General features: G+C 39.7%; 3 protein-coding genes across 21 annotated transcripts in view; all 3 read right to left on the bottom strand.

Moving 5' to 3' along the window:
• MTMR1 (myotubularin related protein 1) overlaps positions 1 to 41,939 on the bottom strand; it is a 93,793-nt gene extending 51,854 nt beyond the window's left edge. For 3 of the 15 annotated variants that reach the window (XM_036016274.1, XM_036016273.1, XM_036016263.1), the window contains exons 1-10: positions 41,623 to 41,938; positions 33,020 to 33,125; positions 22,412 to 22,435; positions 21,804 to 21,830; positions 20,090 to 20,143; positions 16,312 to 16,387; positions 13,894 to 13,988; positions 13,425 to 13,532; positions 561 to 662; positions 172 to 255 (exon numbers count right to left, since the gene is read on the bottom strand). In XM_036016274.1, the coding sequence (XP_035872167.1) occupies positions 172 to 255; positions 561 to 662; positions 13,425 to 13,532; positions 13,894 to 13,988; positions 16,312 to 16,387; positions 20,090 to 20,143; positions 21,804 to 21,830; positions 22,412 to 22,435; positions 33,020 to 33,125; positions 41,623 to 41,777 (831 nt within the window). In that variant the 5' untranslated portion in view covers positions 41,778 to 41,938. Of the gene's footprint in view, positions 1 to 171; positions 256 to 560; positions 663 to 13,424; positions 13,533 to 13,893; positions 13,989 to 16,311; positions 16,388 to 20,089; positions 20,144 to 21,803; positions 21,831 to 22,411; positions 22,436 to 33,019; positions 33,126 to 41,622 lie in introns of all 15 variants that reach the window. The other 12 variants (XM_036016275.1, XM_036016264.1, XM_036016266.1 and 9 more) reach the window with 12 other exon arrangements.
• A 21,378-nt stretch (positions 41,940 to 63,317) lies between these two features.
• Positions 63,318 to 217,612, bottom strand: MTM1 (myotubularin 1). Of its 5 annotated transcripts, none has more exons than XM_028522491.2 (15): positions 217,529 to 217,612; positions 171,073 to 171,145; positions 158,798 to 158,870; positions 156,976 to 157,070; positions 137,515 to 137,625; positions 134,270 to 134,371; positions 107,302 to 107,385; positions 104,994 to 105,143; positions 101,053 to 101,241; positions 87,305 to 87,490; positions 85,531 to 85,737; positions 84,456 to 84,548; positions 83,715 to 83,828; positions 71,383 to 71,559; positions 63,318 to 65,032 (listed from the first exon to the last, which is right to left on the bottom strand). In XM_028522491.2, exons 2-15 carry the CDS (start codon positions 171,133 to 171,135, stop codon positions 64,865 to 64,867), a joined length of 1,812 nt encoding a protein of 603 aa, XP_028378292.1. In that variant the 5' UTR covers positions 171,136 to 171,145; positions 217,529 to 217,612; the 3' UTR covers positions 63,318 to 64,864. The 5 variants fall into 5 exon arrangements, with proteins under 5 accessions (XP_028378292.1, XP_035872623.1, XP_035872622.1 ...); XM_036016730.1 differs by having other exon boundaries at positions 63,318 to 65,029; positions 217,529 to 217,603; XM_036016729.1 differs by lacking the exon at positions 217,529 to 217,612 and adding an exon at positions 217,390 to 217,522.
• Positions 150,144 to 150,598, bottom strand: LOC114504678 (small nuclear ribonucleoprotein E-like). The gene has a single exon (XM_036016733.1). It carries the CDS (start codon positions 150,592 to 150,594, stop codon positions 150,316 to 150,318), a length of 279 nt encoding a protein of 92 aa, XP_035872626.1. The 5' UTR covers positions 150,595 to 150,598; the 3' UTR covers positions 150,144 to 150,315.
• Positions 217,613 to 288,358: the final 70,746 nt, after the last annotated feature.

The following is a 288,358-nucleotide window of genomic DNA, read 5'->3' on the forward strand; positions in this document are numbered from 1 at the left end:
TTGGCATAAGGAGAACAGGGCATCCCAGAGGTGAAGAACCTACAAACTATATAAATTATACCCATGCACAACTTGTTTCAGAAAGTTTCTTCTCTATAACATTTCTAATGTTTTAGAAAAGGAAAAGATGCTCGTCCTATTACTTTTAGTTGGATAAACAACATACTTTACCTGTCTCTTATATTCAGCTACTGGATCATAAACTTTCCATCCATTAATTGGAAATTTTTCTTTATAGTTGAATGCAAAGACTGTCTGGATAAAAAAAACCCACAAAAGACACATGTCAGCATTTTTTGCTATGTCATATACCCAATATTCAGTTTGGTTATGAACTGAATGTATTAAGATGGGCTGAATGTATTAAGATTCCTATTTTAATTTATAAATGTTGAAGTAACACATAACCAGTTTTCTTAATCATTACACAGAACTGACAAATTTTAAATATTCTAATATTAGTTACCAACAGAGAGAAAAGAGATAAAAAGGACTAATAAAACATGAAATTTTGGGGTCCCCACAAAGGCATGCAAAAAGGGTTTTTTGGGTATACTTACCTGCCCATTGGAAAGAGGAAATGCATGTTTGTTGAGGTTTTCAAATATTCCTGGTTTACTCTGTTCTTCTGGTTTATAAGCAAGTCGTAAGTTTCTCATATCCTGTTAAGCAATTAACAAAACTCATTTATTCAACATATACTGAGTATCTATGAGGCAGACACCACGCTATAAGAGATCAATAAAGTGTTTTTATTTGTTTCTCATGTTTATACTCTAATCTTGCTCCTACTAACAAGAGGCAATTAACAGAAACACATCTCCAATAAGATTTTTAAAAAAAATTAAGTGAGGAAATTGGAACAAAGGGTATGTGTTGGTGAAAACCTCATCAGACAGAACCAAGAATAAGATTAGTACATAAAACACATGCCATCAAGTTCTGCGCACTTGCTTCCTAAAGATGTGCTACACGATCAATTGTAAGCTTTAAAGAATTAAGGAATCGATTACAGATTTTGCACCATCCATAAAATAGAAATGTGACAGAGGTTTCTACCCAGTACTCATAGCAAAGGACTCTGTCATGAAGATGCTATGGTCCTCAAAAATTATAATGCTCTTTCTTAAGATCAGTTTCTTAAAATGCCCTACCATTTTTTCTGCCGACCCAAGCAGCTGGCAGAAAGCCCAAAATGCAGGTAGGCAGGAGAGATCCCAGTGAGGTGGTTCTGATGGTACAATTTCTTCCCAGGACTGGTTTGAGCAGTTCCCCATGACCTTCTTAAACCACTGCTGTTAGTTAAACACAAAAAGCTCATTCCTCTTTAATATTATATGAAATTCAAAAATAAGGAGGACTATAGGCTGACAGTGACCACAAGGGAGAGGAGAGGGAATTTCAGGGGAAAAGGGGAACAGTTTTCAGGGACAAGTATAAAGGACACATGGACAATAATAAGGAGGGGGCTGGAAACAGGAGGGAGGTGGGGAGGTCTGGGGGTGGGCTGGGATGGGGGTAAAAGGCAGAAAACTGTACCTGAACGAATATTAAAAGAAAATATTTTTTTAAAAAAATCAAGGTAAAATAGAAACTTATTAGAAGACAACCAAGGAGAAGAAAAAAAAAAAAAAACAAGAAGGACTACAAATTAAAGTCATTATTGTGATATTGTGTATGTATAACAACAGTAAAAGAATGGAAATAAACTAAATGTCTATCAATAAAGGCTGGCTTGCCCTGGCTGGTGAGGCTCAGGGGGTTGAGCGCTGGCCTGTGAACCAAAAGGTCACTGATTTGATTCCTGGGCAGGGCACATGCCTGGGTTGTGGGACAGGTTCCCCATCAGATGTGTGCAAAAGGCAACCAATCAATGTTTCTCTCATACATTGATGTTTTTGTCCCTTTCTTCCTCCTTTACCCTCTCTCTAAAAAGTAAATAAAATCTTGGGACTCCTGGTAAACATGGCTCACCTCCTCACAAAACCACAGCAAAAATTACAACTAAACTACATAACTATCAACCAATATCATCAGAAAATTGAACTGTATGGAAGTCCGACAATCAAGGAGTTAAATAAGTCATATTTATCCAAACAGGTAGGAGGGGCAGAGACTCAAAGATGTGGAGTAGGTAGTCCTACACCCACATGTGTTGGATAAAAATCAGGAGGAATACCTTGGGAGAGAGGAGCACAGCCCCACACCAGACCATGTAGTCTAGGGTTCTAGTGCCAGGAAAATAAGTCCCCATAACTACTGGCTGTAAAAACCAGTGGGAGAAACTGGGATTCTCTGGTGTGTCCTCTTAAAGGGCCCACAATGGACTTAGGACTTAAGCAGACTCACTCCCCCTGGGCTCTAGCACCAGGGCAGCAGCTGGAAGGGCATTAGTGGCATATGAGGAGAAACTGAAGTGTCTGGTATCAGGGAAAGGACCAGGGGACAGCTTCCTCCTGGACAAAACACCAGAGGACAGGCAGCGGCCACTGTCCCTTTTTTGAGCCCTCCTCAACGCAGAGCCACAGAGTGGCAGCACCATACCCTGAGACTCTATCAACCTGACTCACACCGGTTGCTGTGCCCTGGCGACTACCTACGGCTCTACCCCATGCAACTTATGGGTATGCTTTTCTATAATAGGCCATGCTACTAAGACTGGGAGTCAAAGCTACTCTACCTAATACACAGAAACAAACACAGGCAGGCTGCCAAAATGAGGAGATAAAGAAATATGGCCCAAATGAAACAACAGAACAAAACTCTAGAACAAGAACTAAACAAAATGAAGATATGTAATCTGTCAGATGCAGAATTCCAAACACTGGTTATTAGGATACTCAAGAAACTCATTGGATACTTCAACTGCATAAGAAAGACCCAGGCAGAAATAAAGGTTACATTAAGTGAAATAAAGAAATATTTACAGGCAATCAACAATGGAGTGGATGAAGCGTAGATTCAAATCAATGATTTGGAACATATGGAAGAAAAAAACATTCAATCAGAACAGCAAGAAGAAAAAAATTCAAAAAACAAACGAACAAGGATAGGCTAAGGAGCCTGTGGGACAACTCCAACATACCAACATCCGAATCATAGGGATGCCAAAAGAAGAGAAAGAGCAAGAAACTGAAAACTTACTTGAAAAAATAATGAAAGAAAACTTCCCTAATTTGGTGAAGGAAATAAACATACCAATTCAGGAAGCACAGGCAGTCCCAAACAAGATGGACACAAACAGCACCACACCAAGACTCATCATAATGAAAATGCCAAAGGTTAAATATAGAGAATCTTAAAATCAACAAGAGAAAAGAAGAGAGTTACCTACACAGGAGTTCCCATAAGACCATCAGCTGATTTCTCAAAAGAAACCTTGCAGACAAGAAGGTTCTGGCAAGAAGTATTCAAAGTGATGAAAAGCAAGGACCTACAACCTAGATTATTCTATCAGCAAAACTATCATTTAGAAAGGAAGGACAAATAAAATGCTTCCCAGAGAAGGTTAAGTTAAAAGAATTTATCACCACCAAAGGCCAGCACAGCCATGCACTGTCCAAAGCAAGTTTGTGAGCCTAAAGATCTGTGACTTGGAAGAGTAAAATCTTTTTTTAAAAAGAGATTTCAACTGCAGTCTAGGGCCAACCAGGGGGTGGGGGCTATCCTCAGAGATCTGATCACAGCAAACAGATGGGCAGGAATCCAAACTCTAAGTTTGGAAGGGACTTTGATGATTCTGTAGGCAGGTCCTTTTTCCTAGTACTTCAGGTAGGGTTGTTAATAAACTGTATTTCTAATAAAAAACATCAGTTAATGCATTTAAGTGACTAATTACGACTCCAGTTATCACATACATTTCTAATTAACCATTTGAGGTAGAGTATAAAACCAAAAATAAGAACAGTGTCCTGGCCAGGTGGTTAAGTTGGTTGGAGCATTGTCCCATACATCAAAAGGTTGCTCATTCGATTCCCGGTCAGGGCACATAAGGGAAGCAACCAATCAATGTTTCTCTCTCACAATGATGTCTGTCTGTCTGTCTGTCTGTCTGTTTCTCTCTCCCCATCTCTCTCTCTGTCTGCCTCTCTATCCCCTGTCTCCCCAATCCTCCCTCTTTCTCTAAAATCAATAAACATATACTCAGGTGAGAATTAAAAAAAATAATAAACACAGCTCAGGTGAAAACTGCAACATAGCCAAGAAACTTACTTGTCTTTTTAAGCACAGAATTTATTAATACAGTTTGACAGTTGTATAGCACAGGTTTGAACTGTGTGGGTCCACATACACAATTTTTCAATAAATACTGTAAACATATTTTTCTTCCTCATGATTTTCTTAATAACATTTTTTTTAATCTAAACTTACCTTACTGTAAGAATACAGTATACCAGAGAGGAAGATGGTGTCAGGGTAGGAGGGAGCAGATTCCACTTCCCCCTACACACAGGAGAAAATCCTAGCAGGTCTACGGAGTAAAAGAGCAAACAACCAACATACCTCAACATATATGAAAATAAGGGACCAAAAATTGTAGTGGAACCGAAATACCAGGAGGTAAGGAGATTGCTTCAGGACAGTAAGTTCCCAGGGACCAGCATAGGGTCCAGGGGGTCTGCAGCCCCAGGCCTGGTGCCCGCGGCCAAGTTTGTCACAGAGTCCTTGGGAGAGAGCCAGGGCAACTGCTCCCTCCCCTGCCAAACTAGGTCAGAGCTGCACAGGGAGAAACCTGGTGGCAAGCAAACACACAGGAGCTGTGAGAACCCTCGGAGTCTGTGGATACCGGCAGAGTTGAGAGTCACATGACGGGCCCTGACCCCCATAGTCACCGGTCTGGCTAGAGAATTGGTCTGTGGGAGAGGCCAGGCCACTGTATGGAACGGCGGGCTTGAGTAGGAGGAATTTCTCAAAAAGTGAAAAGACAGACACTGTTTGGGGAATTCTCCTACAGCAATTGCTCTGGACTCCCTGCCACCCAGCCAGGAAGTGATCCCGAGGTTGCATGGAAGGTTGTGCTTGCTCAGAAGACCCTGTACACCTCCATAGCACTGGGAAGGGTGAGGCAGCCTGGCCAAGCCCACGAGCGTGCGAGTGCACCCCTGCACCCCAGCCCACAGGGGTAACCCTGGGGAAAGGCCTGGTTCCCACACCCAAGGCACAGGGGAGAGTTGCCACGATAGCTCCCAGGACATTGAGAACGGTTGACTGAGTGCAGATTGGAAAGGAAGAAAAGACATACCAATTGCCCCTCAGCCTGCTGCAGCCAGCAAGACCAGAAAAACCGGTTTGGACACTTTGAAACTGAGAGGCTTTTTAATTTTATTCTATTTTTTAATTTTTTTAATTTTTAAATTTTTATTATTTTTATTCTCTTTCAATTCCTTTTTCCTCTCTTTCCTTCTTTCTTGTTTTATTCCTTCCTTTCTTTCCTCCAATTTTATCTCTTTTTCCTTCTTTTGGCCTTTTTTTCATAATACCTACAAGTGAGACCAAAAAAAAAAAAAAAACCCAAAAACCAAAACAAACAAAAAAACCCCCCTGAACTGTGAAAAGACCACAGTTGGACCCAAAGAAGGGGCATCAAAACAGCTGTGACAGTGAGACAAACTTCACTCTGCTATTACAGAGAACCTGCAAGTTATTGCATATTTGTATTATTATTATTTTTCCATTATTCTTAAATCTTTTATTTTAATAGTATTTTTGTATTCCTCTTCTTTCTGTATAGTCTGCTTTCCTAGGCTGGTTATACTGTATCATTTGACGGGTTTTCCCTGATATCTCTTTCATAGTGTATCGCTAATTTACTCTCCCTCACTTCATTTGTGTCCCATTAGAACACTACTCAAGGTCTTATACTCCCTATTATTGTTATCTAGATCACATAGATTCTGTCATATGATTGTTGCTCTAATACTATTGTAAATAATTGCTGTTCCATACAATTGAAAATACTTCACAACACCCCTCCCAGACCTTAGCCCACTGCACGGTTTCCTGAACTCTAATACTGTAGTGGTTAACTCTATTTTCTCACACACTACACCTATTTACCATCCTTTACTCTCACCTTACCTCATAATCTGACCTCCCACACCTCACTGCTCTTTAGATCTAACTCACAATCCTTCTTTCCCCAACAAGAGTCTTATCTTCTTTCCATCTTTTCTAAAAATCGGCTAGTTGGGTGGAAGATCACAGTTTACACTATACATAGCCAAAAGATTTCCTATCTCTTCTCTACTGGCTGCTACAGTAAATATCATAGAAAACTCTCTTGCTGTTTTAAACCATTTTGCCTTCCCCCTCCAAATGATCACAAAAAAGAGTAGGTGGAAGTGGTAAACACCAGGGTACCCACTGGAACAGGAAACCCAACAACAAAGGAACCACCAACAGATAACAACAGAAGAAGGTGAAGGAGGGAGTGGAAACGACACAAACCTCAATCTAGGACCTATCGGGAAATACAACTAAACAGTAGAAACACTACCCAGTATGAACAACAGAACATGAGCAAAAGAGAATCCTCAAAACCTTATGCACATGGAAGAACCAGCTTCAACACAACCTGCCCTCACCAGCACAACAAAATACAGGAGGTAGTGGACAGAGTGACCCCCATTTAACCAGCTGGTGGGAAGGACCCACCAAAGAAAGACCCAACAACAGTCAAAACCCAAACACAAACACAGACCCAACTTAAACAAAAGGCCAAGACCAGTGAGCTTGGGAGACCAAGGAGGACTGCACCACTGAATCTCACAGGTGTTCTACCACAGAGGTTCACACCACAAACCCAGGGAGACAGAAGAGATCAATTTAAGAAGCTGAGGCTAACAAGAAGAGTCTCACAAACAATGGGAAGACAAATAAACAATCCCCAAATGAAAGGAAAGGAGGAAGCCTCAGAAAGAATGCTAAATGAAATAAAGGCAACTGCCCTGGCTGGCATAGCTCAGTGGATTGAGCGCAGGCTGGGAACCACAGTGTCCCAGGTTCGATTCCCAGCGAGGGTACATGCCTGGGTTGCAGGCCATAACCCCCAGCAACCGCACATTGATGTCTCTCTCTCTCTCTCTTTCTCCCTCCCTCCCCTCTCTAAAAATAAATAAATAAATTTTTTTTGTTATGGCCTGCAACCTGGGAATGTACCCTGGCTGGGAATCGAACCTGGGACACTTTGGTTCCCAGCCCGTGCTCAATCCACTGAGCTATGCCAGCCAGGGCTAAATAAATAAACTCTTAAAAAAATAAAGGCAACTCAACTATCAGATATTGACTTCAAAGCAATGATTATCAGGAAGCTCAATGAGCTCACAATGAGCTACCACAAACTATAGGGAAGCTACAATGAACTCACTGCAAATTATGTCAAAATGAAAAAGGAAATAGAAACTATCAACACGGGCCAAGAGGAAATGAAGAACACAATATTTGAACTGAAAAACACAGTAGAAGGAATGAAAATCAGGATAGATAAAGCAGAAGATCGAAGTAGTGAATTGGAGGACAGAGCAGAAAAAAAAACACCCAGAAAGAGCAAGAAAAGAAAAAGAGTCTCAGAAGGAATGAAGAAGGATTAAGAGAAATCCAAGACAATATGAAATGTAATAATATCCGTATAATAGGGATACCAGAAGGAGAAGAAGAGCAAGAAATAGAAAAACTATTTGAAAAAGTAATGATGGAAAACTTCCCTAATTTGATGAGAGAAAAAGTCACACAAACCCAGGAAACACAGAGAGTCCCAATCAAGAGGAACCCAAAGAGGCCCACCTCAAGACACATTATAATTAAAGTGGCAAAAGACCAAGACAAAGAGAGAATCTTAAAGGCACCAAGGGAGAAACAGGAAGTAACATACAAGGGAGCCCCGATAAGGTTAGCAGCTGACTTCTCAATGGAAACACTCCAAGCCAGAAGAGAATGGCAAGAAATATTCCAACTAATGAGAACCTGAGGCCTGCAACCAAGGCGACTTTACCCAGCAAGGCTCTCAATCAAGATAAAAGGCCAAATAAGGAGCTTCCCAAACAAAAGAAGTCTAAAAGAATACACCTCCACCAAACCAGCTCTGCAAGAGATGCTAAAGGGACTGCTTTAAGGAAAGGAAGGGAAAGAGAGAGAGAGAGAGAGAGGAACACGGGTATGAAAATGGCAATGAATAAGTACCTATCAATAATAACCTTAAACGTAAATGGATTAAATGCTCCAATCAAAAGACAAAGAATAGCTGAATGGATAAGAAAGCATGAACCACACATACGCTGTCTTCAAAAGACCCACCTCAGAACAAAAGACCTACAGAGGCTGAAAGTGAAGGGCAGGAAACAAATTTTCCAAGCAAAGGACAGTGAAAAAAAAGCCAGGGTAGCAATACTCATACCAGACAAAATAGACGTCCAAAAAAGGACCACAGAGAGACCCAGAAGGTCACCACATAATGCTCAAAAGAAGCATCCACCAAGAAGACATAAACATTGTAAATAAATATGCACCCAACATAGGAGCACCCAAATACATAAAGAAAATCTTAGAGGACTTCAAGAAAGATATTGACAGCAAGACAATTATAGTAGAAGATTTTAACACCCCACTGTCAAAAATGGACAGATCTTCCAAACACAATATCAACAAAGATATTGTGGCATTGAACAGTGACCTAGATGAAATGAGCTTAACTGATATATATATAGATAGAGAGAGCCCTTCATCTCAAAGAAGCTAAATACACATTCTTTTCAAATGCACATGGAACATTTTCAAAGACAGACCACATGATAGGACACAAAACAAGCCTCAACAATTTCAAGAAAACTGAAATCATACCAAAACATTTCCTCTGACCACAGGGACTGAAACTAGAAACCAACCCCAAGAGGAAAAACCCAAAACACTCAAAGTCATGGAGATTGAATAGCATGATATGAAACAATGAATGGGTCAAGAATCAAATTAGGGAAGAAATCAGAAAGTTCCGGGAAACAAACAAAAATGAACTCACAACAACCTAAAACTTATGGGACACAGCCAAGGCAGTCCTGAGAGGGAAGTTCATAGTGATACAGGCATACCTGAAAAAGATAGAAACATTTCAAACAAACTACCTAACCCTATGTCTCCAAGAACTGAAGGAACAACAACAAAGACAGGACAGAGCAACCCAGAAGGAAGGAAATAACCAAGACCAGAGCAGAATTAAATGACATAGAGACTAAAAGCACAATTCTAAGGATCAAAGAATCCAGGAGCTGGTTCTTTAAAAAGATAAACAAAATTGACAAGCCTTTAAGCAGATTCATCAAGAAAAAAAGAGAAAGAATCCAAATAAACACAATCAGAAATGAAAGAGGAGAGATTACAACGGATACCACAGAGATACAAAGGATTGTAAGAAATTACTATGAAGAACTGTATGCCAAGAAATTTAAAAACCTAGGTGAAATGGACAAAGTTCTAGAAAAATATAATCTTCCAAAACTCAATAAAGAAGAAGCAGAAAGCCTGTACAGACCAGTAACAGTAGATGAAATTGAAGCAGTAATCACAAAACTCCCAACACACAAAAGTCCAGGTCTGGATGGTTTCACAGGAGAATTCTACAAAGCATTTAAGGAAGAGCTTCACAGACTATTCCAAAAAACCCAGAATAACGGAAGACTCCCAAATCCTTTTTATGAAGCCAGCATCATCCAAATCCCAAAACCAGATAAAGACACAACAAAGAAAGAAAACTTCAGGCCAATATTGCTGATGAACATAGACGCTAAAATCCTCAACGAAATATTGGCAAACCACATCCAACAATACATTAAAAGATCATACACCCTGACCAAGTGGGATTCATCCCAGGGATCCAAGGATGGTTCAATATTCGCAAATCAGTAAATGTAATACATCACATAAACAAAAGCAAGCACAAAAATCACGTGAATATATCAATAGATGCGGAAAAAGCATTCGATAAGGCACAGAACCCATTTACGAGAAAAACACTCAGCAAAGTGGGAATAGACGGAGCATTCCTCAACATAATAAACGCCATATATGAGAGACCTACAGCCAACATCATACTCAATGGGCAAAAATTAAAATCTTTTCCTCTAAGATCAGGAACAAGAGAAGGTTGTCCGCTTTCACCACTTCTATTCAATATAGTATTGGAAGTTTTAGCCACAGTGATCAGAAAAGAAAAGGAAATAAAAGGCATCCAAATTCAAACAGAGGAAACAAAACTGTCATTGTTTGCAGATGACATGATAGTGTACATAGAAAATCCTTTAGACTCCACCAAAAAACTGTTCGACCTAATAAACCAATTTGGGAAAACAACGGGATACAAAGTCAATATCCAGAAATCAAAGGCATTTTTGTATACCACCAATGAAACAGCAGAAGCAAGAAAAAAATCCCATTCGATATAGCAGAAATAAAAATAAAATACCTAGGAATAAATCTAACCAAGCAAGTAAAAGACCTGTATGCAGAAATCTACACAACACTGAAGAAAGAAATCAAGGAAGACACAAACAAATGGAAACATATACCATGTTCAAGGATCAGAATAATTAACATCATCAAAATGTCCATACTGCTCAAAGCAATTTACAGATTCAGTGCAATACCTATTAAAGTACCAATGGCATATTTCACAGACAGAACAAATACTTCAAAAATTTATATGGAACCATAAATGACCCTGAATAGCTGCTGCAATTGTGAGAAAGAAAAGCAAAGTATGAGGGATCACAATACCTGATACCAAACTGTATTATAAAGCCACTGTAATCAAAAGAGCCTGGTACTGGCAGAAAAACAAGCACATGGATCAATGGGACAGAACAGAGACCCCAGAAATAAACCCAAGTCTCTACGGTCAATTAATATTTGACAAAGGGGGCAGCAACATAAAATGGAGAAACAATAGCCTCTTCAATAAATGGTGTTGGGAGAACTGGACAGCTACGTGCAAAAAAATGAAACTCGAGCACCAACTTACACCATACACAAAAATAAATTCAAGGTGGATAAAAGATTTAAATATAAGCCATGTCACCATTAAAGTCCTAGAGAACATAGGCTGGAAAATCTCAGATATTTCACCCAGCAACATTTTTACTGATATGTCCCCCAGAGGAAGGGACATAAAAGAAAGCATAAACAAACAGGATCTCGTCAAAATAAAAAGCTTCTGCACAGCTAAAAAAATAGTATTAAAATAAAAAGAGAACCAACTGTATGGGAAAACATTTTTGCCAATGATACTTCAGACAAGGGTTTAATCTCCAAAATATATCAAGAACTTACACGACTCCACTCTAAGAAGATAAGCAACTCAGTTAAAAAATGGGCAAAGGACTTGAACAGACACTTCTCCAAGGAGGACATACAGAGGATCCAGAGACACATGAAAAGAAGCTCAATATTGCTAGCTATCAGAGACATGCAAATTAAAACCACAATGAGATACCACTTCACACCAGTCACTATGGCCGTCATAAAGCAACAAACAACAAGTGTTACAGAGGTTGTGGAGAAAAAGGGACACTAGTACACTGTTGATGGGATTGCAGACTGGTACAACCACTGTGGAAAATAGTATGGAATTTCCTCAGAAAACTAAAAATGGATCTGCCTTTTGACCCTGCAATACCACTGCTAGCATTATATCCTAAGAACCCTGAAACACCAACCCAGAAGGACCTATGCACCCCAATGTTCATAGCAGCACAATTTACAATAACCAAGTGCTGGAAGCAACCTAAGTGTTCATGAGTAAATGAATGGATCAAAAAACTAGGGTACATTTACACAATGGAATTCTATGCAGCAGAAAGAAAGAAGGAGCTCCTACCCTTTGCAACAGCATGGATGGAACTGAAAAGCATTATTATAAGCGAAATAAGCCAAGCAGTGAAAGACAAATACCATATGATCTCACCTTTAACAGGAACCTAATCAACAAAAGAAACAAGGAAAATATAACCAAAGACACTGAAATACAGAACAGGCTGGCAGTCTTCAGAGGAGGGAGGTGAGGGAATTTTAGGGGAATTTCAGGTGGAAAGAGGAAGGGTTTACGGGAGCAAATATAAAGAACATATGAACAAAAACTAGGGGCAGGCAGAAATGGGAGGGAGGTGGGGAGGACTGGGTACATGGGCTGGGGGGTGAGTAAAAGATAGAAAATTGTACTTCAACATTAATTAAAATAAAATTAAAAAAAAAGAAAAAAAGAATATAGTATATGAGGGGTGACCCCCCCAAAATGAAATTATCTTCTGGAAAGTGGGCCCCTTGTTGTAAAGGCTTCCTCTGCTAGGTGAGTGTTCGAGGAACCTGCCTGTATCAGTGTACCAACTGGCATTGTTGTGAGAGGCTGCACTTGAGTTCAGTGAATTTTTTGAAGACTCTTTCGACACATTTGCCCATTTCTTGATGGGTGATTTATGAACACACCTGCCCACATCACACTGACTGGTAAACAACCCCATGTCCCACCCTCTCTATTCATCTGATGTCACCCCAAGTGACTTTTTTTTTGTTTCCCCTGGATTAAAAAAAAAATTTCCAAAGGGAAATATCTTGTCAATGCGGAAGAAGTGAAGCAAAAATTGTCAGAAGCACTAAAAGGCACCAAAGGGGGTGCAGGGCAGAGGGGAATAAAGGGGAGTAACATAGGAAAACTATAATAGCATAATCAATAAAATATATTTTTAAAAATCGACGAGGTGAAAAACTTTTGAGCAGTGAAAAAAACATGTCAATAGGTATATTGCATCAAATGGAGAGTACTTTGAAGGTGACTGAAATTTAAACATGGAAGAATAAATACACAATTTTCATAAATAAATTCCAGGGGGCGGTTTGGGTCCCCCCTCATATAATACATACAACACACAAAATGCGTTTTAATCAACTGTTACCAGTAAGGCTTCTGGTCAACAGCAGACTATTAGTAATTAAATTTTGGAGAGTCGAAAGTTATACGTGGATTTTCAACTATGCAGGCAGTTGGTACCCCTAAGCCCCATAGTGTTCAAAGGTCATATTATTGTTGTCCCTTTAGGAAGTCTTTGACCCTCTATTGTTTTCAAGATTAGTCTTAAGACAACAAACTGGAAAAAAATATGAATCTCTATTTTCCACTTGATTTCTCTAATATGCAACAAATAATATCAGCATGTAGGTTATAGGTCCATTATAATTAGAATACTTCAAAAGAAAAAGAGATTAACTTCAATGGTTTACATAATGATATGAATTGGTTGATACAAGATTTGAAGAGGTCTGTGTCCTAAAACATTTGAGTTACTAACAGTACAAATAACCCTGACTGTCCAAAGACCAGGAAAAATGTGTCAGAAAAAGTTCCCATCCATCTGCCTCTTGTAGTTTTACTAGTGTTGGTACCATACCTTGCACACTATTTCTATACCACAAGAATTGTCCCCATGGCTCTGTGCTCCAATCTTCTCAACTCTGCTGATCACTCCCAGGGGAACATCAAGGATGAAATGTGGGTCCTGAGTTTACAAATTAAGATGAATGCCTATTAGTGTCAGTCAATAGAGTTTTCATATTTTAAGTCTTTGCTGGCTTAAAACACATTTGTTTATTTTGTCCCAGCTAAGAAACTGAAGTCTGATTTATAACATGCTTTCTGAAGTACATGTTGAGACTACAATTAAACTTCCCTTGCAGGTATAAGTGCTACTTTAACAGCTTTATTTTTTCAAGAAAACAAAATCTGTTTATACACATCTTAAAAATCACCTTCTGGTTCTCTCAGAGTAATGGGCTTTCAGGGTACTTCTTACTTTCTTCTTTTTGTTTACTTGCTTCTGAAATGTTTTTAAAAAATAAAGTACACTTTTAAAAACTCACCCTCTCCACATTTCTGAAGTACATCTTAAAGTCTGTCACTGTCAGCATTCCACTCACAGCTCCCATAAATGGGCAGATATACATGACATCTTTCACTGAGAAAGAAAATTCAAAGTATCAACTACTGCCATAGACATGTACTTCAATAAATCTTAACATGAGCACATATATATATTCCACTTTTATAGAAATTTTAAATTTATTACTTAAAAAAGACATATATAGATAGTCTTCTAATAAAATTCCTTTTCTTCAAATAAAATTATGTTTTGTTACTTAATGAGGTTTTAAATAAAGGGCTTCATAATAAGCTACACTTGGTCATTTTTTCCAGGTGGTTAACTTTTCCCCTGATAAATTAATCACATCAAAATATATTAATTAAATTCAAGACCCTGGGCTACCATTTAATAAATTACTGCTAATGAAAACTAAGTAAAGCTAAAAACTGTCCCCTAGTGCATCTCCTCCAAAAAGCAACTTCTTTACAGATGACAAAAACTAGAACCACATCAATGAAGTAGAAAAAGACTTCTTTGCTTCAAATTCCTTATCAGCTTCCATATTGATCTTTATTTTCTGCCTGTGAATATCAATATCACCATATTTGATTTCCATGAATGCTAAGAACCTCACGCTTACCACACCTTCATGATCTTCCCAAAGCACCATTCCATTGGTATGACAGGAAAGTACATAGCTAAAAGGTGAGTCCAAATGGATCAATGAAAGGTACTAAAGTTGTCATACAGCCAAGCACTCTCCATTAAAGTTTTCTATAACTCATTAGGTACCAAGTGGCTTCTCTTGTTGGGATTCTAGTAATAACTAGAGACAGTCCCTGCCCACAAACAGTGCATGACCTATGATTGCACTATACAGAAAATGACAATTATACTATATTGTCATTATAAATGATAAATGCTATGATAACCATGTGGACATAATGTGATAAGAGCTCAGAAAAGGATCAGTTTAACCCAGCAGGGAAGCAGGAGGGAGGTGGTTTGGGGAAAAGGAAAGAGAGGAGCCAGTTGTCAGAGGTTAGTATGGCTGGATCAAAGAGTGCATGAAGATGATAGGATGTGAGGTCAGAGAAGACTTGTTTGTGAATGTTCATAGCAGCTTTATTGGTGATAGTCACATAGTAGGAACAACCCAAATACCCCTCAATAGATGAAGGGTAACCAAACTGTGGTGCATCCATACAGTAGAGTACAATTCAGCAATAAAAAGGAATGACTGTTGACCCATGCCACAACATGAGTGAGCATCAACATAATGATGCTAAGTGGAAGAAGCTAAAGAAGAAAGAGAATATACTCAATTATTACATTTCTAGAAAACTCTAGAAAATATAATCTGGTCTATGGTGCTTGAGAATGGGGAGAAGGCACAAGAGGGAAGGTTTATAAAGAGGCCTAAGGAAACTTCTGGGAGGTTAAGAATGTGATTATTATCTTAACTGTGATGATGGTTTCCCAGGTGAATAATGTGTCAAAGCTCTTCATGTTTACTTTAAATCTGGGTAGTCTGCTGTCAGGGGAAGCAGAGGCATGATATAATTAGCTCTGCATTTTAAACAGATTATTTCAAAAGCAGCATGGAGGCAGAGCTAGAAGAACTCCTAGGGAAAGAATAGCCAGAGAGGCCAGAGGACCACCAGGAGTGAATAAAATTCCAGAAGCCAAAGAAAAAAAAGAATGCCAAAAGCAAGGATGAATAAGCAGGGTCCAGAGCCAAAGAGGATATTCAGTGTGGGTAGCTGTTTGTATACCCTGGTAGGAGAATCCAGCTACTCAAAAGTTCTTGACACAAGGTGACTATACACTGAGACTGAGCACACATCTTTGGAAGGAAGCCCTAAGGAAAGAAGGCAATACTCAGCCTAGAAAAGCAGACTGTCCTATTGAACCCCAGCAATTGTGAGGTGAAAAGGTTGCACCCAGCTATTCTACCATCTACCCATGGCACCTGCTGAAATGCCTGCTAGTCCACAGTGGGGGGAATATGGTAGCCCCCTAGGCCATTGCTTTTAAAATCCAGGCCGGCAACACACACCCTTTTCTTCCACTAAAATTGTACTTTCTTGATATATTTTCCTTATAGTGAAGGATTCCAACAAAGCAATGAATTGACATACAGCAAAGGTCTGATCAGCCTTCATTTCATCAAGAAAAGTTGGGCCTTTCTTTTGTTGGTAATGCCAACTAATGCTCAGAGTTTAAAGTGATTCTCTATAGTCTTCTATATCTTAAGGTCAATAAGGACATTAATAAGAATGAATAGGCCTAGTCCATCTGTCCGCTAATGAAACTGGTCTGGCTGATCTTTAGTACTTACATCACCTGCACCCACAAAGAAAGTACTATATCATTTTATGGATCTGTATAAGCAAAGTGTACACATTAAACTTACCAATAGCTTTGATTGATTCTCCTGGAAAAAGAGGTGCTTCTTCCATCTGTACCAGCTTATTTCCATCCCTTAGAGCCTGGCAATAAAACAAACAGGAGTAAATCTCACTTTCCATCTATATGTGTGGGAATAATTGTGGTGTTTGTTCTATGCTCTCACTACAAAGCTACAGAAGCATGCAAAATGTATGCCCCCTCCCCTTACAAGACAATTTCAAAGCTCAGCATCACAGGACACCATGCTGCATATTCTAGCAAATTATTACACATATTTAAAGTTCACAGTTAGAAAGCATTAATACATATATGGCTTGACCATAACAGATACATACTCCAATCGCTACACAGACAGCTATTATAAGGTGCCTCCAGAATTTGGAAATAAAGTTAAAAAAAAGGTTACCTTCTGAGAATGAAACTAATACAAATAAAATCAACATTAGATATAGGTGTTTAAGTAGCTATAGAAATGACCCAGCCTATGAGATAGCATGGGAAACCCTGAAGTCTAATTAAAGTAGTCAGGGAGAGGTCTCAGAGCAGTGATATTACCAAGGAAAACCCTAGGCTTTTGTATTGCACCCCAGCTACTCTGTGTGTGTGTGTGTGTGTGTGTGTGTGTACACAAAGCACTGGAGCTTGTCAGTGTGTGTCCCATCCATGCCAAGAGAAAGTGTGCCCTCACCTGGCAAAACTCGAGTATTTCAATCAAGACACTGGAACAGTGTGTGTTCCTCAAGCTTCTCCAAAGCCAGTTCACTTTGTGTCAATTCCACACTTATCAAGCAAACTGATAATGAGGTATTAGGTTTCCCACACTGATACTAGGAAAAGGATGTCTTGGATGGATGACTATTATAACGTGCTTGGGTATAAATGTGGGTACGTGCCCACAATTCTAAATGTCCAGATTGGCACCATGTAGCCAGTTTCTTATGAGTTTGGTTGGATCTTGCCAGAGAACTCAGGGGAGCCTCAAACTACAAAGCTATGGACCAGAGTCTGAACTCAGGGCCTATTCCAAGGTACTACCATCCCTTGCAATGTTGCCAAGGAAACTAGTTACTTTTCCTTGGCATCTCTGACACAATGTATCACGAATAAGAATAAGGTGTTCAAAAACCTCAGAAATCCCCCAGCTGTGTGTCATAGAGCATTAAATTCACAAGAGATGTGAATAGGTCTTTTTTGTGTGAAAAGTTAGGGAAATGCAGAATTAAAGAAAACAAACTTTTTTTTCAAGTGAGATGTCTTTAGCATGTTAATGTATGCCAGGTCAGCAGAGGGTGCTAGAGCATGCATGCTCCATTTCCTATACCTATTTGATCAGGGGCTGCTTTCTCAAAAAAAAAAAAAAAAATATATATATATATATATATATATCAGGTCACTAGTGTTCAGAGGAAAACAGATTGGACAATACTAAGTTTTCAGCATAATTTTGTGAAGCAAAACATTAAAACCTAATAACTTTTTAATTCTAATTATTGAAAATTCAAAATAAAACTTTTTCATAGTCAAAATAATATTCCAGTATGATTTACTAAAGGGAGTCAGTTGAAAACACTATACACAGCAGTTTCATCAAATGTTTTCAAATAAAGAAAGGAAAAAGGTAAAAATATAAAGAGCACATTCAATGCTAAATGTTGGTCAGGATAGATATGTTCTTTGGGGAGGGCATACAATGGCACAGTCAGTCCTCCTCCTTACCAAGAACACGGTTAAAATAATACAGGTTGCCTCCAAACAATTTTATTTCATTTGAATTTTTAGTCCAGATTAGTTTTTAAGATATTCTTCAGCCAAAAATTTTACAGAGGTAGAGAACTGTTAAAGGGGACATGGGGAAGCATTTGTGGGTTTTTATACTCACAACTGATTTGGAAATATATCTTTTACACATGGAAGTATAAACCAATATTTATATTTTCAAATGTCTAGTTTTAGAAACACTGAAAAATCATTAATCCTTAATAGAAGCCTTAATTTGAAAGTCACCTTCTTTAATTTATTACTTGAACTAGAAACTAATTTTATAATATAGTTACAATGTGAAAAAACCATTTTAATCAATATCCAAGTTTTGTATTACTTCAAATATAACATTGTTAAAGCTTATTTTAATGGCTAAATGTTATATTATATAGACTTAAATTCCTTAACTCACACTTTGAAATAAATGGGGATAAGTTATTTTGAAATATATTTACTAAAGCAATCTGTTCTAATCAACTGTATCTGGAAGGGCTGGGGGTAAATGTGGCTCACTTTAAGCCTTATATTGAGCCACATCAAACCCTGTCAAGTCCTGCAACTCGCTATCAAAATGTTGCAGATGGCAGAAAGTGGTGATTGGGACCATTCTGAGAATGTACAAGGCTCTCAAGATAGAGGTTGGAGATCAAACATTTCTTTTTTTCTCTTCTGAAAGCCATGCTGAATTTGGTGTGAAATACCTGTGCATTTATATGAAGCATGACTGTGTTGGTGAGACAGTGAGACAAACCTCTGACTAATAATTAAATCTGGAACATGATTTTTAAGTGATGAGAAAGCAAACAAATAAATAAATGAGCTCACTGCTTCAGATTTCCCCACAAAAGTTTCTTTTGTACAGGAAACACATTTAGCTTTAGCAAGGGAATTCAAGATGAGAACAATTTTAAAAGGCTCACTGGTGAATACAATAGATTCCTTTTATAAAGTTGGTGTTAGGAAATGGATTCACACTTGTGCTAGCTTAAGCTTTGATTGCAACTACCAAGCTGCACAGGACATGATTTGACCCTTGATTTATCCAACCCATGTACAGCATAATCAAAGAATGGATTCTTGTGATGAAATTTGATCTCATGAACACACCCGTTCCTCTTGTTGCCTTCGAGTCAAGTGCTGCCCAGTTGAGGAATTTCCTCTGATGATCCCATCCAAATCCTGTTCTGGTGACCCTGTAGGACCAGTTGAAGGCCAGCCAGCTCCCTGAATTTGTCCCCAAGGGCTCAAACCCGTGGGATGTCCCTGGCTTCTCCACTACTTTTCTCCTCATCTGAATCTAAGCTGCTGGGTGGGTAGTTTGTATAACCACTACATGCCAAAAGCAGTGATTTTCAATTCGGGCTCTTCAAGTTGCTTCCAGAGTTACCAAAGGAGGTTGGGCTGGGCAAAGGCACAGCTGAGCATGGGAACTTACCACGTTTTGCTGGAGCTGTACTTCTACCACTTTCACATATTAAGTTACTTCATAAACTTTGTGTAAAGTTCTGTTGCTTTAAAAGATTCCAGAAGGTCTAGAAGTACTGAGCAGAGTAAGCACTCAAGGATACTTGAATGACTTCTTTCTGATTAATAAATACAAACTATATGGACTCATTCCACAAATACAAGGTACCACCTACCACGTTGGGCACAGACCACACACATTTGAAGAAATCCAAGTCCACACCCTCAAGGAGCACTCTTAGCATATGCATCTGTCCCATTTAAGTTTTTATAAAGGTATTTCAGAATTCTGTCATGGCTGAGGCTCATTAGCTCATCAATAACCCTATGTGGGAAAACTGAGAATTACTGAGAAAACAGAATGAACAAATTTCTGGTTGACAAAATGTTGGATAAACCAATTCTTGCAAATAATGTCATAATGGAATCTATCAAACTTGGACAGGAGGGACCTACTATAGTGGTAAAAGCATTTGCTTATCATCTAGAAATCTAGTATGAAATGGCTTCTAAATACACAATCTGTAGCTACAAACAGATGAACACGTAGCACTTGCCACCTGATCAGCTTCAGCTTCAGAAGGGTAGCCATTGTGTTCTTCCTGAATCTCCTGCACAGCATCAGGTGCATGGACAAGAAAAGACAAAGAGGAGAAAGAGAAACATGTGCAAACAGACAGGTGAAAGGATAGAACTTCTTTTTTAAAGAGACAGTAAGCATGTAAAAGTCAACACACCTATCATGACTTTGCAAATTACAACATTTCACCCCTTGGAGGTAAGGAAACAACATGTAGGCCATCTATAGCATCCTCAGCCTAAAATCAAGTATCTGTTCTATATTTGTGTTGGGGTAGAAAAATGAGAAGCAAACGAGTATCATGGATTTCAAAAAATGTACTGTCTTTTTAAAATCAAGCAATACATAGTATAGTGTATAGTAAAGGAACAAAACAATAGACACACAATATGCTCATAGAAAATAAAGCACACCACAGAAATGAGGTAAAGGGCAAAATCAAGCAGTACTCATATACTGTCAAGAATTATTACATTGTCCAGGGATCAACTCCACTGGTATTACCAAAATTTCCACAAACATGCACATGCACATATCACATGCTGGAGATATACATATGCATATAAGTATACATATAATTTGGTATTTATTGCTAATTAAATATTATGAATTATGAATGAACACATTAAAAATATTTCTAATTACAGCATCAATGTGCTTCAAAGAAACAACTCAGAGGTCACACATCTTTATTTAAACTTTTAAAAAGTTTTTAAAACTTAAAAAATTGGACATTTAGTATAGCACATGGTATAAAGAATATGAATCCTGAAGATGACAAGACTTTTAACCCCTTTTGAAAGTTACATGAAGTCTCTAGGCTGAAAATATTAAAATTTAGCATAAATGTATATTTTTTCCTTCATGAAACTTTGGTTCCAATGACTATTTCTTTGAAGGGTAATCAGTGAAAAAAACAAAGATTTAAAAGAATTTACTATTTCCCATCTTTCATTTTTGTCAATAAAGTGAAATTGTTACTTAATATGTTTTTTATGCTTTATATCAGATTGAGTTTATTACACAACTGGTACTGCTACCATTCAAAGAAGGGTAATTTTTTTAAATGCAGCCAGTTTTTTGAAATTTCCATTTTTTTACCCTGGCTGGCGTAGCTCAGTGGATTGAGCTCGGGCTGCGAACCAAAGTATCGCGGTTCGATTCCCAGTCAGGGTACATTCCTGGGTTGCAGGCCATGACCCCCAGCAACCACACATTGATGTTTCTCTCTCTATCTCTTTCTCCCTCACTTCCCTCTCTAAAAACAAATAAAATCTTAAAAAAAAAGAAATTTCCATTTTTAAATACAAAGAAAATAGAATCATTCTTTGAAAAAATAAAAAACAGAAAAATGAATAACTAAGCAACAACAAAAACATATAGCATTTCAAAATCCATGCAAGTGTAAAGCCAAACACTAATATTTAACAATGTGAATCAGTAAAACACAATGATTCTCATGAGTGAAAGAAAACATGGTGAAAACAAGATTAAACAAAGATAAACCAATTAAAATCATAAGAATTTGACTTAACCTGCTTATTTTTTTACTACTTTATTGGCTTCAATAAGGTTAAAAATTAAAAACTGAAGTCACTAAATCATTCTATCATAATCCACATTGTTTTCATTTAATGGGAATAGGTTAATTTTCAACATTTGATACTCAGGCTTAAATGCATGCACATTACCAATCTTTGTCTTGCTTTATGAATATTCTGAAATAAAGGGAAGGAAAAATCATGAAGAAATATAAACAATAACCCACTAGATGTAACAGTTACATCTGTGTTTTAAAAAATACTAAATGGGACTGATTTTGCTAACTTATCTTTAGGATTAGCATTTCTGTTTTTTGGATTCAGCATGCAAACATGAAGGTGACAAATTCTTAGGATAAACAACAACTGACCACTTTCTTGTTTTGCCATTGCTATATTGTTTAGTATGAATTACATAATAAACAAGGTTAAAAGAGGACTCTATAGGCCTAGCCTTATAAGGCCCTGCCACAAAGATTTATTTGGTCAGAATTCATGTAATACAACAAAAGTCAGTACTACATACTGGTAACAATTTTAGCATCCTGTCCTCAGACACATTGGCTTTTATTGTACATAAAAATATTGTAACAAATAAAGCGCTTCCAGTGAACACTTAAAAGCTATGATACAGCAAAGCAAACTGCTCTGAGTGACTCATAAAAACCAGTGAGAAGGTAAAGAACACTAAATAGACTTAATGTTCAGTAAAGCACAGAGACACACAAGTAGGAGGCCCATCTGCCAAACATCCTTACCCTTATATCAGGCCTCCTGAAAACCTGTTAGTTAAAATACAGAACATCATCATCACAAACATGTTACTATTGACCTTTGCAAAATGTCATTAAGTTCACCAGCCCATTCCATAAGAAACATCATACTCCTCTACATAAGACCAACAGGATCAATCCTAACACATTTGCCCTCTAAGTTTCATCCAATATCAAATCAACCTTAACACATTTGTCCTATAATTTTTAGGCAAGTCTATGGTTTGAAGAAACTAATTGCCCTTAGGCTAAGACAAACAACATTATTTTAAACACAAAAACCTCTGTCAAGTACGATAGTACTAATCACAAGTCATTGTGAACAGGCAGTGTTTGAAAAGTTCATTTGTGTATCTGTTTGGAATACTGAATGATTTTCCCTAGAGAAACAATGATATAAAAAGGCAGTTCTGCTCCCAAACCATCCCACAGAAATAAAACAAAAAACCTATAAAACTTCCCACATTTTACCCAGAGAATAGCTCAGCTACAGCTTTAACAGTACCACAAAACCTAGATAACCACAACTATAACCTGGTTTCTGCAGAAATTATATTTCCAATTTGCACTTGGGGACTCCAGGATTAGATTCCCAGATATGGCCACCCCACCAAGAGAAGGATGGCTGTCTTACCTACCCTTAGCCCCTGCTGCCTGGGGAGGGGCAGCTCCAAGTGGGAAGAGGTAGCTACCTGGTCTGAGAGGGCAGAGGAGGGCAGGGGAGGCCTGGGCTGCTGTCCCACAAGGAGAAGACAAGTTTCCTTAAATGCAAACACTGATTTCAGCAAAGTTCTTCCTGAACCAGTAGCCTATGAATGCTACTTGAACATGCAGCATGTGCATTGGGGAAGCCCAGGACACAAGAAACATTGCAGAGAATGAAAGGAATTTTTGAAAAGTGTATAGTGGTAATGGTCTTGAGAAAGACCTTAATCATCTGTTCCCCATTCCAAAGCCTGAAATCTGATCATCTAACCACTGGATGTTCTATGAAAAAGAGATCATTAAAAAAAAATCACCAGAGGTTCTTATTAGCTGTATAGATTTTTTCAGTATAGATAAGAACAACACATGAAGACTTCGTCATGCTATCATCATTAAATGTAAATACTCCGAGTAAAAAAAAGGTTTTCTGAATTATGTGATGCTGTAGCACAAAGAAATTTAAGCCCATAAGTTCCTAAACACAGACTATTTAGATTAAGAAGCTTAAACCTGGTGTTTTTGGAGAGTGGTGGTGATGGATATTTTATCACCTTAATTGTGATAACAGTTTTGCAAGTGTACACCTATCAAAACTTAAATTATATGCTTTAAATAGGTGAGGTTTATCATTCGTTAATGACATCAATAAAAGTTAATATAAACTGCATGCTTATGTTAATAAAAACTCAAAATGGGACATATGTGGCAATAAAAACTCAAAATAGGAAGTCTCCACTCCCACCTTGACTCGTGTGGCTCAGTAAGTTGGATGGTGGTGTGCAAACCAAAAAAGGTCACCAGTTGTATTCCTAGTCAGGACACATGCCTGGGTTTTGAGCCAGATCTCCAGTTAAGGGCATGTGAGAGGCAACTTATTGATGTTTTTCTCACACATTGATGATTCTCTCCCCTCTTTTCTCCTTCCCTTCCCTTTTCTCTAAAAGTACATAAATCAGATCTTTAAAAAAAACCCAAAACTCTCCACTCCCTGAGCTTCATTCCTCAGTGATAACCATACTTAACTGTACCTATTTTCAATTCTGAGGATTGCCTCCATAACCATAAATATGGTTACACCTTGACTTCTTGATTTGTCAACTTTATTTTTTTAATTGTATTGATTATGCTATTACAGTTGTCCCAATTTTTCACCCTTCTGCCCCTCCACCCAGCACCCCCTACCCATTTTCATTTCCATGGTTCATGCATATAATTCTTTGGCTACCCCATGTCCTATACTATCCTTTACATCCCCATGACTATTCTGTAAGTACCTATTTGTACTTCTTAATCTGCTCACCTCTTCACCCATTCCTCCACAGCCCCCTCCCATCTGGCAACCATCAAATCACTCTCTGCATCCATAATTTTGTCTCTGTTCTTGTTTGCTTAGTCTGTTTTTTAGATTCAATTATTGACAGGTATGCATGTATTGCCATTTTATTGTTCATAGTTTTGATCTTCTTTTCTTAAATAAGTCCCTTTAACATTTCATATAACAATATTTTGGTAATTATGAACTCCTTTAGTTTTTTCTTGTCAGGCAAGCTCTTTATCTGCCTTTCAGTTCTAAATATCTTTGCTGGGTAGAGCAATCTTGGCTGTAGGTCCCTGATTTTCATGACTTTGAATATGTCTTGCCAATCCCTTCTAGCCTGCAAAGTTTCTTTTAAGAAATCAGCTGACAGTCTAATGGGGACTCCCCTGTAGCTAGTTAACTCCATTTTACAGTAGCTAGTTACTTCCCATTTTAAAAGATGAGAAAATAAGCTTTATCAAACTCCCTCTTCCTACTATCTGATGATTGAAATTTTGATTTTTATGTCTTTTACTGTCTTCCTTAAGCAGCATGTGCATCATAAAAAATACTCATGGGAGTGGGGATAATTAGATGAAGGTAATGGGGGGATAAATGGTGACAGAAGGAGACTTGACTTTGGGTAGTGAAAACACAATACAGATTATATATTATATAATTGTACATTTTAAACCTATAAAGTTTTATTAACCAATGTCACCCTAATAAATTCAATAAAAATTTTTAAATATTCATGGCATGATTTTTAGGTGCCAGACACTCTTCCAAGCACTTTGTATGTATTAACTCATTTTATTTTCAGAACAACCTTGTGAGATAAAAACTATTATTGGCTCTAGGGTTGAGAAAATCAAGGTACAGTTAAATAATCTGGACAAGTTCAAGATAGCAGAGCAAGTATTTAAACCCTCTTGGTCTGCTACACTACCTCAGCATGGTGCCACTACAATTAACACATTTAAACTGGAGTCTTTGAGCTTACAATCTCTCTTGGAGGGTTGATGAAGAATATACTACCACTACCCTTTCCCTTGTTTCCCTTCTTTACCTCCAAACCTCTGCTCTAGCAGGCCATTATTTTCATATTTGTTCTGTAACTATAATTATTTTTGACACTTTCTCTATAAAGGGATACTAACAATTGAAACAACAAAGCAGGATTCACAAGTAGTTTAAATGGATCTTCTTTACATGTAGGACATATATCATTGTCAACAGGCCTTTCTTATTAGAAGGATAAACTAATTCAAAAGCCTGAAAATGGGTAGGATGATATGTGCTTTTACATTCACATAATTCTTTACCTACTGTAATGAAATCCTTGGTATTCTTGGTATGAGACCAAGAAGGTCAATGGAGGCTCTCCTGAAAGTCTCTAAGTTGATACCCAAGTGTATTTCTCTGGTTTAGTTTACATCTCTTCTGAAATAAGCCACTTCAGGTACACAAAGAGATTCTTTTCTCTTTCTTTCTTTCTTTCTTTCTTTCTTTCTTTCTTTCTTTCTTTCTTTCTTTCTTTCTTTCTTTCTTTTCTTGATTCAAATGCTGATTAAAGCTGCAGAAGAAAGCAGTGGTTTTAAGTTAGGAGGCCTGGGACCAGCTCTCCTTGACCTATCCAGGGCCTCCTACTGTCTGCACTTGGTCTCAGTCTCTACACATACAAAAGGGGAGGAGTTTCCAAAATGGCTGCAAGGTCCTGACCAGCTCTAAGACCATAGCAGTTATTTATCTAAGCCTCATGGAAAGACATCACAAAAACGCCTTCCCAACCAAAGCTTCTGTAGGCAAATTGGCATAGTGGTTATAGGAATGAGTTCTGGTGTCAAATTCTGCTTTACTGCCCACCAGACCCCTGACAAGCCACACAAGCCCTTGGATTATTAGTCTCCTCTTCTCTAAATCAGTGATGCTGGACACCACTCTCCTGCAGAGTGTTGGGAGGGTTAAATTGGATAATACAACTGTACCTGAGTGGATAAGTACTCATGAAACAGTTGTTAGCATCAGTACTATTTAGGTAACCTTTTGAAGTTGATGGGTCTCAGCCTATCCAACATGCACCACAACTGTCTTGACCTGACTCATATCACCTCTCTCAACTCCTATACATGCCAAGAACCTACAAGAAGGTACAAAAAAGTTAATAATGATCTTACTCTATGTAACAAAGCAAGAAGACCACCTGAAAGTTAACTAAAAATTTACCTACCTCTAAATGGTTTTCACTGAGTTTTGGCCAAGATGGAGGCATAGGTAGAAATCCTTTGCTTCCCTGCACAACCAAAAGGAGGATAACAACCAATCTAAAATCGATAAACAACCAGAAGTGCCAGAAAATCAAACTGTATGGAACTCCGACAACCAAGGAATTGAAATCAACCAGATCAACCAGACCAACCAGACCAGTAAGATGGGCCGACGGAAAGAACCCCCAGCAAGGCAGCAGACCATGTGGGAAGGGCTGACTGAATAGGAAACTGAGATGCCGAGCTCACTGTGGACTATGGCGGGGGTTGCCACAGTGGGAGAAACTCCCAGTATCACATGAGGGTTCATTGGAAAGTGGGGCTGGAGCCAAGCAGGCAAGCTGCATTGTTCCCTCTCTGGCCCCTCCCCCAAAGGCAGTGCCACAGCTCATTAAGGAGGGTTCTCCTGCCCTGGTGAATACCGAAGGTCCCTCCCCCTTACAACTTATCATGTGTGCCAAGACAAAGAAATAGGGCCCAAATGAAAGAACAGAGAAAAACTCCAGAAAGAGCTAGGTGATGAGGAGAGAGCCAACCTATCTGATGAGGAGTTCAAAACCCTGGCTGATTGAGCTTCGTTACAAAATGAAAGAACAAATGAAAAATACCCAAAGTGAAAAAAAAAGCAAAATATTCAGGGAACCAACAGTGACAGGAAGGAAACCAGGACTGAAATCAATGATTTGGAACAAAAGGAAAAAATAAACATCCAACCAGAACAAAATGAAGCAACAAGAATTCAAAAAAATGAAGAGAGTCTTAGGAACCTCTGGGACAACTTTAAATGTTGCAACATCTGAATTATAGGGGTGCCAGAAAAAGAACAAGAGCAAGAAATCGAAAACTTACTTGAACAAATAATGAAGGGAAACTTCCCCAATCTGGTGAAGGAAATAAACTTCCAGGAAGTCCAGGAAGTTCAGAGAGTCCCAAAGAAGTTGGGTCCAAAGAGGAACACACCAGGGCACATCATCAAGTTACCCAAGATTAAAGATAGAGAATCTTAAAAGCAACAAGAGAAAAGGAGTTTCCTACAAAGGAGTGCCCATAAGACTATCAGGTGATTTCTCAAAAGAAACTTTACATGCTAGAAGGGGCTGGAAAGAAGTATTTGAAGGCCTGAAAGGCAAGGACTTACATCCAAGATGACTCTATCCAGCAAAGCTATCATTTAGAAAGAAGGGCAGATAAAGTGCTTCCCAGATAAGGTCAAATTAAAGGAGTTCATCATCAACCAGTCCTTAGTATATGAAATATTAAAGGGACTTACTTAAGACAAAGAAGATCGAAACTATGAAGAGTAAAATGACAACAAACTCACAACTATCAACAACTGAACCTAAAAAGAAAAAAGCAAAGACAAAAACAAACTAAGCAAACAACTAGAACAGGAATAGACTCACAGAAATGGAGACACATGGAGAGTTTTCAGTGGGGAGGGCGCTGGGCGATAATGGGGAAAAGGTACAGGGAATAAGAATCATAAATGTGCCCTGGCTGGTGTAGCTCAGTGAATTGAGCACAGGTCTGCACAACAAAGGGTTGCCAGTTCTATTTCCATTCAGGGCACATGCCTGGGTTGCAGGCCTCTCCCTCTGTTTCTCCTTCCCTTCTCCTTTCTCTAAAAATAAATAAATAAATAAATAAATCTTTATAAAATAGAATCATAAATGGTAGATACAAAATAGATAGTGGGAAGTTAAGAATAATATAGAAAATGAAGAAGCAAAAGAACTTACCCATGACCCATGGACATGAACTAAGGAGGCAGAGGATGTTGGTGGGGGTTGCTGGGTGGAGGGGAATAAAGGGGAGGAAAAAATGGGACCACTGTAACAGCACAATCAATAAAATAAATTAAAAAAAAAGGAATATTAGCCCTGGCCATCTGGCTCAGGTGTTTGTAGGATCGTCCCATGCACCAAAAGGTTTAGGGTTCAGTTCCCAGTCAGGGTGCATATGGGAGGCAACAGATCAATGTCTCTCTCCCACTGATGTCTGTCTGTCTGCTTGTGTCTGTCTGTCTGTCTGTCTCTCTCTTTCTGTCTCAAATCAATAAAACATATTGTATGTGCGGACTGAATATGCACACACAGATATAGTTCAAGCACAATGAAGCCCTTTCCATACACTGCATTCCACTTCCCTCCAAAGCCCCTCAGGAAATGTTTGTTGAGGATCCAGAATTTAATCACTGTAATAATCTGTTAAATGGTTAAACTTAGTACAGGACCCCCTCCATTTTTCCTTTTTCTTCACAATATTTAAAGAAGAGATTTAGCTACTAAGTGTGCACGGATAAAGAAAGGGGAAGTACAGAGAGCTGATGACGATAATGATGATGGAGCCAGAGGCAGGATGATTATATTAAAATTCTAATGCCCTAATTTCCTGAAGACTAGCCAGAATCAAATTCTTTTGGACAAAACAGAGTTGAAGAATGTTCTAGAAATAAAGGAATTTAGATACTTACAATCTAATGCAAATTCTCTTAGCCTTACAGACAAGGAAACTGACAGCCAGAGGTTATACAAGGTCACAAAGCTAACCAGTACTGTTTGCACTATTCCATCATGTTGCCTCTTCTTGGCCTAGTTCTACTTTCCCAGCAATGGAAACCGATCAACTGTGTCACTTCTAACATTTCCTAAGAACATTTCAGTACAATTCTTAACTATATTATTTCATTTAATCTAGCCCAGTCCTCCATAAGTGCCTGGCTCAAATCCTCAGTGCGTGTGTCTTGTCAAAATGGTGCCCTGTTCACACTAGCATTACTTGGTGAGGGTTCAGCCTGGGCAACCTCAAGCCCAACATTCTCCCTCAAAAATGTCACTTCTGTCTCCATTTTATAAGTGTCTCAGGGTGCTCAGCTTCTTCTGGTGCTTGAACCATTCCCAGAAACTCATCTCTGTTCACTGCCATCTGTCTAACAAACATTTATCAAATACCTGCTGTATACACACCACACATTCATGTACCCAGTAAACATTTATTGAGCACCTGCTGGTACCAGGCACTGTTTTAGATGCTGGAGGCACAGTGGTGAAAAAAACAGACTATAAAGTTCTAGCCCTCTAGGACAAACTTTTGAACTAGGGAGACAAGTTTGATGTGCTAGTTTTTCTAAGACTCATTAAAATAATTATGTAATTGTTAAAACATGTCCATGGACATACTATCTAAGCTCATCTCATGTGATATCAGTGATATTCTCAGCACACTCTGGGTGATCTGATCCTGAGCTGTCAATTTATGGTAAGAGAAAATGATAAAACAAATGTTCCCCAAAACCTAGCATAAGTTGGTAATTATTCAGATTTATGGGCATGTAGGAGAAATGTATGGTCTCATCACCAATTTCAACAGATCTAAACCTCAGAAACCTAGCTTTTCCAATTTTAGTATATGTAAGAAAGATAGGAAGCACTGAGTTCACTGCCTTCAGAGATTCTGATTCACTGAGCAGGATGGAGTCCAAGGAAGCTGCATTTTTGCAGGCACTCCAGTGAATACTGATGTAAGAAGACCCAAAAGCCACATCTTTAAAGATGGTGGGTGGGGCAGGGCGCAAATTTTAAAACTCACTCTAGCTTTTCAGTGGGATGACTTGGGTTCAAATCCCAGTTCTGACTGCATGATATTAAACAAGTCAAGTAACCTCTCTGAGGCTTGATTTCCTCATCTGTTCAGTGATGATTATAATAAAAAGTACCTCACTGAGTTGTTTTAAGGCTTAAATGGATGATATGTGAAAAAGTATTACAAAACCATAAAGCCCTGTATGTGCTACCGGGTTAATGAGGATGATGATGATGTGGAACCACTCTCAGCAGCCTATATCTTAGAAGACAATCAGCATTTCAAATCAAGATACAAGTACTCTGTCCCATATAAACATTTATTCCCATCTAATTACAGACTTTGAGTTTAAGCTATAATAAATTAACCCCCAAATTGAGCATGTATTTCAGATAAGATATTTGCACAATAGATAATTTCAAATATTACTGACTGATGACTACAAAGTAAATCCTCAAGAAATTGTACATGGACTTTTACGGAAAACCCCATACAATGGCTCCAAGATGTCCCAAAGGCTGATCTTGGTTATGCTGATTTTAAGAACTACTTTATAAGTAGCATATAAAACTATTCTTGTGGTTCAGAATAAAAATATTTATTATTTAAAAAAACTCTCTCCTTGAAAAACACATAACTCCTAAATAATAAATTCAATGCCAACTTTGCAGAGTTGGCTACAGGGCAAAGACAACTATAAGACATACTGCTTTACAATAATTCATTAGAGGCTTTAGCTATGATCTAATGTAGATACTTAAAATTCAATTTACAAAATATAGAAAAGCCTTATTTTTTATGAATACCATCTGTTAATCCATTCCAATATGAGCCAACTGTGCTATGCAAAATTTGTAAATAGACTAAAATTGCAAAATAACTTAGTTACTTCATGTCTAAGTACAGACTCAGACTGATCTATTAACATATAGGCTAGAAAGCTATGCACGTGGTCAATATTCAAACTTTTATAGAATCCACACAGCACTAACAAAAATTCAATCAAATGAAAACATTACATTTAACTGATAATTGTCCATCCAGAAAATCACTCCAAGGACTGACAGCTATTCTCTACTAATATGGGTCCTTGAGCCTCTCCACTTAGCAGGGCAGTTTTGCAACTAAAGTAGGGGCAATAGGGCAACTAGGATCAATGGGGTCAGTAGCTGCTCAGTGACCAGCTATTCAGGCATTGGTGATGCAGCAGATGTTTCTCCTACCTGGAGGTAGCATATTTTCCCAGCAGGGTTTTGAGGACCGGGAACCCCAGCTGCCCCTATGTGTACAAACATGAAAACCAAATAGCAGGGAAACCTATTAAAGAATATATACTATCACTCCTCTGGCTGGGCAGATCATCCAATTTCTACTAATGCACAGCCATGCTTTTCTTCAGTAGGTGTAATCAAAAACATCCAACAGCTTGGATGAAGCAAGTACAACATGACAGCCAAATCTCAATTACATAGCTTCTTGAGTCAGTCTCTGCACTTGTTATATTATGAGCTAAAGAGGAACTTATGCCAGTGCACTTAAACAAGGAGCAGCTATTAGGAATCAATTAGGATCTTTATTGTAGTTCTTTGTTTGTAAGACTTGATGCCTGGCAAGGACCATGGTTTTGAGAGACTGTTGACTGAGAGTAGTCTGGAATACTAAATGCAATTAGCACAAATGTGTGAAAATCAATTCTCTCTTACTAGCAGGCCAAAAAAATGACTATAATATATGGAAAACTCATTTCAAGCAAACATTACGATTAAAATGTAAACATGGTTTCATTTAATGTACCTGTTAATAGTTTATTGACATTAAAACAAAGTTAACATTTAGCCTAAAAGATGGAACACCCAAGTTTTTTATTTGTTAATTGATTCAACAAATATTTATTGATCACCTGCTAAGTTGCATGATCATGCTAGGAAACCACAGCCCCTTTCTGCTGACTAGGAGCTTTCCACTCTAACTTTAGAACAAGCAAGCCCTGGCTGGTGTAGCTCAATGGATTGAGTGCGGGCTGTGAACCAAAGTGTCGCAGGTTCAATTCCCAGCCAGGGCACATGCCTGGGTTGCAGGCCATGACCCCCAGCAACCGCATATTGATGTTTCTCTCTCTCTCTCTTTCTCCCTTCCCTCTCTAAAAATGGATGAATAAAATATTTTTTAAAAATAAAAAAAAGAATAAATAAGTAATCCAACTTTTAAAATAAGCAAAAAGATATTTGTTAACCCAATAGGGACTACAAAAATCAGGCGGCCCATAAAATATTCTTGAGATCTTGAAAAATTTTTACACTCTGTTATATGTTAATGCTGAATACTCACAAGTAGTACCTAAATACAGTAATAAATTATGATGTTAGGGAGACATTGCACATCAGATATTTTCTGAAATTCAGAATATTAACAAAGAAGATATAGGTATTTATTATAATAAAATATAATATATAATATAATATAATATATAATAAAATACATAATAAATCAAAAAATGAAACTGAATTTTTAAAAGAATGATTATAATCTAAAGACAGTTTTTCCACTTAATTACAAAATTATGACCACATGTACTAGATCCTGGTAAATTTCTCTTCTAAAGTTCCTGAGAACTTTTCAGCCTTGTTCCCAACCAAATGTTTGTCCAGCAACAAGGGGCCAAAGTCTCACTCCAATTAAAACTGCAAAGCTTCTTGGCTACTTGGCATATTGAAAATGAATTAAGGACTCAATGCCACTTACCTTGTAATCTCTGGATACATTTTCTGATGTCACTGAACCTGATATCTGGCTAGAAATTGTAGCAGCTATAAGCTGTTTACACCATTCAACATGTGATCCTGTGGGACTAAAAGAAATAGTGTGATTAAAATATTTTAAGACATAGGCTCCTGGTGAGAAAAATGAGCACTGACTGGGGACATAAGTACATTTCTATTTTCAGACAAACTTTTATTAGACTATTTAGTTACCTTTACATCTAATATAAGAACTAAAATACTGGCCCTGGCTGGTGTGACTCAGTGGATTAAGCACCAGCCTGTGAACCAAGGTGTCAAGGGTTCAATTCCCAGTCAAGGCACATGCATGGGTTGCAGGCCAAGTCCTCAGTAGGGGGTGCACAAGAGGCAACCACACAACGATGTTTCTCTTGCTCTCTCTCTCCCTCCCTTTCTCTCTTTAAAAATAAATAAATAAAATCTTTTAAAAAATATATATATAAAAGAACTGAAATACTAACAACTAAGAAGTATGATTAGCTTCTAGGTTGATTTTAAATAAATCAATAATTTATTTTTAAGTTTAAGATTCTAAGCAAGTTATTCCCTATCATTTCATGGAATTTTACCCTTCGGGTAAAATTACAAGGATGGGCAAAAGGAGGTTTACAGTTGTAAGTACCTGAAACAGTTCATTCTTGTATTATTTATTATTGTATTATTTTCCATATGAAAGCTATAAACCTACTTTAGCCAACCCCTGTATATAGAGTGGATATTCTTAATGTGATGTAAATAGAACATTAATTCTAAAGTAAAATATTTATCTTATATCATATGCTTTTCAAACATTCAATCAGTTTCATGTTGGTAGTTTTAAATATAGGAAATAACATAATTTTGAGTAAATCAAAGTGACTTTTAACAGAGCAAAGTTGATTATGTGATTTTTTTATAAGAGCATAATAGAAAAATGGCATCCTGTATCTAGCAATAATGTTATCTCACATTTCTATAAGGGCTTTGATGACTTAGAAAGGCTCTTCCTGTCCATTATGGTATCAGTGTGATACCACAACAACAGTGTGATAAGAAGACAGAACAGGGAATAGCCAACTTGTATCTGAGATGATAAAACTGAGGCACAGAAGGGACATGCCCAATGAGAAAATGGCAAGACTACCTACAGGTCCGTTAGGGCTATCCTGCCAGACATAGCACAATCAGTAGCAGCCAACTAACTGAGCTAGAGAGCAAAACAGAGGCCAGGACCACAGATAATAGCCACTGCCTTATATGAGAACAGTGCAATGCAATGAAAATGGCACCTTCCACCTGTATGGTGCTCCAAAGTATTCAACACATTTCTAAACACAGCTTCACCCCAGCCTCATAATGATCCATCTTACAGATGAGAAAACTGAGATTCCAGTGTTTGACGAAATTCACATGACTGGTAAGTGGTCAGGCTGTGCTCTTCTGACTTTAAGGACCACATAAGAAAACTGAGCAAAGAGGGAATTAAAAACTAGCCCCTATAGGCCAGATTTCTCTCTCATCTGGTCAAAGCACTGAAGAAATCAAGCAAAAGGGTAAAAGATTCTTATGAAAGTTTGTGTTGCAGGTAGCTTTCACTGTAAAGAATGTTCCAGGCTTTGAAAAATCTGATCACTATTTAAATCCACACTCATGTATTAGAAAGTTAGAAAAACTTGGATTCCCAGGCAGTATGTAAAATAGGCTAAATAGTAAAATAAAGATATTTGGTGTTCTCTACTAGTGATCTAAATTGCAGTCTCTGACCAAGATAGCTCAGTGGTTATCTATGGGACTAAAAAGTATAAATAAAAACATTTGCTGAATGGGCAGACATTCCTATGATACATCAAGAATCCCAGACTTCCCATCAAGATGGAGGCATAGGGAGACACATTGTGCCTTCTTGCACAACCAAAAGAAAAACAACATCAAATTTAGAAACAAAAATACAACTAGAACTGACCGAAAATTGAATTGTATGGAAGTTCGACAACCACGAAGTTAAAGAAGAAACATTCATCCAGACTAGTAGGAGGGGCAGAGATGGGCAGCCTGGTGGAAAGAATTCACCGGGAGGTGGCGACAGCTGGAGGACTTGGCAGGCAGGGTGGCAGCTGATGGAGTAAGCAGTCCCACATTTGCGTGCGGATAAAATGGGAGGAACAACTGGGGAGCGAGATAGACTGCACAACCCAGGGTTCCAGCGTGAAGAAATAAAGCCTCAAAACCTCTGACTGAAAACACCTGTGGGGGGTTGAGGTGGCAGTGAGAGAAACTCCCAGCCTCACAGGAGAGTTTGTTGGAGAGACCCACAGGGTCCTAGAACATACACAAACCCACCCACTCAGGAATCAGCACCAGAAGGGCCCAATTTGATTTGGGGTTGCAGAGGAAGTGACTAAAAACCAGCAGAGAGTGTGGCAAGCCGCATTGTTTCCTCTTGGACCCCTCCCCCACATACAGCATCACAACGCAGCTATGTGGGTTGCCCCACCCTGGGGAACACCTAGGACGTGTTCCCTTTACATAAAGGCTCTGCCCCTTACTAAATAACAGGTTTGCTGAGACAAAAAAAAAAATAGCCCAAATGAAAGAATAGATCAAAGCTCTAGAAAAAATACAACTAAGTAATGAAGAGATAGCCAACCTATCAGAAGCACAGTTCAAAACACTGGTAATCAGGATGCTCACAGAATTGGTTGAAAATGGTCATAAATTACAGGAAAAAATGAAGGCTATGAAAAGTGAAATAAAGGAAAATGTACAGGGAACCAACAGTGACAGGAAGGAAACCCTGACTCAAATCAACAGTTTGGAGCAGAAGGAAGAAAGAAACATTCAACCAGAACAGAATGAAGAAACAAGAATTCAAAAAAAAAAAATGAAGAGAGGCTTAGGAACCTCCAGGACAACTTTAAACATCCCAACACCTGAATCATAGGGGTACCAGAAGGAGAAGAGGAAGTGCAAGAAATTGAAAACTTATTTGAAAAAATACTGGAGAACCTCCCCAATCTGGCAAAGGAACTAGACTTTCAGGAAGTTCAGGAAGCTCAAAGAGTCCCAAAGAAGTTGGACCCAAGAAGGAACACACCAAGGCACATCATAATTACACTGCCCAAGGTTAAAGATCAGGAGAGAATCTTAAAAGCAGCAAGAGAAAAGGAGAGAGTTACCTACAAAGAGGAGTGCCCATTAGGCTCTCAGCTTATTTCTCAAAAGAAACCTTGCAGGCAAGAAGGGGCTGGAAAGAAGTATTTGAAGTCCTGAAAGGCAAGGACCTGCAACCAAGACTGCTCTATCCAGCAAAGCTTTCATTTAGAATGGAAGGGCAGATAAAGTGCTTCTCAGATGTAAGGTCAAGTTAAAGGAGGTCATCATCACCCAGTCCTTAGTATATGAAATGTTAAAGGGACTTATCTAAGAAAAAAAAGATAAAAAATATGAGCAGTAAAATGACAACAAACTCATACCCATTAACAACTGAACCTAAAAAAAAAAAAAGCAAAAACAAACTAAGCAAACAACTAGAACAGGAACAGAATCACAGAAATGGAGACTACATGGAGGGTTATCAGCAGGGGAACGGGAAGGGGAGAGGGGAAAAAGGTACAGGGAATAAGTAGCATAAAGGGTAGGTAGAAAATAGACAGGGGTAGGTTAAGAATAGTATAAGAAATGTAGAAGCCCAAGAACTTATATGTATGACCCATGGACATGAACCAAAGCAGGGGAATGCAGGTGGGAGGGAGTATGCAGGGCATAGGGAAATAAAGAGGGGAAAATGGGACAACTGTAATAGCATAATCAATAAAATATATTAAAAAAAGAATTCACTTGCCACAATTTCTTTTTTAAGATATGAGTATGTTTTTTAAAAATACTATTTATTTATTTTTAGAGAGGGGGGAAAGGAGAAAGAGAGAGGGAGAAACATCAATTTCTGGGTGTCTCTCCTGAACCCCCTACTGGGGACCTGGCCCACAACCCAGGCATGTGCCCTTACTGGGAATTGAACCAGTAACCCTTTGGGTCACTGAGTCTCCAGTGAGCCACACCAGCCAGGGCAGCCACAATTTCTAACTAAGAGGAAGGAGGAGGGAAAAGGGAAGGATTTATCTCCTTTTTCAAAGGCTAAGTCACCTTTATTGCCCAGTTATAGCATACTTTTGTCATCATGTGGCCTTTTTCTCTGCCAGCACCAACCCCTGATTGCAAATTTTATAGTAGGAACCTGCCCGCTTACCCACCATGGATGACCCATTTTTACTATTTTCTCAGCATCCTTTCCCCCTTCTTTTGATAAGGACAACTCTCTCTACTATTGGGAACACCCCCTGCCCTGGCTTCATAGGCCTCTGTGGGCCTAAACCCTGACCCCTTGCTCCTCCTGACCCCACTTGTGGGGAAGTGACCCAGGCTGGGCCAATCGAAAGCTTTTCTTTTAGACCCTGGGTAGTGTGGATCTGCCTCAGCCCCTTGAAGACCACTCCTCACCCCATCCACTTTGAGAAACCCACAAAGATAAAGAGTAAGACAAGAAAAAAAACAACAGATGGGGTGTTCCCTGACAACACTGTTTGCAACTCGGGCTCCAAATGTTGTGATGGCCATGACACAGTTCCTTTTTGGCTTAAGCTAGAATGCTTTCTGTTTTGTTACCTGCAACCAAAAGCTTCCTGGCCAACAAAGTTATGCACAGCGTGGTTTAGTAGGCAAGTAGCCAAGAGGTCTGAATCGAGTCCTGTTTCTGTCACCTGCTAGTTCCGTGATCTTGAGCAAGCCACATCCTCTTGCAGGACCACAGCTTTGACATCATTAAGAGAAGTACAGTATTCAGAACAGAGGGGAGGGCCCCACAGTCCACAGGGTGGGACTAAATCCCAGCAGGAGAGCCAGGTTCCACTCTCACAGTCACTTTTAAGAGTGTGCATCAAAACTGTAAATGATAGACCTGAAAAGGGAAGCCATGTCTCCTTTCCCCTATGTCTTCTCTTTAGTGTGTAAAATTTCCCTCCACACACCAGGTATCAACAACCACTCGGGGGCCTCCCAGGTTTGTTTTCTCCATCTGGACTCTCCCTCTGGATTCAGATTCCCATAATCCTAGGAGACATCTCTACTGGTTGGTCCCAGAGACCCTGCCAACTCAACCAATTCTGAACCAGCATCTGCCCCATGTTTTCTAAATCATGGAAAAGCACAACTAGTTACCCAGCACCCCTCCCGGGCCTTAAAGCTGGGATTTACACTGGAGCCCCATCCCACATTTCACTCTCACATCTGATATCATTGCTCAATTCTTATTCCAGTTTCCTTTTTGGACACCCATCATTCTTCTGTGTTCTGCCTCATGAATTTAAGCCTCATCTCTACATGGATAATTCCCAAATTGAGGTCTGCAGCCCAGACACCACCTCTGAACTCCAGGTTCATATACACAAACTGCCTCTAGGACATACAACTGGTGTCTCACAACTGATATATCCACAGCTGAGAGGCTGCCAGTCTCCTAAAACAGCTTCACTTAGAGCCTTCTCCATCTCTACCACTTCCTACAAGCCAGAAATCTTGGGATTGTCCTGGATTCTTCTTCTCTTACCCAACAACCAATCTTCAGCAAACCCTATTGGCTCTACCCTGAATGTTTTCTACAAACTGTATCCCAAATCTGACCACTTCTCCTTCCTCCACCCCACTGCTACGTTTTAAACCATTATCCTCTCATTTGCATGACTGCATTAGCCTCCTGCCTGCTAGTCTCTCTGCTTCAACCCCTTCCCCTTTCAAACTGTTGTCCACAGAGCAGCCATGGAGACCTTACTGAAATCTACATCAGATTACATCATTCCTCTGCTCCAAGACCTCCAATGGCTCCCCATGACTCTCTACCACCTGCCCCTGTGACCCTCCTGCCCCTCGTCCTGTATTGCTCTCTCCCTACCCCCCTGCCCACTAGTGACACTGGTCTCCTTGCTGACCCTTGAACACTTCACTCAAACTCCCACCCCAGGGTGCACAGGGTTCTGCCTACAATGCAATCATCCCAGACATCTGTATGACTGAAACCCTCACCTCTATAGGAGCATTACTCAAATGTTACTTTCTCAGCTAGGCTTTCCATGACCACCCTACATAAAATTCCAACCACTCTCCAAGTACATATCCCCAACACTTCCCATCTATTTCCCAACTTACTTTCCCCTCTAGCACTTATCACCATCTGATAGAAAACACATTTTTTTTTCTTTCTCCCACCAAACATATGCCCCTTGAGGGCAAGGCTTTGTGTCTGTTTCCTGATATACCTTTAGTGCAACACAGGGCCTGACAGTGAGTGATTAGCATTTCCATAATCTGCTACATAAGATTTCCCAATTCCAGTCCATTTGCCACATTACTGTAGAGCAATCGTTCTCAAATGTCAATCCCATCCTGTAGCTCACCTGATGGAAATTCTCCTGTGGTCCCTACAACTAGGATGACCACATAACTTCTCATCCAAACCAAGGCATTATTGTGAGTTGAAGGAGAACACTATTAATAATTATCCCAGCCCTGAGTGGTGGAGTTTAATGGACTGAGCATGGGCCTGCAAACCAAAGGTTCGCTGGTTTAATTCCCAATCAGGGCACATGACTGGGTTATGGGACAGGTCCCTAGTAGGGGGTTTGCAAGAGGCAACCACATATTGATGTTTCTCTCCCTCTCTTTCTCTCTTTCCCTTCCCCTCTAAAAGTAAATAAAATCTTTTAAAAATAATTACACTGGCCCAACTGGTAAACCAGTACCATTTTAGGCAAATGAGGCCACATACCCCACCTCATGTAGCACAGGTGGTTGTTTAAAATACAAAATTCCAGGCTCCACCTCAGAAGCAGATGGACTAGATTTATGGGGGACCTAAGAATCTGAATTTGATTCAAGCAGTGGAGGTGATTCTGTGGCAGGTTATACAGAACTATACCCCCAGAAGCCTTGTGCCACAGGATAAAGGCATAATTCCCTAGGAAAGCACACATGCCCCTTTAAGATCTGGCCCCTGCCATCCCTCGTCTTTTCCCTTACCAGTTCCCCACATCCAGCACCACCTGTGACTGCACATTCCACTCCAATGATCCCAAAGCCCTCCCCACCCTGTCCTCTGGCTAACTTCTCATTATTCACCATTCAGTTCAAATGTCAGCTTCCTCAGAAGGCTCTCACTTACTGCCCATACTCATCAATTCCCTGACCATTAACAAATAAATCAAGTACCCCACCTCCATATACCCACAATGTAGTGGATCACAACTAAGGCTGCAAGCTTTTTAGAAACTACTAATTCCTGGGCCTCTCACCAAACTCCTGAATCAGAAGCCTCAGGAGTGGCACCTGGCCATGTAGAGTTCTTTTTAAAAAGCTTCTCAGATCATTTCCGCACATAACCCATCCAGAGTGCTTCTATGTTTACCCTACCCTAGCATATATCACATTCAGTTTAAGCTGTTGGTTTGTCTTCTCCACTTGACTATAAGAGAGCAAATATTCTCTGAGTCTCCAAGCCCTCAGACATTACAGAGTATCCATGAGTGCAATTCTGGCCATTTCAAAGTTCTGTCTTAGCTGTGATAAATTATCAATGAAGCTGATAACTTGGGTGATGAAAGTATTAAAATACACTGTAATTACACTGGGGCAGAAACAAAGGAAATGTTTCTTGTCCCTATGCCTTTGGAAAGTCCCAAAAGTCCTGTTTGGTAGTGTGACTAAGCCTGGCAAGAATGAATATCTGAACCTGACAGAGTTGTCTCTCTTGCCTAACTGCACTCTCTTGTCAGTGAAATGGCCAAGAGGTGGTAATACTGGATATTCTGGAAGTGGGACAATCCTTTCCTTGCACTGGGGACATTAGGGTGGCCCTCCCATTTGGACAAGGTCAGTTTATGCTTCTAAGGGATGGATCTTAGTTCTGAAACTGTGTAAGAAGCAGGAGGCTCATGTGTTCACGAAAACAACAAACCGGTTCCTTTCAAGCGTGGAGAACTGAAAGTAAACGATTGTGTTCTGCATCAGAGCACTATGGCCATTTTCCATCCCAATTTTTCAAATCAGAGTATCTTTGCCTCCATGTGAACCAGCTGCTGACAGCTACCGGGTTCCGCCCCCCCCCCCCCAGTCCCCACTTCCAACCCCAACATCAAAGACCACTAGCACAGCGCTGTTGAGATATGTTGGTCTTTAAACCACTGGAGGCAAGGTCACTCGACAAGAGAGTCGGAGTGAAATGTCTTCCCCAGTGATTTGTGGCTGGAGCAATGTCAGCCCAGACTCAGTAGGAGGTGGAACTGGAAATAGTTTGACATCTGCAAAGCCCCTCAGGGGTGTGGGGAGCTTAGGTGCGAAAGGCGGAAGTGAGCCAGGTGAGGGGCCGGGGACGTTGGGAGGGAGTTGGGGGCCTCCAGAGGTGGCGGACCCAGTAGGGGGCCAAGGAAGGGGTAGACACACGGGCCTCCAACTGACGCGCGCTGAGCGGGTGGCTGAGGCTCACTAGGGGCCCTCGGGAGTCAGGTCGCGGGAGGCCTTGGAGGGCCGGGCCCCGCTTACCTGTCCAGGGTCTCCACGCTAGGCTGCCTGGAGCCGGCGGCAGGGACCCCCGGGACCCGAGGGGACCTCCAGCCCCCCGCCGGCCCCGGGCCCGGGCCCGGTCCCCCGGCGCCCTCGCTGCCCGCTGCCGCCGCCGCCGCCGTCGGCCGGTCCATAGTGCGGCGAGACCGGAGCCACCGCGGGGAAGCCGCAGTCGAGAACAGATTGGCGCCGGGAAGGTCCCGCCGAGTGCCTCCTGCGGCCCAATCTGCCGCCAGCCGGCTTAGGCGGTCGCCGCCATTAGCTGTCACCTGGCGGCCGGGCCTTACCCACAAGGCCGCGCGCGCGCGCGCGCGCGTGGGGGGTTGCGGCGCGAGCGTCTGGGGCTCGGCGCCTAGTTGCTCCAGCGCTCCCCGCCGGCCCCGCCAACCTGCCCAAGCCCACCTGGGCTCGCCCACAAAATCAGAACTGGGTGCAGATGCCCTCTGGCTTCAGAAACTTGGACAACGCCCAAGCCATTTGGAGTCGAAATCTACAAACGGATGATGCACACGTGCTTTACTCAGGAAAATAACAGATTGACTATGGAGATACAGGTTTTAAAAAAAGTTCAGGGAATTTCAAGAATTAAAAATGATTTCTTTTCCCTCAATTTTAACAGAATAGTTTTGGAGTGGGGAAGCTCAGGCCCTTGGGTGTCCCTGGTCTTGACATGTCCAGTCAGTAGAAATGCCATACATTTTAGCAATTCTTCCCCACCCCGTTACTCCTCTCCCATAAAGGGAGAGGAGGGCATTGTAGGGCAACCAAGTGTTCTGATGCCACCCTGGGAACTTCCACCCTTGGTTTATATTAAGACTAACATTTAACTTCTCTTGGTTAAATCAGTGCTATGAAAATCAAGCCAATATCTAATGCCGGACTAGATTTAATTTCCCTGCTCATTTCTAGGGTTTATTCCCTGCCACCTCACCCCTGATTTTCTTAGAAATCATGACTAAGCCCCTTCTCCTATGATTGCCCTGGGTGTAGACAGCAGACTTATGACCCTTATAAAAGGCAGACCTGGAAACATGAAGTTCCCATTTTCCTAGAAAATCCTAGACCCATGCTGCCCTACCAGCTTAAAAACTTCATACTGAACCTCGACGATGTGATGCCTGGAGCCCAAGCAGCCATCTTACACACAAGAGGAGATGAGCCTGAAGTGAAAAGGCAACAGGATAAAGAGGACTGAGAGGAGGGAGGGGAAGAAGACCCCTAGACACACTGGAAACCTACCTTATGCAGGGTTCTGGTTTTCCAAAATTATTAAGTCAAATATTTAACCCACTATTGTAGACTGAATATTTGTGTCTCCCCTTCTCAAATTCATATGTGGAAGCTCTAACCCTCAATTGATGATACTTGGATATGAGGACTTTAGGTGGTGATTAGGTCATTTGGATGGGCCCTTGGTCTGATGGGATTAGTGTCTTTATGAGAAGAGACACCAGAGACATTGGTTTCACTTCTCTCCATGAGCAGGAATGGAGGAAAGACTTCTGTGAGGACACAGTGAGAAGGCAGCTGTTTGCAAGCCAGGAAGAGGGCTCTTACCAGGAACCAAACCTATCCAGAACCTTGATATTGGACTTTGTGACCTTCATAACTGGAAGAAAATAAATGTAGTTTAAGCCATCCAGTCTGTTGTATTTTGTTATGGCAGCTTGAGTAGACCAAGACATCCATTTTTAGTCAAGTACTTAGTTACAAGGACCTGTAAGCATCCTAGCTGCCTTGAGATTTGTCAGAAAGAAAGTGGTAAATTTTAAGCATATTTGAAGTACCCCGTTATTTAAGGAGGATTAGGCCAAAGAGGAATTCACTATGACAATATAAGACTTTCAATTCAGTTAAGCAAATTTAGGACTTACACAAAGAGAATCTGACATATATCCCTGTCTAAGAAGTTCACAGTCAAGTGAAGGAGACAGACAAATTAACAATAACAATACAGGTTGGTAAGTGCTATGATGGAGGCAAGCACATAGGCTGTGAAAACACCCAGCCAAATCATTGAGGGAAAGGGGGTTAGGAAGACTTCTTAGAAAAGGTAACATAGAGCTGAATCTTAAAGGATGAATAAGTCTTTGACCAGGTGAAAAAGTCAAATTGTTTCAGGCAGAAAAAACAGTTATGGACTAAAGTGTGTGGAGTCAGTTAAACAGCTTATTATGTGTAAGGGAACTCCAAGAAATATATTGTTGCTGGAGTATGGGGTCAGACAACACAAATGAGGAAGTCAACTAAAGGCTAGCTTGGCCAAGACATGGAGCATCTGGAATGCTAGACTAAGAAGTTTGGACTTTGTTCTGGATTCTGATGCTGGCAGGGCTTATTGCATTTGGAGATATACAACTATATGTTCCCTCTGTGATATACAGTATCTCCAAAGACTGTTTCAGTAATACCCCCATCCTACATGCTCTTTTGCAATGTGATCTTGAACTCCCACATAAAAAGTCACAGTCTATGTCCCTTCCTCTAAATGTGGACTGGCCCTATAACCTCTTTTGAATGTGGCCGAAGGGATGCTAGGTAACTTCCCAGGCTAGGCCTTAATGGATCTGCAACTCCCACCTTGGTTTCTAGGAATACAATATTTCTTGGAACAATACTTCTTGCAGCACTGTGAGGAAGACAAACCAGCCACATGTAGAGGCCCATGTGAATGAGAACCAAGGCTCCTGGCTGCTATCCCAGCTGAGTTTCTCAACTAGCAGCTAGAACTAACAGCCAGTCATGTGAGTCAAGCCATTTCAGGCCTTCCAGCCATTCCAGAGGCCTAGCAAACACCATGTGAAGTTGGAAACTTATTCCAGATTTTTGAGAAGTAATAAATTGTTGTATTGAGCTACTAGGTTTTAGAGCACTTTTTGTTTTTGTTTGTTTAGATGCAGCAACAGAGCACCCAAACACTGCTCTTGGTATCTAACACAGAAAAGTAATCTCCCCTTTTTTGCCCCCCCCCCCACATTAGCTGGGAATCCATGTCCAAACCATCCCACCTTTAAGGCAGGTGTTCCCTCTTATTTGGTCTGTAGCTCTGGAGAGTCTAAGATTTTCCCATACTAACAAGCTTAGAAAACCTAACCTGCCACTACACTCTGACACTGACAGAGTTTCTCTGGGTCAGAAACAAAGGCAGTTAATTATTCACAGCAAAGCAGCAGCCAGTTCAATATCTTGGATCTATTCCCTCAACCCATCTCCACAGTATGACATGCTCTTTTGCAATGTGATCTTGCATACCTACATCAAGAGGTGGCATCTGTTCCCCTCTTCTTGAATATGGTCTGGCCCTGTGAACTTGTTTGACCAATAGGGGGCTAGATGATATCTTCACATGAAAGGGGTACAACACAAGAGAGGAATTCCAAACTTGGGAACTCTGATCTTCTATAGTACTGCTAGTGACCTGCCCATTCTCCCTTCCAAAGAGAGCAATTTCCCTGGAATGCAAGCAAATCTCCTTACTTTTATTACTTTAAATTGGTTCCTGGGAGGGAGACTTCGATAATCTTTACTAGTTGGGAATGTCTCCTTATACCAGTGTTCTTAACTTGCCCATACATTCATTCACTCAGAGATCCTGGAATATGCAGAAACCTGAGATAGTCATGGAGAATTGGCTCTCAACACAAGTGGCCCAACCCACTCTTCCCTGCAAAGCCCACATCAGGGTCTATTCAGAGTTGCTGGGTTGACCATCCTGCCTTCCCAGGTATCACTTAAGGAGACATATGTCCACCTGTGTGGTAGGAGACAAGGTGAAGAGTAAGTAGTCAGGTCCACACTGGTGACACCAGCACTTAAGAGGCAGGTGAAAAGAGAGAAGCCCTGGGGGAGCCTGAGGCATTGCCAGAGACAATGAAAAAGAAAAAGAGTCAGGGTAGAGGGGACCTGGGGGCCAACAGAGTAGAGAGTTTTAAAAATGAAGGAACATATTTCTGGCCAAGATGTAGTTTTGCCTCTGCCCACAACTACAGAAAAAATTACACCTATGCTACAGAACAAATAACACCCAGATTCATCATAAAATTGAGCTGTATGGAAGTCCAACAACCAAGGATATAAAAAACCCACATTATTCCATACAGGTAGGAGGGACAGAGACGTGGAGGCATGGAGAGGCTCAGAGAGGTGTGGAGAGGTGGCAGAATGGGTCCCACATTCATGTGTGGTGAATAAAAATCAGGAGAGGTACCTCAGGAGCGAGGGATCCCAGCCCTGGACCAGACCACATTGCCCAGGGTCCCAACACCAGGAGGGTAAGTCCCCACAACTTCTGGCTGCAAAAACCAGTGAGAGTTGGGGTGGCAGAAGAAACTGTGGGATTCTCAAGAGACTTCTTTTAAAGGGCCCGAAACAGACTTAGGACTTATACAGACCTACCCCCTCTGGGATTTAGCACCAGGGCAATAGCTGGAAGGGCACAAGGGGCGTAAGGGGAGAAAGAGAGAAAGAGAAGTTACTGGCAAGCAAGCGAGTGCCAGGAGATAGCTTCCTCTCAGGAGATCTCCAGAGGCAGCGTCATTGTCTCCGCTCTGAGCCCTCCTCCACACAGAGACACAAATCGGTGAAACAGGTTGTCCCACTCTTGCAACTACCGAAGGCCCCACACAATTTACAGGTGCCTTTTATACAATAGGCCACACTATTAAAACAGGGATTCAAAGCAGGCCTACCTAATACACAGAAACAAACACAGGAAGGTTGCCAAATTGAGCAAAGAAATATGGCCCAAATGAAAGAACAGAACAAAACTCCAGAAAAAGAACTAAATGAAATGGAGATAAGCAACTTATCAGATGCACTGTTCAAAACACTAGTTACCAGGATGCTCAAAGAAATCATTGGCTACTGCAACAGTATAAAATAGACCCAGGAAGAAATGAAGGCTGCATTAAGTGAAATAAAGAAAAATTTACAGGGAACCAACAATGGAAGGGATGAAGCTGAGATTCAAATCAATGATTTGGAACATAAAGAAGAAAACACCATTGAAGCAGAACAGCTAGAAGAAAAAAGAATTCAAAAAATAAGAATAGAATAAGAAGCCTCTGGGACATCTCCAAATGTGCAAATATCTGAATCATAGGGGTGCCAGAAGGGGAACAGAAAGAACAAGAAATTGCAAACTTGCTTGAAAAAATAATGAAAGGAAACTTCTTTAATTTGGTGAAGGAAATAGACATACCAGTCCAAGAATCACTGAGTCTCAAAAAAGATGGACCCAAAGAGGACCACACCAAGACACATAGTTAAAATGTCAAAACTTAAAGAGAGAATCTTAAAAGCAGCAAGAGAAAAGCAGAGAGTTACCTACAAAGGAGTTCCCATAAGACTGCCAGCTGATTTCTCAAAAGAAACTTTGCAAGCTAGAAGGAACTGGCAAAAGTATTCAAAGTGATGAAAACCAAGGATTTACAAACTAGATTACTCTATCCAGCAAAGCTCCAATTTAGAATGGAAGGGCAGATAAAGTGCTTCCCAGACAAGGTAAAACTAGAGGAGTTCATTATCACCATGTCATTATCATATGAGATGTTAAAGGGACTTATTTAAGAAAAAGAAGATCAAAACTGTGAACATTAAAATGGCAACAAATGCATAACTATCAACAACTGAATCTAAAAAACAAACTAAGCAAACAAGCAGAACAGGAACAGAATCATAGATATGGAGATCATTTCAAGGGTTATCAGCTGAAAGGGGAAAGGGGAGAGTGGGGGAAAAGGTGTAGGGAGTAAGAATTACAAATTGGTAGATATAAAATAGACAGGGGCATGTTAAGAACAATATAGGAAATGGAGTAGCCAAAGAACTTATACGCATGACCCATGGACATGAACTAAGGGGGAGGATTGCTGGAGGGAATGGAGGTACTGGGTGGTGGGGGAGGGAGGGGAAAATATTGGAACAACTATAATAGCATAATCAATAAAATATATTTTTAAAAAGGAAGGAACAGTTCAGAATGACAAGTGGTGCTGAGACATGTGGTAAGTAGGGGCAGAGAAGTGGTCCTTGGAATCACCAATGTGGAGGTCACATTGATAAGACTTTGATAAGAACACTTTCAGGGAACAATTAGAGCTGGAGGTGATAGTTATGAAATGACTAAGAAGGTGTATTAGTCAGGCTTCTCCAGAGAAACAGAATCTATCACTCCATCTTTATCTCTCTCTATTTCTATTTCTGTCTCTATATCTATCTTTCTATTTATATATAGTCATGCATCACTCAATGATGAGTATATGTTCTGAGATGTGTGTAGCTAGGTGATTTTGTTGTGCAAACATCATAGAGTACACTTACACAAACCTAGATGATATAACCTATTAATCATCTAGGCTTTATTGTCTAGCATATTGCTCCTAGGTACAGATCTGTACAGCATGTTACTGTATATAACAGCACAAGATTGAGTCAAGCACAAGAGAAAATGATGCAATCAGGAGAGGCAATATACACTAGATGTATGAGGCTGCTGTTGACAAAACATGGCATACAGTTTCACAGCAAACTTTTTCTTATAACTAGAAAGAACACACTATAAAATGACAATAAAAAGTATAGCACAGTATATACATAAACCAGTAACACTCATTTGTTATCACTGTGAAGCATTACATACTGTACATGATTGTATCTGCTATACTTTTACATGAGTGGCAGCACAGTAGGTTTGTTTACACCAGCATCACCACAAACACATGAGGAATGTGTTGCACTGTGGTGTTAAAATGGCTATGATGTCAGTAGATGATAGAAATTTTTCAGCTCTATTATATGAGGCCATCTCCATATATGCAGTACATCATTAAGTGAAATGCCATTATGTAGAACATAACCATAATAAGATTTATTATAAGAAATTGGCTCACTTGATTATAGAGGGCAAGCAGTCCCATGATATACTATCTGCAAGCTGGAGACTCAGAAAAGCCATTGCTGTATTTTGAAGGTAGATCCTAGTCTGTGTCTGAAGGCCTGAGAATGCAGAGCACCAAGGGCAAAAGATACATATATCAACAGTCAGCCAGAAAGAGAACTCCACCTTCCTCCACCTTTTTGTTCTATTCAGGTCCTCAATGGATTGGATAAGGCATCACATTGGGGAGGGACATCTGCTTTACTCAGTATACTGATTCCTTGATTCAAATGCTAATCTCTTCCAAATACCCACACAGACACACCCAGAAATAATGTTAATAAGGTATCTAGACATCCTGTGGCTCAATCAAGTTGATACATATAATTAACCATCACAAAGTAGAAGAAAGGGAGACAGTGAGTTCAAACCAGTTATTTCCTGAGTTTTAAACTGCATGGACCAATAAAATGCAAACAAAAACAAAGCCCACAGGATTTCTCCACCTTCAAGCAGTTCAACCAGGAGAGTAACATGGTTGCCAAACAAGGACTTTATATATATCAGATTCCAGCTTCCAGAGCAATGTTTAAGTGTTCCATTGACCTGTTCATTTTGCAGACTCTGGGGGAATTCTTTTCATTCTGAACATTATCCCATGGGCTCAACCAAGTGGAAGAAAAACACATCCAGTTTCTTTGCAGACAGGTGCCAGCACAGTTAGGCCTCAGGCAGAGAAGCTTTCCAGCCCCAGGGTAAGCTGGGAAGCAGCAAAGCTGAGTGGCAAAGCTCGACTGCTTTTGCAAGGCCTTCAGTGGAGAGTTTTCACAATCTGCTTTAAGTGTTATGAATTTTTGAATGCTAAAGATGTCCTTGTTCAAATATAATTTAAAATATCAGGTATTTTATAGGGATTATCCATCTTCCCAAGTAATTAGGGGCTGAAATTTATAGACAACAAACACTGAGGAGTGGAGATATGGTTTATTTAGATACAAGAAAGATATTCTAAAACGCTTTGCTTTGACAGGATTCCGGGTTCTTTGACAAGGCAGCAAAGTAGTGCACATCAGAGCACAGACTCCAAGATACTGTGGTTTGAGTTGAAACTGGCTCCATTACTCAGCACCTGGGTAACTTTCAGCGGTGACTTTTCTGTGCTCAGTTTCCTCCTCTGCAAAAGGGAATGATGATGATGATGATGATGATGATGATGATGATATAGCTAATCATAGGCTTGTTGGGCAATTAAATTGTTATATATATAACAAATTATAATAAATTTTGTTATATATATAACAAAATATAATAAATTGTTAAAAATATATATATAATCAATTGGAACAGTGCCTAGTATGTATAAGCATTATGCATATGTAGGCTATTATGTAATGGCAACTATAAAAACCTGTCTCTCTCTTGCCAGCATAGATGAAGTAGTTGTAATGTTGACATGGATGATGTTGGGGCTCTGAGTGGATCCACTATGGCAGCTTGGCTCCCATCTGCCAGCTGCTGGGAGTGTTGGATACTAAGGACTCCCAGGCAACCCCTTCTGTGGAGGATTGCCCTCAGGTATGGGAGTCATCTTTCCTAGATGGTTATTCGCATTGCCCCCCACCCCTACCCTAGGGCAGCTCACAGCCAATGACTGGCACGGGAGAACAGAAGTCTTTCCCCTTGTCTCACAATGAAACAATTAGTGAGGCACAATTTCCACTCCAGAGCTCCTCATAGGATCAGGCTGAAGCTAGAGTCCAGTTGCCACTATTCCTTGGTCGGCCCCTTCCTCTGCTATCTCCAGCTTTCTACCTCCTTCTCCTGAAAGCTTATACATTATACATCAGGTGCCCACACTTCCCTGTGTTTGCTTCTAAAACTGCTAACCTAAGTAAGACAAATATTAATGTGTTTGTGAGAAGAACACTGCATTTTAGAGTTGGAATGGATATTGGAAGTAAAACTGCAAAAATAAATTCAAATTCCAAGATCTCTTTGATTATTTCATAAATTACATAAATGTCTAACCACTATGTCATACACTTGAAACTAATATAATATCAAATGTCAACTGTAACTGAAAAAATATTTTAAATAATAAAAATTGCCAAGATCTCTGAATTTCTTGCCAATGTCATTGTATTATTTTATAAGAACCTTATCACTGTGGGATTTTTCTTTTTAATAGCAATAAGTACAAATTGATGCATTCATTCACTTAAACATTTTTGAATGCTTAATATGTGCCAAATATTGTACTAGGCCTGGTGGCCACACATAGATAACGTGTTCTCAACTGGTACAAATGGAACATCAGGATATCCAGTGGATTAGGTTCAAGCTTCGCAAGATCCTGAACAATGATAGAAAGCCATGCTAGACTGAGTACCAGGAATAGTTGTTCTTGGAACATTTTGTTTAATTTTTATCTTAGAGATACTGTAAATTATGAAACAATCATGTCATCTGTGCTTTGCTGAAAACTTCAGAGAGAAATATGTGGCAGGCTTCTGGTGACTGTATAGAATCTTGAAGCATGAATTCTAACTACCTCATCTATTTTTCCTACTTTTGTATTCTAGTTCCCTGATTAACTCGTTTATTTTTATGTTGTTTGAATTTTTGTAACTCTCTTGAAATTCTTTTCTTAAAAAATGATTTTGGATATTGGATACAAAGAAGTAAAACTTAAATATACAGACTTTAAGTTCTTCTTGTGGTGGTAATAATGCTCTAAACTGCTCAAACTCACTTCTAGGACACAGGACCTTACAAAGAGAGGCTGTATTATAGTATTCCATTATTCAACCTTCAGTGAATCAGGTGTGGCAGAGATATAAATCATCTTATAATAAGTTGTATTCAATCTTGGCTGGTGTGGCTCAATGGATTGAGCACCGGACTGCAAACCAAAAGGTCATGAGTTTGATTCCCTGTCAGGGCACAGGCTTGGGTTGTGCACTGGGTTCCCGGTTGGGGGCATGTGAGAGGCAACCACACATTGATGTTTCTCTCCCTCTCTTTCTCCTTCCCTTCCCCTCTCTCTAAAAATAAATAAATATAACCTATAATTAGTTTGGGAATGTATCTAATCTAAGTTCCATACTTTTGTTCAGCTTCTTTTTGCTTTGGTGACATTCTGGAAATAGACATTCAGCCTCTATTGAAAAGCATCAATAAAAACCACAACTCCCCCCCCCAAACACTCCCTGAAGAAAAGATTATTAGACTTCTGGCCAAGTTGGAGGTATGTGTAGATACACTTTGCTTCCTTGCACAACCAAAAGAAGGACAAAAGCAAATTTAAAAACAAAAAAACAACCAGAAGTGCCAGAAAATCAAACTGTGTGGGAGTCTGATAACCAAGGAGTTAAAGAAACATTCATCCAGACTGGTAGGAGAGGCACAAATGGGATGCCAGTGCAGCAAGGATGAGCTACAAGACAGCAGCTGTTGGACTGGAATGGAGAATATCCTCCATTCTCATGAGGATAATCCAGGAGGAACAACTGGGGAATGAGACAGACTGCAGAACCCAGGGTTTCAGTGTGGGAAACTAAGCCACAAAACCTCTGGCTGTAAAAATCTTTGAGGGTTGCACTGGTGAGAGAAACTCCTAGTCTCACAGGAGAGTGAGTTGGAGGGGCCCACAGGATCCTAGAACATGCACAAGCCCACCCACCTGGGAATCAGCATCTGAAAAGGCACCATCCACTTGTGGGAAGCATGGGAAATGACTGAAGGTGGGGTGAGAGCTGAGCAAGCAACATTGTTTCCACCCTGACCTCTCCTCTCATACAGTGCCACAACACAGCAAAGTAGGTTGCCCCACTTGAGCAAATATCTAAGGCTCCACCCCTTACAATGTAACAGGTGTGATGAGACAAAGAAATATGGCCTAGATGAAAGAACTGATCAAAACTCCAGAAAAAGAACTAAGTAATGAGTAGATAGCCAACCTATCAGATGTAGAATTCAAAACACTGGTAATCAGGATGCTCACAGAAATGGTTGAGTATGGTTACAAAATAAATGAAGAAGTGAAGGCTATGCAAACTGAAATAAAGAAAAGCATGCAGGGAACCAATAGTGAAGGGAAGGAAACTGGGACTCAAATCAATGACTTGGAACAGAAGAAAGAAATAAAAATCCAACCAGAACAGAATGAAGAAACAAGAATTCAAAAAAGAGAAGAGGCTTAGGAACCTCTGGGACTACTTTAAACATTCCATCATCTAAATCATAGGAGTGCCAGGAGAAGAGGAAGTGCAAGAAATTGAAAACTTATTTGAAAAAATAATGAAGGAAAATTTCCACAATCTGGTGAAGGAAACACACATGCAAATGTAGGAAGCCCAGGGAGTCCCAAAGAAATTGGACCCATGGAAGAACACACCAAAACACATCTTAATTAAATTGCTCAAAATTAAAGATGGGGAGAGAATCTTAAAAGCAGCAATAGATAAAGGAGACGGTTACCTACAAAGGAGCTCTCATAAGACTATCATCAGATTTCTCAAAAGAAACCTTGCGGGCAAGAAGGGGCTGGAAAGACGTATTCAGAGCCATGAAAAGCTAGGACCTAGAACCTAGATTACTCTATCCAGCAAAGCTATCATTTAAATGGAAGGGAAGATAAAGTGCTTCCCAGATAAGGATAACTTAAAGGAGTTCATCATCACCAAACCATTTTAGATGAAATGTTAAAGGGCCTTATCAAAGAAAAAGATCAAAACTATGAACAGTAAAATCACAACAAACTCACAACTATCAATAGCTGAACCTAAAAACAAAAACAATCTAAGAAATAAGCAGAGAATGAACAGAATCATAGATATGGAGATCACGTGGAGGGTTATCAGCAGAGAGGGGGAGGGGGGCAGATTGAGGGGAAAAGGTAGAGAGAATAAGAAGCATAAATGGTAGGAACAAAATAGACAGGGAAAAGTTAAGAATAGTATGGGAAATGGAGAAGCCAAAGAACTTATATGTATGGCCCATGGACATGAACTAAGGTGGGGGAGAAGCTGGATGGAGGGGGGTGCAGGGCAGAGGGGAATAAAGAGGAGAAAAAATTTAGACAACTGTAATAGCATACTCAATAAAATATACTAAAAACAGAACAAAACAAAAAGAATAAATTATCACTAAGCTTGTGGTGATTTCTTACAGAAGGAAGAGAAAACTAACACACAAAGCAAATGCCACCTTGTGCCATAAATATTGTTATATGTGCAGTGATTAAAAAGTATTTTCTGAGAAGGGTTGTTTTGGGGGTGTAAGGAACCTTAAAGAACATGCAGGCCATATCCTTGCTGAGCAGATGGACAGATGCCTACTCCCAGACCTCACACCATCCATCCAAGTACTTCAGAAAAAGAAAAAGAAGTAGTAGTTCAGGACCCAGGCAGGTATCCAGGTCTCCACACATTCTAACCAGGGTTCTAACACAGGTTTGTGATTTAAAGCTCTTGAAATGAGGCAAACAACTTTCTCTTACAGTTTACATAGAATGCTCTGTGAAACACAGTCAATTGCAGAAGCACATTAAGTACTAACCACTGTAAATGAGTGTCATGTTCTACAAAGTCACTAGAAAAAGAACTGCTAGGCCTTAACAGTTATGTATAAACATTCCCATGTGGCTTAAATACATTATTGTCTTTGCTTTCAAAGGACAAATTATTGCAAATAAGGAATAAGCCATATCTAAATCTAAGCCTCATAAGGAAATGAGAATACTTTGTTTTGCTGATCTTTCCTCTATCAAATATGTTTAATACAAAATATTTTGCTAATAATTCTTTAACCAAGTTATAGATCTACCAATAGATGTTGGAATATAAAACTCTAATTTCAAATACTGCTATTTCAACATCATGCATTAAGTGATTCTGTGAACCTAAAAAAATTAGCTGCAATCCACAACCCAGAAAGACTTTTGTGTGAGTGTGGCTTCATGCTACATACATTTCTTATTTCCTATGGGTATACCCTACTTTTGCTTTATGGCCACCAATAGGTATATTCACGAAAAAAGCATCATGAAATTTCAGAGTCATAAGTGTATAGACCCTAATAAAATTCCTGTATTTTAAGAACATTCCCTCTGTATAGTCCTATTTTTGCCTAATGCCCCTAAATGCCACAAGAGCTGTCCAAATGACTGACACCACAGATGTGCACTCTGTAGAGAGGGCTGCAGTTGATGAGATACTAGTCAGCTTAGTGTAAAACTTGTGAAAATTATTCCTTCCAATAAAAATAAGATTTGTTGCATTACCAAAAATAGATAAAAAAGTGCTTTGATTATGTTTAGAAAAAAACTGTTATATTGTCAAAAGTAGGTATGATTCCAAATTATATGGAAGGCTGTACCAGGAAGATATTGTTCTATTTCATTTCAGAAGGCAGAGCTAAGGTAGTCAGTGGGAACTCGAAAAAGGCTGAATTTAGTTTAATGCTTGTATATATTCTTTTTATTTAATTTAATTGTCATTTTTTCCATTACCATTTAGTCCACTTATACCTCCCAGCAATCACCTAACATTGTTACCCATGTCCATGAGTCCTTTTTCCTTTTTGCTCGATCCCTCCACCCTATAACGTCCCCACTAGCTATCATCTGCTCTCCATCAAAGAGTCTGTCCAATTCTTATTAGTTCAGCTTGTTCATTAGATTCCACATATGAGTGAAATCACATGGCACTTGTCTTTCTCTGTCTGGCTTATTTCACTTAGCATAATGTTCTCTAGGTCCATCCATACTATCGCAAAAGGTAAAATTTTCTTCTTTATTATGGCCGACTATTCCATTGTGTAAATGCCCCATAGTTGTTTTATCTACTCTTCTACTGATGGACACTTGGGCTGCTTCCATATCTTAGTGATCGTAAATAACACTGCAATGAGCATAGGGGTGCTTATGTTCTTTTGAATTAGTGTTTTTGAGTTCCTTCAGGTATATTCTCAGAAGTGGGATTGCTGGGTAAAAAGGCAGATCCATTTTTAATTTTTTGAGATATCTCCATACTGCTTTCCACAGTGGTGAACCAATCTGCATTCCCACCAATAATGCAAAAGGGTTCCCCTACCTCCACATCCTCACCAGGACCAGTTTGTTGATTTATTGATGATAGCCATTCTGACAGGTGTGAGATGGTATCTCATTGTGGTTTTAATTTACATCCCTCTGATGATTAGTGACATTGACCATCTTTTCATATGTCTGTTGGCCATCTGTATGTCCTCCTTAGAGAAGAGTCTATTCAGGTCCTTTCCCAGTTTTATGGGGTTGTTTTTTCAGTGTTGAGTTTTGTAAATTCTTTATAAATTTTGGATATAAACCCCTTATCAGATGTATTGGAGAATATGTTCTCCTATTCTGTGGCTTGTCTTTTTATTTTGTTGATGAATTCCTTTGCTTTGAAAAACTTTTTAGCTTGATATCGTCCCATTTGTTTTTCTTTTGTTTCCTTTGCCTGGGGAGATGTATCAGAAAAAATATTGCTATGAGCAATGTTAGATTTTGTTGCCTATGTTTAATTCTAGGACTTTTATGGTTTCTGGCCTAACATTTAAGTCTGTGATTCACTTTGAATTTATTCTTGTTTGTGATGTAAGAAGGTCATCTAGTTTCATTATTCTAAATGTATTTGTCCAGTTTTCACAACACCATTTATTTTTGTAATTTTCTTGTATTTTCCTCTGTGAATCTTTTTTTATTGTTGTTTAAGTACAGTTTTCTGCCTTTTTCCCCCACCTCAGCCCAACGCCCCAGCCACATTCATCCAGATGGGCAGGAAGGGCAGAGTCATGGACCTGGGGCAGGGAGGATGAGGTGTGGTTTGGAGAGGTGATGGTGGTGGTGGAGGAATGGACAGTCCCACCTCCACGTGTGGTAGATAAAAATGGGGAGGGATACCTTGGGAGTGAGTGACCCCAGACTCAGGGCAGAATGCACAGCCCAGGGTGCCAGCACCAGGAAGATAAATCCCCATTACCTCTGGCTGTTAAAACCAGTGGGTGGTTGAAACAGTGGAAGAAACTGCTGGATTTTCACCTCTTAAAGGGCCCACATGGGCTTAGAACATACACAAACCATATGGCAGCAGCTGGAAGTGCTCCAATCACATACAGAAGGTGAGTGATGTGACTGAAGGTGGGGAGAGTGCCTAGCAGGCCTCCAGAAGCCAGGAAGCAGCATTGACCCCTCTCTAAGTCCCACTCCTACAGCCAAAAAGCAATGAAGCAGGTTGTCCCAACCTGACAATTATGTAAGGCTCTGCTCCACACAATTTACAGGTGCCTTTTTTACATAGTACATACTACTAAGACAGTAAGTAAAAGCAGTTCTACCTAATACATGAAAACAGGGAGGCCACCAAATTGAGGTGGCAAAGGAATATGGCTCAAATGAAAGAATGGAACCAAACCCCAGAAAGAAAACTAAATGAAATAGAGATAGCCAACCTATCAGATGCAGAGTTCAAAACACTGGTGATAGGGATGCTCACAGAACTCATTGAGTATGGCCACAAAACAAAGGAAGTCATGAAAGATGTACTAATTGAAATCAAGAAAAATCTACAGGGAACCCACAGTGAAGGGAATGAAGCTGGGATTCAAATAAACTATTTGGAACAAAAGGAAGAAATAAATATTCAACCAGAAGAGAACAAAGAAAAAATAATTCAAAAAAAGGAGGAGAGGCTTAGGAACCTCTGGGACAACTTCAAATGCTCCAACATCTGAATTGTAGGGGTGCCAGAAAGAGAAGAGAAGCAGGAAATTGAAAACTTATTTGAACAAATAATGAAGGGAAACTTCCCCAGTCTGACTAAGGAAATAGATTCCCAGGAAGTCCAGGAAGCCCAGAGAATCTCAAAGAAATTGGACCCAAGGAGGAACACACCAAGACACATCATAATTAAAATGCTGAAGTGTAAAGAAAAAAAAAAGAATCTTAAAAGCATCAAGAGAAAGGAACATAGTTAACTACAAAGGATTTCCCATAAGACTGCTGATTTCTCAAAAGAAACTTTGCAGGCTAGAAGGGACTGGCAAGAAGTATACAAAGTGATGAAAAGCAAGGACCTACAACCTAGATTACTCTATCCTGCATAGCTATCATTTAGAATGGAAGGGCAGATCAAGTGTTTCCCAGACAAGGTAAAGCTAAAGGAACTCATGATCACAAAGCCATTATTACATGAAATGTTAAAGGGACTTATTTCAGAAAAAGATAAAAACTATGAACATTAACATGACAACAAACTCACAACTATCAGCAACTGAATAAAAAAAAAAAACACCAAAAACAAACTAAGGAAACAACCAGATCATGAAAAGGATCATAGATATGGGGATCATTTCGAGGGTTATCAGTTGGGAGGGTGTGGAGGGGGAACAGGGAAAACATGCAGGGAATAGGAAGCGAAATTGGTAGGTACAAAATAGACAGGGTCATGTTGAGAATAGTATAGGAAATGGAGATGTCAAAGAACTTATATGCATGACCCATGGACATGAACTAATGGGGGATTGCTGGAGGGAAGGGACATACTGGGTGGATGGGGGCAAAGGGGAATAACTGGGACAACTGTAATATCATAATCAAGGAAATATACCAAAATTCCTTATATATATATATATATATATATGGAATATACATATGGAATATATATAGGGAATACACACACACACACACACACACACACACACACACACACAAAACAAAGCATTATGTATCCTAATAATAATTAAATATTTTTAAAAGAAAAGAGAGTCCCTACCCTCTTCTGGATGATGGTTTTGGTATATGACTCACGGTAGGCCAGGCACGTATTCTTTTTTTTTTTTTAAGATTTTATTTATTTATTTTTAGAGAGGGAAGGGAGGGAGGGAGAGAGAGAGAGAAACATCAATGTGCGGTTGCTGGGGGCCGTGGCCTGCAACCCAGGCATGTGCCCTTACTGGGAATTGAACCTGGGACACTTTGGTTCGCAGCCCACACTCAGTCCACTGAGCTACGCCAGCCAGGGCTCAGGCACGTATTCTTGACATGGACCCTGAATCCTGAATGGAATGAAAAGGGCTGTAGGAGCTTGTTCACAACAATTGCAACACTTCAGAGTATGGTCCCTTCCCTCTTGTTGCCTTAGAACTGCTCGATTCTTGCCACTCCTTGAGATTTTCAGCCTTTTCTTCGACTCTGTATGCTTCTCTACATTTCCATTAATTTTTGCTTAAAGTTTTAAAAATACTATTGACTTCTGGATATTAATTTTGTATCCTGCTATGTTGCTGAATCCATTTATCATTTCTAGTAGTTGCTTGGTGGAATCTTTGGGGTTCTCTATGTACAGTATCATGTCTTCTGCAAATAAAGACATGTTTACTTCTTCTTTTCCAATTTGGATGTCTTTTATTTCTTCTTGTCTGACTGCTGTGGCTAGGACTTCCAGTACTATGTTGAATAAGAGAGGTACAAGCAAACATCCCTATCTTGTTCCTGATCTTAATAGGAACACTTATAGTTTTTGCCCAGAGTATGATGGGGGCAGTGGATTTGCCATATATGTCCTTTATTATTTTTAGGTATATTCCCTGTATTCCCACTTTCCTGAGAGTTTTTATCATGAATGAATGCTGGATTTTATCAAAAGCCTTTTCTGCATCTATTGATATGATCTTGTCATTTTTATCCTTCCTGTTGTTTATATGGTGAATAACATTTATCGATTTGTGAATGTTGTACCAAACTTGCATTCCAAGAATAGATCCCATTTAATCATGGCATATGATCTTTGATGCATTGCTGTATTTGGTTTGCTAATATTGTGTTGAGGATTTTAACATCTATGTCTATCAGGTATATTGGCCAATAATTCTTTCTTTGTAGTGGCTTTACCTGGTTTTGGAATTAGGATAGTGCTGGCCTCATAAAATGCGTTTGGGAGCCTTCCCTCCTGTTGAATTTTTTGAAATTGTTTGAGAAGTGTTAGTTCTCAAAATGTTTGGTAAATTTCATCTGTGAAGCTATCTGGTCCAGGGCTTTTGTTTACTGGGTTTTTTTTTTTGTATTGTTGCTTCAATTTCATTAGGTGTAATCTGTCTATCCAGACTCATTCTTCCTGAGTTACTTTTGGAAGATTATGTTTCTTGGCATTTATCCATTTTGTCCAAGTTGTCCAGTTTGTCGGTATATAGTTGTTCATAATTTTTCTTAAGATCATGTTTTTTTTTTTTTTTTTTTTTTTTTTTTTTTTTTTTTTGCTGTCAGTTATTTCTCCTCTCTCATTTTTTATTTTATTTGGGTCCTTTACCTTTTTATCTTGTAGTCTGTTAAAGTTTCGTTTATCTTGTTTATCTTTGCAAAGAAACAGAACTTGAATTTATTGATTTTTTGTATCATTTTTAGACTGTTTCATTTATTTCCGCTCTGATCTTTATTATTTCCTTTCTTCTACTCACTTTGGGCTTTGTTTGTTGTTCTCTTTCAAGTTCCTTTAAGTGTGAAGTTAGATTTTTTATTTTAGCTTTTTCTTGTTTTATGAGATAGTCCTGTCATGCTATGAACTTCCCTCTTAGAACTGCTTTCCCAGTGTCCAACAGATTTTGGATTGTTGTGTCCTCGTTTTCATTTGTTTCAAGGTAACTTTTGACTTCTTTCTTCATCTTGTTGTTGACCCATTCATTGTTTAATAATGTTATTTAGCATCCATTTCTTTGTGTTTTTTGGTGTTCTTCTTGTGATTGATTTCTAGTTTCATAGCATTGTGATCAGATATGCTTGACATGATTTCAATCCTCTTAAATTTATTGAGACTTGTTTTGTGTCCTAAAATGTGGTCAGCCCTAGAAAATGTTCCATATGCACTTGAAAAATATATATATTCTGTTGCTTTGGGGTGAAATGCTCTGAAGATATCAATTAAATCCATTTGATCTAGTGTGTCATTTAAGGCTGCTCTCTCCTTGTTGATTTTTTGCCTGGAAGATCTATTCATTGAAGTCAATGCAGTGTTAAAATCCCCAACTATGATTGTATTTCTGCCAAACTCTCCCTTTATGTCCATCAAGGTTTGCTTTACATATTTAGATGCTCCTATGGGGGGGCATAAATGTTTACTAGGGTTATATCCCTATTGGATTGTCCTTTATCATGGTATAGTGTCCTTCTCTGTCCCTTACTATAGCCTGGGTTTTAAAGCCTATTTTGTCGGATATAAATACTAGTACCCAGCTTCCCCCCCTTTCCATTTGCATGAAATATCTTTTCCATCCCTTTACTTTTAGTTTGTGTGCATATTTTGATTTGAGTCGAATCTCTTGAGGGCAGCACATGTATGTGTCCTTTTTAAAAAATCCATTCAGATACCCTATGTCTTTTGGTTGGGGCAGTTTACATTAAGCCATTTACATTTAAGGTGATTATTGATAGTTACGTATTTAGTAACATTTTATTGTTAGACTATTCCCTCTGCCTTTTTTCTTTTTCTCTTTCTTCTTAAAGCAAGCCCTTTTACGTTTGTTGTAGTACTTGTTTGGTGTTAACATAACTCCTTTAGCCTTTTCTTGTCTGGGAAGCTCCTTATTTCTCCTTCCATTTTAAATGATAGCCTTGCTGGGTAAAGTAGCCTTGGTTGTAGATTCTTGGTTTTCATCACCTTGAATATTTCAGGCCACTCCCTTCTGGCCTGAAATGTTTCAGTTGAGAAATCAGATGCCAGTCTAATTGGTACCCCCTTGTATATAATTATCAGGTTTTCTCTTGTGGCTTTTAGGATTTTCTCCTTGTTTTTACGCTTTGTCATTTTAATTATCATGTGTCTCAGTGTAGGCCTGTTTGGGTCCAACTTGTTTGGGACTCTCTGAAGTTCCTGGATTTGTGTGTCTTTTTCCTTCATCAGATTAGGGAAGTTTTATGTCATTATTTCTTCAAGTAGGTTTTCTATCACTTGCTCACTCTTTTGTCATTCTGGTAGTCCCATGATGTGGATGTTGTTATGCTTCATGTTGTCCAAAAGGTTTCTTAAACTGTCATTAAAATTTTTTTTTCGTTTGTTTTGCTGTTCTGCCTGGGTGTTTTTTTTTTTTCTACCTTGTCTCCCAAATCAATGATTCAATCCTCTGCTTCATCTAATACAGTTTATTCCTTCCAGTGTATTATTTATTTCAGATGTGCATTCTTTATTTTTGACTGGTCCTTTTTTATGTTTTCTATGTATTTTTTCATGCTATTGAGTATTCTTATAATCATTACTCTAAACTCTCTGCTAAATTGCTTGCCTGAATTTCATCTAGTTCATCTGGAGAATTTTCTTATTCTTTCATTTGGTGTGTTTTTTTGTCTTCCTATTTTGACTGCTGTTTCATTTTTTCCACCCTAATTGTTAAACTCATCAGTGATATAGGCTGAAGTTGCAATCAGCAGCCTGGCTAAGCACCACAATGTGGGTTACAATTCCTGTAGGCAGGGTATTGCTTCCCCTCAGGCTGATGCCACTTGGGAGTGTGCTACCTGATACATGGCTTCTGCAGTATAGGGAATGACTCAGCACAGGGATCCTGGTGGCCTTCTCTTCAGTTCTCTCCCCAGGGCCACCAACTCCAGACTTTCCTCAAGCATCTCTAGTCCACTCTGCCCTCTCTCTGCCTGAGCCCAGGGTAAGTGGCTGCAAATGAAATTGTGTGGGTTGGCCCTTTAAGAGCTTCTCTGAGTCTCCAGCCATCTCTTCCTGGCAGCCAGAAACCCTGCTGCTTTTTCACAGCTGGATGTTATTTGGATCCTTTCCAGGTGTGGGGTTGTAGGCTGGGGAGTCTAGCTTGGTGTTTAGACTCCACACTTTTCAGGATGGAATCTCTGGCCACTGAGATATTCCTCCAGAACTTCAGTTGCTGCCCGTGAGAGACCAGCCAGCCCCCTCATGCCTCCTCTGCACTCCCTACCAGTCTCGTTGTGGGGAAGTGGGTTTCTTCTGTCTGTCCTCGATTATAAAGCTTTTCTCCAGCTAGTGTTCAGTTAGTTATTCAGGATGACTTCTCTACCATTTAGCTGTAATTCCTGATTGGTCCTGGGAGGTTAATATAGCTTCCACTTACTCTTTTGCCATTTTGGATCTTATTTGTTTTGATTCTGTGGGATTTTGGGCATGAACCCCTGGATCAATGACCTTCTCTGCTGGAAAATACAATAATAGAATACTGTGTAGCCTGTGAGTTTGTAGTGAGGATTAAACACAACAATGTCTAAAGATAGAACCTCACAAAGCATTTCAAATACTCAGTTTTAAAATATATATTTAAGAGTCCTATTCAGATTTTAAAATAATGGTTAATTTTAGTTTTCTGCTGTAACTATTTAGCATTTTTCAGATGCATATAAATAAATAATTTAATTTCCAATTGGCAGCACAGTTTGGAGGATTTTAAAAATTCTTACCTAATGCAACATCCAGCATACCTTGTTTCAACCAATGTCTTACTCTCTCTTAATATCACCTACTTTGTTCTCCATCCAGAATCTGAAGTCTTGTGCCTATGCACTCCCAGTACTTTTGTAAAAGCTGTCCTTACTTTAATAAAGAGTTGTGACTCTTAAAATCTGCATTGTTAATGCACTTAAATATCCCATATTGCTAGGATCTGGGGAGAGAGCCCTACAAGGTTGCTGGTAAGACCAAGAGCATGTGAAGTCAAGCCAGGAAAAGACGATACAATGTATATTTAAGACATATATATATATATATATATATATATATAAATATATATAATTACATATCTGAAAACAGAGTGCTATGTTAATGTATTTATTACAGCAGGTTTTTAGTCATTATTGCCATGAAAAATGTTTCATGAAATTCCACAAAATTCTTTAAACTACTAGTATTAGCTTTTTTCTCTTTTTATGGAGTGACACTTTGTTAATTTATGAAATATTTACAGTGTTTACAAAAGGCAAGAGAAGGTCTAATAAAATTTCTTATACATACAAAATTTATACATTATATCACTACTGTTTCTGAGACCTCGTACTTGGTAGACCAATTAAACTATGACATAAAATAACTTACAAAGATATATTTAATCTAATTCATTGAAAACAAAACCATATTAGCTATAAATAGTCCTTTACAGATCATTGTAAAACATGTTAATTGCTTTAAATCTAGCCCTAACTTTTACAAATATACTTACTAAATGAATTAGTTCAGATATCAAATAGAACTGCATTTTAAATTTCATTTAATACTAAAGGGAAAACAACTGAAAAAGCAAACTGCCAGGTACTTCAAGTAAAAATGTGTAGAACCATTTTTTATGCACACTTGGGAGGAGGGGCACCCAACACCATTTTAACTGAAATTAATAAGCACAATACTTTCAAGATACACTCAACAAATGTACATCTGCGACTTTTATTTCAAAATACGATGCTCCAGCAATAACTCGAACATCCAAGATAGTCAACCCTAAGCTTTGGCAGATAAGCTGGTTTGAAGAGAGTAACATTTGTGAAAACATTCACTTCAGCAGCATATCATATCCAACATCCTTGCACAGTGCTTCATAGGAGGTTTCCTACAACCTGAAAATGGGTCAGAATTTTAGGGAAACTCATGGGAAAAATTTAGAAAATAGAACAGGCAAAGTTTAAAAAATCAGATCATATTTAAGTAGGACCCATCAGTTTCTCTTAAATATAAAAATACGCTTCTCTTGAAAATTAGAGGAAAACACTTCATATTCCAAAATTTCAAAGTAATGAAAAACTCATCTACACAGCTATTTCTCCTTAAGTCACCACTTAGGATGGTATAAAATTTGGCAATTATTGAAATACTTTCTTTTTTGATAATGCCTTAGAAGCTGAGCTCAATTTGGTTTTGGCAGTAACACACATTTCACATTTGGGTTAGTTGTAGATAATCTGAAGCAATGCTTTTAAGCAACCTGAGGAAAATCCATTTCACAAACCTGTTTCCCCTTTAGTTTAAAATAATGTTATTCCAATTAAGCCCACAAATTATGCACTGTATACATAGCATTTCTAAAGAGACAAATTAAATTTAAACTTTGTATTTTTCAAAAACTCCTTTTGAAAGATGTCAGGATTTTCTAAATCTGTATCTGGGCTCCTTCCATCTGACTGTCATGTAGACACTATAGTTTTCTTGTAATATGTAATCTAGAAGGCACATATTCAAGAGTTTAAGATTACGTTAATTCAAGTTCTACATGGGGGCAAATATTTTAATCTACTTTGTACAGAGACCCCAAAGGAAAGTCAACGATTTCCTTTATTCAGAGCTTGAACGCAGCGCTGGGCAAGGCTCCCTCTCAGAAGTGAGTTTGCACATGGGGCAGCATTTGCGAAGGGCTTGAAGGTGAAGTCGAGGAATCAGAAAGCTTGGCAGAGTTGGTAAGCTGCAACTCCTCCAGCCTCTTTATGTATTCATCGCGCAATGCCAAGAGCTCCATGTAACGCTGTTCCACTGGATTTGGCTGCTGGGGAGAAGCACAAGTCTGAATTACTACTTTGTGCCCACCACATTACAAAAATTCACCTGCTCAGTACACATGTCCTATTCTCTGCATAAGCCTCTAAGTGAGGTTTAACATTCATACATAGGTTCCTGCAACATTACATAATTGAAAAACACAGAAAATTACCAAGAATGATAAAATGCCACCAAGAAATAACTACGTATACAATTCTTCCCACACACATCACCATTTTTAAAAGTTTTTCAACCCAGTCACAGCTCTTGTCTCCTGTGTTGCCTGTCACCAGGCCCACTGCCCTTTTGCTCCCAGAGCAACAACTCTTCTGGTGGGTAGCTGTCCTTCCTGTGGAGATTTGTGACACTTTTCCTGTAAGTATGTATCCAGAAACAAAATAAGCTATTATTTTATACTTTGTGAAAGTTTTTTTTTTATCAAAGGTGGTATATTCTGTAGTTATCAATCGACATTTTGACCAAATGGTATGTTTCTGAATTTGATCCTTGAGTTTCATTGAATGAATAAACCAGTTTATCTATCCATTCTCACACTGATGAATAGCTGGCAATTTCCAGTGCTCTCTACTACTACATGCAATGCTTTGCTATCCTTGGACACATCTCCTCATGTGCATGTGCAAATATCTATTGAAGGAATTTGACCAGGGATAGGACTGCTAGAGAGGACAACATGGTCTAATTCCACTAGATGCTGCCGAATTCCTCTTTGAGGTAGTGATATGACCTTATGCGCCCACTAGTGAGCCTGGCAGTTCTTGTTGCTCCATGTCCACACCAGGAGTTGAGAACAGAAGAGTATTTTTTGCCAATTTAAGGACAGTAACATGGTAGTTTTTGATTACATTGCCCTGTTCTACCACACCTTTTCATGTGTCATTGGTCATAGTAATACGTACACAGCTGAGAGCAGTGGCATTGATACCCACCAGCCTTAGTGTGAATCTTGCTCTGTCCCTTACCAGCTGTGTGACTTAATCTTCTAAGTTCCTCCACTTCCCCTCTGTCAAATAGGAATGAAAATGCCACAGACCTCACAGGGTAGTTGTGAGTGAAGTCAGTCAACATTGTCTGCTTTGCTACAATGCCAAATGCTCTGATTGATAAATAATACATTGATGGCAGGATTAAAAAAAAAGAGTTCATGCTGGAACAGAATATGATGCTCCCAGTATGTTAATTTTTAAAACTTTTGTACTGAGATAAATTACACATTAATGTGCACAAATCTTAAAATGTTCAACAAATGTTTACATATAGAGATATTAATGCAATTACCACCCAGGCCACTGTACATAACAGGAGAGTCCCGGGAAGACCCCTTTAACTATCACATTAATGTCTTGAAGTGATCAAGAGCAAGCTCTAGAAAGGTTGAGCAATATATGAAAACATTAAGGAAAAACCCAAAAGTTTACAGAAGTGTGTTCCTCTAGTGCTAGTAGCTTCTAGAGCTGTCCTGCTGTCCAATAATTTAAGCTATCTGCCAAAGCTATGAACACCAGCAAGGAAGCTGTGAAGATGATACACTGATGAAGAAGGCTACGCCTTGGATCCGATTGTTAATGCTAAAAGGAATGGTCTGGATTAGGAGCAGATGCCTTCTAGGACCAGCATCTTAGAGGAGGGAGCATGAGGCCTGGGGTTTAAGACTATGTACTTGTTTCCCGTGGCTGCTGTAACAAATTAACACAAACTTGGTGGCTGAAAACAAAAAACTTAATTCTCTCACAGTTTTGCAGGGCAGAAGCCTGAGATGAGGGTGTCAGCAGGCCTGCACTCCCTCTAGAGGCTCTAGGGGACAATCGTTCCTTGCCTCTTCCAGTTTCTGGTGGTTCTAGGCTTCCTTGGCTGTGGCAGCATCACTCCAACCACTCCTGTTTTTACATGGTCTTCTCCCGTATATGTGTGTGTAGCCTTCCTTTGCTGTTCCTTCTAAGGATACCTGCCATTGGATGTAGGGCCCACTCTAAAGCCATGAGGATCTCATCTTGAGATCCTTAACTACATCTGTAAAGATTCTTTGTACAAATAAGGTCACATTCACAGGTTCCAAGTGGACATGTGTTTTGGGGGCCACTAGTCACCCCACTACAGGTTGCCAAAGAGTGATCAGTGGAAGTCAAATGCACATTCAGCAGTCATGTAACTGTGCCCACATCTACTGGGATTGTTGCTTTCACTAGTGCTCTGCTTACAAAGGTTCATAGACTTGGAGAGGTCTCCTTTTAATCTTATTAATCCTATAAGCCCTGTTCTTTATTTTCTGTGAGTTTGCGGACTGTGAGATTTCTCGGAAATGCACATATAGCATCAGAATAGAAATGTTTTGTTGAGTGCCTGATGCCCAATAAGTTCTGTGTGCTGCCTATTAATATTCTTTGCCCATTTTTCTCTTCATGTATTCCATTGAGGTCGAGACATTGTTCTAGGTGGTCAAGATCCATCACTGAACAAAGGATACCCACATTTCTGTTTTTATGGTTTTTATCTTCCAGCAGGGGGAGACAGACAAACAAATATAATGATCCTGTGAGTTACAAAGAATGTCTGAAGGTGAATACCACGGGGGAAAAAGTAGAGCAGGCTAAGAGGGATGGGGACCAGTGTGGTGCCAGTTACCCTCTAAAGAGTGTGGTCTGGGGAGCTGCACTGAGGAGGTGACTCCTGGGGAAAGGCTTAAGGGAGGAGAGGGAAGGAGCGAGCCCAGGCAGATATTTGAGTGTTTGAGGGCAAGCAAGAAGTCCAGTGTGGCTGAAGCACAGTGTGTGAAAAAAAGTTGGTGAGGAGGCAAGAGGGTCAGGGAGGTAAGGGGTGGAGTGGTGGTCACATAAAGCCTCAGAGGTCATCAAAGGAAGTGAGCTTTGACTCAGGTGAGGTGAGCAGTTACCTGGACTATTTGAGTAGAGCAGTGGTGGGATCTGGTGTATATTTTACAAGGACCACTTTTGCTGCTGCATTGAGAACAGAATAGAAGCAAGCAAGAGTAGAAGTCAGGGAGTCTAGCAACAAATAGCTGAGGACAGGTGGCCTGGCCCATGGTCATGGTAGGAAATGATAAGAATGCTTAGAGGCTATACAGATTATCAAGGCTGGGCCTAGCAGGCTCTCCTGATAGACAGGATGTGAAATGTGAGAAAGTAGGGCATCAAGGATGACTCTAAGGTCTCTGGCCAGAGCAACTAGGATGGAGTTGCCAAGAACTGAAAGCAGAAGATGGAAGGAAAAGCAGGTTTGGGGGGAACATTAAGAGTTCCATTTAGACATATTAAGTGTAATTTGCTATGCCAGCACCATTTACCATCTAGTTCATCTTTTCCCTATGCATTATGATGCTACCTTCTTACCGTATCGAGTCTCCACTTCTATGTGGTCTGTTTCTGGGTGCTATTTTGCTTTATATAAGTTCTTAATATATAGCAGGCAAGCTCTTCCTTGATAATCTCCAAAATTACCTTGATTATTTTTTAAAACCTCCCTGTTTCATGACTATTAGAATCAGCTTGTTATTGTACCAGCAAGTACAGTTAGAGAAGAAAAAGAGATCAGAGGTAAAACAATCATTTTTGCTTATGACAAGGCTATGTAATCAGAATACTTGAGAGAGCAGATGGAAAAACTACTAAAAAATAAAATGATAATTCAGTCTAGTGATGGGTACAAAATATATAGAATATGGCTACAGACAAACAAAAGCCATTTAGAAGATATAAACAGAAGAGTTTATTTGTGATAGCCTACCAAAAGACAAAATAATGAAAAATGAAACTTAAAGTCAAGTGACTTCAAATACTACATCTCAACTTTTTGCTTGGGGAAATGAATTATGAAGTAAAGAATGTGCCAGCTCAGCCCAGAATAGAAGATAGACAATCAACTAGGTATGGAAGTATTTTAGGGTTCAGATGTTTATATTCATATTCATTTTCACTTTTCTATATCAGAAATGACTTACGCGGCACACAGTTCAACCTGTTAATATCTGACTGTCCTTATTCTCATCCTTGAGTTACTACTATGCAAAATGTGAACTTGCCCAGTACAACCCTGGTTGACAGCTACATGAGGTGCAATGGTTCCCCACGCATTATGAGGCTTACCAGAAGCTGAAGCTTACCATGTAGATTTATAATGTGACTAATTTATATGTCTGCTTTCAATATGAGCAATTTCCTTATATTAAATCAAAGTATCAAATTTGCTTATTGATAGCTTGCCAAATCTTATCAAATGTAAGCATTAATTTTTCCACCAACTTTGCTGGGTTTTTATGTGGTAGCAAGGGTTGGTGACTTTTGCTTCTAAAAGCACCCTAACCCTCCCTTCTTCTAGGTTAACAGCTCATTATAGGGAGGGGCTGTATATGCTTTTGGATTTTTCAGTACTGAGAGCATACCATAGTGTTGTGAATGCTCTAGGTACCAAGGAATCATTTGTATATCAACTGGGCCACACAAGTGAATAACAATTTAACTTTCAAGTGGTGAAGTATATTATTTTAGGTTCATATTATATAATTTTAAAAACTCCTATGTGATTGAACTTTAATCTACTACTATATGAAATAATGTTCTATATAAGTCATTAAGAAATCTAATGGACTTAGTTTATACCTCTATTATTGTATTTTTCCCCAAGTATTATAATCATTGGCTTATGTTCCTGGGTACCCCCACCAGCCTAGGAGCTCCTCGTGTGTGAAACCACCTCTTCTTAATTTCTATGTCCTGCCCTGTGCCTGATGCATGGGAACACTCAATATTTGGGCGATGGAAATACAAAGTGTCAAAGAACATAAAGATATGTGTGGGACCCTCCATGTTCAGAAAATCTCTATTGAAAGAATAACTTATTTTCTTTTTTGAATAAATTTCACAGATCATAATATAGACCAATTACTGTCTAAAGAAAACAGAAACCTCTACCAAAGAATGCTCAGTCCTGTCTGGCCCAGTTCGATTTTGCTAAACTCTTTGAGAATAAGGGGATAGATACATTATAGCAAGTTCTTCTACTGATGCCTATTTCAACTTCCCATAACACAATTATTATTATTATTACCTTTATATATTCAGAAATGAATTGCTTTAAATTCCTTAAATTTTAAGAATTTCTCTAAGTACAAATGGGTGATGAGAGATTATATAATCTATACAGAAACTGTCAATGTTTCCTAATTACCAGTGGCTTAAAAGAAAGCCTCAATAAATACAGAAAGGGTTTAATGTATAGGATAAACACTGCTCATCTATATTTTTTTTAATTAGAAAAGGGATATATCCTCTGTAACAGCAGTTAGAACCTTGGGAAAATTCCCATTTTCTCTTTACTTGATATTCCACTCACTAGAACTACCGCTAAATAAATGCCCTCAACATGCTTCTCAAATTCCAAGCTAACAAGTGGATGTTCTCCAGCCCTGGGATCTGTCACTTTCCAAAAGGTTACATATTTCAACCATTACTAAATTGCAAGAGCCTTTCATGCATGCAGCGGAGACCTTGAAATGAGAGTGCCAGCTTGAACTGGGCAGTTCCCCAATGAGAAGAGAGAGCACAGAATGGCATGCGGCCAGCTGCCCGAGTGGAATAAGCAATCTAAGAGACAGCCTGCAGCACCAGGCCCCTGCTGTTGCCTGATGATTTCTAGAAGGATTAAACCTGGTGTTTATGCAAGACTGGCCTGTGAGAACAGGTAGTCAACCATCCAAATGACTGGAAAATGTACAAACCTTTACAAAGAGCAATCACAAATACTGAATATTTACAGCACTTGGAACAAATCACTAACTGGAGGTACTACTGAGCCTTTATAAACAGGCTATATTTTTCTTCTTATTTCTGATGGAGTCAGGGTGGGAAAATGGAAAGCATGAGTGTGTCTTTAATAAAATGTGGCATATTTCACTTCAAAAACCATTGTTTCTATTTTTAAATGATAACCCTCAGGAAAAAGCACTCTGATGCTAGTTGACCTAGTATATACTCCTGAACCAAGCAGTAGATGCTTTCTTTCCTATGATGTGCAAAAACTTCTAGTGATTAAAGAAAATCCTTGGCTATCAAAACTCATTTTCTAGAGCATTAAATCAGTTTACATTTTAGTAAAAAGAATATATTATTCCCATGGACAAAAGAATATAAGTTTAACACTAATCAAAATAGATGGTTGAGTAATTAATAACAATTTTAATGAAAGTTGTGTTTAAAAGCAAGTGTGACTTTTTAGTCTCATACATTCCCCCTCATAATATTAAAAAAAAATACCAAGTAACATTATCAAAGTCCAGGAGTAATAATAAATCATTACTGTTTTTAACAATGCCAGTTCATTTACCTGTTGTTTGATTCTGGGGTTCCATCTAATGTAGTAGTTCACCCAAAGTTCCAAGTGACGCATACTGGCAACTGGATATAAAACTCGATTGATTTCTTTAGTGTAGAAAGGGTTTCTGAATGTGTCTTTATTACTGTTTATCAGCGACCACAAAGAAACTGTTCTTTCTGTAACTTTCTATAGAGAAGAGAAAGTGGAAAGCTTAAGTAAAAACACACACAGCCACACAAACATTTTACAGCCTGTGGCAATACAGTTGAGCACCAAATTGAATTACACATTTACATTATGCTCATAATAGCTCAAAAAGCCTCATGGGCCATTGGTTGCTCCTTGCCTCAGTGCTCCCCAGCCACTTACCGATATTTGCATAGATAATGGCCTAGCCACCTAAGAAGACTATTAATGGCTAGGTAAAACATTTATGAACAGATGGTCAGTATGCACTTTTTATTCAACAGAAAGAAAAATAATCATAAGAACCCACCAACATTTTTGCATTTGTTAGAACAATGAAATCTTAATATGTATCCACTTGACAACAGGCATCTGAAATTATGTAACTCAACCACCCAGCTGTTTAATCTACATCATGCTAACATCCAGATATTTGAAAACACCTGGGTAACTGCCTTCACTGAATCTTCACTTTTTAGTCTGATGTCCATCATATCATATAGGTATTCACATTTTCATTGTTTTTATAATATATTTTTACTGATTTTGACCATAACCTAGAAAAAAATGAAAGCATGGGGAAAAATGCAAGTATTAAAATTATCAAAGGTATATGCATAACCCACGGACACAGACAATGATATGGTGAAGGCCAGGGAGAAGAGTAAGGGCTGGGGGGAGGAGAATGGGAAATATCTGTAAAAGTGTCAACAATAAAAAAATTGAAGAAAAGAAAAAGTAAAACTTCTTACTACTAATCACTTCAATAGGAAAGGACCAATACACTAAAACTGAAAGCTGAAAAGAACATCTTGAAATAAGTGACTGAAGAAATTTCTTTTACATACATACTTTATTAATGTGAATGATAATGGCAGCCTAATTTGGTCTTCAGTGGAATCTACCTAAAACTTTATCTGTACCTTTCTGATGCCACTATATGTACTGCATTATGTTTATTTGCATGTCTGCTTTTATTTTTACACATGCGGAGTTTAAAAATGAAATTGCTCGATAAGGTTATAAAAAGAACAGCCTATTGCCTCTCTCCCTAGAACCAACTGTGTTTGATTTTAAAAGTCAATTGATTTAATTATTCAGTACTCACTTCCAAATCTTTAAATAACATGCTTTTCTTGCTCCCTGTTGGCTAACAAGTTAAAGGCATTAACTACAACACTGCCACACTGAGAATGTCTCCACTCCATCCTATCACACATTTTAGATTCTGCCTTATACTCCCAATATATAGCATAGCTTTGATCACACCAATGTTTAAATGTTTAGATTCCTATGATGAAGCAAGTGCTCTTTCTAGGTAAGCCACATAGTCACTATTCTGTGATTTTTTTCCTGTACATTTTTTTGTTTTCCTTCAATTAAACTGTCTATTCTGTTTGTTTACATTTTGGCACTTATTAATTCAACTGCAATTTTTTCCTCCAGTCTCAAACTTCTGTCAAGATGCTCTGCACATCTGGAGCCCCTGGCTTTATCTTCAAAGGAGAGAAAGCTGCACTAGATGGTGACCCTGAACCTTGCACCCATCTCTCATTAAGATCTCTCCTGTTTTGCCCTGAGCATCCCCTTTCCTCTCTCTGTGCTGGAGCTCCTGCTTCCTGAACTCCATGCAGTCTTTTTTGTTCTTTGCATGGAGCACATGTTGCAGTAGCTTCCAGAGAAATGGTGTAGTAAGAGGGTAAATCTTTCATGTTGCCATGCATGTCTGGGAATATCTTTGGTCTACCATCACATTTGGTTAACAGTTTGGTGGCTACAGAATGGTTGAAACCATTCTCCTTTAAAATTCTGAAGGCAATGCTCCATTGATTTCTGGCTTCCAATATTGCTGTTGAAGAATTCAGTCTTCCTGACTTTTTTTGCAAATAACCTATTTTTTAATCTTTGGAAGCTTAAAGGTTTTTTTCTTTGTCCCCAGTGTTCTGAAACTTCACAAAGATATGCTTTATAATGGGTCTATTTTTGTCCACTGTGCTTGGGCACTTAGCAGATTTTCAATGTGGGAATGTAAAAAACTTCAATTCTTAGAAATATTTTCATTTCAGTAATTTCCTGCTCTCCGGTTTCCCTATTTTCTCTTTCTAAAGTCCAACTATTTTGATATTGGAACTCCAGGACTGATCTAATTTTCTTGTTTTCTTATCTACCTCTGTCTTTATATTCTTATTTTCTGGGAGACTTCAGCTTCATCTTCCAACTCTTCTGAATTTTAGATTTCTGTTGATATCATATTTTCCATTTATTTTCTTAATTATTCTATTAGTTTTCCCAAAATTTCCCCCTTTGCATTCTGCCATCCAGCCATCCTCACACCATTGTCCATGTCCATGGGCCATTCCTACATGTTCTTTGACTCATCCCTTCCCCTTTTTCCACTATTTCCCACTTCATCATTTTCTGAGGTAGCTGTCCGACTGTTCCCTGCTTCCATGTCTCTGGTTCTGTTTTGCTTATTAGTTTATTCTGTTCATTACATTCCTCTTATAAGTGTGATTATATGGTATTTGTCTTTCACCAACTGGTTTACTTCACTTAGCATAATACTTTCCACTTCTGTCCATGCTACTGCAAAGGGTAGGAATTTTTTCTTCTTCGTGCTGCATACCATGCCATTGTATAAATGTACCAGTTTTTAAATCTATTCATCTACTGATAGATACTTAGGCTGTTTCCAACACTTGACTATTGTATAGAGTGCAGCTATGAACACAGGAGTGCATAAGCTCTTTTGATTTGGTGTTTTGGGATTCTTAGGATATATTTCCAGCAGTGGAAGCACTGGGTCAAAAGTCAGGTCCAATCTTAATATTTTTTAAGGAAATTCCATACTGTTTTCAATAGTGGCTGCAGCAGTCTGCATTCCCACCAACAGTGCACTAGCGTTTCCCTTTCTCCATATCCTTGCTAACACTTGTTTGTTGATTTATTAATGATAACCATTCTGACAATTGTGAGGTGATATCTCCTTGTGGTTTTAATTTGTATCTCTCTGATCGCTAGTGATGTTGACCATTCTTTCATGTCTGTGGGCCATCTGTATGTCCTCCTTAGAGAAGTGTTATTCAGATCCTTTGCCCATTTCTTAATTGCACTGTTTGTCTTCCTGGTATTGAGTCATAAGACTTATTTACATATTTTGGAGATTAAACTCCTGTCTGATGTATGATTGGCAAATATGTTCTCCCATACAGTTGGCTCCCTTTTCATTTTGATGATCATTTCTTGAGCCGTGCAGAAGCTTTTTAATTTGATATGGTCTCATTTGTTTACTTTTTCCTTTATTTCCCTTGCCCTAGGAGATATACTGGCAAATACTGCTACATGGGATATCTGAAATTTTACAGCCTGTGTTTTCTGCTACAACTTTTATGGTAGGTATCATGACTAATGTCTAAATCTTTTATCCATTTAGAGTTTATTCCAGTGTATAGTGTAAGTTGGTGATCTAGTTTCATTTTTTTTTTTTTGCATGCATGCATCAGTCCAGTTCTCCCCGTACCATTTACTGAAGAGGCTATTTTTATTCCATTGTATGCTCATGCCCTCTTTGTCAAACATTAATTGACCACTGAGACATAAGTTTATTTCTGAGCTCTTTATTCTTTTCCACTGATCTATGTGTCTATTCTTAGGCCAGTGCCAGACTGTTTTGATTACAGTGGCTTTGTAGTATAGTTTCATAACAGGTATTTTGATTCCTGTTGATTTCTGTTCTTTCTTACAATTGCTGTGACTTTGGGGTCCTTTTTTTTTTTTTTTTTTTTTTGATCCCATATAAAATTTTGGAGTATTTATTCTAGATCTGTGCAATATGTCATTGGTATTTTAATAGGAATTGCTTTGAATGTATAAATTGCTTTGGTTATTTAGTATAGACATTTTAATGATGTTAATTCTTCTAATTCAAGAACAGGATATATGCTTCCATTTATTTGTATTTTCCTCAATTTCTTTCTTCAGTGTTCTATAGTTTTCTGAGTAAAGATTATTTCACCTCATGGCTAAATTTATTCTTTGGTCCATTATTTTTTGCTTTTGTTGGTATAGTAAATGTGATTTTTTCTTAGTTTTTATTTCTGATAGTTCATTGTTCATGTACAAAAATGTGATCAATTTCTGAATATTGACTTTGTACCCCACTACTCTGCCAAATTCGCTTATTAGGCTGAGTAGTTCTTTTGGTGGAAGATTTTCCATGTACACTATCCTGTTGTCTGCAAAAAATGAGTTTTACTTCCTCCTTTCCAATTTGGATGCCTTTTATTTCTTCTCATCTGATTGCTATGGCTAGGACCTCCAGTACTATGTTGAATAAGAGTGGTGAAAGCAAACACCCTCATCTTGTTCCTCATCTAAAGTTTTTGCCCATTGAGTATGGTGTTGGCAGTAGGGTTTTTGTATATGGCCTTTATTATGTTAAGGTGTGCTTCCTCTATTCCCACTTGCCTGTGTGTTTTTATTAAAAATGGGTGCTATTTTATCAAATGCTTTTCTGCATCTATTGATATGACCATGTGATTTTACCTTTGATTTAGTTTATATGATGTGTCATATTTATTGATTTGCGAATATTGTATCATCCTTGCATCCCTAGAATAAATCGCACTTGACCATGGTGTATGATCTTTTTAATGTATTGTTGGATCCTGTTTGCTAGTATTTTGTCGAGGATTTTAGCATCTATGTTTATTAGAGATATTGGCCTGTACTTTTCTTTCTTTGTTGAGTCTTTACCTGGTTTTGGAATAATACTGGCCTCGTAGAAAATGTTTGGTAGTCTTCCCTCTCCTTGAATTTTTGGTAATAGTTTAGAAGGGTAGGTGTTAGTTCTTTGAATGTTTGGTAAACTTCACCCATGAAGCCATCTGGTCCAGGGCTTTTGTGTGCCATTTTTTGATAAGTGTTTCAATTTTGCTAGTTGTTATTGCACTATCCAGGTTTTCTGATCCTTTCTAATTCAGTTTTGTAAGATTGCATGTTTCTAGAAATTGACCCATTTCATCCAGGTTGTCCAGTTTCTTGGCATATAGTTGTTAATAGTAATTTCTTACAATTGTGTATTTCTGTGGTAACAGTTGTTATTTCTTCCATTTCTGATTTAATTTACTTAGGTTTTCTCTAATTTTTTCTTGATGAGTCTAGTTCATGGTTTATCCATTTTGTTTATCTTTTCAAAGAGCCAGCTCCTGGATTCATTGATCATTTGAATTGGTTTTTAGTCTCTGTCATTTTATTCTGCTCTGATCTTGATTCCTTCCTTCCCACTGCTTGCTCTGGGCTTTGTTTGTTGTTGTCCTTCTACTTCTTTTAGATGTAGGGTTAGATTTGTTTGAGATTTTTCTATCTTTTTTTAGGTAGATATGTATACTATGAACTTCCTTCTCAGGAATGCCTTCACTGTGTCCAACAGGTTTTGTTTTGTTGTGTGTTCATTTGTTTCCAGGTACTTTTTGATCTCTTCCTTGATCTCATTGTAAAACTGGTCATTATTTAATAACATGTTATTCAGCCTTCATGTATTTGAATCTTTTTGAGTTTTTTTCCACGAGACTGGTTGCCACTTTCAAGTCATTGTGATATGAGAAGACACCTGATATGATTTCAGTGTTCTTGAATTTGTTAAGGCAGGTTTTGTGTCCTAATATGCAGTCTATCTTTGAGAATGATCCATGTGCATTTGAGAAGAATGTGTATTTTGCTTCCCTGGTGTGAAATGTTCTACAAGTACCTATTAAATTAATTTGATTTAGAGTGTTTTTCAATTCAATACTTTTGTTAATATTTTGATTAGAAGATCTATCCATTGCTGACAGTGGGGTGTTAAAATCATCTACAATGACTGCATTGCTGCTTATCTTTCTTAAACGCCTCCAAAATTTTCTTTGTATGCTTAGATGCACTATATTGAGTGCATATATGAGGTCTGTCTGGAAAAAGTCCAGCCACTGTTAATATGAGAACAGTTTGCATGACATCAATGTAACCTGGCATCCAAGGAGAGTGGACTGGAATGTGCATGCATGAACAATGATGACTTCACTGTACTAGTCTGTGGGGGCAATGGATGCCACTGAGGAGCCATGTGCATTGTGTGGCTGTTGCGTTCAAAATGACTGAGCAAGTAGAGCAACAGATCTGCATCAAATTTTGCATTAAGCTTGAACATTCCTCCACGGAAGCTATTCAGATGATTAGAAGGCTGCAGCTATAGACAACTGGTGACTGGCAGCTTCATCATGACAATGCATACCTGCGCAGTTTTCTGGCAAAACATCAAATACCCAGGTGATTCAGCCTCTTACAGCCCAGATTTGCCACCCTGTGACTTCTGATTTTCCCAAAGTAAAATCACCTTTGAAAGGGTAGAGATTTTAGACAATTGATGAGAATCAGAAAAATATGACAGGGCAGCTGATGGTGACTGGGAATAGTGTGTGAGGTCCCAATGTGCCTACTTTGTAGGGGACATAGTTGTCACTGTCCTATGTACAATGTTTCTGGTATCTTGTATCTTCTTCAATACATGTGTCTATCATGTTACATAGCTGGATACATTCTAGACAGGCCTCATATAGTTACAAGAGTTATATCCTGTTGTTGGACTACTCCCTTAAGTATTATGTAGCGATCTTCTTTGTCTCTTGTTATGGTGTGTTTTTGAAGTCTATCTTGTCTGATATATGGATTGTTTCCACAGCTTTTTTCCCATGTCCATTTGCGTGGGAGATTTTTTCCACTCCTTCATTTTTAGCCTGTGTATATCTTTTGTTCTGAGGTAGGTCTTTTATAAGCAGCTATATGTAGGTTGTTTTCTTATCCATTCAGTTACCCTATGTCTCTCAATTGGAGCATTTAAGCCATTTACATTTAAGGTTATTGGTAGATACTTATTCATTGCCATTTTCCCCTTTGTACCTGTGTTCCTTCCTTCCTGCACTTCTCGTTTCTTCTTCTTAAAGCAGTCCCTTTAGCATCTCTTGCAATGCTGGCTTGGTGGAGGTGTATTCTTAGCCTTCTTTTGTCTGTGAAGCTCTTTATTTCACTTGCCATTTTTAAAAAAGAGCAGTGCTGGGTAGAGTACTCTAGGTTGCAGGTTCCCACTTTTCATTACTTGGAATATTTCATGCCAATGCCTTCTGGTTTGTAGTGTTTCGGTTGAGAACTCTACTGATAGTCCTATTGGAGCTCCCTTGTATGTTACTAGCTATTACTCCCTTGCTGCCATTAACATTCTCTATTTGGGACTTCTGGCCAAGATGGAGGCATAGGTAGATATACTTTGCCTCCTCACACAACCAAAAGAAGGACAAATTTAAAAATGAAAAAATAACCAGAACTACCAGAAAAATCAAAGTTAATGGAAGTCTGACAACCAAGGAATCAAAGAAGAAATATTCATCCAGACTGGTAGGAGGGGCAGAGATGGGCAGCTGTAGTGGAAGGGACTCATGGCAGGTGGCAGCTGGTGGACCAGGTGGTCTGACATTTTCATGTGGATAAACTGGGAGGAACAACTGGGGAGCAAGACTGACCACGCAACCCAGGGTTCCACTGCAGGGAAATAAAGCCTCAAAACCCCTGACTGAAAAAACTTGTGGGGATAGAGGTGGCAGGAGAAACTCCCTGCCTCATAGGAGAGTTCACTGGAGAGACCCACAGGGTCCTAGAATGTACATAAAACCACCCACCCAGGGAATCAGCACCAGAAGGGCCCAATTTGCTTGTGGGTAGTGGAAGACGTGACTGAAAGCTGGCTGAGAGCTGAGCAAGTGGCACTGTTCCCTCTCGGACTCCCCCGCATATAGTGCCAAAACACAGCAATGTGGGTTACCCCACCCTGGCGAATACCTAAGGCTCTGCCATTACTACATAACAGGTGTGCCAAGACAAAAAATATGGCCCAAACGAAAGAACAGATCAAAGCTGCAGGAAAAATACAATTAAGCAATGAAGAAATAGCCTACCTATCAGATGCACAGTTCAAAACACCGGTCGGTAATCAGGATGCTCACAGAAATGGTTGAGTATGGTCACAAGATAGAAGAAAAAGTGAAAGCTATGAATAGTGAAATAAAGGAAAATGTACAGGGAACCAAGAGTGAAGGGAAGGAAACTGGAACTCAAATCCACAGTTTGGTATAGAAGGAAGAAATAAACATTGAACTGGAACAGAATGAATAAACAAGAATTCAGAAAATGAGGAGGCTCAGGAATCTCCGGGGAAACTTTAAACATCCCAACATTTGAATCATAGGGGTGCCAAAATGAGCAGAGGAAGACCAAGAAATTGAAAACCTATTTGAAAACATAATGAAGGAGAACTTCCCCAGTCTGGCAAAGGAAATAGAATTATCTCTGCCTGCTGGCCTGCTGTGAAGCTTAAACTAGATGAAGACCTGACTATTTCTGTGAGGGCTTTTGTTGGAAACAGGGGGCTGTGATTCCTGGATCTCCCATGGCAGATACCTTTCAGATTTCAGGGAAGATGGTCGGTGTATTTCCCCTACCCTGAGCCACTTGTCTGAGTCTGTCAGGGATAATTTTCCTGTACTCAGCAGGGCAAGGCCCCTAATAGGCTTCCAGAGCCCAGATTTTTGGTTTGCTGGATGCCAGGAGGGTGTTTCTGTGGCTCTCCTGTGAGGGTGAAGCACCAGTGTGTTTCCCAGGATAGTGTATGGATTGGCTGCACCCTACCTCCAGTCTCTGATGACCCCTGAGTCTGTTTATGTTGCTGTCTCCTCAGCAAGGGTTGAGATGCAGGATGGGAGAAAAGAAAGACTCCCCACCCCAAACAAAACAAAAAAACAGAACACCAACACACAGCAAAACTGAAGAACAAAAAAAGTTGCAGAGTGAAGCAAACAAGATTTCAGAGGTTGTGACAAGGGGATTTCCAGAGGGTAGGGGGAGTGGCATCTCCCAGGGTAAGGTACTTGATTTTCCTCAAGGAAGGGCTAGCTCCCTTCAGGAAAGATGGCTGCTGCAGAGCTCAGGTATATCCAGCACCCCCCCCAACCCCACAGCCACTCTCCTAAGACTCTCCTTAGTGCCTCACACTCCAGATTCTCCCCACATCACTCCAGTATGCATCACACTCCCCTTGCTGGGTCCCAAGGTGAGTACCTGCAAAGACAAAGCCTGTGCTTTGCCCCTTCAAGGAGAAAAGAAAAGGAAAAAAAAAGATGGTGGATTTGTCTCTAGCAGTTTTCATCTCTCTCCAGAGCAGAGTGCCCCCATGGTGCAGACTCATTGCTCTCCTCATCCAGATGTTCTAGGAATGTCCCTTTTGTGGGTTATGCAGACTCTCCTGTTGTATTTGAGTCCTGACTTTTATTGGCCCATTCAATGGTGGGAACTTCCCCCCTTCTGTCTGCCTAAGAAACTTAACCCCTACCATGACCACCTCTGCCTTGAGAGGGCTTCTATGTGTGGGTTGGATCCCCAGTTGGGGCATGTACAGAAAGCCACCTATTGACATTTCTCTCTCACACCAATGCCTCTCCTCATCTCTCCCAAATAAATAGATAATATCTGGTATGTATCATCTTCTTTCAAGTCTCATATCATCCAGTAGCAAAACTAACACTGGACAGTGGAGAGGTGCTTGCTCTGCTACCTCCAGTGAGTCTCAGCCTTTGGTTCCCACTGCTGCACTCCTGCTGCAGTCTCTATAGCCAGCATCTCCCTGGTCACCTCTCTCCACCTCCAGCACTCCCAGGTCCTCAGCTGAACTGCTGTCTCCTCAGTTAGACCCTGTCCCATTTGTGGTTCTAGCAGCACCCAAGGCAAGGGAGGTGATAGCCCCCCACCGGCAATTACTGAAGCCCCTGGCTCCTGGCTCCTGGTGGTGGCAGGGTGCACAACCCAGTCTGGGGTAGATGGCACAGAGACAAGTCTGGATGCAGAGGTGTGGCTGCTTCAGCAGCTTCTTCCTGAGGAGGATATTGTAATTTCCTCTAATTGGCTCCTGCTCCAAATCTGTGCAGCCAGATGTGCTGGGCTGGGCAGCAGCAGCAGCAGCAGCAGCAGCTGTTCCAGGAGAGCCTGGGTCACCTATTTACAAGTACCCTTGCAGGTGGGCAGGCACTCGCACACACAGTCACGCATTCATCTGCGCACATGCTCTCTCACACCTGCTCTCACTCACATGCAGCTGGATTTTTGAGTTGATTGCTCTGTGGTTTATATGCAAGACTGATATGGGGATAAGAGCAAGTGGATGGAACTTTCAGCTCCTCTGCAGACATCTCAGAACCTGGTATAATTCTAATATAATATTTTTAATTTCAAGTTCTTTTTTGACCTCTAAATGTTCTTTCCAAATAATATTATGTTATTATTTCACGGTACCTATATTTTCTTCTCTTTCTTGGGACATTAAGTGCTAGCTTCTTGTCTGCATTTTCTCCCCTAACTACATGGTAACTATTTTTTTCCCCAGCTGTTCTCTCTCTCAGTTGTCTGCTATTATGTGAGAGTGGAGGACTGAAGAGGTGATTGGAAGTTCTGAGATCATGAGGGCTGTCAAATTGAGCTTCACTGTAAGGAACCCTAGGTGTTGATATCTCTAGATCCTTCTTCATGGACTAGTCAAGTTTCCCCAGAGATGATTTTCTTTTAATTGAGGTGGTGTTCACATACCATAAACCTCAAAATTTTGAAGTCTACAACTGGGTGGCTCTTAGTACATTCATAATGTTGTGTAACCATCACCTCTATCAAGTTCCAAGATATTTTCATCATCCCAAATAGAAACCCTGTATCCATTAACCTATCACTTCCCCAATTCTCCCCTCCTGCCAGCCCCTTCTACCACTGATCAACAGTCTGTTTCTATGAACTTGTAATTCTGGATATTTCATATAGACAGAATCACACATTATGTGGCCTTTTATGTCTGGTTCCTTTAACTTGGCATAATATTGTCAAGGTTCATCCATGTTGTTGCATGTACCAACTTCATTCCCTTTTAGGGCTTAATAATATTCCATTGTGTGAATATACCATACTGTGTTTATCTATTCCTCAGTTGATGGACATTGGGATTGTTGCCACCTTTTGGCTATTATTAGTTGTGCTGCTATGAACATCTGTGCACAAGTTTTTTGTTTCAACCTCTATTTTCATTTCTCCTGGGGGGTTATGTTTCTCTATGTATATGTGTGTGTGTGTGTGTGTGTGTATACATATGTATATATACACATGTATATATGTGTGTATATATGTATACATACACACACAGATATAGATATAGACATAGATATTGCTGGGTCATATGCTAATTGTACATTTAGCTTTCTGAGGGACCACCAGACTGTTTTCTACAGTTGCTGCACCATTTTACACCCCTACCAGCAATGAATGAGTACTGCACTTTCTCCCAATCCTCGCCAACAGAAACTTCTTTCATGCCCCTACCTGGGAACTAAGGACCTGCTGCCAGAATGCTGGGAGTCAGCAGAGGAAATGAGCTGGGGTTCTCACAAGCCAGCTCACATTCATCACATCACTCCCCTGACCCACCCATACGCTCTCTCACAAAGAAACCTCTGTCAGAGTCCTCAGCTCCATAGAGAGGTAGAGGGTATCTGGGGAAGCTAACTAATTCTAAACAGACCTTCAGTTTATCTTACTCTTGTCCCTTGACCCACATACCTGGTACATCTTCACCCCAGAGTCCTTAAGTCATCTGGGGTTCCTTCAATGTAAAGCAGGCTGGTTACTGGCCTCTCTACTGCTGGTTTTAGATTCAGTTTTCTCAAACTAACATATTTAACATTTACCTAATAGCTTTCCAGTTTCCAAAAGTTTGCTGAGATGTATCCTTTCTCATTTTCCCTGTTCTTATGAGTTTATGCCTTACAAGATTCCCTTTACTGACATTTTATGGCTTTTATGGGAGGGAGACCTTGCATATCTATAAAGTTATTCCTACTTCCTGAGGGTAAATCAATGTCTTACCTCTGCAATAAATGCCAGCCACTCAACAAACCCTGGTTGAAATCAAAACACCCAAGCTTAGGGTAAAAAAAAAATGAGAAACATTGCATTTACCATAAACCAAGTTATCAAATTCTTTGTATTTCATGGCACGCTAGCCACATATAGGTAAAAAGATTAGCATTTTCACTCACTTGTCTTTCTCGAGCAGATTCACAGTTGTATAAGAAAGTACCAAAGCGGCAACTATACAGATGATCCAAAATTGTTATCAAAAATCGTTCATTGAATTCAAAAGCTGTAGGGAACTATACAAAAACAAAGAAGCAAATAAAACATAAAAACTCTGGTTGACCTTTTATAGGGCTGCAAAGAGGTACATAAACTTTACCATCCTTTGCCTTCAAGGAAGGACAGCAGAGGCTGCAATTGGCATATGTCCCATACTCTTTTATTGGTTCTTTGCATAGGACTGAGAAGTTTAAATAAGGGTCAAGTAAAGGAATAAAAAAGAAATGGAGGAAAACAAGCCGATTTTCTGGGTTTTCCTGAGTGTACAGGGCATACAGGGTAGTTTAATTATTTAAGGTATTATAAGTTAGCAGACACACCTATATACAAATGCTAGTATAGAATGGATGGAAAAGATAAATTCGTATTGTCAATTCTACTGCTCCTTCATTAGTATAGTTAATATAGTTAAGTATTGAATTTTAAAACCTTTATTATGAAAAAATCCTACACATATAAATAGTAGTGGAAATAAAAAAGGGAAATCCATGTACCCATTACCCGGCTTCAACAATTACTCGCATATGGCCAAACTGGTTGCAGCTCTTAGTTCTGTCCTGTATTATTTGGAGGCAAATCCCATATATTGTATCAAAATATTTAAACATTAGGTTGAATGTATTTTTATCCTATATACCCCTTACCTGTTTTGACATTTGCCATACACAATCAATAAACTGGAGAAAAATAGGAGATCGGTCAGCATCTGCGTGGTTTTTATCACCATGACCTATTCTCTGAAATAAATTGATGGGTGTAAAACTGAGAAATCATATAACTCACAAAACATGACAATACAATTCAGCAATCTGCTTTCCAAATGCCAGGTCTCTCAGAGAGTAAATAGTATATTTTTCCTTGGCAACATAGAAAATAATATAAGGTTTTGAAATAACAAAACTTAAGTATATAAACTTTCATAAAATACCAAGAGAAACTGGCAAATCATCATCATTTGTGAATGTAACAACTATTTCATCTGATTGGAATTTTGTCCGGGTCCTAGGCAGCTGCAGGTAGATGGGACCAGCCAAATTATCTTGCAGAGTATTTTATCAGCTGCTAAGCAGCCAGTTATAAAGTTTTAGGACTTGAAACCACACACAAAAGGATGTGGTTATTATAATTAAAAGTAAGTTTTTTTCTCTCTTAAAAATATGACAAAAAATCCTCATCATTTATTTATTTTCTAAACAATGATTCTTTTTACTTAAAAATGTTATTCACACTACTTATGAAATTTAGATGAAGGCTAAAAGGCTACACAGCAGTGTTTCTGAGTATCATCTGGAGAGGTTGTGAAAAATGCTTCTTCAAAGGGTGTCTGGAAACAAGACCTGGAAATAGGAATTTTAATACATTCTCTCAATTTTAAAAATGTGTATCAGAGAAAAATAATGACAAAAGCCTTAACTGAAAGTCTAGCATTTCTATAAAATATATTTGGCTCTAATACCTATATAATTTCAATTTAAACATTTCCATGCAGACTCTTTGTTTTACTTTCAAGGGAAAGTGCAAATAGTGCACATGGATAAACATGTCTCCTAAAGAGACTTTCCAGCCCAATGCATCACACATTTTCAAACCTGTAAAGTGTTATTTATTATACTCCTCAGATTTTCTTTTTAAATATCAAGATATGGTTTAACAACAAGGTTTTAAACTCCAAATGGCAGTGATCTGACATTTTAAACATCAGCTTTATTATTTACTTACAGATGCAAATTTATGTCCAAAACTTATCCATTCCTTTTGTACCAATATTTCAAACCCTTCAATGCTACGATAGAAACTGTCTAACATCAGCATGGCCAGGGACGTCAGCTGGGCAGTCCTGTCCCATCCATCACTGCAGTGTACAAGCACAGAGCTCTTCCCTGAAGAAACTTTGTCTGCTACTTGAATGGCTCCTGTCAAAACAAGCTAGTAAAGAAACATATGCAAAAGTGTTGGTAGCTGCAAGGTACTGCTTCAATTTGAAATGGTAGTTTTTAACCCTAGAAAAAGTCCCAAAGATGAAAAACCAGGAGCTGCAGGATCTGCTGTTCTTCCTCTACAGAAACTGCATTCAAATGCAACTAGATATTTTTTAAAAAAACAAACACCAAAAGGAAAACTGCATTTCAAACTCTTATTCACATAAGTGATTCTCTTAGTCTGCTGGGGCAGTCATAACAAAGTACCACAGACTAGGGGCTTAAACAACAGACATCACTGCCTCCCCATTCTGGAAGCTGAAAGTCCAAGATCAAGTTCCAGGGAAGAACCTATTCCAGGCCTGTCTCCTACCTTCTGCTAGTTCCTTGACTTGTGGCAACTTAACGCCAGCCTTCATATGGTATTCTCCCTGTGCATGTGTCTCTGTGTTGAAATTTCCCCTTTTCATAAGGACATCAGACTTTTTGGATTAGGGGCCCTTGCTACTCCAGTATGACCTCATCTTATATAATTACATCTGCAGTGACCCCAAGTTCCAATTAAGGTCACACTCTGAGGTACTAGAGGTCAGGACTTCACCATATCAATTTTGGGGGGACATAATTCAACCAATAATAGTGATAATATTAGAAAAATCAGTGGCCCAACAGGTCCAGTCTAGACCTTACAGGCCAGATGCAATGGAAATCACCTTTTAGCATATGCTTGACCCAGTTTCCTACTGTTGACATCATATAATATGGTACTTTTGTTACAACTAATAAACCAATGGTGATAATTATTAAAATGTTAAGAAACCTGTTAACTTATTTTTAAAAGTCCACATGTCACTCAAATTTTCTTATTTTTTACCTAATGTCCTTTCTGTAATCCAGGATACCACACTACATTTAGTTGTCACAAGTAATATTTTTGCAATTCATTTTTGAGGATGATAAATTAAGAAAAAAATGAAAGATAGGTGAAATAAAAATACAATTCCTATTGAGCTGGAAAATAAAATTTCACTAGAAAATAATCTACCTTAATAATTCATCCATTTAAAGTAGTCTTTTTGTTTCTTTATAGAATTAAATGGCAGCTTATAAAAGTGTTAGTTTGCTCAGATAGCTGTTTTGCTTTTAAAAGAATGGAGGTTTTTGATGCCTTTATTCAGGTGAAGGACTGAAATAATAAAAACACAAAATTTATTCTTTAAAGTTAGTCAATTTGAGATTGGTTTCAGTAAAAATAATCTCTCTCAAGGCCCGTGAGGGTCATACCCACTAACGGTTAGATAATAAACTGGCTATTCCTAAATAAACCTGCATGAAAGACTCAACTACTACTACTGTTGACATGGAAAGGGACATCTCTAAAGACATTAAAAATATTCTGGAGGTGATGTAAAATCTTTAGGTTTGGTAAGCAAATTTTAAGGAAATACAAAACTGCCAAATACAGAATCCTATACTACAAATATTTCATCTCTCACTGTTCAATATGTTTAAATTTAAGAATTAGGAATTCTTATTTCACTAAATAATTACTGATTTTTTAAAAACATACTTGCCTTGATATGTTCTAACCAATGAGTTGACTCCAAACTGGACAACCAGTGAGATTCTTCTACATTAGGATAAACAATGTCTTTGACTTTTTTTAAAGATTCCCGCATAACATGAATGTTATGAATGTCTAAGAAGAAAAGTTCGGTGTTATGATATGCATCATCACTTTCATATCCTCCTCCTGTTGCCTAAGAAACGAGATATACACACAATCAGTTGCATTTTCCATTTCTTTGTTTTTCTAACTTTATTTTTCAATTACAGTTCATATTCAATATTACTACGTATTAGTTTGAAATGCAGCACAGTGGTTAGACTAATCATATATGTACAAAGTGTTCCTTTCCATATTTCTGGTACCTACCTTGCACCATATACAGTTATTAAAATATTATTGACTATATTCCCTATGCTGTACTTTACATCCCCATGACTATTTTGTCACTATGAATTTGTACTTCTTAATATCTTCACCTTTTTCACACAGTAACTTCATGCCCTCTTCCCTCTGGCAACCATCAATCTGTTGTCTGTATCTATGAGTCTGTTTTGATTTTGATTAGCTGTTTCCTTTGTTCTTTAGATTCCACATATAAGTGAAATCATATGGCATTTGTGTTTCTCTGACTGACTTATATCACTTAGCATAATACCCTCTAGGTCCATTCATGCTGTTGCAAATGGTAAGGTTTCATTCTATTTTATGACTGAGTAATATTTCATTGTACATATGTACCACAACATTTTTATCCATTCATGTATTGATGGACACTTGAATTGCTTCCATATCTTGCCAATTGTAAACAATACTGCAATGAACATTGGGTGCTTATGTTCTTTCGAATAGCATTTTGGGTTTCTTCAGATATATTCCCAGAAATGGAATCACTGGGTCATGAGGCAAGTCCATTTTTAATTTTTTGATGACTCTCCATACTGTTTTCCATAGTGGCTGCACCAAGAGTGCATGAGGGTTCCCTTTTCTCCACATCCTCGTCAACGCTTGTTTATTGATTTGTTGATGATAGCCATTTTGACAGATGTCATGTGATATCTCATTGTGGTTTTAATTTGCATTTCTCCAACAATTAGTGATGTTGAGCATCTTTTCATGTATCTACTGGCCTCTATGAAGAAGTATCTATTCATGTCCTCTGCCCACGTATCCTTTTTTTTTTTTTTGTATTGAGTTGTATGAGTTCTTCATAACTTTTGGATATTAACCCCTTATGAAATCTGTATCATTGGCAAGTATCTTCTACCATTCAGTAGGTTGCCTTTTTGTTTTGTTGGTGGTTTCCTTTGCTGTGCAAACCTTTTAGTTTCATGTAGTCTCATTTCTTTATTTTTTCTTATTTCCCTCACCCAAGGAGATATTTCAGAAAAAATAATGCTGTGAGAAATGTCAGAGATTTTGTGTTTCCTACTTCATCAGTAACTTACCCAATATCTGAAAAGTTATTAGTCCTGTAAATTTCAACCCCAAACCTTGCAAGTTAGATACAATGACTAATGGAACTTGACTTGGTATCCAACCCCAAACCTCAACAACATTAGTCACACCTTGAGCTAGAAAAAGAATGGCAGGCTGGCAATCCTGGGGGGCAGGGTGTGTTTGTGAGAAAATATCATTTTCAAAATATTTTAGAATTTCTAGCTCTTCTTCCAGATCTGGAAAGACAAGAACAGGTTCTGAATGGTCCTTGTTCTCCATGAGTTTAATAATAGTACTTTTCAGGGGGAGGCGCTGGCTTCGTAATAGTGCTCACATGGGACACAACAGGCCAGAGGAAAACAACAGACTTTGGAATCAGACAGACTGAGATTGACAGCTCAGTTTCAGCCCTTCCTTGCTGTGTAATGTGGGAAAAGGCACCTAACCTCTATAAGGCTCAGTGTCCTCTTCTGTAGAATAGGGATAATACTACCTAGGTCTCACTGGAATAAAAAATGCCATATTCTATAACAGCTGACACCAGCCACTGTTTATTGAGCCCCTATGATGTCCCAGATACTGTGATTTTTTGCTTCACGTACTTTTATTTGACTGTTATAGCAATACTACAAAATAGCTTTTACCATTCCCATTTTGCAAATCAGAAGAAATGCTATATAACTATCCCCAAGGTCATGCAAGTAATCAGTAGAATAGAAGTTGTCTGACTTCAACAACTGAACTGTTTTCTAGTGCACTATTACTGGCTGCTATGCAAACACCAAGGACAGAGCACTGCACATAGTGGGACCTCAAAGCACAAAAGGCTTCAGGAGAAGATAAGACAGCTGCCACCTACCGCAGCACCTACAAGCATTAATTGCTAGGGCAGTCATCACCACCTTCACAGCTTGGTAAAGATGCCCGTTTTTCACATAGACAAGAAGAAATGCTATGATTTTGTTTAGGAACCTAGCTGCCTTCTTCTTAATGTTTTTAAATGCCATGGAACATGTGGACTCTGGTTCTTTAATAAAAATTTAAATTATTTGAGAGATTTGTGAAGAAAGAAATGTTCTATAAGCTGAAATGAAAGGATGTTAATTAACATCATAAAACACATGAATGTGTGAACTCAGAAAAAAAATATCATCAAAGCAACCTTTCAGAGTATCTGTAGGAAGAAGACAGGGAAATGTGCTTGGAACTGAAGAGCAAAGGTGAAGGCACCAAAAAAATGTGCCATCACTACTTTATGTTCCTTTCCTTTTTAATTATAACAAAAGAAGGGATATAAGCTTGTAGCTCAGGATGGAAGGGCCAATACATCCTATGATTTTTTCTAAGGTTAGTCACATAGAAGGTCTCCTGCAGTAGAAATAAGGCTACCACTTCAACTTCAAACCTAGAGGTTTATGTACAAGCCAGAAGCCTTGATCTCCATAGACTCTAGGTATGAAGGTATATTTTATTTAGACAGAAATATATATATATATATATACTTGCTGAGCCCTCCAGACAGACTACATGTTTCAGTAAAGAAAAGTCTTTGTGGTGACCTTTCTCATCTTCTTTGCCATGCAAAGGAGTCGTCTCCACCTTGTTCTTCTTTTTTTCTTCAATAATTCTTTCACCTGTGTCTCATCTGCCCTGTTTCTTTTTCTATACCTCCCCAGGCAGCCTGGGGAAAGTGCTGGCTCAGGGTTTGACAGAGGGAAGACAAATAAATACTATATTAATAAGAAAAAGAAAAGTCTTTGTCTGACTTGTGCACTGTTCTGCCTCCAATGCCTAGAAAACTATGCATTCAGTAAATAGTTGTTGAATCAGAAATGTATTTTTAAAGGTTAACACAAATAGCAGCAGTAGTAAGGAGACAATAATCATTCTGTTGTTTTTAAAAAATTATTAGCTAATGAATAAATAAACAAATGGTCCATCTTCCCCTCTTCTTGGCTATCCTCGCCTCAGTGAATGACACCTGGTAGCTCTGATTGGAGGTCATGACAGAGGTGCTCCCATCCACCTTGCAGTCACTTTTGTGAACTGCAGGCCTGATATAGGGCCTAGGATGAATGAAAAGCCTAAGTTTTGCTAGATCTGCATGCCTATAATGCAGTGGCACATGTCATTCTCCCACAGAGAGACAACCTGCTTCTCTTCACATGTAGTTTCTAAGTAGTTAACAGTGCCTTTCAAAAAGTTTTATAAAGCCCTGGCTGGCATAGCTCAGTGGATTGAGTGCGGGCTGCAAACCAAAGTGTTGCAGGTTTGATTCCCAGCCAGGGTTACATGCCTGGGTTGCAGGCCATAACCCCCAGCAACCGTACATTGATGTTTCTCTCTCTCTCTCTATCTCCCTCCCTTCCCTCTCTAAAAATAAAATAAATAAAAAATTGTTTTAAAAAAGTTTTATTAGCCCTGGCTGGTGTGGCTTAGAGGATTTGAGTGTTGGCCTGTGAACCAAAGGGACACAGGTTTGATTCCCAGTTAGGGCACAAGCCTGGGTCGTGACCCAGGTCCCCAGTTGGGAGTGTGTGAGACGCAACCACACATTGATGTTTCTCTCCCTGTCTTTCTCCCTCCCTTCCCCTCTCTCAAAAAATAAATAAATGAAATTTTTTTAGAAAAAGTTTTACAAATATCTGATGATAATATGGAAAAAATAAAAATAAAAAAATATACTTACTACTCATTGCCAAAATTTCTGGCAAATATGGATGTTAATACAGTTCCACTTTAGCCTGGTTGGCCTAGCTCAGTGGACTGAGTGCGGGCCTGCAAACCAAAGAGTTGCCAGTTTGATTCCTAGTCACGGCACATGCCTGGGTTGTGGGCCAGGTCCCCAGTAGGGTATGTGCAAGAGGCAACCACACATTGAGTTTCTCTCCCTCTCTTTCTTCTTCCCTTCCCCTCTCTCTAAAATAAATAAATAAAATATTTTAAAAATATAGTTCTACTTTAATTCATCACAGTGTACTGCCCCAAAATTAAAGCAGCTTGATGATGGATCTTATCTACCCCTGGGTTTTATTTGTTTGCTTGTTTAATTTAAAATAATGTGATGTTGCTTGTTATACCTGAGGTTCTGAATATCTAAATATCCACAAGGGAGGAACAATTAGGTCCAAAGAGAACAGAAGTCAGAGGATAAAATCTATTAGTCAGGCATAGATTGAATTTTCAAAAGTGCAAATTCTCCATCTCTGGTTAGTTTTAAAATATTATTTTCAGTTTTCTTTTTGCAACACAATAAAACAATCCAGACTGCCTAGTATGATGACGTAAAGTTCCAAGGACCTGTTGCTCTGGACATAGTTGACTAAGGGAGAGACAAAGCCAAAGGAGGAGGGGAACCTGAGTGTACTTTTAAAAGAATCATGTGGGAGGAGGAAGATGGCGGCATGGTAGGAGGGAGCAGATTCCATCCCCCCCATGCATGGGAGAGAAACTAACCGATCTATGGAGGAACAGAGCAAGGAGCCAACAATATCACAACATTTATGAAAATAGGACATAAAAAATTATAGCGGACATTGAAAAACCAGACAGTAAACAGACTGCTTCAGGATAAGAAGGGCCCAGGGATCAGTGTGGGGACCAGGGAGGTTGCAGCCACCAGGCCCAGTGCTCCTGGGTCTACCTCAGGGCACTTGGGAGAGAGCGGGGTCAACCGCTCCCTCCCTGGCCAAACAAGGATTGAGCAGTACCAGGGGAGGCCTTGTTGCTTGAAGGCACAGTGAGGGGAGTGAGGACTGAGAGATAATCACACAGGGGCTGCGAGCACCCATGCATAGCCCTGGGAAGAGTGAGTACCCCAGCCTGTGCGACCAAGGGCCGGCTGGCTGTGCGCCTGTACCACCAACCCAGAGATAGTGTGGTTTTGTGGAAGACCCAGACCCCACAGCCCTGAATATGGAAAAGGCATGGGCGCTCACAGGATCCTGTAGCCCACAGTGGTGAACTCAGGGTAAGTGCACGTCCCCTTGGGATACCCAAAGCTTATACCATGAACTGCACACACCCTTGGGATCTCCAGAGCTTACACCGTGAACCCAGAAAACACATGGGTGCTCTGCGGTATTCTGGAGCCCAGGAGCCCGCCGCAGTGGGCTCTGGAGAGCCTGTTTGGGAGCACTCAGACCCACACCCAGGGCCCTATGGAAAGGCACCAGACCTGCTCTGGGGAGAGCATGCGGCTAGCCTGGGGACAGTACTTGAGAGACTGACTGGGAAGGGAGAAAAGCATTCCAATCGCCCCTCAGCCTGCTGAAGCCACCAAGATCAAAAAAACTGGTTTGGCCAGTTAGAAACCAACAAGAAGTTTCTTTTGTTGTTGTTTGATTGTTTGATTTTATCTTATTTTAATTTTTTATATTTTAATTCTTCTTATTTTATATCTCTCAATTCCTTATGCTTCTCTTTCTTTCATGCTAGTGTTATTCTGTCCTTTCCAAATTTATTTCCCCTTCATTCCATCTTCTGCTTTTTCCCTTTTTTGTTAAACTTGCAAGTCACTGCAAATTTGTATTATCCTTTTCTCATTATACTTACATTTTTTATTTTAAGAGTATTTTGGTATTCCTCTTCTTTCTGTATAGTCTTCTTTGCTTGGCTGCTTATACTGTATTGTTTGATAGGTTTCCCCTGTTATCTCATTGACAGTGTATTGCTAATTTACTGTCCTTCATTTGTGTTCCATTAGTAAACTACTCAAGATTCTGTACTCCCTAATCTTGTTATCTAGATCTCATAGATTCTGCCACATGATGGTTGCTCTAATACTACTGTAAATAAGATCTATTCCATACAGTTGTAAATACTACGCAACACCCCTCCCAGATCTCAACCCACTTCTCGGTTTCCTGAACTCTCTTACACTAGTAAACTCTACTCTCTTACAAACTACACCTATTTACTATTTTTTACAATTACCCTACCTCAGAATCTGACCTCCCACAGCCTCACTGCTTTCTAGATTTAACTCACAATCTTTTCCTCCCCAATAAGAGTTTTATCTTCTTTCTATCCTTTCTAAAACGTGGCTAGTGGGGTGGAAGCTCACGGTTAACACTATATATAGACAAAGGATCTCCTAGCTCTTCTCTACTGGCTGCTACTGTAAATATCATAGAATATACTCTTGCTGTCTTAAACCATTTTGCCTTCCCCCTCCAACTGATCACAAAAAAGAGTAGGGGGAAGTTGTGAACACAAGGATACATGAAGGAGACTGCACCACTGAATCTCACAGGTATTCCACCACAGAAGTTAACACTATAAATCCAGGGAACCAGAACAGATCAATTTAAGAAACAGAGACTAACAAGAAGAGTATCACGAACAATGAGAAGATAAAGAAACAATCCCCAAATGAAAGGAAAGGAAGAAGCCTCAGAAAGAATGCTAAATGAAATAAAGGCAACTCAACTATCAGATATTGAGTTCAAAGCAATGATTATCAGGAAGCTCAATGAGCTCACAATGAGCTACCACAAACTAGAGGGAAGCTAGAATGAACTCCCTGCAAACTATACCAACATGAAAAAGGAAATAGAAACTATCAACAAGGGCCAAGAGGAAATGAAGAACACAATTTCTGAACTGAAGAACACAGTAGAAGGAATGAAAAGCAGGATTGACGAAGCAGAAGATCGGATCAGTGAATTGGAGGACAGAGCAGAAAAAAACACCCAGAAAGAGCAAGAAAAGGAAAAGAGGCTCAGAAATAATGAAGAGGGGTTAAGAGAAAGGCAAGACAATATGAAATGTAATAATATCCTTATAATAGGCATACCAGCAGGAGAAGAAGAAGAGCAAGGGATAGAAAACCTATTTGAAAAACTAATGATGGAAAACTTTCCTAATTTGATGAGAGAAAAAGTCACACAAACCCAGGAAACACAGAGAGTCCCAATCAAGAGGAACCCAAAGAGGCCCACTTCAAGACACATTATAATTAAAGTGGCAAAAGACCAAGACAAAGAGAGAATCTTAAAGGCAGCAAGGGAGAAAAAGGAAGTAACATACAACGGAGCCCCAATAAGGCTAGCAGCTGACTTCTCAATGGAAACACTCCAAGCCAGAAGAGAATGGCAAGAAATATTCCAAGTAATAAGAACCAGAGGTCTGCAACCAAGGCTACTTTACCCAGCAAGGGTCTCAATCAAGATAAAAGGCCAAATAAGGAGCTTCCCAAACAAAAGAAGTCTAAAAGAATACGCCTCCACCAAATCAGCTCTGCAAGAGATGCTAAAGGGACTGCTTTAAGGAAAGGAAGGAAAGGAGAGAGAGAGAGAGAGAGAGAGGAACACATGTACATAAAAGGCAATGAATAAATACCTATCAGTAATAACCTTAAACATAAATGGATTAAATGCTCCAATCAAAAGACATAGAATAGCTGATTGGATAAGAAAACATGACCCACACATATGCTGTCTACAAGAGACCCACCTCAGGATAAAAGACCTGCATAGGCTGAAAGTGAAGGGATGGAAACAAATTTCCCAAGCAAATGGAAAGGAAAAAAAAAAGCTGGGGTAGCAATACTCATACCACACAAACTAGACTACCAAAAAAGGGCCATAAAGAAAGACCCAGAAGGTCACTTCATAATACTCAAGGGAAGAATCCACCAAGAAGACATGAACATTGTAAATATATATGCACCCAACATAGGAGCACCCAAGTACATCAAGAAAATCTTAGAGGACTTCAAGAAAGATATTGACAGCAGCACAATTTTAGTGGGGGATTTTAACATCCCACTATCAAAAATGGACAGATCTTCCAAACAAAATATCAACAAAGATACTGAGGCATTGAACAATGCCCCAGCTGAAATGGACTTAACTAATACATACACAGTCCTCCATCCCAAAGAAGCTAAATACACATTCCTTTCAAATGTACATGGAACATTTTCAAATATAGACCACATGATAGGACACAAAACAAGACTCAACAAATTCAAGAAAACTGAAATCATACCAAGCATATTCTTGGATCACAGGGGACTGAAACTAGAAACCAACCCCAAGAGGAAAAACCCTAAAACACTCAAAATCATGGAGATTAAATAGCATGCTATTAAACAATGAATGGGTCAAGAATGAAATTAGGGAAGAAATCAAAAGGTCTCTGGAAACAAATGGAAATGAACTCACAACAACCCAAAACTTATGGTACATAGCCAAGGCAGTCCTGAGAGGGAAGTTCATAGTGATACAGGCATACCTAAAAAAGATAGAAACATTTCAAACAAACAACCTAACCCTATGTCTCCAAGAACTCAAGGAACAACAACAAAGACAGCCCAGAGCAAGCAGAAGGAAGGAAATAACCAAGATCAGAGCAGAATTAAATGACATAGAGACTAAAAGCACAATTCTAAGGATCAAAGAATCCTGGAGCTGGTACTTTGAAAAGATAAACAAAATTGACAAGCCTTTAAGCAGACTCATCAAGAAAAAAAGACAGAAGACCCAAATAAACACAATCAGAAATGAAAGAGGAGAGATTACAAGGGATACCACAGAAATACAAAGGATTGTAAGAAATTACTATGAAAAACTGTATGCCAGGAAAGTTGAAAACCTAGGTGAAATTGACAGATTTCTAGAAAAACATAATCTTCCAAAACTCAATGAAGAAGAAGCAGAAAGCCTGAACAGACCAATAACAGCAAAAGAAACTGAAGCACTAATCAAAAAACTCCCAACACACAAAAGCCCTGGAGCTGATGGTTTCACAGGAGAATTCTACAAAAAATTTAAGGAAGAGCTTACCCCTATCCTTCACAGACCATTAAAAAAAATCCACAATGAGGGATGACTCCCGAAATCTTTTTATGAAGCTGGCATCATCCTAATCCCAAAACCAGATAAAGATACAACAAAGAACGAAAACTTCAGGCCAATATCGCTAATGAACATTGATTCTAAAATCCTCAACAAAATATTGGCATACCACGTCCAACAATACATTAAAAAGATCATACACCATGACCAAGTGGGATTCATTCTAGGCATGCAAGGATGGTACAACATTCACAAATGAGTAAATGTAATACATCACATAAACAAAAGCAAAGACAAAAACTCCCATGGTCATATCAATAGATGCAGAAAAAGCATTTGATAAGGTACAGCACCCATTTATGATAAAAAACTCAGCAAAGTGGGAATAGAGGGAGAATTCCTCAACATAATACAGGCCATATATCACAGATCTACAGCCAACATCATACTCCATGGGAAAAAATTAAAATCTTTTCCGCTAAGATCAGGAAAAAGACAAGGCTGTCCGCTTTCACCACTTCTATTCAGTCCAGTACTAGAAGTTTTAGCCACAGTGATCAGAAAAGAAAAGGAAATAAAAGGCATTAAAATCCAAAAGGGGGAAACAAAACCGTCATTGTTTGCAGATGACATGATAGTGTACATAGAAAATCCTATAGACTCTACCAAAGAACTGTTTGACCTAGTAAATGAATTTGGCAAAACAGTGAGAAACAAAGTCAATATCCAGAAATCAAAGGCATTTTTGTACACCAACAATGAATCATCAGAAGCAGAAGTCAAGAAAAAAAATCCCATTTGAAATAGCAAAAAGAAAAATAAAATACCTAGGAATAAACCTAACCAAAGAGGTAAAAGACTTGTATTCCAAAAACTATATAACTCTGAAGAAAGAAATCAAGGAAGACACAAACAAATGGAAACATATACTGTGTTCATGCATTGGAAGAATTAACATTATCTAAATGTCCATACAACCCAAAGAAATTTAAAGATTCAATGCAATACCTATTAAAGTACCAATGGCACATTTCACAGACATAGAACAAACAGTTAAAAAATTTATATGGAAGCATAAATGACCCCAAATATCTGCTACAATTTTGAGAAAGAAGAGTAAAGTAGGAAGGATCACAATACCTGATACTAAACTATATTACAGTGCCACTGTCATCAAAACAGCCTGGTACTGACATAAGAACAGGCACATGGACCAAATGAACAGAACAGAGAGCCCAGAAATAAACCCAAGTCTCTCTAATAAACCCAATTAATATTTGACAAAGGAGGCAGCAACATAAAATGGAGTAAAAATAGCTTCTTCAACAAATGGTATGGGGAGAACTGGACAGCTACGTGCAAAAAAATGACACTCGAGCACCAACTTACACCTTACACAAAAATAAATTCAAAGTGGATAAAAGAGTTATATATAAACCGTGACAACATTAAAGTCCTAGAGGAGAACAGAGGCAGGAAAATCTCAGATGTTTCACGCAGCAACATTTTTGCTGACATGTCCCCTAGAGCAAGGGACATAAAGGAAAGAATAAACAAATGGGACCTCATCAAAATAAAAAGCTTCTGCATGGCTTAAGAAAACAGTATTAAAATAAAAAGAGAACCAACTGTATGGGAAAACATATTTGGAAATGATACCTCAGAAAAGAGTTTGATCTCCAAAATATATAAAGAACTCACATGACTCCACTCTAAGAAGACAAGCAACCCAATTAAAAATGGGCAAAGGACTTGAATAGACACTTCTCCAAGGAGGACATACAGAGGATCCAGAGATACATGAAACGATGTTCAATATCACTAGCTATCAGAGAGATGCAAATTAAAACCACAATAAGATACCACTTCACACCTGTCAGTATGGCCGTCATAGACAAAGCAACAATAACAAGTGTTGGAGAGGTTTGGAGAAAAGGAGACCCTAGTGCACTGTTGGTGGGACTGCTCACTGGTACAACCACTATGGAAAACAGTATGGAATTTCCTCAGAAAACTAAAAATGGATCTGCCTTTTGATCCAGCAATTCCACTGCTGGGACTATATCCTAAGAACACTAAAACACCAATACAAAAGAACCTATGCACCCCAATGTTCATAGCAGCATAATTTACAATAGCCAAGTGCTGGAAGTAACATAGGTGCCCATCAGTAAATTAATGGATCAAATAACTATGGTACATTTACACAATGGAATTCTATGCAGCAGAAAGAAAGGAGCTCCCACCCTTTGTGACAGCATGGATGGAACTGTAAAGCATTATGCTAAGCGAAATAAGCCAGGCAGTGAAAGACAAATACCATATCATCTCACCTTTAACAGGAACCTAAACAACAAAACAAAGAAACAAGCAAAATATAGTCAAAGACACTGAAATAGAGGACAGGCTGATGGTGACCAGAGGAGAGAGGTGAGGGAATTTTAGGGGATAATGGGAAGGGTATACAGGAACAAATTTAAAGGACATATGGACAAAAACTGGTGGGGGGTGGTGGAAATGGGAGGGAGGTGGGGAGGGATGGTTGGATGGGCTGGAATTGGAGTAAAGGGCAGAAAACTGTACTTGAACAATGATGCAAATAAAACAAATATGGGATGAAAAAAAAAAAGAATCATGCATGTTTCCACGCCTGTAGTTTTAGTTTGTTCGTTACTTTATTTTGCTCATTAGATTCCTGTTATAGGTGAGATCATATGGTATTTGTCTTTCACTGACTGGCTTATTTCACTTAGCATAATGTTCTCCAGTTTCATCCATGCTGTTGCAAAAGGTAGGAATTCTTTTTCTTTCTTTCTGCTGTGTTTAAGTGACCAGAGAGGAGGAGGGAATGGGGATAATGGTGGAAAGAAGGGGAAGGGACTAGACAAAGAACATGTATGAATGACCCATGGACATGGACAACAGGGTGCGGATTGACTGTGGGAACAGGGGGTGGGATGGGCAGGGGAGGGCAAAGGAGGAAAAACTGGGACCACTGTAATAGAATAACAATAAAAATGACTGAAAGAAAGAATGAAACATAGATCTTTAAAGCCTAGGATGTTTTCCTTAATTTTTTCCTTCCCTTCATTCCTAAGGGGACTAGAAACACAGTCATATTTCCTGAATGTTAAAAAGGCATTCAAGAATTCCAATACTATAACAATGTGCTTTAGAGTTAATATGATGTATGTATTTTATACATTTTAATATTTTGAAATGTTCTTTCTAAATACCTCATGTTAATATCATATCTATTTCAGGCTAAACGTATGCATGGAAACATTGTATTTTCTACATGTATTCTGAATTCTAGGAAAAGAAGTATATAAAGTTAAGGATAACCCAAGATGACATTCATATTTAGACTTAATTTTCTGCTTTCACTTCCTGATTACTTTGCATATAATTTCAACATTATTTTCATCCCCTGAAGACAAACCACCTATAGTAACAGACAGCTGATCCAAGAGCATGCAAGGAGTAGAGAGGCCCTCCAGGAGTCAGTGTGTGTGACGCACAACTGTGTGATTGGCGACCCCTACACACGCCATCTCACATGTGTATATAGACAGATGTCATAGGTCTCCTTAAGGAAGCTGCTGCTTCTGTCTGAGCTGCTCAAGGACTTGTTTTGCTTTCAGGTTCTTGTCTTGTGCTCTGAATCACTGAATATGCCAGATAAATGACCTTGGGATAAGCCAAGTACCCAAGATGATGAAATTGAAACCTACAGCTGACAAGAAACAAAATATCTGAAAGACAGAATAGGGATAAAGAATGAAGGACACTTGTGAGCACTTGTGATAGCTGGTAATAATGGGAAAAGGAAAAGAACAAAACAGAAAGGAAAAATTGAACATAAAAAGCATAGCACAATCTGGGGTCATTTAGGGTATGGGTAGACAGCCTTAGACCTTGTTGCAGCCTCTGAAGAGCTTATGAAGGCAACACTATGTAGTCACTGAGGTTCACAGTGACAATTCCAGTCAACTTCAGGAGCAATTGGCATTTTCTGCTTAAGAAGGCCATGAGGAAACTTCATATACATAGACTTACTCATTTCTTGAACTGTTTAGAGAAATGAGAATACATATTGATGGGTACAGTGAACAGACTGTTTGATAAAGTTAGAAATTTAAAATTTTATCAATTACACCTTCCCACAACTCCTCACAGACATCTTAGTAGTACAGATATTAAGAATGACCATCAACAGCCTAAAGAGCTCCAAAGAGATTGTAACTTTTGCCTAAGATTCGACCTAAACCCAAGTTCATTACAGTTGTAGGCTCACCAATTTACCTAGAGATTATTTGCACTTTAATATGTTCAACTTTTAAGATATGTTTTGTGATTAAAAGTACTTTCTACCTCAGTGAACTAGTTTTCCTTTTTAAGCTAAGTTTAACTATTAATTTAAGCCCACATGTTGACACAGTATGGCAAAAACACTCATGTGAAACACCATACGCTGTATATAAGTTTCTATCATGTCATTATATATACTCACCTTGTTAGCCACTGCATTTACATTGGGTCTTGCATCATAAATTGTGAGTTTAGAAATCTGTCTATTAGTCTCCCTGATGACGTCAAGATATTTTTCATCATCTTTATTTCGTTTACCACTCATACCGACGAGAGGCTGACTGCAACGCACAATAACTGTCTTGTTTTCTGGATGAATCCATGACAGTACCTATAGTTAGTACAGAAATTTTAAGCTATCAAAGCAAATCTCAAAACAATTAAAACTATAAAAATAAAGCACTAAGAATCACGATGAAGTGAATCTGTTTTTGCTGAAATGGAATGCTTATTCACCTATGACTTCATTGCGTGTGCCCAGAAACACACATTTAACAATGTCACTATTAAGAAACAATTAGAATAACCAATTGCTTTACTAGTCCTTTCATAATTAGCAGCACATCTAATAGAAATTAAATGCTTAACTAAAAGTGTTAAATCACTTAAAGGAAATAGAAAGCGTCTGCTATTATTTCAGTCTGTAACTTGCACTGGATTTATCATCACGAAGAAACAACTTTAGCAAAAAGTGAGAGGTAAAGGAAATCACCTCTGATATATCACATTTCTGTAATACCAACTCATATCTGCAGGTCGTTTTCCCAACAGTTTCAATTCTAGAATCCAACAGGAGGGGAGATAACTCAAGGGAAGCAAGAAGCTGTCAGGGCAGTCAAAAGAACCTTCAGAATCTCACAAGGAAGCATGGATACCTGGCTCCTAGGAGAGGTCTTTGAGCCTTTAGTCACATTGTCTTCTCTAATTTTATACACATACCTAGTAGATTTGATACCTGGTTTTCCAGCTCACAGCACGTGAGAAAAAACAACAGTAAAAGGTAGCTAATAATGTAATACACCAAAAGCTATATAATTGTCCACTTTAATTGGACGTGGTGTATACCTCAATAAAGCTGTTAAAAAAAGCGGGGGGGGTGAGAGGTGAGCATGTTGGGTAATAGCTTGGGTTCTGGGGTGGTGGACCTCTGCTGTGGTTCTAACCTGCACACTGAGCTCACAGCCTTTGTTGCCTCACTTTCCTCTTTCATCAAATGGGGAGTAATGCTATCCTGTGGTGCTGCTGGAATGACAAAGGAAGAACTAATGCAGGTAAAGGACTCAGTGAACTGCAGGGGGCTGGCTGGCTTGAGTTAGCACCTAGAAGCTGGCCAGCAGCTCGTAAAGTTAGATACGAAAAACTATGAAAACCAGACATAAGAACTAAAGAAGCATAACAGTTTGAGTTCACTTAATACAAGGCCAAATAATACAACTGTCTTTTCAAGTCACCTCCTCCACGATAACAAATGACAACCATTGATATTCATAAAAATTGACATGCATAATAATGACAATGGGTTGGTGAGAATGATTATATGATGATATGAATACTCATTCATTGTGTCTTTGTGCCATAATGGAGACTAGTTAAAAACACCGTGTGGCTCAGTGGACTGAGTGCTGGCAAGCAAACCAAAGGGTTGATACTTCAATTCCCAGGCAGGGAACATACCTGGGTTATGGGCCAGGTTGCCAGTTGGGGGCATGCAAGAGGCAATCGATCCATGTATCTCTCGCACATCAATATTTCTTTCCCCCTCTTTCTCCCTCACTTCCCCTCTGTCTAAAAATAAATAAAACATGCGCTGGCTGGAGTGGCTCAGTGGATTGAGTACCGACCTGCAAACGAAAGGGTTGCTGGTTTGATTCCCAGTCAGGTCACATGCCTGGGTTGTGGGCCAGGCCCCCAGTATGTGGTGCACAAGAGGCAACCACACATTGATGTTTCTTTCCTCTCTTTCTCCCTCCCTTCCCCACTCTCGAAAAATAAATACATAAAATCTTAAAACATAAAAATAAAATTTTTAATAAAAAACACCACCGTGGCCCCTGAAGTCCTGGGAAAAGCACTGGCCTTTCCTTAACCACCAAATTCTAATCTACAACAAACCTGCCCCACCTACTTCCTATAGTCTTTGCTTCAAAGGAGATAAAAAACATTAGATCACTTTTATGTATTTATTTTATATGAATTTTTCAGGTTTATTGAGATATAACTGACATATAACATTGTGTAAATTTAAGGTATATAATGTGCTGATTTGATATGAGATCATGTTTACAGGAGCAAATCACTACAGATACAAGAGACTTATTATTTGATAAAGACCCTCATCAAATTTAAATTTAAATGAGGTCATGCAAAAGAAACTGCCCTATGCCCAGTGCCCTCCTTTCTTCCACACCTCTTCTCTCTGCTTGGGAGATTTAACATTAGAATCACCATGCCATGTTAAGAAATGCTACTCTTATGAATTGTTTTTTTTTAAATTATATTTTATTGATTATACTATTAACTGCAGTTGTCCTATTTTTTTCTCCCCTTTATCCCCCTCCACCCTGCACCTCCCCTCCCACCAGCTTCCCCCCCCCCCCTTAGTTCACATCCATGGGTCATACATATAAGTTCTTTTGCTTCTCCATTTCCTATACCATTATTAACCTCTCTCTGTCTATTTTGTATCTGGCAATTATGCTTCCTATTCCCTGTACCTTCTCCCCATTCTATGTCCCCTCCACACTGATAACCTTCCATGTGATTGATCTCCATTTCTGTGAATCTGTTCCTGTTCTAGTTGTTTGCTAAGGTTGTTTTTGTTTTTTAGGTTCAGTTGTTGATATTTGTGACTTTGTTGTCATTTTACTGTTCATCGTTTTGATTTTTTTCATAGACAAATTCCTTTAACATTTCATATAATAAGGGCTTGGTGATGATGATCTCTTTTAACTTGACTGTATCTGGGAAGCACTTTATCTGCCCTTCCATTCTAAATATTAGCTTTGCTGGATAAAGTAATCTTGGATGTAGGTCCTTGCCTTTCATGACTTGGAATACTTCTTTCCAGCCCCTTCTTGCCTGCAAGATTTCTTTTGAGAAATCAACTGACAGTCTTATGTCCAGATTACAGGAGGAGTGAACTTGTAACTCTAACTTCTTTAGCATCATGTTCTAACAAAATGAACTAAAGAACAAACTCTCAAGTATACTATATATCATGAAGATATGAACAAACACTCATAATTAGAGAACCAAGTGAAGTTTAAGAATTAGAATTCGCATTACCTTGACAGTATACAAAAGTTTCACACAAATATCCTTTTAAGGATAAAAATATCTAGACTTGGAATTTAAAAGTAAGGTAACATTAAATATTAATTTCTTCAGCCCCTTGTGCTGAAGAAATTAATTGAAAGAAGTACTTATTATGACATGATCTGAAAAGTAGAAGGGAAAAATTCTCTAAATTTTTAGTTAATAAAATTTATGTACACAGAGTAGACAGTGTGACTTGTACATAAATATTTAAGAAGCAAAGGGAACTCTGTGAACTAGTTCCAATGATACCATAAAAATACTGTCTGGAATAATCTGCACTTGGCTTCAGTTTGCTAATGGTATTAAGGCACCTTGTAAATGTGACAAGGATAAACTAATCCTAATAAAGATGAGTATACATAAAAGCCTGTACTTATATGTTCCATAACATAAGATAGTACCTTGTTTCCAGGATTTCTCAGCTGAAATTTATGAAGAGCCTATCATCTATCAGGTATTTTGCTACAAGGATGAAAAACCACAACAACTCTGGTCCTACCCTCTTTCCTTCCACCTAGCACTTGGTTTAAATATGCTAGTGTTACTTGTATCCTCCCTTGCATAAGAATTACTTGTGTTCATTCTCTGTTTTTGATTGACAGCTCTTGGAAGGCAAGTGTCTTCTTGTTTTTCCCATTCTGCACTCAGAAGCACTTGATAATTATTTGTTGGATTGAAACCCAAGAGTGTTTCTCTGAATTACTTGATTCCCATTCTTATGGAATAAAAGGCACTCTTTGACAAACAATTAATTGCAGTACTCACTGGAATTCGATTTCGAGATCTGAAAGTTGCAACTCTCTTGAGATCTTCATCTGTGGCACGAAATGGAACTACCAAGAGAGCAGGGTATGTGTCACACAGTTCATAGCACTTATTAATAAAAGTGATTCTCCAGTGGTGATTGGGTAAGCCCTGCAGGAAAAAAAGGAAGTCCTAGTCAGTATTGCATGAGTTCATCTCTGCATTCACCTCAGGTCTCCTTTCTAGCAGAATTTGCACATGCCTCTTTGACCAGTGTAATGATAGTCTACTGATTTATAATAAGGGAGCCAAATCAATAATCCAGACAACATAAGAACACAAAACAAAACACTGGTGGCTTACATAATTCTAAATTGTCATTGGGAAATAAAGATTCTCTTGAATCTGAGAACTTCCTTTATTTCATGTCAAACTATTCTTTACTATTAGTACAATAAAGATAAATCCAAGTTCATTCCCCACCCATGTACCGCCCCCAACCCTAGAGGAAATATATCATGTGATCTTACTCTATGTCTAATTGAGGATAGAAAAGAGATCAGGCAACTCCCTCTTCCTACTCAAAACAGAGTAAATGCTTCAGTCTGCTCCAAAGTAGAAAGAGGCTAAGTGTATGACGAAAGTCAAAGAGGGGAAGTAAAGGAAACTCCCTCTTGGGGAGGCTCATTTCACCACCTCCTAAGAGTTTTTTCAATCAAGTTTGGGATTGGTGATTACCCTATAGGTTGTATGAAAAATACAGTCATTTGTAGTCTAAGGAGACTGCTAATGGGACAGAGAGACATGGAAAACACCCCACCCTAGCGTCTACCCATGAAATTTTATCTAGTGTAGACAAGAGCCAGAGGTGGTGGAATATTCTCTCCCCATACTCACAAATACACAAATAGACACACAAAAGTAAACTATGTGGGTACTTGCTGGGGACAGACATTGTACCTTTTCTTTAGGTCTGGCCCTATAGACCACAGACCAAACAGATGAGTCTGATGCTGGGTCCAATTAGAGAGTTATAAGTCCCATCAGAAAGTTATAAGAAAAAAAGATGGAATGTAATGGCAGTCTAGAACAAAATAACTTCCACAGTTCATTTATGCATACAATCTTAAAAACACGAACTGTTTTGTTGCAAGCTAGAAGCATTGACCTAAAGAATTAAGTCTTAATGTTGTCAATAACACTCTAAAAATAAGGTACAAATATTTTAATACATAATGCTTCAGAGATCTCCAAAACATGCAAAATGTTTTGATAGTCCTTCTGCTTCAATAACTGACCCAGAACAAAAGTCATTAAAAATGAGAGCTATATGCAGGCTTTGAAAACAATAGTCTAAAGCTGATTTCTAGAAGCAATAGCACATACTACCTCAAACATGTGTTTTAAGGATAAATTCCCACACTATCATTCCAGAACATCGAATCTCCTTATGAATGTACACACCACTGATGAAAACTAAACAGAAATCAATCCAGGTCCTCAGTAGTGAAGGTGGTGGCTAGAAGGTTCTTTTCAAGTCTAGGGTTCTGTGACTTCACATTCACTGCCTTTTCATATAATGCAAGTGGGCTTGATTTGATTCTCAAAGGTCATTCAACAAAATTTCCAATTATTTTAAGAGCTTTTAGAATGATAATTATGAAAAACTTCTGTCACAAAACTCCTCGCTGTCCTATACCACAGGCCAAGTTATGGCTCTTGTTATATAACACGCACAGGATCTTTTTCACAAACATGCTAGAAGAGACCTTTGTCCCTGAACAGCCAACATTATTCCAAGCCTCTTGCCTTTATTACAGCAAATAAACATGCATATAGGTGATATTTACATAAGAGAGCAGTAAGGACAATTCTAATATACATTTATCAAAGCTTTCTTAAAAGACATTATTATAGGAAAGCATTTAGAATTCATCTGAATCTGCAAAGAGAATGCATATAATTGAAATCTAACTGCCAGCAACAGTTAGGCTCCCAAATATGCAAATATATAGCATATTCAACTCCTAAACAGGAAGCTACACAGGTCTGATTTCTCTAGCCTCCAAGTATTTGCTTCATTTCATGAACAACATATAACTAAAGTTCTTCATGTGGAGGAAGGAAATAGAACTTAGCCAGCCAGCCTTCAATGTAGCTTGAATATGGCTATGGAATATACAGACAGAATAAGCTATATTATATCACTGCTATTTAACACATATTTATTTATCAAGGATGCTATTGGTCCTCCAAGAGCATGACTGGTGACATATTGTCACCATGTATGTTTCAGATTCACCACATGCCACAGTACCCATAGGCTTACCTGCCTTCTGTATTCTTCAACTGGATTATAAACCATCCATCCATCCATGTTAAACCTTTCTTCATTTAAAAATGCAAATATTGGCTAGAAAAAGCAAACAAAAAGAATTTAAAGTTCAGTGTGAGGAAACAAATAGTCTACATCCTTTGATTTTTCACCAGATTTGCCTACCATAAAATCACAACCAAATCTGAGGCTTTCAACACAGAAACAAAGTGAAAAAAAATTGGATAGACTTATACTACCTTTTATCTTCATAATTACTTTTGAGAGCTCAATTTTCTCTGACTACAAACCTTTCTTTTAATTATTTTTTAAATGATATGCCACAAAAATCAGATTTCCAGACCAAAAAATGCCAATCAATTTTAAACAGTATTAGCAATTGATCAGGTAAAGCTACTAAAAAAAGTAAAAGGAAATTCAGGAATGATTATTAAACAGTGCAAATGGTTCAAAAGGAAACAATAACATGTTAACTTTTAAAAGGAAATGACATTAGGAAAATCCTTAACTAACTGTTCTCTATGAATTTTGAATCAAAGCCCTGGTAACAGTCTATGAAATCACAGGCCTCAGATCTTTCATCTTTTTTCTATTTATGCTCACACTCAAGGAGGCCATTACTGATGCGTTTCAAGGCTTCAAATATCATCCACACCCTAGTGACTACTAAATATATCTATTGTTTTCCAGCCCTCACTCTCTTCCCCAGATTTAGCTATCCAAGTACCCACTCCACAACCCCAGACTGCCTAAGAGGCATCTGGGGGACTTTGGGCTAACACATCCAAAGCCAAACCCTTGACTCCTCCTATTCAATCCTGCTCTTCCCACAGCTTTCCCATTTCAGCAGATGATAGTTCCATCCTTCTAGCTGACTGAGCCAAAAACCTTGGCATTAGCTTCATTGCCTCATTGCTACCAACCTAGTTTCACCCTCCACCATTACCTACTTTGAATATTATAATAACTTCCTAAATCATCCTTTGCTTTCATCTTTACCTCTAAACTCAGAGTAATAGTTGGCTGTCAATTTTGCTTGGAGTTAAAGTTTAAGTCCTTCCAATGGCCCATGTGGATGCCACATCCCCTGCCATGTCTCTGTTTCCCGCCTTGCTCACTCCACTCTAGCCACACTGGCCTCCAGTGCTGCTCCCCAAAAGCACCAAACACATACCAGCTGTTCCAGCTATCTAAAATCCTTTACCCTTGTGGGTTCCACCTACTGCTTCTTTCACATCTCTGCTTAAATGTAACCTTAATCAACAAGACTTTTTCTGACACCCTGTAGAAAATATGCTGCCTCTACAACTGCACCCCCTACTCTCTTTCCCATGTTATTTCCCCATTATCACTTATGACCATTTGACATCTTATATATTTAGTTGTTTACTTCTTTACTGTTGGATTTCTACCATTCCCTCCCCTAGAATGTAGGCTCCATGAAGACAGACACTTGTTGCATTCACATCCTGTGTCCCTGATGACTGGAACAATGTCTGGCCCATAGTAGGCAGAATACGTATCTGTTGACTGAATGAAAATATGAAGCTTCATACAGCCCCTGTACAACTACTTTCTCTGGGGGCACTGGGTCTGGACACTTTTCCTCTAGGGTATCTTCCTTCTCACCCATTTTCCTCTGTTGTTAGCCTACAACTTTGAATGCCAGTATACCCTCCCCTACATTACTGAGAATTTCTGGGACAGCATCACTTAGCAGCAACAGTTTTCTCCATTCAAATGGCAAGAGGTTTGCGGTAAAAAGTAATCAAGAACATGCTTTCTGCACTGTCTTTTTTCATTTGTTATTTTTTAACATTACCTTTTTGTGTAATTTCCCTTATTTATTTATTTATTTATTTATTTATTTATATTGCCGTTTTTTCCATTACCGTTTATCCACCCTATATCCTCTTCTACCTCCACCCCCCACCCCAACAGTAACCACACTGTTGTCCATGTCCATCAGTTCTTTTTCTTTTTTGCTTGATCCCTCCACGCACCAATCCCCCTACTCCAGAGCTGTCAGCCTGTTCTCTATCTATGATGGACTGTCTTCTTGAACTTTCCAAAGTATGTGGCACCCTCAGCAGGTCTCAACTCTGGCAGTGCTAGGCCTAAGTGCTATATATTGTGTGATAGCATGCTGACCACACCTTAGTAATGACGCTGAACTAGCTCAGCAATTCTTTGAGGCTTCACCTTGACACTGCATCCATAGCAATGCTTAATTATTCAGTACTACTGGGGAAAACAAGTGATTTCTGTTAAATAGAGTTTAACTCAGAGATAGAGGGACTTTTGGTGAAAACAGCACTAAAATGTAGGGTGAACTTCTTTATCCATAAATAGAATGTACTGAACATATCTTAAGCATTCACTTTTTAATATATTTCATTGATTATGCTATTACAGTTGTCCCATTCTCCCCCCCCCATCATTCCCCTCCACCCTGCATTTCCCCTCCCACCCACATCACTCCCCCTTAGTTCATGTTCAAGGGTCGTACATATAAGTTCTTTGGCTTCTACATTTCCTATACTATTCTTAACCTCCCTCTGTCTATTTGCTACCTACTGTTTATGCTACTTATTCCCTTTACCTTTTTCCCCATTGCCTCCCCTTCCCGTTCAATAACCCTCCATGTGATCCCCATTTCTGTGATTATGTTCCTCTTCTAGTTGTTTGCTTAGCTTGTTTTTGTTTTGTTTAGATTCAGTTGTTGATAGTTGTGAGCTTGTTGTCATTTTACTGTTCATAGTTTTGATCATCTTCTTTTTCTTAGATAAGTCCCTTTAACATTTCATATAATAAGGGCTTGATGATGATGAACTCCTTTAATCTGGGAAGCACTTTATCTGCCCTTCTTTCTACATGAGAGCTTTGCTGGATACAGTACTCTTGGATGTAGGTCCTCGCCTTTCATGACTTTGAATAATTCTTTCCAACTCCTTCTTGCATGTAAAGTTTCTTTTGAGAAATAAGCTCATAGTCTTATGGGCACTCCTTTATAGGTTAACTGTCTCCTTTTCTCTTGCTGCTTTTAAGATTCTCTCCTTATCTTTAACCTCAGGGAATATAATTATGATGTGTTTTGGTGTGTGCTTCCTTGGGTCCAACTTCTTTGGGACTCTCTGAGTTGCCTGGACTTCCTGGAAGTTGATTTCCTTTGCCAGATTGGTGAAGTTCTTCTTTGTTATGTTTTCAAATAAGTTTCCAGTTTCTTGCTCTTCCTCTTCTCCTTTCTGGTACCCCTATGATTCACATGTTGGAACATTTAAGGTTGTCCTGGAGGTTCCTAAGCCTCTCTTACTTTTTTAAAAATTTTTGTTTCTTCATTCTGTTTTGGTTGAATGTTTCTTTCTTCCTTCTAGTCGAAACCATTTATTTGAGTCCTGGTTTCCTTCCTATCACTCTTGGTTCACTGTACTTTCCTTTATTTCACTTTTCATAGCCTTCACTTTTTCCTGTATTTTGCAATGATACTCTACCAATTCTGTGAGCATCTTGATTACCAGTGTTTTGAACTGAGCATCTGATAGGTTGGCTATCTCTTCATTGTTTAATTGTATTTCTCCTGGAGCTTTGATCTGTTCTTTCATTTGAGCCATTTTTTTTTTTTTGTCTCAGTGCACCTGTTACGTAGAAGGGACAGAGCCTTTGGTGTTCACCCTGGTGGGGCAACCCACCTGGCTAGGTTGTGGTGCTATATGTGGGGGAGGGGCCTGTCCAAGAGGGAACAATGTCACCTGCTTTGTTCTCTGATGGCTTTCAGTCACTGGTGCTGCTACCAACAAGCAAATTGGGCCCTTCTGGTGCTAATTCCCAGGTGGGTGGGTTTGTGTATGTTCTAGGACCTTGTGGTTCTTTCCCATGAACTCTCCTATGAGGCTTGGAATTTCTCCTGCTGCTTCAACCCTTACAGGACTTTCCAGACAGAGGTTTTCAGGTTTTATTTCCCCAAGCCAGAACTCTGGGTTGCATGGTCTGTCTCGCTTCCCAGTTGTTCCTCCCAGTTTATATGCACTCAAATGTGGAACTGCCCTGTCCATCAGCCACGGCTTTGCTGCAAGTCCTCTCAACCTGATTGTCTGTCTCCTACTGGCCTGTATGAATATTTCTTCTTTAACTCCTTGGTTGTCAGACTTCCATACAGTTCAATTTTGTATCAGTTCTGGTTGTTTTTTGTTTTTAAATTTGTTATTGTCCTTCTTTTGGTTATGTGAGGAGGCACAGTGTGTCTACGTACACCTCCATCTTGGCTGGAAGTCCATATTTTCTTTAATATGTTTTATTTAACAGAACTCTGAATACAAGTAATATTCTTAAAATTGTCATTAATATGAAAACAACACAATGTCCTTATGACAGCAACATATAAGGTGGCCTTTCTCATGCAATCATTCTAGAATGACACTTCCTATTCTGAGTGATGTACAGATATAGGATGAAATAAAAGACTGGCATCCTGGCCACTTCCGGCAAGATGGAGGCATAGGTGGATGCACCATACCTCCACACACAACCAAGATTAGGACAACAACAATTTAGAGGCAGAATAACACCCAGAACTGACAGAGAATTTATTTGAATGTAAGTCGGACACCCAAGAAGTTGAAGTAGACCTGTTCATCCAGACCGGTAGGAGGGGCAGAGAAGAGCGGCTGGGCGTGGGGTGTGGAGAACAGGGAGAACTGGGTGCCTAAGGCAACCGGGAGCGCGTAAGGCCTCTGGGGCGCACAAGATCACAGTGGGTGGACCCTGACTACGCAAGCGGCAGCTGGTGGACCCACTGAGGTGGCGATTGTGAACCAGGGCAGAGCGCACAACCCAGGATCCCAGAGAAGGGACTGAGGTCCCAGGAGATCAGAGCTACCGCCATTGTTCCCTTCCGCCCCTGCCCCCACATACAACGTCACAATCTAGCGACTGGGGTGCCCAGCCCCAGTGAACACCTAAGGCTCCGTCCCTCACCATAACAGGAGCAACCAGACCAAAAAAAATAGAGAGAGAGAGAGAGACATGTCTCAAACAGAAGAACAGATCAATGCCCCAGGGCTCATCATTTTGAGCAACCAAGAGATAGTCAATCTATCAGATGCACAGTTCAAAACACTGGTGATCAGGAAGCTCACAGAATTGGTTGATTTTGGGCACAAATTACATGGAAAAAAATGCAGGTTACCATAAAAGAGATGAAGGAAGATGCACAGAGAACCAATAGTGATGGGAAGGAAACTGGGACTCAAAACAATAGAGTGGACCAGAAGGAAGAAAAAAAGAACCAAACAGGAAAGAATGAAGAAATAAGAATTCAAAAAAACGAGGAAAAGCTTAGGAACCTCCAGGACATGTTTAAACATTCCAACATCCGAATTATAGGGATACCAGAAGGGGAAGAGGAAAAGCAACAGATTGAACACGTATTTGAACAAATAATAAAGGAGAACTTCCCCATTCTGGCAAAGGAAATAGACGTCCAGGAAATCCAGGAAGCTCAGAGAGCCCCAAAGAAGTTGGACCCAAGAAGAAACACATCAAGGCACATCATAATTACACTAGTCAAGGTAAAAATGAAGGAGAGAATCCTAGAAGCAGCAAGAGATAAGGGGACAGTAACCTACAAAGGAGTTCCCATCAGACTGTCAGCTGATTTCTCAAAAGAGACCTTGCAGGCAAGAAGGGGCTGGAAAGAAATATTCCAAGCATGAAAGACAAGGACCTATATCCCAGAATACTTTATCCAGTAAAGCTTTCATTTAGAATGGAAGGGCAGATAAAGTGCTTCTCAGATAAGGTCAAGTTAAAGGAGTTCATCATCACCAAGCCCTTATTTTATGAAATGTTAAAGGGACTTATCTAAGAAAAGAAGATAAAGAAAAAACATGTATAGTAAAAGGACAGCAAACTCACAATTACTAACAACCACACTTAGAATAAAACAAACTAAGTGAACAACTAGAACAGGAACAGAACCGCAGAAATGGAGATCAGATGGAGGGTTAGCAACAGGGGAGTGGGAGGAGGAGAGAGGGGGAAAAGGTATAGAGAATAAGTAGCATAGATTGTAGGTTGAAAATAGATAGGGGGAGGGTAAGAATAGTATTGGAAATCTAGAAGCTAAAGAACTTATAAGTATGGCACATGGACATGACTAAAGTGGGGATATGGGTGGGAGAGGGTGTACAGGGTGGAGGGGAGTGAAGGGGGAAAATGGGACAACTATAATAGCATAATCAATAAAATATATTAAAAAATGTAAAAAAAAAAAAAAAAAAAAAAAAAAGACTGGCATCCTTTGCCCCTGAGACATCTATGAGAACTCTCTCATGAAAACAGCTCTTAAACTGATTTTGATGCTAAGAGCCAGACTTGGACCTCAAATGTCTCAGGAAAATTCCAGATATTTCTTGTCATGAAGTGTAGCTTATGATGGAAAAGACCAGGTGCTTAAACCAATATTTTAGCCATCAAAATAAATTAGCTCACAAGAAAACATATTTTTTTAAAGCATTACTTGTTAGTGTTGATACTGTATTTTTCTTTAAAAACTAAGTAGTCCAGGGGGTGGGGGTGGAGGTGGAATAGAGTATAAGGTGGATAATTGTTAATGGAGAAAAATACAATAAAAAAACTATAAATAAATAAATAGAGAATTTTTGGAAAAAACAAATAACTAGGTTGTCCATGAACTACATGGCTTTACTGAAGCAATCTAAAAGAACCACACTTTTTTTTAATCATTGTTCAAGTACAGTTTTCTCCCTTTTACTCCCATTCCAGCCCACCCACCCAACCCTCCCCACTTCCCTCCCATTACCACCCTCCCCCTAGTTTTCGTCCATGTGTCCTTTAAATTTGTTCCTGTAAACCCCTCCCATTCTCCCCTGAAATTCCCTCTTCTCTCCCCTGTGGTCACTGTCAGCCTGTCCTCTATTTCAGTGTCTTGGTTATATTTTGCTTGTTTCTTTGTTTTGTTGTTTAGGTTCCTGTTAAAGGTGAGATCATATGGTATTTGTCTTTCACTGCCTGGCTTATTTCGCTTAGAATAATGCTTTACAGTTCCATCCAAGCTGTTGCAAAGGGTAGGAGCTCCTTCTTTCTTTCTGCTGCATAGAATTCCATCATGTAAATGTACCATAGTTTTTTGATCCATTCATTTACTGATGGGCATCTCGGCTGCTTCCAGCACCTAGCTATTGTAAATTATGCTGCTATGAACATTGGGAGGCAAAGGTTCTTTTGGATTGGTGTTTTAGTGTTCTTAGGATATAGTCCCAGCAGTGGTATTGCAGGGTCAAAAGGCAGATCCATTTTTAGTTTTCTGAGGAAGTTCCATACTGCTTTCCATAGTGGTTGTACCAGTCTGCAATCCCACCAACAGTGCACTAGGGACCCCTTTTCTCCACAACCTCTCCAACACTTGTTGTTTGTTGCTTTGTTTATGATGGCCATTCTGATGGGTGTGAAGTGGTATCTCATTGTGGTTTTAATTTGCATCTCTCTGATGGCTAGCGATATTGAACATCGTTGCATGTGTCTTTGGATTTTCTGTATTTCCTCCTTGGAGAAGTGTCTAGAACCACACTTTTTAAAAGTTGAATGTGCCAGAACTTACTTCCAAGATATTTTAAATTTACCTTTTTTCCCTTAGAGATTCAGGTAAGAGAAGAAGGCAAGAACTATACAGCACAAGCTCTCAAATTAGAGTAACATAAATGAGTTATTTAAAAAGCAATACAAACTACTAAGCATTGAAGCAACATTAACAAATACCATTCATCTGTACCTCATTAAAAGTACAAAATTCCCTACAAGTGGTACCTTGTTACAAGCCTAATTAAAGTTCCTGCCTGAAAACTGTGAAAACCTAAAACAATGGATTACATGTCTTGAGGTTTTTAACTGTCTTTTTTCCCCTCTTACCCATAATACATTTTTAAGGCTTTGAGTCTTTAAGTGCTTTATTAGCACATTGGCATTTTCCAGTTATCCCTAACTATAACCTTGGGTCAATTTGGACCCTCTTTTTGGGAAATCAAAGTCCCATGGACAGAACTGGTTTTATAGAACTTCCCTTTATGAGAACAAAACAGGGAGTTAGTTGGGTTTGCCAAACCGGTAATAAATCCACTCCATGAACCTGTCCAGGACCAATTTCATTTCATGGCCTATTGGCAACTCAAGAATGGTTCAGTCCCAGATTAATGGAAGCCTCAGAGCAGAGAAGTGTTTTGCTGAATGTTAGTTTCCAGTTGGTGCTTCAGGAAGGGCTCCATAGCTTTACTCTAGGGCAGATGTGGCAAACACAAGGCCCATCGGCCGAATCTGGCCCTCCACCTTGTTTTATCCGGTCCGGCACCTTGTTTCTACCCGGTGGCAGCGTTGAGCTCCTTACACCTAGTTAAGGAGTAGTTACATTTATCCAGTCCTAAAATTATATTTGGCCCTTTGAAGGGAACTACAAGGCTGATGTAGCCCCTGGTGAAAATGAGCTTGACACCCCTGCTCTAGGGGTGATTGCCCTGATCCTGAAGGGCCACGTGGGATACACCAGAACATTTAGGAGGCTAGCCTAAGGGTTTTGTGTGGTCAAGTGATTATGGGAGACTATTTAACTAAAAAAAAAAGTTACTTGAAATAATTATAGATTTACAAGACATTGGAAAGAAATGTACAGGGGAGCCCCAAGCACCCTTCACTCAGCCTCCCCAAGGTGAACATCTTATGTAACTAGAGCAAAATATCCAAATCAGGAAACTGACATCAGAAAATGTATACTCTCAAGTGCTTACCCCTAGCTTCAAGGGAGTGGGTCTCCCTTTATTTGGCTCTATATTGGTATTTGGGCATTTCACCAATTCAGATTCCTTCCAGTCAAGAGATGCCATGCATAGATACTTTTTTAAAAAGCAACCACATGCATTTTTTTCCAGTATTACAAATAGCACAATGTAACATTTGAAAAATGTTAAAGAACAAAGCTGAGATGTAAATCTCCAATTTCACACTAGGGCTAAAAACAGCTTTGACAAAGAGAATATAACATCATTTTAATTTGGCTACATTTATCACTGTTGTATCTTGTCGGGGGGGGGAATCTGAAATGACAACAGATTTTATCTTCCACTTAATTAGCCATTATTTAAAATAAAGAAGCACCAACTCACTTAAAACACGTCTAGATTGGACTACTTTTATTGAAAAGAATCTATAAATGGTAAACGATTCATGACTTTCCTTCTTTGAGGAGGGAGGTCTCTCTGTCACCAAATTAGGATTCTTAGAGCTCATGAAGCCTCCTCCCAGACTGCCTCTTCCATCTAAGACATGTGATGTGGTGTCTCAGCACTGGATGTTTGATAGTCATATTTATAAAAATTAAACATCATCTCAAAGGAATACAGTTACAGAAGAAAACCATTTTCATAGTACTCAGGGCAATAAACTGATAAGTTATATAGATTTAAAGTGCTTTCAAATGAAGCTGCCACCATGCAGTGGCACAGTCATCAATGGACATGATTTTTAGGAAGAGTCAACTCTTTTACAGCAAATAAACTACAACTCTGAATACCTAGCCTTAAAAATCCAGGGGATTACCACTAACTACTTGTTTCCTGATAGAATTTTGCAATCTTTGAACAGGAATTTAAGTGACCATTTTTTTCTAATTTGATTTCTGAAATTGAAGATGTTTGTCTTTTTAAAAAGCTTCAATCTACCATGTAAGAGTGCAGCAAGGTAAAATTACCTCATTTTCATCTTGCTGAGAAACAGACTCCCTTCATATAAGAGAAAAAAGTCTTCATTAAAATTGGAGGAAAAAGCCTAAAATTTTAAGGAAGAATCATAGGACACATTAAAGCTCAGCAAAAATTATAATTCCAAGCAACATCTTCATGCTAGATAGTGATTTCAGCCTATTTCACATGACTTGATTAAGTAAATTCACAACTGCGTCAAAAGTAACTGTATCCCCAAATTGAACAAAAGTCTCATAGGTCAAAAGCAGCTACCATATAAATTACCATTTATACTTTGTGTAAATAACTTTCCTTGTCCTAGGGTAGATAAAGTGCTTCACAGACAAGGTAAAGCTAATGGAATTCATCATCACCAAGCCATTATTCTATGAAATGTTAAAGGGAACTATAGAAGAAAGAGAAGATCAAAACTATGAACATTAAAATGGCAATGAATCCACAACTATCAACAATTGAATCTTAAAAAAAAAACCTAAGCAAACAAACAGAATAAAAACAGAATCATAGATAAAGAGATCATTTGAAGGGTTATCAACTGTGAGGGAAGGGTGACAATAGGGGAAAAGGTGCAGGGATTAAGAAGCACAAATTGGTAGGTACAGAATAGACAGGGGGATGTTAAGAACAGTATAGGAAATGGAGAAGCCAAAGAACTTATATGCATGACCCATGGACATGAGCTAAGAGGGGGAGGGAATAGGGGTACCAGGTATAGGGGGGCAAAGAGAGAAAGTTTGGACAACTCTAATAGCATAATCAATAAAATATAATAAAGAAATAATCCTTGCCCTATTTCTACCACTTTACCTGGGGAAAACTGTTTAATATTCCTGGGTCACCACTAACTTTATATATAAATGTACATATTTATTTATTCAAAAAAGAGCCACAAAAATACATTTGAAATGTCATTTGGAACCATTTTAGAAAAAGAGCATTCCTTACTACCTGTCAAAATCATAATAATATGAGGCTGACATTTCTCAGGGTTCACCCACTGTACCTTTCTCTTCTCACTGTAATTTTCTCTCCAGGTACAATAATTTTAGCCACATCTATAAAAATGCTAATGATCACATTCAGGCCTACCAAAAAACCTCTCCCCATGCCATAACTCTACATCTTTGTAGCCACCTTCCTTCTATATATCTATATTTATACCTAGTTGTTCCCTAGATATCTGTGACAACATATCTAAAATGGAATACCATTTCTTCCTCACTCCTCTCCCGTATTCCCCATCTCAACCACTGGTTCCACCATCAACTTGGTTACTCAGGCTGGATTCTACCCTCTCTATAATCACATCCCCCTCATAACTATTTTGAATCAACAAAATCTACTGATCTTACCTCCTAGATCTTTCTCAAGTCTATATTATCTCCTGTCCTGCTTCATTACCCCATTTCAAGCCCTGCTCATCACATACTTAGGTGACTAACAACCATCTTCAGAAATATTCTCCTCCCCCTCTCTATCCACTCTGCATGCTGCAACCCAAGTAATGTTTTTTTTTGAAATAGAAATCAAATCATATTACTTTCCTGCTTAAAACCCTGCAATGGCTCCCCTCACCTTCAGATAAAACAAGAAACTTCTTGGTGGGGCATGTTAGGTTCTGCAAGCTTCCGCCCAGGCTTCCCCTCCACCATCTATTTATGCTACATCTACGTGCACACCAATGCCAGACATTAATCTATATGCAGGTCCAGCCTGCATCTGGCCTCTTTGCATTTGCACATACTGTTTCTGCAAGTTGCCATGTCCATTTCTGCCTGGCCAATGCTCCTACTTCTCTTTCAGGATTTGCCTCCTTTAGGAAGCCATCCTCAACACCAACCTCACTTTCTGCTGCCCTGACATCTTGCACATATGCATCTCTATCATATGCATCTGTCTGTCCATGTCACCCAGGAAAACTGTGCTTCTTGGGGACAGGGAGTGAGTATTAGCTTCCTGGGCCTAGTCTAATATGTAGAGGAATTCAGAGTGTGATAAAGGTGGTATTTCAAATCAGTAATTAGTCAACAGGTGGTATCACAACAACAGTTACAAAAGAGTTGGATTCATACCTTATAAGTAACCCCCCAAAAAATCCAAGTTGATAATATTTAGATTTTAAATAAGAAATGAAAGCATTAGACAAATGTGAAATAATTTTTGATAACTCTAAGTGGGGAAGAGCTTTTTAACTTGGATGTAAAACACAGAAGCTATAAAACAAAAGTGTGCAGACAAGAGTGAACCTAGCAAGTCTAAGACTGCTCTCCTTGAAAAAGGTTGCTTGCATGGTTGATCCTTGGCTGGCATCTGAAAACCTGGGTTTTGGGAGAGTTTTCACCATTCCCTAACTGCTAAGTGTGGTTTACAGTGCCTAAACTGTATTTTATGCTGAACCCCTACTTTCCTTCTGGGAGTCTGGAATTTTGGTGGGCACTAAGCAGAGAGTGCCTATATGACCAGCCCCCAATAAAAACACTGGGTACTGAGTATTGTCACAACTTGTTGCTGGGGGAATTAAATGTATCCTGTGAGAATCCACTGGGAGAGGACTCTGGAAGCTCATGCCTGGTTCCCCTCAGACTTCACCCCACGTGACTTTTCCTTTGCTACAATAAATCACACTTGTGAGTACAACTATATGCTGACTCCTGTGAGTTCTCCTAGTGAAAAATCAAACCTGGGGTGGCCTTAGGGACATCTGTCACAAAAAAAGATGAATTCTTTGAAAAATATGTTTTACAATTCTTCATATCAAGAGCCACCATAAGAAAAATCAAAAGGTATATGGGAAAATACTTGCAACATATAAGTCAGTATAGCTACGAAATAAAGAGTTCCTACAATTAACAAGAAAAAGATCAAATTCCTAAAAGAAAAACGGGCAGAAGATACAGATAATGTAGAAATTGAAATATAAATAGCTCAAACCAAAAGATTTTCAATTTCATTCAAATAAGAAAAATACAAAAGAAGGCTATGAATCTACATTTTCATCTAGTAGATTAGCAAAGATAAAAAAACTAGAAAGCATACTGGGTTCATACGGTAGGTAGATAATGGTCCCCCAAAGATGTCCATATTCTAATCCCTGGGACCCAAGTTGTATTACCATAAATGGCAAAGAGGAATTAAGGTCGCAGATGGCATTAAGATGGCTAATCAGCTGATTTTAAGATAGGAAGATTACCCTGGACTTCCCTGGTGAGCCTAATGTAGTAATAAAAGTCCTTAGAAGTAGAAGGAGTAGGCAGAAGAGTCAGAATGAGAGGAATAGGTGTGATGATGGGAGCAAAGTCAGAATGATTCAAAGGACTTGACCCATCCACTGTTGCCAGCTCTGAACATGGAGGAAGAGGCCATGAGTCATACAGGGAATAGATTCTCCCACAGAGCCTCCAGAAGGAACGCAGCCCTGCTGACACCTTGACTTTGGCCAAGGAAACCCATTTTGGACTTCTGACTTCCAGAACTCTAAGATGATAGACTTGTGTTTCTATAAGCCTCTGAGTTTATGGTAATTTGTTATAGAAACTATAGGAAACTAATACAGTTGGAGAGAATGTCTGGGAACAGACACTCTGACACACTGCAGGCAGGAGTGAAAGCCAGTACATCTTCCGAAAAGGGGAATTTGGCAATACCTGTAATTCTGCTTCTAATTTATCCTACAATACATGTGAACCCATATAAAATGATGTATATGCAAGGCTATCCACTGTAGTTTATAGAATAACAAACGATCAGAAATAATCTCAATATCCATTAACAGAGGATTTAATAGATAAAGTAGGGGATAGTCAATAGAGTACTGTGCAGTCAATACAGCAGCAAAGAAGCCCATTCATTAGGCACTGTTTATTAGGAAACACATATATAAATACCAAGTTGCCTGTTTAGGTCTAAACTACCACTGGTGGATAGTAATAGGCTGAATGTACCAATCGTGTATGAGGAGGGAAGTAGGGGGGGCTGAAGGGTACTAGGAGGGAGAGACAGAATTTTACTGTACACCTGTCTTTGTCTGGGCTTCTATAACAAGATACCAGAGACTTGGTGGCTTCAATCAGCAAACCTTTATTACTCACAGTTCTGAAGGCTGCAAGTCCAAGATCAGAATGCCAGCATGGAAGTGTTCTGGTGAGGACCTGCTTCCTAGTTTATAGAGGGCAGCCTTTTTGCTATACCTCACTTGTTGGAGAGAGGAAGCTCTTCCATAAGGGCACTTCCTCTTCTTATAAAGGCACTAATCCCATCATAGGGCTAGACCCAATGACCTCATCTAAACCTTATCACCTCCCAAAGTCCCACTTCAAATAACCATTGCATTGGATGGCAGGGCTTCAACATATGAATTGGGGTGGGGGACACAAACATTCTCTATAATAATACCCATTTATACTTCCTGAATATTCAATCATGGGCATACATTAGCTACTTTAAAATTTTTAAAGTGAATGCTTACTAAATAAATGGCCTTTCTAGACAGGAAAATATTCTTTTTGATAACTTGGTTGTGCTGGGTCCTGTTTTATTCACTCTCCTGACATTAGTATATTTACTCAACTAACACCAAGGGCCCAGTATGAATAAAGTATCACTGGAGAAACAGATGAGTAAAACACAGCCACTTTCTTTAAGGAGTTAGAAATTCTCCAAAGGAGAGAGAGGAGGAGAAAACAACTATTGATCACGTAAGGAGGAAAGTGGTAAATACCAGGTGTGATATAGATAAAGCAATATGGGGCTCCAGAGAAGGCCAAGTTCACTTCTGGGAGATGTGCCTGGAGGGACATTTATGGCATTTGTGCTACCCTGGAAGGATAACTTTGGATATGATAACAACAATCACAACAAAAAGGCACAAATGGAAGCAAGACTCGGAGACTATCTGGCCATCAACAAACACCTCATTCTCATCACCAGCATACAGGAGGGGTAGAAAAAGTGGAGACTGTTGAGAGGTGGGGCCACACTGTGGAGGAGACAGAGGTTTGCATTTACAAATGACAGAGAGGCAGGAACCTGATGTTTTGGTGGCAAGAGAAAGAGATCATCAGAGCTGTATGCTGGGAACACTAATCTGACTGAAGGCACATGTGGTGGGGGGTTGGAGAAGAGACAGAACCATGGTAGGAAAACCAGTTAAAATACCATACCAACAGCTTAGAAGAGGAAAGAGAAAAACCTGAACTAAGTCAGGCTGGGAAAGAAGAATTTCCCAGATACAATAAATGTTAAGGAAAAAGGAAATCAAAATCTTGATTTTGGAGGAGGAGAAGGAAGAAGGGAAGGGAGGAGGAGACAGTATCAGAGAAACTGGGAGTAGAGGAGTAGTTTTTAGGAAAAGATGAGTGATTAATTTTTAACAAGTGTTTAGGTGTCAGTTGAAGTAATATATAAGCTAAAGGGTAACATAAAGTTATGGATTGGAAAGTCATGCTTAGAAGGCATACTAGTAGAAAGAAGGGAGTGAGAAAGATTGCTGATGGCTTTGTATAGAGAAAGGAGGAAAAGAATGGATTTCCTAGAAAATCCACAATTTGCAGAAGAAAGCAGAGGAATGAGGAAAGAAGTTTGAGAGGTGGATGGGCCAGGAGATTTAGGTCTCAGAAGCCATAAGGAGAGGTATCTGGAGGCATGACGGTCTTGATGCCCTAAGACCTGCTGAAAACATCTGAAAATGCTGGATAAAACAGAAACCTTTTTAAAAAATGAACTAATGAGCTGGTTAGGGAGGAATAAATACTCAAAAGCCAAACATGTATTGCAAACAGGAATCCAGAGAGCAAGAGGAACACACTGGCTTTTACCTCTCAAAAGCCTGGGAGGGAGAAGTGGAACAATGAGTTCTAAAGTGAGTGGCTGCTGAGGATGGGTAGGCAAGCAGTGAATGCTCTGCTTCTGAACACAGATGGCAATGCAGTGGGCAGCCCAGCTTGGACCACAGTTCTAGGAGATGGGGGAGTGGGGAGAACCAAGCACGTTCAGAGGCTGGAGGGAGAGGGCAGTGGGGAAAGAAAAAGGAAGAGATGGAGAGAGAAGAGGGCTAAGTCTTAGAAGAGGCAGGACAGGAAGAGATTTAGAAGCATGAGTAGAGAGAGATTAGCCAAGTGTACTGTTTATTCAAGAGAAAAAAAGTCCTGGCCAAACAGAAAACAGAGAACTAAGACATACTGCAGTCCTTAGGCCACATTAAGGCTGTAAAGCAGGTGAGTGTATGTGTGTGCACGTGCAATGTTGCTTCTTATTTCAACTCCCACTTGAAAATGAGCTATTTACTTTCACTATTAAATCTGTAATTGGTCTAGAAAGTAAGAGTCTACTACATTTTAGTCTGGTTTAAAATCTCAAACCAATTTATAAAAAATTCTCCCATTTCTGAAGTAAAAAATAAATGCACAGGAAAAAGTACCCTGTGTGCTTAATCTCTATTCATAGCATCACTTATCCCTCTCATTCAAATGATCAAAAAGATGTACACTCTATAACCTACTTTAGTAATTTTTGAGTAATTATTTTTACCAGCAAGCACAAGTGGAGCAGATCAAGAGAAGGCACAAAGTAGAAATAGTACAGTACTTAAGCACATGACAGGGTTTCATGTAGTTCATCCAAGCTAAGCAAAAAGACATAAACAGCAAAGACTATGAAAACCAAAGGCAGCAGTACCTAACACCTAAAGATGCAGATGGGCCCTGCTCTTAAACAGATGTTGCTGTTTTGAAAATACTGCTTTCAGCCTCTGCATACAGTATAAAGCACCATGCCATCAGTCGTGAAAGGCTGCTAATCTTCACAGAACAGGCACGGCGACCCAGTTGTTTCTCTCTTTCAAAATCAGAGCCAGAGAGGAGAGTGTTCTCTCCTGTGCCAATTTCTACTGCCCATAAGAAGTCAAACTTACAAAAAAACCCCAAAACTTTGCAACTATATGACTGCTAATCAGCTCATAGGATAACAACAAGTAGAAAAGACTGCGATGCTAATGAGTTTAATCTAGAAGGGCATAGAAAAGTGGAAAGTGCAGAAACAAACTCAATGAGCCATGTTACCCTGAAAACAGTAGGCCGGTGTAGGGTGAAAACTAGAAGAAAAAAATGAAAACCGATTTCTGAAGAATTCACTTGATCTTAGCCAAAAGGCCGAGAAGCGATAAATTTCTGAAGAATTCTGTTTTTACATATTACTGCCACCCATGTTTCACCATTTCTAGTTAAGATGCCTTCTGGATTTAATACTCTGAAATTTAAGATTTTCAACCAATCCTTTATCAAGGTACAACCAATAATTTGTTAATAAAAATACAGACTTTTGTCTGTATAGTACCTTTTCTTTTAAAGGGCTTAAAGTATATTGCATATGATCATAATTACTTTATTAATATTCCTGGAAAAGTGCGTTGCAGTAATTATCCTTTATTTTTGGACTTGCTGGGAAAATGGTGCACTAGTAACAGAAGAGCCGACATTTATTGGACCCTTACTGAGTGATAGGCACTGTTGTAAACACTTTACATTTAATCCTCATAAAACCCTATGGGTTTGGGGCTACTCTTATCCCCAGTACAGATGAGAACATTGAAGCACATAAATATTATGTGACTTTCAAAGTAGCCAAGCAGGCAGGTGACTGAGCCAGATGCAGACACAGGCTGCTGCACTCCATGCCATGTGCTTGGAACCACACACCAGCAGAGCTTTGTAGGTAAGTCATCTTACTGGGCCTCCCTCATCAGTGGTTGCAAGAGCCTGGCAGCCAGGTCTCAGGCTCCATGTCTTCTAGCCCTGCATGTCCTTTATGTGAGTCTATGTCTCATGAGTTGTCATAAACTCAAGTCCTTCACTTAGACAAAATTCAAACAAAAACCCATGCATGCCTATAGCTGTAAAAATAGATTTGTGATGTTATTAATACCTAAATTAACTTAAAACACATTCTATTCTACACATTCTATCATTATCTAAAACTGTTTTTCAAAATTTCTAGAACATGATTAACAGAGAGCAATACACATTACATCATGACTCAGACATACATACACACACAGATAATTGACAAAAACATTTTAAGAAACCATACTTATCCACATTATGTGTTATGCTCTTAGTATTTTATCTTCATTCCATTTAAAAATGCTGGCTTCAATCTAGTAAATAAACTTCATGATTCAATAATGGGTTGGGAGTCACAGTTTAAAAAAAAACTGTCATCCAATATTTCTATTATCTCTATCCCAACTGAGTAAAGAAATAAGCAAACAATAAATGAAATTAATAAAGGAGAAACTTTAGCATTGAACATACCACCCTAACAATGAAATGCTTTATTTTTTTTGTAGTGCTATCAGGCTCTATTCCTGCCATGAAAAAAATTACCATCATATCACAAGCATTGCCATATTTCTTTATTTCTTTGCTTTTTTCAAGACTACTTTTAAAATATATTTTATTGATTATGGTATTACAGTTGTCCCATTTTTCCTGCTTCATTCCCCTCTACCCTGCACACCCCCTCCCACCCACATTCTCCCCTTTCAGTTCATGTCCATGTGTCAGAAGTTCTTTAGCTTCTACATTTCCCATGCTATTCTAGCCATCCCCCTGTCTGTTTTCTACTTACCATCTATGCTACTTATTCTCTGTACCTTTTTCGCCTCTCTCCACCTCCCACTCCCCTGTTGCTAACCCTCCATGTGATCTCCATTTCTGTGGTTCTGTTCCTGTTCCTGTTCTAGTTGTTTGCTTAGTTTGCTTTTGTTTTAGGTGTGGTTGTTAATAATTGTGAGTTTGCTGTCATTTTACCATACCTGTTTTTTATGTTCTTTTTCTTAGATAAGTCCCTTTAACATTTCATAAAATAAGGGCTTGGTGATGATGTACTCCTTTAACTTGAACTTATCAGAGAAGTGCTTTATCTGCCCTTCCATTCTAAATGAAACCTTTCCTGGATAGAGCAATCTGGGATGTAGGTCCTTGCCTTTCATGACTTGGGATACTTCTTTCCAGCCCCTTCTTGCCTGCAAGGTCTCTTTTGAGAAATCAGCTGACAGTCTGATGGGAACTCATTTGTAGGTAACTGTCTTCTTACCTCTTGCTGCTTCTAGGATTCTCTCCTTCATTTTTATCTTGGGTAACATAATTCTCATGTGCCTTGGTGTGTTCCTCCTTGGGTACAACTTCTTTGGGACTCTCTGAGCTTCCTGGACTTCCAGGAAGTCTATTTCCTTTGCCAGATTGGGGAGGTTCTCCTTTATTATTTGTTCAAATAACTTTTCCACTTGTTGCTCTTCCTCTTCCCCCTTCTGGTACCCCTTTTGGGTGCTGGAACGTTTCAATATGTCCTGGAGGTTCCTAAGTCTCTCCTCAGTTTTTTGAATTCTTGTTTCTACATTCTTTTCTGTTTGGTCATTTCTTTCTTCCTTCTGGTCTACTCCACTGATTTGAGTTCCAGTTTTCTTCCCATCACTATTGGTTCCCTGTGCATTTTCCTTCATTTCACTTAGTGTAGCCTTCATTTGTTCACCTAATTTGAGACCAAATTCAACCAGTTCTGTGAGCATCCTGATCACCTGTGCTTTGAACGGTGCATCTGATAGGTTGGCTATCTCTTCATTGCTTAGTTGTATTTGCTCTGAGGCTTTGATCTGTTCTTGTGTTTGGACCATATTTTTTGGGGGGGTCTCGTCGTGCCTGTTACGTATGAGGGGCGGAGCCTTAGGTGTTCACCAGGGCAGGGCAGCCCAGTCACTGGGTTGTGAGGCTTATGTGGGGGTGGGGTCCAAGAGGCAACAATGGCGCTTGTTATGTTCTCTCTCAGATTTCATTCCCTTCCACCACTTCCCCCAAGCAAACTGGTCTTTTCTGGTGCCGATTCCTGTGTGGGTGGGCCTGTGTACGTTCTAGGACTCTGTATGTCTCTCCCACAAACTCCCCTGTGAGGCTGGAAGTCTCTCCCTGCACCTCAACCCCCACAGGTGTTTTAAATAGGTGTTTTCAATAGGTGTTTGAGGCTTTATTTCCTGGTGCTGGGACTCTGGGTTGCGTGGTCTGTCTCTCTCCCCAGCCGCCTTGTGTGCAGTGCCTTGCTTTACAATCACTGCCTCGCTGGGTCTGCCAGTTGCCACCCTGCACCCAGGGTCTGCCAGCCACTGCTTGCATGCCCAGGGTCTTCCCTCTGCCATCTTGCGTGCCCATGGTGCATTGAGCATGCCACCACTTTTTGGGCCTGCACCCCTCTCTGCCCAGCCGCCTGAATCTGCCCCTCCTACAGGTCTGGATGAATGTGTCTATTTTAACTCCTTGGTTGTTGGACTTCCATACAGTTCAATTTTCTGTCAGTTCTGGTTGTTATTTTGTTTCTAAATTGTTGTTGTCCTTATTTTGGTTGTGCGAGGGGGCACAGTGTGTCTATCTATGCCTCCATCTTGGCTGGAAGTCCCATTGCCATATTTCTAATCATAAAAATGTATCATTTACCCAGAACTAGTATTGAGTTATAAAGCATCTTAAAAGCAAAGCAAAAATAAAACAAGAAAATAAATTCTTTAGTTGTAGTAGAAAGTGTTATCTAAACAACTGTCAACTCATACTGGACTGACAATACAAAAACAATCAAGTTATAGTTTGGGGTTGACTCTGTGTGGCTAAGCTGCTCAAATTCAATTAGAAATTTAAATCCCTACATGAACACACAGAATGGTGAAAATACTAACGGAGAAGGAGGCAAGAGAGAGCCAAAGGAATGGTCTGAAAGAAAAAAGCACACTCATGCTCTATTCACCCCACCACTGGATTTGCAACCCACAGAGCAAGTTTACTTCTGACTTCAAATGCCAATAAAAGTCACTGAGATAACCTGCAGCTGATTGAACAGTTTCCATAAGATTAACAAAGTAATATTTTTCAAGGAAGGCCTTTTGTACTGTTCAATGTAATGAGGCTTAGATTATGCTTCTAGGAAATCTCTTTTTGGCACACTCTCTCATTCCCCACTGTGGCAGTTTGGAAACTTTTTTTCCCTTCCTGTCTCAGAAGAATAGTTGTCCCTTCTTTCCAAAAGAAGGGTTCTACAAACTGGGTTTAATCCCGTGCCCCCTGCCTTCCCCAGGATCCTGCTCAAGAATTGATCCCTTCTCTCTCTTGCCTTGAAAAGTCATGCCCACAAATATATGCATTCACCTCTCTCAGAGTCTAGGAAACCACTTCTTCTCTCAACCTGGCTGCTACCATTACTTTTTTTAAAAGTACCCTCTATTCTCTCTTAAAACTCCCTACAGCACTAGCTGGTGTGGCACGGTACATTGAGTGCTGGCCTGTGAACAAAAAAACCCTACAAACTGGCTTCTGTCCCCTCCACGCAGATCATTTTCCTGGATTCAAAAATGTTCAACAAATGCATGCCAGGCACTGTAGTAGGCAATGGGGATACAAAGGAAAGAAAGTCCCAACCTCAAGCAATTCAGTTAAGGTTTCCAGAGAGTTTGTAATCATCAAATTTAAATGACTCTTCCTGATCCTCTCGTCTCTTCAACCCTCCACACAATTGCACACTCACGATCATCTTAAACTTCTCTCTGCCTTTGGTCCTCTGCAGCTTATAGGGAGTGAAGGTGGGAAAGGAGCCAGCAAAGTGAATGACAATGGTTAGAGAGATGAGAAAAGAACCTGAAGAGTGTGGTCTAGATAAAAGCGAATAGCTCATTTTCAGATGGGAAATGAAATGAGAAGCAACCTTGAACACATGCATGTGTGCACGTGTATACACACACACATCTGCTTTTCAGTCTAGATGTGGCCTTCAGATCATCTGTGTCCTAGTTCAGCACTATGGATCTCTTGCCTGGCCCTCTGACTTGCCCTTCCTTGTGTCAGGAGCTCTTATCTCCCATCTATTCTCTACGATGTTGTATTTAGTCTTATCACTTATTTGAAAACCTTTAGTGGTCTCTGCTATTTCCCAAAGTACAAACTCCTTACCCTACACCAAGGACTTCCACTGGATGGCCCTAGATCTCCTCCTTTTCCCCATACTCCAGCCGAACATCACTGGCTATCCCCATAAACACTTTGCAATACTTCCAGCCTTCCCTCTGCTATGTTAAAGGTCAGAGTCTTACCTCTGCCTGAAATTCCACTTCCTCTACCATCCCCACCCACTGGAAATGACAACCAACCTTGAAGGCCCAACCTAAATGACTATCAATTCCATGCAGTCTTTTTCAGTCTGGGTTGGATGTAGTATCCAATGGACTTCCACTCCATTTCTCTTATGGTGCCAAATGTACACTCTCCTATATTGCGGCCATACATGCTTGTCATCACTTCTATCACATCCCTGAATAGGACTAAGTATGATTCATCCTGTAGTATTCCTCACTTGCCATTACTGCTCCCCCAACACCACCCAAAACAGTGCTTTGAAATGAAATCAATTTATGAAACAGTTGTACATGTTGACTTAAATGCCAGGGACTAATATTCCAAAAGCTATGTCAGTAGCTGGTCTGTTTTTTATCTATCTTGTATTGTTTTAGTGTGTAGCTTAACTTTTTTAAAGATGACTTTTAGTGGTTAAAACTTACAGAATTTCCTGTTCTAAAATTTTGTATGAGCAATTCACATTTGTTTCTCCAGTTTGTCACTTTATAGACTTCCTAAAGGAAGAACTAGGGATTCCTAGCACAGATACAAAAAAGAAAGCAAAGTATCGTAGATTTGAGAAATCAAACCCTCTGTAGACTACTCCAATGACAGCAACCTGCTTTGGTGCTAGATCCACAATTTCTAGAAATCCATCCCATCTGTTTTCCTATAATGGATTTCCCCTTCATTTTCTACTAAACCCAAGATCAGTAAGAAAACCGTCATTATATAACTACCATACAGAATTCATTATGCTGAGGTTAGAGAGACAAAAAACAAACAAACCCTGATCCCTAGCTTGATAAGGGAGGATGGGAAATTGCTACATAATTATTATATAAGGCAAACTGAGATAAGTGCTCTGACAGAAGGACCTGCCATGTCTAACAAATGAGAGGTGAAATGAACTATTATCATGGGAATACACAAAACATGGAAAAAGGACCTAGGACTGAGCAAAATGATGGAGGATGGGCTTTAAAGAGATAAGGGGAGTGTAGGTAAAGGGGACAGGAACATTAAAGGCTCTAAGTTGAGAAACTTCTATATATACCAGAGGAGCACAGAGTGGTCCTGTGTGGTTGGTGTGTAGGGTATAAATCATGGGAAGTCCCTGAGAATTTTTTAGTGGGGAGTAGGATACAGAATGACATGATCAAAACTGGCAGCACTGGGTAGGATAAATTGAAAGAAGAAACTGAAAGAAGGGAAGCATGGCTTAAATTAGAAAGCACAAGTAGAAATGGGAAAAATATTTGAGAGTTACTAATAAGTAGAACCTACAGGATTTGGAACAGATGTTTTTATGAGAGGAAAGGCAGGGAAAGAACAAGAAAGTTGACTTCAAGTTCTCAAACTTGAGCAACTGAGGATCATCCAAATTGAAGGACATGTAGAGTAAAGAGTAGGTCTGTTGAACTGGGAAAAGGTTAGGGAGACAATGAGCTTGTGGTTCTCATGGACTTCCAGAGGAAGATGCTAGAGAGTTAGGCTTGCTAGATTTACTTAAGGCCAATATCAGGGTTAGATTTAAAATTACCCATACAGCAATGGCAACTTAAGCTGTGGGACTAAATGAAACCATCAAGGCAAAGAAAGTAACATGAGAAGAGGGCTAACAGGGGACCTCTGATAAGATGTTTACATTCAAGGAAAATACAGAATCAGTGGGGACTGAGAAGGAATAGACAAGACGGTGGAGGAACACAGAAACCAAGACTTGCAAACAGGTGCTCAAAATGGTTGAATGTCTGGGAGACAGCAAACAGAATTAAGATTGAAGTGAGACACTAGATTTGACCAGGAGAAGGTCATGAGTTGCAAGAAGGTACCTCCAATAAAGCTGGGTAGTGGAATGGGTTGGAGGAATGAATGAACTGCAGATAAGCCCAGAATATTCTTTCCAGAAGAGTGAACTGAAGTGAGAGATGGAACAGTAGTTTAGGGAAAAGCTGTACCAATATACTTGACTTTTTTAGGGGAGTAAACCACAAGAGAGGCAGAAGATGCCAGAGAGAGGGTAGAGGTGATGGAGCAAGATCTTCTATATGGACTGGGGACTCAGTTTCTTCAAACTTATGTGAACCAGTCTTTAAATTTCTGGTAATTTAGGGCCAAATATATAAAACCCAAGACAGAACACTTTCCCTAACTGAATTTTCATGGATTAGACCTGCATTCTCACCTTCATAATAATTCAAAGATATGGTACCATTAAACTTTTTATCCTAAGAGTTAAACATATTTAATATTGAAATATTTTTAAATCACATATAATCAAAAACTAAGAAAAGGCTGAAAATGTATTCAACTCCATAACTGCATTACATATGAATCTATAATCAATACATGACTCATGATGAGTACTTCATATACTTTTAGACCTCTGTAGTCTCTATGAAACTGTCCTTTTTTATCAACCATGGATTTCCTTTGACTGAAACAAGTATTAATAAAAATTGGGAAGAGAGAAGGCTTTTTCTTGCTAGAAAAAATCTGAGGCATGTATTGCAAATTAATTTTAATTAAAAGACAGCCATAGCTGGACAGCTACATGCAAAAAAATGAAACTCGAGCACCAACTTACACCTTATACAAAAACAAATTCTAGGTGGATAAAAGACTTAAATATAAACCATGAAACCATTAAAGTCCTAGAAGAGAATGTAGGTAGGAAAATCTGAGATATTTCATGCAGAAACTTTTTTACTGACATGTCTCCTAGAGCAAGGGACATAAAGGAAAGAATAAACAAATGGGACCTCATCAAAATAAAAAGCTTTTGCACAGCTAAAGAAAACAGTATCAAAATAAAAATAACCAACTGTATGGGAAAACATATTTGCCAATGATACCTCAGACAAGGGTTTAATCTCCAAAATATATGAAGTACTTACATGACTCCACTCTAAGAAGACAAGTAACCCAATTAAAAAATGGGCAAAGGACTTGAACAGACACTTCTCCAAGGAGGACATACAGAAGATCCAAAGGCACATGAAACAGTGTTCAATATCGCTAGCTATCAGAGAGATGCAAATTAAAACCACAATGAGATATCACTTCACACCAGTCAGAATGGCCATCATAAACAAAGCAACAAGCAACAAGTGTTGGAGAGGTTGTGGAGAAAAGGAGACCCTAGTGCACTGTTGCTGGGATTGCAGACTGGTACAATCACTATGGAAAGCAGTATGGAACTTCCTCAGAAAACTAAAAATGGATCTGCCTTTTGACCCTGTAATTCCACTGCTGGGACTATATCCTAAGAACACTAAAACACCAATACAAAAGAACCTTTGCACCCCAATGTTCATAGCAGCACAATTTACAATAGCTATGTGCTGGAAGCAACCTACATGCCCATCAGTAAATGAATGGATCAAAAAACTATGATACATTTACACAATGGAATTCTATGCAGCAGAAAGAAAGGAGCTGCTACCCTTTGCAACAGCATGGATGGAGCTGTAAAGCATATGCTAAGCGAAATAAGCCAGGCAGTGGAAGACAAATACCATTATGATCTCACCTTTAACAGGAACCTAAACAACAAAACAAAGAAACAAGCAAAATATAACCAAAGTCACTTAAATAGGGGACAGAGTGACAGTGACCACAGGGGAGAGAAGAGGGAATTTCAGGGGAGAATGGGAAGGGTTTACAGGAACAAATTTAAAGGACACATGGACAAAAACTAGGGGGAGGGTGGTAATGGGAGGGAAGTGGGGAGGGTTTGGTGGGTGGGCTGGAATGGGAGTAAAAGGGAGAAAACTGTACTAGAACAATGATTAAAATAAAACTTAAAAAAAGAGACAGCCATAGGAGCCCTGGCTGGCGTAGCTCAGTGGATTGAGCGCAGGCTGCGAACCAAAGTGTTGCAGGTTCGATTCCCAGTCAGGGTACATGCATGGGTTGCAGGCCATGACCCTCAACAACCGCACATTGATGTTTCTCTCTCTCTCTCTCTTTCTCCCTCCCTCCCTCTCTAAATATAAATAGATAAATAAATAAATAAAAAGACAGCCATAGGAAGAAGGGCTACATTACAAAGCAGCTCTTCTATTTAATTATCTCATTTATCACCTTCAGTGTAGTCAACAACATATTTATCCTACATTAAATAAAAAAAGGCACACACGTGTGCATGTGTGTGTATATAATTTCCTTGCTTGCCCCTTAGAATGTATTTGCCTCCAAGTTTGTTTAAAGTCAAGCAGAAGAGGAGAGGAGGAGAGAGGTAAGAACATGTGAACAAGGTATGACAGGAAAAAAAGGCAAGACCAAGGCAAAATGCAAAGATTGTTTTAAGAGCAAGATGCATAGAAGGCTTTATTTCAATCATGTGGTAAAACAAAGTTGGATTACTCAGCTTGGTGAACAGGAAGGAAAAGTTCTAGGTTTACACAGCCCAAATCTTGTTATAGATGAAGTTATAGATTATAAGTAAACGCACAGATATATCTGTCCTGCCAAATATACACTAAACACTATCAAATGTCATTTAAAGTGTTATTCCTTAAAAAAAAAAAACTGCCTTATTCAGCAACTGCCTGTAATATCTGTACAATGTATCTGAATTTTAGAAGTGTGCTTGCTTAAATGGCTTTTAGGCTGAGACTTGTTCCCATTTATAACTGGTGCCACAAAAGCCTGACATGCATCGCTTGTTAGCTCCCAAGTTGAGAGCCAACAACCTCTGGCATGTGACTTCACAGCATTAAGGTCAGCATGGCCCACTTCACAACCTCATGGTTTTACAGAGAGCTGGCCAAGACTAAGAACATACCCAGGGGTGTAAGGGCACAGGTGGCTCCAGGTGAAGCTCCCAGGCTCACTCGTGGCTCTAATGCATCTCGAGGCCTGCACTGCAGGCACCTGTGGTGAGCCATCCCACATAGACCTGCAGGCCTACTCCCCTCTGGGAATGGTTCAATCATCCTTAAGAAATATCCTTGCATACACATCACACTGGGAGGTGCAACACAGATAGTATGTGAAAGAGGAAACACCCAAGAAACTTCCAACACTGAGGAGAACCCTAGAATTTACCAGACTATGGGCCAGGGGAAAGGCGTATCTTGTGAGGATCTCAAACATATCTCTTCTGCTGTGGCCTTCTTGTTTCAGTGCAAACCTCAGGTTTCTCATGTCCTGGGGGCAGGAAATTTGACAGATCAGTCTCCAAATAAAGTCACATTTGTTAGCCAAAAATCTTCTATTCAACTAAGGAAACAGAAGATTCACTTACCTGAAAGGGCAATTCATCTAGATAACTAAGTAACTTACTTTGTGTGGTATGGTATTTTGAAATACTCAGTTAAAAAAACTCCTAAAAATATTCACATTGTAGTTATGAATGTAAAAACAAAGCAACTAGTGCTAAAGAGAAGACAGAGCTAAAATTCACTTGATAAAAATATAAATGAAACCTTGCCTTGTACATCATCTACTGTACCTATTTACTTTAACTGGTTTCTGGGGTATTTTTAATTATAAAAGTATATTTTATTATTAGAACTTTTCAAATATATATCTGCTATCAAATATAATCTCAAAATTGTCAAACATGTCATTAAAATACAGAAGCTCTTTCCCTCACCCCTCACGATTTTAAAGTCTTGTTTTAAAAGTTAGTAAATGCTTGGCATTTTAAGCTGTCATACAAGTAATGTACAACATTTTTACTATACAACTTTTATTTTCAGAGTTCTATATAACCACCTTAAAGTGTACCATGTTAGGAGTGACTACACTTCCAGGAACAACAAATGAATGATCAAAATCATATTTTAAGGGTACCTTCTGTTACCTATCTCTTTAATAAGCAGGAAAATCTCCCTTTAAATCAAGTCTAAACAAAATAAGATCCCTTAAATATCAATTTGTATTATATATCAAACTAATGTTCTATCTCATTTTCAAAACTAGAGTTCTGTCTCTTAATCACAGCACTAAGAATGTTATATTGTGCACCACACATTCAATTAAAAAAAAATCCCATGCTGGACCCCAGGGACACAGATACTCAGGAGTGAGACAGATCTAGTCCCTGCTCTTTTGGATGTCACCATCTTCATATTTTTCAACATGCTTTTTAATTTATTATCTCCAGAGCACTCTTCAAATGTTCTAAGTGTTCGATGTGAAGGGCCAGCAAAAGCATTGCCATATAAAACCCAAACTGCAAATGGCAGCAAAGGAAGTATAAAGAACCAGACTCTAAGAATGCTAATGAATGACACAGTTGATCATTCTATATGCAAATGGCTTCTACTGGGCCTTGTCAACTCCAGGATTTTGTGCTTTTATTTTTAAAAGCATGTAATTGAATAAAATCCAAAAACTGTTTTATAACATAGTCCAAGAAAACTGGAATATTAGTTGTTTGTGGCCACTGTCTTTGAACTCAACGCTAATTCTAAGAAATATGGATGTAACATTTAGAAATATGGATGAGAATTATACCTGCTGAGGTGTTCCTAGCCCTTTGTATTTATAACAGTCAAAGGATAAGAGTGTGCTTTTTCTTATTAATTTTGAGTGATTCATATTTAAGTTTTTCTTACTGATAAGGCAACAAACAGAATTTGTTAAAATTCTATTAGAATTAAAATCGCTTCAAAATCATCAAAATAGCAACCTCATTTCCCCTTGAGTACTGTAATATCTGTAATATAACACTGTACTCCCATGGATCCTCTTATGTGAAATGCAAAAACTTTCCTTAAAAGTAAATCCACATATTTCTAGGGTTTGAAGGGTAGACTGTAGCTAGGATCATGGATAAGGTGTAAGGTAGCTTGGATTAAAACAAAAACAAAAAAGGGTAAGGTGGGGAATGATGGAGAATTTTAGTTCAAGTCTAACTATGGCATAATCCTTTGGTTTTTGATAGAGTGTAGTAGTCTTAATCTTTTATAATTCAGAAACAAAAATACTGCATTGTGTTCATAATCCAAACAAAACTGTAAGAGGTTGGTTTGAGATGGTTTTAAGAAATCACAGTGAATGAGACTAGGGAAAGGAGACTTGGGTTTTCATTGTGGCTCTTCTACCAGCTCTTGGGCAACCATATGCAAGTAATTCTGTTTAACAGAAGCTTCATTTTCCCATCCATAGAATGAAGGACTGGCCCGGAGTCACCAAACTTCAGCCCAGGTCAGTCTTTGTGTGGTCTTCAAGCTAAGAATGTTTTTTATATTTTAAAAGGTCAAAAAACAAAACAAAAAAAAAATGCAGAGCTGTATACATGATGGAGATGCTACTGGCCCACAAAGCCTAAACTATGTGCTATCTGGCCCTTTATGGAAAAAAAATTGCTGACTCTTGTGCACTAGATTGATGGTTAAGAGTCACCAGAGACACCTGAAAGAGTACCAGCATTCTGGGACTCCAAATTCAGAGATTACAGCAGGATTTGGGGTAGAACCTAAGATCTACATTTTAAAGAAGTTTTCAGTTTATCCCTTGCACATCTAAGTGTAAGATCCACTGAAGCAGATGACCTCCACACCCATCTAGCTCTTTCTAGGACTGGGCATTCTTCTACAGATTATGGTGTTCTGAAAATACCTTGAGGGTTTACTTTGTTGTTTGCGAAAGGATTATCTCACTGTATTTGGATCCCAACTTTGTCATTTGTTGGGTAATCTTAGCTAAGTTACCTATCTCTTTTTATCTTTAGATTTCCCAACTATAAAATGGGGATGCCACTGTCCATCTCAGAGGTTTGCCCTGAGTACTGAATGCAAATCACCAGACATGTGGTTGGACTGACATGGATGCTCAATAGATGACTACCATTATAACTGATTACATTTTATTATTATTAAAGCTCGGCCAACTACCACGCCAAAACAAAATGTTAAGCCATCACCTCTGAAAACTATCCATGAAAAAAGCTAGAAAGGTTGTTGTTAGACGTAAGAACATATCCTGTTAACAGAGGGCACAATCTCCTGTACATCTTCTTCCCTTCACAGTGTGGAGGAATCTAGTTGGTGACCCATCACATGAAGGGACACTAGAGGCAGACTTGGACAAAAACTAAATGTGGAGTTTTACTTACAAAGTTTTCTTCTGGTGCAATCAAGCTATCAAAATAACCCGTTCAAGTCCTCACACTTGGTGACAACAGTGGGTCTCTTTTATAGGGTCATTTCCCTAGTTTGGAAAGCTTGATCATGAGGGAAGAACAGGGGTCTTTGATTTTTTTTAACCCACTCAACTTTTACCTATCATTCAACACCAAAGTGCCTTTTTTTTTTCACGTAAGAAAGTACTGAATCTCTTACTTTACAAGTAATATCTAGACCATAGGAATTCTCTCCTCTACTTGTTGCGCCTCCCATTTTTTCAATTCTTGAGATCACTCCCAGAGGAACATCAAGTATTGGAGCAGAATCCTGTAATAGACAAAAATACAAAAGTCAGTATTTCTGTCAGTATAATTAAAACATTGAAAACAAGTTTAAAACAACCATATGCTTTCAGGGTGTATTTACCTTTGCCCTTTTACCACTTTTTACAATAAAAAATATGATATAATGTAGATCACACATGAAAGACCAAGCATTAAAAGAATCACTTATGCAGCCAAAATGCATCCCCAAACATGTGACATTCTGTACTGCCTACACAATGAAGACTAAATTCCTAAGTACACAATTCAAGGGCCCATAATGTTGCTTCCAGCCTGTCTCTACAGGCTTCTATCCCATGGCATTCTGTGCTCCAACTAAGTGAATGTCTTTACTGTTCTTCAAATATTTCAGCTACAATCAGGCCTCTGCTTTGTGCATGGTGTTCCCTTTGCCTAGGCTGACCTATCTTTCCCTACTATCGATATTCTTCCTGTGGCTTAAATCTTGTTTCAGCATGCATCACCTCTCACAAAGCCTTGCTTTCAAATTAGATCATATAGTATTGATCACTTCCTCCTCTGACATTCTAAAACACTTGATTCAGACTGCTGTTACACCGCTTACTTCACTCTATCTTGTTACCATGAATTTCCATGTCTGTATTCCCCCACTAGAACCAAGCACCTGGAAGTTGTGTCTATCTTAGGCATGAGTGCATTTCACAAAGCAAAAGGACCTGAATATATAGCAATGCTTCTCCATCATTTCTTATCCAATGCTGACTGCAAAGGATCCATCCGTAAGATTGCTGTCATGATGAAATCACATCAGTGAAGTCATTCTGCAGTCCTTGCAACAAGATAACAGCAGCTGCCATGTACAGAATTCCTTATCTGTGCCAGGTACTGCAACAGGGGTTTGGCATGCATCATATCATTTTATTCTCACAGCCATTCTAGATGTAGGCAAAGTACTCCCATTTCTAGATGCAGCAACCAAGGCTTTAAAAACCTTTAGTAACTGGCTTAGTAAATATGAGGAAGGGTTGAGATTCAAGATGAGGTCTGGGAACATACATCAAAAGAGCCATAAAAATGTTCCTACACTTTTGACTCTGTAACTGCACTCCTAAGAACTTATATTACAGCTATTGCACATCGGAAGAAAAGGCTGTATGTGTGAAGATGCTCAAGGGAGCCAGAAATGAATATCAGGGTATAGAAAATTAGAGTTAGTCAACTCGATGGAATTAGTATGCAGCTACTAAAATAATTATGGAATATGGAAATATAAATTTAAATGGAAGGAAGACACATACAAAATATACTGTGACTACAACAATGTAAAATGTATATTCATATGGACAAAGATAGGAAAGGCTATACAATATTTTAAATCAACTATTTTCTTTAACGTTGTTAGATGACTTTGATAATAAAGGAAAAATTTTAAAGGTGCTTATTAAACTTTTGTTCTTTTTTTAAAGATTTTATTTATTTATTTCTAGAGAGGGGAAGGGAGGGAGAAAGAGAGAGAGAGAACATCAATGTGTGGTTGCCTCTCATGTGGCCCCCACTGGGGACCTGGCCCGCAACCTAGGCATGTGCCCTGACTGGGAATCGAACCTGTGATGCTTTGGTTCACAGCCCGCACTCAATCTGCTGAGCTACACCAGCCAGGGCTAAACTTTTGTTCTTTAAAATATGTCCTTTTGGGGGATACAAATAAAATTGTTTTTTTCTTTTACTTTAAATCCTTCTCCTTAAAATACAATATTTAAAAAATTCAGTGTTTCCTCATAAAATGTAATAGAGTTCATGGACATCCCAGAAATTCAGAAAGTATAAGACTGGGGGCATCCATGCCATGGAATGCCACTCAGCTACAAAGATGAAGGAACTATGGATACATGCAATCACCTGGAAAAATCTTAAGGGCATCATGCTGACTGGATAAAGCCAATCTCAAAAGGTCATGTGCTATATAATTCCATTTATAGCATTCTTGAAATGACAAAACTGTAGACATGGAGAAGAGAGAAGTGGTTACCAGGAGTTGAAGAGAAGGAGTGTGTGGCTATGAAGGGACAGGATGAGGGGGCTGGTTTGTATTGACAGAACAGTTGCATATCTTGACTATTGGTGGTAGTTATATGAATTTATACATGGGATTAAATGTGATAGAATTGTATGCAAAAACAAAAAATGAGAGCATGAAAAAAACTGATGTAACTGTATTGTACCACTCAACTTCCTGGTTTTGATAAGGCAGTATAGTCAGGCATACACAGGACCTCTCTGTACTATATGTCAAAGTTCTTGAAAGTCCATAATTATGTTAAAATAAAAAGTTTAAACAGCATAAGAGTATGGTTATTATGATGCAGAGGAAAGAGTACAAGTTCTTAAGCTGGACAAAAATGGTTGAAATCTGAGTTTTGGCATTTATTAGCTGAATGTTTTTAGCAAGTTAGTGTATCTCTTGGCCACATTTACCTATAAAGTAAGGATAATTAAAGATAATGGACTTATATTACTTGGTGTGGTGCCTGTCACATGGTAGCTAGAAAACAATGGAAGTTATTATTATAGCAAAGGATTCCTTAGTATTTCGAACACATAGCTGTGCTATGCAACAATAGTGGCTCACTATGCTCTGGCATGCAGTTATAGGTCTTTCTGTTTGTACCTATAAGGGGGCATTTTTTTTAGCTGTTCATGGGATAAGACACCTTACTACATGACTGAAATCCAAATCCCTAGAGAGAAAAGACACTAGTCAGTAACTGTGCACATAATACACAGCTGTATATTATAATTTATTTACTTACAATAAAATCTAGTTATTAAAAACATACGATCTAGTTCTTAAAAACATAACTATCAAGCAGTATGTTATTATGCTTAGATTATATTGAGATTTATGAGTATCTGTTCAACTATATTTCTAAACGCCAAGCTTATACCTAAAAATGCATAGAGTAGACACTAAATAAAAGTCTGATACTATAACAACATGGAAGCAAGAATACAAACAAAGCAGAAGAATTACAAGTTAGATGAGACCTTGCTGCTCTTTGTCCCTGTATAAAGGGAATTCTATAACTCTGATTGCCCTGACCCAACAGAAAACAGAAAATGGCACACTGAGAAGAACCAGCCAGCTCCTGATGAAGGGCACCCACAGTCTAATGAGGCTACATGCCACATTCTCCCTGAATGACAGGTTCAAAGTCAGATAACCCAGCAGGCCAAACTGGAAGATCCAGGAATAGGAAAATTAGCTTCCCTCTCTAGAAAAACTAAGTTGTCACTATCTAAACATCATTAAATACTTAAGACTTCTCAAAGGTCCATTCTAAATCAAAACTCCGTGCCTATGGCCTCTGAGTATCTAAAATAGTTGAGCAGTAAATATATCAATCTATAAAGATGAATTCATTTACTATCTCCCTTTTGAGTGTATACTGAGTAACAGAAACTGTACTGCCCCCTAGGGACCACAGAAATTAAATAAGATACAGACACTGCTCTCAGAGAGCTCAAGGCCTAGTCTGGGAGATAAGATACATGTACACAAATAGCCACAGTGCTAGGGTACGAGTGCCAAAAGCCATTTAAAAAAGGTCCAGGCAAAGTGGAACAAGAAGTCATAGAAGAGCAAAATGATTTCCTATCAACGGGGTCACGTGAAGATTCTGTAGTGATGGTGACGTTAAAGATGACCCTTAAAAAATACAATAATAGCAGTTAGGGATTAGCCTTCCATAAACAGGTAACAGTAGCATCAGCTACACGTGTGGAAAAACATCAGGGATTTTACATTTTTTTAAAAGTGGCCCAGGTTTAAGATAAGGTGGCAGGAGAATTTCCAGAGAAGTACCCCAGGGCTTGGATCAGGGTGACTGTGTTTCATGGAATACATTTTTAAGAAGAGGAATTCAATGAGAGAATGATGGTTTATGAAGATTCATTTAGAAGCTCTGAGTCCTCTCCATGAATGGGTGTAGAGGGCTAAAATTCTGTGTCTCTGTACCTCTGAGTGTCTAAATAGGTGCAGAGGGCTACATGTATTCCTTGGAATCCTGGAGGCTAATGTTTTAGTGCAAGTGAGAGGCTTTGAGGTTCTAAAAGTGGAGAATGACTAGGGTGGAAAGCAAAAGAAGGATATGAGCCACTGGGGAAGAATCAAAATGACTCAGAATTAGACTCAACTATCTGGGAAAATGGTGGTCCCACCAAGAGATGTGAAGAACATAAGAGGAGGTTTTGGAGGAAGATTAACATTGTCAATTTTAGACACACTGGGCTCGAGGTTATGATAAATTATTCAAGAACAGATATCCAAGAGGCAGCTGGAAATACAGAACTGGAAGAGATCCCAAAGGCTCCTCAAACTCAAAATGTCCAGAAATAAACAAGTGATGTTTCTTTCTCCAAACTACATCTTCCTATCTCTATGACTAGCATTCCATCTATCCAGTTACCAAAGCTGGAAACATAGGAGTCATCCTTGTTATCCCCTTTCTCCGTTATCCTTTTTCCCCCTTCTATTATTCTTAATCCAATCTCTTATGTTAACCACTTATATCAATCTCAAATCTGTTAACCTCTATCCACCTCTAACAGCAATTTCACTAGACCACTGGATTAGGCACAGTGGTCTCTTTGTAGCTACTATTATTCCACTTACAATCTGCCCTCCACACAACAGCCTGGGTGATCTTTTACAAAAGTAAATTTGAGGCTATCATTCCTCTATTTAAGCCACTTCTGAAGCTTCTCACTGTTCACCTCTAAACACCTAAGCCTGTAGCAGAGTCTACAAGGCCTAGGGCTTCTGGTCATGCCCACCTTTCCAACTCCCATGTCACTGCTTTCCTGGACCCCAATACAGCCCTATCATTTTTCATGATCCCTTTGGTCTCAGGGCCTCTCACATGCTGTTTTCTCAGCTTATTCTTTCCAACCCAGCCCCTGCCCAGATCGATGTAATTCCTACTCATTCTTCAGACTATAGGGTCAAACATCATTTTTTCAGAATAATTTTGCAGGCTTCTTAAACAGTTGTGCCCCTGTACTACTCCCATGTAACACTTATCAGAGCTTGTGGTTACATACTGGTATGATATCCGATTAACATCTGTCAGTCTCATCAGAACTAAAGCTTTATAAGGAAGAGACTGTGTCTGCTGTATACACAACTACAGCCTAGCACCTGGCACAGGGCTTGACACACAACAGGAGTTGAATAGAAGATGAAAGATCGTTACTGGAGCTATGGAATTGGAAAGCAACTGACAATTAAGAGGGGGTAAGGACAGAACTCTGGGGAAGTAAGAATGTATGAAGGAAAAAAATGAAATGCAATAAAGGCAAGAGAGAGAAAAAAGTAGAAGAGCCAAGAATGCACGGGGAAAACTACAAGGGAAGGAAGGAGTAATCAACAATACCCATAGCAGCACAGAAGTTAAAAAGTTGAGGAATCAACCAAGACCACTGGAACTGAGCAGTAAAAGGGTAGTTTCAATAGAGAACAGAAGCCCACAAGAAGTAAAGGAAGTAATAGATTGAAAGTGGAAGCAGCATGTGCAAACAATTTTTTAAAAGAAGTCTGACAAAGAAGGGGAAGAAGGAGGAGAGTAATATAAGGGTAGAAGGGCTACAAGAAGGTATTTTAAAATAAAGAGACTGGAGCAGGTCTGTAGGGTAGGCATCAGGGGAGGAGCCAATGAAAACCAATAATATATATAAAAAAAAAACAACAACAGAAAAGTAACAGGGCATTAAGGCTCCACAGGAAATAAAAGGAGAAAAGAGAAAAAGGTTCAAATAGACCAAATAAACAAATCAGAAATGAAAGAAGAGAGATAACAACTGATACCAGACAAATACAAAGGATTGTAAGAAATTACTACAAACAACTATATGCCGACAAATTTGAAAACCTGGATGAAATGGACAAATTTCTAGAAAAATACAATCTTCCAAAACTCAATGAAGAAGAAGCAGAAAGCCTGAATAGACCAGTAACAGCTGACGAAATTGAAACGGCCATCGAAAAACTCCCAACACACAAAAGCCACGGACGAGATGGTTTCACAGGAGAATTTTACAAAACATTTAAGGAACAGCTAACCCATATCCTTCTAAAGCTATTCCAAAAACTCCAAGAAGAGGGGAGACTCCCAAACTTTTTATGGAGCTACCATCAACCTAATCCCAAATCCAGATAAAGACACAGCAGAGAAAGAAAACTACAGGCCAACATCGCTGATGAACATAGATGCTAAAATCCTCAACAAAATATTGGCAAACACATCCAGCAATCCAGTAAAATGATCATATACCATGACCAAGTGGGATTCATCCCAGGGATGCAAGGACGGTACATTATTTGCAGAGCAATAAACGTAATATATATCGCATAAACAAAAGGAAAGACAAAAATCACATGATCATAGCAATAGATGTGGAAAAAGCATTTGATAAGGTACAGCACCCATTTATGATAAAAACACTCTACAAAGTGGGAGGGAGCATCCTCAACATGATAAAGGCCATATAGGAGAAACCTACAGCCAACATCATACTCAACAGACACACACTAAAAGCTTTCCCACTAAGATCAGGAACAAGACAAGGATGTCCGCTTTCACCACTTCTATTCAACATAGTATTGGAAGTCCTAGCCACAGCAATCAAATAAGGAAAAGAAACGAAAAGCATCCAAATTGGAAAGGAGGAAGTAAAACCGTCACTGTTTGCAGCTGATATGACAGTGTATGTAGAAAACCCTATAGACTCCACCAAAAAAACTACTCAACCTAATAAGCAAATTTGGCAAAACAGCAGGATTCGAAGTCAATATTCAGGAATTGAAGGCATTTTTGTACACCAACAGTGAAATATCAGAAAGACAAATCAGGAAAAAAAAATCCCATTTGCTATAGCAACAAGAAAAATAAAGTACCTAGGAATAAACCTCACCAAGGAGGTGAAAGACCTGTACTCAGAAAACTTCACAACACTGAAGAAAGAAATTAAGGAAGACACAAATAAATGGAAGCATGTACCGTGTTCATGGATTGGAACAATTAACATCATCAAAGTGTCCTTACTACCCAAAGCAATTTATAGATGCAGCACAATTGCTATTAAAACACCAATGACATATTTCACAGGTATAGAACAAACATTTCAAAAATTTGTATGGAACCATAAACAACCTCAAATTGCCACAGCAATTTTGAGAAAGAACAAAGAAGGAGGGATCACAATACCTGATATGAAATTGTATTACAAGGCCAAGTTAATCAAAACAGTCTGGTACTGGTATAAGAACTGACACATAGTCCAGTGGAACAGAACAGAGAGCCCAGATATGGTCAATTAATATTCAACAAAGGGGAGGAAGCATAAAATGGAGTAAAAATAGCCTCTTCAACAAATGGTGTTGGGAGATCTGGACAGCCTCATGCAAAAAACAAACAAACAAACAAAAACCAAAAAACTCGATCATCATACACAAAAATAACTTACTAACTTACATCATACAGAAAAATAAATTCACGGTGGATAAAAGACTTATATATATGTCATAGCACCATAAAAGTCCTAGAGGAGAACATGGGCAGGAAAATTTCAGACATTCTATGCAGCAACATTTTCACTGATATGTCCCCTAGAGCCAGGGACATAAAAGAACAAATAATCAAATGGGACTTCATCAAAATAAAAGCCTTCTACACAGCTAAAGGAAACAACATTAAAAATGAAAAGAGAACCAACTGTATGGGAAGTTATATTTGCAAATGATACCTCAGACAAGGGTTTGATCTCTAAAATATATAAAGAACTCACACAACTCCACTCCAGGAAGGGAAAAAAAAAAAACAATCAAAAATGGGCAAAGGACCTGAACAGACATTTCTCCAAGGAGGACATACAGACATATAGAGACATATGAAAAGCTGTTCAGCATCACTAGCCATCAAAGAGATGCAAGTTTAACCATAATATGACATACCACTTCACACTGGTCAGAATGGCCATCATTACTAAATCAACAAACAACAAAGGTTGGAGAGGATATGGAGAAAAGGAAACCCTAGTGCACTGTTGGTGGGAATGCAGACTAGTGCAGCCACTGTGGAAAACAGTATGGAATTTCCTCAGAAAACCAAAAATGAAACTGCCTTTTGACCCAGCGATACCACTATTGGGATTGTACCCTAAGAATCCTGAAACCCCAATTCAAAAGAATCTATGCACCTCAAAATTCACAGCAGCACAATTTATAATAGCCCAATGCTGGAAGCAACCTAAGTTCCCATCAGTAAATGAATGGATCAAAAATTATGATACACTTTACACGATGGAGTGCTATGCAACAGAATAAAAAAAAGAAAGAAACAAGTATCTCCTACCCTTTGCAACAGCATGGAAGGAACTGGAGGGTATTATGCTAAATGAAATAAGCCAGTGGGTGAAAGACAAATACCCTGTGATCTCACCTATAAGTGGAACCTAATCAATAAAACAAACAAGCAAGCAAAATACAACCAGAGACACTACAATAAAGAAGAAACTGACAGTAACCAGAGAGGAAGGGGGAGAGGGAAAATGGAGGAAAATAGGGGAAGGGTCATCAAGGAACATGTATAAAGTACACATAGACAAAGCCAAAGGGGGTGGGCTCAAGGGTGAGAGGCAGGCATGTGAGGGGAAGGGGGCATGGTGGGGTGAAAATGGAGACAACTGTACTTGAACAACAACGAAGAAAAGGCTCAAGTAGAGGGATTCACTTTGGACAAGTTGCGTAGTTCCTTCCTCTCAGATGGGAGAACAGGAGGAATGGATGGGTGAAAACAGACATATGCCATCAGGTGCTGAAGGGAATTTATAGTAAGTCCATAAGAATGACTTTTAACTTATGAACATAGGATGTGATGAGATCAACTAAAGAACAGGGAGGGTTTGTCACTGATGCAGCGGGGTATGTAATGAGAATTTGAGATTAAAAGAATTGCCAGAGCAATGATGAGATCCTTTCTGAGTCCTAAAAGCCTGAACTTGTAGTGGAAATAATTAATTAAATGCACTATGTAACTTTCGACAGGAGGGCTCAGTAGCCCCCAGAGACTCACGTTTGGGGATTAGCAAATTCGGATCCCTTAGGACAACGGGACCTAAGGGATTAGCATGAATTGTTTTAAACTAAAAAACAGCATTCATTTTGCCGCAGCAATATAAGATGATTTAAGATTGAAGCTTAAAATACCTATAGTGTGGATCCCATGTTCCTTCCCATTGATGTTCTTACCTACAGATACACTAGGATATTTTAGTATTTCAGTCTTTTAAAAATTATTTCACCTCCTTTACAGAAGAGGTACCAAATCCACTAGACAGAAGAACCAAAAAAAAAAGGAACAATCTTGAAAAGTTCCCAATGTATTTTCCTGAAAAGAAAAATACTACAGGAATCATCTTTGTTCATACTTGTAATAAAGAGGTGGGGCCTTCCCTCTGGGAAAAAATTCAGGTCTGGCCTTGAAATGTCCACAATGGAATGTAAACTTTGCCTCCCTTCTGGGTGGTATCAAGGGCTTACAGCTGAAATTGCAGCCAATTAGAGAGATCATGGAATCTAAGTGCTGCCACACTTGTTAGATGCCCAGCTCTCATGTGGCATCTGTCTAAAGCTCATTTCATAACCAGATATTTGAAAGAGTCTGATGGACATGCAGGCTATCCAGTCATCTAGATTCTCCAAGACATGCCTCTGCACTGGTAAACCATCAAAAAGCAAAGTAAACAGACTTGTTCTTCTGGTGCCTTATAGAAATACCTTTGCTGAATAAAAGTTAATGTGTGGGACTTTTGGCCAAGATGGAGGCATAGGTAGATGCACTGTGCCTCCTCGCACAACCAAATTAGGGACAACAAAAATTTAGAAACAAACAAACAAACAAACAAAACAACCAGAACTGAGAGAAAATTGAACTGTACAGAAGTCCAACAACCGAGTTAGACACATTCATGTCTAACACAAGTCTGGTAGGGGGGGCAGTGTTGGGCGCTGGGCAAAGAGGGGTCGCAGCAAAGTCTTGCGGACCCAGTGCACAAGGCAGTGGCCCAGCACACAAGGCAGAGGCTGATGGAGTGGGCAGACCCAGTGAGGCGCTCAGGGCAGCTGGCTGACCCAGCAGTCCCACATTCGCACACAGACAAACCAGGCAAAGTTGGGGAGCAAGACAGACCACGCAGCCCAGGGCCTCAGCTCAGCAGGAAATAAAGCCTCAAAATACCGATTAAAAACACCTGTGGGGGGTTGAGGTGCCGGGAGAGATTTCCAGCCTCACAGGAGAGTTTGTTGGAGAGACCCACAGGGTCCTACAACATATACAAGCTCACCCACATGGGAATCAGCACCAGAAAGGACCCGTTTGCTTGGGGGAAGTGGTGGAAGGGACTGAAATCAGAGAGCGGAGCGCCATAGTTTCCCCTCGCACCCTGCCCCCACAAACAGCATCACAACCCAGGGACCTGGGCTGACCCACCCTGGTAACAACCTAAGGCTCCACCCCTCATGTGTAATAGGTATGACAAGACCCCCCCCCCCCAAAAAAAAGCCCAAACAGAAGAACAGATCAAAGCCCCAGGGCAAATTCTTTTAAGCGATGAAGAGATAGCCAACCTATCAGATACACAGTTCAAAGCACTGATGATCAGGACACTCACAGAATTGGTTGAATTTGGTCTCAAATCAGATGAAAAAATAAAGGCTATGCTAAGTGAAATAAAGGAAAACACACAGGGAACCAATAATGATGGGAAGAAAACTGGGACTCAAATCAATGGAGTGGACCAGAAGGAAGAAAGAAATAACCAAACAGAAAAGAATGAATTAACAAGAATTCAAAAAATCGAGGAGAGGCTTAGGAACCTCCAGGACATCTTGAAACGTTCCAGCACCCAAAAGGGGTACCAGAAGGGGAAGAGGAAGAGCAACAAGTGGAAAAGTTATTTGAACAAATAATAAAGGAGAACCTCCCCAATCTGGCAAAGGAAATAGACTTCCAGGAAGTCCAGGAAGCTCAGAGAGTCCCAAAGAAGTTGGACCCAAGAAGGAACACACCAAGGCATATCAGAATTACATTACCCAAGATTAAAATTAAGGAGATAATTCCAGAAGCAGCAAGAGATAAGGAGACAGTTACCTACAAAGGAGTTCCCATCAGACTGTCAGCTGATCTCTCAAAAGAAACCTTACAGGCAAGAAGGGGCTGGAAAGAAGTATTCCAAGTCATGAAAGGCAAGGACCTACATCCCAGATTGCTCTATCCAGCAAAGCTTTTATTTAGAATGGAAGGGCAGATAAAGCACTTCTCTGATAAGGTCAAGTTAACGGAGTATATCATCACCAAGCCCTTGTTATATGAAATGTTAAAGGGACTTATCTAAGAAAAAGAACATAAAAAACATGTATGGTAAAATGACAGCAAACTCACAATTATTAACAACCACACCTAAAGCAAAACCAAAAAACAAACTAAACAAACAACTAGAACAGGAGCAGAACCACAGAATGGAGATCACATGGAGGGTTAGCAACAGGGGAGTAGGAGGTGGAGGGGTGGGGGAAGGTACAGAGAATAAGTAGCATAGATGGTAGGTAGAAAACAGACAGTGGGAAGGCTAGAATAGTATGGGAAATGTAGAAGCTAAAGAACTTCTGACACATGGACATGAACTAAAAGGGGGGAATGTGGGTGGGAGGGGGTGTGCAGGGTGGAGGGGAATGAAGCGGGGAAAATGGAACAACTGTAATAGCATAACAAATAAAATTAAATTAAAAAAAACTAAAAAAAAAAAAAAAGAAATGTGTGGCCCTGGCTGACATGGCTTAGTGGACTGAGTGCAGGAATGTGAAGCAAAGGGTCGCCAGTTTGATTCCCAGTCAGTGCACATGCCTGGGTTTCGGGCCTGGTCCCCAGTAGGGGCATGCGATAGGCAACCACACGTTGTTTTGCTTCCTCTCTTTCTCCCTCCCTCCCCCTCTCTCTAAAAATAAATAAATAAAATCCTAAAAAAAAGTTAATGTGTGTTCTGTCTTTATAGAGGGCCTTGAACAGTATTCAAGAATCTTTGGATGATACTCTGCCTGAAGAATTGAATCACTATGTTCCTATCTTTTAGAGAAAACCCTAACCACAAGTTTGTCCTTGAATTTAATCCAGGAAGGCCGTACTGTTTCTGAGTTATCACTGGAAAATAAAAACTGTATATACACCGCTTTTCTCATCTCATCAGCAGTCCTAATTCTAGAACCAAATTATACTGCCAAGGGCTGTAAACTACTTATTTGGAAGGCTTAAAAGCCTCCATTCCTTTAGCTTCCTATACATCCCCTACATTCCATTCCATCTTTAAAAGAGGTATACGGAATGACCAAGAATGAGAATTACTAACTTTCAGATGGAGAGTACCTTTGAAGTGAAGGTGGGATGGGATTTCTTCAGCTGGGTGGTAGATCCACAGGTGGCTATGTTATCCTTTTTTTTTTTTTTTAATAAAAACAATCACATAGCATTTATTGTGGTCTGGCAATAACAAAAGGGTACTCAAAACAATATGAATGAATGTTCAAGGACTATGTGCAACAAAGAACACCTAAAAAACACAAACTGTATTGCTCCTCAACAATTTTTCATTTCATTAGTCATTTCTAGGTGGAGACACTTTGGAGGAGAGTAATATTATCTCCTTTCAGCATGATCCGACCTAGTTGTTTTCTTGACTTTGTTTTAGAATGAATCTCTTCTGCATCATCTAATACAAGGTTCATGTATTCATCAAAACCAATGATACAGCCCTCTATCCGCATATTCACTTGCTCATAAAGCCACACCTGAATCCGAAATCTATTTTGCAAGTATCTGAAGATAAGATTGATGGGCTGCACCATCACCTTCTGCACTTTCTGGCCCTGGCCACGATACACCATGGTAGAAGCTCTGTTATCCTTTATAAACTGTCTTAAATATTTCAAAATAATTTTTCAAAGTGTGTGTGCGTGGTAGGGTGGTGAATGACATTCTAGGTGGAGAAAATGTACTGAAGGAAAGTCCAGAGGGGAGAAAGCATAGGGCTTGATTAGGGAACATGCTTGATTAAGAGTGTGGGGTGGAGTTCAAAGATCTGCTAGAGGTGGAATATAGAGGGTAGAGAGAGGAGTGGGGAATGGAAGGCAATGAAGCTGTATACACATTACATGGTATGACATATCAGATGTGTACTTTAGGAAAGGAAGTCAGGTTACAGCATGGTATGATGAATTACGGTAGTTGAGTTAGACGTGGGTTACAGAAGACTATTTGGCTAAGGAATCTGCAACGAGGGGGGGAAATCATCCAATGAGAGTTTCTGAGGGGAGACAAACGATGGTGGCAGAGTAAGTAGAAGCTACACTAACCTTCTCCCAGGAGTAAGTAGAAGCTACACTAACTAAATTATAGAAAAATCATCCTGAATAACCAAATGAACACTAGCAGGAGAGAAGCTTTATAACCAAGGACAGACAGAGAGTTACTGAGCCAGTGGTATGATAAGATAATGAGAATGTCTTAGGGAGCTAGCAAGAATGGAGTGGGAGAAGTTACTACAATGGCCTGGGATATAGGGGCTGGTGATGAGACCTTGGACAGGGGTGGGGTAAAAGGACTAGAAAGAACTGAGAAAATGTGAAGACTGCAGAAAAAGTTAGAGAGGTGACTCTAAGGGCAACTAGAAGATAAGTAGCCCCATCAAGAGAAACAAGAAGGCCAAAAGAAGGAACTGGGAAGGGAGAAAGCTGAAGAATTTCAGTTTGGCCATGTGCCTGGGCTGCCAGGTGGAAAGTCAAGGGATCTCCAGCAAGTAGTAAGAAATGAGAAATTGGGGACAGAAGATCAGTACTAGAAAACAAATCCAAGAGTGGGGTGAGGGGTGGGGGAGGACTAGGGAATGTACTAGGTAGCAGTGTCTCTTTGCCTGTCAGCTGTTGTCACATGGGATAAGAATGTGTGGGAAAAGGGTTGGTAAATTCAAGGAGCTTTGTTAACATGTGGTGTTAGGTGTATACAGAGAAGTGAATGAAACCAGGGAGTAGATGAAGCCATGGGACAAAGTCTGAATAGGGAGAAGTTGTGCTGAGGACTGGGAGCTGGCAAATCTTCTACCAGAAGGTAGAAAGAAGAGCCAGAGAGACAAATCAGACTGGCATCACCACATAATCTGTTCTACCTAGGCTCCAAGTACCTCCTAATGGCCACCCTCCACAGTCTCAGTTCATTCTTTTTGTTTGTTTGCTATTTAAACCCTGCAACATTTCACACCATGCTTCACTCTCTTACTTCTTGAGATTTTTCTCTTCTACCAGCTCCCACCAAAGCCTTCTCTCAGATTTTCTATTGCTGCTTCTTTCTTTTCTCCAGTGGCTCTTCTCTCCACATCACGGAAAAATGTTCATGTCCCAGAGGGATCTCCACCCAGCCCGTATCTCTTCATGAGTAATCTTGTGAATGTACATTTTTTTTTACCAATACTTATATGCTAACTTTGGAAGCTTTAGAGTCACATTTCCGACTGCTTCCGATCTATTTCCACCTGGTAGTTATACTGCTGTAAATCCACACATTCAGACTTCTTTTCCCCAGGGTTTGTCTCCAACATATTCCTTCTCCTATAATATCTATCTATTTCAGTGACTGGGAGCAGCTGCAATCATTTAAGCCAAAAAAAAAAAAAAAAAAAAAAAGAAGGAAAGAAAGAAAGAAACCCCACAGGAACCATTCTTGACTTGAGTCTTTTCTTCAACTCCCACCTCCAATGGCCACATGAATCCTCCTGAATTCCTGAATCTGTTGTGGCTGTTCCCCACTTTCTATTGCAACTGTGGCTGTATTAGGCACTTACTGCTAACCTGGAAAACTAAACTAATTTCCTGCCTCCGGTCTCTCCCTACCTAATCCATCATACATGCTACAATGTGACTTCTCTTCCTGAAATACACATCTGATATGTCATTCTCCATGTATTGTGTATACAGCCTCATTGCCTCCCATTCCCCACTCATCCCTCTACCCTATGTATTCCAGCTCCAACAGATCACTAAGCCATTTCCACATTATATGGTGTTTTTCTATATTGTTATACATGTGATATGAAAACTCTCTACCTGATAAGCTCCTCCCTCTTTCCCTCCAGTCCAGGAAATTGTTACCATTCTTCAAGACTCAGTTCAAATATTACCTCCTTTATAAAGCATTCTATGACTCATCACATGGTTAATCATCCTCTCCCTGTAACCTCACAGTATTATGCAACTACTGTAGTCTTTGCCACGTTATACCATGCTTACTCATCTCCACATCATTCAACTAGCATGGTGTTAGGTTCACCACAGGGCTCAATGAAAGTTTCTGGAATAAAGATATGAAAACATGAATGAACAAAGGGTCAATTTGTCTTTATTATTCTACATAGTGCCTGAACCCAAAATGTTCCTGGAAGGGAATCTGGAAGCACTCTTCTGAGTATTACATGCCTAAAGTGTCCACTACTAAAGTCACAAGATCAACTTCAAGGCAAATTACTGTGCATCCTTAAGATTAAAAGGTGGTTATGAGTCTTCAAGATGTGGTCAAACCACAGTGACAATGCCTGTTCCCTCCTGAGTTCACTCATCAAATACACTTTTACTGAGCACTTACCATCTACTGGACACTGTGCTAAATAGGCACAGGGGACCAAAATGACTCGCCATTAGTTATGACCACAGGCAAAGCAGCACATAAGACAGAATTCCTTCATTCAGCTCAGCCTGATTGAGCACCTTCATGTGCCATGCTGTGTTCTATGTGTTGAGGGTACACTAGTAAAAGGATAGACAAGCACCCCTGCCCTCAGACAGATAAGGAAAAAAAGCAGTGAAATATATAAAATAGGAGATAGTGGCAAGAGCTTAGGAGAAACAAATAAACATGGAAGGGAGAGAGGAAGAGTTGGGGAAGGATATTACAAGTTTAGATAGGGTGGCCAGGGAAGGTTTTATAACAAGTGTTAACACAGAGATGTGAAAAAAGGGCAGTGGGGACACAAAGAGGGAATATTTTCTTCAAAGGTAGCTGGAGAAGGCTTCATAGAAGACAGGATTTTTGAGGTGGGTTTTGAAGGATGGATAGCGTGCCAACAAGAGTTTTGGAACTGAGAGGTAAGTCAGTCAGCCTTGGTCTAAGGTGGATCACTTTGGAGGCAGCATGTAGGCCATAATGGTGGAGTTAGACCATGAAGGAGGGCCAGGTAGAAGGCTAATGTAACAGTCTAAGGAAACAACCACTGTGCTTAGACAGCTGACACCGAGTCAGACCTCACACTTTACATATCTGAAACAAACCGATGTCCACTTCAAAATGCCAATGAAATGATAGCTCTTTGTCAAACACACATAAATTCACATTTTGCTTCAGAATCTATAATTGATGCACTTATTTAGGACTTGAAGTAGGAAACACTATGGTGACTATGCTTTTAGGCTTCTACATAACCACTTAAATGGCTTTCTTTATATGTTTTCTCCCATTAGCTGCTTGCTTTTACACTTGGACTAAGTGCTGTGGTCAATCAGTCAAAATGTTTATGTAAAACTTAGTGGAAGAAGAAAAAAGTTAGAAGTCAGTGTCAAATGGGCATTTTATTCACCCATTTAGCCCTAATACCCACCTTCTAGGGTGCCATATGGAAACAAAATAAAGCTAAGTGTTAAAGCTAAGTGGTAAGTGTTTTCCCAATTACAAAAGAATTACATGCTCCTTCCAAGTGGAAGGAAAAAAAACAAAGCATGCCTAATTCCATCCACTGTCCAAATACCCCCTTACTTAAAACATTTGAGGTATTTCCTTCTGGACTCTTTCTACAGGTAGTTTTTTGTTTGTTTTACATCAATGAGATCACACATTATACACAATCATGTACAGCACCATGGTTTACATAATTTTCCCAGTAAACCATCAATGACAGCATAAAAAGAAACCAGGCATATATGTGACCATTAGGTCACATTAAAGTCACATTGTGTGACTTTAGGTCAACAAGTCTAAAGTCTCAGAAGTGAAGGCACCATAACACTTGTATTAATTCTAAAATTTTGATGATTTTCCACTACATTAGCACAAAAATATCTCAATCTGTCCCAATTTGACCCTTAGGAGCTATACAGTATGAATCTAATCCCTGCTCTACAGAAAGCACTTGGAATATTCCAAGGTACCTCTGTCATGTCTCCCTTCGTCTTCTTTTCTTCACAGGAAAGATCGACATTTATTTCAATCACTGCTCATACTGCAGGCCCTGCACTAGCATGGTTCCCTTTGTCTGAATTCTCTGTAGTCTGTCAGTTTCCTTCTTAAAATATGGCATCTGGCTTTGAACATGACATTTCAGACAGGCTGCCATCTCATTTTGTTTGGCTGTTATACTCTTCTTAATTCAGCCTACAGGTCTGTTAATTTTTTAATCAATCATGTCCTATTACTGGATCAAATAAACATAGACCCCAACTAAGACAACCCCTTCCATCCTTTAATGATACAACTGTAAATGTCATTTATCCTAAACTTCCTATTACTAGTTTTACTTCAAAATCCTAGCCAATTAAAACTGTTTTCAACTTCGATTCTGTCATCTAGAACAATGGCTAGTTTGGTGCTTTTCACGTATTAGACATACACACTTGTACGTGCTTATTTGCACTGCATTAGAAATAGTGGAGACAAAGGGTCTGTATTACAAGATGTGAACCACCTTTCCTGGTTGGGATCAAACCTTTAATTCACAGTCTGTAACTTCATCTAAGTGCACCACCAAATTTCAGTCCATGTTTTTTTGTCAGGGTCTGTCATATACCTTGATTTAACTAAGACAAGAATAACACTCCCAATGCTTGCTTTCTTTTCTAGGTTAAATGATTAATTCTACAATTGCTGCCAATTATTCCCAAGGGTTGACATCCAGCTCATTGCTCTGTTAATTTCCAGACTCTGCATTTTGGAAGATAAGGAACATTTGTTCAGCTCCAAACTTACTTAGAAGCCGGAGCAGAGTCACATAAATGAAATACCCAATCTCAGGACCCTATGGGTCTATGAGCACTATAGAAGTGGACTCCCACAACTAAGGAAACAAGAGTAATAAACAGCATTCTTCAGACTTTGGACACAATACTGAACATTAAAAAACATCAAGAGGCAAACTAATCTAGATTAGAACTGTCCTGAAGAAACTGCAGGATAAAAGCAATAAAACAAAAGTGAAATATGCCCAACAGTCTTGACGTCTCCTGTATGTAAGTTACTGTTGAGCTCTCTTCTGTATACCCTGGACCTATTTACTACCCCTTGGTCCATCTTATCAAAATAAAGCTGTCCCTTCAGGCTAGCCTGGGCAATGACAACCCACCACATCTACCATAGGTCCTTTCATGACAGCCACAGTGCTACTCACTCCTTCTTTCCCTTCTGGAGAATATTGTCTCCATCTCATTGTTTTACCAATGGAACATTCTTTGAAATGCTGTGGCAAGCATTTCGTGGCTGTGGGATGAAAAGGTAGAGTGACACTAAGCCACATTGTAGTCAGCTTAGTTCTAAACTGCTACCTGGCATTTTGTAATTGAACACTTGGAAAGTTCTAGAGCGGTGAGCCTAAACTAGGGATTCACATCAGCATCCTACTCGGCAATGTTTTAAAAATTACAACTGTGCCTGGACCACAGGGCTGAAAGTTCTGATATAATACATCTAAAGCATGTGGTATTTTTTTAGACAAAGGGGAAGGGAGGGAGGAAGGGAGGGAGAGAAACATCAATGTGTGGTTGCCTCTCATGTACCCTCTACTGGGGACCTGGCCCACAACCCAGGCAGGTGCCCTGACTGGGAATTGAACTGGCGACCCTTTGGTTTTCAGGTTGGCGCTCAATCCACAGAACCACACCAGCCAGGGCAGGCATCTGGTATTTTTGAGTTCCACAGGTGGTTTTCCTCTGTGCTTCTGCTAAAGAACCACTGTTCTACACCTAATTTCTCCAAACTAGCAGATGGGTACAATTACCAACCCCCCTCCCCACTATTATGAGAGACAAAACTTCTTATTTTTTGATACACTCTATTCATATATATATACAGGTGTTAGTATTAAATAAGCTCTGCATAAGCCAAAAATTAAGAATTGAGAAGCAAATATATCCCCCATGTTAATCTGATCCACAGTCAATCTTGCAAGGTAGAAGAGAAACAGTTTAGCATTATCTTTAACAGTTAGGGTCATCTTTATGGTCTTAGATTCTACTTACCATTTCCAAACTTCTTAAATAAAGACGATAATTTGTGATGTAAACTCTTCCCTTAATGGGGCCATTGAAAGGACATATGTAAATAACTTCTTTGTCTATTAAGATAAAAAAAGTACCCTAAAATAATGGAAATATATACCAAGATACAAAACAAATGGTACTAATTTAATATCAACTCTGGCTAAGAATAACTACAATAAAAAATCACTGAAAAGATTGAAAGCAAGCACTGGCAATGTTTCTACATTACAATGCTAGGTCCAGTGGGGCCTGTGAGAACTAGTGGGGCCACATGTCACCTCCAGGCACTAGTGGTGTTCCCTGAGCTTGCCCATGATGCTGTCACTACCTGTGGCAAGCTGATAACAGCTGGAGAGCAAAAGTGAATGGGGGTATTGCTGCTGCTACCTTCAGCAGGTTATAAAGGTAACTACTGAGCTACTTAAACCAGAGAACTGCAATTCCCATAGAACAGTCTCATGGACTAACCACCAGATAGGATTTGAGATTTACCAGCCTCTAATCACATGAAAATTGTGATGTTCTTAATAAATGAATACCAGGAGTAGAGATGCTTCTATAGTCTACTTTTTTCTCTTTTAATAGTCCAGATGAGAGTTTAGCTAGATTTCAAATATTGAAGTAATATACAACAGATGGCCAAAAGACTAGTATATCTTTGGTAGAATCAAACATAAGGAGAAACTAAATTAGGAGAGTTAAGTTATTATAAAAAAAGTAAAGGTCCTTCTTTTTTCTTCTATGGATGCCCTTGAATGTGTTGATGACTTGTAATTTTAAAAAACAAGTTTGAAATCCCTTTCTTCTCATGTGCTAAATGAAAAATACCCAGTAAGGCTACCTCATGCTAATTCAGTTACTACTGATTTAATTCAGTTAAGGTTCTGGCACTGATACAGAGCACCAAAATATCATATATGAAGATCACCAAAAGTAACCTATCCTCTTTTCTCTTATCCAAAAATTGAAATGGTTTCAAGACTAGAATCATGCTTGCAAATCTGTGGATATGAAAGTTTCTCCTGGTTCATAGCTAACTAATTCACAAAGGGACCACATCTATGACCTTAATCTAATCAGCACCATGCCTTATCCATTTAAGCTAAACAACCAAGATCTTGGTCAATAAACCAAAAGGTTTCCTGAAAGAATGGTAACTTTAGTATCACCACCAACTATATGGGAATCTGAGAGGGCATCAACCCTTAGGTAAAATGTGAAAGCCCACATAATTGGCTTTTGGCTTAGAAGCTGTCAGATGCTTCTTTATTCTTAAACCAGAATAATCTGATCCTTCCAAAGTAGATACTTACCTCTTAATATAAATTTATAATAAAAAAGTAAGTCAGCAATCAAATTGTTACATAAATACTACTAATATCAGTTATCTGGTAAATGAAACATATAAACCATTAAGGTCTATATTTCAAAGACAATACTGAGACTTAAAGCATATATCATTGACTATAAAACCTTAATATCATTTTGTTCTTATAACCTCAAACCATGAGAGCTTATCGCTACAACAAGTAACTTTCAAGAGACAGTCCACATTTTTTCTAAAAGAATTCTGTCTTTGGTACACAGAAAAACATATAATTATGCTGGAGAGCATGAAGTTCTTGAACAAACTCTTTGATCAAGAAAGTAATGCACAGAGTTCGCTCTATATTAACACTTTTAAACAAAGCTAGCCTATTTGTCTAAATTTGACTTCTACAAATCATGAGGAATAGAAGCCACCTGACCCCACTGGGCTCCCAATCAATTTATACAAATACTAACTTCATAGGATCCTTACCAGTAATGCGAGTTTCTCCTGGAAGTCGAGGAACAGCCTCACCAAGATCACGATTAACTCCATCTCTGGAAGCCTGGAAACGAAAGAGTGGCATCAGAAGTAATGACATTACATTTGCCCACATTTTAAGCAACCTGGAACATAACAGACCAGAAACATACTTTTCAAATGAGAAATATTTACCATTATAGAACATCGGCACAGAAAGTTCAAACTAAAAAATACAGCTTACCCTCAAAATTAATTAGCTCTCATCATTGTTAGTCTGCAAATAATATCAACACATTTATTTTGATAAAAAGTAAACCTTATTAAGTGCTTATTATGTACAAAGTCCTGGGGGGTTTTAAATACACTTTATTGATTATGCCATTGCAGTTGTTCCATTTTTCCCCTCTGCTCCCCTCCACCCAGTGCCACTATTCCCTCCAGCAACCCCCCCTTAGCTCATATCCAGGGGTCATGCATATAAGTTCTTCGGTTTTTCCATTTCCTAAACTGCTCTTAACATCCCCCTATTTATATTACAACTACATATTTGTACTTCTTAATCCCTGCACCTTTCCCTCATTCTCTCCCTTCCCGCTCCCAGATGATAAACCTCCACATAATCTACATATGTATGATTCTGGTTCTGTTCTGCTTATTTGCTTAGTTGGCTTTTGACATTAAATTGTTCGTAATTTTGAATTTATTGTCATCTTAACCTTCGTAATTTTTTATTGTTCAACTACAGCTCTCTCCATTTTCTACCCACTCCACTCCTCCCTCACCCATCCCCACCTCCAACCCTTGAACCTTCTCCCCTTAACCTGTCCACATGCCCTTTCTACTTTTTCCTTGACAACCATTCTCACTTTCATCCCCATTATCCTTCCCACCTCCACTCTGATTATTGTCAGTTTGTTCTTAATTTCAATGTATCTGGTTATATTTTGTTTGCTTGTTTTTTTGATTAGGTTCCACTTATAGGTGAAATCATATGGTATTTGTCTTTTACCCCTTGGATTACCTCACTTTTAGCGTAATGCTCTCCAGTTCCATCCATGCTGTTGCAAAGGGTAGGAGTTCATTCTTTCTTTCTGCTGTATACCATTCAATTAGGTAAATGCGCCACAGTTTTTTGATCCACTTATTTACTGATGGGCTCTTAGGTTGCTTCCAGCTCTTGGCTACTGTAAATTCTGCTGCTATCAACATTGGGTTGCATAGGTCCTTTCAGATTGATGTTTCAGGATTCTTAGGGTATAATCCCTGCAGTGGTATTGCTGGGTCAAAAGGCAGTTTCATTTTTGGTTTTCTGAGGAAATTCCATACTGTTTTCCACAGTGGCTGCACTAGTCTGCATTCCCACCAACAGTGCACTAGGGTTTCCTTTTCTCTATATCCTCTCCAACATTTGTTGTTTGTTGATTTAGTAATGATGGCCATTCTGACCAGTGTGAAGTGGTATCATATTATGATTAAACTTGCATCTCTTTGATGGCTAGTGATGCTGAACAGCTTTTCATATGTCTCTGGGCCCTCTGTATGTCCTCCTTGGAGAAGTGTCTGTTCAGGTCCTTTGTCCATTTTTTAACTCACTCTCTCTCTCTCTCTCTCTCTCTCTCTCTTTCTTTCTTTTTGTCTTCCTGGAGTAGAGTTGTGTGAGTTCTTTATATATTTTAGAGATCAAACCCTTGTCTGAGGTATCATTTGCAAATATAACTTCCCATACAGTTGGTTCTCTTTTCATTTTTAATGTTGTTTCTTTTAGCTGTGTAGAAGCCTTTTATTTTGATGAAGTCCCATTTGATTATTTGTTCTTTTATGTTCCTGGCTCTAGGGGACATATCAGTGAAAATGTTGCTGCATAGAATGTCTGAGATTTTCCTGCCCATGTTCTCCTCTAGGACTTTTATGGTGCTATGACATATATATAAGTCTTTTATCCACCTCGAATTGATTTTTGTGTATGATGTAAGTTAGTAAGTTATTTTTGTGTATGATGTAAGTTAGTAAGTTATTTTTGTGTATGATGATCGAGTTTTTTGGTTTTTGTTTGTTTGTTTGTTTTTTGCATGAGGCTGTCCAGATCTCCCAACACCATTTGTTGAAGAGGCTATTTTTACTCCATTTTATGCTTCCTCCCCTTTGTTGAATATTAATTGACCATATCTGGGCTCTCTGTTCTGTTCCACTGGACTATGTGTCAGTTCTTATACCAGTACCAGACTGTTTTGATTAACTTGGCCTTGTAATACAATTTCATATCAGGTATTGTGATCCCTCCTTCTTTGTTCTTTCTCAAAATTGCTGTGGCAATTTGAGGTTGTTTATGGTTCCATACAAATTTTTGAAATGTTTGTTCTATACCTGTGAAATATGTCATTGGTGTTTTAATAGCAATTGTGCTGCATCTATAAATTGCTTTGGGTAGTAAGGACACTTTGATGATGTTAATTGTTCCAATCCATGAACACGGTACATGCTTCCATTTATTTGTGTCTTCCTTAATTTCTTTCTTCAGTGTTGTGAAGTTTTCTGAGTACAGGTCTTTCACCTCCTTGGTGAGGTTTATTCCTAGGTACTTTATTTTTCTTGTTGCTATAGCAAATGGGATTTTTTTTTCCTGATTTGTCTTTCTGATATTTCACTGTTGGTGTACAAAAATGCCTTCAATTCCTGAATATTGACTTCGAATCCTGCTGTTTTGCCAAATTTGCTTATTAGGTTGAGTAGTTTTTTTGGTGGAGTCTATAGGGTTTTCTACATACACTGTCATATCAGCTGCAAACAGTGACGGTTTTACTTCCTCCTTTCCAATTTGGATGCTTTTCGTTTCTTTTCCTTATTTGATTGCTGTGGCTAGGACTTCCAATACTATGTTGAATAGAAGTGGTGAAAGCGGACATCCTTGTCTTGTTCCTGATCTTAGTGGGAAAGCTTTTAGTGTGTGTCTGTTGAGTATGATGTTGGCTGTAGGTTTCTCCTATATGGCCTTTATCATGTTGAGGATGCTCCCTCCCACTTTGTAGAGTGTTTTTATCATAAATGGGTGCTGTACCTTATCAAATGCTTTTTCCACATCTATTGCTATGATCATGTGATTTTTGTCTTTCCTTTTGTTTATGCGATATATATTACGTTTATTGCTCTGCAAATAATGTACCGTCCTTGCATCCCTGGGATGAATCCCACTTGGTCATGGTATATGATCATTTTACTGGATTGCTGGATGTGTTTGCCAATATTTTGTTGAGGATTTTAGCATCTATGTTCATCAGCGATGTTGGCCTGTAGTTTTCTTTCTCTGCTGTGTCTTTATCTGGATTTGGGATTAGGTTGATGGTAGCTCCATAAAAAGTTTGGGAGTCTCCCCTCTTCTTGGAGTTTTTGGAATAGCTTTAGAAGGATATGGGTTAGCTGTTCCTTAAATGTTTTGTAAAATTCTCCTGTGAAACCATCTGGCCCAGGTGTCTTGTGTGTAGGGAGTTTCTTTCTTTTTTTTTTTAAGATTCTATTTATTTATTTATTTTAGAGAGGGAAGGGAGCGAGATAGAGAGAGAGAGAGAGAGAGAGAGAGAGACATCAATGTGTGGTTGCTGGGGGTTATGGCCTGCAACCCCGGCATGTACCCTGGCTGGGAATCGAACCTGCAACACTTTGGTTCGCAGCCCATGCTCAATCCACTGAGCTACGCCAGCCAGGACTGGGAGTTTCTGATTACTGCTTTGAACTCATCAGCTGTTACTGGTCTATTCAGGCTTTCTGCTTCTTCTTCATTGAGTTTTGGAAGATTGTATTTTTCTAGAAATTTGTCCATTTTACCTAGTTTTTCAAATTTCTTGGCATATAGTTCTTTATACTAATTTCTTACAATCCTTTGTATACTGTGGTACCATTTGTAATCTCTCCTCTTTCATTTCTGGTGTCATTTATTTGGATCCTCTCTCTTTTTGTCTTGGTGGGTCAACTTAAAGGCTCGTCAATTTTGTTTATCTTTTCAAAGGACCAGGTTCTGGATTTATTGATCCTCAGAATTGTACTTTTAGTCTCTGTGTCATTTAATTCTTCCCTGATCCTGGTTATTTCCTTCCTTCTACTTGCTTTGAGCTTTGTAGGTTGTTCCTCCAGTTCTTGTAGATGTAGGGTTAGGTTGTTTATTTGAAATGCTTCTATCCTTTCTAGGTAGGCCTGCATCCCTATTATCTTCCCTCTCAGGACAGCCTTAGCTGTGTTCCATAACTTCTTGACCATTTTGAGTTCATTTTCATTTTTTCTAGAAATTTTTTATCTCTTCCCAGATGTCATTCTTAACGCATTTATTGTTTAATAGCATGGTATTCAATCTCCACAAACGTGAGTGTTTTTGAGCTTTTCCCTTGAGGGTGGATTCTTGTTTCAGGACCTTGTAGTCCAAGAACATGCTTGATATGATCTCAATTTTCTTAAATTTGTTCAGGCTTGTTTTGTGTGCTATTATGTGGTCTATTTTTGAAAATGTTCCATGTGCATTTGAAAAGAATGTGTGTTTTGCTTCTTTCTGATGAAAAGTTATATATCAGTTAAGCCCATTTGATCTAGGGTATTGTTCAATGCTGCAATATTCTTATTGATATTTTGTTGGAAGATCTATCCATTTTTAACAATGAAGTGTTAAAATCACCTAGAGTAAGTGTGTTGCTCTTCGTATCTTTCTAGAAGTCCTCCAAAGTTTTTCCTTATATATTTGGGTGCTCCTATGCTGGGGGCATATATGTTTACAATGTTTCTGTCTTCTCGATGGATTCTTCCCTTGAGTATTACAAAGTGTCCTGTGTTTCTTTTTATGGCCTTTGTTTTGAAGTCTATTTTCTCTGATATCAGTATGGCTTCCCTGACTTTCTCTATCCTATCTATCTATTTGCTTGGCATATTCCCCCCCCCCCCGCAACCATTCACTTTCAGTCTATGCAGGTCTTTGTTCTGAGATGACTCTCTTGTAGGCAGCATATGTGTGGGTCATGTTTTCTTTTCCATTCAGCTACCCTGTGTCTTTTGATTGGAGCATTTAATCCATTTAGGTTTAAGGTTATTATTTATAGGTACTTATTCATTGCTATTTTCTTCCCTTCATACCTGTGTTCCCCCCCCCCTCTTTCTTCCTTTTTTTTAAAGCAGTCCCTTTAGCATCTCTTGCATTGGTTTGGTGGAGGTATATTCTTTCCACCTTCTTTTGTCTGGGAAACTCCTTATTTCGCCTTCCTTTTTAATTGAGGGCCTTGCTAGATAGAGTAGTCTTGGTTACATGCCTTTGCTTTTCATTACTTGGAATATTTCTTGCCATTCCCTTCTGGCTTATAGCATTTCCACCGAGAAGTGAGCTGCTAGCCTTATCGAGGCTCCCTTGTTGCATTTAAGATTCTCTCTTTGTCTTGGAAATTGGGCATCTTAGTTAACATGTGTCTTGGAGTGTACCTCTTTGGGTTCTTCTTGAATGGGATCCTCTATGCTTACTGGATTTGTGTGATGTTTTCTTTCATCAAATTAGGGAAGTTTTCCATTATCAGTTTTTCAAACAGGTTTTCTATCCCTCACTCTTCTTCTGGTATCTCTATTACATGGATTATATTACATTTCATGTTGTCCTGCAGTTACCTTAACACTTTTTTATTCTTTCTGAGTCTTTTTTCCTTTTATTGGTATTTCTGGCAGCTTTTTTTCTACCTTGTCATCCAGCTCACTGATTCGATTCTCTGTTTTATCTAGTCTGTTTTTGATTCCTTCTACTGTGTCCTTCAATTCAGAAATTGTATTCTTCATTTCCTCTTGGCTCTTGTTGATAGTTTCTATTTCTTTTTTCATGTTGATACAGTTTGCAATAAGTTCCTTGTAGCTTGCCTGTAGTTTTTGGTAACTCAGTTCATTGGGCTTCCTTATAAGAATTGTTTTGCACTCAATATGAGAGTTGACTTATCTCTATTTCATTTAGCATTCTTTCTGAGGATTCCTCTTTTTCTTTCTTTCAGTGTTTCTTTGTGTTCCCATTTTTTGTGAGACTTTTCTTGTTTGCCTCTGCTTCTTAAATTGATCTGTTTTGACTCCCTGAGTTTGTGGTGTGAACTATGGTAGGACATGTGTGAGATTCATTGGTACAGTCTCTTTGATCTCCTGAACTTGATGCTCTTGGGATCCTTAATGCCATTTACGTTGGCTCTCTGGATGGAATTGGGTTTTGATTGTTGTTCGGTTTCTCTTTGGTAGGTCCTTCCCTCCAGCTGGTTAACTGAGGGTCATTCTGTCCACCATATCTTGTATACTGTTGTGTAGGTGCTGCCAGAGGAAAACCACAAGGCCCAGGGAACAAACCCACATCTGCAAAAATATTTCCCCCCAACAATCCCACTATGAACAGCGAATGAACCAGTATTAATAAGGGTGTAAAGAGATTAAGAGTATTATAAGAAAGGAGAGAAATAAAGTATAGTATCAAATATAGTGACTTAATATGCACAAAATTGCTGGACAAGAAATTAATGTAGAAAAGCTATGCAGGAAAGAAAATATCGATAATCACACAGAAGATTAGAGTGGATTTCCTCTCATTAGCCTCTAGTATTTACCAGTTTTTTCTTTCTGGATCCACCTCTGTTGATGACAAATGATGAGCCCATCTGACCTTAAGTAGCCTGCTCCAAGAGTGCCAGGGATCTGCTGTCTGTGGGTTTCTCCTTCAGTAGTTAATCTATTCACTCTGCACTAAGCAGTCAGGCTTAAGCCCCATAGGGTGAGGCAGAATCCTTCCTGGGGTTTGGGCTACTGTTTTCTCTCAGGCCTCTGCTGCTGCTGGGAGGGGAGTGGTCAGCCTGAGCAAGATGGCTGCTGCATAGGGGTGATTACTCAGCACTGGGATCCTGGTGGCTACTCTCTTAGTTCTCTCCCCAAAGACTCCGACCCCAGTCTCTCCTCAAATGTCTCTAGTCCACTCTGCCCCCCATTTGCCTGGGATCTACTGTCTGTGGTTGTGTCCTTCAGTTGTTAATCTAGTCACTGCCCTGAATAGTCAATGTTAAGCACCACGGAGCCAGGGCAGAATCTCTCCTGGGGTCAGGGCAGCAGTTTCCCCTCAGGCTCCTGCCACTCAGAGGGGAGTGGTCTACCTGAGAACAATAGCAGCTGCAGTATGTGGGATGACTTAGCACTGGGATCCCAATCTGGATTCTCTCAGCTCTCTCCCTAAAGCTTCCATTCCCAGTATCTCCTCAGGCATCTCTAGCCCACTCTGCCCCTGCCTTTGCCAGAGCCCCCGGTAAGTGGCTACAACTGAAAATTTGCATGCTGGCCCTTTAAACAGCTCTTTGAGTCTCCAGCTGTCTCTCTAGCAGACAGCAACCCTGTCGTTTTCTGCCACCCGTTTTTATCTAGGTACTTTTTGGGTTCTGGTCGTCTAAGCTAGGGATCCCAACTTAGGGTTTAGACCCCACTCTTCTCAGGGGGATCCAACTGGCTGCTTAATTATCCCTCTGGCACTGCCACCTGTGGGCACCCAGCCAACCCTCTTGAGTCTCCAATGCAGTGCTTACCAGTCAGTTAGTGCTGAAGCTGATTCTTCTGTGTGTCTGAAGTTACAAGGCTTCTCTCTTGCTGTTGTTCAATTGTTTGTTCTGGGTGATTTCTCCACAATTTAATTGTAATTCCATATTGGTCCTGGGAGGAGGTTAGTGTGGCTTCCATTCACTTCTTTGACATCTTGCATCCCAAAAACTAATGTTCATAATTTTTATCTTCTTTTTCTCATATCATTCTCTTTAATATTTCATGTACTAATGGTTTGGTGACAATGAACTCCTTCAGCTTTACCTTATCTGGGAAGTGCTTTATCTGCCCTTCCATTCTAAATGATTGCTTTCCTGGATACAGTAATGTAGACTGTAGGTCCTTGCTTTTCATCACTTTAAATACTTCTTGCCAGTCTCTTGTAGCCTACAAAGTTTCTTTTCAAAAATCAGCTGACAGTCTTATGGGAACTTGTTTGTAGGTAACTCTCTTCTCTTTCTGCTTTTAAGATTCTTTATCTTTAACCTTTGGCACTTTACTTATGATGTCTTGGTGTGGTCCTCTTTGGGTCTATCTGGTTTGTGACTCTGTGCTTCCTGGACTTAATTTGTCTATTTCCTTCACCAAATTAGGGAAGTTTTCTTTCATTATTTTTTTCTAATAAGTTTTCAATTTCTTGTTCTTTCTTTTGTCCTTCAGGCACCCCTGTGATGGGAATGTTATGTTTGAAGATATCCCAGAGGCTCCTTAGCCTTATCCTAGGTTGGTTTTTTGTTGTTTTTGTTGTTGTTGGTTTTGGATTCTTTTTTCTTCTTGTTTTCAGATTAATTTTTTTTTCTTCCTTACGTTCCAAATCACTGCTTTGATTCTTGTCTTCATCCACTCCACTGTTGGTTCCCTGTAAATCTTTATTTCACTTCATGTAACCTTCATTCTGCTTGAGTCTCTTTTATGCTGTTGAAGTACCCAATGAGTTCCTTGAGCATCCTGATAACCAGTGTTTTCAACTGTGCATCTGATAGGTTGCTTATCTCTGTTTCATTTTGTTCTTTTTCTGGAGTTCTGTTCTGATCTTTCACTTGGGTAAGCTGTATGGGATGGAGCCTCAGTCACCAGGGTGGGGCAACCTATGTTGCTGCTCTGTGGCTGTGTGGAGGAGGGCTCAGAGAGGGGATAATGTTGCTGCCTGGCCTCTGGAGTTTTGTCTGGAAGGAAGCTGTCTCCTGGAACGCACCCTGATGCCAGATACTTCAATTTCTCCCTGTATGCCACTGGTGCCATTTCAGCTGTTGTCCTGGTGCTAAAGCCCAGAGGGAGTGGGTCTGCATAAGTCCCAAGTCCCCTGCGGGCCCTTTAAGAGGAGATTGTTGGAAATCCCAGTTTCTTCCGCTGCCCCAACCTCCACTGGTTTTTACCTCCAGAAGTTATGAGGACTTATCTTGCTGGCACTGGAACCCTGGGTTGGGTGATCTGGTGTGGGGCTAGGATCCCTCACTCCCAGGGTATCCCTCCCAGTTTTTATCCACCACACGTTGGTGTGAGACCACTCACTGTGTGCCTCCATGCCTTTCCATATGTCCCTACATCTCCACGCCTCCTACACATCTGGATGTATGTGGCTTCTTTAATTCCTTGGTTGTCAGACTCTCATGCAGCTCAATTTGCTGATGATTTTGTGTGATATTTGTTTTGTAGTCTAGCTGTAATTTTTGCTGTGGTTGTACAATGAGGTGAGCCTTGTTTACCTATGCCTCCCTTTTGACTGGAAGTCAATATCAGCAAACCTTTTAATATTAATGCTTAAAACCCCTTCCCAGCACTTCATGATTTACAGTATTCAGGGAAATGATAAAAAGTAAATATTAAATGTATTCTATAGATACACATATACTGTGGCAGCTTTTTTGATATTAAATATTTAGTCATTTATCTTTTTTTTTTAAATAGTAGTAATGAAAACTTCTTTCAATGGGGCCTTAACTGAGCAACAGTAATCATGGAATCTTCTTACAATTCCAGAAAATAAATTCCAGAAAATAACTGTTATTACATATTGGGTTCCTTATTTTACTAAGATCCTTTGCCAAGTAAGTAACTTGATAAGAGGAAAGAAAGGGGTCTGTCATTGAATTTTGGAGCTGACAAGAGCCTTAGGTACCATCTACACAAATTCTTCCCATTGCTGTTCTATGTCTCTAGGCCTCCTGGCTTTAGAGGTATTCTCAGGCATGTGCCTTATTCAATGGTTACAGTGGCTCCCTCTGGCAGGCAAGTATTAACCACTAAGATCCACAGGGGAGCCCTGACTGGTGTGGCTCAGTGGACTTAGCATAGGCCTGTGAATCAAGGGGTCCCTGGTTCAATTCCCAGTCAGGGCACGTGCCTGGGTTTCAGGCCAGGTCCTCAGTAGGGGGCATGTGGGAAACAACCACACAATGATGTTTCTCTCCCTCTCTTCCTCCTCCCCTTCTTTAAAAAATAAAATCCACAGGAGAGTTCTAAGAGTCTGATTTGCTATAACTGGCAATTGTGATTTGGATGCCTAATAAGGTGCCTCAATCTCTTCAACTGCCCTAGTTGATTTATACCAATGATGGGCTGCCTGTGTCCAATGTAGGGTAAATGATGCACATCATTAAATCTGTTTGGGCAAAAGGTTTTTTCAGCATTATTTTTCATTCATTTTTTTCTAGTTGTTTTCCAAAGTTACATTGCAATCATTTCATGTGTGAAGCTAGTTAAATCTTCCCTCAAAGGGGTTTTGTGACTATATTAAGTGAAACAAAATGTACAAGCACACTTTTGTGAATTAACAAGGACTATGCAAATATAAGCTATTATCAAATGAGAGAAATGTGAATTGTGTATTTAGGTAAAATATAAGCCGTCAAAGAGGGGTGCTTTCCTAGATTTTTAATGGTTACCTTTTTTACTCAGAAATAAAATGAAAATTCTTAGCCAATTTTCAGTATGTTTTAGTGCTTGCAAGCTAAGCATTTTTAACTAGGAATATAAAAAAAATTGTCCCCAGCCAAGAATATCTTCTTCAATAAGCAGCAAACCCCACCCACCTTATTTAAGTAATAAGACTAGAAATAAATTACCATCATCCTTTAACATCACCTCTCACTAACTAAAAAGAAGTATAATGAGCAAATTTAATATTTGGTATGTCTTTCAAATACCAAAGTTCTGGGTCAGAAGAAAGCATAATTCAACTACAAAATAAGGAAAATAAGTGTTTAACACAGGATAACATGGGGTTAACATAGGATATATTTTATTTTAATGTTACGCAAGGACTTATAATAATTACCTTTTTGAAGTTACCCTTGTCTTTAGATCTGATTTACAATAAAAACTTATGTAATCTTGGTGATGATACCAAAAGCAGAAAATAAAAAGGAAAAGATTGATAGATGTGATTACATACAAACTTTAAATCTGTGACTTTCAAAATCAAAACAAAATACTATAAATATATAATAGTTAAAAGGATGACAATAAACTAGATGAAGAGGAATAAGAGGTACAAAATTCCAGTTATAAAATATGGCCCTGGCTGGTGTGGATCAGTGGATTAAGTGCTGGTCTGCAAACCAAAGGATCACCAGTTCAATTCCCAGTCGGCACATGCCTGGGTTGTAGGCCAGGTCCCCAGTGGGAGGGGGCATGCAAGAGGCAACCACACAATGATGTTTCTCTCCCTCTCTTTCTCCCTCCCTTCCCCTCTCCGAAAATAAGTAAGTAAAATCTTTAAAAAAATAAAATGTGTCACTAAAAAATATTTAAAAATAACATAAAATGTGCAAGTCACAGAGATATAGTGTACAGCTCAGGGAATATAATCAATAAAAAACAAAAAATAATAATTAGGACAAAGACTTGTAATATGTAATATAAAGAGTTAATAATAGCATATAAAGAACACTTATAAATCAATAGGAAAAAAAACTCCCAAATACCCCAAAGGCAAATAGGCAAAATACATGAATAGCTACTTCACAAAAGAAATACAAATAGACAAAAACCATGGTTTTTTCTTCCTTTTAAAAAATATTTTATTTATTTTACTTTTAGATAAAATAAATAAATAAAAGGCCAAGCTTGTTAGTAATCAGGGAAATACAAACTAAAAAACACCAGTTTGCTCCCTTTGCATTTACACTGCCATTGGGAGTGTAAATTAACGTTTCTGGTGGATTATCGAGAATATGTATCAAAAGCCATAAAGGGCCATGAATAAAGCTTATTTTAAATCTAACCCTTACTTTCAATATATGTTCCAAAAACTTCCTGTAATTACACAATTTTCTCTTCAATGCTTTGAACCATTTTCTATTAATGCTGTATTTGTTTTGGTCAACTATTTTATTATCATTATTAGTAAATAATGCCAACATTTAGAAAGGTGTAACAAGTTTCTCAGTGAGCCACGGTTTTCTAATATCTCTTTCAGAAAAATTTCAGGGGCAAGGAATGCCTAGTACCTCAAATATAATAGACACAACACATAGGTACTAAAAAATGAAGTTACATGAAAAGACTTACAAACAAAACTCAAGCAATACATATAAGATAGTCTGTCTTTTCTAGAATGCAGTAGGATAATAAATAAAACCATGTGTATTAAAGTATTTACATTATGTGAATGAGTAATATAACTAATAATTCAATAAACTCAAAATGACTGCCTAATATTTAAATATGAAAAGAGGAATGCAGAGAAAGAGGATAAATCTGAAAACACAACTTACCCTCTTAAAAGACTCATTCTCCAAGGAGCGTGTATTATATTTAGAATTTGGTGCAGAAGCCATACTGGAAACTCTACCAAGAAAGACAACATTCAGTATCAACTGAATTGTACACAATTTCAAACATATGCAACTCCTGATATTTAAATACTTGCAGTTGAGAACCAATAGTACCACACCTTACAGGTCCTATTTCCATAGTAGTCTCCAATGGGAATGACACACACAAAGGACTAAGCATAGTGCTGGGTACTATGGAAGAACAGGAAAGGGCAGCTAGCTGAGTATGCATGGGGGAGGAGCTCAGAAGAAAATAGGACACATATCCCTGGATTTTTTAGTCTTAGCATTTAAATTGTCATCTAAAAGAACGTAATGTTTGGTAATTGTGTAACAGGCCTCAAATTTCCACACCTCTTAATTTTTTAAAGATTATTTAGAGGTAGAAGAGCAATAAAATGGTAGACAATTGGATTCACTGTATTTTCCCCTTTAAAATTTCTATTTTCTCCAAATTAAGGCAATTTGAAATGGCATGCATTTGATGGAAATCAAATTAGTAAGATTTGATTTAATCAGTATTTTCTAAGGAAAGCATATACTTCATTTATATATTGCATATTCATCACAATTCAGACATAAATGAAAGCATCATATTCAAAACATTAACAATATCATTTTAACACAAGATTTATACTTGGGAAGATTATGGCAACAGAAAACTAAGCAATGCTTCAGTTATCTTATTTATCAAAGTTAATGACAGAGAGATACATATGAAGTCATAGGGAGATACACAGCATCCAACTCAACAAAGTGATTGCTGGTGTTTGTGGGATCTTTTTTCCAGGGTCATTAAATAAGTATTCACTTGTTAAACCAATCCAGCATGGAGAATATTAACACACACCATAGTATAAAACCTAATGATTTGATAGCTTTGCAGTGTCAGTCACTGCCCTTAAGTAAAGCCCAAGACAGATGACAAGATGCAGATAAGGGCAACCACCAGGATGAAGAAGCCAGGTGAGGACAATCTTATAAGATTAGGATTGCCAGACTCCCCCATCCCCACTGCCCAAATTCAGGTCTTCAAGAGCAAGGCCAGGGGTCCACCTGGGTCATGGCTGTATCCCAGCACACAGTTGTCACTCATGACTATTTGGTGAATGAATGATTATATGCAAAATATACAATATTTTGAAACATCATGTTGGGTTTAGATGGTATATTGGTTCACCAAATCCCAGGGAACTATTGCTGAGGTTTAAAGATTAACAATCAGGGCAAAATACAATACTTCTTTATAAAAAAGGACACTAAACTTCAAAAACCTGAAACTACTTAGACATGGCACAACCTAAAATTAAGAGATAACTTTTAAAAAAGATTAATGAATAACTCTAAAATGAATTAAATTCAGACAAAATAGCCTTGAGAAACCTCTCTAACCTTACATTTAAATCCCAGCAAAATAACCCATTATTCTAAAACAGCAGAATGGATAAGACAAGATAGAGTAACTCAGACGTTTTTGCCCTAAAATCATTCCGTTAACTAAACAAGATTATATATTTGGGTGATTTTATTCAGTAATAGATATAAAATTACTTTTTAGTAATCAAATAGTATATTTAAAACATTTGAACAACTCAGTATTTTCAAACAAAAGTTAAATTATTAGTTCAAGTCAATAGAAGAAATTTAAAATGTTAGGTTATGTAGTCAACTCAGTCTTCACTTTCCTGTTCCTGTTTATACACCATAAAAGATAAACCTTCCTGTTTTCTTCAATCCTCATTTAAAATTTTCAATTTTAATTGAAAAAGAGGAAAGTCCTCACTTTCACCTTTTTTAACTACCTTATTGAGACATAACTCACATATTATACAACTCACTACTTTCAAGTGTAAAACTTAATTTAATGGCTTCTAGTATATCCACAGAATTGTGCTACCATAACCACAATCACTTTAGAATATTTTCATCACCCTAAAAGAGAAATCCAGTACCAGTATTAGCCACTCATCACTCCCCATTCTCCCAGATGCTAAGCTACTACAAATTTGCTATCTCTATAAATTTGCCCATTCTGGATGCTTTATGTAAACGAACTCATATAATATGCAGTCTTTATGTCTAAAGCACTCAATTTTTGAGTTACACTGGAAACTGCTATTAAAAGTTAGATTAACCTGGCTGGCGTAGCTCAGTGGATTGCGTGCAGGCTGCGAACCAAAGCATCGCAAGTTCGATTCCCAGTCAGGGCACATGCCTGGGTTGCAGGCCACAGCCCCCAGCAACCGTACACTGATGTTTCTCGCTCTCTTTCTCCCTCCCTTCCCTCTATAAAAATAAATAAATAAAATCTTTAAAAAATTTAAAAAATAATACTAAAAAAAAGTTAGATTAAGTACAAATCTGAGAGATCCAAGGGCCCAGGTAACATGAGTCAATTTCATGATGAGGTTCACTGTAAAAGGTCATCAGTAAACTTGATTTTGTTGAATGGTTCCAATTATTCCTGAAATGTACAGAAGCTGGAACAGCATGATATTGGAGAGCACAGGTGTTGGAGCTGACTCCATTCAAATTCCAACTCTACAACTCACTAATTGACCTTAGGCAGGTACCTAATTCAATTTCTCTGGCCTTCAGTTGCTATTCTGTCTATTTTACTGCAGCATAGTTGTGAACCAGATGAATGAAGTAATATACGTAAAGGGCTTAGAACAGTGCCTGGTATATTTGTTAATGAATTATAATTTTTTTCAATTATGAAAGGATAATTACTGAATGCTGACAGCATAACCAATTCTACAAGTTAGTCCTGATCCTATAAATACCAGGAAGAAAGTTCAATACTAGTGTATGGCTGGTGGTGACCCACTTATAAAGCTTCTCTTAAAACATGAAAATAATATCTCATTAGGACCAGGGAAAGCAGTGCAATACTATGGAAAATGTACTAGATGGGCAAGCACAGGCCCTCGTCTGCTGTGAACTTATCAAGCATGGAGTGTTCATCCATACCTTCATCTATAAAATGTCTATCCTGGTCTAAATGCAGTGCAATAATACTTAGAAACTACAGGAAAGCTTACAGAAGTTAGCTAACATTTTGGTTACGGAGTATTTTGGCCCAAGCGTCTAAAACTCAAGCTTTAATCCTTTCTATTTAAAAAACAAACAAACAAACACTGAATTGGGGCTACCTTAGCTTTGAAGTGAAAATTGAAACTCAATTCTCTCTATATATGCTAATTACAAGATTCTCACCAAAGGTAGACTTCTATTATTTTTGATCCTGAACAACTTTTGTGATTATTTAAGCCTAATCCTCCCTATTACAGAGGAGATGAACAGAGGGGTGTCCAACCTACTGCCTGTGGACCACAGGCAGTCCAGGATGGCTATGAATATGGCCCAACACAAAATCGTAAATTTACTTAAAATCTTTTTTTTTTTTTGCTCATCAGTTTTCATTAGTGTTTATGTATTTAATGTGTGTCTCAAGACAACTCTTCTTCCAGTGTGGCCCAAAGATGTCAAAAGGTTGGACATCCCTGGGGTGTATGAGTGTGCGACAAAGCCCAATTGTGAGTGAGTGGCAGGGCCAACTCTAGCCTAGACCTCTTGACCAACACAACAATGTCCTCTCCACCCAGAGAAAAGTGATTCAAAATGGTCTCTATTTGGGGGCGAAAAAACAAGTTGGATGTGACTGCTCCCAAGTTCAGCAGAGAAGGAGTTTTAGAATAAGAAATATAATTAAGAAAACTCAACTCATCTAGGGAAGAAATCTTTGGGGCCCCAATCCCCTTCAAATACAGGTAGCATTATTTAATAAATTTTTAATTCACAATGTGGCCTAAATTGTGTCTCTTCTTAAAATTCAAGACAACTAACTTTAATGGTATCATACCCCCTTCTCTTCCCCCCACCAGTTCCCCAGCCTCCTAACTTCCCCCCTCCCTCTGTGTCTGTCTTCTCTCTGCCCCTCTCCATCTCCTCTTCCTGCCACTTTCAAATATCTATTGTTAATGCCTACCTCCATCCACCAGAATACAAACTTCCACCAGATGAGGATTCTGGCATGCATTATTTCCTGTTTCATTTACAACACCTGTAACAGTGACTCGCTGGCACCCAGTAGTACTTAATAGGTATTTGTTAAATGAATGAATGAACTGGGAAATAAAACCTGGCCAAAGAATTTAACTGTTGTTGACTTGATGTTTCATTTAAGCCATAAATTCAAACTTAAAAAAATAGTAGAACAGCGGAGGACAGCTGGGAAGAGTTCAGTGGTGATGGACCCTGACCCAGACAGTACCCCCGTTTGGTTGGAGAGTTGGGCTATGTAAGGCCAGGTACTTGTCTGGAGAGGTAGGCTTGAACTGGAAGCATTTTTTTTTCAAAACGAAAAAAGAGGCAATCAGTGGCTGTTTAGGGAATTCTCCTGCAGCAGCCACCACCACCTCCCCCGGCTTCACCCCTGCAGCCTCCACCATGCGCCTGTCTCTGCTGCTAGGACCACTGCTGTGCCTCTACCATACCCCCAGCCTTAGCGGCCCCAGTGGTGTGCCAGCAACCCATCTACCCCCCACCCCCATTGCTGCCGAAGCAGTGGAAGCTGGCCTGGGCCTGACACCACCGCCAGGCGACTGCTCCTGCTGCAGCAGCAGAGGCCCAGGGATCACCCCCACGGTCCCAGAAATGGTAGTACCCAACCCCACAATCCAGTGGCTACAATCCCACCACAGCAGCAGAGGCCCCGCAGCCCCAGGGATGGCATGCGCCTGACCCCACTGCCCAGAGGAACCAGACACCAAGCCCCACCGCACCTGCCACAGCAGTAGAGGCACGCTACTGCTCCACTGCCACTTTCACGGCAGTGCCCTGGCCTGATGGGTTGACTGGCACTAAGAGAAAGACAAAGATGTTCCCTGCAGAAGACAGCAGCAGGGTTCAAGGAGTCAGCAATCCCCAGAAAGACTTAACTCAGTGGGGGAGACAAACTACCCTGAAGAGACTCTGAGATTCCCTAGAATCTAGGACAGCAAAGAGCTAGAAAGTGGTACAAGTTGTCCCTAACTGGTGTGCCTCAAGGACAGCACTACTGGTGGACTGAAGGCAAAGTGTAGGAGCAGAAGGGCACTGGGGGCACAGGAGCAAACTCAGCAACTGGGCTGGAAGCTGGGCAACTGAAAAAAGTGTGGCTCAGACCTGGCCCCCATCTCAGCAAAACCACAGGAAAGGAGAAAAGTGAAACCAACCCCCCCTCCCCAAGCCTGCTGCAGCCAGGAAGACCAGCAGACCTCGCTTGGCTGGTTTAAAGCCAGCAGGAGGATATTCTTTTCTTTTTTTCTTTGTCCTTCCTTTTTTTTTTTTAATTCCCACAAGTGAGGCAATAAAACCGGGAGCTGTGAAAGGACCACAGTTAGATCCAAAGAGGGGTAAATCCCAACAATTGAGACAGTAAGACACATTTCACTTTGCTACTCCAGAGAACTTGCAAGTAATTGTACATTTGTATTATTATTTTTCATCTTTCATTTTATTATTTTTTATTTCTCTACTTTCTGTTTACTCTTCTTCACTTGGTTTGTTAAATTGCATAGTTTGACTGATTTTCCATTTTCTCTCTTTCATGGTACATTTTTAATTTTCCTTCTTTCACTTCACTTGTGCTCCAATAGCATACCACTCTAGGTTGTATACTTCCCACTCTTGTTATTCACATCATATAGATTCTGTCATATGGTTGTTGCTCCATTACTATTGTAAATAATTGCTGTCCCATACAATTGTAAATAATACACAGAACCCTTCCCAGATCTTAGCTCACTTCACTGTTTCTGGAACTTTATTACTGTTGTGGTTAACTCTATTCTCTTGCACACTACACCTATTTTCTGTTCTTTACTCTCACTTTATCTCATAATCTGACCTCCCACAACCTCACTGCCTTCTAGATCCAACTTGCAACCCTTCACCCCATAACTAGAGTCTTATCTTTTCCCACCCTTTCTAAAAAGTGGTTAGCTGGGTGAAATATCATGGTTAACACTATAAATATCCCCCAAATCTCCTATCTCTTCTCTACAGCTTGGTACTTTAAAAACCATAGAACACACTCCCACTGTCTTAATCAATTTTGCCTCCCCCCTCCATTTGATCACAAAAAAGAGTAGGTGAGAGTTGTGAACACCAGTATACCTGCTGGAAGAGGACACCCACCAACAAAGGAACCACCAACAGATAATGCAAAAAGGTGAAAGAGGGACTGAAAGCCACACTACCCTCCACCCAGGAACTATCTGGAAATACAACTAAAGGGCAGAGAAATTACCAAGAACAAACAACTGAACAATAGTGAGAAAGAAGCCTCAAAACCTCGTACAGATAGAAGAACCATCGTCAACACAACCTGTTCACGCCTGCACAACAGAACACAAGACATGGTGGATGGAGTGACCCTCAGTTAACCAGCTTGAGGGAAGGACCTACCAAAGAAACATCCAACAAGAATCAAAACCCAAAGATATCCAGAGAGCCAACATAAATGACAGCTCAAGACCAGCAAGCTCAGGAGACTACGGAGACGACACTACTGAATCTCACAGGTCTTCTACCATAGAAGTTCACACCATAAACCCGGGGAGTCAGAACAGATCAATTTAAGAAGCAGAGGCTAACAAGAAGAGTCTCAAAAACAATGGGAAGACAAATAAACAATCCCCAAATGAAAGGAAAGGACGAAGTCTCAGAAAGAATGCTAAAGGAAATAGCGGCAAGTCAATTATCAGATATTGAGTTCAAACCAATGGTTATAAGGAAGCTCAATGAGCTCACAGAGAATTACCAAAAACTACAGGGAAACTACAGTGAACTCACTACAAACTATATCAACATGAAAAAGGAAATAGAAACAATCAACAAGGGCCAAGAGGAAGTGAACAATACAATTTCTAAATTGAAGAACACATAGAAGGAACCAAAAGCAGACTAGAAAAAGCAGAGGATCAAATCAGCCAGCTAGAGAACAAGGTAGAAAAAAACACTCAGAAAGCACAAGGAAACTAGAGGAACAACAAACAAAGCCCAGAGCAAGTAGAAGGAAAGAAATAACCAACAGCAGAGCAGAATTCAATGACATAAAGACTTACAACACCCAGAAATAGAAGAGAAACTCAGAAAGAAAGAAGAGGGGTTCAGGGAAATGCAGGGCAAAATGAAACATAATAATATCCGTGTAACAGGGATACCAGAAGGAGAGAAAGAAAAGCAAGGAATAGAAAACCTGTATGAAAAAGTAGTGATGGAAAAGCTCCCTAATTTGATGAGAGGAAAAGTCACACAAATCCAGGAAACACAGAGAGTCCCAATCAAGAGGAACCCAAGGAGGCCCACTTCAAGACATTTTCTAATTAAAATGACAAAATTCTAGACTTCCGGGCAAGATGGAGGCACAGGTAGACACACTGTGCCTCCTTGCACAACCAACAGAAGGACAACCATTTAAAAACAAAAAAACAACCAGAACAGACAAAATCGAACTGTATGGAAGTCCGACAACCAAGGAGTTAAAAAAGACACATTCGTCCAGACCGGTAGGAGGGGCGGAGATGGGCGGTCAAAGGAGAGAGGGCTCCCGACAAAGCGTCGACTGGTGGACCCAGTGAGGCGGCAGATTGTGGACCAGGGGAAGGGAGGCAGCACGCAAGGTAGCTTATGGGCCAGGTGGTCCCACATTTGTGTGCAGATAAACCAGGCGAAACTGTGTAGTGGGACAGACCCTGCAACCCACGGTCCCAGTACAGGGAAATAAAGCCTCAAAGCCTTTGACTGAAAACATCTGTGGGAATTGACCTGCCGGGAGAAACTGGAGTCTCACAGGAGAGTTAGTTGGAGAGACCCACAGGGTCCTAGAATGTACACAAGCCCACCCACCTGGGAATCAGCACCAGAAGAGCCCAATATGCTTGTGGGCAGCAGGAGAACTGACTGAAATCCGGCAGAGAGTGGAGCAAGCACCATTGTTCCCTCTCAGACCACTGCCCCACATACAGCATCACAATGCAGCTATGTGGGTTACCCCACCCTGGTCAACACCAAAGTCTCAGCCCCTCACTATATACCAGGTGTGTCACGACAACAACAAAAAAAATGGCCCAAATGAAAGAACAGATCAAACCTCCAGAAAAAAAAAATACAGGTAAGTGATGAAGAGATAGCCAACCTATCAGATGCTCAGTTCAAAATACTGGTAATCAAGATGCTCACAGAATCGGTTGAATATGGTCGTAAATTAGATGAAAAAATGAAGGCTATGCTAAGTGCATTAAAGGAAAATGTACCAGGAACCAAAGTGATGGGAAGGAAACCGGAAATGAAGTCAATGGTGTGGACCAGAAGAAAGAAACATCCAACCAGAAAAGGATGAAGAAAAAGGATTCAAGAAAATGTGGAGAGACTTAGGAACTTCCAGGACATCTTTAAACATTCCATCATCCGAATTATAGGGGTACCAGAAAGAGAAGAGGAAGAGCAACAAGTGGAAAAGTTATTTGAACAAATAATAAAGGAGAACCTCCCCGATCTGGCTAAGGAAATAGACTTCCAGGAAGTCCAGGAAGCTCAGAGAGTCCCAAAGAAGGTGGACCCAAGGAAGCACACACCAAGGCACATCATAATTACATTACCCAAGATTAAAGATCAGGAGAGAATCTTAAAAGCAGCAAGAGAAAAGGAGAGAGTTACCTACAAAGGAGGGCTCATATGACTGTCAGCTGATTTCTCAAAAGGAACTTGGCAAGCAAGGGGCTGGAAAGAAGCATTGGAAGTCATGAAAGGCAAGAACCTACATCCCAGATTGCTTTATCCAGCAAAGCTTTCATTCAGAATGGAAGGCCAGATACAGTGCTTCTCAGATAAGGTCAAGTGAAAGGAGTTCATCATCTGCAAGCCCTTATGAAATGTTAAAGGGGTTTATCTAAGAAAAAGAATATGAAAGCATGTACAGTAAAATGAGAGCAAACTCATAATTATTAACAAACACACCTAAAGCAAAAACAAAAACAGACTAAGCAAACAATTAGAACAGGAATAGAACCACAGAAATGGAGATAACATGGAGGGTTAGCAATAGGGGACAGGAGAGAGGTGAAGAGAGGTTACAGAGAATAAGTAGCATAGATGGTAGGTAGAAAATAGACAAGGGGAAAGTAAAAAAAGTATGGGAAATGTAAAAGTCAAAGAACTTATATGCATGACCCATGGACACGAACTAAAGGAGGGAATGTGGGTAGGAGGAGGTGTACAGGGTGGAGGGGAGTGAAGGGAACAAAATAGGACAACTGTAATAGCATAGTCTACAAAATACAGTTTTGAAAATTTGAACAACATAGAGATAGCCAATTTAAAATGGAAAAAAAATTAAATAAAATGGCAAAAATCCAAGACGAAGAGAGAATCTTGAAGGCAGCGAGTGAGAAACAAGAAGTAACATACAAGGGAACCCCAATAAGGATAACAGCTGACTTCTAAATGGAAATGCTTGAAGCCAGAGAGGAATGGAAAGGAACATTCCAAGTAATGAAAACCAAAGGCCTGCAACTAAGACTACTCTATCCAGCAAGGCTCTCGATTAAAAGGGAAGGCCGTTTAAGTAGTTTCCCAGACAAAAGAAGCCTCAAAGAATACACCTCCACCAAACCAACTCTGCAAGAGATGCTAAAGGGTCTGATTTATGAATAGGAAGAAAAACAGTGAAAAAGTAAGGGACACAGGTATGGAAAATGGCAAAGGATAAATACCTATCAATGATACCCTTATATGTAAATGGATTAAATACCCCAATCAAAAGACATAGATTGGATGATTGGATAAGAAATCATGACCCACACATATGCTGCTTACAAGAGACCCAATTCACGACAAAAGACCTACACAGACTAAAAGTGAAGGGCTGCAAAAAATATTTCAAACAGATGGGCAGGAAAAAAAAAAAAAGCCTGGATAGCAAACTCATATCAGACAAAATAGACTTCAAAACAAGGGCCATAACAAGAGACCCAGAAGGTCACTTCATAATACTCAGACAAGAATCAACAAGGCATAAACATTATAAATATATATACACCCAACATAGGAGCACCAAATACATAAAGAAAATCTTGGAGGACTTCAAGAAAAATATTGACATCAACACAATAATAGTAGGGGTTATCAACACCTACTGTCAAAAATGGATAGATATTCCAACAAAATATCAACAAACAGACTATGGCACTGAACAACGCACTACATGAAATGGATTTAACTGATATATATACAGAGAGCCTTTTACCTGAAAGAAGCAAAATACACATTCTTTTCAAATGCACATAGAACATTTACAAAGACAGACCACATGACAGGACACAAAACAAGACTCAACAAATTCAAGAGAACGGAAATCATATCAAGCAGTTTCTATGACGACAAAGGACTGAACCTAGAAACCAACCTCAAGAAAGAAACTCAAAAACACTCAAACTCATGGAGATTGAATAGCATGTTATTAAGCAATAAACGGGTCAAAAAATGAGATCAAGGAAGAAACCAAAAAGTTTCTGGAAACAAATGAAAATGAACTCACAACAACTCAAAACTTATGGGACACAACAAAGGCCGTCCTGAGAGGGATATTCACACCGATACAGGCCTACCTAAAAAAGATAGAAACATTTCAAACAAACAACCTAAACCCTACGTTTCCAAGAACTAGAGAAACAACAAAGCCAGAGCAAATAGAAGGAAGCACATACCCAACATTAGAGCAGAATTAAATAACATAGAGACTAAAAGCACAATTCTAGGGATCAATAATTCCAGGAGCTGGTTCTTTGAAAAGATAAAATCCACAAGCCTTAAGAAGAGTCATCAAGAAAAAAAGAGAGAGGACCCAAATAAACACAATCAGAAATGAAAGAGGAGAGATTACAACTGACACCACAGAAATTCAGAGGATTGTAAGAAAATACTATGAAGAACTATATGCAAATAAATTTGAAAACCTAGGTGAAATGAACAAATTTCTAGAGAAACATAATCTTCCAAAACTCAATGAAGAAGAAACAGAAAGCCTGAAGAGACTGATAACAACAGACGAAATTGAAGCAGTAATCAAAAAACTCCCAACACACAAAAGGCCTGGACCGGATGGTTTCACAGAAGAATTCTACAAAGCATTTAAGGAAGATGTAACTCCTATCTTTCACACACTATTCCAAAAAATCCAAGAAGACGGAAGACTCCCACACACTTTTTATGAAGCCAGCATGATCCTAATCAAAAAAGAAGATAAAGACACAACAAAGATAAAAAACTTCAGGCCAATATCGCTGATGAACACGGACACCAAAATCCTCAACAAAATATTGGCAAACTGCATCCAACAATACATTAAAAAGATCATACACCATAATCAAGTGGGATTCATCCCAGGGATGAATTATGGTACAATATTCGCAAATCAATAAACATAATACATAACATAAACAAAATGAAAGACAAATATCACATGATCATACTTATAGATATGGAAAAAGTATTTCATAAGATACACCCCCCATTTATGATAAAAACACTCAGTGAAGTGGGAATAGAGGAAGCATTCCTTAACATAATAAAGGCCATATAGGAGAGACCTACAACTAACATTATACTCAATGGGCGAAAGCTTAGAGCTTTCCCACTAAGATCAGGAACAACACAAGGTTTCCCACTTCATCACTCCTATTCAACATAGTACTGGAAGTTCTAGCCACAGCAATCACACAAGAAAAAGAAATAGAAGGGGGCTAAGATGGCATAGGAGTAGGAAGGAGCAGATTCAGCTTCCCTCTGCTCAGGGGAGAAAATCCTGACCCATCTATGGAGTAGAGAAGCAAGCAACAAACATACTTCAGCATGTGTGAAAATAGGGGACCAAGGCTGTGGCAGAACCGAAAAACCGGACACTTAGAAGAGTGCTGCAACAAGGTAGGGTCCCGGGGACCAGCGTGTGGTCCAGGGGCTACAGCCCCAGGCCCAGGTCCCGCTGCTGGGTTTGCCACAGAGTCCTTGGGAGAGAGCTGGGACAACTGCTCCCTCCCCAGCCAAACAAAGTCTGAGCAGCACTGGGAGGAATCCAGGTGCTAGCAAACACACAGGGGCTGTGAGCACCTTTGGAGGCTGAGGACAACAGAGAAGCTGGGTTCCGCAGCAGGCCCCGACCCCCACAGTCACCAGTCTGGCTGGAGAGTTCAGCGGCGGGAGAAGCCAGGCTACTGTGGGGAGCGGCAGGATTGAACAGGAGGAATTTCTCAAGAGCAAAGAGTGAATAGACAGACACTGTTTGGGGAATTCTCCTAAAGTGATCAGTCGCTCCAGCCTCATTGCTACACAGCCATGGGCAAGCAGGCACACATGCAGGGAGAGCATCCCCGCACCCCAGACCACAGCAGTAACCCTGGGGAAAGACCTGATTCCCACACCCAGGGTGCAAGGCTGAGGAGCCAGTGTGAGCTCCGCTGGCCAAGGAAGAAAAGCCATACCAATCATCCCTCAGCCTGCCGCAGCCAGCAAGAGCAGAAAAACTGCTTTGGCCACTTTGAAACCAAGAGACTTTTTAACTTGATTCTATTTTTTTAACAATTTTTAATTTTTTTAAGTTTTATTGTTTTTATTCTCTTTTGATTTCTTTTTCCTCTCTTCCCTGATTTCTTGTTTTATTCCTTCCTCCTTCCTTTCCTCCAATTTTATCTCTTCTTCCTTCCTTTGTCTGCCTTTTCTATTTTCACTTTTAAAATTTTTTTCCTAAATTCCTACAAGTGAGACAAAATCCTGGATCTGTGAGGAAGCCAAAGACGGGGCATCACAACAGCTGGGACAGTGAGATAAATTTCACTCTGCTATTACAGAGAACCTGCAAGTTATTCCATATTTGTATTATTATCATTTTTCCAGTATTCCTACATCTTTTTTAATAGTATTTTTGTACCCCTCTTCTATTTGTATAGTCTGTTTTGCTAGGCTGGATATATTATATTATCTGACAGCTTTCCCCTGATATCTCTTTCCATACTGTACTGATAATCTACTGTCCTTTAACTCACCGGTGTCCCATTAGCACACTACTCAAGGTTCTGTACTCCCTATTCTTGTTACCTAGATCTCATAGATTCTGTCATATGATTGTTGCAATAATATTGCTGTAAATAACTGCTGATCCAGACAATTGTAATTACTTCATAACACCCCCTCCCCCAGATCTTAGCCCATTTCAAACTTCCCTGAACTCTACTACTGTAGTGGTTAACTCTATTCTCTCACACACTACACCTATTTACTATCCTTTTCTCTCACCTTACCACAAAATCTGACCTCCCGCAACCTCCCTGCTTTATAGATCCAACTCACAATTCTTCCTTCCCCAATAAGAGTCTTATCTTCTTTCCATCCTTTCTAAAAATCAGCTAGCTGAGTGGAAGATCATGGTTAACACTAAACATAGTCCAAGAATCTCCCATCTCTGCCCTACCTGCTACTACTGTAAAAAGCATAGAATTCTGTTGCTGTCTTAAACCATTTTGCCTTCCCCCTTCAACGGATGACAAAAAAGAATAGGTGGAGGAGGTGAACACCAGGATACTCACTGGAAGAGGAAACCCAACAACAAGGAAACCACTAACAGATAACAACAGAAGAAGGGGGAGGAGGGAGTGAAAACCACACAAACCTCAATCCAGGTCCTATTTGGAAATACAACTAAACAGTAGAGACAGTACACAATACAAACATCTGAACAAGAGCAAGAGAGAATTCTTTAAACCTTATACACATGGAAGAACCAGCTTCACCACAACCTGCCCTCACCAGCACAACAAAATACAGGAGGTGGTAGACAGAGTGACCCTCATTTAACCAGCTGGTGGGAAGGAACCATCAAAGAAAGACGCAACAACAATCAAAACACAAAGGCAAACACGAAGCCAACTTAAACGACAGGCCAAGACCAGTGAGCTTGGGAGTCAAGGAAACTGCACCACTGAAATTCACTGCTATTCTACTAAAGAAGTTCACACCACAAACCCAGGGAGCCAGAACAGATCAATTTAAGAAGCTGAGGCTAATAAGAAGAGTCTCACAAACAATGGGAAGACAAAGAAACAATCCCCAAATGAAAGGAAAGGAGGAAGCCTCAGAAACAATGCTAAATGAAATAGAGAAAATTCAACTATCAGATATTGAGTTCAAAGCAATGATCGTCAGAAAGCTCAATGAGCTCACAATGAGCTACCAGAAACTACAGTGAAGCTACAGTGAACTCACTGAAAACTACATCAGCATGAAAAAGGAAATAGGAACTCTCAACAAGGGCCAAGAGGAAATGAAGAATATAATTTCTGAGCTAAAGAACACTGCAGAAGGAATGAAAAGCAGGACCGATGAAGCAGAAGATCGGATCAGCAAGCTATAGGACAAAGTAGGAGAAAACACCCAGAAAGAGCAAGAAAAGGAAAAGAGGCTCAGAAAGAATGAAGAGGGATTAAGAGAAAGGCAAGACAATATGAAATGTAATAATATCTGTATAATAGGGATACCAGAAGGAGAAGAAGAAGAAGAAGAAATAAAAAAACTATTTGAAAAAGTAATGATGGAAAACTTCCCTAATTCGATGAGAGAAAAAGTCACACAAATCCAGGAAACACAGAGTCCCAATCAAGAGGAACCCAAAGAGTCGCACCTCAAGACACATCATAATTAAAATGGCAAAAGACCAAGACAAAGAGAGAATCTTAAAGGCAGCAAGGGAGAAACAGGAAGTAACATACAAGGGAGCCCCAATAAGGCTAACAGCTGACTTCTCAATGGAAACACTCCAAGCCAGAAGAGAATGGCAAGAAGTATTCCAAGTAATGAGAACCAGAGGTCTGCAACCAAGACTAATTTACCCAGCAAGGCTCTCAATCAAGATAGAAGGCCAAATAAGATTCTCAGACAAAAGAGGTCTAAAAGAATACACCTCCACTAAACCAGCTTTGCAAGAGATGCTAAAGGGACTGCTTTAAGGAAAAGAAGGAAAAGAGAGAGTGAAGAGGAACACATGTACATAAAAGGCTATGAATAAGTACCTATCAATAATAACCTTAAACATAAATAATTAAATGCTCCAATCAAAAGACATAGGATAGCTGGCTGGATAAGAAAACATGACCCACACATATGCTGCCTACAAGAGACCCACCTCAGGATAAAAGACCTGCACAGGCTGAAAGCGAAGGGCTGGAAACAAATTTCCCAAGCAAATGGACAGGAAAAAAAAGCCGGGGTATCAGTCCTCATATCAGATAAAACAGACTTCCACAAAAGGACCATAAAGAGAGACCCAGAAGGTCATTTCATAATACTAAAAGGAAGAATCCACCAAGAAGACATAAATATGTAAATATATATGCACTCAACATAGGAGCACCCAAATACATAAAGAAAGTCTTACAGGACTTCAAGAAAGATATGGACAGCAACACAATTATTGTGGGGCATTTTAACACCCCACTATCAAAAATGTACAGATCTTCCAAACAAAATATCAACAAGGATATTGTGGCATTGAACAATACCTTAGATGAAATGGGCTTTACTGATATATACAGAACTCTCCATCCCAAAGAAGCTAAATACACATTCTTTTCAAATGTACATGGAACATATTCAAAGACTGACCACATGATAGGACACAAAACAAGCCTCAACAATTTCAAAAAATTGAAATCATACCAAGCATTTTCTCAGACCACAAGGGACTGAAAGTGGACACCAACACCAAGGAAAAAAACCCAAAACACTCAAAATCATGGGGATTAAATAGCATGCTATTAAACAATGAATGGGTCAAGAATGATATTAGGGAAGAAATAAAAAGGTTTCTGGAAACAAATGAAAATGAACTCACAACAACCCAAAACTTATGGGACACAGCCAAGGCAGTCCTGAGAGGGAAGTGCATAGCGATACAGGCCCACCTAAAAAAGTTAGAAACTTTCCAAACAAACAACCTAACCCTACGTCTACAAGAACTCGAGGAACAACAACAAAGACAACACAGAGCAAGCAGAAGGAAGGAAATAACCAAGACCAGAGCAGAATTAAATGACATAGAGACTAAAAGCACAATTCTAATGATCAAAGAATCCAGGAGCTGGTTCTTTGAAAAGATAAACAAAATCGACAAGGCTTTAAGCAGACTCATCAAGAAGAAAAAGAGAGAAGACCCAAATAAACACATTGAGAAATGAAAGAGGAGAGATTACAACTGACACCACAGAAATACCAAGGATTGAAAGAAATTACTAGGAAGAACTGTATGCCAAAAAATTTGAAAACCTAGATGAAATGGACAAATTTCTAGAAAAACATAATCTTCCAAAACTCAATGGAAAAGAAGCAGAAGGCCTGAACAAACCAATAACAGCAAAAGAAATTGAAGAGGTAATCAAAAAACTCCCAACACACAAAAGCCCTACACCAGATGGTTTCACAGGAGAATTCTACAAAGCATTTAAGGAAGAGCTAACCCCTATCCTTTACAGACTATTTTAAAAAATCCAAAAAGATGGAAGACTCCCAAACTCTTTTTATGAAGCCAACATTACCCTAATCTCAAAACCAGATAAAGACACAACAAAGAAAGAAAACTTCAGGACAATATTGCTGATGAACATAGATGCTAAAATCCTCAACAAAATACTGGCAAACTGTATCCAACAGTACATTAAAAAGATCATACTCCATGACCAAGTGGGACTCATTCCAGGGATGCAAGGATGGTACAATATTTGCAAATCGGTAAAAGTAATACATCACATAAACAAAAGCAAAGAGAAAAACCACATGATCATATCAATAGATGTAGAAAATGCATTTGATAAGGTACAACACCCATTTATGATAAAAACACTCAGCAAAGTGGGAATAGAAGGAGCATTCCTCAACAAAATAAAGGCCATATATGAGAGACATACAGCTAACATCATACTCAATGGGCAAAAATTAAAATCTTTTCCACTAAGATCAGGAACAAGACAAGGCTGTCCACTTTCACCACTTCTATTCAATATAGTACTGGAAGTTTTAGCCACAGCGATCAGACAAGAAAAAGAAATAAAAGGCATCCAAATCAGAAAGGAGGAAACAAAACTGTCACTGTTTGCAGATGACATGACAGTGTACTTAGAAAATCCTATAGACTCCACCAGAAAACTGCTTGACCTAATAAATGATTTTGGCAAACAGCAGGATACAAAGTCAATATCTAGTTTTCAAGGCATTTCTGTACACCAACAATGAAACAGCAGAACCAGAAATCAAGAGAAAAATCCCATTTGAAATAGCAAAAAGAAAAATAAAATACCTAGGAATAAACCTAACCAAAGAGGTAAAAGACCTGTATTCAGAAAACTACATAACACTGAGGAAATAAATCAAGGAAGACATAAACAAATGGAAACATGTACCATGTTCATAGTATAATGAACATAGAAGAATTAATATCATCAAAATACCCATACTACCAAAAGCAATTTACACATTCAATGCAATACCTATTAAAGTACCAATGGCTTATTTCACAGACATAGAACACTTCAAAAATTTATATGGAACCATAAACGACCCCAAATATCAGCTGCAATTTTGAGAAAGAAGTGTAAAGTAGGAGGAATCACAATACCTGACAGTAAACTATACTACAATGCCACTGTAATCAAAACAGGCTGGTACTGGCATAAAAACAGACAGATGGACCAATGGAACAGAACAGAGAGCCCAGAAATAAACCCAAGTCTCTATGGTCAATTAATATTTGACAAAGGAAGCTGCAACATAAAATGGAGTAAAAATAGCCTCTTCAACAAATGGTGTTGGGAGAACTGGACAGCTATGTGAAAAAAAATGAAACTCGAGCACCAACTTGCACCTTATACAAAAACAAATTCTAGGTGGATAAAAGACTTAAATATAAACCATGACACCATTAAAGTCCTAGAAGAGAATGTAGGTAGGAAAATCTGAGATATTTCACGCAGAGACTTTTTTACTGATATGTCTCCTAGAGCAAGGGACATAAAGGAAAGAATAAACAAATGGGACCTCATCAAAATTAAAAGCTTTTCCACAGCTAAAGAAAACAGTATCAAAATAAAAAGAGAACCAACTGTAAGGGAAAACACATTTGCCAATGATACCTCAGACAACGGTTTAATCTCCAAAATATATAAAGAACTTACATGACTCCACTCTAAGAAGACAAGTAACCCAATTCAAAAATGGGCAAAGGACTTGAACAGACACTTCTCCAAGGAGGACATACAGAAGATTCAAAGACACATGAAACAGTGTTCAATATCGCTAGCTATCAGAGAGATGCAAATTAAAACCACAATGAGATACCACTTCTCACCTGTCAGAATGGCCATCATAAACACAGCAACAAGCAACAAGTGTTGGAGAGGTTGTGGAGGAAAGGAGACCCTAGTGCACTGTTGCTGGGATTGCAGACTGGTACAATCACTAAGGAAAGCAGTATGGAACTTCCTCAGAAAACTAAAAATGGATCTGCCTTTTGACCCTGCAATTCCACTGCTGGGACTATATCCTAAGAACACTAAAACACCAATACAAAAGAACCTTTGCACCCCGATGTTCATAGCTGCACAATTTACAATAGCTAGGTGCTGGAAGCAACCAAGATGCCCATCAGTAAATGAATGGATCAAAAAACTATGGTACATTTACACGATGGAATTCTATGCAGCAGAAAGAAAGAAGGAGCTGGTACCCTTTGCAACAGCATGGATGGAGCTGAAAAGCAATATGCTAAGCAAAACAAGCCAGGCAGTGAAAGACAAATACCATATGATCTCACCTTTAACAGGAACCTAAACAACAAAACAAAGAAACAAGCAAAATATTGTCAAAGACACTGAAATAGGGGACAGACTGACAGTGACCAGAGGGGAGAGAAGACGGAATTTCAGGGGAGAATGGGAAGGGTTTACAGGAACAAATTTAAAGGACACATGGACAAAAGCTACGGGGAGGGTGGTAATGGGAGGGAAGTGGGGAGGGTTGGGTGGGTGGGCTGGAGTGGGAGTAAAAGGGAGAAAACTGTACTTGAACAATGATTAAAATATAATTTAAAAAAGAAAAAGAAGTAAAAGGAATCTAAATTGGAAAGGAGGAAGCAAAACTGTCATTGTTTAGAGTGTACCTAGAAAATCCTATAGATTCCACCAAAAAACTATTCAACCTATTAAGTGAATTTGTCAAATCAGCGGGATACCAAGTCAATATTCAGAAATCAAAAGCATTTTTGTACACCAGCTGTGAAATATCAGGCACAGAAATCAGAGGAAAAAAATCCCATTTGATATGGCAAGAAGTAAAATAAAGTACCTAGGAATAAACCTAACTGAGGAGGTTAAAGAACTATACTCAGAAAACTTCACAACACTGAAGAAAGAAATTAAGGAAGACACAAACAAATGGAAGCATGTACCATGCTCATGGATTGGAAGAATGAATATCATCAAAATATCAATACTACCAAAGCCATTTATAGATTCCATGCAATCCCTATTAAAGTATCCATGCCATATTTCATAGATATAGAACAAACATTTCAGAAATTTATATGGAACCATAAACAATGCTGAATAGCTGCAGCAATTTTGAGAAAGAAGAACTAAGTGGGAGGGATAACAATACCTGACATCAAACAGCATTATAAGGAGACTGTAATAAAAACAGCCTGGTACTGGCATAAGAACAGACACATAGACCAATGGAATAGAACAGAGAGCCCAGAAATAAACCCAAGTCTCTATGGTTAATTAATATTTGACAAAGGAGGCAGCAGCATGAAATGAAACAAAAAGAGCCTCTTCAACAAATGTTGTTGGAGATCTGGACAGCTGCATGTAAAAAAGTGAAACTTGATCACTAACTTGCATCATACACAAAATAAATTCAAGGTGCATAAAAGACTTAAGTATAAGTCGTGGCACCATAAAAGTCCTAGAAGAGAACATACGCAGGAAAATCTCAGATATTCCACATAGCAAAGGAAAGAATAAACAAATGGGATCTCATCAAAATGAAAAGCTTCTGCACAGCTGAAGAAAACAGCATTCAAAGGAAAAGAAAGCCAGCTGTATGGGAAAATATATTTGCCAGTGATACCTCGGACAAGGGTTTGATCTCTAAAATATATAAAGAACTCACACAACTCCACTCCAGGAAGACTAAAAAAAAAATTATAAAAATGGGCAAAAGACCTGAACAGACACTTCTCCATGGAGGACATACAGAGGGCCCAGAAAGATATGAAAAGATGCTCAGCATCATTAACCATCAGAAAGAGGCAAATTAAAACCACAATGAGATACCACTTCACCCTGGTTAGAATGGCATCATAAACAAATCAACAAACAAATGTTGGAGAGGATGTGGAGAAAAGGAAACCCTAGTGCACTGTTGGTGGGAATGCAGACTAGTGCAGCCACTGTGGAAAACAGTATGGAATTTCCTCAGAAAACTAAAAATGGTACTGCCTTTTAATCCAGCAATTCCACTGCTGGGACTATATCCTAAGAACCCTGAAACACCAATCCAAAAGAACCTATGCACCCCAATGTTCATAGCAGTACAATTTACAATAGCCAAGTGCTGGAAGCAACCTAAGTACCCATCAGTAAAGGAGTAGATCAAAAAACTATGGTACATTTACAGGATGGAATACTATGCAGCAGAAAGAAATAAGGAGCTCCTACCCTTTGCAACACCATGGATGGAACTCGAGAGCATTATGCTAGGTGAAATAAGCCAGGTGTTAGAGACATTGAAATTATGAACAATCTGACATTAACCAGAGTGGAGATAGGAGGGATAATGGGGGGAATGGTTTTTAGAAACTACACATGGACCAAACCAATGGGGAGGGTGGAAATAAGAGTAGGAGGAGGTTTAGCTGGGGTGGGGGGGGATAGTGGGGTTAAAATGTAGACAACTATAACTGAACAACAATAAAATAATCAATTAAATAAATAAGGTTAAATGAGGCCATTAGAGTAGGCTTTAATCCAATATGATTGGTGCTCTTCCTAGAAGATGAAACTTGAGCCCAGACATATGCAGAGGGAATACCATGTGAAGACAGAGAGAAAATAGCCATTTGCAAGTTAAGGAGAGAGGCCCTCAGGAGAAACCCACCCTACTGAATCATGATCTTGGACTTCTAGGTTTCAAAACTGTGAGAAAATAAAATTCTGTTGTTTAAACCAAAAACAAACAAACAAATAGTAGAACAAATCTTTTGCTAATAAAGTCATGATGGCTCTGGGCAGCAGAATGGCAGGGAGCATTAACTTATGCCCCTCTAAAGCAATTTGTATCAAAATGTACTTGAACACTACTGTCCTACTTTCCAGGAAACAGACATTTTAAATTAAAGTACAAAAACCTCTTCCATCATGTCCTTTTTCCAGACTAAGAAACTGTTCCACTGCCTGTTGAATACGAAAAACAGTATTCCACAAAACACCTGAAGCAGACATAACTTTAAACACTTTCAAAGAAATGAGGGCCATTTTTGCCCTTCTGTAAAAATCTAAAGGCAGAACTAGAAAATAATTTTGACTTCCACAGGGAAGTCAAGGCCTTTGCAAGCAAAATCTAAACTCTAGTTCCCACGATCGCCTGATTTGAGATCAATGAGCCTTGATTCGTGGTTTTTCTGAACTTTCCATGCACAAACAGCAAAGAAAAGTATCCAGGTCTTCACTTTGGATTTTACCCAGTATGCTTTCTTACTCTGTGTTGGCATGTAAATGAAGTTTAAGCATAGTCTTTCTCTGCAGGGTCCCTTGAAAGCTGTAGGAAACTACCCAGTCTGAAAACCAAATTCTAAAGCCTACCAGTGAATGAAAAGTTATGCATAAGTAGACTCTAAATGCAGAATTCAAAATATTTCTAAGGAAGCTCTCTTTACTTGAATGTGTTTTGAAAAAAAGAATGCCAAATACTTAGGGCAGCCCCAATGTTCCCTTTGTTATAAAACAAATTTTTGTCAATCTCCCTTTGCTAACCTGAAATGAAAATCAGATATTATCAACCTAAACACAATTTCAAAAAATAATCAATATAATGCCTAATTCCAATCTAAATGAGAAAAAAGGACAATGAATTATAATAAAATAACATATTTTTACTATATTACACTAAAAACTGACCCTTCCCCCATTTCCAATATGGCCTCTATGGGGAGTGTCACCTCTCCCCTATGAGAATCAACAGCAGAGAGTTTTCTGTTCTGTACCTGTAAACACAGGATTTACTAAATCAAGTTATTCTCATTTTTACATTAAAGTTGCTCTGACTGCAGGACACCTAGAAGGCAAGAAAATGAAAAAGATGCCTTGAGATGACCTTAACCAAACCACCCAGCACAGAGAAAAATTCACATTGTGAGACTGGTGGAGTAACAATTCAATTTCTACATTTGCCCAACCCACATAAAAAGAAACGATGATCTGCAAAACTAGAAATTTATTTCATTTCTATACATTTTCTTTTGAATGGGGGTTTGTAAACTTTTCCAGTAAAGGGACAGGTAGTAAATATTTTAGGTTTGGTGAACCATGTAGACTGTGTTGCAGCTACTGAACTCTGTTGTAGCCTGAAAGCAGCCACAGACAGTGAGGAAATGACAATGTTTGGCTATAGTCCAGTTAAGACTTTGTTTATAAAAACAAGCTGTTACCTTCTGCCTTAACTATTAAAATAGATTACTTCCAAGTGAACTTCCTTCTGTCAAAGCTAATACTAATGTCCTTTAAACTAAAATGTAAGCTAACCTCACCACTCATAGCATGTATCTTATGAAAATGTACTATAACCAGCTGCAAAACTGTGTCATGTAGTTGAAAAAAGGAGGGGATTCTGTAATCTATACCAGTTTGGGCTTCAGATACCAATTTTGTCACCTGATGAAAAATACTAGTCATGCAACTCTGGACAAACTGCAGTTCCCTGAGAAATTGACATGATACCACCTACCTCATGGAGCTGTGATGAGGAACACGTGAAAGGCTGACACAGCCATTGACAAAACAGAGCACTCCAATACCTGGTCCCTTCCTCCTACAGATGTTTTGATGAGCTGTAAGTAATTTTTTCAAACTAGCACTAAAATATTTGGCTGGATTCTTCATAAAATACACAATGTCTATTGCTGCCTAAACATTCTACATACACATTTTCTAAGATGATGTGTATAATCTTGTCAGGGCTCTGAACAGCAGTTTATCTTCAAAGCATGCCTACTTCTATTAAAAAAGTAAATGCTGAACTCCTATCCCATGGAAACTTTCCATGGGATCCCTAACATGGAGACCTCGTCTCACTACCTTTTATCCTAACTCAAGGATCTAGAAATACACTAGAGGTTACTTGGAGTAAATCTAACTGTATTTATTCCAAAACAGTACTCCCCTGTCAAAGTAAGTTGCTTATTCCCCAAATAGACACATACAAAACATATGATTAGAGCTCAATTTTTCTTGGCGATATCAAACCTCAGGGCTACAGGGGTTTTGTTTTGATAATTCTTCTTTGGAAATTATGAAATATTAAATAGTATTTCATTTATAAGCCATCTCTTTGAATCATTTTGAATGACATTTATTATTCATTTTAAAAATCACAATATACTTACTTTTACTTCTTTATATGTTGCAAAGACCTTTGGCTAAAAACAATATAGTTCAGATCCAGTCAAGAATGCATTTTGAATCATTTTTTTCCAGCAGTGAGTGGTGGATTTGAGCTGATCCAATCACCCTGTTACTTGGTCCCCTCCAAACAAATGGCATATCTTCAAGACAGCTGAATGGCTTTAGAGGCATGAGCTATGGCTATGAAACAGAGTAACTTTAGAAATGCTTCATAAATTGAAACTGGTATGCTAATAAAACTATTAAAAAGTCAACCACAACCAGGTTAACTTTTTTAATGTAAAAAGGCTACCTAGAATGATAATACATACATTTAAATAGATCTTTAAATTCTCCATTGGATTTTGTTGTAACTGTCAGATACCTGGCAGTAAACAGTTTTAAAATAGGAACAAGATCAAGTTCCCTATCCACCTGCCAATTCCCAAACTCATGAACCCAGCTGATCTGCTCATGACAGCAGCATAGTTTAACTATTTTCCCCTGCAAGAAACTGTTCCCAAAAAGTATACTTTAAATTTATAAGTAAAAAGTACCTAAAGCAAAAGTTAAACTGTAATTGTTGATGGTAAGAATAAACATGTAAAGAGTCATAGCTACAATAATAATGACAATGCCAGTTCAAAACATCTCCTTATTTTCCAAGGACCTTCTCAGACTGAGCATTACTGACAAAGATTCTTCCAACTGGAATTAGTGGTGGAGGGGGAAGGAACTAAAGACATGCATATACATCACTTCTCTGTATGCTGTACAAATTTCTAATATTTCATTTCTCATGCTGTACTCTGTTTATCCATTGACATTTTGGGTCTATTAGTTCTGAGCTTCCTAAGAGCAAGGCCTGTTTCATGTTGTAGCACCAGCACAGAGGAGCTTGAATACTCAGTCAATAAGTAAATGAATATAGTATCACCCTCATAAACTTTCATGACTTTGAAGACATAAGTCTTCAGCCATTAAAGGTACTCCAGCCTCCCTCTATAGGGCAGATTTTTGGTTTTATAACTCCTCTGCATCTCTGTATAACTTTTTCACATATGTAGTATATATTGCTAAATATTACATTGGGTTTGAGCTTTCATATATAACTGAAATCGTTACACATCTTCTGCCCCTTGCTTTTCTCACACAGCATTGTTGTGAGAGACATAAATGTGGATATGTGGAGTTGTGCTTCACTAATTTTCACTGCTGCATTAATAGTCCATTGTTCTGTACTTTGTCATTCTCTTCTCAGAAGTCATTTGAACTCATTCCAGGTTTTGCTATTACAAATGGTAACTGTTATGAACAATCTTATAAGTGTCTCCTACTTCCAGTACACATGTAAGAATTACAATAGTTTTTTTGTGCCAGATTTTCCAATACCTTTGTCTGCTCTTGCAATAAATGTGTGTGTGTGTGTGTGTATTTAATCAAGCTGTAAAGAGAAGGTGGCTAATGGGTGAAAATGTAGGCAAATCAACCATTTGAGATTAAATGAAAACTGAAAGCCAGTGTTGTCAACACTGTAATCAATTCAAACAGCAAGGGGGGAAAAGGAAAAAGAATGGATAGGCAGTGTCTGAGTTTCCTGGGTCTACTCTAACAAAGTGGTACAAACTGGATAATTTACAATTGAAATTTCTTCTCTCTCAGTTCTGTAGGCTACATGCCTAAAATCAGAGTGCCAGCAGGGCCATGTTCCTCTGCAAGGCTCAAGGGGAGGGTCCTTCTTGCCTCTTCCAGCTTCTGGTGGTTGCAACCACAGCATTTTAATCTTTGTATCTGTTATCACATGACCTTTTTCTTTGTGTTCTTCTTTGTGTGTCTCTACCTGATGTTCTCCACTAAGGACACCAGTGATATTGGATTAAGGGCCCACCCTACTCCAGTATGACCTTAACTAGTTGTATCTACAATGACCCTATTTCCAAATAAGGTCACATTCCAAGGTACGGGGGTTTAGACCTATTAATATGTCTTTCTGAGGGAGACAATCCAATTCATAACAAAGAGGTTAGCTACAGAAATTAACAATCTACAAAATGATCATGTGGTTACAAACAGAACAATTTAGTTGGTCAATCCATCTGTAAGCATTCACTAAACATCTATTAAATTAACCAGCACTGAATTTATAACTTCTTAGAATAATTAAATTACATGAGACCAGTCATTTCTGAAGATACTCCTCACTCAGCATACATAATTGTTTAATCCTGTATCCAAAGAGATAAAAAATCAGTCAGTAAATATATATTGGGCAACTACTCTGGACCACATTGGGAAATTCTAAAAAAATGAGATCGGTCTTCAAGGAACCATCAACTGAGTTGGGGAGATGAATATGTATAAGACAAGTTAAATAGTGATAAAGACAATGAATGGGTGTACATTAAATAATAATAGAGACAACAACACAGGCGATACTATTCAATTAAGGCAAAATAGAATATCTGTTCATCAATGATCATGGCTGCCATTTACTAATCCTTTATTATGTTCCAGGCAGTATTTTAAGCATAGATGAACTCATTCAATGCCCCCAACAACATCATAAGGCAACTACTATTACCATCTTCATATGAAAACACACAACCCCAAGGAACAAGGAGGTTAAACAACATGTCTGCTAAGAACTGTCAATGTCAGAATTCAAACCCAGTCAGTCTGGCACTCTTACCCACTAACAGGTAGTTGTTGCTCTAATTCTCTAACAGATGATCAAATTAAAAATGAGGATATTTTGCCTCCTGCTTACACAGCTGAATAAAAAAGATTTTTTTTGAATTCTATCTCTACATAACAAAATCAGATGGTCACAATGAACTCTGGCCTTCATTTTAAAGATATGTAAACAAGTAATGACTTTCCCCCAAAATCCATGTCTGTGAGGCACACTACATGCCTCTTATTTGTCCACTGCAATATTACTTCGTATCATGGAAGAGTTTTTTCCAAACTATATTTTGAAAGAAGGAAAATTTATTACTAGCAGACAAAAATAGAATAAATACCCCATGAAGCACAACTATGATAAAATGAGGCCTTTGTTAAAATGCCCATCAGCATATATGTAGCTAGATGAGTTATTCTTCAAAGTAGTCCCTTTAGATGGTATGCACTTATTACAGCAACACTATCAACATTCCAAGTATTCTTCCAAGTCTTTTAAAGCTGTCTAGAGTTTAAAACCACATAAGATACCTTCTCATGAATTTTATCATATCTCAAATTTTAAATGAAAAACATGCTTACCACAGCATGAGTGCCCACTCCATCTATTTAATAGATTGGCCTCAAAACAATTTTGGCCTAGAGCCAAAAACGAAGTCCTCAAAGATTTGACACCACTGTGGATAGTTTCTTAAAGTGCCATGGGCTCTTTTTTTTTAAGATTTATTTTATTTTATTTTTTAGAGAGGGGAAGGGAGAAAGAAAGAGGGAGAGAAACATCAATGTGTGGTTGCCTCTAATGTGCCCCCTACTGGCAACCTGGTCTGCAACCTAGGCATGTGCCCTAGACTGGAAATCAAACTGATGACCCTTTGATTTGCAGGCCAGCACTCAACCACTGAGCAACACCAGCCAGGGCTAAAGTGCCACGATCTCTTAAGGCAATTCCAAAGAAGAGTTCCAAAAATGGGCTGGATAATTTTGATTTGGAGTTTCCAGTTCCTTCTCTCAATGTGCTACAAGTAAAAAGCAGAAAGTGAGGTTTTCAAAATATTGCCTAAGGCCTCTCAATTGTTGAAAATGCTAAGCTTGTTACATCTTAATTATTCATAATTTATAAGACCAAGTTACCTTCAAGGTTCAAAGATATCAGCAGCAGGGCTAGTAGCCGGCCCAAGAGGTGATTTGACATAGTAGTTAGAGGAGTGTTCAAAGGCAATTTTTAAAGACTGGCCTCATTAGAAGCCTTGGAAATTCAGAAAGAGAAAGGCTTGCAAGTGATCCAGAGTACAGACAATGTTTATCTTCCTGTGTGGGGCAGTTACCTATTACTCTAGCCATAAATACAAGTGGTCACTCATTCTCGCTATAGAAGAAAGTGAAAGAACCCAATGAATGAACACACACACACACATTTCTAGAACCTAGCACTGTTAGAAGGGAGGAAGTTTTCAAAGATGTGGAAATAATCATATAAAAGGCAGAAATAAAAAAGCAAGGAGATGAAGAGGAACCAAAACCAGTATCAAAAGAATGGCAAAGAAAGGGAAAATGAAGAAATTCCAGTACTGTAACAGTAACACATAGGAATCCAAACACAGATAATTTCCATGGCTTTTGAAGAAGCAATATACTGCTCCATAAAAGAATAAAAAGAGAGGGAAGATGGTGGCGGGGTAGGAGGGAGCCGATTCCACTTCCTTCCACACATAGGAGAAAACCTAGCCGATCTATGAAGGAAAAGAACAAACAGCCACCAGTGCCCCAGCATATATGAAAATAAGAGACCAAAAATTGTAGTGGACACTGAAAAACCAAGACGGTAAGGAGAGTGCTTCAGGTCAATAAGGTCCCAGGGACCAGCTCGGAAACCAGAGCGGCTATAGCCGCAGGCCCAGCGCTCACCCCTCGTCTGCCGCAGAGTCATTGGGAGAGAGCCGGGTCAACTGCTCCCTCCCTCTCTGGCCAATCAAGGTTTAAACAGCACTGGGAGAGACCTGGTTGCTTGAAGTGGCAGAGAGGGGAAAAAGGACCAATTGGCACACACAGGGGCTGTGATCACCCGCGGAGTCTGTGGACACCAGCTTGGGAGAGTTGAGAGTCGCGCAGTGACAGGCAATGACCCCCAATAGTCACTGCTCTGGCTGGAGAAAGCAGCAAGCTTCAGTAGGAGGAATTTCTCAAAAAGAAAAACTCTTTGGGGAATATGTGGGCAACAGCTGCTAGGCCTACTCCCCACCCAGCCGGGAAGCGATCCTGAGGTGGCATGGAAGTTTGCACAGAAGGCCCTGCGCACCCCCATACCCTTAGGAAGAGTGCGTGCCAGAGCCCACAGGACCGAGACAGTCTGGCCGAGCAAGTGCAAACCGCACCCCTGTCCACAGCAGTAACCCCGGGAGAAAGAGCACTCTCAGGAAGACCTGAATCCAACATCCAAAAAGCCATACCAATTGTCCCTCAGACTGCTGTAGCCAGCAAGACCAGAAAAACCGGTTTGGTCAGTCTGAAACCAACAAGGTTTTTTTTGTTTGTTTGTTTTGTTTTCAAGTAATATTTTATTTTTTTAATTTTTATTATTGTTTTATCCTTCAATACCATTTTCCTCTCTTTCCTTCTCTCTTGTTTATTCCTTCTTCCTTTCTTTCCAATTTTATGTCTTCTTGCTACCTTCTGCCATTTTTTAAAAAATACCCACAAGTGAACCCCCCAAAATCTAGAACTGTGAAAAGACCAGAGTTGGACCCAAAGAAGGAGTATCCCAACAGTTGAGACAGTGAGACAAAATTCACTTTGCTATTACAGAGAACCTGCAAGATGCTGCATACTTGTATTATTTTTTCATTATTCTTACATCTTTTATTTTAATAGTATTTTTGTATCCCTCTTCTTTCTGTATAGTCTTCTTTCCTTGGCTGGTTATACTGTATCATTTGACAGGTTTCCTCTGTTCTCTCTTTCATAGTGTACTGCTAATTTACTGTCCACTTCACTTGTGTTCCCTTAGCACACTATTCAAGGTCCTATACTCCCTATTCTTGTTATCCAGATCACATACACTCTGTCATATGACTGTTGCTCTAATATCACTGTAAATAATAGCTGTTCCATACAATTGTAAATACCTCAAAAAACCACTCCCAGATCTTAGCCCACTTCACAGTTTCCTGAACTCTATTACTATAGTGGTTAACTCTATTCTCTCACACACTACACCTATTTACTATCCTTTACTCTCACTTTACCTCAGAATCTGACCTCCCACAACCTCACTGCTTTATAGATCCAACTCACAATCCTTCCTTCCGCAACAAGAGTCTTATCTTCTTTCTATCCTTTCTAGAAATCGGCCAGCTGGGTGGAAGATCACGGTTAACACTATACATAGACAAAGGATCTCCTACCTCTTCTCTACCAGCTGCTACTGTAAATATCACAGAATACTCTCTTGCTGTTTTAAACCATTTTGCCTTCCCTCCCCAACTGATCACAAAAAAGAGTAGGTGGAAGCGGTGAACACCACGATACCCACTGGAAGAGGAAACCTAACAACATAGGAACCACCAACACATAACAGAAGAAGGTGAAGGAGGGAGTGGAAACCACAGAAACGTCAATCCAGGACCTATCTGGAAATACAACTAAATAGTGGAGAAACTACCCAGTACAAACAACGGAACAAGAGCAAGAAAGAATCCTCAAAACCTTGTACACACGGAAGCACTAGCTTCAACACTACCTGCCCTCACCATCACAACAAAATACAGAGGTGGTGCACACAGTGACCTTCAGTTAAGAAGCTGGTGGGAAGGACCCACCAAAGAAAGACCCAACAACAATCAAAACCCAAAGAAAAACAAAAAGCCAACTTAAATGACAGCCCAAGACAAGTGAGCTCGTGAGATCAGGGAGACTGCACCAGTGAATATCACAGGTATTCTACCACAGAAGTTCACACCATAAACCCAGGGAGCCAGAACAGATCAATTTAAGAAGCTGAAGGCAACAAGAAGAGTCCCACAAAAAATGGGAAAACAAAGAAACAATCCCCAAATGAAAGGAAAGGAGGAAGCCTCAGAAACAATGCTAAATGAAATACAGGCAACTCAACTACCAGATACTGAGTTCATAGCAATGGTTATCAGGAAGCTCAATGAGCTCACAATGAGCTACCACAAACTACAGTGAACTCACTGAAAACTAAATCAGCATGAAAACGGAAATAGAAACTATCAACAAGGGCCAAAAGGAAATGAAGAACACAATTTCTGAACTGAAGAACACAGTAGAAGGAATGTAAAGCAGGACCGATGAAGCAGAAGATCGGATCAGTGAGCTACAGGACAAAGTAGGAAAAAACACCCAGAAAGAACAACAAAAGGAAAAGGTGCTCAGAAAGAATGAAGGGGGATCAAAAGAAATGCAAGACAATATGAAATGTAATAATATCCGTATAACAGGAATACCAGAAGGAGAAGAAGAAGAACAAGAAATAGAAAACCTATTTGAAAAAGTAATGATAGAAAACTTCCCTAATTTGATGAGAGAAAAAGTCACACAAACCCAGGAAACACAGAGTCCCAATCAAGAGGAACCCAAAGAGGCCCACTTCAAGACACATCATAATTAAAATGGCAAAAGACCAAGACAAAGAGAGAATCTTAAAGGCAGCAAGGGAGAAACAGGAAGTAACATACAAGGGAGCCCCAATAAGTCTAGCAGCTGACTTGTTAATGCAAATGCTCCAAGCCAGAAGAAAATGGCAAGAAGTATTCCAAGTAATGAGAACCAGAGGTCTGCAACCAAGACTAATTTACCCAGCAAGGCTATCAATAAAGATAGAAGGCCAAATAAGGAGCTCCCCAAACAAAAGAAGTCTAAAATAATGCACCTAGACAAAACCAGCTCTGCAAGAAATGCTAAAGGGACTGCTTTAAGGAAAGGAAGGAAAAGAGACAGGAATGCAGGTATGAAAATCGCAATGAATAAGGACCTATCAATAACAACCTTAAAAGTAAGTGGATTAAATGCTCCAATCAAAAGACACAGAATACCTGAATGGATAAGGAAACATGACCCACACATATGATGCCTGCAAGAGACCCAACTCAGGACAAAAGACCTACACAGACTGAAAGTGAAGGGCTGGAAACAAATTTCCCAAGCAAATGGACACACAAAAAAAGGCGGGGTAGTAATACTCATATCAGACAAAACAGACTTCCAAAAAAGAGCCATAAAGGGAGACCCAGAAAGTCACTTTATAATACTCAAGGAAAGAATCCACCAAGAAGACATAAATATTGTAAATATATATGCACCCAACATAGGAGCACCCAAATACATAAAGAAAATCTTAAAGGACTTCAAGAAAGATATTGACAGCAACACAATTATAGTGGGGGATTTTAATACCCCACTGTCAAAAATGGACAGAACTTCCAAACAAAATATCAACAAAGACATTGTGGCATTGAACAATGCCCTAGATGAAATGAGCTTAACTGATATATATAGAGCCCTTCATTCCAAAGAAGCAAATTACACATTCTTTTCAAATGCACATGAGCATTTTCAAAGATAGACCATGTGACAGGACACAAAACAAGACTCAGCAAATTCAAGAAAACCGAAATCACACCAAGCATAGTCTCGGATCACAAGGGATTGAAACTAGAAACCAACCCCAAGGGAAAAAATCCAAAACACTCAAAATCATGGAGATTGAATAGCATGCTATTAAACAATGAATAGGTCAAGAATGAGATTAGGGAAGAAATCAAAAAGTTTCTGGAAACAAATGAAAATGAACTCACAACAACCCAAAACTTATGGGACACAGTAAAGGCAGTCCTGAGAGGGAAGTGTATAGCAATACAGGCCTACCTAAAAAAGATAGAAACATTTCAAACACACAACCTAACCTTACGCCTACAAGAACTCGAGGAACAACAACAAAGACAGCACAGAGCAAGTAGAAGGAAGGAAGTAACCAAGATTAGAGCAGAATTAAATCACATACAGCGTAAAAACACAACTCTAAGGATGAAAGAATCCACGAGTTTTTTTCAAAAGATAAACAAAATTGACAAGCCTTTAAGCAGACTCATCAAGAAAAAAAGAGAGAAGACCCAAATAAACACAATCAGAAATGAAAGAGGAGAGATTACAACTGATACCACAGAAATACAAAGGATTGTAAGAAATTACTATGAAGAACCATATGCCAAGAAATTTGAAAACCTAGGTGAAATGGACAAATTTCTAGAAAAATATAATCTTCCAAAATTCAATGAAGAAGCAGAAAACCTGAACAGACCAATAACAGCAGATGAAATTGAAGCAGTAATCAAAAAACTCCCAACACACAAAAACCCTGGATTCAGCAGTTTCACAGGAGAATTCTACAAAGCATTTAAGAAAAAGCTACCCATATCCTTCACAGACTCTTTAAAAAAATCCAAAAAGATGGAAGACTCCCAAACTCTTTATGAAGCCAACATCACCCTAATCCCAAAACCAGATAAAGACACAACAAAGAAAGAAAACTTCAGGCCAATATCACTGATGAACACAGAAACTAAAAGCCTCAATAAAATATTCACAAACCACATCCAACAGTACATTAAAAAGATCATACACCATGACCAAGTGGGATTCATTCCAGGGATCAAGCATGGTACAATATTTGCAAATCAGTAAATGTAATACATCACATAAACAAAAGCAAAGACAAAAACCACATGATCATATCAATAGATGCAGAAAAAGCATTTGATAAGGTACAGCACCCATTTATGATAGACACTCAGCAAAGTGGGACTAGAGGGAACATTCCTCAACATAATAAAGGCCATATATGACAGACGTACAGCCAACATCATACTCAATGGGCAAAAATTAAAATCTTTTCCACTAAGATCAGGAACAAGACAAGGCTGTCCACTTTTACCACTTCTATTCAATATATTACTGGAAGTTTTAGCCACAGTGATCAGACAAGAAAAAGAAATAAAAGGCATCCAAACTGGATAGGAGGAAACACACTATCACTGTTTGCAGAGAACATGATAGTGTACATGCAATATCCTATAGACTCCACCAAAAAACGGCTCGACCTAATAAACCAATTTGGCAAAACAGCGGGATACAAAGTCAATATGCAGAAACCAAAGGTATTTTTGTATACCAACAATGAAGCAGCAGAAGCAGAAATCAAGAAAAAAATCCCATTTGATATAGCAAGAAGAAAAATAAAACACCTAGGGATAAATCTCATCAAGGAGGTAAAAGACCTGTATTCAGAAAACTACACTACGCTGAAGAAAGAAATCAAGGAAGACACAAACAAATGGAAACATATACTGTGTTCATGGATTGGAAGAATTAACATCATCAAAATGTCCATACTACCCAAAGCAATTTACAGATTCAGTGCAATACCTATTGAATTACCAATGGCATATTTCACAGACATAGAACAAACACTTCAAAAATTTATATGGAATCATAAATGACCCTGAATAGCTGCTGCAATTTTGAGAACGAAGAGTAAAGTAGGAGGGATCACAATACCTGATACTGAACTATATTACAAGGCCACTCTAATCAAAATAGCCTGGTACTGGCATAAGAACAGGCACATGGACCAATGGAACAGAACAGAGAACCCAGAAATAAATCCAAGTCTCTATAGTCAATTAATATTTGACAAAGGAGGCAGCAACATAAAATGGAGTAAAAATAGCCTCTTCAACAAATGGTGTTGGGAGAACTGGACAGCTATGTGCAAAAAAATGAAACTCGAGCATCAACTTATACCATGCACAAAAATAAATTCAAGGTGGATAAAAGACTTAAATATAAGCCATGACACCATTAAAGTCCTAGAGGAGAACGTAGGCAGGAAAATCTTAGATATTTCACACAGCAACATTTTTACTGATATGTCCCCTAGAGCAAGGGATACAAAGGAAAGAATAAACAAATGGGATCTCATCAAAATAAAAAGCTTCTGCATGGCTAAAGAAAAGAGTATTAAAATAAAAAGAGAACCAACTGTATGGGAAAACATACTTGCCAATGATACCTCAGACAAGGGTTTGAACTCCAAAATATATAAAGAACTTACACGACTCCACTCTAAGAAGACAAGCAACCCAATTAAAAAGTGGGCAAAGGACTTGAATAGACACTTATCCAAGGAGGACATACAGACGACCCAGAGACACATGAAAAGATGCTCAATATCGCTAGTTATCAGAGAAATGCAAATTAAAACTATAATGAGATACCACTTCTCACCTGTCAGAATGGCCATCATAAACAAAGCAACAAGCAACAAGTGTTGGAGAGGTTGTGGAGAAAAGGGGACCCTAGTGCACTGTTGGTGGGACTGCAGACTGGCACAACCACTATGGAGAACAGTATGGAATTTCCTCAGAAAACAAAAAATGGATCTGCCTTTTGATCCAGCAATACCACTGCTGCGATTATATCCTAAGAACCGTGTAACACCAATCCAAAAGAACCTATGCACCCCAATGTTCAGAGCAGCACAATTTACAATAGCCAAGTGCTGGAAGCAACCTAGGAGCCCATCAGTAAATGAATGGATCAAAAAACTATGGGACATTTACACAATGGAATTCTATGCAGCAGAAAGAAAGGAGCTGCTACCCTTTGTGACAGCATGGATGGAACTGGAAGGCATTATGTTAAGTGAAATAAGCCAGGCAGTGAAAGACAAATGCCATACAATCTCACCTTTAACAGGAACCTAAACAACAAACAAACATACAAGCAAAAGATAACCAAAGACACCAAAATAGAGAACAAGCTGACAATGACCAGAGTAGAGAGGGGAGAGAATTTCAAGGGAAAAGGGGAAGGGTGTATAGGAACAAGTATAAAGGACTCACAGACAAAAAACTGAGGCAAGTTGAAATGGCAGGGTGGTGGGGAGCTCCGTGGAGGGGTGGGCTGGGATGGGAGTAAAAGACAGAAAACTGTACTTGAACAACAATTATAATAAAACAAAATTTTTAAAAAATCAAAAGAATTCCCAATAGGGCTATTCATGAGGTATACTGTCTTTCTGCAGATGTTATCTGAAACATTCATAATTCTACAAACATAAACCAACATCTAATCATGATAAAAAATATACTCTCAGCACACTAGGAATAGTCAAGGGAACCTATGAAAAACCTATAGCTAACATCATACTTAATGGTGAGAGATGGAATACTTTCCCCTCAGTGTTGGAACAACATAAATGAAGGTGCTCTTATTGTTTGCATTCAATATCTTTCAGGGATGGAAAAAAAAAAGGCATAACATATTGGAAGAAGTAAAAGTGTATTTGCAGATGGTATGATCATGTATGTAAAAATAGCCTAAGAACATTATAGGAAACCATAGAATGAATAAATTTATTAAGGTTGCATGATACCCAAGTCAACACAAAAATGAATTGTATTTGTATTGTTAGTAATGAACAAATGGGCACTAAAGTATGAAATATCATTTGTATAATATACAAATATTAATGGATATATTTAACAAAATATACATAAGATCCATAGCTGAAAACTATAAAACACAGCTGTGAGAAACATGCAGAACTCTCATACTTTACTTTGCCAATGGGAATTAAAGAAGACCTAAATACATGGAAATAACATATTATGCTCAAGGATCAGAAAACTCAATTTTGTTATGATGTCAATATTATATGTAGATTCAATACAATACCTATCAAATCCAAATGGGCTTTGTAGTAGAAATTGACAAGATGATTCTGAAATATATATAGACAAGCAAAGAACCAAGAATAACCAAAATAATCTTGAAAGAAAAACAAAAGAATAACATTGGGGTACTTTCACTATCCAATTTCCAGACCCACTATATACAATGCCTCCATAATCAAGATACTGTGCTACCGGCATAAGGATAGTTATACACATCAGTGGAATACAATAGAGCCCCAAATCAGGCCCATCTTTTGGAGGTCCTAGAAATGGCCAATTGATTTTAAACAAGAGTACCAAGGTAATTAAATGGGAGAAGAATAGTCTTTTCCACAAATGATGCTGGAACTTGATCCTTACTTTACCCAATACACAAAAATAACTTGAAGCATAGAAGTGTTAATTAGTTTTACAATGCTGCACCGCAAACTCAGTAGCTAAACAGAACACATTAATTATCTCACAGTTTCCATGGGTCATGGGTCAAGAGTCTCAGCATGGCTTAGCTGGATCTTCTGCTCAAGGTCTCATAACACTGTAAACTCAAGGGAAGGAGATTACACAGGGTGCGAGTACTAGGAGGTGAAAATCAAGGGGTAGGGGAAGGCCACCCTAGGGTCTGTCTGCCACAATGGAGCTAAACATAAAACCTAAAACTGTAAAAGTCCTATAGGGAGACATAGGAGAAAATCTTTGGGAATTTAGGTTAGGCAAAGATTTCTGAGAGCACAAAAAGCATAAGCCATAAGTGGGAAAAAAAATGATAACCTGGATTTTATCGCAATGAAAAATCTTCACTCTTTCCATGGCACAGTTAAGAATACAAAAGGATAAATCACAGTTTGGGAGAAAGTACTTGAAAATCATATATCTGATATGTGAGGTCTTATATCCAATAATAAGACAGACAATCCAATTAGAAACAGGCAAAAGATTTAAGCAGACACTTTACCAAAGATATACGAATGGCCAATACGCACATGAAGACATACTCACCATCACTAGTTATTAGGAATAAGCACATTAAAACCACAATGTGCTACCATTACACAACCACTGGAATGGCTGCAATTTAACAAGACAGATAATAACCAATAACAGTGAGGACATGGCCCATGCAGAACTCTCATACTTTACTTTGCCAGTGGGAATGCAAAATGGCACAGCCACTTTGGAAAATAGTCTGACAGTTTCTTGTAAAGTTAGATATACACTAAGTATATGGCTCAGCAATGCAACAGTTAAGTATTTACACAAGACAAAAACACAAGTCCACATAAAGACCTATAAAAAATGTTCATAGCACTCAATTCATAATGGCCAAAAAATGAAATCAACTCAATGTTCATGGACATGGACAAATTATGTTACAGCCCCACTTCAGAATGCTACTCAGTAACAGCTGATACATGAGACAATATGGATTTTCTTAGCATTCTGCTAAGAAAAAGAAGAAAACCACAAGATACTACATAAACCTGCCCTCAACACATTTCAAAGAACTATTCAGATCACATTCTTTGACCATAATGAAGTTAAATTAGAAATCGGGTTTTAGCCCTGGCTGGTGTGGCTCAGTGGTTGAGCACCAGCCTGGGAATCAAAGGGTCGCCAGTTCTATCTCAGTCTAGGGCACGTGCCTGGGTTGCTGGCCAGGTCCCCAGTAGGGGACATGCAAGAGGCAACCACACTTTGATTTTTCTCTTCCTATGTCCCTCCCTTCCCCTCTGTCTAAAAATAAATAAATAAAATATTTTTAAAAAAGAAACCAGATCTTAAAATACCTAGAAAATGTATTTGTAAATTTAAAAACAGACTTCTAAGCAACTTACTTACAGGTGAATGAAATAATCACAATGCAAATCAGAATATACTAGAAATAAATAAATAAATAAATAAATAAATGTATGTTTTGAAATATCCAAACAGCAGAATAAACCTAAAGACAGAAGGAGAAAATGAAGAGTGATTTCCAGGGTATATTTTAAATGAAAAACAAACAAACAAACAAACAAAAAAAACAAGAAGCTGAATAATGTATGTAGTATACTTTTTTGGTGTAAGAAAAGGAGGAAATGCAAATGTGTGTGTGAGAGTGTACACACCTGATCAAATTTGCAAAAGAAGAAATACAGAAGAATGAACTAAAAACTGATGATATTGATTGGTGGGGTGGGGGGCGGTGGACAGCATATCTGACAGGAGACAGGCATGGAAGTAAAGGTTCTCAGAATATGCCTTGATATTAATTTGACTTAAAATCATGAAATTTTTACTCGCTAAAAATTAATCAAAATAACTTGAGAATATAATTATGCACATTCATTTCTACATAGTGACAAACCTCATACTGCATAACCACAACTGACAAACCCCTGGTAAAAGTAATCAAGAAAAAAGACAGAAGGCAAAAATAAATAATATTAAGATTTAAGAATGAAAAGACAGACATAACTACAGATATAGCAGATATTAACTGGTAGTTCAAAATCTTCCCACACCAGGCCCAGGTAGTTCTAGGGGTATGTTCTTACCACAACATTAAAGTAACAGATAACTCCAACCTTATACAAACTTCTAAGAGATCAGGAAAAGGGAATCCCAGTACTCTCAACTCACTTTACCAGGCTAGCAAAATGATACTAAGCTAGACAAGGACAGCACAGAAAAGGAAAATTAAAGCCAAATCTCACTCAGAAATACAGATGTAAAAATCCTGAAGAAAATACTACCAATCAAATCCAGCAGTAAGAAACAACTGGGTTTAGATGTAGCAGTGCAAAGCTAATTAATGTTGCATGTTATACTAGAAAATCTCTTTTAGTAACTCATGTTCAATAGATTTAAAGAGGGGAGGGGAATGTATCTCCATCAAGGCAGAAAAGAAGGTTGATAAAAATTCAACATCTATTTATGCAAAAAAAATGAGCACCAAATGTATGCTTACACAAAACCTAAGGTAAACATAATACTTTCTGGTAAAATATGGAAAATATTGCACCCTTTCAAATACAGATTCTGGGCCCCAAAAGAATCAGAAACTCCAGCCTGCCTGCCAGTGAAGCTGTCATTTGAGCCATGCCCTCAGGTGATTCTGACCAGCTAGCTGCTCAAAGTCAAAGTGCACAGCATGAGGGCATCAACTGGGATCTTGCTGCAACTGAGAAGTGTTCTCCAACAGCGGAAGACCCACCAAGTCTGAATCTGCATTTCAACCTGAAGTCCAAATGATTAGCAGGGCTATCAGGTTGGGGACGTGTGCGTTCCTATCAGTTACTCCCACGGAGCACACCAGAATCACTGAAGCACTTAGAAATGCAGATAGCCTCACAGATAGAGAACAGGATGACAGCTAAGTATGCTGGGGAGGGTAGGAGTTGGAGAGATTGAGTAAAAAGGACAAAGGACTCATGAACAGGGACAACAGTGTGGTGATTGCAGGGGGAAGGAGTATAAGGGGACTAAATGGTAATGGGGGAAATACAATAAAAATAAAATGAAATGCAGATGTCTGATCTCCCCCAGATCAAAATAATCTGAAGGTCTGTGGGTGGGGCCTGGTCAGCAAGTTGTTAAAGCTCTCTAGGTGATGCTAAAAAGCAGCCAGCATGGCAAAACACCAGGTTTTCCAGCCCAAGAAAACTTACATTAGTAAAACAGAGAAAACTGTGCTTGAACAATGATTAAAATAAAATTAAAAATTAAAAAAAAAAACACACACAAACTTACATTGAGGGACTTCAGAGCCCGGCTCTGAAGAGCCAGAGAAGGAGTTCCTCAAGTTCTTTGAAGATGCCCTCAACAAAGGTGCTTGCATTTCACATGTATATCAATGCTGACTTCTTAAACCAGCTTACCAAACTGAAATGGAGAAAAGAACTCTCTGGTACTCAGTGGGAATGCTCTGAGAATTCAAATGAGATGTTATGTCATAGCACTGGGCAAAGGGCTTGACCCAGATTACATAGACCATTAACACAAGGTTATAATGAGGTGGCAGTGGCCTTGACAGTCAATCTGCTGACCTCACCAGCAAATTTAGGTCAAAATGTATCTCTCCAAACAGGGCTGTCCAGCACTGGAGCCACTAGGCCATATAAATCACATGAAATATGTGATGAACATATAAATTGTTCATGTAAATGAACATATGAAATATAGTTAGTCCAAACTGAGGGATGCAGTAAATATAAAGTACTCACCAAATTTCAACAACTTAGTCTAGAAAAAGGGGAAGACATTGTACTAATTCTTATACTGACTACATGTTGAAATGATATTGTGGATATACTGGGTTAAATCAAAATCTACTATAAAAATTGATTTCATCTAAGATTCTGCATTTCTCCTAAACTTCCCAGAGCTGAGGAGCACCATGGGTATCATGATATTCTTTACCGACAAGGAAAAACTATTTGGTTACATAAAGTGATGAGAACCTCTGGGGGAATGATCACATCAATTCAGAGTTGATAATAGCAAAGAAAAGGAATGGCCAGCAGGATTACACTCAGCATCAACTTTCAAAATGAGTTATTATGTCTTGCAACAAGGGTTACAAAGAGGTGAGGGCCAGCTCCAATTGCCTTCTCTATGTGAGGGCGGTAGGGACTTGAACTTGCTCTCAGACCAGAATCACTGATGAGTGCAAGGCACACTTCTGGACTAGGAAGCTCAAAATGGAATCTTGACTGGGGTTTCTTATTTCTTGCCTGCCACATAACAAGGTCAAGGGCAGCACCCTTCTGGGGTCTCACTGAAACCAAGTGCAAGTCTTCCTTCTCAATGTGACCCACAAATAGTACTGACATGTCATGGCTGGGGGTCACTGCTGTGCAGGGACATTTCTTATTTCAGTAAAACAGCTCAAGCCAATTACAGCCCTGTTGGAATGAGTTCTGACAGCACAGTCTCAGTTCTCCTCATTCCCCACCTAAATTGTCTTAGGGCCATGAAGGAATTTAAAGTTCAGACAAGGAAGGGCATTACAAGCACCACCACCTGATGCTACAAATCCCCTTCAGGGCCCACCTTTGCCTCCAGAGGTCCCACTAAGAGGCGAAAGCAGGACACCTTGATGTAACAGTCCCTTACATTCTAAGAGTCACTGGGAAACAGTGTTTCCTTCTCACAAAAATCTCAAGGATGTGATAGCAACATATAACAATGACCAAAAACTAAAGAAAGGGCCTCATTGTGTCGTCAAGGTCTGCAGGCAAGGGAATCCAAACTGGAGGAGTGACAAACAAGTTACTCTTCTTTTTACTTTCAGTTATTACCCTTCAACTTCCCTTAGCCTTTCTGTGGGGGTGGGGGTGGGGAAACGAACATAATTACAAAGTACTCATGACAATAGTCCAAAAATCCAGAAGCTGGGAAGGGTGGGAAAGCAATGTGTGAGCGCTCTCCCAGCACTGGACTCAAAGAACTTTCTTATTCATTTGCTAATTGACCATGGAAAGAAAGGCTAAGCATGAGCTCTTTGCTTCATCTTGCAGTCATGGAATATAATCCCTAGACTGGCAGCAGAATTTGTTGAAATGAACATATCCAAATAAGTGTAAACTGTCCTCCCTTGCCCAGTTCAAGTTAAAGCATGTTTAGTAAATGTGTACTGCATGAAGAGGGCCATGTTAGGTTTCACCTAGCCAGAATAATGTCTCCAACCTCAGCCATCTTTCTTATGAGCTTGGAAGATGAAAAAAATTAATACTGAAATTAATACACAAGTGTTCCATATGAAGACAAAAAGTTGAGGAACACAATACTAAACTAATATAATAAGTACATGAAATTTCTAAGAGCTACTTATGGAGTCATTTCAAGATATTGAGAAATAAATTCAAGTCACAAAAAAAGAGCACTTGGCACCTGTCCTGTACAAACAAGGAAGGCAGTGTGGACCTGGAGAGCAAATGAGTCCCTGGATTTCTTCTTGTCCAAACCCAACAGGGTGAGCATCCAATCTAGTGTGGGTGGAGGAACTCAGTAGAGCCTCAAGCTGCACTAAGGAGCTAAGGTAGGGTATTGATTTGAAAAAAGGAAAGTCTTCCTTTCTGAGACACTGCAGAAAAAGGCAGGCAATGTTCCATTATGGAGAGATGGCCTTGTGATTGTTGGTTACACAGTACTATCATTTTAGGAATAAAGAAAATAGAAGCTCGGAAGGTACACCAATGGTTTCAAGTGCATTTGAGAGGCAATAAAAAACACTTGCATATCTGAATGCTGGCAGGAGAGAGTGAGGCAGAGGCATACCTACAGCTATGGGGGAGATGATCCAAGAACAGGAAAGACACTGCCCTCTAACATCAGTTCTCCAAATAGTGATGGCATATATAATAGATGACTGCAATAACAATAATGCCACACTGTCTTCAAAGGGTGCTGTTGCACATCTGACTCTCTGAAGAGCTCTGGGAGTTTGGCAAGGCATGTTTTCTTAGATCTATCTTACAAATGAAAGAGCCACCAGCAGTGAGGTAAAATGACTTGTCCCTTATTATAGATTTACGGTGCAGAACTCCGACTTGAACCTGACTTGTGGAATCCAAACTCAAGGAGATTTCTCTATCACATCACACAGACACAAGGCTTTTTACCACTACTTGTTCCTCAGGTAGAAAGAGAAAGAAACTATTAGTACAGGATGCCAATTTTCTGAAGAAATGTTTGTCACATTCTTAAAGACAAAAAAAATATGAGATTGTCCTGGTGTGATCTGTGGGAAAACACATTGTAAACACTCAACATGAAAAACCATCCTCCAGTACAGGATGACAGCTGGATCTCACATGACTAATTGCAACTGGGTCTCCTGGTACCCTATTGCTTTCAAAGCAGAGGAATTTGAAGGATTCCCTTGCTCTATTCTTATCTGTAATAACAAACAAAATATGGCACCTAATTGTTTGAGTCTAAACAGTAAAGGTAACATGGCACTGCAAGAACTGTGAACACGGCTGCAACATCACCTGAAACTAAAAGCTTGAGTTAATAATTTAGAGAAATTTCTAGAAAATCAGGCTTATTAGATTTCCAAACATTTATTAAAACATGTCCAGAACCATTTTTTTCTTTAAAAGAATGGAGTTCCATGTAGTTTAAGTCAAAAGAAGGGAGTTTCATGTAGTTCTTTTGTTTAGAGACCACTATGTGCAAGATGTTATTATGAACACTTAACACAGATTAACATAGATTATCACTCAGTCCTGCCAACACCCCTTGAGGAAGGTACTATTATTATTTTCATTTTACAGATAAGGAAACTGAGGCACAGAGGTAACTCGCCTAAACTCACACAGGTAATATTTAGAGCCAGGATTCAAATCCCAAGTCACCAACTTAGCCCATGTCCCCCCATCTGCCAGAAAGGAATAATGAGCTGAGAAGCTAGAAAGTTTTTTTAAAAAGCAGAACTTCAAAGAGGTCAGAAACAGGAAAGGGGAGTTACTAAAGAATAATGAAAATAACCTCTTATTCTCTTATACAATTTTTAAAAACTTTAGAAATAACAAGAAATTCTAGCCATTGAAACCCTTTGGCCACCAGTTCAAAATGTCACCTACTAAACCTTGAAGAGGCTCTGTTTTTCTCCTTATTTTGGAGCACTCAATAAGAGCAAGAACCACATGTTCTTTCAGTGGTTTTTAAAGTAACTACATTTTGTTAATCCTCCTTTCATTTTGGAACAAAGAGTACTGGCATATATTATGTAACTTAAATCATTTTTCAGAACCTGTACAAATGAAAACATTTGCTTTGAGGCCACTGAACATACAGAATATGAGAGAACTGAGCAGATAAACTTTTATAGTAAGCTATAAGTAATGTCAGTTTATTGGCACTCTTGTTCTTAAGAAGTCAAGTGCTTCTTTACTCTAGAGCTACAGGCACACCTTGTTTTGTTGTTTCGCTTTAGCATGCCTCAGATGTGGGATTTTTTGTTTGTTTGTTTTTTGGGGTTTTTTTTTGTTTTTTGTTTTTTTTTTTTTACAAACTGAAGGCAAGATCCTCCACCAGCAAAAAGATGACTCATTTTACTGTGATACTTACTTCACTCTGATGGTCTGAAACTGAACCTGCAATTTTTCCGAAGTATGCCTGTAATTTCAAAATGAACTTATGTCTTTACAAACCACGCAACACGAAGGTTGACAAGCATTTCAGATAGTAGGTTCCCAGTACAAACCAATGTTCAGGAAAAGAAATCATTGTGTAAGGAAGCCTGAGGCCAGCAGACACCAGCATGAAATCAACAACCAACACTGACCTTAGCAGAGCCTTAGACTGAGGTAACTGCTGAGACAGCAAAGGACTTGAAGACCATCTCTCTAGATGTTTGAAACCACTTACTGTTTGCATATAAGGGGAAAGAAAAGCAACTAAAAATGAGGCTGTGATGAACTTATCATCAAAAAGGCAATGGCTGGAGAAATGATGGACTCCAAAGAATCTCTTTCATTCAGACAGATTTACTTTTCGATTTATTTGCTGTAATGGAGTAGCAGTTGATAGTCTAAAACTAGCAATCCCATGTAATGCCCAAGTCACTCTCATTCATGCTAGCCCATTGTATAGTCATCATAGAGTTCTAGAGCTCTATTTTTCTTCATATTGCTCATCTCCACTAGAAAATATAGCTTTCTTTTATTGTCTGATTCCCCACACATTAGCTCTGTAAGGCAGAGACCTCATCAGTGGTGCTGTCTGCTACACACTGGGAGGACACCATGGGCCTTCTGGTTGAACAAAACAATTGACAACTTGATCAGTATGTTAGAACTCTAAGGTAAGGAGATCAATAATTTAATAACCATATTAGAATCTCAAAGCCCCAGTAAGTGTTCTCCACATTCTAGTACCTCAGGAGGCTGCTATACCCTGGCAGCACCAATGGTTTGAATGTTTTCCATGGTGTGGAATCTCTTAAGGGTAGGTTTGGTTTTGGAAATAGCCAAAAGACATTCAGAGTCAAATCTGATGAATAAGTGATCTTGCCCAAAAATATATGTTGAATGAAAACAAAAATGTCTCTATAAAGTAACAAGTTTCATTGTGCTATTTGGCTGGTAAACTGGTTTTAAAGGAAATTCAAAACAGTTTGAACTATAGCAAAATCGCTGGCTCAGTCTCAAGACTCTAAGGTAGATATTTTACAAAGAACACAAACTGAACTGTGGTTTAAAAAAAAACACACACTACCCAGGCTAGACAGCCACCAAGATATCCCCTGACCTGACTTATGATACTGCTTTGCCATTAGGTTGCCCGGCAGCCTGTGTCACATTAGTTACCCTCTCTGGGCCTCAGTTTCCCCATCTAGTAAATAAATGAACTATATGAACTTCAAGGCCCCAGTCAATTCTAATATGCCATGATTCCATTCTTGCGAAGGTTTAGTATGTCTGTTCCAAAACCACTTACAACCCACTTTGCCTCATACTTTATATTCGTACAAAAAGCTTAAGAGGATAATTTTTGCAGGAGAATCATTTCTTCTATGCTTAGGCAAAAACTAAAATTAGTTTTCACTTCCCGAGCAGAGCAAAAGACAGTTAAGGGAGGGACCCCAGCAAAGGGCGCGCTTGCACGCGCCTGTGCATACTTCAGACTGCGTATCAGGGAACTAACCTTTCCCTTTCAGATCTTCGTTCAACTGTTGCAAAAACAAATAAGCCTTCTGTTTGTGACACAGAAAGAAAGATTGGCCAAGAACACGTATCCAGTCTTCAAGGCCAATGACCGCCTGTGGCCGCTCTGTAGAACCCACGGGGAATGAGGCGAGCACCCATCACGCGCAGAAAGCCTTGGCGAGGACCAGCCAAGGCGTGTCGCCAGGGAGACAGGGCGGCCGCTGAGCCCACTTGCCGCCCAGGAACGGGAGGTAAAGCCAAGGCTGTGGCCGCAACACACGCTCCCCCCCACCCCGGCCCGCCAGCCCCATTCCCAACCCGACCTTCGCCCGTGGGCCTGGGACCTTGGACTGGGGGAACCTGGAAGCCGGAGACACTTGCCTACTGCTCTCCGGCCTCAGACCTGGCAGGCGGGTACAGCCAAGGAGTTTGGGTGAACCCACTTACCCTTCTGGTGCTGCGAGGCCCCGCGGAACGCGCAGGCCTGGGAAATCCCAACTTCTTCTTCCCTGTCCCCCAATGCTCCCACACCACGAGTCCCCGCAACGCCCGGCTCCAAGACAAGTCACAGCAACAGCTCACCCACCTGGGGATTCCGGCGCCACCGCTGTTGCCAGGCTGCTCGACTCCCGGGCCCCGCTCCGCCCCCTCCAGGGTCCTCCCCCTGCGGCCTTCCGGCCTTTGACCAACGCCCTCCACCCTCCTCCAAGGCCGGTTGGCGGTGGTGCATCACGTGACATGAGCCGAGGCGGGCGGAGGGCTCCTTGGAGCCAAGGGAGCCGCTCCCAGGGGCGGGGCTCTTCAGCCAGGTGGCTGCTGGGAAACCCTCTTTGAAGGGTCACCGGGAGTTGTAGTTTTAAATATGGTGCTAGTAATGGGAAGGGCCAAGATGCTAGGGGCCACAATGGGGTAGGTGCCACGCAGACTTCTGGGAAGCGTAGTCCCAGGACTCTTCTATGTCTCACTGTTTTTCTTCAAAAGGGGAAACCCAGAGGGAAAACTTCCGTAGATAAAACTTGAGCGGATGTCTCTTAATTTAGCTATTACTAGTACATAAGGTTGGTTAAGTGAAGTGGAGATACTATAAGGAAAAAAATTTCACTGTTTCTAGTGCAGAATATGCAATTCACAAACCCAGCTGACAGCTGAAATGATCCTCTCCTTTGCAAGAACTCTCTCGAGACTTAGTGAAAAGAAACATTTCAGGACAAAATTACTTCTACTTTCTGAGGTTTGGAGCAAGCAAACATTAATACAGTGAAAAGAAAACAAAAGGAAAAACAAAAAAAAGACAACTTTCTGATGAGAATTTAGTATGTAATAATAATTTAAAAATACATACTCAGGCCCTGGCTGGTGTGACTCAGTGATCTGAGTGCCCACCAACAAACCAACAGGTCGCTGGTTCGATTACCAGTCAGGGCACACGCCCGGGTTGAGCCGGGTCCCCAGTAGGGGGCATGTGAGAGGCAACCACACATTGATGTTTCTCTCCTCTTTCTCCCCTGCTGCCCCTCTCTCTAAAAATAAAAATAAATACAATCTTTTTAAAAACATGGACACAAAAGAATATGAAGAATATGTGCAATGTTCTTTGTGATGCATGACAAGTATGTGTAAGCATTCAGGTAAATGATGGTCAATAACATTACTTTGACATGACCTTTTTCCTCATATTTTTTAGTACTCCAGCATCTAAAAGTATATGTTTTACTTACCAGTGTATATGTGAGTGTGTGTATAATTGTCTATCATGGGTTTATTTCTGGGCTCTCTATTCTGTTCCATTGATCTATATGTATCTGTTCTTATGCCAGTACCAGACTGCTTTGATTATGATGGCCTTGTCAATTAATATTCGACAAAAGGGGCAGGAGCAAAAATGGAGTAAAAGTAGCCCTTCAGCAAATGGTGTTGGGAGATCTGGACAGCTACATGCAAAAAAAATGAAATTCGGTCACCAACTTACACCATACACAAAGATTAACTCAAGATGGATAAAAGACTTAAATATAAGTCACAACACCATAAAAGTCCTAGAGGAGAACACAGGCAGGAAAATCTGAGATATTCCACACAGCAAAATTTTTAAAATGTCCCCTAGAGCAAGGGACATAAAAGAAAGGATAAACAAATGGGACTTCATCAAAATAAAAAGATTCTGCATGGCTAAAGAAAACATCAGCAAAATGAAAAGGGAACCAACTGTATGGGAAAATATATTTGCAAATGATATCTCAGACAAGGGTTTGATCTCCAAAATATATGAAGAACTCACACGACTCCACTCCAGGAAGACAAACAACCCAATTAAAAAGGGGGCAAAGGGAGTAGGGGAGGGGGGAAATGGAGACAACTATACTTGAACAACAATAAAATATGGGAAAAAAAGGAGGGGGAAAGGACCTGAACAGACACTTCTCCAAGGAGGACATACAGAAGGCTCAGAGACATCTGAAACGATGCTCAGCATCACTAGCTATCAGAGATGCAAATTAAAATCACAATGAAGTACTGTCACAGGTGTGCACAGGTAACCAGGTTCTTAGTGATCGAGGACAAAGAATTGAACCGAACACACAAAGTTTATAGCATAAAGAAAGAGGGAAGATTTATTAAGTGATAGTACACTCCACAGGACACGGGAGTGGGCCAGCTCTGAGCAGAGAAAAAGAGGGGCACGTGGGCTGGGGGATTCTATTCTTATAGGGCAGAAGCCCCCTTGCTCATCTTTGGCGGGCTTTTCCTGCGCAGGTACAAGGAGTTGGATTTCAAAGCTACTGCGCATGTGTGGTTTCCTATGATTTTCTTGATTGGCTACTGGAGAAGGGAGTCCCACGATGTTATTTCATTATAATGATATTATAATGAATCAGGGGTAGTGCGCAGGCGCATTCTATGATTCAGAGTTATCCCAGTAAACAGGAACAACCTGTCTTAGGGGGTCTTTGTCATGTATAGAGGTTTTCTACCTCAGCCCTGCGGGGGCCTCTGGAGCTTCCTTCCTGACTATCTCCTGCCTCAACTTCCCCCTGAGAGACATGGTTCTCAAAAATCTTTTTGGGGTTGTTGAAGGATGAAGATCCGTCTTCCATAGCTGCTTCAGGCTTAGATTGGACAGTAGACCTTGTCTATTGAGAACCACGGAACTCTCGCCCTATTCTATCTAGAGGTTGAAGAGGAATTCCTGAGGCCACCGCGGATGCTGTATGTTGGTCAGCTTCGACATCGTTCTCAGGGATTGGTTGGAAACCTTGGAGCGTCATCAGTTTGACGTGGAACTGCTTAAGTCTAGAAGAAACAAATTTAACAAGTAAATTAAATAAGCAAGGCCCTAAAAGTAGTAAAACCAGCAGTGTTATTAAGGGCCCTAAGAAGGGTAATAACCATGTTAAGCCAGGGAACCATGAGGTCAGGGCTTCTTTAATCCCTTGGCCCTGTTGATTATACTTATGTAGCCATTCTGCCTGTTCATAAATTTTCCTTATGTTAGTTTCGATCATTCCAGAGTTATTTACATAGGTGCAGCAGGTTTTATTGATAACAGCACATACCCCTCCTTGTTCTGCTAGAAGATAGTCAAGGGCAAGGCGGTTATCCATGACTACATTTGCCAATGAGTCTACTGATCTTGAGAGTCCAGCTAGAGTACCAGCAGTATCTTTGGAGACTTCTTCTATAATCTTAGTGAGTTCCCTTAGAGTGGCCTCATGATAGGCGAAGCCTCCCCAGGGGGCTGCAGCGGCTATAGTGGCAGCAGCTCCAGCCACTACTAGACCAAAAGCTCATTTTTTTCTGCTGAGAGATGGACTCCCAGGACCCATGGTTATATTTATAATGGTTAGGTCTTGGGGTGCCAAGGTCCCTAAGGTGCAGTCACCCCCATGTTTAGAGTTGCTGAGATGAGTATAAGCAATAGCTTCTTGAAATTCTGAATGATCCGTTAGCCAGTTATTGGGAGTCCCACATAGCCAGACGAGCCCCGGGGGTGCTGCAATAACTGTGGCATTAGTGGAGTTATATTTGTTAAGGAGGGCATATGGCAAGGGGGAAAGGCAGTCCTTAAAAGGGCCTAAGTTATTTCTCTGATCTTTCCCACCTGCAGGAGGTGGTAGAAATTTTGCTAATACTCCTTGAAGAGATTGGTTTAATTTCCAAGTAACACATTTAGAAGTATCGTTTGTATCTGCATTGTGAGTTTTGTCAAAGCAACAATGGGTACTATTAGGAATACAGTTAGAATCATAATTTGGGTAGCATACTATATGCGACCAATTTAATGGTTTGAAAATTTCTTCCTCAGAAAGATTCTCTAGAAAGCTGGAACTTGAAAGAGAAGCCAGGGCTTGAAATGGGTCGATGGCCCTTGTATGAGTATTATTATAACATGGGGTACATCCCATTGTACTGTTGCACTTAAGAGAGGTGCTGGAGTAATTAAATGGCTTCAATTCTAGTGGGGTCATACGGAAACACAAAGGAGGATTTCGCTCCCATCTGACTCTTAAAGAAAAAGAGGAACGCGTGTAATTGGCGGAGGAATTCAAAGCACTGATTAAGGATTCATTAGCTATTGGGTAGGCTTTTATATGAGTATTGTATCTGGAAGGAGTTTCCGGGTTAGGATGACATATCCAACATTGGGCCAGGTTTTCTCCTGCTGCTAAGGTCCGAGAAGCATTCACTAGAAAATTTTCATCCCATTCCGTTATACAGGGTGCAGGCAAGTAGAGAATGGTTAATAGAAATAACAAAGACATTTTCATTTTAGACAATCCACCCAGATATGATTCTACCCAGAAGGAATTGAGCAAGCCTTTATATGAAGCAGAGGACCAGTATGAATAGGAAGTTTTCAAGAAGTGCAACTATGCAGAACAATGGTGATTTCAGTGCACTGTTATTGGTTATTACTTATCTTTTTAGGGCTTCTTCTTTTTGAACAGGAACCTGAGGTCCTCCAGTGGCTCGCAGGTATAGTCTGGGCTTTGGGTCTCCAGCTGGTCCTGAGTCAGATTGGGATCCGTGGGGGTTAGTTTTACCCTGGAAATATGAACCCAACTATCGACCCCTAAGAGTTTCACAGCCATAGGGGTACTCAGGGCTACCTGGTAAGGCCCTTTCCATTTAGGGTTGAGTTGGTTTGCTGGTGATCCCTCCTTCCAGGTTTTAAGGAGTACCCAGTCTCCCGGAGATATGGCAGTTTGAAAATTCCCTTTCGGAGCTGGTAAAACTTTATTTCCATATTCCTGTAAAGCTTTCTGCACTTGTCCTAAGTTTATTATATACTTAATTGCTTGATGGGTTTCTGTATCGAATATCAGATCTAGAGTTAAAAAGGGCCGGGCATACAACATTTCAAATGGACTGAGTTTAGTATTGGCCTTAGGGGAGCCCCTAATTCTCATGAGGGCTATAGGTAGTAACTTAGCCCAGTTTTCAGAAGTTTCTTGGCAAAGTTTTGCTAATGTCCTTTTTAAAGTTTGATTTGCTCGTTCTACCTTTCCAGAGGACTGTGGTCTCCAAGCAGAGTGAAGATAATATTTTATGCCTAGAGCTTCAGAAACTGCTTGAGTGATCTTAGAAGTGAAGGATGGCCCATTATCACTTTGTAGGGATCGTGGAAGACCAAACCTGGGTATTATTTCCTTTAGGAGAGCCTTTACTACTTCTGTGGCCTTCTCTGTCCTTGTCGGAAAGGCCTCAATCCATCCAGTAAAGGTATCTACCAGGACTAGTAAGTATTTGTATCCTTTACAAGGAGGCATTTTGGTAAAATCAATCTGCCAGTCCTCTCCAGGATAGGTCCCTCTTCGCTGAATAGGTTCTATCAGCGGGGGCAGGGATGGCTTTTGCCCAGGATTGTTATAGGCACAAAGAGTACAAGCCTGGCAAATATTCTTTATGGTAGTAGCTATTCCCCTACCTATGAATAATTTGTTAACCATTGTCATTGTAGCATCCCTTCCAAGGTGGAAGGAGTCATGCAAAGCCTTTAAGAACTTCCACTGGGAGGCTTGAGGAAGGAAGAGCCTCTGGCCGATATATATCCAGGGTCCTTCATGGACACCTCCTTGTTCCAAAGCCCAAGATATTTCCTCAGATGTATAGTTGGGCTTGATATCTGAGACATTTACAGGGGGGAATAAAGCCATTTGTTTATCAGTCCCTAGCGCTGCTTTCTTTGCTTCCTGGTCTGCTCTCCTATTTCCCTGAGAGATATGGGACATATCTTTTTGGTGGCCTTTGCAATGCATAACTGCCACTTGCTTAGGGAGCCTAACTGCTTCTAATAAATTTAAGATTTCTGGTCCATGTTTAATAGGGGAATTCTTAGCGGTGAGGAGCCCTCTTTCTTTCCATATGGCGGCATGAGCATGCAGAACAAGGAAGGCATATTTGGAGTCTGTATAGATATTGACCCTTCTTCCTTGTCCTAGGATGAGAGCTCGGGTAAGGGCTATAATTTCAGCCTTTTGGGCCGAGGTTGAGGATGGAAGGGGCTGTGCCTCAATGGTGTTATATAAACTAACTACTGCATATCCTGCTTTTCTCTGCCCATTTTGTACAAAGCTGCTCCCATCAGTGAACCACTCATCATCAGGGTTTTCTAAGGGCTGGTCTAATAAGTCAGTCCTGCTCGATTGAGTAAGACTAATAATGTCTGAGCAGGAATGGATCAAATCTGGGGACGATTCTGTAGGCATTAAGGAGGCTGGGTTTAGGGTGTTACAGGTCTTTATAGTTATTTCAGGATTGTCTAGAAGAAGGGCCTGATATTTGGTCAGTCTATTTCCTGTTAGCCAGAGGTGCCCTTTCATTTCTAACACCCCTTGTACCTGATGTGGAGTTAAGACTTCTAACTTCTGCCCGAGAGTTAGTTTACTAGCTTCCTCGGTTAGCATGGCTGTGGCTGCAACTGCTCTTAGGCACGGAGGCCACCCAGCTGCTACAGTGTCCAGTTTTTTTGAGAAATATGCAACTGGTTGAGGTTCATTCCCTAGTCGTTGGACTAAGACCCCTAAAGCTATCCCTTGCTTCTCTGCTATGTATAGAGAGAAAGGCTTACTTAAGTTGGGGATGCCTAAGCCTGGGGCTTCGATTAGAGCCTGCTTGATTTTATTAAAAGCCTGATCACATTCTTTTTCCCATATAATGGGTTCAGTGTCTGGCCCCTTAATGGCTTCATACAGAGGTTTGGCGATTAGCCCAAAGTTGGGGATCCAAATCCTACAGAATCCTGCCATTCCTAAGAAGGAGCGAAGCTGCTGTTTAGTAGCAGGTGGAGTTAATTCAGTAATCGCTTTAATTCTCTCCTGTGATAATTGCCTACATCCAGGAGTCAAAATATACCCTAAGTAATTTACTTTTTGTTTGGTAATCTGAGCCTTTTTCTTTGATACCCGATATCCTCTTTCAGCTAGGAAATTCAGAGTCTGGATGGTATTTTGATCAGAAGCCTCCTTGGAGGGGCTGCAGATTAGTATGTCGTCTACATATTGTAAAATGGCCCCTCCTTCTAGCTGTAAATCTCTAAGATCCTTTTCTAATACCCTAGCAAAGAGATGGGGACTGTCCCTAAACCCTTGTGGCAATACAGTCCAAGTATATTGCTGATGTATCATCGTCTTTGGATCAGTCCACTCAAAAGCAAATAAATACTGAGAGTCAGGATGCAAAGGGATGCAGAAGAAGGCATCTTTCAAATCTAATACTGAATACCACCGAGCATCATCTGGTATCTGCGAGAGCAAGGTGTAAGGGTTAGCTACTATTGGATGTAAAGGGACTACTGCTTCATTGACTAACCTTAGATCCTGGACTAGCCTGTATTCTCCTGTAGGTTTCATCACTGGTAAGATGGGAGTGTTGCAAGGAGACTGACAAGGGACTATGAGCCCATGTTGTATAAATTTAGTTATGATGGGCTGTAAGCCCTCCAAAGCTTCTTGTTTAATAGGATACTGCTTCCTGTGAGGGTAATCTGACCTGGGTTTTAACTGGATTTTAACCGGTAATGCAGTCTTTGCTCTTCCAGGAATTCCTGACTCCCAAACTAGTGGGTTTACTGCATCCAGAACTGAACTTGGGATTTCTTCCTGATTTTGAATACTACTGATTATCATCACCTTACTTAACTCAAATGGCACTTCAGGGAACAACAAGATAGTTCCCATCCGAGCTAAAAGGTCCCAGCCTAACAGAGGAATAGGGCACTGAGGAACAATTAAAAAGGAGTGTTTGAATATTCGACTCTCAAATTGGCAAGTGATAGGGAATGTATAGAAATATGCCTTAGGATTTCCTTCGACCCCCATTACTTTAGTTGATTTGGAGGAAAGAGGTCCAGAGTAAGAGTTAAGGACAGAGTAAGTGGCCCCTGTATCAACAAGAAAGTTGATTTTCTTACCTGCCACATCTAGAGTTACCCGGGGCTCCTCGGTAGAGATGGGAATATGAGTATTCCCTGGGGCCGACCTGTTCCCCGGGCACCTTCAGTCCTCAAGAGTAGCCATGGCCTTGGGAGATGACCCCTTTCCACTATGGGAACGGGGGCAGTCTACCTTCCAGTGCCAGGGATCAGAACTGAAGTTCTTGCATAGAGGACAGGGCCTCGGAGGTGGCTGAGTGCAGTTCTTTGACCAGTGTCCAGGGCGCTTGCACTTATAACAGGTCTGATCCTTTTGCCCCTGATTCTTTTGAGGCCTCCCCGAGCTCCCCTGATGGGGCTGGTTTCCGCCAATGGCACTACTAAAGGCTAGTGCAAGGAGCTCTGCTTGCTTCTCTCTTTCCTTCTTTCCCTGTTTTCTTTCCTCCAAATCCCTATTGTTAAAGACTGAAAAGGCTGTATCCATGAGCTGATCTAAGGGGGTCTGCGGGCCCATTTGTAATTTCTGAAGCTTCCTGCGAATATCAGGGGCAGATTGACTTATAAAATGCTGTCCTATCAAGATTCGACCCTCTGGGGATGAAGGGTCCAAGTTTGTATATTTTTGGAAGGCTTCCACTAGTCTGTTTCTGAAGAGAGCTGGGTTCTCTTCCTTGCCCTGAAAGATTTCCCTAACCTTTTCGTAATTCACAGGTTTCTTGATGCAGTTTCTCATTCCTGCCAGTAAGCAATCTGTCATTGCATCCCTACTCCGGATCCCTGCCTGAGTATTGTATCCCCAGTCAGGTTCCTGGTCCGGGACAGCTTGGGCAGCTGGCTGGTTAGTGCCAGGGTTCTGGGTATGCAGCTGATCTGCATACTTACGGGCTTCCTCCCAGATCCGCTGTTTCTCATCTGGGGAACAGCAGGTGGTCAGAATTATGTACAAATCCCTCCACGACATACTAAATGCTAGAGTAAGAGTCTGGAAATTACTAGTGAAACGTGAAGGATCCTCTGAAAAACTCCCAAGCCTGTCTTTACATTGTTGTAAATCAGTTATAGAGAATGGCACTTGTACCCTTATAGCACCTTCAGGGCCTGCTACCTCCCTCAAGGGTAGGAGTGCAGGAGTGGTAGGGAGATAAGAAGCGCCACTTCTAGTATGTCCTGCAGGGCTGGGTTTTTCCTCAGCTGGTGGCTTTAGGTTGTTTATAGCATAGGGTGGTGGAGAGGTCGCTTCCTCTAAGGTAGGGGCAGAGACTCCAGAACTCTGGGGTTCCCTTAATCTCCCTTGAGAGACAGGTGGGGAGCTAAGGAGAGTATCTTCTAATTGATCAACACTTGGGCCTATAGGTTTTGTCAGGGTGGGGCTGGAGCCAAACGAGGGATCTCGGTACAGAGCCATGAATGCCTGCACGTAAGGAACTTCAGACCATTTGCCTTCCCTCCGGCAGAATAGATCTAGCTGTAGGATAGTATTATAATTTTTGCTCCCATTCTCAGGCCATATTTCTCCATCCCCTAATTTATATTGGGGCCAAACTGTGTTACAAAAGAAAACTAATCTCTTCTTTTTTAAATTTTTGGGGTCAAATTTATCCCAGTTGCTAAGAATGCAACCCAATGGTGATTTGGAAGGGATGGAAGATGTAGTTCCCATCTCGACTGCGGTGATCCTAAGAGAGAAGGAAAAGAAACACAAAGATACTCCTTTGCAGACTAGAGGCGTCCCTCTCTTTGCTGCCCTTAGGAGATTCCTAGTGGGCCATGGGCGTCCCCTGGGATCCCACCGAACTACCAGACGTCTCTGGCGAAAGAGATTCTAGTGAGAGAGATACTCCTTTGCAATCGAGAGGCGTCCCCCTTTTCTTGCCTCAGGAGCTTCCTAGTGGGCCACAGGGCGTCCCCTGGGATCCCACCGAACTACCAGACGTCTCTGGCGAAAGAATTCCTAGTGAGTGTCAGCCGACAGAAATCTAAAAGACTTGAGAGAATCACCACAGTCTACTTTTGTCTCTAACTATTGGGAAGGAACCAGTCCTGCATTCTTGAGCAATTGCCTATAATCCCAACAATCCCAGATTCTACGCTTGTGTCCCTAGTACATTTCCATTTCTGTATTCTTCATCTATGGGGACCCTCATTTTCCTGTAAGCTTTAAGATCTGGGGCAAAGGAAGTGTGTTACTAGAAAAATAATTTCTGGCCCTGTAAACCATTCAAGAAGCACCAAGATGATCTTATTATAAAATGACTCTTTTCTAGATCACAAAGAAGACCCTTAAATATCCTATGTAATTTTCCAGAGCTTTAAGAAATTGTACCTGCGTCTGAAGTCTCGCAGAAGGGACCTCAAGAGATGTCTAAAACACCACCCTTTATACTGGAGGCGGATCTCATAGAGGGACAATGGACTGAGAGGGGAAATTAAAATACCCTTATAGGAACAAGTAAACCACCTTAGATTCCCAAATTCAATTAATTAGGTAAGAGTGGCTCTACGCAGCCATTTAGTAACCAGCGACCAGCAGGCACCTGTTGTGTGGTTCTGAGCGATGTTGCTGCTTACAATGAGAGTATACACGTGGCAAAGATGGGAGTGGCTCATTCCTGCAACTGTACTTAGCGCTAGCCTGTCAATGACCCCAAGGTAGATATCCTAGTACAAAGACAGCAGGAGCCCTTCATACATAAAAGGCAAGTGGGGTATGAGTGAAGGCATAAAGACCAGAAGTCAGTTGAGGAGGGAAAGCATAAAAGACTATCTGTGGGCCTGATGAGGAGACTGCAAAAGGAAGCCATAGCGCAGGTGAGGTGGTGACTGATATCCCGCATGGAAGGTCCGACTATGCCTATTGGGGGAGTGGCCGCGGGGTGGGGCAGTGTTTTGTGCTTTCCACAGTGTGCCTGACCGTTGTGCGGACATTTTCTTGTACCTGGCGGGGACTAAGGCTAACCCCGTTCCGCATCCAAGTTATCCTATCACAGGAGTCTTCAAGCGGCGGGCGCCCTTGTGGCTTTTAACTGCCCGACCTGTGCCCGCAAATTAGCGGCCGACCTTCCATCACGGAACATCAGAGTCACCGAAACAGAATAGGTGATAACGGAAAAGGGCATCCCAGGTGTCAGAGCAGCAAAGAAGGCTTACCACTCCGGTGTCTTCTCCTAGGCTGGCTCGCCAAAAACTGTCACAGGTGTGCACAGGTAACCAGGTTCTTAGTGATCGAGGACAAAGAATTGAACCGAACACACAAAGTTTATAGCATAAAGAAAGAGGGAAGATTTATTAAGTGATAGTACACTCCACAGGACACGGGAGTGGGCCAGCTCTGAGCAGAGAAAAAGAGGGGCACGTGGGCTGGGGGATTCTATTCTTATAGGGCAGAAGCCCCCTTGCTCATCTTTGGCGGGCTTTTCCTGCGCAGGTACAAGGAGTTGGATTTCAAAGCTACTGCGCATGTGTGGTTTCCTATGATTTTCTTGATTGGCTACTGGAGAAGGGAGTCCCACGATGTTATTTCATTATAATGATATTATAATGAATCAGGGGTAGTGCGCAGGCGCATTCTATGATTCAGAGTTATCCCAGTAAACAGGAACAACCTGTCTTAGGGGGTCTTTGTCATGTATAGAGGTTTTCTACCTCAGCCCTGCGGGGGCCTCTGGAGCTTCCTTCCTGACTATCTCCTGCCTCAGTACCACTTCACACCAATCAGAATGGCTGTCATAAACAAATCAACAAACAACATGTGCTGGCAAGGCTGTGAAGGAAAGGGAACTCCAGCACATTGTTGGTGGGAAAGCAGACTGGTGCAGCTACTGTATGGAATCTGTATGGAATTTCCTCAAAAAAACTTAAAGTAGAATTGCCTTTTAACCCAGCAATTCCACTGCTGGAATTAATACCCTAAGAATCTCGAAACACCAATCCAAAAGAACCTATGCACCCCAATGATCACAGCAGCTCAATTCACAATAGCCAAATGCTGGAAGCAACCTAAGTGTCCATCAGTAAGTGAGTGGTTCAAAAAACTGTGGCACATTTACACAATGGAATAGTACACAGCAGAAAGAAAGAAGGAGCTCCTACCCTTTGCGACAACATGGATGGAACTGGAGATACAAGCAAGGTAATAAAAGACAAATATCATATGATCTCACCTATAAGTGGAACCTAATCAACAAGACAATACAAGCAAGCAAAATATAACCAGAGACATTGAAATAAAGAACAAACTGACAGTGACCATGTGGCAGGGGATACAGGAATAATGGGGAAAGAAGGGGCAGGGTCATCAAGGAACATGTGTAAAGGACCCATGGGCAAAGCCAAAGGGGGGGGCAGTATTGAAGGTGGGAGTGGGGGTGGGTGGAGGAGAAAAAATGGTGGCAGGAAAATGGAGACAACTGTACTTGAATAAAATTTTTTAAAAGAAAAAATTAAAACAAAAAATCATATCATTATACATGCACATACACACATATTAACCCTGTTGAAGAGTCCAAAAGATTCTGCATGGCTAAAGACTGAAGACTTTTTCAGCCATGCAGACTTCTTAGATCAGTAACAAGCCCTCATATTCCAATTCCACGTCCTCTTCAATGGCTTCTGCCAGTGCATCCCTTCTCTCCCCTCACCCCAGGTTCTGGCCTAGGCACAGGGAGCTTCTTACCATTCTCTGGAAGCACCAAGTTCCTTCCTCCCTTCAGCACTTTACACTTATTCCTTTCCCCTGAATTGGTCAAATTCCTCAAAAAGCAGCAGAATAGCACTTGCTCCTGGGCCAGATAGAATGAGAAGCTCCCCCTAGAGCTTTTCTTATAGTACCAATGTCATAATTTTCTTACTTGTTTGCTCTGCCAACTCCCCTCCTTAGACAGTGAACTTCTTTAATCACATTCCTTTTTGTACTGGACTTGAAAGTGTGCTCAGACAATGCTTATTGATTGCATGAATTTATGCCAGAGAGGCTCCCTGGTGGGCTCCTGAATAACTGGGTTTCCAAATAGCTGAGTCTTGGAGCAAAGGAAGAGAGGAAAATGGGGGGATGGAGGCAGGGAAGCAGCTGTGTGGGAGACTTTGCATAAAGTAGGCACCATTGTTCGAGGAGGAGACTAAAGACCCTTGCTCCATGGGAGAAAGCTTGGGACATTCCTCATCCCAAGGCTGTAGACACTGGGGAAGATTTCTCTAGCACCTCCAACCTGGGTCAAGCCCCAGCTCCAGAAAGAGACAACCCAAGCAGAAAGGGCCAGTAGGAAAGACCAGTCTCTGGACTGTGAAATGGAGGCAGTGACTCCTGCTCTGCCTGCCTCAGAGCATATGTATAGAGATCAAGTACAGAAGAGAGATAAAAAGCACTTTAAAAACTGTAAAGGCTGAGCACCACAGAAGAGTTTGCAACTTGCCCTTGGCCAGGTGGCCATGTTCTTGACCAAGTCCTGTCCTCCGTCAGGCTGTGTGTTGGGGGTTCTTCAGCCTTCCCTGCATAAGACACAAACACATGCACACTTGCACAAACACCCCAAATGTAGGGGGACTGGGGAGAGTTAGCTGGCCTGCCAGCCAGGGAGTCCTGGACAATAGGAAGGAGGAGCAATAGATATGACATAAGGCTCCTTCTTTGACAACCTTTCTGGGTGGGACATCCTTCACCCATTTCCCCAGAGTCCTCCTGCTTTTGCTAAGGCACAGGTGGGAGGTGACTTCTATGTTCTAGTACTCCATCTGTTTCTCCCAAGTTGGGGAAAATGGAACAGGTAGGACTAGGAGGGATCTATACCTTTGGCCTGGCCAGGTGTACCTCTTACCCCACCCCCAGCCTCCTGGGTGAGAAGCAGGCCTAAGAAAGGAAATGACCTCCTGCTTCTCTCCCTTAGAACACTTACCACATGGGTCCAGGTGCTGGTGCTTTTAGCTCTCAGTCCTCACACCTACCAGGCTGGAGACTGCCACCACTTGGTTCTACCAGGTTCACTATATTGGGTCTGGGGTGGAGGAAGGCAGAGGACCATGAAGGGCCTCCTGACATAGGAAGGAAAAAGCTGAAGAAAGAGGTGGTCACAAATAAAAACTTTAAATGTAGTTGGGGCACTGTGCTCCAGCAGAAAGCACTTGGAATCAGGAAACCTGAATTCCAGTCCCAGCAATTCTATAGACAAACTGTTGGCCTTGGGAAAGTTATTTCACATCTCTGATCATTAGCTACTTTCTCTGAAAAAAAAAAAAAGAAGGAGTCAAATATCACCTCCCAGGGTTGCTGTGTCCTAGCAGAGCAAGCACAGAGGTGAGTATGGCGTATAGTTTAAAGGTGGGAGAGATATCTTCACTTAAGTTTCCTGAGGCTGTCTACAATTGTCAATCTGTTTTGGTTTGGTTGGTGGTTTTGTTGTTTGTTTGGTTTTTTTAGAGTGTGCTAATATAGTTTATTTATTTTATTTTATTTTTCAATTACAGAATACATTTAATATTGTTTATATTAGTTGCAGATTTACAGCATAATGGCTAGACAGTTATATACACTACAAAGTGGTCTCCCCAATATTTCAACTACCCACCTAGCACTATACTTAGTTATTACAAAATTATTGACTATATTCCTTATGCTATACTCTACATCCCCAGAACCATTTCATGACTACAAGTTCATAGTTCCACTCCTTTCACCTTTTTCACCTGCCCTCCTCCCTTCTGGCAACCATTAATTAGTCTGTTCTCTATCTCTATGAGTGTGTTTCTATTTTATTATTTTTAATTACAAATTACAGTTAACATTATTTTTATTAGTTTCATGTGTACAGCCAAGGTGTTAGACAAGTGTATACTTTATGAAGTGTTCCACCAGATATTTCTAGTACCCACCTGGCACCATATACAGTTCTTACAGTACAATTGACTGTATTTCCTCTATTGTACTTTATATCCCCAAGACTATTTTGTAACTAACAACCTATACTTCTCAATCCCTTCACCTTTTTCAACCAGTCCCCCACCCCCTCCCATCTGACAATCAAGACTCTGTTCTCTGTAGCTATGAATTTGTTCCTCTTTTGTTTGTTTATTTTATTCTTTAGATTCCACATACAAGTGAAATCATATGGTATTTGTCTTTCTGTATCTGACTTATTTCATTTAGCATACAACTCTCTAGGTCCATCCATGCTGTCGTAAATGGTAAGACTTCATTCTTTTTCATGACGAAGTAATATACCATCATGTATATGCACCACAACTTTTTTTATACATTCAACCATTGATGGACACTTGGGTTGCATCCTATCTTATCTATTGTAAATAATGCTGCAATGTACATAGGAATGCATACATTCTTTCAGATTAGTATTTTGGGTTTCTTTGAATATATACCCAGAAGTGGAATTGCTAGATCATAAGTCAGTTTCCGTTTTTAGTTTTCTGAGGAACCTCCATACTGTTTTCCACAGTGGCTGTGCCAATCTGCATTCCCACCAACAGTGCACAAGGGTTCCCTTTTCTCCACACCCTCACCAATACTTCTTGTTTGTTGATTTATTGATGATAACCATTCTGACAGGTGTGAGGTGATATTTCATAATGGTTTTAATTTGCATTTTTTGATGATGTGATGTTGGGCATGTTTTAATATGTCTATTGGCTATCTGTATGTCCAAACCAAATAGGTTTGGCAAGCATCTATTTGGAGGGTTTTCCCATTTTTTTTTTAATTGGATCATTTTTTCCCCCGGTGTTGAGTTGTATGAGTTCTTTATACATTTTAGATATTAACCCTTTATGAAATGTATCACTGGAGAATATGTTCCCCCTTTCAGTCGGTTGTCTTTTTGTTTTGTCAATGGTCTCTTTTGCTGTGCAAAACTGTAGTTTTATGTAGTTCCATTTGTTTATTTTTCTTTTGTTTCCCTTTCCTGAGGATATAAATCAAAAAAGTTTGCTAAGAGAAATGTCAGAGAGTTTACTACCCACATTTTCTTCTATTAGTTTTATGGTTTTGAGTCTTATATTTAAGTCTTTAATCCATTTTGAGTTTATTCTTGTATACGTTGTAAGAAGGTGGTCTAGTTTATTGTGTTTTTTTTTTTTTTTTTGCATGTACCTGTCCATGCAAACTGGTTTCCAAACACCATTTTTTGAAGAGATTGTCTTAACCCCATTGCATATTCTTGCCTCCTTTGTCAAATATAAATTTACAATATAGGCATGGATTTGTTTCTGGCCTCTCTATTCTGTTCCATTGATCTATATATGTGTTTCTATGCCAGTACTATGCTGTTTGATTATTGTAGCCTTGTAGTATAGTTTGATATCAGGTAGCATGATTCCTTCAAATTTGTTCTTTTTTTCCCCCTCAAATTGCTGTGAGTATTTGGGATCTTTTGTGGTTCTATATAAATTTTTAAATTATTTGTTCTAGTTCTGTGGAAAATATTACTGGTATTTTGATAAGAATTGTGTTCAATCTATAGATTTATTTGGGTAGTATGAACATTGTAATAATGTTATTTTTTCTTATCTATGAGCATGCTATATGCTTCCATTTATTGTATATTTTTTTCACTCTTTAAATTGAATTTATTGGAGTCACATTGGTTAATAAAATTATATAGGTTTCAGGTGCACAATTCTATAACACATCATCTGTATATTGTTTTGTGTTCACCACACCAAGTCAAGTCTCTTTCTATCACAATTTATCCTTCCTATACCCTCTTCTACCTCCCCCACCTCCTTACATTCCCTACTCCCTTTCCCTCTGGTAATCATCATACTGTTGCCTGTGTCTATCAGGGTTTGTTTGTTTCTTTTTCTTCTTAATCCCTTCATCTTTTTCACCCAGCCCCCAAACCCCTCTCCCCTCTGACAGCTGTCAGTCTCTTTTCTATCTATAAGTCTGTTTCTATTTTGTTTGTTATTTTATTTTGTTCATTAGATTCCACATATTCATGAAATCGTATGATACTTGTCTTTCTTTGACTGGCTTATTTCACTTAGCATAATGTTCTCCAGGCCCATCCATGTTGTAAGAGTTCCATCTTTTGGTTTTTTTTTTTTAGGTTTTCTTTATTATACAACTTCTTTTTAAATTGTTTTTCAAGTACAGTTGTCTCCATTTCCCCCCTTCCACTCCCCTCCACCCCACCCATCCCCACCTCCCACCCTCAATCCTACCTCTTTTGGTTTAGCCCATGTGTCCTTTATACATGTTTTTTGAGAACCCTTCTCCTTTTTTCCCCATTATCCCTCTTCCCTCTCCTCTCTGGTTACCGTCAGTCTGTCCTTTATTTCAATGTCTTTATTTTTGCTTGCTTGTTTGTTTTGTTGATCAGTTTCCACTTATAGGTGAGATCATATGGTATTTGTCATTCATTGCCTGGCTTATTTCATTTAGCATAATGCTCTTCAGTTCCATCCATGCTGTTGTGAAGGGTAGAAGCTCCTTCTTTCTTTCTGCTGTGTGCTATTCCATTGTGTAATTGTACCATAGTTTTTTGATCCATTCATTTACATATGGTCACTTATATGACCAAGTATCATTCCATTGTGTAAATGTATCACAGCATTTTTATCCACTTGAATTACCTCAGAAAATTCAGAATGGAACTGCCTCATGATGCAGAAATCCCACTTCTGGGAATATATCCAAAGAAAACTGAAGCACAATTTGAAAGAATATATGCATCCCTATGTTCATTGCTGCATTATTTACAATATAGCCAAGTTTTGGAAGCAGCCCCAGCTTCCATTTATTTGTATCTTCCTCAATTTCTTTCTTCATTGTCTTATAATTTTTTGAATATGGGCCTTTTACCTTCCTTGGTTAAATTTATTCCTAGGCATTTTTTGATGCAATTGTAAATGGGATTGTTTATTTAGTTTCCTTTTCCAATGGTTTATTCATTACTGGTGTATAAACATGCAACCAATTTCTGAATATTTATTTTGTATTCTGTTACTTTCTGAATTCATTTGTATGTCATAGTTTTTTAATGGAATCTTTAGGGTTCTCTATATACAGTATCATATCATCTGCAAATAATGAAAATTTTACTTTTTTCTTTCCAGCTTGTATGCCTTTTATTTCTTTTCCTTGTCTGATTGCTGTGGCTCAAAATTCCAGTACTATGTTGAATAAGAATGGTGAAAGTGGATATCCCTGTCTTATTTCTGATCTTAAAGGAAACACTTATAGTTTTTCCCTGTTGAATATAATATTAGCTGTAGGTTTGTCATATATGGCCTTTGTTATGTTGAGTCATGTTCCCTCTATTTTCACTTTGCTGAGAGGTGGTTTTTTTTTTATCACAAATGGGTATTGGATATTGTCAAATGCTTTTCTACATTTACTGATATGATCATATGATTTTTATTTTATTTTGTTTATGTGGTATATCACATTAATTGATTTGTAGAGTTTGGTTGGTTGTTTTTAAGAGGCTCAGGACCTTAAAGGGGTGTTGCAAAGTTTGCCCTACACATAACAAGGGTGTGGTACAAGGCAAGAGCTTGAGTGAGGCTAAGGAAAAAAAAAACCCTTCCAGGAAATGATGGTGGCCCTGACCCTTGGGTTGGGATGGGGGAGTGCTTACCTGGAAGGAAGAGTCTAGGTAGCTGAGTCTAGATCGACAGAGCATGACACTGGTAGACTCCAGGGACCAGAAGGTTTCCCTCTCCTCCTGGGAATTACCAGTGGCCTGTGGGTACACAACATGGTGGGGCTCCAGAACACCAGGTGAAGCAACCTGGACTCTGTGTTCCCATGCAGACAAGTGTGCTTATCGATTTTTGCTGGTGATTCCCTTCCACTTTCTCATAGAATTCAGAAAATCAGTGTCGAGTTGGACCCTCCTTGGTGAGGTCCCACCGGTCAGCGAGATCTATTTTCCCAGGTGCTGGGTGGAAGTTAAGCCAAGTAATGTGACATAAAAACACTCACACAGAGAGAGAAACCTAGTTGTTGTTGTTGTTGTTGTTGTTGTTGTTGTTGTTTTTGTCTCAGGGCCTCTTGGACACAGGGGCCAGACATGCAGGGATTATTGCTATGACATCAACATATTTCCAGGGGCCAACCCTGTTTGCCTTCTTCATTGCTAGGCAAATAAAGACTGTTCAGGGATGGCTTTGAAGTTTATCCACAAGCAGCATGATGATAAAATTGTCCTACACCCCTGTCAGATCATAAATTAAACCCAAATCACTCAGAAAAAAAGGCCAACTCACAATATACCCACCCTCTGCCCCCAATTATAAGTTTTGTTTTTTAAAAACCTCAGTTTCTTGCACTGAAACATTTTTGAAGAAGTAAGCCCCATGAGAAACTGTTTCCTGATACATTTGAGCATATTTCCTTAAAAATAGATTTTTAAAAAAGAGATTTATCTTTTTTATTTGAAATGGGTGGCCTGATTCATGTTGATATGAAGAGTATGCTACTTTGCAAACACTGAAAGATTTGGAGACCCAAGATTAAAATTAAAAGAGAATATCATGAGAAAAAAAGAAATGAAAGAGGAAAAACCTGAATCTCAGCAAATATTTGCTGAACCTGAGTGACATTTTGTTATTTAAGACTATTCAATAAAATAAAATAAAATACTTAGGGAAAAAATTAACCAAGGAAGTAAAAGACTTGTACACTGAAAATGACAAAACTTGGTTGAAAAAGATTAAAGACACAAATAAATAAAGACATTCTGGGTTCATGAATTCAAAGATTTAATACTATTGAGATATTAATACTACCTAAAGTGATCTACAGATTTGATGCCATTTCTATCAAAATTCCAATGGCATTTTTTTTTCAGAAATAGAAAAATCCATCCTAAAATTCATATGAAACTTCAAGGGACCCAGATTAAACCAAACAGCCTTGAAAAGGTAGAAGAAAGTTGAAGATCTTATACCTACTGATTTTAAAGCATATTGCAAAGTTACAGTAATCAAAACAGTGTGGTACCACCATAAAGAGATACATATAGATCACGGAATAGAATACAAAGTCCCGAAATAAACCCTTGCATATAAGGTCAAATGATTTTTGACAAAGGTGCCAAGGCCATTCAATAGGGAAAGGACAATCTTTTCAACAAGTGGCTCTGGGAAAATTGGATAACCATATGCAAAGGAATGAAATTGGATCCTTATGTTACACCATATGTAAAAATTCTAAATGAATCTTAGACCTAAATGTAAGAGCTAAAATTATAAAACTCTTAGAATAAAACAGGGCAAAGTGTTCATGACATTGAATTTAGCAATGATTTCTTGGATTTGGCACCAAAAACATAGGCAACAAAAGTAAAAATAGATTAATTAGACTATATTAAAATTAAAAACTTTTGTGCATCAAAGGATATAACAGAGTGGAAAGACAACCTATGGGATGGAAGAAATATTTGCAAATCACATATCTAATGAAGTATTAATATCCAGAATATATTAAAAAGGTCCAATAAATAAAATCTTAAAAAAAAATTACCTGGCTGGCATAGCTTAGTGGATGGAGCGCGGGCTGGGAACCAAAGTGTCCCAGGTTCGATTCCCAGCCAGGGTACATTTCTGGGTTGCAGGCCATAACCCCCAGCAACCGCACATTGATGTTTCTCTCTATCTCTCTATCTCTATCTCTATCTCTATCTCCCTCCCTTCCCTCCCTAAAAATAAATAAATAAAATCTTAAAAAAAAGGTCCTATAACTCAACAACAGAAAATCAAATAACCCAATTAAAAATTTGACAAAAAAACTTGAAACTGCTTCTTTGATTAACATCAAAAAAGATATACAAATGATCAATAAGCACATAAAAAAACATCAATCATTAGGGAAATGTAAACCAAAACCACAATAAGATACTATTTCACATTCATTAGGATGTCTACTATAAAAATTAAAAGGAAACAAAAAAAAAGAGAACACAGAAAAATCTAGAAAATAACCACTGTTGGCAAGGGTGTGAAAAATTGGAACTCTTGTGCACTGTTGTTGATGTAAAGTAGTGTAGCCACTATGGAAGACAGTATGGTGGCTCCTCAAAAAATTAAACATAGAATTACCATTTTTTCTGTGTATAATGCACACCAATGTTTTTGTGCACCTAATACATGGGATCATTATGCCCATGGTATGTAATCATTATACCCATGTATAATGCACATCCTTATTTTTCCCTCAAAAAGTTGTGCAAAAAAGTGAGCATTATACATGGCAAAATATGGTATTATATGATCCAGTAATTCCACTTCTGGATATATACCAAAAGAATTGAAGGCACGGTTACAAAGAGATATTTTGGATACCCATGTTCACAACAACATTATTCTCAGTAGCAAAATGGTGGAAGCAACTCAAGTGCCCATCAACTGATGAGTAAACAAGCAAAAAAATGATCCATTCATGACATGGAATATTCTTCAAACTTAAAAAGAAAAGAAATTCTGACACATAGACAAACCTTGAGGACATTACAGTTAGTCAAATAATCCAGTCAAAAAGGACAAGTACTGTATGATTCCATTTATATGAGGTACCTAGAATAGTCAAATTCCTAGAGACAGATAGTGGAATGGTGATACCAATGGCTCAGGGGAGGGGAATAAGGAGTTAGTGCTTAATAAGGACAGAGTTTCAGTTTTGCAAGATGAAAAGAGTTCTGGAGATTGATTGCACAACAAGGTGAATGTACTTAACACTACTGAACCATACACTTAAAAATGGCTAAGATGGCCCTGGCTGGTGTAGCTCAGTGGATTGAGTGCAGGCCTGTGAACCAAAGAGTCAATGGTTCCATTCCCAGTCAGGGCACATGCCTAGGTTCCGGGCCAGGTGCCCAGTAGGGAGGTGTGTGAGAGGCAACCACACATTGATGTTTCTCTCCCTCTTTCTCTTTCCCTTCCCCTCTCTCTAAAAATAAATCAGTAAGATCTTTTTCAACTGGTTAAGATGATAAATTTGATGTTATGTGTATTTTATTGCAATTTTAAAAAAAAGTTTAATTAAGCCTCCACAGTAGCCTGATCTCAGAGCACCAAGAACACAGCCTCCTTGACAACATCCTCAGTGGTTCATCTAAGATGTGATTGCACCCTGCAAGGGGTCCTATGTCCTGCTTCAGAAACAAAGCTTCCCACAGGAGGCCAGAATTAATCAAAAGCCCCAATCTCAAGTGGCTGGAAGATGGAGGGAAGCAAGGGCATGGGTCCTTTCCAAAAGAAATACTACCACCTATTCTTAGTGTCACTGCCCAAAACTCCTGAGAGTTGTGAAGGGGAATTCTTTTCCAAAATGCTTCCTAACACTGGAGAGAAGGCTTGGGTGTGCTGGGGAGCAGGATAGAACAGAATTTGCCTTAGAAACCCCCTCCTAAGAATCACAACCAACATGGGTGGGTAGCTGAGGGAGTTCTTTGGAAAATGGCCCAGAGAGAGTCTAAGGTAGGCCCTCCAGATTTCTAATTATAGCCTCTAGGGATCACCTAAAAGAGGTAATAGACTAATGGTAGAGCATGTGCAGTCCCAAAAAAAGAAGCCTGTTAACCTTAGTGGGTGCCTCCAGGAATAGCTATTTATGAGCAGAATGGAGCCTCAGCCACCTCAGTTCTACTGCTGCTCCTGCTGGGCCCCTAGGGAGTGAATACATGGTGTTTCTAGAGGCAGTGCTTCTAATGACAGCTATAGCTACCTGCTGTCACTCACACCATGGGGTTTATGGGAAGAAGGTTGAAGTTCTGAAGAATGAGAGCACTGGCAACTTCTCAGACTGCTAATAAAGCACCAGGCAAGGCCAGGTTTCAGTGCTGCATATGGAAACCTGCTTAGGCTAAGCTCCCTTTCCCAAATCCTTGACCCTCATCTTCCTGGCCTCTGCCCCCAACACGGAACATTTCATGTGTTCTCTCTCTTTTAACACCTTTATTGAGATATAAGTTATACAAAATAAAATCCACCCATGTAAAGTATACAATTCAATGGTTTTTAGTGTATTCACAGAACTATAAAACTACCACCGCTGTCTAAGTCCAGATCATTTCATCATCCCTTCAGAAAACCCACTTCTTCCTCCCAACTATACCCTGTCAACCACGAATCTACTTTCTTTCTCTCTATATTTGCATATTTTGAACATTTCACATAAACAAAATCATATAATATTTGGTCTTTTGTGTCTGACTTCTTTCACTTTGTATAACGTTTTCAAGGATAGTCCATCCATGTTGTAACATATGTCAGTACTTTGTTCTTTTTCATGGTGGAATAATATCCCATTATATGTATATATCTATCACATTTTGTTTATCCATTCATCCATGTGTGAACATTTGGGGTTTTCTCACCATTTGGTTCTTATGAATAACGAATGCTGCTATGTGCACTTGTGTACAATTTTTTTGCATGGACATATGTTTTCATTTCTCTTAGATATATATGTAGGGTTGAAATTACTGGAGTATGCTTAACATTTGAAAGAACTGCCAGACTGTTTCCCAAAGTGACTGCACCATTTTTCTTTCCCACAAGCAATGTATCAGTGTTCCAATGTGTCCACATGCTCATCAACACCTATTATTGTCTATCTTTCTAAAAAAGATTTTATTTATTTACTTTTAGAGAGAGGTGAGGGGAGTGAGAAAGAGAGGGAGAGAAATATCTATGTGAGAGAGAAACATCGATCATTTGCCTGTTGCATGTGCCCCAATGGGGGACCAAACCCACAACCCAGGCATGTGCCCTGACTGGGAATCAAACCAGTGACCCTTCATTTTGTGGGATGACGCCCCACCAACTGAGACACACAAGCCAGGGCTGTCCATCTTTTTTTCATTTTATCCACCCCAGTAGGTGTGAAATGATACCTCAAAAGGATTTTGTTTGCATTTCCTGACGAGTAATGATGTTTACCATATTTTCACTTGCTCTGTGGCCATTTTCATATAATTTATGAAGAAATGTCTATTCAGATCTTTTTCTCATTTAAAAAAACTGAGTTATTTGTATTTTTCTTATTACTTGAAGAATTCTTTATATATTCTGGATACACATCCATTATCAGATACATGATTTGCAGAAGGTTTTCTCCCATTTTGTGGCTCATATTTTCACTTTCTGTAGAGTTTCTGTAGAAACACAATTTTTTATTTTGATGGTGTTTAATTTGTCTATTATTTTTTCTTTTATCAATTGTGATTTCAGTTCTATATCTAAGAAACCGTTATTGCATCCAACATCATGAAGATTTACCACTGTTTTCTTCTAACCCATAGGTCTATTATCCACTTTGAGTTAATTTTTGTGTATGATGTGAGGGAAGAGTCCAACTTCATATTTTCATGTATGGATATCCAGTGGCTTTAGCACTGTTTGTTGAAAATAATTCTTTGCCACCGAATGGTCTTTGTATCCTTGTTGAAAATAAATGACCATATGTGTATGTGTTTATTTCTGGACTTCCAATTTTATTCCATCAATCCATATATCTATCCTAAATGCCAGTACCACACTTCTCTCTTTCTCCTTTTTCTCCCAATTCACTGTGAAAACCATTTTGGGTGGCCCTTAATATATTTAGTGCTTTCAAGTTCCCCAAACCCTCTTAATCTCTTTTATTATCTGGTCCACACAACAGCTTTGAAAACAAATTAGTAAGGTGATCATGCCTCTTTTACAGATGAGGAAAGCAAGGCTCAGAGAGACTGTGGGTAGCTGAAGGTTACTGTGCTTGTAGGTGGCAGAACTGGGACCAGAACACCAGTTTTCAACTATAAGCTCAAGCCCCCTCCTGCATAGCACACCTTTCTTTAAAAAGCATGACTTTAAAGACATGCTATTTGACCCTTTTAAGTAAAGGCAGCTCCTAGGGCTCCTTCCCTTGCCCTAGCTAGTTCATAGAGGTGTTGTGAGACTCAGTGTAGCTCATATAATTTAAAACCTTTTAGAAACTCTCAAGGACTAAGTATACCTGAGGAGTTATTAGTTGTGTCTTTCTATAACATCTCTTTCCTGAAATAATCTGGATCAGAGATCAAAATGGGACATTTTCCACATCTTCTCCCACACGGCAGCTTTTGTTGGACAGCAGACTACTGTAACTATATCACTTTTCCTCTGTTCCAGTACAACAGGCACTCTGAAACCCATCACCATCCCAGTTGTGTTTATTGTCCAGGAAGACCCCAATATCACATGGTATTCCCTTAGGGAGGGAAGTAAATACCATATCCTGTTTTAATGCCTAGTCATTGTTTGGCCACTGAATTATGTTTTTAAATTAAACACTATCTCAATAAACAAGCATTGAGTATCTCTGATGTTCTAGATACAGTAGTGGGTGCTAAAGGGGACAGAGATGATTAAGACACAACAAAGACAGGCAATAGATGATGGCTTTAAAGAAAGGACAAGCACTTAAACAAATACCTAGGATATTTCTTCATTCAAATTGTATGCCAGGACACAGATATGGTCCCCACCACCACTGGTTAGTAGTGAGTAATGGATTACTGTAATAGATATGAACTTCCCCAAATAGCTCATTACAACCAAGATACAGGCCATGAAGAGAGGGGAGCCCAGGGTGCTATGAGAGTAGTGGCCAGGGCCCTGGGACAGTCAGGACTTTAGGGGGTCATCTCTGAGGACACACTTGAACTGACATGATGAAATGACAAGCGCTGTGGGCTGGAGATGTATAAACTGCTTTGTGAACATTAGAGGATGAAGTCTTGGCTGAGGTGGGGTATGTTTCACAGGAGCACTGATATGTAAGCTTTGACCAATGAGCCGAAGTTTACCAGGTAGAAAAGGAGAGGAGAACCCCTTGAAACTGGAGTTAGCACAGACAAATGATTGAGTGACCACAGAATATACTGTTCAAACTAGGACACCTTTGAGAAGGGGCATTAGTGATTATCATTCTGGGACAATAAGCTTAAGCTGGGACTGTCCCTGGTAAACCCAGATGGGTGATTCCCCCTAGCCAAAGCATATCATGGCAAGTACACAAAGAGCATTTAAAGAACAGAGTAGTTAGAGTACAGGATTGGGGCTAAAGAGAGGGTTCAGAATGAAAGACACACATATTAGTTTGCTAAGACTACCATAACAAAGTACAAGTCTGATATCAAGCTCTTGGCAGGGCCATGCTCCCTCCAAAGGTGCTAGGCAAGGATCTATTCCATGTCTCTCTCGTAGTTTCTGATAGTTCCTCACCTTGTGGTAGCTTTACTATAATCTTCACACAGCATTCTCCCTACATGCATCTGTCTCTGTGTTCAAATGTCTCCACTTCATGAGAATACCAGTCATATTAGATTAGGGAACACTCTAAAGACTTCATCCTAACAATTATCTGAAAAGACCTTATTTCCAAGTAAGGTCGCATTCATAGGTACTGGGTGCTATGACTTTAACATTTTTTGGGAGGATATAATTTAATTCTGAACAGTGAGGCAGAAGATGGTTACAGCTGTGAAAGAATGCCACACTGAAAAGTCTAGATTTTCCTGAAAGTCATGAGGAATTACTACCAGCTTAACAATTTAGTCCAATTAGAGATGGACAATGCTTTTTATGGGTTTTTCCTTCTCATAGTTACAAAAATACTTTTTTTCATATTGCACATCCCTTTGGAAATCAAAGAAAGCAAAATACAAGGTCTGTCCAGAAAGTATCCAGCCACACAGTATGGAAAATAACACCATTTATTGAAGAAGATACAAGAAACATTGTACATAGGACAATGATGCTTCAGTCCTCTTCCAAGTTATGGCCTTCTTAAGGAAATCTGGTTCATTGGTAGCAGTTTGAATCAAGTCATTAGCAACTGTAGCACAATGTTCCTTCTACTTTGGTAGCAGTAGCTGTGGAACAAATTTTGCCACCACATGTTTCATGCCAAGAACCTGTGTTAAAATCTCAGACAGTAGTTTTTGGAATCTCCAGATCAGCTTCTAGTTCTTGAACTGTCAGTCACTGATCTTTGTTAATTGCAGCCCATACACATTCAACATTCTCAGGTGTTCTGCTTGTTACAGGCCTTTCAGAATGTGGATCACTTTCAAAAGATTCTTGACCATCTTTGAAGCCTTTGTGCCACACTTTTATTTGCACTGCACTCATTGCATTGTTTCTGAAAGCCTTCTAAATCATCCAGATAGTTTCTGTGGATGAATGTTCAAGCTTAATGCAAAGTTTGATTTGGATTTGTTGCTCTGCTCACTCAGTCATTTTCTTTTTTTGCTCAGTCATTTTGAATGTGATGGCTACACAGTACACATGCTCACTCAATGGTGTCAACCACCCCCACTCACTAGTATAGTGAAGTCATCATTGTTCACGCATGTGCATTCCAGTCCACTCTCTTTGGCTGTCAGGTTACATTGATGTCATCAAGCTGTTCTCCTTATATTAACAATTGCTGGACTTTTTCCAGACAGGCCTCATATGCATTGTGAAAACAATGAGATCCTTTAATAGAAAGGGGTATTTCCTCACTCTCAAACCATTTTCACCTCCATGGCTTGCAAGATGACAATTGAACTCTCCATTATAATACACAGTATAGGCTGACTCTCAATAAATGCTTGTGGGGTAGAATAAAAAACTGTTTAATTTTATGGAAAGAATCTTAGGGATTGTTTCTGACCTACAACAGGGGTTTCCATGTGGCTCCTGGTACCCCAGGAAGTGCCTTGGGGACTGCCTAGAGGGTGGTCAGATCTGACCAGAGGAGCTCAATGTGGACTTCTTTTACACCTGTTAGATTTATCTGAAAAATGCCTTGCACTTTTTTGTTAAAAGCTGGGAAATCCTGGGACTTTGTACTCATGGCTTCCTTCTTTCAGCTGACAAGCAAGTCTATTTGATCATTGAATGGATTTCATTATATTTATTCATCTAGCAAGTATTTATTAAGCATCTACTATATACCTGACACTGTTTGGAAACTGGCATACAGCAGTGGTCAGTGTGTGTTTCTGTGGTTATACCTTCAGAGGGGACTTTGGTGGTAATGGAAGCCACTTCAAAGCACATTTTTCTTAATCAACAATATCATCATAAATAATATCTAATAAAGACCAATTATGATATACCCACATTGCCACAAAATTCAGTTAGGAACATGCAGTGGGTTGAATAGGGTCTCCCCAAAATTCATGTCCATACAGAATGTCAGAATGTGACCTTATCTGGAAATAGGGTCTCAGTAGGTATAATTAGTTAAGGATCTTCAGGTGAAATTATCCTGGATTTTGGGTGGGCCCTATATCTAGTTACTAGTGGTTTTATAAGAATAGGAGAGGATACAGAGAGACACAAGAGAGAGAAGAAAACCATGTGAAAATGGAGGTAGAGATTGGAGTGATGTGGTCACAAAGCAAGAAATGCCTGAGGCTACCAGAAGCTGGAAGAAATAAGGAAGGATCTTCTTCCAGAACCTTCAGAGACAATGTGAACTTGCCATCACCTTGATTTTGAACTTATAACCTCTAGAACTGAGACAATAAATTTCTGTTTTGAGCCACCCAGTTTATGGCACTTTGTTCCGGGAGCTCTAGAAAGGCCTACTATCAAGGCTTTCCTAAACCTTTATTTAGCTTTCTCTCAGAAGAGGAGAAACAGAGTACAGCAGTTTCCACACACTTTGTAGCATATTCTAGCCTTTAAGTCTGCTGTGGAGCAGAGAAACTGTCTACTTTCTCTCTTCTTCACCCTTTTTTTCACCTGTAGAGCAAAGGCTGACTATGAGTGATGGGGGGGTCCCTCAGCTCCAGAATGCGACAAGGAAAAGTCTAGACAAGGAGGTGGGGCAACTCTGGGTCATTTCTGCTCCTCCCTCACCTTCTTTCTCAAGGCAAACATGTCTTATACACAGTAATTCCGTAGCAGCTCTGGCCCTTCTGCATACCCCAGCCTAACTAACCCAGACTGGCAGCACAATATCCGTGACATTCACCAAAGCAGCCCGAATCTTCTCTTGCCCCACTGCTTCCCATTTATTCTGCACTCTCTGTCTCACGGTGTCCAACAAGCCAACAGGAAGTGGGGATGTAGTCAAGCCCATACCAGGTAGGTCGGGGTTGTTCTAATTGTGGGAGCTGTTGTTGGAAAATTCTTTTTGAGAAATCTGGCTCAATAAAATGTGAGCCCTGAACATATCTTTCCATATGTCAGCTCATTAAATCCTCACAACTGCCCTGCAAAGTCAGGATGATTATTATACCCATTTTAGAGATGAGAAAACAGAAGTTGCAAGAGATTTGGGGACTTTCCTAAGGTCACATGACTCTTAAGTGGCATCCAAGGTTAACCAAGTACAGGGCCCATATGTTGGCATTATTGCCCACTGCAACCTCATTTTCAGATGTGCTTTGTAAAGGGTGAGATTCAGTAGCAGCCATACTGCCAACCTCCACTGAGTAGTTGCCATCATTTGTTTGTTGTTATTTTAATATTCATCTCTAAGACTTCATGGGCTGATTCCCAAGGCCTCCAAGGCCTATAGTAAATTTATGGGAGCTAAAAAGAAGGCATTTCCTCAACCGTCCTTGGGGGTTTCCTGTTTTAGGAAAGATCTGGATATTTTAAAAAATATTTCGTACAGTTTGAAGTCCAATTCAGCACTCTATCAGAAATAGTTGTACATAGTAGGTGCACAAAAATATTTCTTGTATGACTGCTACACAGATACTTTTTAAAGTATATTTGATTGATTATGCTATTACAGTTGTCCCAATTATTTTATCCTCTTTATCCCCATCCTCCTTGCTCCCCCAACCCTCTAGCATTCCCCCCACCCTCAGTTCATGTCCATGGGTTATACACAAAAGTTCTTTGGCTTCTCCATTTCCTGTATTACTGGTAACCTCCACCTATCTATTTTGTAGCTACCATTTATAGTTCTTATTCTCTGTAACTTCTTCCCCATACTCCCCCTCTCTCTCCCCATTGATAACCCTCTATGTGATCTCCATTTCTGTGATTCTGTTCCTCTTCTAGTTGTTTGCTTAGTTTTTGTTTTTTAGGTTCAGTTGTTGGTGGTTATGAGTTGTAAGATAAGTCCCTTTAACATTTTACATAATAAGGGCTTGGTGATGATGAAGTCCTTTAACTTGACCTTGTCTGGGAAGCACTTTATCTGCCCTTCCATTCTAAATGAAAGCTTTGCTAGATAGAGTAATCTGGGATGTAGACAAAGGAATCCTTGTCTTTCATAACTTCAAATATTTCTTTCTAGCCCCTGCTTGCCTGCAAGGTTTCTTTTGAGAAATCAGCTGATAGCCTTACGGGCACTCCTTTGTAGGTAACTGTCTCCTTTCCTCTTGCTTTTAAGATTCTCTCCTTATCTTTAATCTTGGGTACTTTAATTATGATGTGCCTTGGTGCGTTCCTTCTTGGGTCCAATTTCTTTGGTACTCTCTGGACTTCCTGGAAGTTGATTCCCTTTGCCAGTTTTGGGAAGTTTTCCTTCATTATTTGTTCAACTAATTTTTCAATTTCTTGCTCTTCCTCTTCTCCTTCTGGCAGCCCTATGATTCGGATGCTGGAGTGCTTAAAGTTGTCCCAGAGGTTCCTAAGTCTCTTCTCATTTTTTTGCATTCTTGTTTCTTTATTCTATTCCAGTTGGATGCTTATTTCTTCCTTTTGCTCCAATCATTGATTTGAGTCCCGATTTCCTTCCCTTCACTGTTGGTTCCCTGTATATTTTGCTTTATTTCACTTTGGGTAGCCTTTATGTCTTCCTTCATTTTGCGACTGAGCTCAATCAGTTCTGTGAGCATCCTGATTACCTGTGGTTTGAACTCTGCATCAGATAGGTTGTGTATCTCCTAGTCACTTAGCTCTTCTTCTGGAGTTTTAATCTGTTTTTTCATTTGGGTCATATTTCTTTGTCTCAGCCCACCTGTTAAGTTGTAAGGGGGCGGGGCCTTAGGTGTTTGCCAGGGCAGGGCGGCCCACATCACTGCAATGTGAAACTGTCTGTGGGGGAGAGCTCAGAGAGGGAAAATGCTGCTCACTTGCTCCCCTCTAACCCCACTTTCCAACGAACTCTCCTATCAGACTGGGAGTTTCTTCTGCCTTCGAAACCCACACAGTATTTTACAGCTAGAAGTTTTGAGTCTTTTGTTTCCTGGTGAGCCATCCCTGCCTTTCCTGCATAGTCCACCATCTTGCTGCTGGTCCTCTCCGCCCAGCCGCCTGTCTCTGCTCTTCCTACAAGTCTGGATGAATGTTTCTTTAACTCCTTGATTTTCGGAGTTCCATGCAGTTTGATTTTCTGGCAGTTCGGGTTGTCTATTGTTTTTAAACTGGTTGTTATCCTTTTGATTGTGTAGGGAAGCAAAGTGTTTCTACTTATGCCTCCATCTTGACCAGAATACCCAGATCTGGATTTTTTAAAATATATTTTATTGATTATGCTATTACAGTTGTCCCATTTTCCCTCCTTCACTCCCCTCAACCCTGCACACCCTCTCCCACCCATATCCCCCCTTTAGTCATGTCCATGTGTCATACTTATAAGTTCTTTAGCTTCTAGATTTCCCATACTATTCTTACCCTCCCCCTATCTATTTTCAACCTACAATCTATGCTACTTATTCTCTGTACCTTTCCCTCTCTCTCCTCCTCCCACTCCCCTGTTGCTAACCCTCCATGTGATCTCCATTTCTGTGGTTCTGTTCCTGTTCTAGTTGTTCGCTTAGTTTCTTTTTGTTTTAAGTGTGGTTGTTAATAATTGTGAGTTTGCTGTCCTTTTACTATACATGTTTTTTCTTTATCTTCTTTTCTTAGATAAGTCCCTTTAACATTTCATAAAATAAGGGCTTGGTGATGATGAACTCCTTTAACTTGACCTTATCTGAGAAGCACTTTATCTGCCCTTCCATTCTAAATGAAAGCTTTGCTGGATAAAGTATTCTGGGATATAAGTCCTTGTCTTTCATGCTTGGACTATTTCTTCCCAGCCCCTTCTTGCCTGTAAGGTCTCTTTTGAGAAGTCAGCTGACAGTCTGATGGGAACTCCTTTGTAGGTTACTGTCCCCTTATCTCTTGCTGCTTCTAGGATTCTCTCCTTCATTTTTACCTTGGCTAATGTAATTATGATGCGCCTTGATGTGTTTCTTCTTGGGTCCAACTTCTTTGGGGCTCTCTGAGCTTCCTGGATTTCCTGGACGTCTATTTCCTTTGCCAGAATGGGGAAGTTCTCCTTTATTATTTGTTCAAATACATGTTCAATCTGCTGCTTTTCCTCTTCCCCTTCTGGTATCCCTATAATTCGGATGTTGGAATGTTTAAACATGTCCTGGAGGTTCCTAAGCTTCTCCTCATTTTTTTGAATTCTTAGTTCTTCATTCTTTCCTGTTTGGTTCTTTTTTTCTTCCTTCTGGTCCACTCTATTGTTTTGAGTCCCAGTTTCCTTCCCATCACTATTGGTTCTCTGTGCATCTTCCTTCATCTCTTTTATGGTAACCTGCATTTTTTTCATATAATTTGCGCCCAAAATCAACCAATTCTGTGAGCTTCCTGATCACCAGTGTTTTGAACTGTGTATCTGAGAGATTGGCTATCTCTTGGTTGCTCAAAAGGATGAGCCCTGGGGCATTGATCTGTTCTTCTGTTTGAGACATGTCTCTGTCTCTCTCTCTGTCTCTCTCTCTTTTTTTTCGGGGGTGGGTTGGTCTGGTCGCTCCTGTTATGGTGAGGGGCAGAGCCTTAGGTGTTCACTGGGGCTGGGCACCCCAGTTGCTAGATTGTGATGTTGTATATGGGGGCAGGGGCGGGAGGAAATAATGGCGGTAGCTCCACTCTCCTGAGACCACAGTTCCTTCCCTGGGATCCTGGGCTGCGTGCTCTGCCCCGGTCCACAATCACTGACTCACTGGGTCTGCCAGCTGCCGCTGGAGTACTCAGGGTCGACCCGCTGCGATCCTGCGCACCCTGGATGCCTCACGCGCTCCCGGTTGCCTTATGTGCCCACTGCTCTCTGCTCTCTGTGTGCCATGACCCATGCTGCAACCCAGCCTGGCTGCTTGTCTCCGCCCCTCCTACCGATCTGGATGAATGGGTCTACTTCAACTTCTTGGCTGTCCGACTTCCATTCAGATAAATTCTCTGTCAGTTCTGGGTGTTATTCTGCCTCTAAATTGTTGTTGTTCTAATCTTGGTTGTGCATGGAGCTACGGTGCGCCCACCTTTGTCTCCATCTTGCTGGAAGTCCCTCAGATCTGGATCTTCAAAATAGTTTCCTCCAAAAGCCTCTAACTTGTTAAAAAGCAAACAGATCATTGCTAGTTTGATTTTTCTTCCAGTGGCTAACATATTTATTTTAGGCTGAATTAAGTTCTGGTTTTACGTGAACTATGTATGCTTTGTGTGGTCTGGACCTTGAATAACCTGTATCCAGAGAACACAGGTCCCCACTGACAATCCCCCAAACCCCCTTTTCTCCATTTTCAGTAATTCTCCAGGTTTAGACAGCTGCTAGGCTAGGTATTTGGTGGTCATAGCTACAGTTTCTCTGATGTCAGACCCTCAGTCAGGAAGCCCTAATATGGCAAATGTGCAGGCGACTGTTTCTGAGACATGAATTTTCAGTCTGCTCTGCCACCAGCAAAGGGAAAGCTCAGAGGGAAAGTGTGTCAGGTTTTCTTGAAGGTAGCCTCAGAGAGAAAGAAGGGGGAGAGGCACAAGGATTGAATATGACCTGGGACAGGAGCTTAGGGTATCAAGTGGAACGTCTTCTGACATCTTCCTCAGGTGTTGTTACAGTTCCTAGGGACCATGCCTGCACTCTGAGAGGGAGCCCTGAATTGTTATCATACTCTCCTCATCCCTGACTGGACTCCAAACCCAGTGTAGTGCTGCCATTCTCGCCTCTCTCCCTTTTTTGTTCCTCATACCCAGAGGGAAGCACACAGCCAGCCATCACTTTCCCATTTTGAGGCAATTGACCAATTCCACAGCCTCTTGGGGTTCTCAGGGCTTAGTGTCTGGTGTAGGTGTGGGCCCCTTTTAGAAATCATCTCCAGGTCACCTCTAACCTTCACACTTTTATTCCTCTATTTCTCTCATCCCACTGGAGGCTACTTCTACTTTATCACACAGGTTTGAGGGAACAATAGGCTGCTTCAGGGCTTCAAGATGCTGGGAAGATATTTTTATCTGAGGGGAGCCCCATCCTTTAGACTCTAGTTACTAGGATCCCCAACTCTTCCCAGACCAGATACCTTTGGAGTATTACTACACCCCACTCCCCAAAGTTCCCAGACTTAGAAAATAAAAATACAGGTTACCCAGTTACATTTGAATTTCATGTAAATAATGATTATTTTAGTATATCTCATACAATATTTGAGATATACTTATATTAAAATTATTTGTTCCGTTTGTTTGCTTATCTGTAATTCAAATGTAACTGGGTATCCTGTACTTAACCTGACACCCCCATCAGGCAGCTCAGTGACTCACAATCTTAGGTTGGCACAGTCCAGCAATTCAGGCTTCTAGCCTGCACTGGTGAATGAAAGGACTGTGGTGTTTGTAAATAATTTGGGCTTTCCCACCCTTCTAAGTAAAAGGTTCTGCTGTGCTCTCCTCCTAAAGCCTGGCCCATTTATCATGCTTTGTGCCCATCGAGTCATGCCTTGGGCATAGCACTTACTGGTTTCCAGTATAATTATGGGTTTTCATGTCTCATTCTCCACTGGGCTTTGAGCTTCTTGAGAGCTGGGTGGAGCTCATTAATCTTGGCTCTTGTCCCCAACTCTCTCCCCCTTCATAAGATGCCTGGCAGAATTTGGGGCCCAGGGTGGGGAGACCTTAAAGGAACACATGGATTAAATGAGCCAATGCCTCTGATTGTATTTAAATACAAGGAGCTGATTTGTGAAAGTTAAGGCCTGGCATTGTTCTGCTTTATCCACTAGAATGGTGGGTCCCTAAGAGCAGGAACCTTACTTCTTTGTCTCCCTCTTCTATCCCCAGCACTAACCAAGTGCCCCAACAACCAGCAGGTACACAGTAAACACACTGTTGCATGAATCAGCAGTTGTTTTCATTACATATCCTGCCTAGTCCATTAACATTTCAGTGGTGCCTAATAGCCATCTCCCATGGAGGAATGAGTTAACAGTGACTACTTCTAGGAGAGTCAGAGGCAAAGCAGTTTGAAGGACCAGAGGACATAGAGAGGTAGTTTCGCTATTGCAACTGGAGGAGGCCACAAGCTTGGCTAAGGGTAAGGAGACAGGGGTCACTGAAGTGGGAGGCTTGCAGTGACTTGGGGGGATGGAGGGGGATAAGTCCTGAGAAGCCCAACTGGGGCTGCTGGAGAGTCTGCAGGGAAGGCAGTGGTGCTGAGCATCCGTAGGATGGCTTTCCTAGCCATCCTGAGCTGGGAAAGGGAGTGTCTGGCAGCTTGTGCCAGCGCTGGTAGCCAGACTGTGGGGATTTGTGAGAACCAGGTTCAGTGGCCATTCTGTCACCGGCTGGGGACAGGTGTTGAGCACATGACCTGCCTGGCCAATGGGGAGATGGCAAGCTCCACGGTCAAGAGCAACAGTGGCTGGAGCCTGGTGCACCACTGAGGGAACTACCCGAGACCTTGGGAGCTGCCAGACCTTAGGAGCAGGTGATAGGGTGCGGGGTGTGGGAGAAGTACCCAGGCCATCCCACCACTTGGACCCTGGGCACATGCCCCAGGTGAGGGTTTGGGGGGCTGAGCTTTCCATTGGCCGCAGTGTGGGTGGGAGTGGAAGGGGAGTGACCACCAGGAACCCAGGTGGGATTCCTCCTCGAGCCAAGTACAGAGGGAAGATGGTAGAGGGAAAGGCGGGCCTGCCAGTGGAGCTCTGGGATGGAGGTCTGCCTGCTCTCCCTCTGGGGAGGGCCTCTGATGGCCACAAAGTCCAAAGCCCACCCTGTGCTGTGCCAGGTGTAGCTTTTGAGAACTCTCTTGTCCTGTTTCACATACCTGGAACCTGAAAAATGGCAAGAAAGGTACCCAAATTCTAGAGGATGGTTTGTGAGGGAGCCCCACTGTCTTTCACTACCAACACTAGGGCTGGGCCATTCACCTACACTAACATGGGACCTCACACCTAGAAGGTGTTGAAAGAGTGTTCATTGATGAAGAAATGAATGCATGAATGAAACCTGGCAGTTGTTGCTGAGGCTGAGGACCAACCTTTTGAAGAGTGCCTCCTGACTATGGGTGTCTCCATCTGAGAGGCTGTGACAGTTCTTCAGTGCTGTATGCCTTTTAAAACAGGGTGGTGGAAGAGGACAATGTTGTTTTCTTTTGCCAAAGAAGGGTGAGCTCAAGCCAAATAATTGCAGTGCACACTTTGGGGGGACATCATAAGTCTGCATAATGTGGTAAAACAAAGCTCCTTCTTCTCCTGATGTCTACTCCTTCCAGTATCACTGTCCTCTAGCAAGGCTGTGGGACTCTTCACTTCAGGAGAGTGAGTGTGGGTCCCTAACTCCATACCTCCACATCTTAGAGGTCCTCCAGTTCTGCCAGGCTAGCTTCACATGCTGCCTCCTTTAGGAAGCATCCTGCCTTTTTCCATTAAAGGCAACGGACCTCTCCTCCACCCCTGACACCCCCTGCACATTGTGTTGAGGTTCCACTTCTGGACATGCCCTGTCTTCTAGTGACTGAGAAACTTGAGTTGAAATCTTGGCACTTCCACTTTCTAGCTTATATCTTTGAACCACTTTACCTCCATCTATGAAACAGGATGATCATAATAGCATTGCATTGTTGTGAATGCAATGACCCATAATAAAGCATCTGGCACAGAAGTGATTACTGGCAAATGGCAATCTTTGGACTCCTACAGGGTAGGGCTGTATCTTCTTTAATATCTTGCAGACAGCCCATGTGAGTAGGTACTCCAGAAAAATATGTTGATTGAGCTGTCATTCACTGCCTTACTTGACCAGGAATGGTTCCCAAACTGGTCAGGGCTAAGCTTACAGGCTGGGGATGGGGAAAGGAGTGGAGGGGCTAGCCTGTTTGTGGGTAGTACTTCTTAAAAGTATCAGCCACCAAAACCAACTGTTTTTGGAATTGGGTGTCCAGAGGGATCAACTCCCTTCAGCTTCCTCTGCAGCCCAGCACAGACAGAAATCAATATACTTGGCTGTCTACTTCTTTTAGTGCCACGCATAAGATAGCTGCTTCTGGAGGTCTGGACCACAAGGCTGGAACCCAGGCAGGCTTTATGCCCTGCTGCAATTTGCCTAGTGACCCAGATTTGTGCCCAGGCACCAGCCTAACTCCTGCCTGGTTTGGCTAAAACAAGGGTTTCCAGTTTTAGCAAATAAAAATACAGGATGCCCAGTTAAATTTAAATGTCAGATATATAACAAATAGTTTTGTAGTAAAAGTATTGTATGTTCCATGCAATCTTAGGGGCATACTTACACTATGCAATTATTTGCTGTTTATCTGAAAATCCTGTGTAACTGGACTCCTTGCATTTTCCCTGGCAATCTAGCTGGGGCTTGTCCAGCCGCTGAGGACTGGAAGGGAATCAACCTTGAGGGGTGGAGTGGGAGGGAACTTCTCCCACCAAAAGCATTTTGAATTGATGTCAGAACAATGACATGGGTTGTTCTGTTTTTCTTTGCATAAAAAAAAACATTTCATATTACTCAAAAGAAAACAGAACGGTGAATTTTAGCTCTCTGCTTTACTCTATTGATGTTGACCTGGAACATGCCTAGATCTTGAAAGAGACATTGACTGTTACACAAGTGGCTCTTTCATTTTTCTCTGCAACACTCCTAATGGTTGGTACCACTAGCTTGTTTCCCATTTGTAATACACTCAGATTGGATACACAGTGGCCATTTGTCTCTCCAGAGGTCCTTGCTCTCCTGGGCTCTTCAGATGCTCCAAGTAAAAAAGCCACTTTGTCAAGTGGCCTGAGCTGCAGACTAAGGAAGAGATATGACCTATAAAAAAGAAGGATAGTTCAATTTCCCAAGCACCTCTGAAGTGTTGGGCCCTTTATGTTAAACAACCTCTAATCCTTGCAATTCTGAGAGGCCATGTTATTATTACCATTTTACAGATGGGGAAACTGTGGTGCACACAAGGAAATGTTTTGTGTGGTGTCATATAGCAAGTGAAAAGTGAAGCTGCAGTTCAGAATTGTTTTCTCTGAATTCAGTACCTAAACTCTTCCCCATTATCTTCTCTATGAAATCTTGTGCCTGACAGCTTGATCAATCCCTGCTCCAAGCCTCAGTTTCCCTATTCATTAAATTAAGGGGAATAGACAGGTTTTCCCTGAGATCTCTCCAGTGTTTCTCTTTTCATAAGCATCACCAAAAAGATGAGTTCACTCACTGTTTTCATGTATGTGCTTGTTGCAGGGACAGAGATTTGAGATATTTTTTCTTTCCTCCAGAGCAAAACAACTGATCAACATTTATACTGCAAAGTTTGGCCAGCAACTGGTGGGCTGCCTGTCCTGCATAGCATGGGCCTCCTGGTTGTACACATGTACTGAAAGTCAAGGACTCACAGTATTTTCTGTGCAGGCTGTGTGCTGTTGCACAAAACCCTTGGTCCCCAGGCCTGAGTAGGAGTGGGGCAGTAGAATCAGCTAAGTGTCAAAAATACACATAACCTACTTGTAGTTATGAAGCATGGTCTTGGCCTTTCCACCTGGACTCCACACTCCCCCAGATATCATGAGAACAGAGTAAAGCACAAGTCTGAAAGGCTTGCTCTGCCCTTCCCTCTCAGATCTGTTCCAATGCACAAGTAGCCAAGACTCTTCATAGATGCCACCAAGCACCTGCCCATCAGAAACTTAGCAATGCCATGACTAGAGCTGGTTTGGGCCAGGCTGAGGAGCAGGAGGTGCTGTTCTTTCTGAGTGGGGGCAACATCATGATTTCAGGTGTTCATAGCTTCCCTTTGTCCTTCTTTCTCTGGCTAACTCTGGCCTGTTATTCAAGACCCAGTTCAGGAATCCTTTCCTCATAGGTCTTTCTCTGCCCTACATGCTTACTCAAACAATCCGAGACCTCCTGTGGGTGCCCAAGTTACTCTGTGTCTATCACTCTCAGAGTATTCATTTCACTGTCTCTTAGATATGTCTTCCCCACTGGGCTGTGAAGATGGAGTCCAAGTCTTTTTCACCTGTCACCCTGAAGTGGCCTTCTACAAGCTCTTTGTGTGGTAAGCTAATATTTTCACGTCTTAGTTTAAATGTCACCTCCTCAGAGAGAGGCCTTTATTGACTTCCCTGGCTAAAACCCACCCCAACTGACCCTAATTATTTTTTTTCAATGTCTACATAGCACTAACCACTGCTGAAATAAAGTCATATATTTGTTTTTCTCTCAGATGAAAGTCACATAACGTAAAATTAACCATTTTAAAGTGTACAGCTCATTGGGATTTAGTGTATTCACAATGTTGTATAACAATCACCTCTATTTATTTCCAAAAGATTTAATTACCTTAGAAGTAGACCCCATACCCATTAGCAGTATTCTGATTCCTCCTTCCCCCAACTCCTGGAAACCACTAATCTGTTTTCTGTCTATATGGATTTACCTATTTTAGGTATTACATATAAATGGTATAATATAATAAGTGGCCTTTTGTAATTGGCTTATTTCACTTTGCATAATGTTTCCAAGGTTCATCCAAGTTGTCACATGGATTGGTGCTTTATTCCTTTGTATGGATAGACCACATTTTGGACATTCAGGTTGTTTTCACCTTTTTGGCTGTTGTGAATATTGCAACTATGAATGTTGCTGCACAAGTTTATGAGTGAACATCTGTTTTCAGTTATTTTAGGTATATACCTAGGAGTGGAATTGCAGGGTCAAATGATGACTCAATGTTTAACTCTTTGAAGAACTGCCAAACTGCTTTCCAAAGTGGTTGCATTCTTTCACATTCCCACCATAAATGTGCAAAGGTTCCAATTTTTCCACAACTTTGCCAATGTTTATTATTGGTCATTTTGATTACAGCCATCCTAGTTGGTATCAATTACAACCTGGTTGTTGTATTTGTTTTTATTTCTTCTTGTTCTTCCCTCCCAAAAGTGGGTTTCATGAGACCAAGGAGTCATGTCTGACCTGTTCTTTGCTATATCCAACACCTACTTCTGGCACATGGTGGAGGTTGAAGAAATGCATGAATGAATTTACTCAATTCGTTCCTGAATAAATCTTGAGCTCACAGACAAGGTCCTGACACAGATAAGACCTGTAGTCACTATTTGTTGCCTGTCCTGAACTAATGGCCCTCAGACGTGATGATCTGGCCTCCAAGGGAAGAGCCTTCCAGGACCACCCAAATGGCTGGACCCAAGAAGCTGTCCTGCCTTCATGGGACCTGGCGTAACAAAGCAGGAACTGGACTGGGACTTAGCCCATGACAAGGACATCTGCTTCAAGTGAGGGTATGGAGGGAGGTGCAAAAATAAGGCCAAGGAACCCCAGGAGCACCAGCTCACAAGCCAATGGCTCCTTTGCAGTCTCCTTTGGAACCCTTTCTGTAGCAGCCCCTTGGTAAGTTCCTTCCAGCCTTCCCTCTCCATCTTGTGGTGTTCCTTTTGGATTTGGAGACCAGGCTCTGGGCTAATGGCCTAGGGAATTGAACCTCTTCAGGTGTAGCTTCCAGTAATTGTCCCTCAGTTGAAAATGAAGGGGTGGGTCTCCTTCTACTGCCTGGTGGGGAAATGAGATGGCTTAGGGGGAGCTGGTAGTACTGAGACATCTAGCCTGCATGGCTTGACTCTTCCATGCTCTAAAATGGGGCACGGTGAAGTTTGAAGGCTGCCGATCCTGGGTGGCTTGGGCTCCACACAGCCCACATATGCCAAGGTTTTTCTCCCTGATACAGCAACATGCACAGGCATTTCCAAAGGCAGCCCTTGGGAAACATTTTAATGGTTTCTCTAAAAATTAAGCACATAGAGTTACCATGTAACCCAGCAATTCTACTCTTATGTCTATACCCAAAATAATTGAAAACAGATGTTAAAAAAACTTGTATTCAAATATTTGTAGTGTTATTATTTATATTTACAATAGCTTAAACCTTCAAACAACCCAAATGTCCATCAATGGATGAATGCCTAAAATGTGATATTGCCATACAATGGAATACTATTTGATCATAAAGAGGAATGAAGAGACTTCTGGTTAAGGTAGAGGTGGAGGTAGATATGCTTCACCTCCTTGTGAAACCACAGAGAGAATTACAATTATTTCTCAAAACAAATAAGAACCAGAACCATCAGAAAATCAAACTGTATGGAAGTCTGACAACCAGGGATTTGAAGAAGCCACATTCATCCATGTGGGTAGGAAGGGTGGATTTGTGGAGATGGGCAGAGAGGCATGGAGACAATGTGGTGTGGAGAGGCAGCAATGGCACTGGTGGTCCCACATTCACATTTGGTGGATAAAAGTTGGGAAGGATACCTCGGGAGCAAGTGATCCCAGCTGCAGGCAAGACTGCACAGCCCAAGATTCCAGTGCCAGGAAGATAAATTCATAACTTCTGTCTGTAAAAACCAGTGGAGATTAGAGCAGCAGAAGACACTTCTGGATTTTCAAGAGACTTCATTTAAAGGGCCTGCAAGGACTTAGAACATACCAAAACCTGCTCACTCTGGGATTCACCACCAGGGCAACTGCTGGAAGGACACCAGTCACATATAGAAAGTGGGTGAAGTGACTAGAAATGGGGCAAGTGCCAAGCAAACCTCTAGAAGCCAGACAGCAGCATTGTCCCCTCTCTGAGCCCTCCCCCCAACACAGAGCCACAAAGCGGTAAAACAGGTTGCCCCACCCTGGCAATTACCTAAGGGTCCATCCCACACAATTTATAAGTGCCCTTTACAATGAGCCAAAGAAGATTTACCTCATACACGGAAACAAACACAGGGAGACTGCCAAATTGAGGCGACAAAGAAATATGGCCCAAATGAAAGAACAGAACAAAACCCCAGGAAAAAAAATAATGAAACAGAAACAACCAATCTATCAGATACAGAGTTCAAAATACTGGTGATCAGGATGCTCAAAGAACTCACTGAGTATGGCAAAAACATAAGGCAAGAAATGAAGTTTACACTAAGTGAAATAAAGAAAAATCTACATGGAACCAACAGTGAAGAGGAGGAAGCCAAGAATCAAATGAATGAAAAAGTATTCAATCAGAATAGCAGGAAGAAAATACAATTAAAAAATGAGGTTAGACTTAGAAACCTCTGGGACAACTTTAAACATACCAACAACTGAATCATAGGGGTGCCAGAAGAAGAGGAAGAGCAAGAATTAAAAACTGAGTTGAAAAAATAATTAAAGAAAACTTTCCTAATTTGGTAAAGGAAATAGACATACAAGTCCAGGAAGCACAGAGAATCCCAAACAACTTGGACCCAAAGAGGACCACAGCAAGACACATCATAATTAAAATGCCAAAGGTTAAAGAGAAAGAGAGAATCTTAAAAGCAGCAAGAGAAAGGAAGAGAGTTAACTACAAAGGAGTTCTCATAAAACAGTCAGCTGATTTCTGAAAAGGAACTTTGCAGGCTAGAAGGGACTGGCAAGAAATATTCAAAGTAACGGAAAGCAAGGACCTACAACCTAGATTACTCTATCCAGCAAAGCTGTCATTCAGAATGGAAGGGCAGATAATGTGCTTCCCAGACAAGGTAAAGCTAAAGGTGTTCATCATCACCAAGCCAACATCACATGGAATGTTAAAAGAACTTATTTAAGAAAAAGAAGAAGATCACAACTATGAACATTAAAAGGGCAACAAATTCACAACTATTAACTGAATCTAAAAAAAAAACAAACTAAGCAAACAACCAGAACGGGAACAGAATCATAGATATAGAGATCATTTGGAGGGTTATCAGCTGGGAAAGGAAGGGGGAGAATGGGGAAAAAGATATAGGGATTAAGTAGCATAATTGGTAGGTACAAAATAGACAGGGGCATGTCAAGAATAGCATAGGAAATGGAGAAGCCAAAGAACCTATATGCATGACCCATGGACATAAACTAAGGGGGGAATTACTGGAGGGAAGGGGGTTTACTGGGTGGAGGGGGGCAAAGGGGGAAAAATTGGTATAACTGTAGTAGCATAATCAATAACACATATTTAAAAAAATAAAAAAGAATGAAGTGTTCAAACATTGTTGTATACCTGAAACTAATGTTATATGTCAATTATATCTAAATTTAAAAAATAATAAAGTACTGATATATACTACCACATGGGTGAACCTTGAAAACCTTACTTTAAGTGAAAGAAATCAGATACAAATGCCACAGCTTATATGTTTCCATTTATATGAAATACAGGCAAATACACAAAGAGAAAATGAAGATTACTAGCTGCCAGGGGATGGGGGTGAGATGCGAACAAATGTCTTAATGAGCACAGGGTTTCCTTTTGGTATGATGGAAATGTTTTGGAAATAGGCAGAGATGTTGGTTGCACAGCATTGTGAATATACTAAATGTCATTGATATGTCCATTTTAAATTGTTCATTTTTAGGTTATACGAATTTCACCTATATTTTTTAAAACGGCCTTCTCTATCTAATGCCACATTAGGGCTCAGGATTGCTAATCCACAGGGTTCAGTTTCAGGCAAACACAAAGAAAATGATAGGCAGCTTCAAGCCAGGAATCACTGGGCATTGGCATAAGTGTCCACACAGTGCACAGAAGGAGGGCCCATTGCCCAGTTCCAATAAATTCCCTTGGTATTTTCATTCTTGAGAAAAGCAACCAAATCAATACCTATTGTTTGTACCCCTGTGACCTAGTGTCCAGAAAATACATGATTAGAGACTCCTATAGCTTTTTACATTCAGGAAACCTCCAGGAAATTTCCAGGACTGGCACATAGCCAAAGTGTGGAAGGGCTTGCACTCAATTGGACAACGGAAAATAGCAAAATACAGCTTCTTCTGGGAGATGGACAAAGTAACTTTATAGAGCAATCTCTGCTTCAGGCCCACAGCATGTAGAATAGTCTGGGAGCATAACTAGTGTGCAAGTATTCAGATGAGTGGTGCTGCTGAGCTAAGCCCTGATTCTCTCTAAGGCTTTCTGAAATACAGGGAGCCTGTGAAGACTTCAAAAAGAGAAATTAGGTTTTCAGGACCCACCCTCCCTTCCCAGGGAAGTTCCCAAGGCATTCAGGCTGCTGCAGTCCTCAAAAGGCCACCTTGGTTAAGAGCCAGAACCTAGCCAAAATTTTCGGTCAGCCCTAAGGTAAAATCTCCCAAGGCGAGCTGATACTTCTGACTTGCTCAGGCCAGGAGGGGCCTTCTCAGCTTAGGTCTGCTTTGAATCTTGAACTGCTTTCAATCACAACTCTTGATGCCAGGGACATTTTTCTAAAATATAGATCTCAACAAGTCTGTCCCTAGCTTAAATATCTCTTAAACCTCCCCATTGTCTTTGGGATTAAATGTAAACTCCCTAGCCTGTATTTCAGAACATTTGCATATCTCACATTTATCCTGCTGGCTATAGCTTTATCTCCCCCTACTTGCCTGACTCTCTCCCCAACTCCTCCCTGCTACCACCTCCCAAAACAGGAACTTGGTAGAGTTCCAACCAAAGCTTGTAGATCTGGAGTATAAGATCAGGGATTGGGCCTTGGCAATCCACATGCTGGAGACTGGAGGGGCCAGAGAGGCAAGAAACTCCTGGAGAGAGGCTGCCAACCATGCAGACATGGCCTGGGCCCCAGGACAGCAGGCTTGGTGACTGAAGCCCCAGCAGGTGTGCTCTGGATCTTCTCTGAGCTGCCCTCAGTGGGTTGGGCACGGGCCTCCTGACTTTTGCTTTGCCACACCTTAAAGTTGCCACCCAGGCCTTGTCACACTGCTAACAATTCAGCATAGTGGAGCCCTTCCCTGACCATGGCTTTCTGGAATTTGTCCATGGTCTCAGCTTGCAATGTCCTTACACACAGTTATTAAATTTTAAACAATAAGGAAAGTTATTAACTTATAACAGAAGTCTAAAGATAGAGAAGGCCCCATGGTATCATTGAGCACTCAGATTTTTTCTGCCTCTCTTCATTGTCATCCATAACACTCACCCAAAAGCTGATTCCCTTTGTGACCCTCATATAGCTACTGATAACAATTTTAGCTGCTGATTTCTTGTTGGCATCCACAGGGTAAGAGACTGTAGAGGTCTTGATGGGCCAGCTTAGTTCAAAGGCTCACTCCTGGATCAGTGACTGTCATGGAAGGAAATGCCATGTGCCTTTTGGCTTAAACCTAGGTTCCTGCTTGGCGCCCTGAAGTGTGGAACTGTGTATGTCAGTTCCAAGCCCTGCTCAGTCTCTGTCCCACAACCTCAGGCTGAGTCAGGCAGATCATTCTCAGGGTTTCCCCAGCCCCTGTGCCTCCTTTGTCACAGCACTGCTGCCATTGTGTAGTCGCTGAGGTTGTTTTACTATTAGCTCTAGGGAAGGGGAGACAAAGAGGTATCTTGGGTACTCTGTGGCCCCAGGGGCTGCCCTAGAAGAGCTGCTTTGCATTATTCAGTGAATGAAAGAGAATGAGTAAATGAATGGTTGGGTGGGTGAAAAACCTGAGCTGTGTGAGTCTGAGATAGAATGAGATGAAGTGGAGGGGGCAGGGGGAAGCTGGTTCTGGTATGTAGAGGCCAGACTCAGGTGGGATGTGCCTGTGTGTGAGCAACTGAAAGTCCCCATCGCTCTCTTCCCATCTGCAAGCCCTGAGCTGCAGCCACAGACAGCCCCAAGTAATCAGCATCTGGCCTGGTGTGGCTCTTTTAAGCAGCTGGACTTGCACCAAGCTTGACCTATCTTCCCTCTCTCCTCCTGGCCTTTCCTGGCCACTGACTTCACCACTTCTTTGTTTTCCTGTCCTCATCTCAACCTGTGGATTTGACACATACTGATGCTCTCTTTCTGGTTATTAATAATACTCAAGGGTCATGCTAACAGTGCCTGTTCCCAGAGTACATTCTTAGCACCAAGCTCTGTGCTAGGAACTACACCCAGTGCTGAATCTCTTAAGTGAGCTGTGACATAGGAATTATCTCCCCAACTCCCAGACCACACTGGGGTTATGGGTATAGGCAGAAGGTACTGTCTGAGAAGTTGCAACTCTTTTTCTGTGTCCGAAGAGAAAGAACCTTAGCTGAGGCCAAGATCAGGGCGCAGCAAAGGCAGAGATCCGCTTCAGAATGCAACCCCACTTTATTCGTAGCTCTTCTTACCATCTCTCAACCTGCCATTTATTGGCCCAATTCCCTCTCCCTCTATGTATCTGTCCATCCATTTATTCATGTGACAAGTATCTGTTGGGTACCTACTACATGCCAGGTACTGAGCTGGGCACTGCAGAGCCCCCCACTCAAGATCGCTGCCCTCATGGTGCAGTTGTGATTATTTGGTGTCAGGAAAGGTGGACTAGGGAAGCATCACATTCACCCCCCCACACCCACCAAGTGCTTCATGACAAATCCATTCACATCTCCCCAGGGTCCTGTTCAACAGAGGATAGAAACCTAGTACCCCTGGCCCTCACACTTTCTGCCTGGGAGGGTCTGGTGTGTGTCCTGATGCTGCTGCAAGAAGGCAAATGACACCAGCCTTCTGACCCTTCCCTTTTGCCAGGCATTTCCCAGGGTTCTTTCCTGGGTCCTGGAACAGACACATGTGCTGAACAGTCCTGAGCCCAGGGATCCCTGTTGGGGCCTCTCTGGGTAAGGTCTTTGGGGCTCAACTCAGGTATTGAACAATGCCTCCCTCCACTGTGGACCTGAAATCCCTTGAACTTAGTTACTCTGGCCAAGGGGAAGAGAGCATTTGCTTTACAAAACTCCTGTGTATGTGTGTGTGTCCTGCAGCCTGGAGTAACTTTTTGGACATGCCGTGTTTCAGTCCATTCTGGTTGCTATAACAAATGGCCACAGACCAGGGGGCTTATCAACAACAAATACTTATTTCTCACAGTTCTGGAAGCAGGAATTCTGAGATTAGGATGCCAGCATGGCAGTGTTCTGGTGAGAATACTCTTCCAGGTTGTTGATGGCCACTTTTGCACTATATCTTCAAATAGCAGAGAAGGGAGTCAAGCTATCTTGTGACTCTTATAAGGGCACTAATTCCATTCATGAGGCTCCCCTCATGACCTTATCTAATCTTAATTACTGAAAAGGCTCCACTTCCTAACACCATCACATTGGAGGGTAGGTCTTCAAGATATGACTTTGGAGGGGGACACAATATTTAGTCTATGATAGTCACCTTCTCTGCCATGCACATGGGCATATGGAATGCCCCTCCAGTGAGACAGCCACTATCTTTTTCTCATAGATCTCTCAACCTGGGTGAGGTATGCAAGGCCTTGAATCCTCACAGGGGCAGGGAGCATATACATGGCTTGCCCAGGACAGCATGGGGTCTGCTGGAGGAACTGGTGCCATCTCTGGGAAGGGGAATGAGGAAAACCAGAAGTGCTGGGGGAGGCAAGATCCTCTTGGCCTGCACCCTAAGGGCAGTGTACAAGGAGGCATCTCCTGTTTCCTGGGAAAAGGGGAAATGGTAAGGGGTAAACACTTGTTAGTACCAAATGACAACCTGGTAGAATGCCAGGCCTCTCCAGCTGGGATCCATATAGCCTATCTTCTTGTTGGGTCAATTTTACCCTAAAACTGGGGGGAATAGTTACTTTAAGTGTTAATAGAAAGAATATTTTATTATATTTAAACAAATGTGGATGTAGCATGCCTTTGAATGCAAACTTCCTATGTTTGCATTCAAACATAGGAAGTTTGTTTTTTTTTAATTTTTTTTAAATCCTTACCCAAGAACATGCTTATTGAGTTTAGAGAGTGGGGAAGGAAAGGTAAGAGGGAGAGAGAAGGAGAGAACATTGATTTATTGCCTCTCATACATGGCCCAACCAGGGACCGGACTTGCAACCTAGGCACGTGAGCAGACCAGGAATCAAACCTGAGACCTTTCAGTACACAGGACAATGCTCCAACCAACTGAGTCACACCGGCCAGGGACTATGGATTTTTGAGCTATATGGTATCAAAAGAGCAAAGTGGTGCTGTCCCAGACCATCCTCAGGCCTGCATCTCATTGTTTTCAGGAGACCCAATGAAAAAATTTGAGAAGCAAGTGCATGTTGGTGGAAAAAGAGGTGGCCTTTGGCATCAGATAGACTTGAATTCCCATCCCACTTCCCTCCATAGCTTGATATGCCTATTGATTAGATCACTGGGACATTGAGCAGGTGATTATAATATTTGGGGATAGTGATGCCTGCCTTAGAGACTGGCATGAGAACAAGAAACAAGAAAATAAAGCAGAAGTTAATATTTAAAATTTATAAAGTACTTACAAAACTTAACACCAAAACAAAAAAAAACATTAAAAAATGGGCAAAGGACTTTAATAGACACTTCTCCAAGGAAGACATCCAGAGGGCCAACAGGCATAGGAAAAGATGCTCATGTCACTAATCACCAGAAAAATGCAAATTAAAACCACAATGAGATACCATCTCACACCTGTCAGAATGTCTATCATCAATAAATCAACAAACAATAAGTGCTGGTGAGGATGTGGAGAAAGGGGAACCCTTGTGTACTGTTGGTGGGAATGCAGACTGGTGCAGCCACTGTGGAAAGCAGTATAGAGATACTTCATAAAATTAAAAATTGATCTGCCTTTTGACCCAGCTATTACACTTCTGGGGATATATCTGAAGAACCCAAAACACTAATTTGAAAGAACATAAGCACTCCTTTGTTCATTGCAGTGTTATTTATGATTGTCAAGATATGGGAGCAGTCCAAGTGTGTATCGGTACATGAGTGACTAAAACAACTATGGGACATTTACACAATGGAATACTGCTTGGCCATAAAAAAATAAAAATTTACCTTTTGTGACAGTATGGATGGATCTGGAGAACACTATGTGAAGTGAAATAAGCCATTCAGAGAAAGACAAATACCATATTTTCACTCATATGTGGATTCTAACAAACAAACTGAACTAACAAGGAAAGTGGGGACAGACTCATAGATGGAGAGCAGATGACAGCTAGTGGGCAGAGGTAGGTGAGGGGATAGAGAGATTGAGCAAAAAGGAAAAAGGACTCATGGACATGGACAACAATTTGGTGATTGCTGGGGCAGAGAGGGATATAAGGGGACTAAATAGCAATTGGAAAAATACAATAAAAATTAAATTAAAAAAAAGAAAGAAAGAAAGGGAGGAAGAAGAAAGAGAGAGGGAGGGAGGGAGGGAGAGAGAGAGAGGGAGAAAAGGAAAGGAAAGGAAAGGAAAGAGAGAGAGAGAGAGAGAGAGAGAGAAAGAAAGAAAAAAAAAAAAAAAGAAAGGAAGGAAGGAAGGAAGGAAGGAAGGAAGAAAGAAAGAAAAACTATTCAATCCATGCCTGGGCCATGGATGTGACTGGAAGTGCCTGATGTTCTGGGAAGCACTGCTTTGAGAGCGTTTTTTCTTCTGTTTGTCTGGTGGGACTATGGGCATTCTTGAGCCTATGTTGCATCTATGTCAGGCACTGGGTTGAGCAATTCACCCCCATTTCTGCCATTTTTTCTACCAGCTATAGGAGAACACCAAGGGCTTTTGGGCATTTGGGGAGGAGAGTAGGCAGGGGCCTAATAGCCCAGGAAGTTTCTACCTTGGACACTGAGTGACAATTCACTGCTTCCACCCTTGGAGAAGTACCTCCCCTCTCCCTTCCATGGACACCCCAGGTTGTGGGTAACCCTTCACTGGTCTGGCCTCTCCATGTCCCCAAAGTTAGACTGATTCAGCCTGATAGCCCATTTTTGATTACTTCACCATGCAGACTTTGGCACCTCCATAAATGTATATTGCCTGGTTTATGGCCCCAAGCAGGAGTCTGAGCAAGGCCTGCTTTCCTTATTTAGTCACTCATCCTCTCACAAGATTCTAAGGCAGGTGTCATCATCTCCAGGAATTAGCATCACCTGCTCAAGGTCCCAGTGATCTTCTTAATGGCGAGGTCAAGCTATGGAAGGAGGTTGTATTAGATTTCTGGGGCTGCAGTAAGAGAGTACCATAAACTGTAAACAACAAAAATGTATTACCTCCCATTTTTGGACACTAGAAGTCTGAAATCAAGGTATCACCAGTGCTTGTTCCTTCTGATGGCTGTGAAGGAGAATATGTTCCAGGTCTCTCCCCTAGCCTCTGAAATTTTGCTGGCAATCTTTGGTGCTCATTGGCCTACAGAAGCATCCTCCTGATCTCTGCCTTAATCTTCACAAGGCTGCCTTTTCCCTGTGTGTATGTCTGTGTCCAAATTTTCCCCTGATAATGAGGACATTAGTTATATTGGATTAGGGCCCCCCCCAATTCACTATGACCTCATCCTACCTTATCTAATTCAATCTGCAACAATGCCATTTCCAAATAGGATCACATTCTATAGTATTGGGGTTAATGCTTCACTATATGAATTTTTGGGGAGAGTAACAATTCAACACATAACAGAAGTGAAATGGAAATTCAAGTCCATCTGATGGCAAAGACTACATTTTATCCCAACATACTGGTGCTTTCCAAATTTTGCCACCAAGTTTGCCTAACAACAAAGGAGAATGAGATACAGTGCTTCACTTGGTATGCACTCAAAGAAATGAGGGGGGATTTTGATTGATCACCAACAGTATAGACCTCCCAGGATAACTGCTCAGGACCACTTACTGCTGTTCCACATGACTTGGTCTCTGGCTTCCTCTAAGCTTCACACCCCCACCTGCAGCCAAATTCAAGGTAGCTTTAAGCTCCCCAATTTGCTCTAGAGCTCTAATCTCAGTATCACAGATTTTCTTCTAAAGAGGAAGCCCAGGAACCCAGATTCAGAAAAGGTTGTTCTTGGTCTACTCTCTAAAATCCCAGAATGTCCCTAGAGACAGCCAGATTAAATTTCTATGGGTACCCTTACTGCATTTAATTGTCACATACATTCCTGGCATTCTCTAGACTTGTAGAGATGTCATTCTGGCCCAGGTTTCTGGGTTTGTTGAAAGCCTCTACATAGAATCCTGAAAAGCAAATGCATAGGGGACCATTGAGAACCCTTCTTTAGAAATGTGCCTCCTTTTTTGCTGTGGGCTGTGGCAGTCAGAGCCTGAGGTTTCTATCACTGCTATTTTTACATGCTAAATGCATGTTTATTTTAGATTAATACCAGGAAAACCTGCCGTGATTTAATTCCTTTCAACTAATTTTAAAAATATAAGGAGTTTTCCTGACAAAAGAAGCCTCAAAGAATACACCTCCTCCAAACCAGCACTGCAAGAGATGCTAAAGAGTCTGCTTCAAGAAAAAGAAAAAAAAATAGTGAGAGAGAGAGAGGAACACAGATATGAAGGTATTAAAGTGGCAATGAATAAGTACCTATAGGGAGAAGGAAGGTGGCAGCTTTGTTGGAGGGAGCGTAATCCCCTTCCTCTATGCAGGGGAGAGAAACTTGTGGATCTGCAGAAGACCAGAGCAAGGGGACTAGGTTATCGCAACATTTATGTAAACAGGACATCAAAAATTATAGCAGACATTGAAAAACGAGATGGTAAGGAGACTACTTCAGGGTAATAAGGACCCAGGGATCAGGGAGGTTGCAGCCCCCAGGCCCCGTGCTCCCGGGTCTGCCTCAGGGCACCAGGGAGAGTGAAGTCACCACTCCCTCCCTGGACAACAAGGATTGAGCAGCACCAGGAGAGGCCTTGTTGCTTGAAGGCACAGAGAGGGTAGTTAGACTGGGAGACAGTCACACAGGGGCTGCAAGCACCCATGCATAGCCCTGGGAAGGGTGAGTGCCCCACCCTGCGAGACCAAGGTGGCCTGGTCATGCGCCTGTGCCCCCAACCCGGTGAGAGTATGGTTCTGTGGAAGACCCAGACCCCACATCCCTGAACAAGGAAAGGGCACGGGTGTTTGCAGGTTCCTGGAGCCCACAGCGGGAAAATTGGGGGAAGTGTGCAACCCCTTGCGATCCCTGGAGCTTACACCGTGAACCCGGAAAAGATGCAGGAGCTCTGCGGGCCCCTGAGCCCAGGAGACCACGGCAGTGAGCTCCGGAGAGCATGCTTGGGAGTGCCCATACGCGCGCACACACAGGGTCCTGTGGGAAGACATCAGATCCGCTCTGGAGAGAGCGCACTGCTAGCCCTGGGGACAGTACCACTGACTGAGTTCTGACTGGGAAGAGTGAAAAGCATTCCAAATGCCCCTCAGGCTGCTGAAGCAAGCAAGACCAGAAAAACTGGTTTGGCTAGTTAGAAACCAACAAGAGGGTTGTGTTTTTTTGTTTTTTTGTTTTTTTTGGCTGTTGTTGTTCTTTGATTATTTGATTTTATCTTGTTTTTTTTTAAGTGACTTTTTATTTTTTAATTCTTCTTATTTTTATATCTCGCAGTTCCTTATGTTTCTCTACCTTTCATCCTAGTATTATTCCTTCCACTCCAAATTCATCTATCCTGCATTCCATCTTTTGCTTTTTTTCCCTTTTCTTTTTGAGCCTGCAAATTACTGCAGATTTGTATTATCTTTTTCTCACTTTTCTGACATTTTTTTATTTTAATAGTATTTTGGTATTCTTTTTCTTTCTTTATAATCTTCTTTGCTTGGCTGGTTATACTGTCATTTGATAGGTTCCCCCTGTTATCTCAGTCACAGTGTGTTGATAATTTACTGTCCTTCATTTGTGTTCCATTAGTACACCTCTCAAGGTTCTATAATCCTTATTCTTGTTATCTAGATCTCATAGAATCTGCCACATGATTGTTGCTTTAATATTACTGTAAATAACACCTAGTTCCTACAATTGTAAATACGACACAACATCCCTCCCTGATCTCAGCCCACTTCGCAATTTCCTGAACTATATTATTGTGGGGGTTGTCTCTATTCTTTTACACACTACTCCAATTTACTAATTTTATTCCCATCCTACCTCAGAATCTGACCTCCCACAGTCTAACAGCTTTCTAGATCCAACTCACAATCCTTTTGTCCCCAACTAGAGTCTTAACTTCTTTCTATCCTTTCTAAAACGTGGCTAGTGGGGTGGAAGATCACAGTTAACACTATAGGTAGCCAAAGGATACCCCATCTCTTCCCTACTGGCTGCTACTGTAAAGATCATAGAATGCTCTCTTGCTGTCTTAAACCATTTTGCCTTACCCCTCCAACTGATCACAAAAAAGAGTAGGGGGGAGCTGTGAATGCCAGGATACATGAAGGAGACTGTACCACTGAATCTCAGAGGTATTCTATCACAGAAGTTCACACCATAAACCCAGGGAACCAGAACAGATCAATTTAAGAAACAGAGGCTAACAAGAAGAGTCTCACGAACAATGAGAAGACAAAGAAACAATCCCCAAATGAAAGGAAAAGAGGAAGGCTCAGAAAGAATGCTAAATGAAATAGAGGCAATTCAACTATCAGATACTGAGTTCAAAACAATGATTATCGGGAAGCTCAGCGAGCTCACAATGAGCTACCAGAAACTACAGGGAAGCTACAACAATCTCACTGAAAAGTATGTCAACATGAAAAAGGAAATAAAACAAGGGCGGAAAGGAAATGAAGAATGTAATTTCTGAACTGAAGAACACAGAAGAAGGAATAAAAAGCAGGACTGATGAAGCAGAAGATCGGATCAGCAAATTGGAGGGCAAAGTAGGAAAAAACTACCCAGAAAGAACAAGAAAAGGTAAAGAAGCTCAGAAAGAATGAAGAGGGATTAAGGGAAATGCAAGACAATAAGAAATGTAATAATATCCGTATAATATGAATACCAGAAGGAGAAGAAGAAGAGCAAGGGACAGAAAACCTATTTGAAAAAGTAATGATGGAAAACTTCCCTAATTTGATGAGAGAAAAAGTCACAAAAATCCAGGAAATACAGAGTCCCAATCAAGAGGAACCCAAAGAGACCCACCTCAAGACATATCATAATTAAAATGGCAAAAGACCAAGACAAAGAGAGAATCTTAAAGGCAGCAAGGGAGAAACAGAAAGTAACATACAAGGGAGCCCCAATAAGGCTAACAGCTGACTTCTCAATGGAAACACTCCAAGCCAGAAAAGAATGGCAAGAAACATTCCAAGTAATGAGAACCAGAGGTCTGCAACCAAGGCTACTTTACCCAGCAAGGCTCTCAATCAAGATAGAAGGCCAAATAAGAAGATTCTCAGACAAAAGAAGTCTAAAAGAATACGCCTCCACTAAACCAGCTCTGCAAAAGATGCTAAAGGGACTGCTTTAAGGAAAGGAAGGAAGAGAGAGAGAGAGAGAGAGAGAGAGAAACACAGGTACATAAGTGGCAATGAATAAGTACCTATCAATAATAATCTGAAATGTAAATGGATTAAATGTTCCAATCAAAAGACATAGAATAGCTGAATGGATAAGAAAACATGACCCACACATACTCTGCCTACAAGAGACCCATGTCAGGATAAAAGGCCTGCACAGGCTGAAAGTGAAGGGCTGGAAAGAAACTTTCCAAGCAAATTAACAGGAAAAAAAAGCTGAGGTAGCAATACTCATATCTGACAAAATAGACTTCCAAAAAATGGCCATTAAGAGAGACCCAGAAAGTCACTTCATAATACTCAAGGAAAGAATCCACCAAGAAGACATAAATATTGTAAATAGATATGTACCCAACATAGGAGCACCCAAGTGTATAAAGAAAATCTTAGAGGACTTCGTGAAAGATATTGACAGCAACACTATTATAGTTGGGGATTTTAACACCCAACTGTAAAATGGGACAGATCTTCCAAACAAAATATCAACTAAGATATTGTGACACTGACCAATACCCTAGATGAAATGGAATTAACTGATGTATACAGAGCCCTCCATCCCACAGAAGCTAAATACACATTCTTTTCAAATGTACATGGAGCATTTTCAAAGATAGCCCATATCATAGGACACAAAACAAGCCTCAACAATTTCAAGAAAATTGAAATAACACCAAGCATTTTCTTGGGTCACAAAGGACTCAAGCTAGAAACCAACCCCAAGGAAAAAACCCCCAAAACACTCAAAATCATGGAGATTAAATAGCATGGTATTAAACAATGAATGGGTCAAGAATGAAATTAGGGGAGAAATCAGAAAGTTTGTAGTAACAAATGAAAATGAACTCACAACAACCCAAAACTTATGGGACACAGCAAAGGCAGTCCTGAGAGGGGAGTTCGTAGCAATATAGGTCTACCTAAAAAAGACAGAAACATTTCAAATAAACAACCTAACCCTACAACTACAAGACTTCGAAGAGCAACAACACAGACATCCAAGAGCAAGTAGAAAGAAGGAAATAACCAAGATTAGAGCAAAATTTAACAACATGGAGACGAAAAGCACAATTCTAAGGATCAATGAATCCAGGAGCTGGCTCTTTCAAAAGATAAACAAAATTGACAAGACTTTAAACAGGCTCATCAAGAAAAGAGGAGAGAGGACCCAAATAAACACAATCAGAAATGAAAGAGGAGAGATTATAACTGGCACCACAGAAATACAAAGGATTGTAAGAAATTGCTATGAAGAACTGTATGTCAAGAAATATGAAAACCTAGGTGAAATGGACAAATTTCTACAAAAATATAATCTTCCAATACTCGATGAAAAAGAAGCAGAAAGCCTGAACAGACCAATAACAGCAAAAGAAATTGAAGCAGTAATCAAAAGACTCCTGACACACAAAAGCCCCGGGCTGGATGGTTTCACAGGAGAATTCTACAAAGCATTTAAGGAAGAGCTAACCCCTATCCTTCACAGACTATTCCAAAAAATCCAAAAAGATGGAAGATGCCCAAACTGTTTTTATGAGGCCAACATTATCCTAATTCCAAAATCAGATAAGGACACAACAAAGAAAGAAAACATCAGGCCAATATCGCTGATGAATATTGACACTAAAATCCTCAACAAAATACTGGCAAACCGCATCCAACAATACATTAAAAAGATAATAGACCATGACCAAGTGGGATTCATTCCAGGGATGCAAGGATGGTACAATATTTGCAAATCAGTAAATGTAATACATCACATAAACAAAAGCAAAGACAAAAACCACAAGATCATATCAATAGATGCAGAAAAAGCATTTGATAAGGTACAGCACCCATTTATGATAAAGACACTCAGCAAAGTGGGAATAGAGGGAGCATTCCGAACTTGATAAAGGCCATATATGAGAGACCTATAGCCAACATCATACTCAATGGGCAAAAATTAAAATGTTTTCCACTAAGATCAAGGAACAAGACAAGGATGTCCACTTTCACCACTTCTATTCAATATAGTACTGGAAGTTTTAGCCACAGCAATAAGACAAGAAAAAGAAATGAAAAGCATCCAAATCAGAAGGGAGGAAACAAAACTGTCACTGTTTGCAGAGGACATGATAGTGTACACAGTAAACCCTATAGACTCCATCACCAAACTGCTTGACCTAATAAATGAATTTGGCAAAACAGCAGGATACAAAGTCAGTATCCAGAAATCAAAGGCATTTCTGTACACCAACAATGAAACAGCAGAAGCAGAAATCAAGATAAAAAATCCCATTTGATATAGCAAAAAGAAAAATAAAATACCTAGGAATAAACCTAACCAAAGAGGTAAAAGACCTGTATTCAGAAAATTACATAACACTGAAGAAAGAAATCAAGGAAGACATAAACAAATGGAAACATATACCGTGTTCATGGATTGGAAGTATTAACATCATTAAAATGTCCATATTACCCAAAGCAATTTACACATTCAATGCAATACCTATTAAAGTACTAATGGTGTATTTCACAGACATAGAAAAAACACTTCAAAAAATTATATGGAACCATAAATGACCCCGAATAGCTGCTGCAATTTTGAGTAAGAAGAGTGAAGTAGGAGGGATCACAATACCTGATACTAAACTATATTACAAGGTCACTGTAATCAAAACAGCCTGGTACTGGCATAAGAACAGGCACATGGACCAATGAAACAGAACCAAGAGCCCAGAAATAAACCCAAGTCTCTATAGGCAATTAATATTTGACAAAGGAAGCAGCAACATAAAATGGAGTAAAAATAGCCTCTTCAACAAATGGCGTTGGGAGAACTGGACAGCTATGTGCAAAAAAATGAACTCGAGCACCAACTTACACCATGTACAAAAATAAATTCAAGGTGGATAAAAGACTTAAATATAAAACGTGACACCATTAAAGTCCTAGAGGAGAACCTAAGTAGGAAAATCTCGGATATTTCACGCAGAAACTTTTTTTACTGACATGTTCCCTAGAGCAAGGGACATAAAGGGAAGAATAAACAAATGGGATCTCTTTAAAATAAAAAGCTTCAGCCCAGCTAAAGAAAACAGTATCAAAATAAAAAGAGAACCAACTGTATGGGAAAACATATTTGCCAAAGATAACTCAGACAAGGTTTAATCTCCAAAATATATAAAGAACTCACATGACTCCACTCCAAGAAGACAAGCAACCCAATTAAGAAATGGATAAAGGACTTGAACAGACACTTCTCCAAGGAGGACATACAGAGGATGCAAAGACACATGAAACGATGTAAAATATTGCTAGCAATCAGAGAGATGCAAATTAAAACTACAATGAGATACCACTTCACACCAGTCAGAATGGCCATCATAAACAAAGCAACAAACAACAAGTGTTGGAGAGGTTGTGGAGAAAAGGGGATCCCAGTGCACTGTTGGTGGGACTGCAGATTGATACAACCACTATGGAAAACAGTATGGAACTTTCTCAGAAAACTAAAAGTGGATCTGCCTTTTGACCCAGAAATTACACTGCTGGGATTATATCCTAAGAACCCTAAAACACCAATACAAAAGAACCTTTGCACCCTGATGTTCATATCAGCACAATTTACAATCACTAGGTGCTGGAAGCAACCTAGATGCCCATCAGTAAATGAATGGATCAAAAAAACTATGGTACATTTACACAATGGGATTCTATGCAGCAGAAAGAAAGAAGGAGCTCCTACCCTTTGAAACAGCATGGATGGAGCTGGAAAGCATTTTGCTAAGCAAAATAAGCCAGGCAGTGAAAGACAAATACCATATCATCTCACCTTTAACAGGAACCTAAACAACAAAACAAAGAAACAAGTAAAATATAACCAAAGACACTTAAATAGGGGACAGGCTGACAGTGACCAGAGGGGAGAGAAGAGGGAATTTCAGGGGAGAATGGGAAGGGTTTACAAGAACATATATAAAGGACACATGGACAATATACAGGGGGAGGGTGGTAATGGGAGGGAAGTGGGGAGGGATGGGTGGGTGGGGTGGAATGGGAGTAAAAGGGATAAAACTGTACTTCAACAATGATTAAAATTTAAAAAATAAGTACCTGTTAATAATAACCTTAAAAGTAAATTGATTTAATGCTCCCATCAAAAGACATAGAATAAGTGAATGGATAATAAACCATGACCCACACATATGCTGTCTACAAGAGACCCACCTGAGAACAAAAAACCTACACAGACTGAAAGTGAAGGGCTGGAAAAATATTCCAAACAAATGAACAGGAAATAAAAAAGCCTGGTAGCAATACTTATATCAGACAAAATAGACTTTAAAACAAGGGCCATAAAAAGAGACCCAGAAGGTCACTTCATAATACTCAAGGGAAGAATCCATCAAGAAGACATAAACATTGTAAATATATATGTACCCAACATAGGAGCACCCAAATACATAAGGAAATTCTTGGAAGACATCAAGAAAGATATTGACAGCAGCACAATTATGGTAGGGGATTTTAACACCTCATTGTAAAAAATGAATAGATCTTCCAAACAAAATACAAACAAGGATATTGCAGCATTGAACAATGTCCTAGATCAAATGGTCTTACTTGATATGTATACAGACCCTTTCATCCCAAGGAAGCAAAATGCACATTCTTTTCAAATGCACATGTAATATTTTCAAAGACCACATGAGAGGTCACAAAAAAGCCTCAACAAATTCAGGAAATTGAAATCATATCAAGCATTTTCTCTGACCACAAGGAATTGAAACTAGAAACCAATCTCAAGGAAAAAACTCTAAAACACTAAAAATCATGGAGATTGAATAGCATGCTATTAAACAATGAATGGGTCAAAAATGGGTTAGCAAAAGGGGAGTGGGAGGAGGAGAGAGGGGTGAAAGGTGTAGAGAATAAGTAGCATTAGCAATAGGTAGAAAATAGACAGGGGGAAGGAAAGAATAGTATGGGAAATGTAGAAGCTAAAGAATTTATGGCACATGGACATGAACTAAAGGGGGGAATGTGGGTGGGAGGGGGTGGTCAGGATGGAGGGGAGTGAAGGGGGAAAATCGGATAACTGTAATAGCATAATCAATAAAATATATTAAAAAAGAAAGAATGAGATCAAGGAAGAAACCAAAAAGTTTCTGGAAACAAATGAAAATGAACTGACAACAACTCAAAACTTATGGGACACAGCAAAGGCAGTCCTGAGAGGGAAGTTCGTAGCAATACAGGTCTACCCAAAAAAGATAGAATCATTTCAAATAAACAGCCTAACCCTACACCTACAAGAATAGAAGAACAACAACACAGACGTCCAAGAGCAAGTAGAAAGAAGGAAATAACCAAGATAAGAGCAGAATTTAACAACATGGAGACTAAAAGCACAATTCTAAGGATCAATGAATCCAGGAGCTGGTTCTTTGAAAAGATAAACAAAATTGACAAGACTTTAAGTAGGCTCATCAAGAAAAGAGGAGAGAGTACCCAAATAAACACAATCAGAAATGAAAGAGGAGAGATTATAACTGGCACCACAGAAATACAAAGGATTGTAAGGAATTAGTATGAAGAACTGTATGTCAAGAAATTTGAAAACCTAGGTGAAATGGACAAATTTCTAGAATAATATAATCTTTCAAAACTCAATGAAGAAGAAGCAGAAAGCCTCAACAGACCAATAACAGGAAAAGTAATTGAAGCAGTAATAAAAAACTCCCGACCAAAAAAGCCCTGGAGAGGACGGTTTCACAGGAGAATTCTACAAAGCATTTAAGGAAAAGCTAACCCCTGTCCTTCACAGACTATTCCAAAAAATCCAAGGAGAGGAAAATCTCCCAAACTCTTTTTATGAAATCAGCATCATCCTAACCCCAAAATCAGATAAAGACACAACAAAGAAAGAAAACTTCAGGCCAATATTGCCCATGAGCACAAACACTAAAATCCTCAACAAAATATTGATAGACTGCATCCAGCAATACATTCAAAAGATCATACATCATGATTAAGTGGGATTCATTCCAGGGATGCAAGGATGTACTATATTCACAAATCAATAAATGTAATACATTATATAAACAAAATCAAAGATAAAAATCACATGATCATAGCAATAGATGCGGAAAAAGCATTTGATAAGGTACAGTACCCATTTATGATCAAAACACTCAGCAAAATGAGAATATCAGGGGTGTTCCTCAACATGATAAAAGACATATAGGAGAAACCTACAGCCAACATCACACTCAATTGGCAAATACTAAAATTTTTTCTACTAAGATCAGGAACAACCAAGGATGCCTACTTTCACCACTTCTATTCAACATAGTATTGGATTCCTGGCCACAGCAATCACACAAGAAAAAGAAATGAAAGGCATCTATATTGGAAAAGAAGAAACTAAAGTGTCATTATTTGCAGGTGACATGATAGTGTATACAGAAAATCCTATATATTCCACCAAAATACTGCTCGACCTAATAAATGAATTTGGCAAAACAGTGAGATACAAAGTCAATATCCAGAAATCAAAGGCATTTTTGTATACCAACAATGTAATATCAGAAACGTAAATCAGGGGAAAAAATCCCATTTGATATAGCAACAAGAAAAATAAAGTAGGTAGGAATAAACCTAACCTAGAAGGTGAAAAACCTGTATGCAGAAAACTACACAACACTGAAGAAAGAAATCAAGGAAGACACAAACAAATGGAAGCATGTACTCTGTTCATGGATCTGAAGAATTAATATCATCAAAGTGTCCATACTACCCACAGCAATTTACAGATTCTATGCAATCTCTATTAAAGTAACAATGGCATATTTCACAGGTATAGAACAAGCATTTCAAAAATGTATATGCAACCATAAATGACCCTGAATAGCTGCAGCTTTTGAGAAATAAGAACAAAGTAGGAGGAATCACAATACCTGATATCAAACTGTATTACAAGGCCACGATAATCAAAATAGCCTACTACTGTCGTGAGAACAGACACATAAAGCAATGGAACAGAATAGAGAGCCCAGAAATAAACCCAAGTCTCTATGGTCAATTAATATTCAACAAAGTGGGCAGAAACATAAAATGGAGTAAAAATAGCTTCTTCAACAAATGGTGTTGGGTACCTGGACAGCTACATGTAAACAAATAAAACTCAATCACCAAGTTACACCATACACAAAAATAAACTCAAGATGGATAAAAGACTTAAGTATAAGCCATGGCAAGACAAAAGTCCTAGAGGAGAACATAGGAAGAAAAATCTGAGATATTCCATGTAGCAATCGTTTCACCCATATGTCCCCTAGAGCAAGGGACATTAACAATAAACAAATGGGATCTCATCAAAATAAAAAGCTTCTGTTTGGCTAAAGAAAACAGCACTAAAATGGAAAGAGAACCAACCATATGGGAAACATATTTGTTATTGATACCTTGGACAAGGGTTTGATCTCTAAAATATATAAAGAACTCACACAACTCCGCTCTAGGAAGACCAACAGCCCAATTAAAAAATGGGCAAAAGAGCTGAACAGACACTTCTCCAGGGAGGACGTTCAGAGGTCCCAGAGACATATGAAAAGAGGCTCAGTGTCAATAGCCATCAAAGGAATGCAAATTAAAACCACAATGAGATACCACTTCACACCTGTCAGAATGGCCATCATAAACAAATCAACAAACAAATGTTGGAGAGGATGTGGAGAAAAGGGAACCTTACTGCACTGTTGGTGGGACTGCAGACTGGAACAATCACTATGGAAAAGAGTATGGAATTTTCTCAGAAAACTAAATATGGATCTGCCTTTTGACCAAACAATTCCACTGCTGGGATTATATCCTAAGGACCCTGAAACACCAATCCAAAAGAACCTGTGCACCCCAATGTTCATAGCAGCACAATTTACAATAACCAAGTGCTGGAAGCAATCTAGATGCCCATCAATAAATGAATGGTTAAAAAAACTATGGTACATTTACATGATGGAATGCTGTGCAGCAGAAAGAAAGAAGGAGCTCCTACCTTTTGCGACAGCATGGATGGAACTGGAGAACATTATTCTAAGTGAAATAAGCCAGGCAATGAAAGACAAATACCCTAGGATCTCACCTGTAAGTGGAACCTAATCAACAAAACAAACAAGCAAGCAAAATATAACTGGAGACATTGAAAGTAAGAACGATCTGACAGCAACCAGAGGGGAAATGGGAGGGGATAATGGGAGAAAGGGGAGAAGGGTTTTCAGGAAGAAGTACAAAGGACACATGGACAAAGCCACGGAGGGGTTGGAATCAGGGCAGGGAAGTTGGGATGACTGGGTTGCAGGGGAAGTGGTGGGGGAAAAGGTAGACAAGTGTACTTGAACAACAATAAAATAATTTTTAAAATTCCTTCAGCCTCACTTTCACACTGTTGTAACCTATTTATATTGAACAGTTTGAGCATTTAAGCATCTTGATTTGAATAATCAATTATGTAACAGGAAACAGCCTCCCCAGGAAAATCTAGCCAAGTACCCAGCTGCTGAGAAAACAGTCTTCTCTTTCCAGCCACATTACCCTAGACCTCAGGAGAACTGTGCTTGGTTGGTTCCCCAAACCCCAGGTTCTGCCATTTTCCACAGTTCTGACACTGTGTGAAATGAAATGGGTTTTGATTGGATCCTTCACAAAGGGTTTATGAAGGGAGGCTGTCCCTCCTATATAGCAGGTTCAGGTTTTAAGTTTGTCAGCATTTTCAGTGATCATTTTAGTGTTAGGAACATTTAAGGACAATTATGTGTCAGTCATAATAAGATGATAACAGCTAAGATTCATTGAGCACTGACCAAGTGTTAGACATTGGGGCAGCTGGGCAGCTGCTTCCCTTGCTATGGGTCTCTCATTTGGTCCCTGAAGCCACCCTCCAAGGCATGTCCTACTATTATGCCTATCTTCTTGATGTCCATACTAGGGCTTAGAGGAGATAAATGGCTTGAAACAATGTAGTAAGACAGTGGAAGTGGCTACATTCAAACAGAGGCAGTCTAGCTCCAGAACAACAGAATAGAATCAATTGGCTGAACTGAGCGTTGGTACTAAAATAACTTGAGGATTTGATCCAATCCTTTTATCTCTACTTGGGGAAACTGATGCCTGGGGAAGGAAAGGAACCTTCCTAAGTTCATAGAGCAAGTTTGATATACAGGCCAATTCCACTTCATGTTACCACAGTTGGGTGATGAGGTGAGCCCCTCAGAGGTTTGAAGGAGATTCCATTTGCTCTGGGTCATCTCTATTCTAAACATTCTCAAGGCTTTTAAATCATTCTTCAAATGTCTTTGTTTCTTTAAAAGGGATAAAACCCCCCAAAAGTTAGTCCTGTACTTACTTAGGAATGAAAGGCTTGCCCAATCTTTATGACAGTGCCATAATCTTTACTTATCCCTCCAAATCTTTATTGTGCACCTAATGTGTGCCAGCAACTGTTCTATGTACCAAGGAAACATCAGTGAACAATTCAGACACAAATTCTCACCCTCATGGAATATATGTGCTAGTGCAGAGGCAACAATAAGCTGGGGGAAAAAAAGGAAAGTCCTAAATGGAGAACAAATGTGGTGTGAGGCAGTAGTGAATAAGTAGATGGGATGGTGAGAAATGCCCTCAACAAGGTGCCCTTTAAACTGAAATCTGAATTCTGAGAAGAATCCAGCACCAAGTGGACATAGAAATGCATTCTACGCAGAAGGACCAATAGGTGCAAAGGTCCTGTGTGGAGAGAAGCTTGGTGTGATGAGGAACAGAAAGAAAGACCATGCAACTGGAGTGTGATGAATGTGGACAGGGTGGTAGATGAAGTGAGAGAACTGAGCAGGGGCTGGGACTGTGGGGCTGAGTAGTCACTCTGATGGTTGTGGAAAAGGGACTGGAGGAGAAGGCAGGAGTAAGAGTAGGGTGACCAGTTTGGATGCTGTAGAATTAAATGGTGCCCCCCCAAATATGTCTATCTGGAACCAGTGAATGTGATCTTATTTCAAAAAATGATCTTTGCAGATATAATTAAGTCAAGGGTCTTTTTGTTTTTAAAGCCAAAATAATTTATGTTTTATTTGGCCTGAGTTATACTTATGCTATTCAAATACATTAAGGCAGAAAAGTATAATTTACATATATAAAATATAATATATAAATCAATCAATGAACTGAGTTTAAACCATAGATTAAATTAGTGAAATTCAAAGTATTATAAGATTAATTGATAGCCTGTATTTTTATGGGTACATATTTTTTGTTTATGCTATTACAGTTGTGCCATTTTCCCCCATTTTCCTCCCCTCATCCAGCCCACACCCCACTTCTATAGTCAACCCCCACACCATTGTCCATGTCTATGGGTCCTTCATGTATGTTCTTTGACTAATCACTTTACCTCCTTTTAACCAGTCCCCACCTCCCCATCCCCTCTTACGGCTGTCAGTCTATTCCATGATTCCATGTCTCTGGTTCTATTTTGCTCATCAGTTTATTTTTTGTTCATTAGATTCCTCTTATAAGTGACATCATGTGATATTTGCCTTTCTCCGACTGGTTTATTTCACTTAGCATAATAGTCTCCAGTTCCACCCATGCTGTCTCAAAAGTTAGGAATTCCTTCTTTTTTTCTGTTGCATAGTATTCCACTGTGTAAATGTACCACAGTTTTTAATCCACTCATCTATGGGTGGCACTTAGGCTGTTTCTAAAACTTTGTTAATGTAAATAGCACTGCCATGAACATAGGGGTGTATATATTCTTTGGAATTAGTGTTTTGGGATTCTTAGGATATATTCCCACAAGTGTAATCACTAGGTCAAGAGGCAGTTCTGTTTTTAATTTTTTGAGGAAGCTCCCCACTGTTTTCCACAGTGGCTGCACCAGCCTGCATTCCCACCAACAGTGTACCAGGTTTCCCCTTTTTCCACATCCTTGCCAGCACTTGTTCTTTATTTATTGATAGCCATTTTGGCATGGGTGAGGGGGCATCTCATTGTGGTTTTAATTTGCATCTCTCTGATGGCTAGCAATGTTGAGCATCTCTTCATATTTCTATGGGTCATCTGTATATACTCCTTGCAGAAATGTGTATTCAGATCATTTGCCCATTTTTTCATTGAATTGTTTGTCTTCCTGGTTTGGAGTTGTATGAGTTCTTTATATATTTTGGAGATTAAACCCTTGTTTGATGCATCACTGGCACACATATTTTCCCACACAGAGGGTCCTTTTTCATTTTGATGATAGTACTTTAGCCATGCAAAGTTTTAAAATGTGATGTAGTCCCATTTGTTTATTTTTTCCTATGTTTTCCATGCCTTAGGAGACATATTGGCAGAAAATATTACTACATGAGATATCTGAAATGTTACTGCCTATGTTTTCCACTAGGATTTCTGTGGTATCCTCACTTATATTTAAGTCCCATTATTCATTTTGAGTTTATTCTGATGTATGGTGTAAGTTGATGGTCTAGGTTCATTTGTTTTTACATGTACCAGTCTAGTTCTCCCAACTCCATTTATTCAAGAGGCTATTTTTACTCCATTTTATGCTCATGGCCCTTTGTCAAATATTAATTGACCATAGAGATACAGGTTTATTTCTGAGCTCTCTGTTATGTTCCATTGATCTATGTGTCTGTTTTTATGCCAGTACCAGACTATATTGATTACAGTGGCCTTGTAATATAGTTTGATATCAGGTATTGTGATCCTTCCTACTTTGTTCTTTTTTTCTCAAAATTGTTGAGGCTATTCAGGGTCGTTTACGATTCTATATAAATTTTTGAAATATTTGTTCTTCACAGAAATATCCGTGAAGTATGTCATTGTTTTTTTTATATGGATTGCATTGAATCTATAGATTGCTTTGGGTAGTATGTATATTTAAATGGTGTCAATTCTTCCAATACATGAACAAAGTATATGCTTCCATTTATTTGTGTTTTCCTCAGTTTCTTTCTTCAGTGTTCTAGTTTTCTGAGTACAGATATTTTACCTCCTTGGTTAAATTTATTCCTAGGTACTTTATTTTTGTTGTTGTTGTTGTTTTGTTGCAATAGTAAATAGAATTTTTTTAGTTTCTCTTTTTGATTGTTTATTGTTGGTGTACAAAAATGCCATCAATTTCTGAATATTGATATTGTATACCACTACTTTGCCAAATTCACTTATTAGGTCGAGTAAGCCCTATTTTGGTGGAGTCTATAGGGTTTTCTATGTACAATACAATGTCATCTGTGAATAATGACAGTTTTACTTCTTCCTTTCCAATTTTGATGCCTTTTATTTCTTCTTGTCTGATCACTGTGGCTAGGATTCCAGTATTATGTTGAATCAGAGTGGTAAAAATGAACATCCTTGTTTTGTTCCTGATCTTAAGGGAAAGGTTGTTAGTTTTTGCTCATTGAGTACTATTTTGGAAGTACACTTTTCATATATGGCTTTTATTATGTTGAGAGGTATGCGCCCTGTATTGACACTTTGCAGAATGATTTTTATCATACGTGGATGCTGGATTTTATCAAATGCTACTTCCACATCTATTAATATGATAATTTTTTTTGTTTTTCATTTTGTTGATGTAATGTATCGCATTTATTGACTTGCAAATATTGTACCATCCTTGCATCCCTGGAATAAATCCCACTAGATCATGATGTATGATTTTTTAATGTATTGCTGGATCCAGTTTGATACTATTTTTGTTGAGAATTTTAACATCTATGATCACCAGAGATATTGGCCTGTAATTTTCTTTCTTTGTTGTATCTTACTTGGTTTTGGGATTAGGATAATACCCGCCTCATAAAAAGAGTTTGGGAGTCTTCCCTTTCCTTGAATTTTTTGGAATAGTTTGAGACCAAATGTTATTAATTCCTCATCAAATGTTTGATAAAATTTGTTTCTGAAGCCATCTGGTACAGGGCTTTTGTGTCCTTGGCATTTTTTTGATGACTGCTTCAATTTCACTGGTTGTTATCAGTTTATTCTGGTATTCTGCTTCTTCATGATACAGTTTTGGAAAATTGTATGTCTCTAGAAATTTATCCACTTCACCCAAGTTTTCCAATTTCTTGGTATATAGCTGTTCATAGTAATTTCTTACAATCCTTTTTACTTCTGTGGTATTAGTTTTTACTTCTATTTCATTTCTGATTTTATTTATTTGGGTCCTCTCTCTTTTTTTCTTGAGGAGTCTGGTTAAAGCTTTGTCAACTTTGTTTACATTTTCAGAGAACCAGCTCCTGGATTCATTGATCCTTTGATTTGTTCCTTTAGTCTTTATGTCATTTAATTCTTCTCTGATCTCGATTCTTTCCTTCCTTCTTTTGCTCTGGGCTTTGTTTGCTGTTATTCCTGTAGGTCTTTTAGATGTAGGGTGAGGTTGTTTGAGATTTTTCTATGTTCTTTTGGTAGGCCTGTAATGCAATGAATTTCCCCTCTCAGGATTGTTTTCACTGTGTCTCATAGTTTTTGAGTGTTGTGTATTAATTTTCATTTGTTTTCTGAAACTTTTTTTATTTCTTCCTTGATCTCATGTTAACCCATTCATTATTTAATAACATGTTATCAGCCTCCATGTATTTGAATATTTTAGAGTTTTTTCCTTAAGGTTGATTTCTAGTTTCAAGCCATTCTGATCCATGCACATGCTTGATAAGAGTTCAATTTTCTTGAATTTCTTAAGTCTTATTTTGTGTCCTACCATGTGGTCTATCTTTGAAAATGATCCATGTGCATTCAAGAAGAACATGTGTTTTTGTTGTTTTTGGTGAAATATTCTGTAAACACCAATTAAGTCCATTTGATCTAATGTATCAGTTTATTCTTGTTTTTTTTTTTTTTTTTTTTGGTGGGGGGGGGTCTGGAAGATCTGTCCATTGTTGACATTGGGATGTTAAAATCCCCTACAATGACTGTATTGCTGTTGATCTCTTTCTTAAAGCCCTCCAATACTTTAAAAATATATTTAAGTGATTCCCTATTGAGTGCATATATATTTAAAAGAGTTATATCTTCTTGTTGAACTGCTTCCATAAGTACTATGTAGAGACCTTCTTGTCACTTCTTACGGTTTTAGTTTTGAAGTGTATTTTGTCTGCTGAAATAAGTATTGCTACCCTAGCTTATTTAAATGTCCATTGGCATGGAATATTTTTCCATTTCTTCACTTTCATCCTGTGTCATTCTTTAGTTTTGAGGTGAGTCTCTTGCAGAGAGCATAACATCCAGGTCATGTTTTCTTCTGTATACAGCTCCCCTATGCATTTTTAAAAAATATTTTATTTATTTTTAGAGAGGGGAAAGGAAGGAGAAAAAGAAGGGGAGAAACATCAATGTGTGATTGCCCCTCACACACACCCCACTGGGGGCCTGGCTCGCAACCCAGGCACGTGCCCTGACTGGGAATTTAAACAGCAACCCTTTGTTTCTCAGGCCAGCACTCAATCTACTGAGCCACACCAGTCAAGGCCCCCTTCTCTTTCTGGTCTTTTGATTGGAGCATTTAATCCATTTACATTTAAGGTTATTTTTGATAGACACTTATTCATTGCCATCTCCCCTTTGTACCTGTGTTCCTCTCTCTCTGTCTATTTCTTGTTCTTCTTAAAGCAGTCACTTTAGCATCTCTTGCAATGCTGTTTCCTGAAACTGTACTTCTTTAGCCTCTTTTTAAATCTGGGAAAATCTTGATTTTGCCTTCCACTTTAAATGAGAGCCTGTTGGGTAGAACAGTCATGGTTTCAGATACATGCTTTTCATTACTTGGAATATTTCATGCCAACCCCTTTGGGCCTATAGTGCTGAGAAATCAGTTGACTACCTTACCAGAACTCTTTAATAGGTAACTAGCTGTTCCTCTCTTGCTGCCTTTAAGATTATCTCTTTGTCTTTAAGTTTTACCATTTTTATTGTGATGCGTCTTGGTGTGGGCCTCTTTGAGTTCATCCTGACTGGCACTCTGTGCTTTCTGAACCTGTGTAACTCTCTTTCTAGTGAAATTAGGAAAGTTTTCTGTTATTATTTCTTTAAGCAGTTTTTCTATCACTTGTTCCCTGTCTTCTCTTTCTGGTATCCCTATGATGCAAATATTTTTGCATTTCATGCTGTCCCAAAGCTCCTTTAAACTATCCTCATTCTTTCTGAGTTTTTTCATTTTGTTGCTCTGATTGGGTGATTTTTTTCCTACCTTTTCTTCCAACTCAGTGATTCAATCCTCTAATTCATCTAGCCTGTTTTTAATTCCTTCCAGTGTGATATTCATGTGTTGTATGCTGGTGTATAGGTGCTGGCAGAACTAAGCAAACCAACACAAAAACAACCACAAAATAAGCAACCTCTCCCCCAACCACAACAGCAATATTAATTATAAGAGGGCCAAGAATAATGAAAGTAGAAAGAGAAATAAAATAGTAGAGAAAGGGGGAAAAGAAAAAGAATATTAGAAAACCAAAAAAAAAAAAAAGAAAAGTGATTATAAGAGGAGAAAGGAGAAGAGAACTAATACTAGTGATGTACTAAAAGAGAAAAATGAAGAGGAACACAAAAAAGATAACAAGTAATAAGGAGCAAAGTAGGAAACAGTGGAGTAATCAAGGTAAGAGTAAAATAGGAGATAAGAAAGAAAAAATAGAGCACCAGAAATAAAAGAAAAAGAAAATTAAATAAAAAATTAAAAAGGCTATGAACAAGAAAAATAGTGAAAATAATGGAAAAACAGCCAAGTGGATTGGTCTCAGCAGAGTTTGGTTCTTGCATGCTGTCTTCTCCCTTTGGATGCTGCTCTGATGTGTGAGTCTGGTGTGAGCCAATGTCAGATGCTGTCACCATCTGACCCTTGGCAACTTTTTCAAAGCTACAAGTGATCCACAGTTTGTGGCTGATTTCTCTTGGCTTGGCATCTCCAAGGTAAGGCCAAGCTGCTCTTCAAAGCTGGGTTATAACAGTAGTGGGTCCAGGGGTGTGTTGACAAACATCTCCAGGCACCACAGGATCTGCCTTGCCTGTTTTTGCTTGCTGACCTGTTGTCAATTGTGACTAGCTGCGAATTGGACTAAATTCAGTAAATGTCCCAAGTCACTACAGAATATGCTGCTGCCTTGAGAGGACTTCTAAGTGTGGGTTGGATCTTCAGTCAGGGCATGTACAGGAGGCAACCGATTGATGTTTCTTTCTCATACTGATATTTTGCTTGCTCTCTCTGTCTCTTAAATCAATAGAATATTCCTGTATGCACTGGCTTCTTTCAAGTCTCATATCATCCTGGTCCACTAGGCCAACTCTCCCCATTTGCTGCAGTGGCACACTAAAGCCAAGGTACTGCAGAGATGGAAGGCTGGGTGCGCTCAGCACAATGGTCCAGCCTGTAATGGTCTGGCTCACAACAAACCCAAAGATCTTGAAATGAAGATAATCCTGGATTTCCTGAGTGTCTTTGGATAAGACAAATCCAAAGACAAATGCCTTTACAAAGTAAAAAGAAGAGGACAATGTCATGTGAGGACAGAGGGAAGCAGAAATTTAAGTGATGCTGTCACAAGCCAATGAATGCTTGTAGCCACCAGACATTGGAAGAGGCAAAGAATGACTCTGTCCTAGATTATTCAGAGGGACTGTG

This window comes from Phyllostomus discolor, chromosome X (genome assembly GCF_004126475.2).
Source record: "Phyllostomus discolor isolate MPI-MPIP mPhyDis1 chromosome X, mPhyDis1.pri.v3, whole genome shotgun sequence".
Classification (NCBI taxonomy): domain Eukaryota; kingdom Metazoa; phylum Chordata; class Mammalia; order Chiroptera; family Phyllostomidae; genus Phyllostomus; species Phyllostomus discolor.

What these genes read in the sequence shown, in the direction of transcription:
- LOC114504678 (XM_036016733.1), bottom strand. Translation starts at nt 150,594, where the DNA reads ATGGTGTATCGTGGCCAGGGCCAGAAAGTGCAGAAGGTGATGGTGCAG.
- MTM1 (XM_028522491.2), bottom strand. Translation starts at nt 171,135, where the DNA reads ATGGCTTCTGCACCAAATTCTAAATATAATACACGCTCCTTGGAGAAT. An exon ending in AGAATGAGTCTTTTAAGAGG is followed by an intron (nt 158,871 to 171,072) that starts GTAAGTTGTGTT and finishes TTTCGTTTCCAG; the next exon opens with GCTTCCAGAGATGGAGTTAA. An exon ending in ATTTAAGAAGTTTGGAAATG is followed by an intron (nt 137,626 to 156,975) that starts GTAAGTAGAATC and finishes TGTCTATTACAG; the next exon opens with GATTCTGCTCCAATACTTGA.